Here is a 263,670-nt window from a genome sequence, read left to right as displayed (position 1 = left end):
AGATTACGCGAGCGCGTTATTGTCTTTTTTTTTTGTTCACACGTACCTCCTGCGTATAGCCCTTGTACAGTGCATAAATGCGTGTCTGTGCGCACAAATTGTGTAACCTACGCACAAACTGTGGCCGACCCCTCCTCCTTTCTGTTCATTGTAATCTCTCTCTCTCTCTCTCTCTCTCTCTCTCGGTATTCTAAACTGTACAGTTTGGAAATCGGGATCAAGATTATTAGGTTAAAAGCAGAAAACAACATACGTAAATAGAGATGCAGGTCTAACAGCACAAGGCTGTATACAGGGAGCTCTTATCGAAGTCTACAAACGGAATAACTGCTAAAGCAGCATTAAATCTATACAAAACTTAGCTGAATGATAACATGAAAATGAACACAAATACCCGCAAAAAAGGGAGAGAGAGAAAAGAACTATGAATATAATTATGAACAAAACACGATGTGAAAGAAATATATAACAAGTAGAAAAACAGTTCTTTTCTAAGTGTGCCAATTGATGAACTGTGTTTAGTGTTAAGCAACAGATCGCTCAAAATAAACAAAGCTTTCCAAATATGTGACTTATCGACCAGAGTTATATTGTATGACAGAGTAAAACACTTCTATCAGACGAAAATATAGCGGCGCGCTAATAGAAATAATATTAAAAACAGCACTGCTAATAAACGTGATGGTGTAAGGGAGAGTAGTAGAATGAGGACATTCATTGGAGGAAATTAACGTTTCAAAAAGCGCTTCCTTTTGTCGAAACGCTGGCTACAGCGACGATTCTTGTTGGGCTGCTGTTGATCACTTCTGTTTCATTAATCGGTTTTCGACTAATTAACTATTACTTTGCTTTTCGACTAGTTTAATGATGTAAGATGATCCACTGCCTTGAACAGGATAGTGGCAAGATGAAATATCAGCAGACGAGAAATTGAGAGTATATATATTAAATGTGTTAAGCGACAAAGGAGTACAGGTGCGATATCAACTGAACGTTAGTATACTAATGGCTTGGTTTTGTATGCGGTGCATGGGGGGTTAAGGGAGTGAGGTTAGTATTGCCTCGTGTGGTAAGACAATAGGTAAAGTAGCTCTAGATAAAGGCATAGTAAAGCGTGTTGTAAGGTAGAAAGGTTAGCGACGTACCCTGAGTAACATTCTAGTAGTACCGTAATCTCGTGTTGTTTGTACGTGCACAACTTGTGCAGCCTACTTCAAATTGGCCGCAGAAACAGCACACAAGAAAGGAGCCACTCATTAACCGGAGCACTTGCCCTATGTGCATTCCTTCTTCTCTCCCCCCCCCCCTCCCGTGTTTACGCCATTGGGAAGCGATCCAGTGTAGAAGTGATGCATTTGTCTACCAGACTCAGTGTCGCTTAACGGCATGTTGCGGTTTTTATTGGGCTAAACAAGAGTGCTCAGAAGTGTCCTAGAAGTGCTCTCGTAAGAGACCGCGCTAGTCTTGGTGGCACTGCTAAAGACAGCGTGATCCATCGCGAAAGCACACGCGGAGAAGCCACCACATTTTTATGTACGTTCTGACTGTTCAGATCATGAAGCGACATGAAAACCTGAGTGACCACACGTCTTCGCCGTTTAGCACGTCCACCGCGGCAATATCATACAATGTCCTTCATACAGGCCCTTGACTGCACACAACAGAGAGTCGGCACTATATGCCAACATTTATTTCCCAATGCGCTACCGAGCTAAAGTACCCATGTAGCACAGGAAGCGTGGCTGATTCTGTTCCGCTGCGACCCCGTCTTGACCCAGATTATTCTTTTGCTGCTATGTAGATTTTATCCCTTTAAGGACGAGGCACATAGACATTAGGGAAGAAAGTTTGTTTTCCATTAAAATATGCAAAATACATCGAGAGTAACCGCAACTAATGAAAAGAAAAAAATTTGCTGAATCTTTTTCAGCAATACATCAGTTAGACAATTGAAAGTAGGCTTCAACCCAAGCCACTTATGGCTTTGTTTGGAACCTGTACCATATATGAACCATTGGTGTACATTGCATTTGCCTCACGCTACGTCTCTGATACTTCTGCAGCCGGAAATCTTGCATAAGTTTGTCTCCTCTGACCATGTTTTGAAAAGCGAGAAGGTCATTTACAAAACTTCTCCCTGTGTTCCTGCTTTAAACCTGGGTGCCAGGCCACATGGTCTCAACTTTAAATAAGTCAGCAGGCGCACTGGCTGCGGCACCTCTTAAAGACCCACTCCTGAGGATTGTGCGACCTTCGGCGTATATCCCTGCAACAAGCTAGAAAATTTTCTCTTCATGATGAACACACCACCTCACCAGTGTTGGACAACTGATTTTCAACCTCTTATAATTTCCTTCGCAGAGCAGATGACGTTTCACTAGATAATTTTAAGTTTCGTCTTCCAGAATGCGTTGCCGAATATCAATGCGTAATTTTCATTGCCACAGATCTGGCGCGACTCCTTCCTCTCCATGTTACTATGGCAGTGAGCCTAAAACCATGAACCATTTCTTTGTAGGATGTCATAGGGTTAACATGTAGAGAAAATTACAACACCCCCTATTATTTTTCATTTTCCCTTACTGCCCACGATTTAAGGTCAATATCCCGTGTAGTGGGTTGAGCCGTAACGCCAGGCACCAAACCAAACCAACAAATGACGCTTGCTTCCTGTTATTGAGTGCTGGCCGAATACATTTAGCCAATAACTCCGTTCTCAGTTACGAAACGCAAGAGGATTTGTTTTTCTTCTCTGGTGTATTGCTTGCAACACTCGTACTTAAAGGGTTATAATATAGCATTATAAAGAGAGAGAGAGGGCTCTTTATTGGAAAAACAGAGAATTTTGCCGGCGCGTATATAACTGCTGGCATGCTACTCTGTATAGGGTAGGGGGAATGGGATTAAAAGATTCCAGAAAAGAGTTGGAGAAAAAAAAGGATAAAAGTAAATATGAAATGTCCGAGTGGACCTGATATTAATATATACAGGTGACATGGCGGGAAAATTTAAGCTTTTGCATGGGAAGGATGCAATTTTTAAAGCTTTCCTATTTGACCAATTTCTGTCAGGTAATTGAACAATAAATCCATTATAAAAAATATTATTATAAAAAATATAGCATTATAAAAAATAGCACCCCGCCGGCGGATGACTAGCAGGAGAGACGGACACAAACACTGACATTTATCTAAGATTTTATTTTGAAAGACGTCCATATATACATATATGGACGATCTCGCACAAGTGATCGGCAAATAAACTGATGTGCAGCCATGTTGCGGGAACTGAAACAGATGAGTGCAACACTTCTCAACCCTTGCAAGGAAACAAAGCAATGCAGATTTGGAGACCGCACCGCATTCTGCGCATTCAGAGTAAGTGTTCTCCTCACAGGGCATTGGTGGCGGAAGCTTTAATGACACGGTCCCTCTTGGCTATGCTTGCGACTTCAACTATCTTCCTTGCACGATAAATTAGAAGCTTAGCAATGACTGTGGCTCTTACAAAACGGTGGTACACAAACCCACGGATCGTAATGAAAAAAAATACCTGCACCTACCCTTCTGTAGCATTAGATCGTGTTCTTGTAGTGTCACGTTAGTCACTAGCCCGGTGACACACCTTGCTTCGCTACATCGTCATCCCACAACAAGCTCCACAGCCGGCTTCAGTACAACCCAAATTGAACGTAAGTGGCGTCATGTAGTCCTAAGTAAATACTTCACACATCGCAGTAGAGACGTGTAGCACGAGGTAGCACGAAGCTTTAAAGGAAATACACACGAGCTTTTCAGGAAAAGAAAAAAGCCTTCGCTGCCTAATAAAAAAAACCGGGCAGAACTTATTTACGATGACTATCAAGGTATGCGTACACAATTCTAATGAGACGGAAAATAATTTATTGTACGCTGAATGAGTCACACCGTCGAGGACCAGCCGTGGTCTCCGAGATGCGTGGCGTGCAAGGCCAATGAGGAATCGCACACATGTAAGAAAAGCTTCGTGACTACGGGCTTTCTACACATGTTTTATTGCGATAGCAATTATATGGACACACCAGGCGCCTTTCTGCCGTCGCCGTCGCCCTGAGGTTCCGCATAAGTGAAAGCGTATGAAGGTGAGCCGGCGAACGCGGTTTAATCTCGCGTGCGCGAGCCAGGAACGCGGCCCGGATGCGTGCTCTCTCCTGTGGCGCGCGAGGCAGAGGGGTGAGGCGAGGGAGGAGGGGCGTTCTTCTCCGGTAGCTGCTACGGTGCCTCGTTGTCCTCCTCGCCCACCGCTCCGTACAGAGTGGAGACAACCTCGGCGTCTACTACGGCGTTGACCACGCTAATCGCGGACGCCGTAATAGACGCTTTGGCGGACGCCTTAGGAACGGGTTGCCGGCGCTCGTATGTCTTCAAAGCGATCTGCGATACGGCTAAAGTGCGCGCCCGCGCGGGCCTAATCTTCAAAGCGATCTGCAATGTTTTCAGAGTGTACGTAGTGCCGATAGCTTCGTATGTGCTGTGCTTTCGACGTTTCGTTCGCGCTGAAGCGAGACATGCATGAAAGTCGATTCGCTTGCTGCTGCCGCGATTCCTCACCCCAGAATTTTCATCAGCGAGTTTCCGCGCTCATCGAGCGAGATATGTTCATGTTTACCTGTGCACGCGGGACACCGTGCTGGTTAACTTATTTAAAAGACGTTGATGGGGCTAGTCGGTTTGAATCCATGATAGCATGTGTAAGCGTGACTGAACAAGGACAAGGACGTACAAAGAAGCAGACACGCAAGGACAGCATTGTCTCTGTGTGTGTGTTCTTTCTACATTCTCGTTGAATCACGCTTACACGTTCTACCATTGTTAATTGAGTTAGTAAGCGAATGTTTACAAGTTTATATGGCCGATAAAACTACTATCCTTACTTCGTGCAGGCATGAAACGTGTTATCGCAATCGGTGCTTCGCCTTTCGGGCGGAACTGCGAATTTTTTTAGAAACGTGTGCATTACGTACTACTTACGAAGGGATGGCAATATTTCGCTTCATAAAACTTTCTGTATTTATGCAAAAATAATTTATTACTGCTTTACTTACTTCCTGTCATTTCACGCCCTTTTCTATTTTCAAATACGGCATTAGTCACAGCTCTATGGCCTTGTGTGCCTTTGTTTCTTAAAACATAAATCATTCATCATCATTCAATTCTCTAATACGATCGCAATATATTGTTAGGTATGGAAAGCTAAGTTACGTTCGTGAGAAGCTAGATGTAGCGACCACTGCGGAACTGCGCGGTGAGGACGCGGGGATCGCACACCTGCACGAAAATGTTACGCGTGGAAAGATTGAGTAAGAAGATTATTTGCAGTGTATTTACACTGCAGCCACAGAGCAAGATATATACACTCGCTGGCGCTAATTGAGCCCAGACACTTTGTCGTCTTCGTCACGGTGGCTCGTCTCTTCTGCAACTGTGGAGGGTATCGTACTGATATTATTCGGAAGACCACTTGATTATTACCTTTGAACACCATATTGGTGCGTGCATGATAAGAAAGCATTTGAAGCGTCTAATTGAACTCTGGCAAAATTAGGGCCATTTTTATTGGCGAGCGTCACTTCCCATCTACCTTATGTGCGTAAAATAAAGACGACCGAGTCTTCCCATTCTCATATATTGTCTTTTACTGTGCTCCTTCAAAGTAACAAGTCCTTTGTGTTGGGCAGAGTTTATTTTGCCCGGCCTGAAACGATGCAAGCGTCGCAGTGCATCACTGAGTCACTGAATCATGCTGAATAATCACTGAATTTCATGGTGCTATTTATTAGCCCCAAGATGACTCAACGAAATATACAAGACGAGACCGAACGCTCTGTCTCGTTTTGTCTATTCAATTGGCCCGCCCTTGCGCTGGAAAACGGTGCTATTACAAACCAACTAGCTCAACAGTACCTTCTCGAAAACATGTGTGCTGATCCATTGGGAACCTATTGAAGTACAACGAAACTGACTGCTTGAGTCCTTTATATTGCTTTTAAACTGCTTGCATACTTGCATTGACAGAGCGCGATCCATACCAGTCCCTAGTTGAACTACAACACGGATCCACCGCATTCTCGCAGCACGCCGTAGGCAACGGAGGTCGAGGTTGCGCAATCGGTGTCGGCACTTCTTCGCCCACTGTGAGACGATCGCAAAAGCTGCGCCATATCGCGTTCACCTTTCAACGGTAATCGCAACCCACTTGACTGTGAAACGTGCACTCTTACTCAGTGTCTTTGGGAGAAAAGAAAACACGTGACGGTATTTATCTGGCGAGTCACGTGGGGGCTGCGGGGGACCGCTTCCCCAGAGAATATGTATCAGTGCTGCACTACGCTGCAGGTGGCAGTCATTGCGAAAGAACACGGACGTCACTAAGTGCAAATTTCTACGCTATCGTCCTCTTTTACAGGAAAGCTGTCTATAGATGCCTAGGATGCCGGGATATTTTCGCGTTCATCACGTCGATAGAAAACCGAAGTGGGCCGATCCCAGCGGTATTGCAATGGCAGGAGCAATGGTTCATACCCCGTAAGATTGAGACGTAAAGCGCGCATACAGCACAGCTTTCGCTTCGATAAGAAACGCACAAAAAAGAAAGCCGTCAAACCACGTGATTGATGACGAGGCCTGCACAATTCCGCGTTAATCATCGTACGTTGCCACCAATCCCTCGCCGGTGGTCGTTGTCGGAGTCTTTACCGTAGACATCTCAAACCCGGTAACAAAGCAGTGGTTCACCCACTTCGTGGAACATTTTGGTCTCGGTTACTTCAACGATCTGGGTCAACCAACCGCCGTACGCGTGCCATGCATGGATTTAACTTTCGCCACAAACATTTATAAATTAAGAACGGAAAACATCAGTGTGTATCATAGTGACCACAAATCAATTATAGCATTCATTTCAAAGTAATAAATAAAATAACGGGCTTTGTAAACTGCACTGAAACGTCTGTTTCTGTCATGCATCACTTTGAAACGCAATGTGCGTAATGGGTGCACATCATGGGATGATTGTTTGACAAGTTGCCCTACATTATGCGCAACATATTGCTACGAGGCGCTGCAGTAGCGAACGGTGATGAGAGGACTGACGAAGACGACTATCGCCGATAGTCACGTGCACGGGCTCCATTTTGTATGCAATTTATTACCTGAACACATACGTAATGTCTGCCCGACTCTTGGCCAATCCTGTGAGTGGGCATGCGCCAAACACATCAAGGTCATCATCATGATTATCTGTCTCTTGCCCGTTGTATTTATCTTGTAAATACATTGTCAAGCGTGTTTTCTCCCCCGTAACATTTTGGTGGAGAGTTCGGGTTTTTCAAATTTAAGACGGATTTACGCAGCGGATGCTCCTTGGCGGCATCTACAATGCCAGCACAAGGCGGGGACGAGAATGCCTCGGGCAAGTCGCCAACCGTGCCTCAACTATCCGCCGCCAACCGCCCCGTCGTCTTCACGCAACAGCGTGACTCAAGTACCTTTTCCGGCTCTGACAACACCGACGTTGAAGATTGGCTTCAACTGTACGAACGGGTGAGCACTAGAAACAACTGGGACCCGACTCTGATGCTAGCGAACATCATATTTTACCTGACGGGCACGGCACAAGTGTGGTTTCTGAACCACGAACAGGAACTTGCCATCTCGGAGGCATATAAGCAAAAGCTCATCGATCTGTACGGCAAGCCCATTGGACGCCGTCGTGATGCACAAAAAGAACGTGCATCCCAAGCTCAGACTTGCACCGGGTCCTATGTGACGTACATCCAGTACGTACTCGCGCTTTGTCGCAAAGTCGATGACAAGATGCCGGAAACGGAAAAGGTTCCACATATCCTCAAAGGTATCGCGGATGACGCGTTTACACTCCTGGTTTTTAAGAACTCATCCACAGTGCAAGAGTTCATCAATTATTGCCGTCGCTTTGAAGAAACAAATAGTCGGCGCGTTACTACGAACGTACACGTCTTCCGTACATGTCTACCTGCGAGGACCTCTTCCTCCCACCCATTCCACTCGTTCCTGCTGAATCCGACAATATTCTGCGCATCATCCCGCTCGAGGTTGAAGATGCCTCTCCAGTTCCCCTTCAGGTGCGTAACCCCGACGAGTCCCATGCAACCATTCCCTTTATCCAAACAGTTGTGCGTCAAGAACGAGCAAACGGAGAGTTACAGACGCTTTGCCCAGTCAACGGACCCGACTACTGCCCACCCGCCGCACCTGAGTTATGCAGAAGCCCATCCGTTCGTCCTCGTTATCGGAATTCCGCAGAATGGCGCACTTCCGATGACAGGCCCATCTGCTTCTGTTGTGGACGCATGACACATTTCCGGCCATTGTCGCAGTGCTTGGAACTCATAGCCTTGGCCGAGTTACCGATACATCCAACGTCCAGGTAGTCTTTCCCGAGTGCCGGTGCACAGTGACGACGACAGCGCTCCGCCATCCCGACACATGCCCAACTCACCTCTGCGTCGTTGCTCTCCTTCTCCTTCATACTCCCGCCGCTCATCGGAAAACTGACGGGTGCAGCTCTGAGAGGTGAGCCTGCCACGACGATCCGACCCGAAATCCCTCTGTTCACACTACCTGGACATCACAACCTCATCAACGCAGACGTGGGTGGTAAAATTGTCATTGCACTCATTTACACCGGCGCCCACATATCGGTCATGAACTCAAACATTTGTATTAGACTGAAGGAAGTTTTTACCCCTGCTCCGATCGCTGTAGTCTGCGTAGCCGATGATGCGACTCCGACTGTTTCTGGTTTGTGTACCACCTGTGCCACAGTTGCCGGACGCCACACTTCCGTTTTGTTTTACGTCTTGGATCAGTCAGTGCCCACATGCAATCATCTTAGGACTTGACTTTCTCCCGGCACATTCGACTCTTATTGACTGCTCTGCAGAGGTTATTCAGCGTGCCTTACCTCATACCGTTGAGCCTTCTGATCCTGCGCCGAGTCGGCTGTGTTCCGCCGATTACATTCGTCTACCACATCTAGCCGTGACCTCTCCTGATCCCGCTGTGAACGACGGCGATTACATCGTGTCATCCAACGCTACCGTCTTCTGTTCGCACAATGTGATGTTCCCACACTCGGTCATCAGTGTAAAGGGCAATGCCGCATGTCTCCTTATTGTGAATTTTAAACTATGCCCCAGGGTATCTATCTTGCAACCCTAGCTCCAGCCTTCGAATATCATGTTCCCATCCGAACTAATCCTGCTGCACCGCCTCCTGTTGCTATTGATTCGAACCCCATGGTGTTAGATAACATAACGAAGGTGACCACAATTGTCCTTCTGGTCAGACATGTGCACGCGAGCAGGCCCCGAACATGTGCATGCGCTTCGGGGCCTGCTCATGTCGTACCAGGACATTTTTTATCTGAATGACCGACCACTGAGCCAAGCAACAGTTGTAAAGCATCGGATTCACACCGGCGATGCCGAACCTATACACCGACGTCCCTATCGTGTCTCCTCCGCTGAGCGCCAAGTTATACAAAAGGAAGTTGACAAAATGCTTGCCCGTGATATCGCCGAACCTACGTCGAGTGCATGGGCATGTCCTGTCGTGCTCGTTAGAAAGAAGGACAACAGCTGGAGCTTCTGTATCGACTACCCGAATCTTAACCAAGTAATAACAACAACAAAAAAGACGTGTACCCCTTACCGCGAACAGATGATGCCCTTGACTGTCTGAGTGGGTCCAAGTATTTTTTTATAGACCTTTGTTCTGGGTATTGGCAGATTGCAGTTGACGACATCGATCGTGAAGGCGGCGTTTATTACACCTGATGGACTCTATCTGTTTAAGGTGATGCCATTCGGGCTATGCAATGATCCCGCCACATTCGAACGAATGATGGACGCCTTCCTTCGCGGCTTAAAGGGGTAAATCTGCTTGTGCTACCTCGACGATGTCATTGTCTTTTCGCCGACTTTTGACACACACCTCGAGCGTCTCTCGACAGTGCTTTCAGTGTTCCACAAGGCGAGACTTCAGCTCAATTCGACGAAATGTCACTTCGGCCACCGGCAACTCACTGTGCTTGGACACCTCGTCTACTCTTCCGGTATTCATCCCGATCCGGAGAAAGTTCGCGCGGTCAAGGAATTTCCTGTGCCCACCTGCACAACCGACGCTCGAAGCTTTGTAGGCGTCTTCTCCTACTTCCGCAATTCGTTCGAAATATTGCTGACATCGCACGCCCTCTAACGGAACTTCTTAAGAAAGACGCGACTTTTGTCTGGGGTCCCCACCAAGCTAGTGCATTCGCTGAGTTGATGACGCGACTCACGTCGGCACCGATTCTCGGCCACTTTGACATGTCCGCCCCAACGGAGGTTCGCACCGACGCCAGCGGCCACGGTATCGGCGCTGTTTGGCACCATGACAACATGGTTGCGATCGTGTTATTGCGTACGCTAGCGGTCTTCTCTCACCAACCGAACGCAATTACTCGATCACCGAACGTGAATGCCTCGCCGTCGTTGGGACCGTGGTTAAATTTCGCTCCTACCTCTGTGGACGGCCTTTCACAGTTATCACCGATCACCACGCCCTATGCTGGCGTTCGTATTTAAATGATCCAGCTGAACGCCTCGGTAGGTGGTCTCTAACGCTCCAAGAGTACTCTCACAGAGTGGTGTATAAAACAGGCTGACTCCATGAGGACGCTGATTGCTTTTCACATCATCCAGTAGACCCACCAGGCCTCCCTGGGACCAGCGAATCAAGTTGCGTCCTCGCGCTTACCGCGTTTAGTGACATCGCCGATGAGCAACGACGTGACCCTTACCTGAGAGACATCATTCTCAGCTTGACGGACCCGACGACGTCCCCCTCTTCGCATGTTTGTGCTGCGAGATGGTGCATTGTATCATTACAACATGCACCATGGTGGCCCTGAACTGTTACTAATCATTCCCAAGTTTATGCGTAAGACTGTACTGGCACAGTTGCATGATGTCCCAACCGCTGGTCATCTGGGAGTATGCCATAGCTAGAGCTACCGAGGCACGTGAGATCGCACGCCTGCGTCTGACCACTACCCAAGAAAAGCAACGACGCATATATGACGCTCGTCAATGCGATGCCCACTTTAACCCTGGTGACATCGTTCTTCTTTGGAAACCTGCACAGTGAGTTCGTCTTTGTGAGAAGCTGATTTCGCCCTACTCAGGCCGATACAGTGTCTTGCGTCAGGTTACAGACGTGCCCTACAAGTTACAACCTCTCTATACCTCTACGCCGCGATGCTCCTCTGATATCGTTCACCTTGCTCGACTGAAGCCATATCACTCAAACCTACCAAGCACCGGGACAGCGCCTTCGCCGCAGGGGGTCGTGCTACGAGACGCTGCAGTAGCGAACGATGATGAGAGGACTCGCGAAGATGACGATCGCCGATGATCGCGCACACGGGCTCCATCTTGTATGCCTGTCTTTTGCCCGTTGTATATATCTTGTAAATATATGGTCAATCGTCTTTTCTGCCCGTAACAGTATCTACAGCTTTGCTGAGCAACCACTTTCACAGGATGTAGTGGCGGTGATTTTTTTTATGCACGCATGTCCCCAACGAAGTTCTCCAGTTACGCTGCATTACTTACAAGGTTTATCGAGTGTATTTTGACTACGGCTGCCGGGAAAGAACATTTCGGTAGAGATTCTGAAAGAAATGTAACGTTCCCTCCTAATTAATTAACCTAGAGCACCTGGAGCAAGTCAGCTTTTCTGCTCTTTCCCGTTTCTCACCTTGTCTGGCCATGTTGAGAACATCCCACCTAGTGAGTGTTCTGCCATACTCGATTGCCGCTCCCTATCACTTGGCACCCTTTCTTTAGCTCTCTTAATGCCAACTGGAATATCGGCTATCCCCGTTTGCTCTTTGATCCGCACCGCTCGCTCCCGTCTATTAACGTTACACCTAAGTTTTTTCGTTCCATCGCCCTTTGCGCAGTCCTCATGTTCTTCTCGAGCACCGTTGTTAACCTCCAAGTTTCTGCCCCTTATGTTAGCACCGGTAGAATGCAATGCTCATACACTTTTCTTTTCAGTGACAGTGATAAGCTTCTAGTCAGGATTCGGTAATGCCTGCTATATGCACTCCAGCCCCTTTTTTTTCTTCTGTAAATTTCCTTCTCATGTTCAGAGTCCCTTGTGAGTGAGTGACCTAGATAAACGTACTCCTGTACAGACTCTAGAGGCTGACTGTCGATCCTGCATTCTTGTTCGCTTGCCTGGCTATTGATCATTATCTTCGTCTTCTGCGTATAACTTCCACCCCACTCTTACACCTTTTGGGTTAAAGTCCTCAATCATTTCTTGTAATCTGTCCCCAGTGTTGCTGAACAGGACGATGTCATCTGCAAACCTAAGGTTGCTGAGACATTCGCCGTTGATCCTCACTCCGAAGCCTTCCCGCTCTAATTAGCTTGAATACTTCTTCTAAGCAAGCAGTGAATAGCAATGGAGAGAGTGCGTCTCCCTGCATGACCCCTTCCTTGATATGCAACTTTCTGCTTTTCTTGTGGAGCACTTAGCTGTGGCATATTTCTAGATATTTATAAAGATATCCACGTATACCTCCTGTACTCCTTGATTAAGCAATGTTTCTGTGAACGCTGGTATCTCACCTGAATCAAGTGCCTTTTCATAATCTACGAAAGCCATTAGAGAGGTTGATTGCACTCCGCAGATTTATCGATTACCTGACTGATGACATGGATGTGATCCATTGTAGAATATCCCTTCCTGAAGCCAGCCTCTTATCTTGGCTGATTAAAGTGAAGTGTTGCCCTGATTCTACTGGAATTTATCTCGGTGAATAATTTACACAATACTGAAAGCAAGCTAATGGGTACATAATTCTTCAAATTTTTTAACGCCTTCTTTCTTATGTAGTAGTATAATGTTGGCATTCTTTCAGCTCTCTGGCATGCCTGCGTCGTGAGGCATTGCGCATAAAGGACCGCAAGCTTTTTGCTTGTCCCATGTCAGCTCATGGGTACCTCTAAAACACACAGATCTCTTAATGAGAAAGCGTACAATATTCTACGGCTTCTTTGATTTTCTTTAATTTCCTGGCACTTGAGCTACCCCATTCTTGAGTGACTGGGTATGTGCCACCGTATGCTGCGGCTTATATAGCAAGAAATTTCGACCGACAGCGCAGTGCCAGCGAGAGCACCTCTCTTCTGGGTAAATCAGACGTTCGCATCAACGTTTTGTGTTATGTACGCACCACCAGTAACTCCAGTGTTGGATTAACGTTTCCAGAGTCCGACTACCCTGCGACAATTGCTGTGTGTAACTCTACGACACCATGCAAGCTACCACGAGTACGCACATCGGTAGGGTTTGCACACGCCTCCACAGCAGGAACACTAGTGCTTGCGCGCACAACGCTCATGCCAACAGCGGCAGGCAGAACGTGGCCGTCGCTACGCTGCTGAGCCGATTGAGCGGAGAATGAAGGTGCGTCCAGTGGCTTCGTCGTTTTAACGCGATAGCGTTAAGGAGCTCGTGTCGCAGAAAAGCCGGTGTCGTCGGCGTCAGCGGCGTTGGCCGTGAGTGATAAATCCCGGAAGGCACTTCATAAATAAAGAACATCTTCCAATATGGGCTGTGGGATCGAACCAGGGTCTGCGGAATGTGAGACGGAGACGCTACCACTCAGCCATGAGTTCGATCGTTCAAAGCGGTACAAAATCACCTCTAGTGAATGCAGTGTTGCATTAGAAACGTGCCGTAGAAAGTTATACTGCGGTTTATATCGGTAATTATGACCATGTAAATTACACAAGTCGCAGTTTCACGAGTAGCGAAGTACGTTTCCGCAACATTTCTTCTGCGCTCTACGCACACGCAGGGCCATCTTGCGGCAAACACAGAAGACCCCCTCCTCGCAATGTACGGCGCTGCCCCGACACATGGCGCGCCACTCGCCCCATGATCGCGTCCGCCTTCATGGCGCGTCGTGGCCCGGCTCTCCGTACCGATCGCGACGTTTGGCTCGCGTAGATCGTTTGAGTAGGCGGTGCGAACGGGGTGCGATAACGCTACCGCGTTCCGCTCTTGAAGGCGAAGCTTAAGCGTCCTCCAATTTCTTTCCATCTAAGCGCAGTGAGCTTATTTCGCGTCTCTGGAGATCTTGTAACCATCCCCGCGCAGGCCACACGTGCGCTGTCGACACCTGGACAGCACAGCACAGCGGCAAGGCGGCGTCAACAAGGCCGCAACGCACCTTGAGTGTCGGTATAACTGCTATTGCAATGCATGAATAAATTCTATGCAACAAGGGGTGTCACTAGGCGTTCGATCGTTTGATGAAGGAAAACGCGGCCCCCGCTACTTTTTCTCTTTCTTTCGCTATCCTCCTACTCGCGCGCTCTCTCACTAATTGTCGCATACGCCCACCAACTCTATACAGTGCAGTGAAAGCTGCAAGTCGCGTCCGCTCTCCAGAAGAAATTCACCTCCACTGTGCGCCACGAATCGCCGTCCGCGTGAAGTTGACTGACTCAAAGCTTCATAAAAGGTTTGGTGGCGCACAACGGCCGAGACCCCCTCCGTTCTCGGCTCGGAACACACAGTTGGCTCTCTTCATGTTGGCAAAATTTACAACAATCGACAACTTTTACCCATAGTGGTGCCTCCTAGAATGCCCTGTTGTCATCACGCTCCGAGAGGCACCGGAAAGGCCAAGAACGGAGCACGGGATTGACTTTCTTGCGATAGCAATTATATCCATGGACACGCCAGGCTTATTTCCGCCGTTGCCGTCGGCGTGTTGTTGTTGCGTATGAAATCCAAGTACGATAACATCTTGGCCGCACGCCTTACGCTGTGTGTGCGAGTTAAGCTTGCGAGAGAGAGCCGAAGACGGTTACTCGGCCTCGCTCGCGCAAGGCAGGAAGGCGGGGAGGAAGCACGCCGTCTTCCATTGCATGCAAAGCACTGGGGAGAGGGGGCTCGTTCTACTCCGGCGGCGACTGCGTATGACGCGGCTGAGCACGGCCACACGGGCCCCATCTTGAAAGCGATATGGCGATGAGTACAGAGCCTATGTGCGCCGGGGGCCGATAGCTTCTTCGTGTGTGCTGGGTTCTCAGGGCTCAATTCGCGTTGAAACGAGAGACAGAAGCTCAATTCGCTCGATGCTGCTGCGGTGCTTCCTCACGCCAGCGTTTTGACAGCGAGTGCCCATGGTCATTCAGATGTGTTCATGTTTGCCCGTGCGCGAGTGCCACCATGCTTGTTAATTTACATATAGTAAGCGAATGTTTATAACTTACACGACCGAAAAAACTACTATATTTACTCTGCGAAGCTGTCTAATAATTTGTTATTGCAATCGATGCTTCGCCTTTCGCGCAAAACTGCGACTTTTTGAAATTCTGGTGTTCCCGCGGCGGCTAGCGATGCCGCATTCGCCAAGGATGATCGTCATGACATTCTCTACGCGATGTGCGCCTTTGTTTTAAATGCGTAAAAATGCTAGAGGTTCCAAACATCGTCCGCGAAATTTGTTTTTGTTTTCTTAACTTGCACCTCGCCTCGCCTGTGAAGGTGTGAAGGCGCACCATCTATTGGAATGGGGTAAAAACGGCGCGATACCACCGAACGTATTCGTCAACTTGTAAACCAAACCTGACGACCTCTCCTCCTCCTCTCCACCTTACCCCATCGAGGACCTTCGGTCGTTCCTTTTGTGAATAAATAAAATCAGTTTATTCGGACATGAACATGTCTACACAGAACATGCCCACGGAGTAAGGCAAAATACTTCCTGACAAAAGCATACTTCCTGACAAAGCCTCAATTCTTTATTCATAGATTCTTTCGTGCATTGATTCATTTACCCATTCATTGCCCCTGACGCTGCCAACGGTTCCCGTTGTGCATTGTGTTCGACCAGAAAATATTTGGCCGCATTTCGATGAGGACTAAATGCAAGAACGATCGCGTACTTAGGATAAATTTTGACTACCTGGAGCTCTTTAATGTGCACCTAAATGTGAGTGTCCCACGGAGCACCTCATTATCAGATCGCAGTTCTGGCACGTAAAAGCCCAGAATTTAAATTGCATCTTCCTCTTTTATTTATGCAAAAAAGCATCAATTTTTACTACAGCAAACTTACGGAGAGGGCTAGATTGTGGACGTATATATGAAGGTGTTCTTTTACGTTTAGCCACGGTAATTATATATATATATATATATATATATATCCACTTGATAGCCGACGAAAACTCGGGGGTACTATTTCACGTTGGTCACAAAACAGTCCGTAATAAGAACAGACTTGAAACACTGAGGTATCCCCGAGTTTTCTTCGGCTCTCAAGTCGATACAACAATCAGCCCCTTAAATATTTGTTTCTTAATTTTAGTCAAATCACCGTGACAATCCTGTTTAGCCCCAATCACGGCGATCTCGAGCGCGGGAGCAGTACCCTTCTCACGCCTGCAACGACGACGGTCGGAGCGGTGAACTATTGGTCACACGCGACGATGACAGACTGCCTTCATTTTACTGTCTGTGGATAACGAAGGCTCTGTTAAATTTTTTAAGAAGGAAGGAGAGGACGACGGAAGACATCAGTCACGCGGCGAGCCATCTTAGGGTAGAGCATGCCAGCCACCGACCCAGTCGGACCCTTCTTCATTGTCATTAAAAGCGTGTTCCTCACGCAAGGGTTGAGTTGAGTTGAGTTGAGTTGAGTGGTTGTAGGCTACTGGTGGGATTAGCCTTGCCGTTGCTGCCGGCAATTGCTCCACCGTAGCGACACTTAAAATGAATAAATCACATAAATCAGTGACAGACCTCACAATTACATATGTTCATTCCTAAGGTCACCATGTGGAGGCCAAATCCGTGTCCTGCAGGTAAATTAAAAGAACGCGAGAAACCTCCTTCCTACACAACTGGTTTCCGCGCGGGAAAACAATGTCCTGAAGATAACTGTGAGAAACTCCGCGTTATACAGAGTACAGATCATAAGGTAATGTTCTATGTCACCGCACACACCACACGTTGAACATAATGGAGACAACGCCAGGCCAGTCTTATACATCCACGCAGGGGTACGAGCAGAGCCCGTGCGAATGCAGAGCAGTAAGGTGCCTTGGTTTCTTTTGAGGCCCTTGGTCATACATGGCTTGTGAGGTGAGCTCCACAAAGAACTGAAGTGGCACAACACCGCTTCTCTGAAGAGTCTCTTGTCCTCTTGAGGCACTTTTCTCAATGAATTCCCAGACAGCGCTCTATGGGCGGGGCTGTCCGCCATCTCGTTGTCTATGATACCCATGTGCGAGGGCACCCATTGGAAACGTATGGAGAAGCATTTGATATGGAGATTGTGTACCGAGCGTAGGGAGCTAAGACATAAGGCAACAGTAGGGAACCCGTGCTCTAACCTTTGAAGGGCAGATTGTGAATCTGTAAGAATGACAACAGGTTGAGGCGTACAAAAACGTAGCTTCTTTAGAGCTGCCTTAATGGCAACGCTTTCGGCCGTTGTGGAGGACACGACTGCAGTGAAGCGAACAGACCAATCATACTTCAAAGAGGGAATGTGAAAAGCAGTTGCACTAGATCCTCTGAACTTGTCCACAGAGCCTTTAGTAAAAATTTGAAGATGACGAACATATTCACACTCAAGATGTTCCAGTACGAGCGAACGCGTTGCCGCCAAAGGAGAACGCCGCTTAGCGCGCACGTGAGGAATTATCAACGAACAATCGAGGCTCGCGAATGACGAAAGTGGTTTCAAAGTCTTAGTTCGACCTCTAGCGTCAAGACCCAGGTAACCAAAAGTAGTAAGGGCCAAGTACGCTCGGGACTCAGATCTCTTTCGAAGGCGCTGTAGAAGGGCGGCTGCCGTCTGTTTGAGGCGGCCAATTTGCATCAATAACCTTTGTCAAGCGACTAGGCTAAGAGGTCTCGATAGAGACTCATAAAGTACTGCATTGTTAGGAGCAGTCTGCGGAACGCCAAGAGCCCTCCTTAGGCCCTTTCTGTGCAAAACCTCAAGTCGTTCCATCTGCGATAGCGAGGGGGAAATTAAAGGGAGCTGGTACATTATTCAACTCCTCACCAGTGCATCGTGCAGCCTGATCATTGAAGCAGGGTGATTTCCCCATTGCTCACTTGCAACTCTAGGTATCCCATTGAGACGCGAAGACAGTGACGTCGCAATCGAGTCCACAGCTCGTCGCCGCTGTAGACGGTAGTCAATAATGACGCCCAAAAAGCGCTTGTGCTTCAATTGACGAAGGCAAGATTGATCAAAGTCTATCTTCAGCCACGCATACCGTCTTCCTCTACCTGGAAACATCATGAAGGCAGATTTTTCCACCGAAAGAGTCAACCCAACACGTTGAAGGTAATTTTGAACTGAAAGTAATGCCTGTTGAGCTATCAGAGACAAACGCTTGTGTTGATATCCGGTTAACCAAAGACAAATGTCGTCCGCATATATCAACCTATGGACGTGCCTGCAATGTTTTTGCACTTCAGCGGGAAGACCAGCCATTACAACATTAAAGAGTGTTGGGGAATGAGACTTCCCTGAGGTACACCTCGCGATACCGCCCTTTCGGTGCTTATGGTACTTCCTAACCGTACTTGAATTTTACGATCACAGATAAATGAGTGAATGAATCGCAGAAGATAACCTTGTACGCCTATGACCTGCAAACGATTTAGTATTGAGCTCTGAAGGACGCTATCATAAGCCTTTGATACGTCTAGGAAAATAGCTAGTGCTGAGAGGCCGAAAGCTCTTTGATGTTCAATGTGGCTTATCAAGTCCAAGACGCTATCTTGCGCGCTTAAACCTGTGCGGAATCCAGTCATGCATGTTGGTAGAGACCTTCTATCTTCAATCCACCAAGATAAACGCTTACTTGCCAGCATCTCCATGAGCTTAGCCACACACGACGTAAGTGATATAGGACGATACGAGGCAAAGTATGTCATTTCTTTGCACTGGGACAACACAAGGCACCTTCTATGAAGGAGGAACGTCGCTAGTCCCCCACACTCGATTGAGATAGCTTAGGAACATCTTCCGGTGTTTCAGAGGTAGGCTCTGCATCATCTGGTTGGTAATGCCGTCAGGACCTGGTGCACATCGACGCCGCAGGCTGCTGAGTGCTGTCTGTAGCTCTCGAAGTGTGAACGGGGCGTTCATAACAGCCGTAGATGTCGCAGGCAGAGCGCAGGGATGAAATCCTAAACTTGCACGCACAAGGAAGGAAGGAAGGAAGGAAAACTTTATGTGGTCCTGCAAGTAGTGATAATTAATCACTAAGCGGGCCGCTCCCACTTTGGGACCGGAAGGCCAAGCCTCACGGCCACATCGTGAGCCTGCTGGACAGCCCAGAATTGTTCATCCAGGTCCGGGCTGCGAAGTGCAGCCTCCCACCTGGACGCATCCTTGATCGCCGAGTCTTCAATTCTTTCGCAAGACCAGAGCATGTGTTCGAGCGAGGCTAAAGCACCACAATCTTGGCAACAAGGCTCTGTATACGTCTCTGGATAAAACATGTTCAGTCTCCGTGGGCAAGGATAAGTACCAGTCTGTAGTAAGCGTAATGTAAGTGCCTGAGCCCTGTTTAGTTTAGGATGCGGCAAACTGTAAACCCTGCGATTAAGAAGGTAATACTTCGTGATTTCATTGTATGTGGAAGGGGAGTCTCTATTCTCGGGGAGTACCGCCACGCCGTTGCGCGGGGCAGAGCGGAGGGTAAGATGTCGCGCTGCCTCATGAGCGGACTCATTGAGATTCGGAGGGGCTCCCTCAATCATCCCAAGGTGAGCAGGGAACCAACATAAGTAATGTTGAGAGATCTCACATGTCTGCATAATTTTAAAAGCAACCTTAGCCACCGAGCCCTTCTCAAAGGCCCTAACGGCCGACTTTGAATCGCTATATACAAAAGGCCTGCGCCTGTCAACCAAGGCGAGCGCAATAGCCGCTTGCTCCGCGACCTCTGGCCTATCAGTCCGAATGGTAGCAGCGTTAACGGGACTGCCCTCATTGTCCACGACAACTATAGTAAACACCTTTCTCTCCTCGTTAAAAGAAGCATCGACGAAGCCAACCTTCTGATTCTCAGCACGAATGAGTCTCAGTAGGCAAGCTCCCCTGGCCTTTCTTCTACCAACATTTCGCTCCGGATGCATATTCCTGGGAACAGGCTTGACGTGATACCGATTACGGACCTTCACGGGAATACCGACATGAAGCTGCGAAATCTTCTCCTGAGGAACACCTAACTCTCTCAGAATCTGCCGACCCGTGCTAGTCGTAGAGAGACGCACCATCTGCGTCCTCTCCTGAGCCTCAGCTATCTCATCCAACGTATTATGAATTCCCAGTTGGAGAAGTCGGTCGGTGTTGGTGCACATTGGCACTCCCAACACTTTCTTCGTGATCTTCCTAATCTGCGTGTCAAGCTTCTCCTTCTCCGATGGTTTCCATTTGTGCATTGCCGCCACATAAGTAAAGTGACACAATACAAATGCGTGCATAAGTCTAATGAGACTATCCTCCTTGAACCCCGTCTGCCTGTTGGCCACCCTCTTCACTAGGCGTACCGCATTGTCTGTCTTGGCAATGATCTTCTGGATCGTCAGCGTGTTGGCGCCGTTCGACTCAATAATCATCCCCAGAACCCTGATCTTATCAACCCTAGGTATGAGATCGCCATTTCTTGTACGAAGCTGAATGCTCAGCTGGTCCACGGGGATCCATCCCCTTGGCTTGCGTCCCCTTCTAGTGGGACTGTACAGCAACAGCTCCGACTTGGAGGGGGAGCACCTTAACCCCGTCGGGTCCAAATAATTCTCAATTGCATCTACTGCATGCTGCAGAACACTTTCGATATAGCCCTCACTACCACCGGGACACCATATGGTCACGTCATCTGCATACATGGTGTGCCTAATCCCCTCAATCTCCAAGAGCTTCTTGGTCAATCCGACCATGGCCAGATTGAACAATGTGGGCGAGATGACGGCCCCTTGAGGAGTGCCCCTGTCTCCAAGATTGAACATCTTTGACTCCAGCTCCGCAACCTTCAAGGTAGCCTTCCTGCCTGACAGGAAGGACCTGACATAGTCATGAAAGCGCGCGCCGAGGCCAAGATCCGAAATGGACTTAAGAATATAAGAGTGCCGAACGTTGTCAAAAGCCTTCTCCAGGTCCAGCCCTAGGATGGCCTTAACGCCCCTTCCATCTCCATCAATGACCTGATGCTTGATGAGCTTCATTGCGTCTTGAGTCGACAGCCCGGCCCTAAAACCAATCATAGTGTGGGGGTAGACCTGGTTCTCCTCAAGGTACCTTGTAAGCCGATTAAGCACCGCATGCTCGGCTACCTTGCCCACACACGAAGTGAGCGAAATAGGCCTTAAGTTATCGATGCTCGGGACTTTGCCAGCCTTGGGAATCAGCACCGTGAGAGCTGTCTTCCACTGCTCCGGAACCACCCCGTCTCTCCACATAGCGTTAACCTCCCCGGTAAGGTACTTGATTGACCTATCGTCCAGATTTTTCAAAAGCTTGTTCGAAATCCCGTCCGCTCCGGGAGCCGACTTGCTCTTAAGGTTATGCAAAACCGTGCGTACCTCTTCCACAGAAAAGTCCTCATCTAGGGAAAAGTTGTCGTCTCCCGTGTAGGCCTGCTCCGTCAGAAAAGCATCCGGGTCCGCAACAGGAAGGTATTTGTTGGCCAGCTTTTCAACCAGCTCTTCCTCCGAGGCAGACCCCACTGCTTCGTGTACAGCTCTAGCAAGGACGTGCCCCTGACTAACCCTCGTATTGGAGTCGTTCAGCAAATGCTTAAGCAAGCCCCACGACCTCCCGTTGCGCACCTGCTCGTCCACCGAGTTGCATACCTCATCCCACTGTTGCCTAGACAAAAGCTTACAGTGCTCCTCAATCAGCTTATTCAGCTCGGAAATCTTTTTACGCAGCCTGCGATTAAGCCTCTGCCCCTTCCACCTATCCAGCATAGACCGCTTGGCTTCAATCAGATGGGCCAGCCTGCTATCAACACTATCCACCTCCAAATCCGTAGTGATCTCCTTCGTAGCCTCCTTTACATCCTCCCTCACCTGGGTGACCCAATCCTCCAGGGACGGCCGGTACAGGCCTTCGAATTCCTTCCCCCTTTCTCCTCTCTCCTCCCGGATCATCCGAAACTTATCCCAGTCTATAAACGTTAACGCCCTAGGGCGCCTACCCTCAACCTCAAAAACAACTTGGTTAATATAATGATCACTGCCTAGGTCTTCGGCAAGATTGTACCAACTAGGCTTGGCTGCGTTCTTTACAAAGCAGAGGTCAGGGGTAGTATCCCTACACGTCGACGTCCCTATACGTGTCGGAAAGGCAGGGTCAGTGACCAGCGTAAGGTCAAACTCCGCAGCGTTCTGCCAAAGGTCTCTCCCTTTTACTGTGTCATGCTTGTAACCCCACACATGATACGGAGCATTAAAATCCCCAGCCACGATCAGCGGATGGTCCCCGGCAAGCTTAGAAGCCTTCTGCAGAAGCAGCTTGAATCTCTGCACCCTGTCCCTCGGGGCACTATACACGTTCAGAATAAACACGCTTTTCTTGTTCACCCGGTTAGGAATCACCTCAATCATGACATATTCCAGGGAACTTAAAGGTATCTTAAGATCATGGGTCACATGCGTCCGTTTGCTATCCAACAGAATGCAGGTCCCCCGAGCTTTGGATCCGCCGAAGACGGTTCGGTAGCCCGTCAGAGAAACTTCTTCCGTCATTGTCTCCTGCAGTAGAATAGCCTGCGGCCTACCCTTACACGCGCGAATATACTGCTGTAGAGGCGCCCGTTTACGAGCATACCCCCTACAGTTCCATTGCCACACACAAAAAGCCTCATTTTGTCGCGCCATGTTGAAGCATTTGCTGCGAGCCATCTTGTTGAACCTGAGACTTCCCAGTCGAGGAACCAGCCGACTGAGATCCGGACCTAAGAAGGGGAGAGGCACTCAGACTGGATTTGTTTTCGAACACCTCTATTCTACATTGCAGCTCCTTGAACCTCCCATCAATCGAGCCGAGCGACTCTGTGAGACGCGTATTCAGCTGCGCCAGACCATCATTGACCTGCTTAACACTATCTACAACACTCGACAGCATCTCCTTCACCTCAGATCTCAACTTCCTCGACGCGGGCTCCGCCTCATGAGTCATCGCCTTCCTCTTTGAGGGGCGCGACCCACTAGCCTCACCTACATCGGCAAAATCCATGCTCTCTATGGGCTCAGGCATTGCCCTCTCGGCCGGTGCAGGTCCTGCCAAACCCTTAAGGGCCGAGATTTCTGCCCGAAGCAGCCTCACCATTTCTCTCAACTCTGCGTTTTCCTCTTCTAGCCTCTTGAATCTCGCCTCATCCTTGCTTAGCTCTGGCCTTACCAAACTAGGCATCTCCGTTCGAGCACTTGTGTGCTCCGTCCAGGTAGTACCACTTGCCGCTCCACTGGGGCCCTTGCCTTGTAGACCGTGCAGCACACCACTCTTGCGCACACCCTGTCCCGACGTCCCATTGGGGCCACGCGCAGTCTCAGTTCCCAACTGTCCGTCCCGTCCGAAGCGCACCTTAGACGCCGATCTGCTCCCAGACCGGCCACCGGAGCGGCTGCGAGATGCTCTACCTGGTCTCCTTGATCTTGATCTTGAACGTCGACGCCCACGATCTTGTCCTTGCTCGCTCTCCAGCGTCTTCCCCAACGTCGGGAACTGGCTGTCCTCGTACCTGAAACCTCCCTTCTCTTCATCCTCCGCCTTGATGTCCGCCATAGCCCGCTCAAAACGACGGCGCCGGACCACATATGGGGTACGGAACCGCTGCTGGCACTCCTTGGCAGCCGTGATATGCTCTCCCCCACACAGTTCACACTTGGGCGTACACCGGTGGGCCTCACTGGGATTGGTTGAACCGCAGCCTCTGCAAACCACTTCTTCCGGCGAGGGGCAGACGTCAGCGCGATGCCCCAGCTTTCCACAAGCATAACAAACGTCAATCTGCTTGCGGTAAAGCGTGCACCTAACCAGCGCGTTACCATAACGAACGTAGTTGGGCACCTTGTATCCATCGAAGGCGATGATGACCGTACCCGACTCCTTGATGCGTTTTGCCGCCAGGGCCAGGGGATTACGCGGGTTGACAATCTTGCGACTGAGCGCTTCGGGTCCCTCGCTGAGAGGAACATTTCTTATGACTCCCTTGCACGTTTCATGCGGCGCCGCACGATATGCCGCAGCTTCATGCATGTGCCCAGCAACGCATAGATCCTTGATCCTCACGTACTTCGCAGCATTTTCTTCTTCCGGCGTGCTAACCACCACAATATTCTGCTGATAATTGGGGCAGATCGTGTCCGCTTCTCGCTTTACCTCGTCTATGCAAGCAGCAGCCGCGATTGCATCAGCCACCGTGGCCGCACCAATTTTAGCAATATTCAGACCTCCCCTAATCCTGACGATAATCTTGATATCATTTTTCGGCAGCGGAGGCATTTTACCGCGAAGGATGATACCCTTCTTGACGCTAGCAGGCGAGTTTGGACTCACTTTGCCGTTCTTGGGTCCCGGCCCGCCGTTAGGGCTAACAGCGTTGCCGCCGTATGATGGCCTTGGCTTGGTCGTAGAATTCCTCTGGGTGTAAAATTTCCAGCCAGCATCCTCCGAAACGTCTTCCGGAGCAATATCTTTGCCTTCCACAGCGTATTCCATCATGACAAAAGCGTCAAGCGGCCGGGGAGCCGGCGCGGCCCACGAGCACGGCGGGCTCGGCGATAAGGGTTAACACCTCCGGCGGCGTAGTCTAGACGAGAAAGGCCGTAACATCAAGTACAGTCCACTCACTGAAAAAGGTCCTATATCCCGGTATACCGTGTAACTTCGCGGATCCGCTGAGCACAGAATTAGGCACCAAAGAGAGAAAAATCCGGTCAAAACTGCCCATAAAGCGGGAGCCGACGCGGACACGTCTCACTACTTGTAGTGGGGCAAGAGCATCCGCCCTTGCACGCACAAATGCATCTGCAAATTCCTCTGCCAAGCACGCGAGAGGTTTCTGCTTGCGCAGTGCAAGCGCTTCGAAAGGCTTACTAGGACGAAAATCGCCAGCAAGACTGCCAATGACTCGCCAAATTCTCGTCAACGGTGAGAAAACCGTCAAGTTAGCGCAAAAGGACGCCACCTGCGGCCTACAGAGCTTGTTCGTATGGCGTCGAATGGCAGAGTTAAGCCTATTGAAGGTCGTCTTCAAGGACCTGTCGTCATTCTTCCGCATCAGTTGTCGCTCCGCCCTTCTGCGCGCTGCACAAAGGTTCTCGAGTTTTAAATACGGAGTCGGAAAATGGTTAGGCAACTTGATCGCCGTGGTTGCAGCCATCTTACCAGAAATCATTTTGTCTATAACATCACCATAAACACATGTAAGTTGCTCCCTGTATTTGTCCAAATTAACAACATCGCTAATTTTAGAACCGAGCATATGGAAGTCGGCAGTAAACACTAAAATTGGATACTGATCACTTCCCATGCGGTCAGGTGGAGTTGCAAGGTTAGGTCTATAGATGTGGCTGAGGCTGGATGCCGGAAGAAAGTGGGACTTGCGTCGTTGGCCACGCACAGGTCCAAACTGTAGATAACTTCTGCAAGTTTGTGTCCATGGGAATCTGTGTTCCTGTCACCCCAGACAGAGTGATAGGCATTGAAGTCACCGCAGATAATTCGGGGTGCTGGGCAACGGTCACAAAGCTACAGGAGAAACAAATCCCTTGCTACCTTCTTCCGCGGAGACACGTATACGGATGCAACAAAAAGAGTTCGGAAGCCGAGCCGTATGCTCACAGCGGCTACCTCAATACTATCGGTGCAAATATCGATGAGGTTCAAAGCCACATGAGGAATCTCTCTTCGTATGTAAAGGCCTGCACTTCCTGCGGGAAATGACTTTATGCTGCAATTCTTGTGGGCGATATATCCAGTCAAAGATCTCCCGCTTGGTAGGCCAGCCTCCGAGAGGGGCAATACTGGAACACAAGTTTCTGTAAAAAATAATTTCACTTCTGCTAATCGGCTTATAATCCCAGCGCCGTTCCATTGCATAATAAACGGCACTTTCCGGTTATTTTTAGTTTCACAATGTTGAAGAAAACTAGCCATATTATAAGGTAAAGTTCGCTGCGACGGCGGTAATCATGGACTCAATGGAAAGAACGAGCTGTAGAAAGTTCTTCAGGGTGCCAGTCTGCATCGCTTAAACATATGAACGCAGGACTTCAAACAAAACTCGTAGGTCAGACAGATCCCGATTTTTGAGCTCCTTATTTTGCTATACGCACTGCCTCACAACTTCAACAAAAGATGCGGACTGGGACCCACTCTTGGCCACTGCAGCAGGTTTCTTCATCTCTTTTGAGGCAAGGGAATATCCTCCATGTCGTCGAGTCTGGCTGTGATCTGGTCGCTGAGGAACTTGGACACTTTTTTCTGAAGCAGATCGAACAACCGACTCACCCACATAGGACTTTGCCGTCTTGCTAGGGTCAGGTCACTCACTGACGTTGCTTGTTACCACGCCATGATCTTCCGACTCCAACGCAGAAAACTCAACTTCCGACTCTAACGCAGGGAACTCGTCACATACAGGTATCGGCTTCTGAGTAGGTTGTGGTTTGGGACAACTAATGAAGGACCGAATGAAGGAACTAATGAAGCCACCGAAACTCGCTGGATGGTCACCCCCACAATTAACGCAAGCAAAATCTGCCTTGCAGGCTTTGTAATCACGGGCGCCACCGCATCGTTTGCAACGTTGATCTTTGATGCAAACTTTGGCTACATGGCCAAAGCGGTGGCACCTAAAGCATCGGGGAGGAGTTTCAACGAATTCTTTGACTGCATGCTTGGTAAAACAAAAGTAACTTTTCGGGGCGCTCGGTGTTTGGAGCAAACGTTAGGACTACAGAGTTAGTAGGTTTCGCTGCCCATTCTTTTTTTTTTTAGTGTCGACCCGGCGCATCAGACGTTTCGCGTGCATAACACCTTGCGGTTTCAAGTAGTCAAGAAGGTCGCTTTCCGAATACCACACTAGTGCTCCCCTAATAACACGTGTTAGTCATGTAGGAGTGGGGAAACCGGGCTTGAACTCTTATCTCACCAATCTGAGAGCACCGGAGAAGAATACCAACTTGCTCTTCCGTTGCGATGCCTAGATGAAGAGCACCTTGAGTGTTGAAGCGACTGCGAATTGGAGCAGATCCCAGCAGTACATTAATTGCTTCGAAGAGCCTGATAGGGTTCCGCTCTCTCAAATCAACACCTTTTCTCTGTTGGCAATACTACCACTGGGATTCCGACCGTTCTTTGCTTCCGATGACTCACCACCTTGAAGCCGTCGCTGTCCACTTCCGCCATATCAGCCACTTCCTCGTGACCTTCCAGCCTCTCCTGCAACGAATCGTTTCGTGAAGGAAAAAGTTCCATGGGGCATACCAGCGGCGACACCATGGCGAAACAAGTTTTGAGGAACACGTGATTGATTGGATGTCACTCGGCCACCGACCACGACGCTGGGAGCAAGAAACTCCTGGAAAAGGGCGCTCTACGCCGCTTCTGCACGGTCGCTGCTAGCCGTAAAGGCCGTCCGACAAACGAACCCGCTAATGGCCGAACCATCCCAGGAACCAAGATGCGCAGTTTGAGTCAAGTGTGGCAATCGCTGCCTACGAGACTCCCCTCCTTTGTGTTCAGTGAACAAAGGTGCCCGAGTGATTGTGCACACCTTCGCCTTCAAGGCGGATCCTTCGGCGACTTTGGTCGCTGCGAATGGACGAATGTGTGAGGGCAGAATTCCCTAGCCTAGGGAGCTAGGGAGGACAGAGCGGTTTCAATCGGGCTTTTTCGGCTCCTCGGGGTGTGCTTCAATTCATTCATGCTAAACGGTTGAGACGTAACGTTTTGAACTCCTCATGTAGACATTGTGAATAAACCCAGTGCTGTTGGTTCTGGATGAGAACCTTTTCCTCCCTTCAACAACGTCCTCAGCGTGGATGAGTCGGACGATGGCATAGGCCAGCTACCCCTTTTGACATGCCAGACCCTTACAGCCGGAAAATGCTTCCGGCAAGTGCGTTTGGCTAGTTACTGAGTAAGAACACACGCCGGCAACCGTCTCTTTTTTTCTCGCCCTCGATGCGATATCACCAGGGTCCAAATGCACCGTGTTGTCTCGTGCCTAGCGCTACCTTGTGACACATAACAAAGGGCACGAAAAGAAAGTTACACGCCGGGAGTCCTAAAAAAGCGCGGGAACCCAGACAAGCTCCTCGATAACGACACAGATATTTAGAAGCTGTCCCTTATGGAGAGCGTCATAAGTCGCTCGATTAGGAGAAACTCGCTGGGCGCGCACACTCACTTCACTCGGAGAGATACACCATCAACAATAACTATTATCTTGCGCTATGGGCCAGTGAGATAAGCTTTTTTTTACAAGTCACACGCTCACCGAAGCAATTGCGAAGTTCACTGGATAAAATGCTCCGCGAGTGCAGTAAATGTTTAGCTCAGCCCCGACGCATAGCGTCAATATGTACACACGTCCGTGCGTGCCAGCACTATGCGTGTGCGCGCCCTTGCACACTTGGGTTAGAGAGTAAGATATCACTCGTGGATATGCCTGTCTTTTATTGTAAATGAATGACACAATGACTCAATTGATGAAAATAAAACAGTTCGAAATGAGCAATGAGGTAGAAATTATGCTGGAAATGCAGAGAAACCACAATAAAAAAAAAAACATTCACGCACATTCTTATATCAAACATAACAATTTCGAACACTATTTGATGAGACCCAAAGGATTAAGCACTCCTTATGAAGGCACATAAAACTAAGGATTCAATTACAAAAATTGCTTGTGTGAATGACGTTTCAGTCAAGTGACGCAGATAATGAAGTGACTGCTTTGTTGACGGTGTGGAATACCTCGGCACAGTAATCAGGAGCACAAGTAGTAAGACATCGCTGCCTTCAATGGACTGCATAGTCCGTATACTTCTCTCGTCATGTAAATGACCCTGTTCCTATATGGCGGCTTTTCCGTAGTCCTCACAGAATCGTATAAAGTGAACAAACAATGGTTGGTCGTGAAGGATCCACGGGAACATTCATAATTGATACTTGAAACCGACCACTGAATTCAGTCGAAACAATAGAGCCATACAGTTCTTCAGGGGAACGGGCAATTGCTTCCAATTGTTACTAATGAAAATAGCAATTTCACGACACATAGCTGGATGACCGGTGCCCAAGAAAGTTCACAAGACTAACGCAAGAGAAGAATGCTTTGCTGAACTTGTGTGCTCACTGCTTACTGAACTGTCTGTCGCTTTTGTATTACAACACTTTACTTCCCCTTTACTGTAAGAAGTTTCACTGCGATGAAATAGGAAGATGCTCCACCACCAAAAAATGAGACACTGATATTTCAAAATCATATTTCGTCCAGAAAGGTGACTTTAGCCTGTAAAATAAGTACAGATTCGTTGGTTAATCTCATGAGCACGCGAGGTGAAACGGCTCGCACCTCAACACGGAAGTACGACGCCATAACGCAAGCGGGTCAACTAGGATGAACTGCCCCGGCAAAAGTTAGCGAACCGGTCGGGACTCAACACAAATGCACTCATTGCACTCAATGTCCACAACAAATACGCAATAAAATAGATCATATAAAAAGAACGTCCGAAAAATGGTTGCCAGTTCCTAAGCACGAGTCACTCGCTATGCGTTCACGAGGCCTGGCTGTTCTCTCGAATCTGTGGAGGTGTTAGCGCTCTTGCCGAACTGCACCTCAATCTCCTCCAGAGTCTTGCCGCGCGTCTCGGGAATAAACACTAACACCAGGACGAAGCCTAGAGCCATGACTGCGCCGTAAAACCAGTAGATGCCGTCGTTCCCGAGCAGCCGCATGGTGCTGTGGTACTCCTTGGAGGTCAGGGCGCCGCAGCCGAAGTTGAAAGCAGTTGACGCACCAGTGGCGAAGCCCTTGACGCGCAGTGGCAGCATCTCGCCCATCAGCATCCACGGCAGCGGCCCAAGGCCCACCGAGTAGCCGACCATGAAGCCGCACAGAGCAAGCAGCGGGAGCCAGCCGTACGACGCGAGAAACGCCTGGCCCTGGTTGTGGGGGAAAAAGTACAAAAGTGGTGTAGCGTATCTGCGGTAGCAGAAATAGGGCTGCGAAGATGCAAAGCACGAATGAAAAGCCAAAAAATATTTATGCGGCAATAGCCTGTTCGGCAATTAGAGTTTTCGCTTGCTTGAAAACGTAGTCCCCTTTGCTAACACCAAGTTACTGCAGAGGTGGAAACTGAGAGCACCTAGGTGGAAAGCAGCAAAAAGGACAACAGTAACATCTTGTGACGCACAGTTTCACACAGAGCTAATACTGCCGTGGCCCATCGCATTCTACTTAACTGGTCGTGTAAAACGTCTGCAGTGACATAATCGTTAAAGGGACACTAAAGGTTACCAGAAAGTCAAATTAAAGTGATAAAGCAATGCTCTAGAACGTCTAAGGCGTCAATATAATCGCGAACAGAGCTTTAGTAACCGAGAAATTAACGTAACTGCATGACACGATTTGAGACCCCCCAGCGACATTCCGGTACTGGCCCGATGACGATGGCACTCCTCGTCATAATTTGTCACTAGTACTCAACTACTCGTATTAAAAAGGTCATTTCATTAGATTATAAGAGGGAAGAAAATGCTACTTGTCTAGTTCTATTCGATTCTAAAAAAAAAAATAACATTTTGACGTTACCCTTGAGTAGTATGGGTGATCGAAAGGTTTCGTTTTCGCTCGACTCTGCGCGCTCGACTTTGCGCCGCGCGCACTTTGGAGTTTCAGTTGTTTCTTTATCGCGTCGTGCTGCGGTGGTCCTGCTGGCTCGCGAAACTTGCATTTGGAACAAGCAGCGAAAATGCCACGTCCATGTGATGTCGTGGGACGCACGAACGGTCCGCGAAACTTGGCCAAGGGCAGTTGCAGCGGCGAATCCAACGTTACTTATCCCTGTGTGCCAACGAGTGAACCTCTCCGTTCGAAGTGGTTAAGTGCCGTACCCCTGCGACAGCGCGCTGGCAAAGAGCCGAAAAATCCCGTAGTGTGCTCGCTGCACTTTCGTCCAGAGGATTACGAGTTCAACGCCGACTTACTGAAGTCGCGTGGAGTGCCTTTCAAAGCAGGCCGCCGTCGTAGTAGTACGCAACGACGCCGGCAGCGCGAGCCCTCAGCAGCAGGTCACGTTCATTAGTGCTTAAATCGCTGAACTCGAGCCCAGCATCGTGAGCCAATGTGTCGTTGTCAGGGTCATCCATTGCAACGAGCGTCGAAGTTGGCGTCATAAAATAAAGAACCAGCTTATCGTCGTGCGCTACCCTTCCGCTAGCCACCACAGTTCCGCTTTCGCGCTGCTGTCGGCTCTGTCTTGGCTCTGTTTCTGGCCGCGCGTTTGTGTTTTGTGCAGAAAAGCCGTAGCGCCGTCTGCGGGAGCCGTTTTACTCACAGACACCACAACGTCACTATGAGACCATGACGTCAACACTCCTCGATCGGAGGGCGGGTGATTTGAACTGCGCTAGAGGTACGCGGAAGCTTCAGAACGCATTTTCTCTTAAAATAAGCCTCTTCTTCGCACGAAACAAGCGTTTCGAAGTTTCTTGGATGGTATTTCAACAGTCCACGTTGACTGAATATTAACCTTTAGTGTCTCTTTAACATGGTCCTATGAAGTAATTCCTCATGCAGAGTAACATGTAGGCTTTCACATATACGCCGACAGGATTCTCTGTATTTCATTAGGCAGCGGTTTCTATCTTTCTCTCTCGCTTCGACATGTAGATCTCTTTACGATTATTCTTCGACGCGAACACTCATGCTACACAAAAAAAACGTCCCACTTTCACTCGAAAGGCGAAGCATCGATCGATTGCGATAGCAAATTCGTAGACAGCTATACGAATAAAGGATTGTAGTTTTATCGGCCGTATAAACTTTCAACATTCACTTACTAAATTAACAAGCACGGTGTCCCGCGCGCACAGGTAAACATGAACACATATCTTAATCGATAACCGCGGGAACTCGCTGTCAGAACGCTGGAGTGAGGAAGCGCGGCAGCAGTAGCGAGCGAAATGACCTTCGTGCTGCCTCTCGCTTCAACGCGAACTAAGCGTCAAAAGCACAGCCCATACTAAGCTTCAGCACTCGGCGCACTTTTTCCACATCGCAGATCGCTTTGAAGAAGAGGCCCGCGCGACCGCGAACTTATTCCGCATCGCAGATCGCTTTCAAGATATGGCGCCCGCATGGCATCCCCCTACGCAGCAGCCGCCGGAGTAGAACCTCCCCTGCTCCCAGACCCTCCCGTCCCCCGGTGTCTCGCGCGCGACAGAAGACGCCGCGCCTCCTTCCGGCTTTCCTCCCTTGCGCGCGCAAGATTAAGCCGCTATCGTCGGGTGACCCTCGCAAGTTTCACTCGCACATACAACAAACGGCGCGGACGGCAGAAATGCGCCAGGAGTGTCCATATAATTGCTATCGAAATAAAACGTTTCAGACGTGTTGTATAGTTGCACAAAGCGCCACAATATGTCGCTACAAGCGTTACTTCAACCGTCCATGACTTCAGCAAACCGTTAATCCGTAAGCGACAATAAGCTTACGGACAAGCTAAAAGTTTATTCACGGCGACGCTTGAAGCAGTGGGACAGGTCAAACAATAATGGTACAGAGTTCTTATTGTCCATTTTTAATAGATACATGCATATGAAAGAAGAATTAGCCTAGAATGGTGAAGCTTACTTATATTCGCTTAATGATAAAGAGAATACACCGCAAGTTAAAGATTAGGAGAATAAAAAGAAGCAATAGAATGCATTCGTTGACAAAGCGCGCTCGATGGAGCTCCGTACATTAGCAGGCTCGACATCAGCACACGATGTGTTGAATTGAGCAGCCCAAAAGTCTACAGCACACACAAATAATTGCGCTTGTAGGCATAACTTCCTCGCCGTCCATACAGGCAGACTTTCCAAAAAGTTGACTTTTGAATTCGACGTAGCCTTTACGTATGCTGATGCAGCGTGTATCGCACCAAAGTGTTTCCGAAGATTAAGTGGTGCGCGCAAAATGCGTCAAACGTAAGGCGTCCATCAACGCAGCCAGCGCCGGACTATGCATAGATGGCTTGTACTGACGTCATCATAGCCGCCATGCTGGTGCACCGGCACGGGTGATCAGCTCGGTTCGATACGTCACGCGAACGCTATCAAACAGATGGCTTGCACTGACGTCATCGTAACCGCCATGCTGGTGCACTAGCACGGTGAGAAGCAGAGTCCCTGACGTCGCGTGAAAGCTGTCAATGAAGTGATTTATACCTGAGTCTCCTTGAAGTGGTACGAGATTCCAAGAAGTACCAGGCTGACGGAGGACAGGAAGCAAGACCCAAGCAGCAGCACTTTGCGACCTAAGCGGTCAATAGCCAGCGTGGCTACGATGCCGCTGGCCACTTGGACAACTCCCACGATGATGGTGCAGTCGATGGGCTCGATGGTCGATCCGGCGGACTCGAAGATGTCTTGCGTATACAACAGCATGATGCTGATGCCCGAGAACTGCTGCAGGAACATGCCGAGCAAAACACACAGGAATGGCTTGTAGATGTAGGGAAGCTTGAAATCGGCGAACGAGAACGGCTCGACCACTGTTCCTGCTGCCTGAAGGCTGTCGAATTCCTCGCGAGCCCATTCCGCTCCTTCGTAGAACTCCAGCGCCTGCATGTGCGAGACGGCACGCGAGCAAATTCTCGCCATTAGAAAGTGGCTTCAGACCGAAAAGTCGACGGCCATGAAATTAAGTTAAGCAAACCAAGTTAAACAAACAACAAAAGGAGAAGCAAGGCAACAAAATTCCTGGCGTACCATCAAAGCCATCAGAAAATCATGAAAGAATCTTATCAATCGACACAATAGTTTCCTGTTCATCCATATCAATAAAGCAAGAGGTTTCCTCGTAGTTATCACCTTTCACGTGCCACTGCTTGTTTCGTCGCTGCAGACCAAACGCGGCTACATTATGCCGTGCAACAACGTAAACCTCGGCCCCGGGAACCTAAGCTGTTCGCGTCATTGAACTTTTGTATTTTCATTTCACAATAGAAGCGTAACAAAGCAAAGAGCTTCAAGAATACACTCTTGAATTATTCACGCCGGCAACATGTCATCCGACCACTTTGGCTAGAGTGCTTCGGTCGCAAAGCGACCGGTGATGTACTGGTGGCTTTGGTCGAAAAGCGACTGTTTTGGGCCACTCGCTCACAGCTCGATTTTTCAATCGAACGATTGATAAGTCACAAAGCAGCTGAACTAAGCCAATCAGCGGCCGAGGGGCAGGACATTTGTATATGCTCACAATTATTTTACGTGGCAATGGCGGTGCGAGCAGACGTGAACGGCACCAATCGCGAGGCATTTCGGTGTGGCGAAGTGCAGGCCGCACCAGCTGGTGCAAAAAACATTGGTCACCGTCAGTCGCTCCCTGGTCACTAGTCGTGGTCATTCGCGCTACCTCTACAAATCGCCGGTGTGAATGAGATGTTAAAATTTCCCACGTTTATGTAAATACCTAGTGGACGAACAGGAGCGCTCGCGATGTTCATTATAGATGTCTGGTATCGCAACAGGCCTCGACATTTTTGCAATCTAAACGAGAAGACCATCTGTGTAGGCTAACAAACCCCAATAAACGGCCTGACTATTGTTGTGGCCTTTTCTCATGAAAACTTATCAAGAAAGAGCGAACTCGAGCTGGCAGCGCGGCGAAAGCCGCAGACGCACCTTGAGGGCCTCTTCGGAGCGTCCTCTCTGGATCAGCCACCTCGGCGAGTCTGCCACGAACGGCATGGAGCTCACCACGATGACCGAGGGCACGATGCAGGCCGTGGCGAGCCACTGGTAGTCGAGCCACTTGCCCAGCACGTAGGCCATCAGCACGCCCGAGGTGACGGCGATGGTGCACAGGGTGTTCAGCACTCCGCGTATCTGGGGCGGGCTCACCTCCGAGACGAACACGGGCACCGCCAGCGCGGTGATCCCTGTGGACAGACCCGTCAGGAAGCGACCCAGGAACATGACGTTCGGCTGTGGCGACGCCTCGATCAACAGGAAGCCGATCACGAAGCCAAGCGACGAGAAGATGATGGTGTCCTTGCGGCCCAGCCTATTGACCAGCTGGCCTGCGCATGCGTGTTGTAATGGGTTGAAACAAAGCTAACAATACCACCGCAAACTTCAAAGCGCGCACGGTTTACTGAGGGGAATGCATCTTTCAATGAATCGTACTCCGGTGGGACACATGGGGGCTTAACAGCTCGCCCTTGGTCTGTGTTTTCATGACACCAAGAGCAGCATCCACCATTCCGGGATAACCTTTGTCACCCCACCGCTGAATGAAACGCATGTCCACGTGTTGGATACGCTGACGTCATCAGATCTTCATCGGCCAAGTCACCTTGAGATGGCAACGTGCGCGGACTGTTCGGCGCATAAGCCGCTGTGAGCGCCCCCACAGGAGTGGACCATATATATCCCGCACGGGCATTACATCGGCAGTGGGCACGGCGGCACTACTAGCATGCGGTACACTAATCCTCTCGTCTTCATTGTGCAGGTGAGAAGGCCTTTTGGAAAATGCTTCCGCTCTAGCGACCATTTTTTGGTGGTGCTGCCGTGCCCGCAGCTATATCACGGCGTTTTTGTATTGCCGTGTTTCTATGGAAGTTGTTACTGTTATCAGGAGACATCGAAACAAACCCCGGCCCTGAACTAAAGGACATCGTTAAGGAACTGAAGGAAATTGCTGCTGATATCAAATAGATAAAGGAAGAACGTCTTGCAGATAGAGAGACCAAGTTAGATACCATAGCACTTCTAGAAAATAAAGTACAATCTTGTCAGACCGCGATTTCCCGCATGAGTCGCGTAATAGAAACCATGGAACAAAAAATCGATGACCTTGAGAACAGAAGCAGGAGAGCTGACGTAATAGTTTATGGGATACCGCAATCGGAAGAAGAAATGAACGACAGTCTGGAGCGGTCAGTTAGCAGAGATATACAAGATATCCTAGAGCTGGACCCAGTTACCATAGAACGGATACACCGGTTAGGCAGACCGCAAGCGGAAAAGACTAGGCCTGTAATTTTTAAACTTCTAAATTCCCGCGACAAATCGGCAATATTGAAAAAAGAAGGTTTTACACTTAAAGGCTCAAAATTTACCATTGGGGAAGATTTTTTTTCCTAAAATTCAGGACGTTGGAAAGAAACTGTGGAACAGTGTCAAAGAAAATCGCGACGAATACAACAGTCTCCCTCGCCCTCGACAAACTATACATTAACAGTCGCGCATTTGTTTGGGACGACGAAACCAGTGACAAGTACCCCTTAAAAACACGAAGCGGAATCAAGCAAAATAAACGGCCTGCCTATGACGCGCAGAAGAGCTCGATAAGACAACTAACAATCATGAATGTAAATGCAAGAAGCTTACTAAACAAAATGGAATATTTCGAAAACCTGTTAACTGATCGCGAACCTGATATAGTCGCCGTCACGGAAACGTGGCTCTCACCGGATGTTTCCAGCCATGAAATCATTCCACCGAACTATTCACACATTCGCAAAGATCGGGATTCTAGTGGCGGTGGCGTGGCTCTTGTGATAAAGAAAAACCTCCCATTTGTTTTACTACCAGATGTGTCAGGTGCTGAATGCGTGTTTTGCAGGCTTCTTTGCAACAGTACTACTATTTGTGTGGGTTGCTTCTATAGAAGCCCCTCTTCGGGTGATGAGAGCATTTCTGCCATTCATGAGTTTCTACACCGATATGCTAACAGCTCTAGAATTATCCTTATGGGAGGCTTTAACCTTCCGGACGTGGACTGGGTAACTATGCATCACACATAATTTTCTTCAGAAATTGTTTGACCTAATGTTATCATGTAACCTTCACCAAATAATCCTAGAACCGACGCGTAAGCAAGGTTCAGCAAACAATATCCTTGACCTTATACTAATCAGTGATCATTTTCCAGCGCACCAAGCACAGACAGAAATTATTGAAGGCATTTCAGATCACAACATACCGCTATGCTTGTTGCCTCTGGACTGCTCGATAAGAACGCGTTGTAGTACATATATAGTACCCAACTTCGAGAAGGCGGATGACGCCAGCATACTAACTCACCTTGCGCACGAATTTCAAGGATTTACTGAAATAACCGCCGACCAGCCAATCGATGTGAACACAGCCTGGCTTCATTTTAATAATATGGTTCCTACTGCGTAACTAACTACGTTTCGTTAAAAAACAAGCGACCACAAAGAACAAGCCCATAAATAACTCGGGAAGTCATCCACGCAAAGCGTCATGTAAAAAGGATACGTAGCTCTTAAAAATCATGGATCATGCCCATCCAAGACTAACAAACTAGCATGCGCAGTAGCACATTTTCGACAGGCATCCAAAGAAGCCAAGGAACATTTTCATGTAACGCTGCCTAACTTTCTGACAAACAGCCCTCAGCGATTCTGGAACCATTTCCGTCCTACTACAGATACGTTATCAGACTTGTCTCCTGAGGAAAAAACTAACAACGCCAATGCGTACAATAAATATTTTCACTCGAACTTCACAAAAGATGACGGCAACCTTTCAGACTTGAGTAGCAGTTCAACATCGCGCATCGATCCTTTAATCCTATCTGACGCGGGTATCCTTAACATGTTGCTCGCCCTTGACCCTAAAAAATCATGCGGACCAGATGACATTCCAAACCATTTTCTAAAGAGATATGCAGAGTGGTGCAGCCGATACTTGGGCCTGATATTTCGAAAATCCCTATTGCAATCATCCTTACCCGACGACTGGAAAAATGCGAAAACCATCCCAATACACAAAACAGAAGCTATCTCACTGCCCTCTAATTATCGACCAATATCTCTAACTATCACCGCTTGCAAGATGCTCGAGCATATCATCCTTAAACATCTAACAAACCTTCTTGACACTCACAACTGTTTAACGCCACACCAGCACGGATTCCGCCATGGATTGTTAACCGTCACGCAGCTTACGGAAGTTGTGCATGACCTCGCATTTAGCATCAACAACTGTAGCCAGACTGATATATTATTAGACCTTTCGAAAGCATTTGATCGCGTATGCCACAATAAATTATTAACAAAATTGCGAGGTTTTATTGGGAATGGGGAAATTTTAGACTGGGTAACATTTTTCTTAACAAACCTGACACAATTCGTACTATTTCAGCATGTGGAATCTGCGGCAGTGCCTGTCACATCAGGCGTACCCCAAGGATCCGTGTTATTTTTAATTTTCACTAACGACATAACCAGAAATATTGACTCATCAAACTGTTTGCTGATGACTGCGTCATCTACCAAACAATTCACACCTACGATGATCAAGTTTCGCTTAGCAATTCACTAGACCAGCTAAATGAATGGTGCAAAAAATGGCAAATGACGATAAACACAACTAAATCAGTTTGCATGACGGTAACAAGAAAAAAAAACGACCTTACGACTTTCCGTGCTTTATTAACGGCACAATGCTAACAAAAGTTCACTAGCATAAATACTTAGGCATCACTCTAACTTCTGAACTGAGATGAAACGCGCACATTTCCAACGTAACTTCGAAGGCATTATGCAAGCTATTTATCTCCGAAGATGTCTCCGCCTCGCACCCACGTCGACTAAGCTTCTCGCGTATACTACTTTCGTTAGACCGGTTTTGGAGTACGCTAACACAGTTTGGTTTGGTAACACAGTCTGGTGTTGTATTGCGTTGCAATACAACACTTCGCAAAACAATACTTCTCCTAAGGTGCAGGTCGTTCAGCGCACTGATCAGCAAGGCATACTGCCAGCCAAATATCGCGGCGGAAGTGTGTACCCAACTCAGTTTGCCCGTGCTTTTCAATTTCCCGGAACTTTTGGGTAGCACATCGTATAACGCGACAATGCTCGAAGTTTTAGAGCCCTTCCACTCGAATTGCTCACTGAATGCGTCAATATGTCAAGTCTCACCTGAAAAAAGGCGCATCGAGCTTTTCTCGCCCAGCTTACAAGTGCTACATTGAAACTCTCGAACATTTCCTTCAAGTACAATCATCATTCCCATCGTCCTATTTATATCAACTGCAGGACGAAGGACTCTCCTGGCGATATCCAAACACCCCTGTTTTCGCCAGATGACCCCATTTTATGTCAGCAAATTTTCTAATTTCATCACTTCACCTAATCGCCCGCCGTCGAAAATTACGCTGAATTCCCTTCTCTTGGCACGCATTTTGTAACTTTAACAGATAACCAGCAAGTGGTCTGTAACTCTAACAGACCACCGGCTACCCCATTTTGCTCTCTAATCTATACCGCTGTCTCCCTGTCCCTTAACGTTGTCTACCATTTTTCGTTCCATCACTCATTGCGCGGTCCTTCACCTCTTCTCTAACCCCTTCGTTTACCTCCAAATTTCTGCCCCGCATGTTAATACCAGCAAATGCAATGATTGTACACTTTTTTTTTCAAAGATAGCTGCAAGCTGCCTGTCATGACTTGATGACTGCTGTATGTGCTACAACCCATCCTCATTTTACTGCAATAAGCATTCTCTATTAACTTCACTGAGTTTTTGGTGTGTATGTCCTTTTATCTGCCCCTAACCTCATTCAAGCTAACGTAGGTCTAGTCGGTAGAGCATCGGGCTGCTGTGCTAAGGAAACCTCGTTCGAAAGCAACCTTTGACGCCAACTGAGGTCATTTGATATGTGCCACTGAGGATGTGCCACTGGGTATTTGCCACCCGGTATTTGCAAGAGGGTATGTGCCGATCTTCAATGACAAAAAAAAAAACAAAGCCAAAAAAAGAAACTTTTTCCGGTGCTGGGCGAAACCGAACACGGGTTTTACTGTTATTGTGTATCAATAAACAAAACAATTCACCGACGACTACGATACTCCCTAATGCAAGGTTTGAGCGCAGCAGTATACGTGTTTTCATATCACGATATACTGGCTTGCGCGGACAATCTGTCTCGTGCGGCTCATTGCAAAAGGAGCGAAGAGTGACGCGACTGCCTCGCTAATCGTAACGCGTGGGCGCGATTCACAGAAGCCGCCGCCGACAGACCTCCGCTTATGCAGCGCTTTGTTTCCATACAGACGACGCGCGCTACTCTGGTGCCATCTCGAAGCCATCGTCGCCGAAAAGCCTGCCGTGCGCGGCACTACGCTTTTCTTCTCCCGCTTTCGCCATACCCTCCTCCTCCGCTTTCCGCCTCCTGGTTCTGCTACACTCGCCTCCTGCGCTTTCCTCCTCGCGCTCTCTTCGCTATCCCCGTCTTTCATCTCCCGCGGCGCTCCGCGTTCGCTCTCATCTTTCGCTATGCTCGTTGGCTCGGTTACGAGGTAGGACGCCGACGCTCGTCGCAGGAACGGACGTCAGGAATGGCAGAGACACGAGTCGTAGAGATGAGGTGCGCTAAAAAAATTCCGGGAGACATCGCACGATGAATGTCAACGTCAATGCGATTAGCACTGAAGCAATGCAGCGACACATCGTATTGCGACCGCCGAAACGCGTCATGTATCAGGCCTGTATTGCACCCTGGCTCCTGCGTCGCGCTTCGCCTCTAGACACACTGTGCCATCTAGCGGCAGCGACACAAAGTCTACGCGTGGTGCGTGTGTGACTATATATGTTACTTAATGACCGGACGTTATTAACATACCCGCGTCACATATATTAATATGTGACGCGGGTTCGATTCCGCTGAACACCGGAGAAATGTTAAAGGATATTTCTTTGTAATTGAAGAACGGCCCGAACGCAGCGGCACGTATTCAGCGATCCAAGTTGGCGTCAAAGAGATTCGTTGAAGGGCTGCACATACCCAATTTCAAGTACCGAGTGACCCGATTTGGTCCCACACTTGGTTTTGAACAGGGTTCCCCCAGCACAGCAGCCCGAATCTTTACCCATTAAACCACGGGCAACCCAGTGACACAAGTTTGCGGGGAAATGGTTAGAGACCGAACCCTAAAAGTGAGTGAAGTTCCTAACAAAAATGCTAATCGCCTTATTCATACACAAGCCATGCGCAGATTTTGCGCATGGCAAAAGCGATGTGTGCATAACTTGCTAAGCCTCCCAGCGCTCTGACTGCAAGGAACACTCTTACGCAAGACGAGTGTGACGACTAACCACCAAAACAGTAGAATAAGAGGCAACGGGAACTGATATGTGTCGGCTGTGTATCGTCGCTCCTTATACTGAATATTTACGCGAGTATCGCCGGAACACGCAACCCGTGCGTCGCGATGGGCCACCGCTCCTGCTCGCACACATATTTCATCAAGAAGAAATGAAACCAAAGCCATCAAAGAAATAAAGGTTAGTCTGTAGAGGTTAGGCTCTGTGCTGTTAGCCTCTCGACAGCCTCTGCATGCTACTCCAGGGCTACCGCAAGAAGTTGCTTGAGATACGGCCACCACATTACATAAAGAGAAAATTTAATTATGACTGCAGACGCCCACCACATTCCTGTGCATTAAGGAGAGTTTAATTAGGTTCCGGGACATTACGTGCCAAAACCGCGATCCGATAGTGAGGCCCGTCATCGTTGACGGGCCTCACTAAATTTGACCACCTGGGGTTCTTTAATGCGCCTCGCAGTTTTGGTTATACGCTGGAAGCTGTATAGGCGTCGTGTAGGGATAGTTTTTAGCTCTCGATCTTTTTCAAATCGCTTCATTATTAGAGGAGAATAGAGAAATTGAAATGTCACGTTGTCACACTACCAGGCGAGCTTCACTGCCAACGTAGACACTCTCTCCTGTTTCACGGCATGCCCAGAAGGGGAGGGGAGGGTTGCCGAGGGTCTGGCCATCCAGGGCCCCGCGTGGCGCACTCCCAGTAGCGCTATGGCGCGTTCTCGATTGAACGTTTTATCGAGGTCACGTGCCGTAATCGGCGACTTGCAGGGAGTGCGCGCCTTACGCGGAAGCATTTATGCGGGCGACATTGACTCTCTGGCTGAAAATGGGAGGAAGGACGCGCGGCCTTCCCTGAATTTCAGCTGGTTTCGCGCAGTGAGGTCGTTTCATACTTCACAGACACGACTGCCACCGAGTGATCTACGCACCGCGCTTATCCGTTTTCAAACGTCCAAAACAGCTGATGGAGCCGTTAACGTGGACCCAATGCACTGTACACGAGCGTTTTCTTTTTTTCTTTTCTTTTTTCTCTTTTGCATTCCGCCCCTGGCGGAATGCGGCAACCGCTGCCGGGATCGACTCCGCGACCTCGTGGTACAAGTGTGTGAGCTCACCTCCAGCGAGTCCTCCGAAGAGCGCACCGAGCGTGACCAGCGAACCGAACCAGTCGCTCTGGCTGTCGCTGAAGGGCATGCGGCGTCGGATGTCAGGAAGCGCTGGCGAAGAGTAGCTGAGCGTGAGACCGAACGACGCGCCGCCCATGCACGCCGAGCACACGGACAGCACCAGTCGAGCACGCCACGGGGACCGGCCGTTGGCGGCGGTGAGCGCCCGCCTGTCCTCCTCCATCTCTTGACGACCCTGCACTGACGAAGCGAGCAGTTTCGAACGCACCGTGTCAGTCGTCTCTGTGAACGCCCGCAGAGGAAAAATGTGGACGCAGATAATGGTTTGAAAGGACGTCATATCAAAATATCAGGTCAGGCCAGATTACCAGGACGACGCTTCGGAAGTGGCAAATATAAGTTAAGTCAATCTTACGTCGGAGCCATTGTCCGACGTGTCGGAGTACGATATGTAGGGTCGCCCACTAATAAGGGCAACGCCTCCTCAGTTTCTGAGCAGAGTCAGTAACACGAGCCTAACGTAGAGTCCCAAAGACAATTTTTTAAATAAATGTCTGTCTGGAGAGGCAAACCGGCCACATTTGTCAGGGAAAGTAATGTCGTGTTAAAGCTATCCTGGTCTAAGTGCTAGTGCAATGCTTCTTTTCTGTCTGTATATTTATTTTTTGAAACAGGTCGACCTCATAAAGCTACAACTGGCAATGCCATTAGTAGCTTTAACTGTCTTAGAAATTTGATGAAAAGAACGCTCAAGAAGACGGCAATCTAAACCTTGACCTCAGCTATCGCGCACTTCGGCTTGCTCACTAGCTTCAATGCGTGTGTCTTAGGGCCGCTTGCAGTCTTGGAGGCCTGTAGACATCTTTCTATGGCCGCGAAACTTCTGTCAACAGGATCAACGGCGCATTCATTTCTATGGCGTCGGGTTGGACAAAGTTATAAACAATAATCACCAGTCCTCATTATCCTCTGCAAATTACCGATTAAGTCAACCAAAAATATGTACGTACTGATTTTACGCAGGTGACATCCCCAGATTCAGTGGCGACGACTCAACAGTTTTCGTGCGTTCTCAGGTTTCCCGGGGTCGAGCTCTTTTAAAGAATAAACAGTCTTGGGCGGAAAAGCCATACACATTTCGTCGTAAGGTTCTTGGTATATGCACTACGGTCCTGCCAAATAGCGAACATGGCCTATATATATATATATATAAGCCAACTAACCTACGGATGGCAACACTGTAATTGGCTCGAATTAAGAGTGGGCGAACGGGTGAAACCTGATCCTGGAGCCATCATTTCGACAAAAAAGACTTCGTATACACACGCGTGTGTAGACGAAGCCATAAAGCCACGTGTACATACGTGGATTTATGGCCATGCAGGCAGCTGCACCAACGCGCTAGGGAGGCTGACAAATGTCGCGTGCGCTCTTAAAAGAAAAGGCGATCGTAGTTACTACCTAGTTGGCATAGCACTCACCACCTTGGTGTAACTTCGTTTGGTAAGACTACAGACTTAGTAAAACTACTGACACAACAAGGTAGTCACTGTTGATAAAGGGCTTCACCTACCAATTCCAAACGCAGTTAGCACCGCCGGATACAATGTTTCCGGCATATAAGTTATGGGCTAGAAACATCAGCACACAATTTTCGCGAACAAATGAGGAATCCGCAAGTACATAATTAGCTAAAAGAAGTGTTAACTTTCCAAATTTTCCGATTGTGGTATATGCTTACATTATAAACTTGAAGTCAATCGTATTCTAAGACAACTCCGTTTTATTTGACACTTCTAAAGCGCTTTGCGTTTTGCTATATTCATCATCAAATTTCACGCTCATTTAGCGTTCAGCGGGAGTCTCGTTACAGAGAAGAACTCTTCCTGTGACGCAACCAATTACGGGGGAAAGGCGGAAGCCGGTCTTGTGTTTGCCAGCCGAGAGCAGAAGTGCAGCTCCGCCCGGTTCCATTGAATGGCGTGCTATATGGTATGAGCTATAATGCATACGTCACAGGGGGGATAATCGTCTTTGTGGCGAAACTCGCGCTTCCGAGTGCGAACTTAGCGTATGGAGAGTGAAACTGAATGATGAATATCTCGCAACACAAACACTTTAGCGTGTGTCAAATAAGATGGAGCCGTCTTCGAATACGATTGTTTACAAATTTAAATAATAAATTATGGGGTCTTACGTGCCACAACCACTTTTTGATTATGAGGCACGCCGTAGTGGAGGACTCCAGAAATTTCGGCCACCTGGGGTTCTTTAACGTGCACCAACATCTAAGTACACGGGTGTTTTCGCATTTCGCCCCCATCGAAATGCGGCCGCCGTGGCCGCGATTCGATCTCGCGACCTCGTGCTCAGCAGCCCAACACCATAGCCACTGAGCAACCGCGGCAGGTTGTTTACAAGTTTCTAGTGTAAACATATGCCATGCATAGAAGCGAAATTTAAAACGTTACTCAACCGATTTTTGTTATGTACTTGCTGATCTCTACTTGTTCGCAAAAATTGTCTGCCAAAGCGCTTAAACCACTTATGCAAGCAGAAATTGCATAGCAATGATAGCCTTTTTATTTAATTACTGATAGTTTGACTTTGAGGACGCTGTATACAGTTGAGGATTGTAGTAGTATAAACCGCGTAAACTGAAACCTAATACGACGACAAAGAACCTTGAAACTTCGCACACGTAGAGACAACGTCTACATTCAGAATCAACCATTAACAGAGTTCGAGACACAGGGGCAACGAGCCCTAGGCCCTGCGTTTCGGACCCTACTTCTCTAGAATTCTGGTTGATTTCATTTTCCTTTATTGCAAATCAAGACAACATAAACGAGTAACTGATCAATCATTTCATAAAACACTAAGAACATTGTAGCCATGGTACTTAAGTGACATTTTTAATCGACCCAGAGCATGTGCATATGCAGACGGCAGTCATAGCACGTCTTTGAAGTTGGAAAGCGAAGGCGTGCTACTTAATATTTGACCCTCACGCTCAGTCTGTCCTTCGTGCTCAGAGATATCTTATGTGCTTCCAGTCAAGCCGCCGGGTGCTAACGCCTTCCTCTTATTTTTCCGTCCCCCCCCCCCTTTTTTTTTTCTCCCGTCCGCACATGTTCAAGAAGTCCTCCTTGGCTCGTAATGTTCATGAAGCTTGTCACCTACTTAAGATGGGGCTTCATATGATCCTCTTCCTTATGACCACACATAATGCATGTTCTTGGCATGACTGAAACAGTTGGTAGTTTGCGGCTTTCGTTTTTACAGTTCCTTCATATTGTTCTTTTTGTGTAACACGCGGCGCAAAACAACTGTGAACTATGTCCTTCTCCTTCTATATACCACTGTGGCTTCAGCTGAATGCTTCGCAAAAAGGCACGGCTACTGACAGAAGATACGCTATAGAAAGGAGTCGGCCTGTACCACATTTGCTCTTTCAAGCTACTGGGCGTCCGTGCGTACCGAAGCATCTAGCCATGTGCATATAGCGACTGCCAGCATACGACATTTCTCTTCGCAAAGCGCACAGTCGAGCAGCGAAGAACCTCGGCACTGACTCATGCTCGCAGCGCAGCTTACCGACAAATTATAATAGGTCGACGGAAGAGCTAGATGATATGACCGAAATTTTAAAAAAGAAAGAATAAAAGAAAGAAAGAAAATGACGCGGCAGTTAACGTCGCGTTCACTCACGTCGCTCGCGGGCCTGGTTGCGCTCGAGTCACGAGCCGTCGCGCTGTCGTCGACGCCGTCCGTCCTTTCGTTCGCAGTCTCGGCTAGGGAAGCCGTACAAACAAGAGCTCGGAGCGCGCTTTTCGCCGCGCTGGCAATCCGATCGGGCACGTGGCTGCAGGCGTCACGTCATGCCGCTGCAGACACGACCGGCGCGTCTGACTCCGCTCGCCTGCCGCTAGTGTGCGCGTACGGCAACGGCATCCGACGCCCCTCGAAACCCAGCGCCCGAATGGAAACAAAAAATGCTTCCGATAGAGTCGCGAGAAAGCCGTCAAACTTCCCCTTCTATGACGGCGGTGGTGGTGGTGGCGCGGCCGATTAAGAGATCAACTCGGGGGCAAGTGGAGGGAGAAACCGCCCCGTCATGGGAATAACGCCCACGCGTCCCCTCGTTACGGCAGTGAGTGGCAGTTATCCTATCTTAATCTCTCGATAGCTATCCGCGCGATGCACAGCAATCGGCACGGAGCCGAAGCGGCTATATGACTGCGATAAGTGGGGAGGCAGCAAGGCGTGCGCTTTTCCACCCCGGAATGCCTCTCGACCGGCAATGACAAGAAACAAAAGCCGAGGTTGCGTCGAGATTAGCGACAGATACTACACAGTTCGCCACCGAGGAGCGTTTATCAGTCAAGCAGTGTGTGCGGATGTCGATAACGAAGCAATAGCCCCGGCTGAAATACGAATGAATATCGAACAGTTCCCCTAATTTGTGCGAGTCTTGGCTGGGGCTCTAGCCCCTGTCTATCACTTCTGTGGTAACTTTCACTTTGACGTGACGTAACGGTCCACCCAAGGAGGCTATATATTAAAGCTTCTGAAGTGAAGATGGCTTAGCGAAAGTGAAGCTGGTCGCCGCCATCTTGCTTGGGGCAAAATGCCTACGCCGCCGTGGTTAGTCGTCGTAGCAGAGCGCGGAGTGTACTGCCGCGTTGCTGTTGTAATAGTGTTTAATGACCGTAGCAAGCATTTTTTACAGCGTTGAAGCACCTCAGCAGTCCATGGTGAAATCATGCGTTGCTTTCGGCTGTATAAATCACCTTAAGAAGACGCCGGTAATAACATTTCACCTGCAAGTACACATTTCTCCTTGTTTGCTTGCGGCTGCCTGTATGGTTCAATTTAGTGTGGTGTGTGTTTTCTTCTGTTGGGAACAATTGAGAAGGCGCACGTATATTAACACGTGGACTTGTTTATCTTTTACGGGTAAGCGCGTTTCATCGTCTAACGAATGTTATCGCTCTGCGCGGAACGCGCCCGCATGTATCGGAAGTTTGTCGAATGTTATCGATGGTTCTGTTGTCAGCGAAGCTTGTATAATCTGATTGCATGTACGACGCGAATTGTGTAGAACTTTCGGGAAGACATGCGGGCACCACCGATTACTCTGGAAGCTTCGATGTCTCGTGTATAAAAGCCGATACGCTTGACCGGCAGCCCAGATTTTCGACGATCGCCGAATGTGTTCGCCACTGTCGCCGTTTTTTTTTTTTTTAGTGTAGCCTGTTATTGAGGACACAAGTTCGCCCAGTAAAACGCTGGTTTCTTCATTCCCAGTTTTTTGCTGCTTTCTTTACCGTCACTATACTACGTGACAATATGATGTACACTACACGTGTCTCGATGTTAAATTTACGCTTTAATTACTCACTGGCACATCGCTGCGCGTGGTTGCGCTGGGATTTCGCTGCTAGGTTGCAAGCGCGTTCAAATTACTGCCCAAATACGCGTGCGATCTGATTGCACGTGCCGCAATGTGTCTGCTTGTAGTAGGACTTCAACACAAGGGCGCTTATGTACCGAGCATTAGGTACTAGTGAGTACCAGTAAGCAGCTGTTGACGCGCTTTAGATTTCATCAGTGCGTAAGCATTCTTTGGCGGGTATCCCAGCTCTGTCACGCGAGAAGTGTAATGCCTTGTAACTGCACAAAAATGCGTACTTTGCGAAGACATTTAATTGTTATAATAGCGTAAATGTAGATGATTGGTAGCTTTATAAGCGATTAGAAACATTTAAAACCGATAAAGAAATTTATCAGAGAGAGAGAGAGAAAAGGATGCACAGAAAGGCAGGGAGGTTAACCAGAGCCAGTTCCGGTTGGCTACCCTGCACGGGGGAAGGGGGTATAAAAGGAGAAAGAGAGCGGAAGGGGGAGATAGAAAGAAATAGAGATGAGCACGACCAAACCGCGAACGCTACAGAGAGGTAGAGGGCGGCGTTCTTACAGTCTATCATGAAGCCCCGCAGACCGTAGAAACCTTAATAACGCGAGTAAGGTCTTTAGCGTGGATATGATAGCCATAGCAATACATATGGCTATATGGAAAACGCATGGGGAAGCTTATGGTAGGGTAGCCCAACTGAAATTCGGGGTTGGCTAACTTGAAGTTTGGGGATGGGCTAACTGAAATTTGGGATTATGCCAATTTGAAATTTGGGGATGAGCCAACTTAACTGATCAGTGAGCCAACTTGAAATTTGCGTATGGACCAAATTGAAATTTAGGGGTCAGCCCACCTCCAAATTTCAAACTGGCCTACCCCCTAACTTAAGTTGGCCCACGCCTACTATAACCTTCCTCATGTATGTTCTATGGAGTCCTATGTATTCCTAGGGTATTCTCTCTGATAAAGTTTTTATTGGTTTCCATTCTTCCAAACCGCCTATAAATCTACCAATAAGCTACATTTACACTATTGTCACCATTAAATGTCTTCGCAAATTACACATTTTTGTGCAGGTACAAGGCATTACACTATTCGCGTGACAGAGTTGGGATACTCGCCAAAGCATGCTTACGTAATAAAAGAATTTAATAATTAAAACGCTTTCATGCATACAAATACTAAATTTAGTATATATATTACTGTAACTAAACTGAATAATCGTAAGTAAAATAGTTAAGTGAGAGAAATATTTTTTAAGCAAGTTTTGATCGGGGAACCGAAAACGCACTCGAATGCCGCGCATATTCCGCGGCTGCCTATATGCTGGGCCCGCTATCTTTTGCCCCGGTCAATATGGCCACCGGTGGCCTCACTCGCTACCGTAGGCTAAAGCCCCTCCATCCACGCGCCACCGCCGCAGGCGGCAGCAGCCGCTGACGCTCCGGAAGTGTTAGTATATAGCCTCCTTGTGTCTTCGCATTGTAGCGACGTGCGTTCTTCCAGCTTCATGGCGTAAACGATAGCCGTGCGCCGAATGTGACAACGCCGACAGCTATTGATCGAGAATGCTGCCCCTGCGTGCCAGCATCCAGCGTGTCGGTATCTGTCATTGTTTCAGCCGATAGTCACGAATTCTAATGCCGGACATGGACGCATGCTGACTCGCGGAGCTCAGCGAATTTTTTATACGTGAGGAATCACCGCCACGGACGACAGTGCGATGCCATTTCTCATGAACGGAAGTTTCATTTAGTGCGTGTACATTTGTCCTGCTCGAAGTCCTAGAAAGTCAAAGATTGCGATTTTATTACATTGCGTAAGCTTCCGACACATTCCTGTTAGCCGTTTTACGCAGACCTTTGGCTTCCCATGTGTAATTAATGCTTGTAACAAAATTTGCCGTATTCACGAAGATACACTGAATTGCTTTTCAAAATAAAATGTCATTATAATCCCATTATCCAAAAAGCCTGGTTAGCATTTCAACACTTTGAGAACGAGTGGCAGCAAATGTACTACGCTTGTTATAGCCCTTTTCTCGTGCCCCTCTAGATATATTACCTTTTTCTTCCAAGGTTGCGCTTCGGTGAGACAGTATAGAATACAAGTTTTGCTGCAGACTAGCAAAAACAGTCCTATTTGGTGCTCGCTTCAACATTGCCGGTGAATACGGAGGGAGCTTGCTTGGAAAAGGGATCTACGTGCCATCCGGTATAAACTGTTAACTGTGCAATTAATTCACCCTCGAGACCATGTCGAACATTGTTTCGTTCAGTGTTGTATAGTGCGCTTCGTCAAATGGAATTAAATAGTGCGAATCGCAACGTGAACGCGCAAATTTAATTTCCTGCTTTCCAAACGACATTTGCTGGAAAAAGCGGCAAGCTGTCGGCAGAAGATTCTGTTTGAAGGCAAGCAACAGCCCAACACCGCCGTTGTTAGGGAGCTCAGACGTCGGCTAGCCGCGTGCGACGCGGTTGGCCTTTACGGATTCCTATCGGCCTACACCGCAATTTAACGGTGCTTTGGCGTTTCAAGTTATCCAGCCCAACATATCTTCACACAGAGGCAATTCTCACGCCTCTGTGTGAAGCGGTGGGACGCCTTTTCGAAAGGGTGTCCCTCTCACAGCCAGGCATGCCTAGCAATTAGGATGAACACGCCGAGTGCCGTCGGCTTTCTGCTTTCTACATATTGGCTGAAAACCCTTGTACAGGCCGCGTAATGCGCAGGCTTGAAATTTGTAGTCGGACAAAGAGGTGAGCTACTGGTGAGCGGTTAACATGAAAAAAAAAAGAAAAGTTAGAAAAGTAGCACATAAACGGAACAAAACGAAGAGACGGACGCAGCGTTCGGTTCGTGGCTTTTGACGGAATATGTCTACGCGGTGTTTTTGTCCCGGTTGCGTGTAGATGTGAATTTGATATGACAACCTCGATATATATAGTTCCCTATTATCGTCACCGACACTAAGGCTGCTTTCTTACCTGCTACGACAAAATGCTACGACAGGAAGCCTTATGTTCCCGTTGTTCTTGGCATTTTTTGAACGAGTGAAAACAAGCGGAACGATTTGCTTCACAGTTAATATTCGCGCCATGCTACCTTCCAGTAATCAAGCAGCTTCTTTCTGAAAACGCGCAGAAACAAGTATTGCAGTAAATTATTTAAGACGCTCCAACGATTGCCAGTAATCTTTGTCTTTCTTTCTATTATAGGGGCTCCGATCTTTCTCTACGCAAAAAAAAAGGAAAATAATGTCACGTCATAGCCCTCATAAGCTCGTCTTGCGTCGTAAGTGCGATTTAGATGACAACGGAATTTTGAGATAATTTTCCCAGATAAAATACTCTCGGCACCGGAATAATAAAGTGAATTCTTAAATGTGTTGTTTCTATGTTGTTTTAAAACGTATCTATATCCCTACAAGGACTTTATGCGCATCTTATTTTGTAAAACCTAGAAGCTTTTACGTGATAATCATTTGCTCTGTGCGTCAAGAATGGCATCCCAAAAATTTACGCGACTTCCCCTAGATGTGTCTTTGTATTGGTGGCAGGTCAAAAAGGCATAGGCTCCCTGTTTCCTCAAGGGGAAACGTGATACCTGCGCCTGAGGATCACCGTGTTCTTCCTCTCATTCATAGAAACAAAATGCTACGAAATTTGTAACGCGTAAGAAGCCCAGTTTCATATAGTTTAGATATAGAGCAGCCTCAGTGCAAAATTTTAAATTTGGAGTATGAGTGGATGCGTTGCGAAAGGCTGACAAAAAAAAAAAAAAGAGAGAGACAGCTTTGATAGCGAAAGTGAAGAAAAATAATCATAAAAAATGAAACTCACCGAAGATCACGATACTCCCCAATGCTAAGTTTGAGCGCTGCTCTTGCGTGTTTTCATTCTTGCGATATATTAGCTGGAGCAAGCAATCTGTTTCGTGCGGCACGTTGCAAACGGAGCGAAGTGTGGCTGCACTGCCTCGCTAATCTGCACATCACGAGAGCCAGCACGTGGGTGACGCGTGGGCGCGATTCACAGCAGCCGCCGCTGACAGTCTTCGCAGACGACGCGCGCAACGCTAGCGCCATCTCGTAAGCACCGTCGCCGCACTACGCTTTCCCTCACACCCGTTCGCCATACCCTCCTCATGCGCTTTCCTCCTCGCGTCTTTCATCCCCCGCTGCGCTTCGCGTTCGCTTTCATCTTTCGCTGTGCTCGTTCGCTCGGTTACGAGGAACAACGCCGGCACTCGCCGAAGGAACGGGCGCCCAATAGCTGCGCTCTAAAATCAGAGGCGATTTAGCGGTAAATGGAAGAAAAATGTGTCAACATATACGTCGCAGCTCTTTGAGGTCCGGTATCCATGTTTTAAACCACGTTCACCACAGTGCAATGTGTTCAGGAGTTCACTCGTCTCACGCCCTGCCTCTTCCGACAAGCGGAGCGCAATTTACGGTGGTCCGGAGCAGACCACCGCCAGTTGCACTAAAAATGTTATCTAAGTTAACGAATTTTCATGCTTCTTGTGTTCCCAAGTGATTATCCTGCTTGGCCAATACACATTATTTGCTAAAAGTACGGCTAAAGGTGACACACGCTGCTTTGTCCATCGAAAGCTGCAGTTAATTTATCCTTTATACAGGAATATTGCACACAGAGCAAGCTCACGCCTGTAGAAATCACGCACAGAAAGCTGCCAACCCGAATTGATTGGGTTCGAACATGGCAGAGCGCGCAGAGATAATTCTTTTTAAGAGGTTATTCTCGGCATCGAACCGTTCACAGAATGTCGCCATCCTGCACGGAGCGGGGGAAGATGACTGTATTGAGGCACCGTACATGTGCGACAATTACTTTTTCGGTCTTGCATCGACAAGTACGACACACATCGATTAGACTTATTCTCAACAAAACGTGCTCGAGTGCGAACGAGCCAGCAGATTAGCCGGAACAGTCGCTTATAGCCGGCCGTCTTATTTGCGCGATTCGGAGTACTTAAAAGCTACCAGCCAAACACTTAGTGGTAAGAAGCACGAGGCTCGCTTATGGTTAGCCAATAATCTGCCTATGTGCCACGCTGTTTCACCGAAGAATCATACAAGGAGCAGCGCACATTGGGCAAGCCCGTCTTTTCTCTCCAAGACTTCCCATTCACGATTGGCTGAAGCTACAGTTCCTCTCAATATGTACTTTTGTGCCCCATTCGGTGCCAGCCTACTCCTTCCCTATTTCCATCTCTCTCTCCCTCTCTCTATGTCTGTCTGTTTTCATATCAAATAATAATAATAATAATAATAATAATAATAATAATAATAATAATAATAATAATAATAATAATAATAATAATAATAATATCCGCCCAGAGAGAAATGTGGCGGCACTGGCGAGTTTTCTAGCGGTCACTGTGCCACCATGGCAATACCGGGTATTGGATGGCTCGAATTATCTTGAATGTTGCTTGCCCTAAAACATGGTCATGTCTGCGGAAATAAAGCCTTCTTGGAATGGGAACCTTCATAAAAGGTATTGGTTGCCCAGTTATACATAATGTATTGTTTCTTTCACATAACTTATAACAAGCAGATATACGCGAATGAAGCCGATCGTGAGCCTACTCAATTCTTGTGAACGCAATAGGTGAACGCCTACAGAGGGCGTTCACCTATTGAACACCTCGCGCAAGAACTCCTGCTTCATTAAGAAAAAAAAATCTTACATATCTATAGAGAAAAAATCAGCCTTTTACACTATGCTTTAGTAGAGACTTCGCCACTCTTGAGAGATGCGGTGTTCGGCAGACGGATATTCAGTGCGTCCTGGCCTACCGTAGAACACCGCGAATCCGAAGCCCCCCTTCATGACAGTCTCGTATAAATACAACTAAAGTTTCAATGACTCTACATAAAGCTGCACCGCAGCGTCCTTTTTCCTTCTGGGCAACTGTGAGAAACGCTATGGCTGACGGCACCCGTAGCTTTCCCAGCAGCGCACGGCGTTATCTTGTGTCGCTTTTTAAACTCAACAGCAACGGCCTGCTCCATGCGCCGAAAGGTCCGAGGACAGGCACTTGAAAGCTCCCTCGATGTACACGTACTGTGTGTCTCTCCCGAGAGAAGAAAGCGCCGGCGCACTTCCTTTCCTCAAAAGTTTCCTATGGATTTCATGACCCGGCGGTGTTTCGGGCCTCGCTCTCCGGGAGCAGCGTGAGGGGACAAACATTGGTTTCCGATAGTTACAAGCGTCGAGGTCAAAGTCTGGCGGAAACGTCAGCGAAAAGCGCGATGCGGAGTAAGCATCGCTTCCGATAGGAAACGCTGTCACGAAGAATAACAACGGGACCGCCCTAGGAGACGCGCGCCGTAGAGCCGGAGAAGTAAGGTATATACGTGTGTGTACACAGACAGGGCACCGGAATCTGCGAATCTGTAGCTCTGCTGCAGCTGTGACCGGGCAAAACGGAGATAACGCGTCGCGTAGAACGCACCATCCTGCAGTCAACAGAGGAGATGGCAGCTTCTATGCGACGTAAACAAAGGCCGCGAAAACGGGAGACCAAGCACACATGGAAAAAAAAGAACCCTCAATTCACGAAATTCGCGAGAAAAAGAAAGGGAGGTGGCACTTGGAAGACAACAACAAAGGCGCATTGTTTATTTGTCTGCTTTGTTTTCTTTGTTTTGTTTTTTGTCGGGGTGGTCTGTTGTGTATTTCGTAAATTGAATACTATGCATGAACTACATTGTCTAACTACATATTTTGTTACACGTACACAATATTGTGTACACACGTACACAATACATATTTTGTTACACGTTGGCCTGGACTAATAAAATAAAAATTTTTAGGTTATTGCTGAAGGCCTTCTTGAGCAAGTGAGTGAGGGGAAGGAAACCTAGGACTAAGCATGGCTCGCTTTGGAGGCTTTACATGCGAAGCTCCATGGCGAGATACGTGTCCCTTTCACGGTCAGTCCATGGTGGGGCCCCGTTTGCAAAGGATGTCAACGGCTTAGACCTTCCTTAAACTGCCCTATTTAAACGCGGCGCCATCTCAACCATAGGGTACAGTTTTCCTCGAAACTGTCATGAACAGCTGTCAGGCAGCCACTTACATAGAGGTAACGATGATTTTTTTTTTTTGTATTTGCTAGCAAGGGTCTCCTCGCTCCACAAATCGCTGCGCATTGAGCCTGACCGCCTGGCTTGCGCTTCAAAGAACGTGTGATGGTACGTGCCTAGAGTGACATTTTCTTTCTCCATCTTCATCAAGCAGTCGCAAGCTTTACCCGCCGTGGAAATTCAGTGGCTACATGGAGGAGAGAAACAAAATTGGAGAGGCCCCGAGTCACGTTTTTGAAGCCGGAAGTGCAGCCGTGTTGGTGTGCCACCGCCCTGTCCGCCTCCAATCAGCTCGGTGGAGCAGATAGGCACGGCTTTGGACTTGCATTGCTACGAGCCGCCGGAAGTGTGTGCTGCTGACGCGCGTCAGAACAAAACCTGCGAAAATTATGAGACAGTTTTAGCGAAGCAGACGCGCTCCTGCGTTTTTCCGTGGCACGTTGAAGAAGACGACGAAGACCCGCGCCGTGATTACTTGAGTGTCTGGTGCCGGCAGACACTCACACTCACAGACGCAAAACACAAGTTTCAAGCTTACACACCACACTCCAAAGTCAGCCTGTATCGCGAACAGAATGTGCTGCGAATGGAAAGACATGGGCTGGAAAACTTTGTCTTGCTTTCAAGAGGCCGAGAGTAGCAGCGAGAGCTTCAGGAGCGCGGTTGCTATGGCAACGTTGAATGTGTGTTTAGTGGCTTAAGGGGCAGTTATGGCCAAAGAGTGCCATGCCAGTTTTAGTGACTTCGCAGTGGAGTGACGAATTTGATGAAGTTGATGTGACGTGGCTGTAAAAGGGGCCTTAAAGAATAGTCGCTTTAAAGTGCGTAATGTCTACGTCTAAGATTATGGCGATGACTATGAAGTGTACTATGAGCACTAAAATGCATTGCTAAAAATGATACGATATACAAAATATGTCAGATGCAAAAATTGGCTAGAGCACTACTGCCTCACCTGTGCCCTTGAGACACAAGGGCTTGGAGGCATGTGCTATACAAAACTACTATCGCAGCGGCATCCTCCGAATAGAGGATGCGCTACGAATTTATGTGGCTAATAACATGCAAGACAACATGTTTCAGGTCACCTAGTACTATACTAGTAACAAAAAACGGTTCTGGGCCGAGAAACATTACAAGATGAAGAGGGATGTGCTGCCGGTATGGTAAAAAAAAAAAAAAAAATGTCTCTTTCTCTCAGATTCGGCTACCCAACACTCCAGGAGGAGGTGGAGGACGGTCAGCCTCTCCCTGCTTGTACCACAGCTTGGAGGTTCGTTTCTAGTGAGTAGAAAATTACGGCTGCCAATGTGTGTCCTATTCTGTCATCCCAGAATAGGACATGTGTTTAGCGTGCTTTTTTTGCAGTGGGCCAGGAACGTAACTGTGGCTTTATCCCGTGCAGCTTATTTGTTATCGCGTCCCACATGCGTTCAGTGGTTTCGCAGTTCTCTCGTAAGAAAGGCTTCAGATCTGTGACAGGGACATCAGCGGTAGGATTAACTGCTTGCGATGCAATTGACGTGCCCATCTGGTCCACCAGAACATTACCCTCGATGCCCCTATGGCTAGGCACCCAGCATATAATGGCATGCTGATTAGATATGTACGCTCTACACAAGACGGAATAGAGTTCATTAACTACGAGATTTTTGTGCTTACAGAGTAATATCAAGGCCTTCACGACGCTTCGGGAGTCTGTATATATAATTGCTTCTTGAAGTTTCGATTTCCGTATTTGCTTCACAGCCGACGATAGTGCACAGGCCTCAGCCGTAAATATACTTGTTTCCGGATGCAATTCATCGAATTCTGAGAAGGATGAGTCGACGGCTGCATAGGACACACCGGCCTGTGACTTCGATGCGTCTGTGTAGAACTCTGTGCAAGAGTGCGTGTACTGTAGTTCTCGGAAATGCATTCGGATTTCGAGCTCTGGATCGTGCTTTGTAACTTCTATAAAGGGTATGTCACATTCCACCACCTGCCACTCCCAAGGGGGTAGCAGCTTAGTTGGATGCATTAAGCGATGTTTGAGGAGTTGGACATGCATTTCATCGCTAAGCTCCCTCACACGCAGCGAGAAAGGCTGTCTTACAGAGGGACGATTACGGAAAAGTGTAGCACACGTCATATCGTTAACGGTATTAGAGCATGGATGTGCGTCATTAGAGCGTAGTTTGAGAAAGATAGAGAGAAATGCAAAGGAAATACAGGGAGGTTAACCAGAGACTATCTCCGGTTGGCTGCCTTGTACCGGGGGAGGGGCAAAGGGATGAGAAAATATGAGTCTAATGTATGTTCTCTGTAGATGGAGTGTCCACTCATTTGATTCTACGTATAAGCTTTCAATTGCGATAGTTCTAAAAGCGCCAGTCGCCAAACGTTGACGTTTGGCACACCAGTACCAGTGCTCCTTTGCGAAAAACACCACGTGACTTCCGCCGCACACTCTTCAACTGATCCGGGTTCCAAGCGCTCTCCTACGCTTTCTTTCCTCTTTGAGTGGCTATATGGCGTTGCGCTATTGAGCTCGAGGTCGCAGGTTTGATTGCGGCCGCGGCAGCCACACTCCGATGACGGCGGTATGCAAAAAAAAAAAAAAGAGAGAAAGGAAAATTCACGTGTGCTTAGATATAGGTACATGGTAAACAATCCCACGCGGTCAAAACATACCGGAAGGAAACGTTGCTTTCACTCCCACGCTGAACTGCGAGGAAGCCAACGGAAGAGAGAAACAAAATCAGGTGCTGCGAATACGATATAGGTTGCTTGTTTGTTTGATGGACTGATCAGTTGATTCATATATATATATATTCTCATTGACGACGTTCACGCACTTGCAGCAACATTGTGTATCTGATTTTATAATAATCGTGTCTTGCAATGCGATATCACTGAATTCACAGACGTACCTTCTACGCGAAAATCGATCCTTCCGTGCCCACAGTATACCCACACGGGGACCGCCAACGTTTCTAATAATCGCTGAGACGGCACAAAGAAATTGTTAGATCGCTAGATGCAATCCTGAACTGAATCATACGTTCGAACGACCCGTCTCGCACTTAAATCAACCTGTCTACAGAGCGAGACCCATCTATTGGACGCCCCAGCTGATTCAGCAAAAACAGTTACCCGCATCCGGTTTTCAAGAAATGCGTGGATACAGCATAAGCTGGAAGAAGTTTGCTTCGACTGCATATCACGCGCCGCGCCGACGGCATATAATGAGGGAGGAAGAAGAAGAAAAGCATCGACAGCACGTTCAGAAACCTTCATGTAAGAGCTCGGTGCACGTAAGTTGCACGAGAGTATAAAAGACATACACGGGATGTGCTGACCATCCTGAACAGAGAGCACTCTAACTATTGAGCTTGTTAAGTTATAATACGCCTGTGTGGTTCCTTGCTGTCGGTTTAGTTACGACGTCGGCATGTTTGTGATGTTAATATTGATTTTATTGACACTATTTCTTTATTATATATCTATGTTTGCATTCTGCGTAATGTTTTTACTATTGAAACAGTTATTTCTTCCCATATATATCACCGTTGCCTGTGTTCGTAACTCAGATATGTTTTTTTGTTTTCTCTTTGCTGAATTCTTCTTCGGCTTGGAGGCAGAATTCGAGGAATTCTGCCTCCAATTCCGCAGTATTCTGCTAATAAATAAACAAACAAACAAATAAATAAATAAATAAATAAATAAATAAATAAATAAATAAGCAAACAGATTCCCTAGGATGCTAGTGTTTGCAAAACCGTCAAAGACGAAGACGGTGATTCTTAAACACGGCAGGCATAAATGGGGATAAACCATGACTCCGGTATTGAGTAGTTGTAAAGAAGACACATTAATAATAACCACAGGAATGAAACGAAGAGATAGAAAAAGGTAAAACTAGCAGCAAAACTATAGTGCATAAGTTAGTAGTCAGAATACACGAATGCAAAATGCATGTGAAAGAAAAATAGAAGATTCATTCATTGCAACGATTCAGGCCGGAAATAAATTGGAAGAAACATAATATGATCTAGAAAAAAAAAATTATCCAACCATTACGATACTCCCTAATGCGAAATTTGAGCGCCGCTCTGTACGTGTTTTCATTTCGCGTGTCGATATACTGTATCCTGATTGTATAGGCACACGGTTTATATTAGGAAGAGAACGCTGTGAGTAGCGTGGCTGGCGCGGACAATCTGTCTCGTGCGGCACATTGCAAACGGAGCGAAGCGAAGTGGACGACATGATATGTGTAAAGGGCTTGACTAGATACTTGACAACCACATAGAAAAAAGAAACACATGAAGCACGTAGACATGGTAATTAAATCGCGAACGTAAACTAAAATTTATGAAGAACGGTGGCAACATGACACGTTACTCCAGAAATTATCTGGTAACATTGTCACGAGTCCTACGGCAGCAGCTCTTCAGTGTAAGAACTGGGAGAGCTCCTTCACGCACGACTAATTCAAGAGACGACACGGACCGATATTAATTCACGGTTTTAAAGGCGCCCTGCAGCGCGCCGGGAAAAGCTTGTTGAGCGGCACCGATGGCATCGCCTCGAGGCGGCGATCTTGTGCGCTTCATACACAGAACGTGACGTGGGAAAGCGCCTATCATCGGAGGTCCCGTGCCACGTCCCCAAGGCCTGTGTGCCGGGTACGAGGAGTAGGGGGCCTCCTTATCCGGCGGTACAATAAAGTTGCTATCATCATCATATTATTATTATTATTATTATATGATCGTTAAAAAAAATTAATGTGCGATTTGCGTTCACGCAATGCTTGCGAGTATGCGAAAAAAAGAAAATCCGCGGCATTGCGTTTTGCAACGATCTTAAGTATGGCACAGCCAGGGGCGAGGCGTTGCAACTATGGAAACGACTCATCGCGTGTCGAGCATATTGTAAAACCCCTCAATTTTTCAAAAGTAGCGCCATTCTTAGATCTTTCCGCCACCCCGCTCACCCTGGCGCGTCCTCCTCCGCGCCCCCTGTCGCCCCAGCCTCCTCCGCTCCCCCATTGGCCAATCTGTGTCACATGGAAGCAGGCGCCGCGCTTTTGTATATTTTTTTTTTTCCAGCGCGGAGCAGGCGCCGCGCTTTTGTATATTTTTTCTTTCCAGCGCGCGCCGACCTCCATTGTTGGGCCTGCGCGACGAAAGTACGGCAGGCGGACTGACGGAGTGCGTTAGCGTAATAGAACGTGCAGGGCCGAGAACTTAATTGCGATGCCATGCTGCTGCGCCTTCGGTTGCCGCAACAGACACAGCGAGGGCAAAAAGCTTTTTGCTTTGCCGTTCGGCGGGCACAACGCAAAAAGAAGTGTGGATTCGCAGGATCGGGCGGGCTGACCTCGAGGAAGTGGCAATGAACGCACGGCTTAGTGAAGTAAGGGCCTCTTATTTTGAGCCTAGTTCACGCCTTCCGCTTCGAACAAGTGTGTGTTCATGCTCTGCGGGGTTTTTAGCGCGTTGTTTGACTTTCTTTTTTTCGAATGTGCTCTCTTTGTTTCATGTAGTATCGTCTTGCGGTGAAATGCACGCATCTGCAGCTGGCCTGTGACATAAAAGCGACTTTATTCAGGGTGTGTTTTGAGCTCCACCAGAAGTTAGCACATTCTCGACGCTTTTGCAAGGCTCACTATGACTTACGATGCAGTCTTTTAGCTTCGAATGTACGCCCGCAAGTATTGATTTGGTTTGTGGTGATTAACGTTTTTAACGTTCCGAAGGATGGAGGTCGTAGTGGATGGCACCGGATAACTTTATCTAGCTCACCTGGGGATGTTTAACGTGCACTTCGGTCGTAGAGTCGTACGTGGGCCGGTAAATTCCTCGTTGGCGTTTCATAATACTCGCGCGCTAGCGCTGCTTTAGAAGTTGGCTTCCTCGGCGCGATTGTATTTCTTCAATAAATTTTATTTACTAGTTGTAACAACTTGTCATTACTTAGTATTATTGACGGCGCCTCCAGGGCACCAAAGCGGCAACGGGAACACCAAAGCTAGAACCAGGGCTGGATGGGGCTCGCCGAAGCATGTGCATGCCAAGGGGGTATAAGATCGCGGACAGCCAATTTTTTACGCGAACACTCCCTGCGACGCCTGCATTAGTGTAATGTTACGTGCTCTTCAGAAGCCTCCGTTAGCCATTACATGTGCTCTCCTGGAGCAGTACTTGTAAAAAAAAAAACAATATATCGTCACGATTACCAAAGTACCGCGCAATGAAAAAAACGGCCCTGTTGCCAGGCATTGCTGACCGCACACAGCCGGAATCTCTCACGCGCCGACCGAACAAAAGTGTCCTGCAGGTACGTGAATGAACCTACGAAACCACGTACACATACTTTCACGCTGTCAACACCTGAAACATTGGTAATTACGCGCGTGTTTGAGTACACCGCGTGCTTGCGTCGTGTTTCAGCAACACGAACTCTCAACGTCGCGCGCTTTACGCTTTAAATACGCCTTGAATAATGGTCATTTTCTCTATTTCTTCCGCAATTCTAACACGAAATTCTAAAGGCCCGTTACCGACTGACGAAGAAAGATCTCGATTGAAAAAACTGCTCCGCAGGGCTCGAACGAACTTTTCTGCGGATTTCCTCCCGTAGCGTGTTAGCCGTCGTCTGCTACGGCAGGCCCACCACCGGCGGCGCCACCATCGAGGCCGCGCCGAGCGGAGGAGGAGGGAAGCGAATGGCGCTACTTTGGGAGATTGAGGGGCTTTAGCATTTTGGCGCGCCTACGGCCGCCTCGCGGAAGCTGTTGTAACCATAAAGGTGACGTCATGGCCAACTAGATTACAGCGCACCGAATGAACGCAGGGCCTTGGAACGCCATCAACAGGCCGAGCAGGCTTGGCAACCATGGCGCTGCCGACTTCCGCTGATGACCATATGACGTTGTGGGAGAGTGAAAGGGGCACCTTAAAGCCGCGAAGATTCAAATGGAGGGTAACTCTTATTTTGCTTGCATTTTGAATTTACTCTGACCGACAACTAGGCTTTGCGTGGGGTCAACTTTCACAATTCACTCTGTTCTGTGTTCTGCGAGACGCTGCGAATAGATCTAGAGCAAATATGGTATCGCCAAAAAACGGCGTTGCAGGGCCCGTTTAATAAACAGCCTAACGCCCGCCCCAAAGCAATACACGAACTATACGAACTATACAGAGAGGCGCAGAGTGAAGGCTTTCGGATTAATTTTAACCATCTGGAATTCACCAACCTTCGCACACAAAGCTCGGTGCACGAGCGTTTTCGCAACCCTCTCCCCTCGCAACGCTGCCTCCGCGGAAGCGGGAATTGAACCTTCAACATCGTGCTCAGCAGCGGAATGCCGTAGCCACTGATTCACCGCAGCTGGTCGTCACCATCCGTGCGCGTCACCGCGCGATAAGCCACGTTGCAAATGCCACCTGTGCGTGTTCGTTCTAAACAGGCATGTCTTGTTTCTGAGATGTATACGACTAAACTGAAACAGCGCACTCCTCTGAGGTTCTGATCTTGAAGTATGTCTATAGAGCGTGAAAGTGCTGCGCGCATTTTATCTAATTATTAATTTCGACTAATTATCTAATTCGGCGAAATGAAAAACATAGTCTGAGTATCTCCAAGCGACGGCAAACAACATTATCTTTGTTCTATCCAGCTACGTGGCATCTGCATATTTTTAAACTCTGGCTAAAGTTAGCTGGGACACCCTGTATAAGCATACATGGGACACGGTTCTGTCATCAAGCTTGCGCCGGCGAGCGACCTTGTGGTCTGTATGAGAGGCACGGTCCTCAGACGCAACCGTTCGTATACTATACATAGTTGTTTATGAAAACAATTGGGCCAATTTGTACATTTTCGAAAACTGAGACAAAGTTGAGCGCAAGACAACTGACCGAGAAGTCCATTCTGTCTGTTTCCTCTCATACGTTGTCCTTGTTTTTTTTTTGTTGTGCTTAACCTTCCCTCAACCTTCAAACCAATAATGTTGACACGCTTCTCGAATTACGAATGATCGCGCGACAAAAAACACCAACACTGTTGCGTTCGCCTCGATGCGCGCGGAACGCGTTTTAATTGTCCCGGCTGGCATACCCTGCACCGGCTGTGGATCGCACTCGCTGGAGGGGCACACGAGCGGCTCCAGCTGGAGAGCAGCCTCCCGAGGCGTTGTCACGGCGCCCATCTTCGACTGTCGCTGACCTCCGGCGGTGAGTTAACTCGCAGCATGCGCCCCGAGCTCGTCGGCGGCCGTGCTGACGCCGCGCGCTCATATCGCCCCGCAAGAGAGCCAGCCGTCGCACCGTACTCTCCCCTCGCCTGCTCTCGCCGGAAGCTGGAGACGAGAGCGGCAAGGAAAAAAAAAAGAAAACCCCCCTCGACGACCGGTTGCACACATCTTCAAAGCGTAGACCAATTAAGCGGCTGCAGCCAACGTTTTCCTGCAGCATCCAGTGACACCCAGGCGCGCGCGCGCGAATCTGCTGCTGTTGCTGCTGCTACTGCGCGCACAGCGGACGCACCCGGGCGGCCAACAGGTGCGACTGCCTTCCATTCCACGATTGGATAGCTGTCCGCTCCACGTACGGTGGCAGCAGAAAACGCGGGGAGGTCGTTCCGTGGGTCGCGAAACAACAACGGTGCGTACTCGGCGAGGAGGTGTACAAAGCGCCTCTACGCAAAGGACGCGCCAGCTGCATGATGGCGAGTCGACCGACACGTGTACGTTGAGTCACCGCGCAGCCCGGCTCTCGGCCGCGCGGTTAGGCGAGCGTCGTCGTCGCATGAACTTGGAAGTGCCCGTGCCGACAGAACGTCTCTGACAACGTGTCGCTCACAAGAAACGCGCGGAACCAAGTGGGATTCGTTTGGTTCGTTGCCTGCGGCGATCCAATTCATGTTAAGCAGCTCACCATCGGGTGAGCCCGAGTTTTACAGTGACACAAGGAGCGTCCCTCAAGGCCTCGAAGAAGGTCGGCGAGTGGCGACGTGGTTCGTGTAAAATATCACGGAAATATCGGCCAGCAACACAACCTGCTTCGGAGAACCGCATTCATTACTTTGAAACGTGATATCAGTGCTTATAAAATACATGTTACCTCGCGCATAACTGAATCGAACAGACAACTTCCTTGCGCGGTATTTTTTTTTTCAATTGGTTAGAATTAGGAGTGCCAAAGTGGAAGTGTACGTGTGCGAAGCCAGTCATGTGGTAGAGATAAAGAGGGGACGGGAGAGCTTAGAATGGCGCGTATGTGATATGAGTCTATACAAAACGTGTATATATATATATATATATATAGAGAGCACAGAATAGAAGCTCGTAGGAAAAATAACAGAAGTTTTCTGACGTTTCGGCTGGGCTCCGACCAAAACGTCAGTTAAATCCTGTTATTCAGCATGAAATGCTTTTAGCTCCCGTTGTCGGCGACCTTCAAGTGACCTTGAGCTAAAAGCCAGAGCTGTTATCCGGGAACTCAAACGAGAATACCGTTGTCAGATGGGAAGAGGACTTGGCACCTTTGAAGGCGCCGCGTCCATGAGCTTTCGTGTACTCATCAACCCAGCATCATTCGATACATTGACCCCGGTACTCCCCCACAACCCGGGCTGACTGGGTGGGGGGACTTGGTTCGGGCCAACGGTCCTTCCCGGACAAGGGGGCTGTTGTGGTGCAGCAACACAGAGTTACCGCACACAACACACAAACAGCCATGTCGGTCTTACAGGACTTAAGCCTGAATGACCCTCGGACTGCCTCGGCGCAAAAAAGGCCAAGGCATACAACCATGCAGAGTACCAAAGCCGTCCGCGGAGCAGCGCGACCAACCAAGGGTGCGCCACCACCGGTTCTAGCTCTGGGTTCCGCTGAACCAGACAAAACCCCGTAGATCGACTGGCGCACACGGCCGAGTCGAGCGACCTTAGGAGCATGCATCATAACTTAATGGAAAGCTTTCCGCCTGACTCATCAAAAATCACCGCAGGACGGGCCCACACTTCGAGAAACTTCTTCTCGCCCAAGCGGTGCCGCTCCCGGGTGAGATGGAACCAGACCTCCTTCCGTGCTTTCGCAAGCACTTCGTGAAGGCCCGGCGCCCTCCCCCCGAAAACTGCATCGCGTCGTGCCAACCACACTTGGTAGGAGCACTCAGCGAGGAGAAGCACGAACTGGTTGACCGCCTGATTAGGCAAAGGGTGCAAAAATCGGACTGTCTGATAAGGAATGCCTGGGAGATTAAAAAGACTAGCGATCCTACAGAGAAGAGCTGCAGGAAGCAAGCACTGCGTAAAGGCATGAACCGTGTCCTCACGAGCGCCACAGAACGGGCACACTCCACTAACCGGGACGGCAGTGAAGGGCCTGTAGCCCAACGGCAGGCACCCTCGCGCCAGGCGATACATAAAGGTGGCTCGCCTAGCGTCGAGGAAGCTAGCCGTGATGAGCTTCCAGTTTGGCCTGTGAATGGACAGGTCATACATTTGGCAATGCGGAGGGAGGCCTGGGGTAAGGATGTCTACTAATTCTTGGAGTGGAGTTGAAACTACGTCGATGTCGGGGCGAACCTTGCGGAGGCTTACCAAAGAGTTGGCAGCCGCCGCATAAATGGTGGACGGGGTACCTGAACGAGGAACGCAGTGCGAAAAAGTGCTGCGAACTGCGAGAACTGCGAGAACAAAACGAGATCACCCGGCAACCAGTCAAAACGTGAAAAACTGCGTTCTCCGGCCCCAACCCTTTGAACAGGACCACATTACCCACGCTAGTTACTAGCCAAACAAGTTACAAAAAATATTGCTTCCGAGTTCTTCCTAATGTTTGCTCACAGTATCACTCAAGTTGTAACTCATAGTACGCTGAAGTTTAATTCATTTCCAATATCGACGTTCAAAAAGCGGATACAGGGCACTATACACTCCCTTGTTATCTTTTGGCGCTGAACGCCAGCGGTCCGCGAGTTCCGCGGCGCGGGTTTTGCGTCGCCTCGAGAGATGGCGCCCCGCTGCGTGGCGCCTCCTTAAGGCGGTTCTACCCGCCGCGGTGGCTTAGCGGTTATGGTGTTGCGCTGCTCAGCACGAGGTCGCGGGATCAAATCCCGGCCGCGGCGGCCGCATTTCGATGGAGGCGAAATGCAAAAAATCGTTGGCTCTACCAATCGAAAGTAGATGTAAGCATGAAATGGCAACCGGCAAAGCAGATTGGTTGGAGATGATACAAGCCACAATGTTAAAATGGGTGTAGTGCATGCTCTTGTGTCTTTTCTCCCTGGTCAGGTCTGGTGAAAGTGGACTTGCAAACAGGTCTCGCAACATTTCGTCTCCTGTTTGGGCAAGCAGTCACCCCAGAACAGTGCCGGACCCACAACCACAAAGCAGTGAGCACAAGGCCACCCTCCTCCAAGATACACCAGGCTTAAAAAAAAAAAAGAGAGAGAACCCGCTACTGCTTTCCCATTCCTTTCGCACATCCTCCCCCCGGAACACTAAAAACAGCCGTTTCATGAAAGCGTTAAGACGTGGTTACTAAAATCAGCTAACAATCGACTACAACTTCGGGATAAAAAAAAAAGAATACCAACGTAAAAATGCCACGGAAACCCGAGTGAGCATGAGGCTTTCGTTACTCTATGGGCAACGACTCCAACCGTCGGCATTGCCCTTAAGCTTACCCTTCTTGTAGCAAATATCGAAGGTGTACCGTTGAAGAGCCGAGCTCCAGCGCAAAAGACGACCGTTTGAAAAACTCCCGATACAGCTTTCTGCTGCTAAATACGTGCTACATAAAGGTGCTTTTTCGAGCGGGAAAGAAGCCCACAAATGCGCGCAAAATTACCGTGCGACTAGCCGCTCGAGGCACTTTGCGTAGCGTAGCTCAACAACCACACCACAGTGTAGCATCAACAACTAAGTTAGTAATAACATCCATAATAAGTCCTACGCCGGGATTCGACGTCCGAATAATGTCCCAATGACATCGAAAAAAAAAAGTCATAGCTGGGGCGTTCATACGACCTCTTTCAGTGTTTCAATGAGAGCTTTTAGGATCATTTTAGTAGATCCTTATGGCGTCCCCAACGTCCAAACAGGAATATCCATTAAACGTCCCTAGGATGCCTCTGTACCCGGTCTGGGTTCAATAAAAATTATGATCCATTTGCTAGAATAATACTTTATCTCTCAAATGCAAAAGAAAGTAAGGTTAGTCCACCGTTTGTCTCACAAGAGCATGTCTGTATCAGAGTTGCCGCCGAGCTAAAGTAAAGCTTCCTCATAACGGCTTCGTTGTAGAAGTGCAGTAGCCATTGCGCAGAATGTCTAACAAAAAAGAAAACAAAAAAATTGCTGAGGTTTTACTTTAGTAAACCTAGTTATCACGAGCGAAAGGTCTCTTTGGCTTAGTTTTGCAAAGACTATACAGAAAGTGTTTCGTGAAAGTTAGCCCACAGTCTTTCACACACGTTACACAGGCTGCCGAACGGGTTGTCCACGAAGTCGCAGTGAAACCTGACCATCGCAGTCGAGCTTGCCGCCAGCCAAAAGGTGTGGTTCATCAAACATTCGCTGTGGGATACGTTACTTGTATCCACGGCTTTGTCTCCTTCTCCTGGTTCGTGTTGCTGAACGATAGCGCCAGTTGCAGTTGCGTCGATCTTGGCACGCTTCTCTATAGCTTATAGCTTCTCTATAACGTGCTAACCTGGCCTCCCTCTGCCCCGGTATTTCAGCAGCCAACTATGCCTTTGCTTGACATTTCGCAGCCTGCCGTCTAGCTATATCTACTGGATGATTGAATTCAGCCTGTCGCTTGTGCTGAAGTGCACGCACAGACTGCCCAGCCGATGCGCCATCTATGGCGAGACTGAGCGACCAAGCGCCGGCGAAGTAGCCGTTAAACCCTCGCCTAGTCGCGTGTTACCGCAACGGCGAGGCTCCGAGCGAGTGCAGCTGCGACGGCTCTTCGCAGCGGATCACGTGGCGTGACGTCACATCTGCCCTCCGGCGGCTCAAGGTCATTGCGACCCGACGAATGACCTTGAGAGACATGGCGTAGTGGAGCTTTCGCTCTAAAAGCAGTTTCGTCCTGAGGACGAAGCACGGAAAGCGATAGCAAGGCTTAACGCTGCAACCGATAGTTGACAGCGGACGAAAAAAAAAAAAAGACGGCGCATTTTACAAATCGCCGTGGAATCGCCCAGGATGCAAATGTTTCTGGCCTACATCTCTTTGTAATAGGTGAAGCATTTGCTCGCCAAACCGAATGATTATATGAAATTTGACTCCTCAACTAAATGTTAAGGAGTTTCCTAAAACTAAGGAGTTAACAAACTTTACTCCCTGCCAGAAAGTTAATGCATATCAGCAGTGTAACGAAGAAACGTTTCCGCGTCAGCAGAAGTGTAGAATACCCTGTTGTTTATAACTATAGCGGCATAAGTATGTAGTCACTTATATAAGTAGATACTGAAAGAGCCGTATTGAATAAATACTTAAAAACGCAAATGCATTGACCAAGTCTAGTCTATTGTAACTGGCAAATTTACTCATTTTGTAGTTTCGCTTAAAATCAATATTTAGCGCTTTAATAGTTCGCATTCCAACTCAATTCTAGATCTAGAACTCCCATTCCCACTCTACCTGCCAGAATGGTGCCATCATTCCATTACCTATGCATCCCGAGTATTTGCAAATGTGGAATAATTTCAGAATCATTCCAACTCCGGAGTCGCCAATCTGCAACTCTGGTCACAGCACTGGCGTGATAAGCGCCGGCAGCGGAAAACGTGTCCCAAAGCGAACGTTTCACGCTACTGCTCACTTAACCGTTTCAACTGTGCCGCGCACCTCCAAGTCGCATTACGCAACTTCCATTGGGAGCACGTGAAAGCAGCACGCACGAAGCTGCTAGTAATCTCGGCTCGTCCTCGCGTGGTCGCCCTTCGTCCTGGCACCCGCCACCGTTCACGATTGCGAATGAAGACCTCAGCGAATGCAGATCTAATCTAGCAGACCTGCCTTTTGCATTCTCGTGACAGGGGGCTCTAAAAAGACATTGGCAACGTCAGAAAAACTATGCATCATAATGGAGAAAATCAGCAACTGTGCCATAAAACTAGCCATTAGAGACTATGTTGACAGTGTGGACAACGAAGGAGGAAAGTATGTTGCAGAAAGTAGATGGAGAGTAGATGGAGAAACGGCATATTGAATAGGCGAGCTAAAAAAAATGACTAGACCATAAAGCGCTCCGTCTATGTCCTGGTTACCTTTTGACAGCGCTGTGTACATTGCAGTCATTTTTTGTCCTGATGTGCATGTTATGCATTGACAACATGGATTAACAATTCCAACTCGCCAAGACCAACGTCTCATTAAATAAGGATGCAGTTAAGCTAGAAATCCTGGGAAAGGCAAACGAATTCAACTGAAAATTTGATGAAAAGCATTCGACACCATCCATTAACCACGTTACACAAACTTTAATTTATTCCACCTTTACAGTTCATTAGCAAGTACATTAGTAATTGGTCATAAATAGTTGAAATTAACAATTATCGGTCTTCACCAAAATAAATAAATAAAAATAATCAATTGGGTACCACAGCAGTCTATTTTTGGAGTTCTACTCTTCCTTTTATTCATTATTGATCTGCCCACAGTAATTTGCAATTCTAATTGTCTTTTATATGCTGATGATACTACCATTTTCGCTGCTGACAAATTTCACAATTCTATTCATGAAAAATCTAACAGCGATCTTCATCATGTCCTCTCCTGGTTTAAAGCAAACTTGCTGCACATTAATCCTTGTAAGACCACATTTATGGTATTCCATTCTCCCCAATTACACATAAGCACTAGTTTAGCAGTTTCGCTTGAAAATCATGTTCGACTTTTGTCTAGCAGTAAAAAGTTTCTTGGTGTAACCCTTGATAGGCACTTAAACTTTGATCTTCATGTCAGATCATTGCTTCAACATGTTTCTTTTGGAATTCGTGTAGTTATTAACGCGCGTTCCTACTTCCAGCCCCACATTCTTTTATCACTATATTACGCTTACATTCAGTCATCTTTCTCACTGCGTGTCATCCTAAGGCAACACATACAGCACACACGTCAAGCCCGTTTGACACTTACAAAACCAGATTGCAAGACTTATAACATTCAGCCCATTCATAAAATTTTATGTATCTTTCCTCTTTACGAGTTGTTTTGCCATAATCTATCAATCTTCATTTTTCGTCTTCTACACAAAGAGGTGACTGTTTAAGGTTTCACTCTTGAAAATTTTATCAGTACTAAAAAAACCAGATTTGAAGAGTGACGAAACCTACCACTTTCAAAAGCTAGAACTTTGGGAACAAAACCACCTTATACTGTGGTGGCAATTATATGGACACTCCAAGCGCATTTCTGCCGTCGCCGTGAGGTTCCGCATAAAGTCCAAGGGCGATAACACCGTCGCTACGCACCCTACGCTGTTGCGTGAGTGAAAGCGTGCGAGGGAAGCCGACGATCGCTGCTCAATCTCGCTCGCGTGAAATAGACGAAAGCGGGGAGGAAGCGCGCAGTCTTCCGTCGCGGTCGAGGCACCCAACGTTGCGAGGCACCAGGGGGCGGGGGGGGGGGAGAGATGGGCGGCGTTCTACCAAGTTCTACGCCGGCTGCAACTGCGCATGTGGCGGCTGCTCGCGGTCGCGCAGCCCTATCTTGAGAGCGATCTGCGTTAGGTGGTGGCTGTTCGTAGCTTTGCGTGTGCTGTGTGTTCTCGGCGCTCACTTTGCGTGAAAGCGACAGAGAGCACGCAGCCGCTGCCACCGTTCCTCACGCCATGTCTTGACAGCCAGTCTCCACGGTGATCGAGTGAGATGTATTTGCGTGTGCGCGCGTGACGCAATGCTTGTTTATTTAGTTAGTATGCCTAAGTTTACAAGTTTATACGGCCGATTAATCTACTATCCTCACTTCGTATAGCTGTCCCATAATTTGCTATCGCAATCGATGCTTCGCTTTCGGGAGAACCCGCGACTTTTTTTTTTTTTGGTAGGGAAATCAAACTAGCATAGCACACATGTGCAATTAAATAGCGCTCCTCATTGCATTCACATTCATCTCTAAAAAAATTGTTCGTAAATATGCCTGGTATCTTATTCTCCTAGTGAAATGTTACTTTAGTTTGTTTTCATTCTATTTTTTCTTAATTGTTTCATATTGCTAATGGTTTTTCTGTATAGTCCTATACTTCATTGCACAGTGTTGTTTAAGTTATGTATAATGTCTCTAAGTAACTGACCGCTACATGTTAAAATTTAAACTTGTATATTAATAGGCTGTCCCCCTGACAGCTTTCAACTTTGGAATACCTTATCGTGCTACTTGGTGCAATAGCAATTGTATGTACACTCCAGGCGCATTTCTGCCATCGCCGTGATGCACCGTACATAGTCCAAGGGCGACAACATCGTCGCCGCGTGCCGTATGTGTGAATGAAAGCGCGCGAGGGTGAGCCAACGATGGTTGCTCAATCTCGCGCGCGCAAGGGAGGAAAGCGGGGAGGAAGCGCGCCGTGTTCTGTCACGCGCAAGGCACCGGGGGAGCAGAGAAAGGGGGCTGCAGCTCTGGCGGCAGCTGCGTATTGCGCGTCTGCTCGGGCCCTATAATGAAAGCGATGCGCGATGAGTACAAAGTATAGGTTGGCCGGGGGCTTATAGCTTCATGTGCGCTGCGTTCTCGCCGCATAGTTCGCGTTGAAGCGAGAGGCAGCAAGGCAAATTCGCTCACTGCTGTTGCCGTTCTTCCTCACGCCAGCGTGTCCGCGCTCACCGAGTGAGACGTGTTTGCCGGTGCGCGCAACACCATGCTTGTTAATTTAGTTAGTAAGCGAATGTTTACGAGTTTATATGGCCGATAAAGCTACTATGTTTACTTCGTATAGCTGTCCACTAATTTGCTATCACAATCAATGCTTCGCCTTTCGGACGAAACTGCGACTTATTTTAACTGCTCAAGTGTACAACATTACAATAAATCTACTAAATCGGGGAGCAGTGGCGAATAGATGGCTGGAGTCATAGCATTAAAACAGACCTTAGAGCGAAAGTTCTGCGCTCCCTAGTCACACCGCACACAAATTGTGACGGCAGCCGCATTGTTCAGAACTTCAGATTTATGGTATCAGATCGTTCTTGATAATGAACTTCCAACCAAACTTGGTGCAGTGGCTGCGGAATTATCTGGCAACAAGCCTCTCTTAAATTATGCAACTCCAACAAATATGCTGGAGCGCTGGGACATAACGAACACTGGCAAAACAAGTCCAATAAAATTTATACAGATCCAACGCACATACCGGGATCTATGTGAAAACTGCAGTACAACTGATTATCTGCAGTGTTTTGGAGTGCAGCAATTACTGTATGTGCCTATCGGGTAGCACGTGGAGACCCCCCACCGTGGGACCGCACTAATCTCCAAGATTAGTCCACTTTGCTATGACACTGTTGCCAGTGAGGCCTCTCTACTCTGCACTACCTCGGCAAGGTTTCGGTCGGGCAGATGTGCTATATCCTAGAAAAAGAAGGCATAGGAATCTTTGCTTTTATAGATGGAGCACTTACACACTTGATGGCGTACATTTGTTGGACAGAGAACACTAAGGTACCATTTGTCGTCTTGCTGTGTAATTCCATAGAAAACAGTCTCCTACTGACACATCTGTAGGGCGAGTGCATATGGCTATATATAAGCAGATTCCTTATACGAGTGCTGTTTTATACGTGACCTATTTGGCAAGACATTGGAAGCAGCAGCTACGGTCAGCAAAGTCTGGACGGGTCTGCAAAGAAAGTTTTGCTATAAACTGAAATTATCTTAAGAATTACCTTCCGAAGTGTTAGAAGCATTATGCGACTTTTGGTAACATTTCATAACACCTCTGAACAAGCTCAAACAGGCCCCAGTTCTTTAAGTTCCAGAAGGGCTGAATCATCACATCCTATGACCAGATTACTTACAAGGCCCCAAATCCAGAAACACAGTAATGAGTGGATTATTTGCAACCCACCTCAAATATTTACGTACAAAACATTGCGAGTCTTACTGCCGATACTGCACTAGCTACATTTCAAATGCTTCGTACTTTGAGGAGAACTTGCATCAATCTTTTTCTCCTGGTAATGTAAGGTTGTTCCTTACAAAGAAACGTGAGGTTGTTCGACTGTTATCATTTGTTGATTTAGCATTACTGCAAGAATACAAAGAACAAGCAACTACAAAAAAAAAAAGCAAAATCCAAACATGGTGCAGCACAATTTATTTAAAGCAGGTACATGTCACAACACCCTTCTACACTTTGATTGGTCCTGTTTTCAGTCATGATGGCTTTCATCGCCCTCCACATTCTGCAATGACTGTCTTGGCTGTTAGCGTGCACAATATGTAAGGCAATCACTAGGAAATTACTAAAAGGCTTTTCTCAAACACTTCCAATGCCTTCTTTGCATAGCATTTGGACAAATTCACTACACTCGGCCAGCCACATGTGAGGTATGTCATGAAGGCATAAATAGGGAAATGAACAATGCAAAGTGATACAGAGCTAAAAGAGCAACCCCAGTTTTACACTGGTTTATTTCACACTAGAACTAAAGCAGGAATGTTGGTGCAGTGCACTTTCAGTAAGCCACCGATCACGTCATATGCAAATACAAAGCATGAACATGCTGCATCAACTTAACAAACATCTAATATTAAAACGTGCCTCTACATTAATTTGCAGCATTCTCCACATGCTAAAAGAACAGTCTCGATCTTATGAACTACCTTCATAATTTGTAGGAGTGCTGGGATAAAGGACTTATTTCTGAAAGACCAAACCATAACAAACACTATAAAATGGCGTACTTCTGATCCAATCTTATCTCCTCCTTATATTATTTAGACAAACTTAGGAAACTCACCTTGCCCAGAAGTTAAAAGAGGCGGGGAAAGAAAATTCCCTCATTAGTGTCATGCAAACTCCTGAGGCAACGCATGAGCCTAGGAGGCACAACCAGATGATGTGTCCTACAGATTGCATGCCTTGTAAAACGACAGCCTGTATATTACTTTTTCTGTAGCTCGCATGACTACACACAAGCTGGTCTCCTCCAGTAAGGAATTTCTGTAGGCTGTGTTGAACACCAACGCCAAGCAACTAGGTTTTGTATATCACAATGCTAGGTGCCATGTCTCATTAAAAGCAAGTCGCAGCCCTGAGTCAATCACTGCACTAAGGAGTACATTAAGTTCCTGAATCTCGCATGCAGTGCTGTACAATACATTAAAAGAACTAGAACAGGAATTCTTCACACACTGCCACTTGTTTTACATCTGGCCTCCCAATAATTTGGTAATATTAGACATTTGTGGAAGCACGATGCCTCATTAAAGTATGAGAGAAAAGACAGGCATAAACGAACAACTTGCTGCTTAGTCGGGTGTCCCCATGTCTATGAATTGTGCAACCTAATAATTTCATGCACTGTGGTTTACATGGTAGTGTGAGAACAGCTTAGCATGTTGACAGTCTGCGCAAACTTGCAAGCCGAGGCGTGCGGACGCAGCGAACTCTGCCCGAAGTAAGGTAAACTGCTCCAATCTCTAGCAATCAGTTTTAAGATCAAGCTAAGTCAAAGTAACGCGCATGACTTACTGCTGTACAATCCACGACTTGCCATAAATCTTAAGCGTGGGTCCAGCAAGAGCTGAAAATTTCCAACCAATGACTTACTTAAAGTGAGATTGGTTGCATTTCACATTGCTGGTAAATTGATTATATGGCAAAGGACCACTGAAAAAAAAAAAAAAAAAAACAAAGATGCGGGCTCTAAGCTCACATTAATAATAAGTGAAAACAGCCACCTTCAGCAAAGAGCATGGTTGGTGATCATAAATTATTAAATGCAGTTAAACTGATTTAATGAAGTTGATGCCACTAGACAATTATTTCATCAAATCTGGAGTAATTGACCTCAAAATCAACACTACAGTCAACAGCCATGTAAACTGAGCTGCTGACACTATATGGTAGAACCTAATCAAAGTCTGTAATGCCAGGGCCCAGGCAGCATAGTTTTGTAAAACGAAAGCGGCACGCCTCAAGCAGCACTGAAATGCTCTTGCAAAACATAGTATTTTGAACACTCAGGTACCCAGTAAATAATCTTCTTTCCCATTGTTTCAAAAGGACTGTCAAATTGGTAAGACATTTTATTTTGTTCCTTCCAAGGTTTTCAAAGCTTTGGTTCTATAGATATATGGCAGGGAACCAAAGTAGTTCATTAAAGGGAAAATTTCATAAAGTTCTGTGTCATAAAGTGAGGTATATGTGTAACTGTACAATGAGTTAATATTATGCTCTGGTAATTATGTGAAATGTGAGGGCGCACACAGTAAAGTGCCATGTTTCCTGGCTGCCCCGAGTTCATAACATCACTGCACCACAATCAAAACACTGGCATCACGCCTAGAAAAGCACATGTACGTTCAAGGCACCACGAGCACAGGACGTGGGAATGTCAAAATATCAAGTCTCTGACTGTACCCAGCACCTACAATTTGCATGTCACATAAGTAGATGTTATGGAACAGTCTTATCTATTCTTCACATCGCATTACTTCTTTCAATAAATGGCCAATACGAGGGAATCCTACACAAGTGATAACGTGAAGAAGCCTGACAGGCCTACAAGGAATGTGAATGTATTTTGAACATCGAAATGATGACTGCGAAAGTAATAGAGCTTGGCCACACAGAGGCAATTCACTAGACAAACAACTTGCAGCAAAAAGGTGCCTACAAATATATATATATGTGTGTGTGTGTCGGGGGGGGGGGGGGGGGCATGAAATCAAAAGCCACCATACAAAGAGGGCACAATAGGCACAGCTCCAGACTAAATTTGAAGCACAGCTGAAGTGCGTCCAGCTAGATATTGATCTTCTCAATGTGGGCACTCATGGTCATCAAAATCTCGGAAACACTGCTCCCAGTGGTGGGCTGGGAATCCCTGAGAATGAGGCCACCAGAAGGACACCTCCATCACTGCTCCGTAGCCACAATCCCAAACAATAGGCACGAGGCACATTTTTACTTTGCGACGCATGAACTGGATGCTGGTACATCCTCAAGGCAATGAAATAACCAGGCATCAGCTGCACCCTTTCTTCACTTTCCACTTGCACCAGCAGCGTCATTCTGCCATCTTCTTGATCTGCAGTGCCAGCTTTCTGCGCTTCACCTTCTCTGTGTGCACGCGAGACTTGGCCGCCCTCGCGACGCATTCTCTGACAGCCTGTGCAGCAGAGGCAACAGCCTGGAATGCCCGGGCTTGCTCTCGGGCGGCTCTGATCTGCTCCATGAGCAACGTCTTGCGCAAGGTCGCCAGATCATCATCTCCCGCATTCTCATTGCAGTGGTTTCCGGAATCTTCGCCGTCACCGCCGGTGTCCGGGTTGGGGCCTCTGGGTTGACGTCTTGCGGGACTTGCCGGAAGTTGAGGTGGAGGCGGCGGCGGTGGCGGCAGCGTCTGTCTCTGCTGCGGTGTCACGACTGGTCGACGTCCGGCACCCATCTGTGAGCATGTTGCCTGCCGGGGCACCAGCTGCTTACTGGAGGCAGCAGCAGCAGTGGGCCGCTCGTAAACTATGCCTAATGTCTCGGCGACATCGTCGTGTTCATTGTCCACTTCGAACTCGGCTGTCACACACTCGGCGGACGATGGGTGTTCGTCATCGTCACTGTGCTCCCGCTTCATAGCGACTGCGGTGGCCACGGAAGTGTCCGTGGAGGGGTGGACGGCGCATAGCGCGGCGGACGCAGATGCGGCGCTCGAGGCTCGGGCGCTTGTCTTCCAAAACCACTCTGGCACACTGGAGTCCAGTGACTGGATCAGTGTCTCGTCCTCGGAGGAGCCAAGGCAGTTGTCTTGGCTTCCATCAACGTCACTGTGGAGTGAAGCCACACACAGATTAAGATAAGCGAAGAGGAAACAAAGGCACGAAAGTGAAGACGCGATGCAGTTGAACCTTGTTATAATGAATACAGATATCACGAATTATCAGATACAATGAACTAAATATAAAAATTTAATGAGTCACGCTTCATTTCAATGGGTATTCTCCTGTTATAGTGAAAGTGAAAATGCAACATCTGACATAGCATCAGTTACAGCGAAGCAAATATTTGTTTTCACGTACCTCAAAATATATATGCTGTTAACCAAAATGTCACATACAATCATTGATAGATTTTTCAGACCTGCATGATTTTTGCAGTACTGCTACCTACCCCTAGCACCAACGTATACTGCAATAACTGAAACTTAGACACTGCACAGTGTTTCAGGCATGAACCAAATGTGTATTATGTTGCAAACATAGCGACTATGAACAAAGTTGGCACTACATCAACTGGCATGAAACCACAACTTTGGTTGTCAATGAAAGTGGCGCTTATTAGCCGCTAGCAGTTCTGTCAGTGGAGAGGCTGGTCACAAGTTGTTGTGGGATACTTGCCGCCATTATGTTCACACTTGTAGAACTTATTGGCGATCGAGCGTGTGATCAGATGGATGGGATAGACTGATGGCCATAGTATAGTGGAGTACAGATCAACGTGCGGTCCACTCCATGTCTGAAACGTCTGTCGACAGCATGCCCGTTTGGCCAGTGGCTTGGCTTAGTTGTACCGCAATCGTCGACAACACGCCGATTCCACATTCGCGGTGGTGCAGAGCATTTGTATGTATTTTATTGTTGTTCAAGTGGCCTTGTACTGGCAGGCCAAGATGTTGATGATTCGTCAAAATCCATAGGAGACCTTAATTTGCTGGCCCGTCGGAGGCACTTTGGTAGTGTTTTTTTCACACAGAGCTGATCGCGATTTTTTGTTTTTTGCCAATATGTGTGTGTATGCTTTTAACGAATATCAGATATAATGAAGGCATTTTTGTGTCCAATGCTACTTCGTAATAATGAGGTTCGCCTGTATTAATAAAACAGTTTCACTTGTGGGCACTAAATTAGGTTTCAACAAATTTTCAACATTCTAAGGCTTTTGGGAGAAACATTATGCCTACCAGTAGTTCTGATCTGGCACAAGACAAAGACAACTGTGCGATGATTCTTCTTTTGTAACAGCCACACATACGGTGTAGATATGGCACCTTAGAAGTGATCATTAGTGCTACTGTGCAAGAACAGAGGCACGCACTTATCAAAGCCCATTGTGAGTAGCAAGCCCATCAATGTGAACAGTTAGAATCTGTCAGGTCAAGAAACTTCAGCGATGCTGGAATGCTACAAAGCATAGGGTATTTAAACGCTAACAGTGAGCAGCTGTCAATGAAGTTACACATCCACTATGGGCAGTCCAGGTCAAAGCTCATTACCAGCAGCAAGGTGCAGAAAACTGAACGAGATACTGACCACGAGCAGATGAAGATGAGAATAGGCAAGATCTACAGCCGGAGTTAAAATGGTAACAGTGAGAAGCAGATAATTAATGAAGTCTGAAATTCAGTTAACAGTTAACTGAGAATCGATTGGGCTATGCATGCAACATATCAGTGACCACTTGCATTTCCACTCTAATTTTGATGGATTGGCGCCAATGACTTGTGATGTGCACCCCAATGAGGAACTGATTCTGTTTTCACTGTGCTGGCTTTTGTGAGCCTATGTTGATGGTCTTCAAAGTTCTAAAGGGGAGACTCATGCATTCATCCAATCATGAACAAGTACGCAGCCAAGCCACCCCTCAACCTGATGAGGCAAATGTATGCTGAGATCATGAATTCCATTAATTTCTGGAATGTGCGTGATATGCGGTGGTGTGCAGCATCAAATCAGTGGTCAGGACAGTGAACAGTGCAGTGAATGTGAACAAGATGACAGGTGTTTGTACTGTTGCCCTTGTTATGGAGTAGCCATGCTACTGAAGTGCATTTAGAGTGGTAGTAACTAAAACGTAACCTGCCTACATGATTACACTCGGAAATGTGATCTCAAAAGTGTGGCTAAGCTTCTTGCATAAAAATTTAGGGGTTGAAACAATACGTAGTCAAACAAAACAATAAATAATACAGAAAAGTTACAAGAATGTGAAGAATAACAAGGTCAATTCAAATTTCCATGCACAATGTAGCACAAAGTGCTGACAATCAATAGCGAACATTCCCAGAATAAAATTTCAACAGGAGCAATGGTAAAAGAAAATACTAGTCAACAGAAATAGCTTATTTGCAGGTAACTGGTCATTACAAAGAACATGCATAACAAAATAGAGACAAACAATAATCTAACTTGCAATAGAGTGTGTAGATAACTCAAGATTTTAAGACAAAGGCAGTTATAGTTGATAAGCACAATGTGTTATTACATAACACGCTTTGCACGCACACTATGTTGGCCGATGGTATGCTAATATAAAGAGCACACGGAAAAGGAAACAAAGAAATCAAGCTAACTGGGACTAGTATTTTCTTAGTTGTGAAGAATTTAAAAAGTGTTACTTAAATAGACTGTGATACTGTGATGCATTAGGTTTTGCTAGGAAAATTATTTGTGCCTTTCACTTTGCATAGAAGAACATATGGCAGCTTAAAGATGATTTCAGTGAAAAATATGCGCTTTGTCATTTATGTGTAACATTTATGCTTCCATTGCTAACAAACTTTAGTGAAATTCCTGAAAATAGTTTATGAAGTTCTCATGCTACATTTTAACTTAATGAGGTCTTTCATGTCCTCATCTAATTTTTAAAGGGACACTAAAGCGAAACAATAAATCAGTTTAGACTAATGAAGCATTGCTTGAGAACCCTGCAGGCAGTCATTTCAAAAGAATAGTTTGATTATTAGATGAGAAAATGAAGGTCCAAGTAGCAGTATTTGAATTTCGCGCCGCAACCCCAGCGTCGGTACATCAGCGTGACGTCAGAGATTCCAAAGTATGTTTTCGTATTTGGGCCGCGTTGGCTGAATAAAGGTTCCCGAAACTTGCCATGTTTAATATTTGGTTCCTTTAGAACACAATGTAGTCAATCTGTACCGCTATATATAATTAGTAGGCCCTAGAAGATGCCATAAAAATCCAAGACGTAATAGCCCCCAGGTGGGGGAACTTAAGTAGGTGTCGCCACCTGTATTTCGTTCTTGCTCTTTTTCTAGCTTACCAAACGTCTTATCGTTGTAAGAGTGGTGTTTTTGGTGTTGTAGAACGGTAATTTACTGATGCAGCAGAAATAATTTTTCACTTTAGTGTCCCTTTAAGGTCATTGCTGCATGTGCTGCCATAGAATGAGAATACTAGTGGAACATAGGCACGCTGCTAATGCCATAGGAACATACCCAGAGATGTCGGGGCCGGCACCATCAAGGAAGTCAGCATATGAGCAGTCATCACCTATGACATCCAGTATGGTTCTCTCCACTACAGACAAATCCAAGGAACGCCCATTCTCTCCTGAGAATGGAGAGAGAAATCAGTCATGATAGCATGGACATTATGACATGTATGGATAGAAGTGCTCAAGCCAAGTATAAGTTCAATGCATAAGTATTGCATAAGTATAATGAATGAAAGAATCAGATTGTGAAAGCAGCCAGGTGTTTAGGAGCTTTATAGAGATATGTTACTACTCTTGTAGTTTGCTGTAAAGCTAAGTGAATAAGTAAACTAAGTCTAGTAAAATTTACTTCAGGAGCTCAGCGTATACAGGGTTTCTACCAAGTTGACATTTTCAAATTCCCTGAGTGCCTTTGCAACATTCCCTGAGTGATGCAGAACTATGTTTTATGTCAAGACGGGCTGAAACCATGTCGCCCGATGCTGTCAATCTCTAGTAAGCATATGAAAAACAAATTGAAAAAAAAAAAAAAAAACCACGTAATCCAGCTTGAATGCTAAGGAGGAGTGTTTACGTTCTTCAAAAAGAGAATAGAAGGGAGGGGTTAGTAAAATGCACAGCAAATAAAATGTCTTCGAAAAAAATCGCAAATCGAGTTGGACATTCTCAAATACAAATAAAAAGGAGATGCATACAGAAGCAACTATTTTCGAACACGAGATATTTCTATCAACTGATAGCAAGCTCAGTGGTATGAGGCCCGAACTTTGTCATAATTGAGACTCTCTCTCAACAGCTCGTAAGTCAACCTCCACTGTCCTGACATACTCTCAGCCCGCGCACAACACCTCAGTGTTGTTTCATTGCTTTAAAGAGTTTGTTTTGGTTTGGATGCGGGGCACCTGCATCTCGGCATCAGCCAACTTTGTCTTTTGAGCTCAAGCTCCTTCAAAACAGCGGCAGCACGCTTCCTTTCCCTTTCATTCCTCAATGCGTAGGTCCTTTTTGTTCTTGTCCTCCTTCCGTCACTCATTCGCCCCATGGACCATTTGAAGCATCTTCTTGGTCAGTTGCACAGTCCACGTCCGATTTTTCAAACTCTCTAGGGGCTGCAAGAACGTCCGAAAAATTGGCCAGTTGGAAAAAATAAATGCATGTAATTTACCGCCCTTAAGGGCTCAAACTGGCCCAGGCACATTCAAAAACGCTCTGAAGGCCTGTCGGTACACGTATTAAGCATATCAGTGCTCGTGCTGTGACAGGAGATACCAGGTGCACGAGTGTATAATTAAGGAATACGTACTGTGTCTCGTGGCAATAGCCCCTTCCAACACTTGTTATGCTTCACTAAGTAACACTTCTGTATAGAGGTGAAGCTGACTCTCGGGAACCGGCATTATGCAATGCACCATGCTTTCCAAGCTTCTGAGCCAATCACGAGGAACACAAAGGCGGAGTCGGTGCCATTGCTGACAGCAGTGAATTCTTTCAATAGAAAACACCGGAGACCAAATGGCAAGAAGCTTAACAGCGAATGTCGAAGCAGCTAGTTCTAGCGTTGCTGCAGCGGTGGCTATGAGTGCCAGCGAATCTGCATGCGAGAGTGCCGGTTCGAGGCGGCGAGGTAATCAAAACGTCAGCAGTGGTGGCTTTGATTAATGCCCTTTCAGACCTGCGGTCATGGCAAAAAGCACCGGAAAATCGGACGGCGAAGGGTTCTTGCGCCCGAAATTTCAAACATTCTGATACATTGACTCTATGGGGTACAACATGGTGCCGCTGCGAAGCTGTGCAAATTATCGGGCATCCGGAAAGTCGGTCGTTGGCTGTACACTGGCAACTCCTTCAGCTGACGACAGGGCGTCAAAGACGATTCATTACAATTCCTGTCTGTTACTCGAGCCAGCATTACCGCGACTTTCGATCCTTTCAATAAAATTACAGCTAATTTTCCCTGATAGAGGCACAAATTCCCTAAGTTTTCCCTGAGTTTTTCCAGACTGCTCAAAATCCCTGAGAATGCCCGGTTTTCCCGGTTGGTAGACATGCTGCTATATTTCTCGTTTCTTACAGTTTATGTAGAGAGACAACACTGTACAGCTGCAGTCACTTAACCCGAACAATTAAGAGACACTTCTGGTGGCTTAACTGTAATAAATGCAGGCTGCAAGGGACAAAACAATGTTTTGGAAGGAAGGTGCATTAAAGGGAGGCTGAAGCACTTAAAAAAAAAAGCAAGTTTTCAGCGAATTATTATACTTTTTCACTGACTGAATACAAAAGTCATAGTTTAGCAGGCCACAAGTCACCGCAAGTCACTTTAATTGAATGAGCAGCAGCGTCTGTGGGAGACGCAGTGGGTAGGCTAACGGGCTCTGATGACGAAGATGATTATGACCTCATCGTGGGTACTGGCTCACATGACCCCTGTGTTATCATCCTTGCACCCGGTTTCCCACTGCTGCGCTTGGCTTGCGAGGGGGGCCGAGCTTAGACAAAAATTGAAATGCTAATTTCGGTGCTGCTACATGCACAATCAACAAAACAACTTGAGGAGTTGAATTATATTGTGGTAGCCTTCCAAGCCACTGTAAATCTTCCAATTCTAAAACTTCTTCGACACCCCTTTAAGCTAACACATTCAACACACCCTAACCAAAAATCACCAGCACCTTCTACAAGAAAAGCAGAAATTTGTGTGAAGTATGACAGAGGCTGCATATCAGTCTAGCTATGCTTATATTGTGCTGACTCTGGCGCTATATACCTGACACTGACGTGTTCTGCAGCAAGTACAACTGCAGATGCTACACACAGAATGTAAGCAAATATAATGTTGTGAGACAAGAGTGATGACACCATGGGAAAGACACAGTCCTAGGATAACGCAGGAACAGGTAATTCATCAGGTTACACTTAAAGAGCCCATTACCAATGCATAATCTAAAGGGACAGTATCAACTGGCTACTTCAATTCCACACGTAGTTTTCTGCTTCTTTCCCAATTCCACGCTCCGTTTTCTGCACCATTCCTCTTTATTGCACACACATATAAAAGAACAACAAAATAAAATTGACAGAAAGTTACAATATCTGTAATAACACAAATGAGAACTGCTTATTGAGGCAAAATTCAAAGCCTAATGTTAAACAAAAGACACTAAGATTTTCTGTGCTTACATCCAGTGGAACAACTTATTGGTAAGCTGCAAAATTACAAATAAGCAAAAGCTGCTCATATGCGTGTCATTCTCTTTTAAAACATGAGATGACATCACTTGCATAGGAATTTCTGCGGCAGTAACAATCCTTATCAATATGCCTTTGGAACACTTTCGCCATTCTTCGACACTACTGGAGCAACACCTCAATGAGCAGATGGGTATTTGCAAATGTGACACTCCTGTTATCTATCTGGCAATGTACCTAACAACTGTGTAACCTGAAAGTAATTCAAATGAGAACTGTTTTCACCCACAAGAGTTACCTTGTAAGCTTGAAATCATTCAGTCGACTGCTGCAAATTGAAAACCGTACTTCTAAATGTGACAGACTCGCTGCTATCACCATTCACATCCTCCTGCATATCAGTACTTTGGAGTTATGGCTTCAACAACTGCAATTACCTTGCTTTTTGTCTTTCAGAGAGCTTCACAGCAGAAGCAAGAACAATCTTAACCTGGCTGTTTTCTGCAAAGTGATCGAGAATATAGACTTGGGTAATACATAAGTGTCCATCTGACTCCACACGTCCTAAAGGCTAACACTTTAAACAGAGTCCCTGTAGAAGGAAGGGTGTAGCTTACCTTGCCGACTGGTGCCGCGGTTGTGCGCATTTACGCGGTGCTTGCACCTCTGCACGAGGTTGCTCCACTGCTTCTTGATCTCGGGCACAGAGCGCGTGTGCGTGTCATTGCCTGCATTCAGTGCCTGCTGCACCGCAGTCCAGGCAGATCGTTTGGCGCGGAGTGTCAGTGTGGGGCCCAGCTTGCCGCGAATGACGTCAATGCGCTCGCCGATCTCTTGCACGAGCCGCAGTCGCTCATCCTCAGTCCAGTTGGGACGCTTTTGACGGTACATGGCCATCTCGGCACTGGCCGTCGCCGTCGCTGCCATGTGCTATGAGGATGACAAGCCGCGAACCTGGGACAAGGACCGCGGCTCGCCACCAGCTGGAAATCGCGACACAGCACGGTGTAAGGACGCTGCTTTGGGCCTTTGCCAGGCAGCGCCTATTAATAATGAAACACCGCCGGCATGCTGGCTGCATATGCTAGATGACAAAAATGGGCTGTTTAATTTTTTTTTTCTTTGTGCTCCAAGCTTACCACATTGCACTTTGCACCTGCTTGGTTATAGGTGTAAATGTAGCTGCTGAAGAAAACTGATGCAATAAAGTGCTTCAGAGATACTGGGATACCCATCTCACAACAAAGGGGCTACATAAAAGAATCAAACCAATTCTTTGCATCAATTCCGGTATGAGAAGCTTATTCGGCAAGTGCAGAGGACCTACCCATGGCAATGTGCATATGTCACATTACCGTGGTTCTGAGGACATACCAAACACTTCTCTGCTACATAACACTTTCACTGCAAGCGCAGAGAGAAATGATCAAGGCCGAATGCACTTGCATTCGTTCCTGTGAGGCCTCAGTAGAAATGACAGTACATAGGAAACCATTTTTTAAAGTACCAGTTGGTATTCTTTCTGTTTTGTAAACTTACATGCAGGCAGACAGAGATCAACATTCATGTGTGCAGATGTCCACATCAGCACTTGCTGGCTCCTATGGAACTTAATCATCAGGAGGGTAACTCCGCATGAACCTCTGTTCATGATGCAATTATTTCAACTGAAGTGGTTAGAGAAAAGTGCTTAGATCTGCATCTGGCATAAGCCAGCATGACGGAGCCCACCAGCAAACTGACCTAGGACCAAGACAGGTGAAGATGCCAGTGCTTTTCCAACGAGCGGCAGAGTTACTAATTCCAGAATGGTGTGTAACATGCACCAGTCTTGCAAATGTCCATGCCACGCTAAACAAAGATGTCCATATATATATATCTTTTTTTTTTTCCTTGTAACACTTGCTGCATGTTAGTCCCCATTCTCATTCATGAATGGCACCAGCCCACCAATCACCAGGAAATGGTTACAAAAATGTAACCGTTTCCATTTTTGTAATGAGTAAACTTGATTTGATTTGAAGAAAAAAAAACTTATTTGTATGTTTGTTTAAAAAGCATGGCGTCTTCACCTGTGCGTCTTACACCGTGCTGGAAGCCGCAACATGGCTGCCCATTCAACCCTGTGCGTACAGTGTTTGAAGTGCCAGAACTTGCTATGTCGCGAGCTACGACTCCTGGCAGTATGAGACACGATGTGCATGCTAATATGACCTTCGACTAGGTCCACTGCTCCTTTCCAAGGCATCGGAAAAAGCTGGAAGAATATCACCTCAATAATGTTGAGTTGCAGGCAAAACATTACTCGCTTCACATAAGAAGTTCACAACTAAAGAAACGAGCCGGAGGCAGCTGACTTTACATTAAGGTATACATCGTTACTACGTACAAAGTGCGAACACGTTGCAATATGACTTTGAAGAGTGCACAATGGCAGTGACAAACAATCTGTGCAAAAGAACTGAGTATGAGGGTGCTTGTGTAATGCGCTTCTCTTCTCCACAAGCAAAATAAGAGGGAATGCATGCAAACATGGTGGTCCAGTAATCTAGTAGCAATGTCACAAGCTTGTTCGGCAGTGAGCATAAATTGGTGATGAGTTAAGTACACTCAACACACAGATAACTTGTCACACGTGAGTGAGAGCTAGCTTACTGAACTTGGTGCATGGTCTATGCATGGGTGACACACGCCATTTCACTAACAGCGCAAAGTTCTTTTATCATTAAAAAGACCCATAGACTCAGAACAATGACGTAAATTGACAGAGTGCCAAGGTCAACCCAGAGGCACTTCTTGTGATAAAACTTCTTGTTCCTTTCCTTAGGCTGGCATCTTTCCATCCCACTTTCAAGTAGAGGCGACACTTTAAGACATGACAGCGAGTTCAAAAAACTCATGATGCACTTCGAAAGCAGCCCTCCCTGTATGCATGAAAATCCCACTGAAGAGCATTCGTAGAAAGTAGCTTGTCCACACAGTCACCCAATGAGGAGATGTGTGCTGGACTGATTGCCTGCGGTTCGTAGTATCAGCAGTGTGTGTTTTAACTGTGTATGCTAACTGAGAGCTATCTCTAAACCCGTTCAAGCGGGAGTTGAACTCGCAGCAACATGCTCAGCAACACGATGCCATGGTCACTGAGCCGCCACAGCGGGTCAAGTCACTTTCAATTGATTTCTGTCTCTATCATTTTTTACGTCAGCTGACAGCTGATATTCATTGGTGCCACAAGTTATGATGCAAGGCTCAGAAGAGGCCTGTTGCGGAGAGCACGGAAAATTGTTATAACCTTAGGGCTAGATGTGGAGCTACATCAGGTGTTCTCTTGTGTGTGTCCGTTTATTTGGAGTCTTCATATTTCATTATGGACTATATTAGGTGACCTGAAGGCAAGAACATGCCCACAGTGCAGTACTTTCCAAAGTCTTACGGTGCAGAAAAATAATTTTGGCATTGATTTAATGAGCTCTGCCACATCATGCAAGGTTCACGAGTTTTGCACACGGGCTTTGTAGGCAAATCCACTATTACATGTGGGCCACAATTTGCAGGAAGCCAGCTAAGAAATCGGCAATTTATTGCCCTCTAAAGACTGGACGGGCCCTCATAATTTAAGACACCTCTGAGATGTGTATAACAGACTGCTTGTAACTTAATGCTGTGTCGAGTGAGTGAAGATGTTCACTACTTTATACGAAAGACCCGGTGAATAGAAAAAATATGCATGCTTTTATTGAAATGAAAACGTGAAATCTTTTTTCACTGTATTGTAGTGATAGCTACTCCCTTTTATTTAGGTGGATGGAGAGTACGAAAAGTTATAAATTAAGAAATGAGAGAAAGAATGAATAATAGAAAATGCAAACACCCTGAATGCACACATGGTAAGGTACCCAAGCCAGCTTACTATCAGTGTAAAATGTGTTGCAGTCTGAAACGTCTATGTACTACAGAACATAATGCAAAAATATATAACTGCTCAGCCATTTATACAAGGAGATCTTATGAAGAGAATAAGAAATTATACAATAAAATATACTGGTAAGAGTAAAGAGATGGCAAAACAACCAAAACCACTAAAGCATGCTGCTGCCCTCCACACTGCTGTCACAAACGCGTTCATGCTAAGCATTTCAAATCGCTGATGAGATTGCGGCCCTGCTAATACATGCCAAGCATATCGCTCTCTTGCAAAAATTGTTCTAGCTATAGTGCATCTACCTGCTGCATTGGTTTAGATGTCCATGAGCCACGTGGCTTGGAAAGACTCAGACTGAGATGCATCTAGAATGGTAAGCGCATGTTCTAGATGTTGCCTGTGTGCAGCATGCTTTCGGCACTCGAGTACAGGAATGATGTACATCCTTGTTCTCGTGATCGCATAAACAGTGCTCACCTCCTGTGGTCATGACATCTTGTGCAAAATTTAGTTATCTCAAAAAGTGCGTAATGTGTGAGACTGTTATAAGTAGACAAATTACATGTTTGCAGAAGCACACAACTTCAGCACAGTTCAACATTTTCACCCCCTCCTTTTTTCCCCTCTTTACCAGCGATTACAATGGCACCGCGCGTGAAACCGACGTGAGAAACATTGCAGCAAGCACAGTTCCTCATTCTTGTGCACCAGCGGGGTTTCCGAAATTTTTGTAATGTCACACGCACTGAATTCCATAAAGTTGCGGTCCCACCATATGCGCGCCATCAGGAAAATCGCTGCCTCGACCATGCACAAACAATCTGAAGGCTGTCCAAATGCAAATTATGTGCATCCAGACGGTGACCCAACTTGCCACACTGATGCACAACGAAAAATATAGATCAAGAAAAAGGAAGACGAAGTTACAAACTACTTTGAGAGCGGGTGCAGTGTGCCAAGGACGTTCCAAGGCAGCCACATCGTAAGCACTGAGAACGCTACGACATCGCTTTGCGAGCAACAGCTATGGGCGCGTGCTACGGTCACGAAGCGTGCACTGTCTTTGCCTGATGAATCAAACACAGCCGGCCGACGTTGCAAATCTTGGCGGAGTACAAGCGAAGCACATGAAGCGCGAGCTCTAAAGGCGACTGTAAAATCTCGTGTTGTAGGTGATCGTGATCAGCACCGCATTTGCACAGTTTTTTCTTTTGTTCCCCCTACGAGTATGGTGCGAAAACGAAGTCGTCTGTGAATTCAGGAGAGGGCCAACAAACAAACAAACCTACTTTGAGCCAGGCATTGCTTAGTACGTCCTAGCAACACTTCGTGCAGCTAGCTTTTGTTAACTTTTTGTCGTCGGCAGTCATCGCGCACAGCAAGGGCTTAGCAATGTGGCTAATTAGGATGACCGTAATGTGCTGACACAAATTTATTATGTCAGGGAACTCCGAGGTTTTCAATCACACCCCGAACATTATTAAGAGAAATTAAGAAATTCTAATCGCACCTTTCTGATGACAGAGCGCTGGAGCTGCTTTGTTTGCGTCCACTTGTTTCGCTACAACGGGAAGTAGATTGGCGGCGCTGCATTTTTTGTGCCCTAATTGTTTTGACCTATTCAGTTAAAGTAAAACAAGCAAATTAATAGACAAATTTGGTACTCTTTATGTAATATACAGTCGTAGCGATTGTTTGGCTTATTTTACAGCTTTCTTGAAAACTGTTTTGAACAAAGTGACGAGAAAACGTCTGCGCTGCCTGGCAACAGTGCACTTGTTTACATTGTTGTGCGTTCGCGTGCTTTCGCCCTTTCGCCCTGTGCGTGGTTTTCGATATTCTATGTTCAATGCTTACTCTATGTTATAACATTTTCGAAGTTTAAATCTTCAACCCACAATGGCGGATCCGTACGATCGTGGTTACTACAAAAAGCGGCCTTACGCTCCCAAGGTACGAAACGTCAGTCTGCTTACTGAAAGTGTCCTAGTGTTTTCGCACGCACTACATGCAGCAACTCGCGAGTGTTTATTAGCTGCGACCAGCTACCGCAGCACAAGTATTCGGCTTAAGCTTTCATTTTTCAGTTCCAGGAACGTGAGCAGGAGCCGGACTCGAGTCAGCAACAGATCAAACCGGTGTTCATACTCGCCAAACACCCGGACCGGGTGAGTAATCGTGGCAGCGTTGGAGGCGAATAACATACTTCAGCATTCACGCTACTAAGCATAATTCCGTGTATGTTTAAAACGAAGCGCCAAAGCCGCAGTTCTCTTTGGAACACTGCTTAAAATAAGGAGCCTGAACAAACGCTGTCTCTGTACTGCGCCCCATCCTTTCGAAGACCCAGTCAACTTTGCCAGTACAACTCCTGATCTAGCCAAGCAGGCTTTATGCAAAAATCGCGTTCATTAGCACGTTTGCTCTGACATTGCTCGAGCAGTTACCAGAAGGCTGAAACACCCAGATTTTAAGTAGCACAGAAAAACGAAGGCCCGACACAAACCACACACAACCGCGGCAGAGTTCCGATTGCGTGATTATTCTGTTTGGTACCGTCGTGTCCCTATCACAACTTTTCACTCGGCGCCCGCGGATACCAAAGGCCGTGTTGATTTTTCCGCTGAAGCGGTCTTGCATCTACACTTACGTGGCGTGGCGCCGTAGGTGATCGGTTCATCGCTGCCGTTGCAACCGGATTCTTGACGGAACGCCATACCGAGTCGACCGTAGCCCGTGCAGAACCAGTTTAGATCTGGGCGTCCGAGCAGCCGTTTTTGAAAGCAGACACGCTGTTGTGCATTTGCCGTCACGTACCGCCTGAGGCGGTGTGTCAGCGGGTTCTTTTCATTTTTTCTTGTTATTCACGTTCCTCCTGGTTCGACCGGGACCCGCATCATTAAGAATCACTGCACCTTGGCGCCGCCGCCGCCGCTGATCCTTGCGCTTTTATTTCTTTATTTTTACTTACTTATTATTGTATTTTTACGGCACGATTTTGTGCACGCACTGCCGGTGCGACGGCGGAGGGAATGGCTGGGCACAGGTCAGCGCCCCGGTAGATGCGCTGCCGTGTGAGACGCGTGAAGCCTAGCTTGCGAAGTTCTTCCCAGATAATGGCAACCCGCGAGCGCATCGTTGCTACCATTTCAGAACTTGGTGCTCTTATTTCTGACCGCTGCCAATGATCCGTACTCGAAAGAGATGATTAGACACCGTTTCAAGCAGCAGTACTAAGGCAGAGTTTACAACTGTTGAAATGTGGACACACCAGAAGATCTGATTTCTTAAGAGGCCTCGAAAAGTTCCAAGCAATTGAGATGATTCTGAGTCTTGTATGCTGCCTTCCTCTATACAAGCCACGTTGTCTGTTTAACGGTTAAAATGCATTTGTTATCTGTCTGCAGGAATGCATAGAGTTGGGAGCTGCTGACAAGTGTGCACTCATGAGAGTTTCGATGTGTGAAACAATATTTGAAAGAAAAATTACTTGTGGTAGGAAACACAAGTGCATAAAGCAGGAACAGTATATACTTGCGGTTCATTCCTGTTGCTTTATTATCTTGTTGTTGTCCTTCATTGAGGTGACGAGTCTATTTCGTGCACTTCGATTCAGCAATGCAAACTGCTGCAATGATTTGTGCAAAGGCCACAATGAAGAAAGGATTTTTTTGAATTAATGCTTCGTGTTTGAGCGTCAGCTGTGGCAATCGCCAATCTTTCTTCTCGTAAGCATGAACTCTTGCTGAAACATGACCACGAACCCCATGCATTGCAAGCTACTTTGTGCCTGGTCATCGCTGTGCCACGCAGATCCAATGCAATATTGGGATCTAAATAATGTTGAGCTTGTTACGTTATCGAGGTAGCAGCAGTAGCATGCGAGTGCAGCCTCGTAGTTGTTAGCTGTCTGTGTCATGAGGACAGAGGCAATCTGTGATGCTTGTCGAGTGAAGAATGTCGAGAGGAATATGCACAGATAAACAAGAGTCATATACAAATACGGTTAATGCCTCCTACACCATGTGTCACAGTGGCACATCCATTCTGAGGAGGAGGAGAAGGCAGAACAAGCTTTATTCGCCTACAACACACACACAAAACCGGGGGTCGCTTTCTTGTAGCTATGCCTTTTTTGATGCCGATTCCTTTTCATGTTCACGAGTGTCAGGGCACTCACTTGTGAAGGATTGGCCAAGAAGGGCCAATCCAACACTGCTCCAGTGCCAAAGTTGCTTATATGATTTGATCATTATTAAGTTTTATGGAAATCTTAAAGATCACCTCTGACAGATGGCATAATTCTAGTCCTTGAAATGGATTATTCAAAGAGGCAGACATACGTTGCACATGAAATCGAAACACATCATCAGCTAATTGACAAAAAATCACCAATTCCTAATTAATGACTTTATGGCACATATTGAAATTTACGAATTGTAGCCAAGGAAGTTTGCAAGGCATAACCACTTGGAATGAATATTGAGGATGGCATGGGTTTCTGTATGTGTGCCATCAAACTAGTGATAAAAATGTACCATTGTTCCACTTACTTTTTTAACAAAACATTATTTTATGTATTGAAGTACGAGCGTAACTGGAATGCGCATGCCATTTGTCACACATTTTGACAATGAACATCTCGAAACTGGTGTCATCCTGAAAATTCATTCTAAGTGCGTATGTCTTGCCAACTCAATGGCTACAATCTGTAAATTGCAATATGGACCATAAAGTAATTAATGAGGAATATAATTAGTGTTTTTTAATTACTCGAATATATGTTTCATTTTATCATGCAAGTAATGTCTGCCTCTTTGAATAATCCAGCCCAAGGACTCAAGTTATGCTATCAGCCACAGGCGATTTTTTAAGGGTCTGTAAAACCTAAATATATGTACATTCATGTATATATTCGACAAGGAAATGACGCTGAATGCCAAATTCTGGCGAAGAGTCAAAGTGTCACTTCAAAACCTTTCAGCAAGTCCGAACAGTGTTGAAATCACAGAAGTTGTCACAAGGAACTGGCTTTTACTTCCACTATGGCTGGAATTCCAGGAAATTTGTAGCAAGGGAAGTGGCCTTTACCATTTGTGTTTTTAGAATGCATGTGCTACTGGCTGTACAGTTGTGTGTAGGTTTGTTTAGGCAGCCATGTGCAGCATGCAGCACCCACCCTAAAGGGACGCTAAAGAGAAAAAGAATTTCTTCTGTATAAGTAAATTACCCTTCTGCAATACCAAAAACACCACTCTTAAGGCGAGAAGGTGCTTGGTATACCATAAAAAAATAAAAACATAGAAGACGCCACCTTGAAGTTCCTGCACCAGCTGTAAGATACGTCATTGATTTTGACAGCTTCTGCTAGCGCCCAGTTAATTCTTTAGCAGTAAAGATAGACTCAACTACATTGTTTCCCAAAGGAGCCAAAGACTGAATATGGCAAGTTTCGTGAATTTTTACTGAGCCAGCATGGCCCAAACACGAAAAAATACTCTGAAATCTGTGGCGTCACAGTGACATTGGGGTTCCGGCGTGAAACGCAAAAAATGAAACTATGATCTTCATTTTCTCTTCTAATAATCAACCTATTATCATGAAATCGATGACAGCAGAGTTTTCAAAGAACATTTTTGTCAGTCTACATTTGTTTATTGGGCTGCTTTAACGTCCCTCTAATTGCTGAGAGCTGTTGTAGCTTTAGCATGAAGGTACACTCATTGATTTAGTCCAACCACATAACTGTCCATAGGTATATAGGTGGAAGAGAAGAGCCATACAACAGGGGACAGTCAAGCACATAATGAGTATAAATGTTCTAGTTGCTATAAGTGCTATAATAAGTAAATGTTTAGAGAACATACAATGTGAGCAGAACTTGCACACAGCTGCCCATTGAGCCTGTTCACTAATGGAGTTTGTTCCTTGCTCATGAAGTCTGTTAACCTTTGATCACCAGTTCTTTTATAACCTTTATTCACCTGTTAACTTATTCAGTCAATGGGCATAGCCCACTTCGCTCGAGTGTCTGTTAGAACTGCCGGAAATAAAGTTATAACCTATAAACATCTTCCTTCAACGCGGTGTAGGTTGGCAAAAGAACAACCGTAGCGGCCAAGCAGTTGAACAATGTTGTTCTCTGTGTGTATGTACCTTGCTACTGTTTTAAATGCACCCGCCGTGGTTGCTCAGTGGCTATGGTGTTAGGCTGCCGAGCACGAGGTGGCGGGATCGAATCCTGGCCACGGCGGCCGCATTTCGATGGGGGCGAAATGCGAAAACTCGTGTACTTAGATTTAGGTGCACGTTAAAGAACCCCAGGTGGTCGAAATTTCCGGAGACCTCCACTATGGCGTGCCTCGCAATCAGAAAGTGGTTTTGGCACGTAAAAGCCCATAATTTTTTTTTAATGCATCTCGTGGGAGATAATCCCAGTCTTGTCAGTGGGACTGTTATTACTCTCTTTGGTGCACGCACGCACTCTCTGCTTTCAATCGGCTTTTCTATGTTCTTACCTTTGCACTGTCTGCTTTGCACAGCACATAACAGTATAAATAATGCTATGATGTAATACAAGCATTGTTTCTTTTGCTGGACTGCCTGACAGCACTGATACTCACAAGAATTGCAAGCTCTGCCCTTGCTTATGTTTGATCTTTGGTGAAGTATAGTATGAAATAACCATGCCTACAAATGTTCCTTGACACCTTATCTGTGTCGGTACTCACATTGTAAATTGTGACGTTCACCTATTTTCTGTAAAATAGTTAATTGGTAAGCGATAGGATTAGGTATTTTTTTACATGTACATATGCTATGGCACTTGTATTTGGCGTCTTGCTCTTCATGCATCGGGGAAGTCTGAAAGTGTCTAGCCTTGCGAAATAATGGACCACATACAGGGTTCTTGCTGATTAATAGCGATAATTGTAGAATAGTATTTGTCACATATAACATTTGTTTGAGCAGAACAGCGCAGATCACGTATATAGCGCAGTTTTTTCTCTGCACTAGAGTATAATACTTTGATCACTGTGCATACAATTCTGTAGGTCTCTCAGTTAAGTGTGTTGGCTGTTCTGCGTCACTGGTCTGACTTGTACAATGTGTTATTTTCTGCAGTATATTGCTAAAGCAAAGTTGGCAGAAACTGACTCTTCTTGCACCATTTCATACGCAATAACTGTTTGGAGGCAGTGGTTTTTGACTTGTGAATTCTTTTGTGTGTGTCTGTGCTACTACGAAAGTGCTGCACCAGGATAACAAAGAAATATCTTTTACTTGTCAGTTGAGGTAGTCACTGCACTCGCGTGTCATTATGTCAAATGTACATTGAGCAAAAGGCAGGTGTGACATTTATACACCTCTTATCTGGGTGTATGCTAATATGTGCAATATGCTATTTATAACATTGCTCTTGTTGGCAACCCCGGTTGAAGGCAGTGCGAGATTTCTTCACAAAGACTTTCCTATAGACTCAGCTTTATGATGTGAATATGACACTTCATCTTAAAAAAACCAAGGATTTTACTCAAATGGGAATGAAACATCATAAGTGATGATCTTCAAGGGGCTGCATTCATTCATCACTACATCAGCTTGTTTTGGCCTCTTATGCATGTGTGTGATCAAAGTTGCTATGGAATGAAAACTCGCTTCTCTACACGTTGACCGCTGCTGCTTGTTGAAGAGTATGGTTGTCTGTCTGTGCAGTTTATTGCCTGCCAAGTGCCAGATCCACGTGTAACCCTTTTGCAACATTTATCTTTGGATGTTGCATACACATTTTTGCCCCTTTCAATACCTCTTGCAGCGATTCCTGTGGTGCCATCCATAACAATGCGATTGTGCCTTCTGACTCTCATAGCTGCTACAGAAGGTGCCATTGTGCCGCCTCTGAGGGTTGATGTGTACTAGCCTATTCCTGTTACTGTCACCACAAATGGCTACAGCAGATGAACTCGATTACAATTGAACTTCTGCATAACAAACACCGGTATAACAAATGATTAGCTATTATGAAGTAAATCTAAAACATTTATCACCGATATCAGTATGTAACAAAGTTATGCTTATAACGAATGTTTTGATATAACGAAGATACAGCGCCCTCCAATGGTAGCCAAGGAGGCAAATGCCTTCTAAATCAACCGACAGAGGGTACTACAAAGGTATTGTGGCTTTGTTATGAGAAGGTTTGACTGTAGTACTCAAATAGTCAGTGGCCAGTAACATTATAGAGTGGCTAGAGGCAAAAAGAAAAAAAAATGTGATTAAGCAAGAAAATATTGCTTCGTTCATCTGCCCAGGGCTCTTCCTCCCAGACTCAGTCACAGGCTAGTGGAGATGCAGCTTCTGGAGACAGTTCAAAGCCTACCGTGCTGCTTAGCAAGGCATCGTCAAGGGCTGAATCTCCAGCATCTTCGTCAAGCACACCCAAAGATGATGCTCAACCATCTGCTTCTGTGAGCACCAACACCTCTGTCAAGCAGCCGCCCCCAGAGAGTGAGTGGATTAAGGTTTGGGAGACCCACGACAATGAGATCAGCAGTAATAGCATTTTGTTGCTGAACACGAAGTCAGTTTTGAAGTTTGATTGTTGTGGCACATTATGACGAGGGCAGAAAAGTTTGTGTACTGAGGTATCATTATACGTTGAGGGACCTCTGATTGTCACAATTCATCTGGAGTGCTCAATTATATTACTTTAGGAAGTCATCATCATCATCAGCCTAGTTACGCCCACTGCAGGGCAAAGGCCTCTCCCATACTTCTCCAACTACCCCGGTCATGTACTAATTGTGGCCATGTTGTCCCTGCAAACGTCTTAATGTCATCCGCCCACCTAACTTTCTGCCGCCCCCTACTACGCTTTCCTTCCCTTGGAATCCAGTCCGTAACCCTTAATGACCATCGGTTATCTTCCCTCCTCATTACATGTCCGGCCCATGCCCATTTCTTTTTCTTGATTTCAACTAAGATGTCATTTACCCGCGTTTGTTCCCTCACCCAATCTGCTCTTTTCTTATCCCTTAACGTTACACCTATCATTCTTCTTTCCATGGCTCGTTGCGTCGTCCTCAATTTCAGCAGAACCCTTTTCGTAAGCCTCCAGGTTTCTGCCCCGTAGGTGAGTACTGGTAAGACACAGCTGTTATACACTTTCCTCTTGAGGGATAGTGGCAACCTGCTGTTCATGACTTGAGAATGCCTGCCAAACGCCCCCCAGCCCATTTTTATTCTTCTGGTTATTTCAGTCTCATGATCCGGATCCGTGGTCACTACCTGCCCTAAGTAGATGTATTCCCTTACCACTTCCAGTGCCTCGCTACCTATCGTAAACTGCTGTTCTCTTCCGAGACTGTTAAACATTACTTTAGTTTTCTGTAGATTAATTTTCAGACCCACCCTTCTGCTTTGCCTCTCCAGGTCAGTGAGCATGCATTGCAATTGGTCTCCTGAGTTACTAAGCAAGGCAATATCATCAGCGAATCGCAAGTTGCTAAGGTATTCTCCATCAACTTTTATCCCCAATTCTTCCCACTCCAGGTCTCTGAATACCTCCTGTAAACACGCTGTGAATAGCATTGGAGATATCGTATCTCCCTGTCTGACGCCTTTCTTTATTGGGATTTTGTTGCTTTCTTTGTGGAGGATTACGGTGGCTGTGGAACCGCTATAGATAGCTTCCAGTATCTTTACATATGGCTCATCTACACCCTGATTCCGTAGTGCCTCCATGACTGCTGAGGTTTCGACTGAATCAAATGCTTTTTCGTAATCAATGAAGGCTATATATAAGGGTTGGTTATATTCCGCACATTTCTCTATCACCTGATTGATAGTGTGAATATGGTCTATTGTTGAGTATCCTTTACGGAATCCTGCCTGGTCCTTTGGTTGACAGAAGTCTAAGGTATTCCTGATTCTATTTGCGATTACCTTAGTAAATACTTTGTAGGCAACGGACAGTAAGCTGATCGGTCTATAATTTTTCAAGTCTTTGGCGTCCCCTTTCTTATGAATTAGGATTATGTTAGTGTTCTTCCAAGATTCCGGTACGTTCGAGGTCATGAGGCATTGTGTATATAGGGCGGCCAACCTTTCTAGGACAGTGTTCCCACCATCCTTCAACAAATCTGCTGTTACCTGATTCTCCCCAGCTGCCTTCCCCCTTTGCATAGCTCCCAAGGCGTTCTTTACCTCTTCCGGTGTTACTTGTGGGATTTCAAGTTCCTCTAGACTATTCTCTCTCACCTTATCGTCGTGGGTGTTACTGGTACTGTATAAATCTCTATAAAACTCTTCAGCCACTTGAACTATCTCATCCATATTAGTAACGATATTGCCGGCTTTGTCTCTTAACGCACACATCTGATTCTTGCCTATTCCTAGTTTCTTCTGTACTGCTTTTAGGCTTCCTCCGTTCCTGAGAGCCTGTTCAATTCTATCCATATTATAGTTCCTTATGTCCGCTGTCTTACGCTTGTTGATTAACTTAGAAAGTTCTGCCAGTTCTATTCTAGCTGTAGGGTTAGAGGCTTTCATACATTGGCGTTTCTTGATCAGATCTTTCGTCTCCTGCGATAGCTTACTGGTTTCCTGTTTAACGGCGTTACCACCGACTTCTATTGCGCACTCCTTAATGATGCCCATAAGATTGTCGTTCATTGCTTCAACACTATGGTCCTCTTCCTGGGTTAAAGCCGAATACCTGTTCTGTAGCTTGATCCGGAATTCCTCTAGTTTCCCTCTTACCGCTAACTCATTGATTGGTTTCTTATGTACCAGTTTCTTCCGTTCCCTCCTCAAGTCAAGGCTAATTCGAGTTCTTACCATCCTATGGTCACTGCAGCGCACCTTGCCGAGCACGTCTACATCTTGTATGATGCCAGGGTTCGCGCAGAGTATAAAGTCGATTTCATTTCTAGTCTCACCATTCGGGCTCCTCCATGTCCACTTTCGGCTAACCCGCTTGCGGAAAAAGGTATTCATTATCCGCATATTATTCTGTTCTGCAAACTCTACTAATAACTCTCCTCTGCTATTCCTAGAGCCTATGCCATATTCCCCCACTGACTTGTCTCCGGCCTGCTTCTTGCCTACCCTGGCATTGAAATCGCCCATCAGTATACTGTATTTTGTTTTGACTTTACCCATCGCCGATTCCACGTCTTCATAGAAGCTTTCGACTTCCTGGTCATCATGACTAGATGTAGGGGCGTAGACCTGTATAACCTTCATTTTGTACCTCTTATTAAGTTTCACAACAAGACATGCCACCCTCTCGTTAATGCTATAGAATTCCTGTATGTTACCAGCTATGTTCTTATTAATCAGGAATCCGACTCCTAGTTCTCGTCTCTCTGCTAAGCCCCGGTAGCACAAGACGTGCCCGCTTTTTAGTACTGTATATGCTTCTTTTGGCCTCCTAACTTCACTGAGCCCTATTATATCCCATTTACTGCCCTCTAATTCCTCCAATAGCACTGCTAGACTCGCCTCACTAGATAACGTTCTAGCGTTAAACGTTGCCAGGTTCATATTCCAATGGCGGCCTGTCAATGGCGGCCTTTAGGAAGTAAAAGGTAATTAATTATTATTACGGATCAGGGTATGACATCCTTACTGAAAGGGAGTGTTGTTCATGTTTGCAGCATCTTAGGCTAAGGGCATTGAGTTCTCATTTTATTACAGGCCTCCCTGAAGTGTTTACAAGGAAGTTGGGTGACTCAAACAGTCCAGGCATTTCAAAATTATCATTACATGGCCGTGTGTATTAGTTCACTGCAGGTGTCCTTTATTTACCTAATTTACTGTAAACTCACATGTTTAATCCTCATTAAAGACCTAAATGCTTTTGAAGACAGAGAGAGGGCACAAATTAAACTCAACTTAGGGTGTAGCTTCTTGACATTCCAAAAGGCATTTTCATGAAGCTGCAACTGAAAGTGAAATCTACACTGCTGTCTAGCACCTGAAGGGGAAAATGTTCATATGGATTTGCTTTGCATTATTGTAAAGCTGTATTATGCATGAAGGCCAATTCATTATTAGCCTTACATGTGTTTCTACATTTCATTTCTCATTGTTGGCACACAGTTGTTGTTGAGTTGTATCTAAAGGCTACATGCAAGGTAAAGATGAACTTCAACATATTAAACATGAATGTGTTAAATATTTTTGAGGTCATACGGGGGTTTTGCTCCAATGTAGAATAAAAAGAAAGCTTGCGAACATTTGGTTCGGGGACCAGGCTTAATAGCGGCACTCAGAGACACCTCTGAGGCCAGCAAGAAAGCAATGGCAACAAACACGGCACACAAACATACATTAAAACATAAAAATTGCAAATGCAAGAGCACAGGGCATGGGGGCAAGCGAGAATTACATCAAAGCATCCCTACAGAGTGTTCTGAATAACATAGTGCACTCACAGTTTGGCTGGTGTCCAAAAAAGCTGGTGTGGTGCGTCGCTCAAAGAAGTGCTCAAGGAGAGATGGCAGGCAGGCTCTTGCAGGCTCTTGTGCATCTGCTGGGCAACAGGAGTGTGTAGCGTGTTGTCTTGAAGTCCCCTCGGGCATTGGCACTCGACCAGGTCTCTCTGGCAGTTGGCTTCCCGGCCGTGTTCGTCCGACCTGGTCAACACGTCTTCCCTGCTCCTCTTCTCAGTTCTGTCTGTCTCTGCCAACGGGGTCTCTTCTTCTGTAGGCTGATTGAGCCATGCATTATTTGTGGATTTGCTGTGTACCCTCTGTGGCACTTCTTGATTTATTCTTTTCCTGTGCTACAGACGCACGGGCAGCGAGGCATCATCTTTGTTCTGGGTGGGGCATGTGCTTGCATGCTTATGGTGCCACTTCATCGTTATCGTGTAAACATTGCTTATAACAAAAAGGTCATGGATTTCACGATTTATCAAATGCACTAGGTTAGCTTATCCTAAGCAGCGTCTGAAGTCAGTGCTAAGATGTCTAATGGCAACAGCAGTGCCCTCTTGTTTTGTTTTGTGCAGAAGGTCATTTATGCTGCAGGAGTAACTGTGGCCTTTTAGTATGCACTTAGCATGTGCAAACACTCTTGCATTATGAAAATGTTGAAGAAAACTGGGCGAATATTCTGATTCAACACATTTGAGTTAGGTGCTGAAAATTTTATTTCTATATAATTTGATTTTCAAATATTGTCTCCTGCAAACTGAACAGTTCATTGTCCTTAGTTCAATTTTCCATTGATTAAATGCACACCATTTGCGCTTAACTTTGATTAGACAGATTTCCACGCTCTCTTTGTATTCATCTTCAAAGGAGGAGCTTTACTTCACTGTGTGAAATGGCTAGCTGACATAATGGACCAAAAGCTTGTGAACTTGTCTTGGCTCTTGGCTGCAGGCTTGAGTGACCGACTAGCAGCACCTCCTGACATGGCTGCCCCCGTCAAGTTTATTGATGATTCCTTACAGTGGTGCGATAATGCACTTGAGGTATGCCTGTGTTTTCACAGCTGGGCTTTGTTCCGTGTCACCTCGTTAGTCGTACCATTCTTCTTGATAACTTGTGCCTCTGGTGACTATGGCTTCTGCTGATTTTGAAAAAAATTTATTGCAGTAGTGCCTTGTATGATACCAGACACTCTTACATTGTCTAGAAACAAGATCTAACAAAAGATCCATGAAGGCCCCAGTCAGTGGCTTAACTTTTTTTCTACTCAACTCATTGTGTGTAGCAATCAATGCATGCATAAATAACTCGTGACCTCAAAGGACCCAACCTAATGAGTGTATCATGCTACGTTCTTGTATTGACATGAACTTTAGATCAGGTGATAGGATCCTTCTTGATGTTACCCAATCTTGAAGCTGGGGTCACTGCGTTTGTACATATAAGGTTACGTCGGCATACATTGATGCAGTTTTGTATGGCACCATCGGACTACGCTGCAGCCTCGCAGCTTTTACCTTCCACTGCTCTCTTGCATTGCAGCAGATATATGCCTTGGTTTGTGCTCGAATGCCTGTATTTCCCCTAGGATATTGATAGGCTGACTTTTCTGCAAAGCTTAGCCACCTATAAGAGGAGGTTTCTGAATATAAATACTCGGGTGTCATTCTAACAAAACATCTTTCATGGTCTAAACATATTGAATTTGTAAATGGGAAAGCCCTAAAAAAATTGATTATTTACGCTACAAATTAGCTAAGACCCCCCTGCGACGCTAAACTGCTATTACATAAAATGTTGATTCGCCCTGTTCTAGAATATGCATCTGTCGTTTGGTTCCCCTGCAAACAATGTAGGGGAGCTCAATAACGTAATAATGTAATATAAGCTCGCTCAATAACGTTCAATGAAAATCTATCCATTTCATTTGCCAAGATTACAGCCACAGTTTCTCACCAACACAGGCTGAACAATCTTTGAACAATTAAGCCATTACTTTCACGTTATCACATTAAAGCCTTAAAAATTTTATATGCAATTAGTAACTCCACCTGTGGTCTTTCTGATTGTAACTATATCACATTTACTATGGCAAGTTGTACCTGTAGCTTCCACGCCTTGAACATAGCACCTATTTATGCCCGTAGTAACACATTGAAGTACAGTTTTTTTCTGTGTATAATAGAGCTTTGAAATTCTCTACCCAGTAACATTCGTTCACTATCACTAAAAGATTTTATAGCTACTACTGGTAAGCACTTCACTAACATGTAACGGGCTTCTTTTTGATCATTCTTCTTTTTATATATATGTGTTTTTAATGTGTAATGTATAGTAATGTATGATGTTCCCACTCCTGCTATAGCCCTGTATTGGGCTGCAGTATATGTAAATAAATAAATAAATAAATAAATAAATAAATAAATAAATAAATAGTCCTAGTGCTATAATCCAAGTAGTATCACTACGAGCTTTCTCAAGCTGGCTGTTTAACTTAGAAATGTCGCATTGCATGCGTGCAAATCCAGTAGATTCACTAATACTGCAGTAATTTCCTAGTATATACAAGTCAGATATACAAGTCTCCTTGCCAAGCTTCATGATCCATGCACACATTTACTGTTCCTTTCTAGAGAACCCTGAGATGCTAGGCTTATTGTGTTTAATTTTGATACTAAACATAAATTAAAAAAAACAAAGTGGATTTGGTACAATATTATTTTGTGTTTGAAAGGAAAATTATGGATTGTAAATGTGACGGGAAAGCTGTATATTGTGACCTTTCTTTCTTCCTTTTCTCTCTGCCCAGTACCTTGTGGACCAGCCAGACTTCTATGTGGTCGGAATCGTTGGCATGCAAGGCGCTGGGAAGTCAACTGTTATGTCAATACTCGCCGGGCAGTATGGTCAAGCAGGCATGAGGTGGGTACTATTGCTACACACTGTTTGTCGTCGCTACGTTTCTCTAGCTATTGGAAACGGGATACTGAATGCATTGTTTCGCAATGGCAAGAGGTGGCACTTTGTAGGACAACCATAATGAAACCGCATTCAACATCATCATTCTCTGTCAATTGCTGTCTGCAAGGCAAAGACCTTTCCCGAAAGTCCTTAATTGCCTCGGTCCTTCATCGATCGAACCAATCCTCTACCTGCATATTTCATAATGGCATCACTCAATCTGATCCCCCGTTGCCTTCAACTACATTTTCCTTACTTTTGCACCCATTCTTGTACTTTGATAGCCCGCCATTTATCTCTTTGGTGTGTTATATTTTAACTATGCTTTTACTTTGTTGATCAGAACGAGGGGGAGGGCACAGAGGTCAGTTTGAGCAAGCACACTGTTGCCCTGCTCTGGCCTCAACGGGGGAGGATGAAAAAAGAATATAGAGGTGTGATGAGGGATGGTGATGTAGAAGAGGCACAAACATGGTGCAGGCCAGTTCAGTACATTTCGGTTGTCAACCAAGTAGCTCTAAATACATTTTAAAAAGATAATTGAAAAATTCACCGGGTTGCATGTGTATGGTTGAGGGCACTGACTAAAATGAAACTGCATGAAAAGGCATCAAGAAATAGCTGGTGTTTGGCCTTCTGATGTAATTTGTGAACAGATACCAGGGGAAGACTTTACAGTCTGGTAGGTACTACGATTAGTGGTTCCAGTGTTACCAGCACCTGCACGGCACTTGTAGCAATAGGAGTTTGGAAACGGAACGGCAGGGAATCGCGCGATGATTTCAGTAGATTCTTTGTCATTTTCTTAGTCTTATATAATTGTTGTTGCTGTTACTGGTAGGAGTGTGTGAATATCAAAATTGTGAATACAAATCAAATATGAATACTTAGCCTCAAATATCGAATAACGATATGCACATGCATTTATAGCAAGTTGGGTTAATTTGTTATGTTGGAACATTGCAGTTACATTGTCAATGTTAAAAAACTAGATTTGTAGGCCATTATACTAAAACATTGTGTGGCTCATGTTAACTTAGAAAATTTAGTAATTCTCTCTAGCTTTCCTCACCAGCCTGTGTCTTATTATACCGCATCAGATGCCCGTAAACTCGAAGACATTTGACCCTGTGCCAGTCGTCACTCATCGCACTTGCTGTCAAGCAATAAGCGCATAATTGGGGGTGGCATTACAAAAAAGGAAAGAGAGAATAAACTTTATTATTTGACCAGGCTTCTTTGACTTGAGCCCAAAGGTGGGTGGCCTCCTCAGTCCAGGTAGCCATGGCTCTCTGCTGCTGCCCGAGCCCTGTTCACCAACTATAGCTGATCTTGAGGGTGTTGTGTCACCAGCAAAGCCTCGCACTGGTCTTCCGATTCTTGCTCTGGTTCAGCTTCTTTCTGTGCATTATCGCCTGGTGGTGGGGATGACGGTGGTACGTCTGGGTTGTACCTGCACCCTAGCACCATGTGGCGTAGGGTGTTGGGCGTGTCCAGAGGGAAGAACTTGCAGTCCCACCCGTAGGTCCCCAGATACATTGCGTGCAGCAGTGTTCCATGTGGGTACGTTCCAGCCTGGAGTCTTCTCCAAGTCACTGCTTGTTACCTACTCATCCTCTTACATGCGGACGGGTAGTGATTCCTCTGCTTCCTGTAGTGTGCCAAGATCTCAGAGTACTTCTTGGGTACGTGTTCCGCCTCTTCGTGACAGCCGTCGGTCCGTGTTCTCTGCTTGTCGGAGATGGCTCGGCGTGCATGATCTTGAGCCGTGGCCTGCGCCGCCTCGTTCCCCGCGAGAGATTCGTGTCCCGGCGTCCAGAGGATGTTTGCTTCTTCTATCTCGGTGTTTTTCAAGTCCTGAAGTGCTGCCTTTCCGATCCTTCCGTTCATATACCTTCTCGCAAGAAGCGTGCAGAAAAAGAAAGAAAAGAAAGAAAGAAACTGTGCTCTTGCACGCCAACCCGTGCCCCTTGCTACTGAGAAACTGGCTTTCCCGCAAAGATTAGACGCTTAGTGGCTAAGTGTGCTTTAGAGGCGAAATTTCGCTAGCAGCATGAAATGGTCACAAAATTCAGCACAGCATTGCCCCAATATTCTTGGATTAGATAGAAACAAATGTTAAGAACCGTGTTTGCTTCCGCACAGCGAGAAATATATTCGATTTGATTCCAATATTCGTATCCAACCGAATATCTATTTTTAGAATTGAATACAAATATTAAAAATATAATATTTGATAATATTCGAACTTTTTGAATATTCGCACACCCCGCTTACTGGCTTTGTGAGCCCTGTGACCACGCAGTTGTTTGGCCTATACTTGCATTGTCACTACTCTCATACTTCATGACCCCTACTGTCATTAACATACTTCCTCTTATTAAAAAAAAGATGCAATAGGGCTGTTAAGACATTCAATAGTTAGGCTAGAAATGCAAGCTGTCGTATAAGCACTGGTGACCGAATGTCTAACTGCATAACCTGTTTCATTTTCGGAATTCTGTTCACCCGTCTCTGCAGGCAGCTGTTTCGTCCGCAGAGCCGAGAATTGCGGGAGCTTGGCCAACACTGCACAACAGGTGTGGACATTTATGTGACACCAGAGAGGATGATCCTGCTTGATACTCAGGTTAGTTGCTCAATTTTGTGCACTAGTCAGAATGGGCTTGCAGAATATCTTGAACTGACACTTCGTACAACTTTGACAATGCATTCACACCGACAAGTCACCGATGTTGCAGCACCAACTTGGTTGCCAGTAGTTGATTTGGTTAAACAGACTATTTTGGGTCATTATGTGGCAGCTTGTTTTTTCAGCTCTGTAGCCAGGGTCACAGAGTTGCTGAACCAGTCACTGAAGCTTCAAAGGAAGACATAGAAACACTTATTGTGCTTGACAATAGTAGTTCAATTGCACTTTCACAACCACGCCTGGTTCTCTCTCTTTTGGCAGGAACTGTGCTGCCAGAGCGGACACTGCCTCTGTAGTATTCAAGGTGGTGACAACAGACTTCTCAATAAAATACGTGATGAGAGTTGAAAATAATACAAACAAAAAGCAAATATATTCAGTGTGGTGGAAGGTGCAAAGAGCACAGATTCTGAGACATCTTGGGGTGCCAACTGGCGGGTTGTACTTGCTGGCTGTGAGCACGCCTTCTGTGAGTAGGCCTGCAGTGAATTTGGCAATTTTCTCATCCTGCCTGTTGAAACTCCATCTAGATATAATGAGCATTATTTAAAGCATTATACTGTTAAAACGAGCACTTCAAACCCAGCTGTGGTAAAAAGAGGATGCACGTGAAGTTCTGAAACATAGAAGGGTAACTGAACTAGGCACAAGGCGGCCGGCACGCCGCTTCACTACAACTCCGATGAACATACAACCTACAAGATGAGTGAGCAGTTGGTGTGCACAGATTTCTGAAGCCACGAGGAACGTTGCTGTGGACTCCAGGATTTCACTGGTTCGTACACTGGTGTGATTTCGGAGGTCACAGTGGTGGCCCTCTCATTTTTGCATTGTTCTCCCTGTGGCACTACTTTGCATTACGCCTATTTGGATGATTTGGAGCAACGGCCGCTCAAGAAGTGCTTTCGTTGCTGTCAATGACCAAGCCACGTCAGTCATGATAATGGCACGATGTTCCGTTCTTAGGCAAAGTTGCAAAGAGTTGGTGGTTACTACGTCGTTATCGGGAGAGCATGGTTTGCTGATGCTTCTCTTTTGTAGTTGCAATTTGCTGATAACAGTTCACAGTGACATTTTGCCTTTTATACTCTATATATTTTGGCTGAGGCAACATAGAATGCATTACTTTGTGTTGTTGCTGTGCTTAGCCTCGTTATAGTTATAGAGGCACTCGGCCAATGTGCACACAGTGTCAGAAACTACTGTTTCCTGCAACCGCTGTGGACGAAGCCACGGCTGATATTGACACAATCGTGGATGGTGACTGCGGTGATGAAGGCACGCTGCCAACGCGGTGCTATGCACATCGGTAAACGAAAGAATAAAGGCTTTAAAGGCACAAATAGGCACACAGTGTTCTGTCATTGCTGTCATTCATGTAAGATTTACACTGATGACCATGGTGATGCGAACTCCGTTGCTTCGTTTCTGTGGACGCTAATGCTGTTTTTGCTCTTTTGCGATGCTTGCTGAGCTCTGAGAGTTGTCCGAATTAACCGATGTGTGGCCAAATACGTCCGAATGAAATAAAAATAAATTATGGGGTTTTATGTGCCAAATCCACGATCTTATTATGAGGCATGCCGTAGTGGGGGACTCCGAAATAATTTGGACCACCTGAGGTTCTTTAACGTGCACCTAAATCTAAGTGCCACGGGTGTTTTCGCATTTCACCCCTATCGAAATGCGGCCGCCATAGCCGGGATTCGATCCCGCGACCCCGTTCTTCGCAGCCCAACACCATAGCCACTAAGCAACCACAGTGGGTATACGATTTTCCGAATTAACGAGGGCTGAATTAACTCAGTTTTGCTGCTGTGATCCAAATATAACCAGCTTATGATAAAGTTTGTGCACTAGAAATAAAGTCAAGTTAAACTACATTTCGTATAGTCATCTAAGAACATCATGCACAAAGACGCAGCACAAAATAGATGCACACATGCACAAATGCATGCATACACACACTCACACACAGTGAGTGGACTTGAAACCAGACGATTATCCTAATTGGTACAAATTTCATTGCGGTGAGAAACTTCTAAAAAAGATAAAAAAGACAAACATCCATACTAAGGGATAGAACAAAAAACTATGCAGATCCCATGCACTGTGGGAATCGACGTTAGTGACGCTTTCTTTGCTGTTTGCATTGATTATCGATAATTAGTGGAGATGTTGACGGCGAATGTTTAGGTTCTGTAGCGTTTAGTGCAATACAAGAGTGGTGAGTTGATGTTAAACGTTACCTTGCGTGTACCACTGCTGTTCCTCTCCATAGTATGCAGAACACACAGTGAGACATGTACACCCGTGAGCAAAAGTGTACGGATCACAGGGTCATCGAAAATACAGTTTCTTCGTAATTAACATGCATAAATGGAAAGTAACAAGTGCATTAAAAACTGTTAATGCCAAGTTTGGAGTGCAATCTTCGATTTCAAGTTGCATTCACAGACAGAGGAGAAAATTAGTTTTATCATGCAATCTCTGGTCTGTACACTTTTGCTCATGGGTATACATTGCTGGAGGCGTTGTTGCATGCTATAGTTCATAGTTTCCAAGATGTTTAGCATTATCATTGCCTCACATTGTGCCAGAAGTGTTAAACTTTAATTGAATCATGGGGATTTATGTGGAAAAACTACAATCTGATTTTGAGGCACGCTGTAGTGGGGAACTATGGAATGATTTTGACCACCCGAGTTTCTTTAACGTGCACCCAGATCTAAGTACTACATGAGTGTTTTTTTCATTTTGCCCTCATCGAAATGCAAACACCGCTTGTTGAGATCTAACTTGCGACCTTGAGCAATGCCATAGCCACTAAACTACGGCGCCGGGCACAGAAGTGCTGATTTGCAGGACAGCCGCTTGCATAGTGTCGTCATGATGCTGCAGCGCTTTAATGTGCCTTTGAGAACGCACGCTCATTGTCAGCTGTCTGGTAAACAAATTTGCAGGGTGTTTACTTTTCAGAAATAGCAGAAATGTGCCTTAGCTCATTGTACCATACTATACATGTACATGTATCCAGTTTGTCTGCAACTTTTGCCATGTCTAGTGGTAGCGTTTCCTTTATTGAAGGGACCCCTAAACGATGCATGCTTTATGACGTCGCCTTTCCCCTCTCCCGCATTACCACATATGCGAGCTGTCATGAGGAAAGAATGGCAAGGCTGTTATTCTCTCGTTTCGTGAATTCGTCAGCACTACCCATTCTCCGCCTCCTTTCCGTGCCTCCTTTTTACTATTCTGTCTGCATTCCTTCTGAACTGTTACACATGAGTACAAAGGTAAGCATTGCAGCTTCTGCTGTGCTTTCGTGGTGAGCTCAGGCATAATTACGGCAGTCTGGAGGGTATTGTGGCAATGTCCGGGAGCTCCAGAGGGCATAATGGTGACAGATTGTAAAGGCCTAGTTGACCTCAAATGAGTTTGTGACGTCACCTTACCCCTGTGCCGTGCTCCTGCCATGCATATGCACCCTCTCAACCACCCCCACCGACTCGGTGTCTCAGTCTCAGTCGGCGCAAAGAATTAAGGCCAAGGAGGACCTCCTATTCATTGAACATTACTTGAATTACCCCTTGTTATTCACTTTAAATCCTTGAAAAGTCCTTGAATTGCATGCCGAAACTTCTGTAGGAATTCCAATGTCTTTCTTGCAGCCTGTCATCAGTGCCTCGGTGATGGACCACATGATCCAGTTTGAGAAGAAGACTCCCGGAGGTGGGGACTTTCATTCACTGGAGAATGCTCATGTCATGCAGGTGAGGATGGGTCCCATTTTAGCCATGTATTGTGCAGGTCTTTCGCATCCTGTGCTCAGAGTATTTGCTGGCACCATTTTGTAGTGGTGCTTATCACATGCGATGCAGCGTGAATGTTAAGCGTTGGCACATTTGGACTCTTTGTGCCTTATGAACATCCTCTAGTCAGCAATTTTTCACTGCAGGAAGTTGTAAATTCTGAAATGGTAAACATAAGCCATGTTCAAATAAGCAACTTCAGAATGCACTGAAAACATAGCAAGCCAACCAGAATTTAAAATTTGCTTGAATCGACCTATGTTTTGAGTTGTCTGAATTTGCGAAATCATAGGTCTGTGGTATTTGCGTCTTCCTGCAGTCAAAACGCTTCTCATTTTCTCACCTTTTCGTTGGCCTAAGTAGCTGCTGGCTTTTACGTAACTGAGTTCATCAAATGAGCTCCTCATTTTGCAAATTTTTTGATTTTTTGTCGTTGCACATTATGCAGTCTCTCCAGATGGCCTCTTTCCTGATGGCTGTCTGCCACACAGTCATTGTTGTGCAAGACTGGTTTGCTGATCCGAATTTCCTCAGGTATGCTCACACTTTCCTGCTTGCTTTCCTGTAGCCAGACATCTTGGTGCATGCAAAATTCTTTTAATTTCTTGGAGTCAATAATATCAGCAGGTCTGTGAGGTTTGGAATCAGTAACAAAAGATTGTCAGACTACTAGAATTCTTCTGGCACTGAACTCATTTGCTGTGACAGCAGCAGGCTCACACAGAGTAAGCTGTTTCGAAGAAGAACATCTCTGTGATGCACACAATGTTGTCCTCATCCACTGCTTTATTACCTGTTGTGGACTCGGAAGTATACAGGAAGATGCTTGAACCTTGCTCAGAGAGCCCAGCATGAATGTGTCGTGATAGGCCAGTGCCTACTGCATCAGGCTCGAAAGTGCACTTTGTGGCAGGGACATAAGTTCAAATGGTAGTAGCGGAGGTGGGTAGTCTTATTTTCAGTGTATCATTGCTTGTATGGCTACCCTCGGCTTTTTTTTCTGACGTACACAACTCCTACGGTGCTGCATCATTGGGTAAGACCTCCATCAGGAAACTGTTGAATATCATCTGCTCTTCTATTAGAATTAGGACCAGGGCCAGTTGGTCCGACATGTTTAAAGAGGAAAAGAACCACGATTTCAGATAGCCGCTGCGCAGAATACAGACATAGGTCCATATTCTCACACCAGCTATCGGCCTCAAGTGCCACCACTGGAGAAACGAGCGCTACTATCACCATGACTTAGAAAGTGACGTCACGTAACTCGCATTCGCGCCTTTGCCACAGTCAATGCAGCTTGCTGGTTGGGTGCTTAGTTGCCCACTTTTACAGCCTGGTGTATTGCTTGATGCCGCAGTGCCGGACGTATTCGACCAAGCCCGGTGTGAAGTTTTACATGTACCCCAAAATGAAAGCAGCAGTGAGATGCTTGGCTAATAAAGTCACTAAAAACTGAATGATATAGTAATAGATAAGAGTCGAGCAAGCGATGCACATATGGCTTGCAGCGTGCTCGCTTTATGCGACATCAGTCAAAATGCCCTGCGCAGAGAAGCATGCGACTTTCATGTGTGTACACGGCGGAAGCACGGATTGAGGAGGCAAAAATATAAGCTGTTGTAGTTCCACATATTATAATAGACAGATGATAAATCATCGCCCTGCGATAATTCTGGCGAAAGTGGCAAGCCGCACTCCCCAAAATGAAGGTTGTGAATATAGTACTGTTGCTGCTGCAAAAGTGTGTGTAGCTACTTCTATGGAATATCATGCGAGCTGAATAACCAATATGAAAGTTTCATGTTGCTCACTCGCTAAAAACCTTCGCTGCCATACACATGAGGCTGGAATGTACGTGCTAGGTTGTTTTGCAGCCAAGATGCCCTACGCATACAATGTTTGAAACATGCAAACGCTCAGAATCAAGTGTGGCTGAACCACTGAAGGTGTCGAACACCTCGCAGCCAGTATCACATGATGTTGCTTTCTGTGTCGTGGAGAGATTCTAGCAGATGGTACGAAAGTATGTATGGCTTAGAGGCCAATATCATGTCATCTTTGCACCAACTCGTCCAACAGTTTTGTTATACTCCTGTGGGGTAGTCAGTGCTGAAGACAGTAGGGAAAAAATTCACCTCGCAACCAGAGTCCTACTGTAAGCCATCTCAGCTGCCGTGCAGCCAAGGTTTTCCTAAAGGGGGGATGAATAGCAAAATTAACTAAACACGCAGCTTCCTTTATTTTAACCGCCAAAATATACCAGCATCTATGGGAAATGTTTGTACCTAGAGGCATACTCAGATGCGCATCGGAAAGTATTCAAAAATGCTGCCAAATATGCCCCTCCCCTGTGACCCCGCCTACTTGCTATGCAAGTTTGGGCCACACGCTTTGGTGTTTGCTTTGTTATTCTCGATTTAAAATGGATAAATTTCTTTACTTGTGTTATCATTTAGAAATGTATAATGTCTGAAGTTCGTTAACATTTTCAGAAGTTGAGCACATATTCCAAAATATTCACTATTTTTGTACCAAATTTAGCACACTACTAGAAAGCATTTATTACAGTCTAAAATATTTCTACTACTGTGCTTAAATATCTTCAAAGTTAGAGGAAATAGTAGCTGAATACTTAGGTCTGCTATCCATCCCCCCTTAAGTGGCAAGTTGGATGCTGAGGAGGATGAGGGGACGCAAAATACAACATGGTTTTCAAGGAAATTAAGATATTAAACGAATAAATTTTTTTATATTGTACATTTAAATTGAAGTTAGCTATATTCACGTTCAACTGTATAATGATGACTTGATATCTTGTCATTAGTGACATCCCATGCTTACTTTGTCATCCTCTAGATTTGTGCTGACAGCTGAAATGCTCAAGCCAACGACTTCATCACACGACCAAAGCCGCAGCAACGGTGATGACGTCGCTGAAAGCTTTCCTCACCTGGGTGCGTAAAGATGCTGCAGAGCAAGCTGTCTTATGGAGCACTTGTGTCTGGGGCTGATTTATCATGATTGCTGTGGAGCTTCGTTGGTTAACTGCATGCTTTGGTGAGGAAGCAGGAATATGCACAGAATGTTGAATAAAGTTGATCCCGGATATATTTACACACTGCGCAATTTGGAATGATGACATATGTACAGGTGTCCGATGAGCATCAAAAGCAACATAGCGACAAGCAGTGAACATCAAATCTTGGATAAATATAAATCTCGGACATTTTGAATTATTGTCTGCAGCAAACAGTTGTAACATACCCATGGAAATCTTATCCAAAAGTATTTCGGTGTACTGTATTGAACTCCCATTAACCGGCACATTTGGTACTATATTAAACGTTGCAGCACGCTACAAAGCGCACTTCTAATGAGACTGTGAACACTTCTTGCGTCAGAAATATAGTAGAACCTCATTGATACATTGTCGTTATGTGCATTTTCTTGGCGCCTACATTTGTAATCGAGGACACAGAAAAAGACTCAGTAGAGTTACGCTTATCTTTATACTGGTTTATGCATTCCCGGAAAGCACGATTTTTCGGCACCAACATTCAGCATGTCGCCAAACTGCAATCGTATGATGCGTTTTACAGCTGCTAGATCCCATGTAAACAAGAAAGTGCACGAGGCGTTCGCGATCAAAAACAGTATATAGCTGTCTGCTGTGGCAGCTTCACTGCAGTGCTCGCCCACCCGTCTCACGTGAAAACGCCAGTGCGCGCTCAGTTTCTCATTTCAGTACCAGCAAATTTTCTCCGGAATCGTCACACATGACATTCACAGCTATCACCGCCAGTCCTATTGCAATAAGCAACATCGCCTATCTGTTTCACATCGTGTGGTGCCATCGGGAGCGTAGCGCAGGCTTTTAAGAAGCAATAACCAAAACGTGCTGCTGTTTCCTGTTGCCAGTGCTAGGCAGTATCAAATATATGTTTATCTTAGATACTATTTTAAATACTCTTTGGGTATCTTGTATCTGCATCATGATATGTTTGGCAAGACATGTATCAGTATCTGTATTTCCAATACACAAAATAATGTATTATGTATCTTAAGATACAAGATACTGCTATCGCAACATCACCGTGTGAAACTATAAATGTTGACTGACTCTTAAGCTGATATTGCTGCGATTAAGCCACCTGAATAAAAATAATAGCAGTGACATTCTTCTATCTTTCTGCCAGAGCCCTCCAGCTAGGGCAGGCAATGAGGTCTTTGTGTCCTTATTGGTGGAGAATACTCATGTGGTGGCGCTAGCGCCGTCTCGACAAAAACAAGTGCGCGAGCCCCTGTGCACAGCCGACCTTTTGCTTTCTTGATTTTTTTATTTTTTGGGGTTGCGTCTGTGCCATGATGCTTGTAGCCACTGTACTGCGCTGTGTACGCCAATGCATGCAGCATCTTTCACGCAAATTCTGATGCCACTATAGTGCAGTTATTGAAGTGTCTCTTGTGTGGCGCTTTCTGAAGAATGCAAGAGTGGCAATGTGCCTTGGGTCTAGTGGCTTTCACACATCAACGATTTGAAAGATCTTGTGGATGTAAGTTTGACTGTTGTGAACCAAAGTGTGGATGGCGCTGCTTCCTGGAGACTTGTGCGTAAAGTGGCTATTTTGTGTACAAGATTGTTGCTCGAAGCAAGAAAAGGAATTTCTTGGACTACGTTGCATGAAATGTTTTTGGGCTTTACAAGTTTTCTCGTAGAACAAAAATCGTAAAAGAATTGCACAGTAATGAATATGTCGCTAATTAACGCTTTATGCCAGCAGATAAGCAGAACATGAAAGCCTCTTGCAGCTTTATGTGCCTTCTGTATACATGATGCATCACAAGAAATGTTACCACCAGCATTGTTGCTGCTGTACACTTGCCTGGTGATCCGGTATTGCGTAAATGGTAATACGTTTACGGACAAGCTAAAACTCCACAGCAGTACTTGTGCCATCGTACAGATGCTTCTTATTGACATTATTCTAATTAGATGCCAACCTGCTAGCTGATTGGTAAACAGAGCAGCGACTCCCACCAATTACAAAAGCAACAGGCAAAAACAACTTGACAGCGCAGCGTATAAAGAGCTTTCATGTTAAGCATATAAAGGAACCACAATAAATTGTTTTGGAATGAAAATAATATACCGTATTTACTCGCATAATGATCGCACCCCTGAATTTTGTCGTCACAATTCTATTTTTTTTATGTCCCGTGTAATTGTGTGCCAAGCCTAGCTAATAATGATCGTGCTTACCATCTGTCGAATGCTACGCGACAAGACAAACTTCAACTGCTTCAAGACAAACCAAGCGGTCTGCATGCACCAAACATACTTAAGCAGATGCCTCATTTCATTACTTTCATCACTTTATGCACTTCCATGACTAAAGAAAAGCTGCAACCAAACTTGCCTTTATTATGTGTAGGCTTTATAATCGTTGGGGTCAACAACAACAAAAAAGGTGCCTTTCGATTCTTCTCATCGGCACTCGTGGGCACGCAACAGATGGAGAGCGGCAACGATAGTAGCCACCAACGATAGTAGCCACGTTTACACTGATATGTTAAAAGTGTACCGTATTCATACGCCGACGCTTGTAACACAATTAAGATATTCGCCCACTCTTAGCGGAAACGTGCCGTATTAGGATAGTTATATTAGACAGATGTTAGGATAGGATATTAAGACAGATGCCGCAGTTTCCGCAGCATGCCGGCCATATGTTTCTATGTCACTGGCAGCTAAGCGTGCCCATCTGTTTCTGTCCCCTCAAAGTAGACATGGCTACGTTATTGCCGCAGACTTGCCGATATTAACGATATTACTCATTACTGATATGGAAGAAACTGTTTCAATGCACGTAATGTACTCACAAGAAGAAAAAAGAAAATCGCGTTCGGCTTGCTCCGCCGGCCGCCATATTTGTTTTGGTGTCCCGCAGCAAACGCGGGGCAAAAAATTTTTTTTTCTTTTCGCGGGAAATTTAACCCGCGTAATGATCGCACCCCTGATTTTGCGTCAATTTTTCTGTCAAAAAAAGTGCGATCATTATGCAAGTAAATACGGTACTATGTGCAAGAAGGCAAAAATTTAGATATACTAACAGCCATTTTATTCAAAACAAACAAGGTTGGTCGGAGCTAAGAAATTTCCAAGCAAACATTTTTGAGCGTATGCATACGTTGCTACATTACATAGATCTATAATAAGAAATTTGTAACTGTGTCGAAGTATCTTAAGATATAAATAGAAAATATCGTATCTTATAGAATAATTGCGTTAGTGTCTTGCATCTTTGTCTCCAATACTTGTTGCCCGAGTATCTTGCACCATATCATGATACAATTGCAAAGTATCTTTGCCCAGCCCTGCCTGCTGTACATTGCTGTCATATACGTTTTCCGGCCATTAGATCCCATGTGAACAAAAAAAAAGCGCGAGGCGCGTGCCATCGATAACGTATAACTGCCTGTCTCATGTTAAAACGACAACATGCACAGTTTCTTATTCCTGTACCAGCAAATCTCTGTCTGAGTCGTCACACGCCGCATTCACAGCTATCACCGCCAAACCTATTGCGATAAGCATCTTCACCTATCTGTTTTACAGCGCATGGTGCGTAGTGCCATTAGTGGCCTACTGCATGCTTTTAGTAGGCGATAATCCAAACGCACCGCCATTCCCTGCTACAGGTGGCGCAATGTGGGCATCACATTTCGCTTCGGTCACATCCAATGTCGCCCACCGGCTTAATTTCGTTTTGGTTTCCTGTCGCCCTCTTAAGACACCACCCAATAGGAAAACAACAAAATGCATCTCAGTCCGCCGGAGCACCACCAGCTCCACGTGTCCCGGCGTCCCGTGCTGCAACGATCCACACGATGCTTCGCATTGCGTAGATATCAACAATAATGGAGTCTGTCAAATTTTTTTAGTTACTTTGGATCATATATTTTCCCAGTTAGTATGTTTTTCTCACGGTTATTTCCCATAATTTAGTTAAATGGGGTTTAATGGCGCAATATTTCCCATAATGTATGAACGAAGTTCTGCTGTATTTAATTTTAAGTACCAACAAAATGGCACTATTTTGGAAGATGCTGCCGAGCAAGACAGCATCTGAAGGACTACAAGTGCCACACAGAAAAAAAAAAAAGTAAGCAAGGTGGTCGTTTCACTGTTGCTCACAAAGTCGATGGCTCATGCAAACTGTGACCACTTGTTATTGGTAAGAGAAGATTGCTACACTGCTTCAAGAATGCGAAAGGTATCTCAGCCTGATACGTATTCCACAAGAAAGTGTGGATCAGACTTGCTCTTTACACCGAGCGGCTCTGGGCATGAGATGGCGAACTGGTGATGTCAGTGCCACCAGCTTTGTCTTCTTGTAGACCAGGAGTTTCCACAGAACACAGGGGTTCAGTGAATGACATTCTAGAGTTTAGGGAGCAGCCAAAACAAATCCGACCCCAGTTATCACTCGCACAAAACTTTATGTTGCAGTTTGGATTTAACAAAACCACTGCACACCCCATCCACACTTTGGTTGTCTTTGTAGAAAAACCATCGCAGTGGTGGTGTGCAAGACTCACCAATGTGTCATTCGTGGACACAAAGTCCACGCTGAATGCGTTTCATTCCTTCTTGTCAAGTTACGTGTGAGTGGGAATGGACTTGGATGGCCTGCAGGCTGTGAACCACTTTTGAATCTAACAGCAATTTCCACGTTTAGTGTGTTACACGTTCTTCTGTTTAAGCGTTATCTAATGCAAGAATTTATACTTCCTTTATATTGTTACTCTACATTAATAATCAAGTGGTAAAGGGTAGCCCTCGCCAGCAAATGGCAACAACTCCTCTATTTATTTTTCTCTGAATAAAAAAAGGTGTCCGCCTGGTCAACTTGTTGCCGACATATGGCAATCGGTAGTTCAAATAACATATTGCAGCAGGCACACAGGGCACGTTTACGTGTGATTCGCAGTACATGCACACTTATGGCAGCATGGTGAAGTTAACGTGCTGACGTGTATTCAAGTGGTTGTTAATCACTGGCCTCGCATGGAAAAGTTATGCAGAGTCTGAGACTCCAGAGGGCACACAGACATCCTTATCGTGTACATGCACATTTCACTGCCAATCGCACTGCTGCTCACATTGTCCAAGCACAACCATCGCTTGTCATAGGACCACAGTGTTCTGAAAAGGAGAGTGGTTCCAGTTTATTGTTGACATTGATGAAATAGTAAAATGAAGGGCTGCTTCCCAAAAGGGGGTATTTGGCATTAACCTCTTCAGCAGAACAGAGGGTCTTCGGCACAACTTGGCATCTTCAGCAGCAACAGCCCAAGCAAGCACTGTAGCTCACACGGGCCTGATCTGCACACGTAATTGTGGCCTCTGGGTAGAGAATTAGTCTTGTAATTAGGCTTAGAAGAAAGGTAAACTGAGCGAGCTGGTACATATCCATGTTGAAACTTCAGTGCTAAAAGTATACAAGGACTTAAAGGTTGTGTCATGTGGTCTCCTTTCTGTTCTTGTCTACATTTCGTCCTGAAGTTTCAACGATGATCTTGTAACTTTTAGCACAACTCATTGAACGGTGACGCATGCAAACTTGGGGCCTGATTACGCTCAATAGCCAGGCCCCAATAATCGGGGCTTGCATGCACATTGGCAGGCCAGTGTTGGTGTGCGTGCTTGGATGCCAAGTGCAAGCACACTCCCATGTTCCCCGTTTCCTTTTCCCTTAAGCTGCACCTTACGAAACATTTCTGGCTCCAATACCGAACTATGTTCTAATGTCAGCGTAACTAGTGCTTTTTTGAGCAGGTCATCACACACGAGGTACTCTGGCTTGCTTTCTGTGAAATATTTGTTTGTTTAAAAAAAGTGTTGTAAGGGATCACTCACGCTGCCTCTTTTTGCTCTTCACAGTGTTTGTGCAGAACAAGTGCACTCCCGGTGACTTTTCTCCCGAGAATGTTGCTGCGATGAGCCAGACATTGGATGCCATCTTTACCAAGTCGAAGCTCAAGTACAAAGGTACCACTGCCTTACATTCCACGCAGTATGACATCAACTTCAGCTTGGAACATCTCTAGTTTCTGCTTGCAGGACATAAAGAAGAGGAGGCTACTCAGTGTGAACGCTTGTTGGCTTGCTAGAATTAAGTGTTTATTTCAGCAGCACTTGTTTCATCGTACAGTCTTTACAAAATCCCCAGTGGCTTGTGCGCAGAACTTGGCATGTTTTACAAACATCAGAAGAAACACTAAATTACTAAAAAGGGGTGCTGAGTTAGTTTTCACAGATTTAGTGTTGTTAGATATGGGGCTGTTTCCTGAGCCTACTTCAAATTCCCCAGACCACTTCGAATCGCGCCACTTCTAAGTAAGGGATGCAGAAACACGGATGACACATTCCAGAGGATCGCTCGAGCCAACAAGTTCACGTGCCAACAAGTTCGTACGCCCCGCGGTAGCTATTCAATGCTTGAGTTTTCCAGAAAATGAAGGGATCGCCCGGCATTGTTGCAAGGAAAGTGGGTCCCGAAACAAGACGGCTGTGATGTACCGGGAAGGCCTGGCAGCGTCGCACCGGTCGCCTTTGAAGAAGGCATTTGCCACCACAGCGGAGCCGTACCACCGGGAGCAGGTGGGCCCTCGGACAATGGAGCCCAATCGTCCCCCCCTTCTCCGCCTTTGAAGAGAGCATTGCACCACAGCAAGGCAAGACCGCGGGGAGCCGCCGGGTGTGACATCACCGCACGGGTGCCTACCATTGGCCGAAGGTGGCGTCACCTGAGCGGGCTCTCCCATTGGCCGAACATGACGCGACTTCCAGTGCTCGAAGGGTTTAAAAGAAGCATTCCAGAGAGACCAGAGCATTCCCGGATTCACCTCTCTCGAACTTCTTGCCGCGGGCCGCAGCGTCCGAGTTGCTGCCGGCCCGTAATGACTGTACAACTGTTACTTGTCTCTCACCTCTCTGTATATAATGTAAAATAAATCCTCCCAAGTGTTTTTCATCCCGACGTCCGTCCCCCAACCCCTACATCTGGTTGGCAGCGGTGAGATTGCCTCCGAATGCATCAGCTGGTGGCAGCGCTACGGATCAACCTTCGTCGAGAGAGATCCTAAGGAACCGGGAAGAGTGAAGAAGAGAGAGCCTTCGTCGAAAGAGGTCCGAAGAAACTGGGAGTAGCGAAGAGCGAGCCTTCGACCCAGGGAGTCCGGAGGACCTGGGAACAGCGGACAAATGAACCGGATGGCAGGGTGCTGCAACCGTAAGTGAGCGCGTGGTTTTTTCCTTTTGATTCGCCAGACTCAAATGTTGTGTGTTCATTTTGATAGTTCTGGGAATCGGGAATTTGATGCATTGTGTGTTTGCACAAATTAATTAAGGAAAACAGTTCTAACCACCAGTCGGGGCAGCTGCCATGGATCTTAGAAGGTTGACGAGGTTAGACTTGTTGTTGGTGTGCGACGATTTGGGAGTTGAGGCGGACGAACGGATGAAAACGCCAGCTATCATAAAGGCGATTGAAGACAGTGGCAATGATGACAAAAGCATTGAGCTTGCTTGGGAAGTGATACAGGAACCACGGGAGCGTGAGCGTCGTGAACGTGTGCGTGAGCGTCACGAACGTGAGAAGGAACGCGAACGTGAGTATCAGGAACGTAAGCGTGAGCGTGAGCAAAAGTATGAGAGAGAGAAGGCAGCACTGATCAAAGAGATACAGTATTGTGATCAGTTAATGGCACAGAGACAACGGCTGTCTGAGAATTCTGTAGGTAGTACAGAGCGAAAGAATGAGGCAGCATCGAGCGGATTTTCGCGAAAAGCCGACGAGAAGAGTAGTGCCTGTGAGATTGGCTGCAGATTCATAAGTGAAGGGAAAAGGCTAGCTGCTAACGATGCCTTAGTGGCAACAGAGGCCGTTAAAGGCCGCAGGGAGAGCGACGAGGTGCTGTGCCAACAGATGACTGTAGAGACAGCTAGGCCAGCTGCGAACAAATTGGCACAGTTACCGCGCGTGTGTGTCGCTTGTAATGTTAGCGAGGTTGCTAGCGAAGAAAAGGGTACTGCTGACCCGACAGACGCGAGCACCCATGTAGAGCCAGATCTGCGTGCAGAAGTGAAGTGCGAACTGAGCGATGCAGTTGAGAGTAGTTCTCGGGATGGCGAGCTCCGTAGTTCACGAGAGAACAACTGCATTGTTCAGGGATCGGTGCGGCTCTCCGCCAGTCTAGATAGCCTAGATAGGGATGATTCAGTTATTAATCATTCGGACTGTGCGCGTGAGACAGCGATCGATACCGACGGACTGTGTGTCGATGCACAGCGTGAGCTGGGCAATGTAGTAGAGGGCAGTTCGCAAGAGTGCGAGTTGTCTAACTCGAGTAAAGCCTGCTGCATTGTTCCAGAGTCGGTTGGGCTGTCCGCCAGTCGAGGCAAAGTGAGAGTAGATTTAAATGTAAATCACTCAGACTGTGCGGGTAAGAGACCCATCCGGGCCGACGAAATGTGTACCGGCCAGCACGAGGCACGAGAAGGCGACATGAAAGTGAGTGCGAAGAGAAAGCGCCGTAAAAAGAAGCGCGGTAAAGACCGAAAGACGGTAACTAATGTAGCGCCGCCAAAGATGGCGAGAGACCCAAGAGGGCAGGGCGCGAGGAAAAAGGTGCGGTCGTCACTGATGGTGTTGACGCATCGAAAACGTTCGAGCCACCGGTCAAAAGGAGACCGAGAAGCATGTTCTGCGTGGACGCGGACAAAGGGCACGGGGCAGTTAAACTCCTCGTCGTTCCGTAGTTCTTTTTATAGCTCAGCGTGCAGTACGAAGAAGCGCAAGGTGGCAATACGAGACCAGGTGGGGAGTAGCAACGCGGTCAATCGAGTTTGTGAGGAAAGCGGGGCGCCAGGACGCAAATTGGCAGGAGACCGTAACGTCTTGGGGGAGCTGATAGTGAGTCAGCCCTTTTGTTGTTCCTCGGCAGCCAGAGCAGCTTTCAAACCGCGACCACCTCGAGTCCCACTCAAAGTATGAGTCAGACATAAGCGTTTGGAAAGGGAGGCCAAGAGCGCTTCCGTAGAAATGAAGTGTGTTGTTTTTTATTTTGAGCATCGGAAAGTTTTCGCGATTTGAGACTAGGATTTCTTTCAATATGTAAGGTTTGAGCTTTGTTTGTGTTTTCGTTTGAGAAGCTCGGAGATTTGAAAGATGAGGTTTGTGTAAACATGTAGTCTCGCGAGTGTTAGTTAATGAGTAAATAGGCTTTCTTTTTGTGTGTGTGAGTAACCTGAGGGTCAAGGTTATTGTTGAAAGGCCTATCGTAACGCGCGTGTGTGTTATTTAACCTTCTTTCTTTTTGAGTGTTTTTGAATTTTCTAAGGTTAAGCGCGTAGGTTTTCAGTGAGTGCATGATTTGCACTGAGAAGCGTTCTTAGTTCCATTAGCGCGTGTCCTGTGTGGACGGAAGGAAGCAGATTTATGACTGGGTTGCTGGTGTGTGTTGAGGGCAGCCGTATTCTGACTTCTTTAGTGAGCGTGCGTGGAAAGAGTCAGTAGAAGACGCATCATTTTAAGAGTTCTGCGGAGTGTGTAAGTCCCGCGAGTTTAATTGTTCGTTTAAGTCACGTGTCCTAGAGGGACTAAAGGAAGAAACGTGAGTAAGCGTAAATGAAAAGTTTGCCTACAACGCAAGTACGCGTTCTGTTTAGTGACCACAAGGCTAGTGCACTTGTGATTACGTACTTGTGAGGTTGACCAGATTGTTCAGTGGCACCAATACGTGCGATAAGTACGCCACTGCGATAGATTGGAAACATGCTGTTCGTGTAGTTAGGCCACTTAAGTTATGTTCGGCTGTTTTCATTTGTTGTTTGCATCGTCAACGACCCTTTGTTTTGCAACAACAATAGTACTCTGGTCTTGTCGGCATTCGGGGAGAAATGGATAGCTGTTTGGAAGGGTGGTTGGAACTGTTTAGTCAAAATTGGGGAAATAAAAGATCAGGGTTCATTTTGACTCAGTAATAGCCTGGCGAGTCAGGGGTGAAGAGCCTGCGCTTACACGTGGTGCAGCGCTGTGTTGTTTTGTTTGTTTGACGTATGTTCTCCAGGGCCAAGGATCCCGAAGTTCGTCATTCGAGGCTCGACACCAATACCCTGCAGGTTCTTTCAGCGTTCCTCATGGCCAGCGAATTGAGTTCACCGGCCATTCAGAACATCCGGGGCGAGGACGAGCTGTTATATATGGGGCTGTTTCCTGAGCCTACTTCAAATTCCCCAGACCACTTCGAATCGCGCCACTTCTAAGTAAGGGATGCAGAAACACGGATGACACATTCCAGAGGATCGCTCGAGCCAACAAGTTCACGTGCCAACAAGTTCGTACGCCCCGCGGTAGCTATTCAATGCTTGAGTTTTCCAGAAAATGAAGGGATCGCCCGGCATTGTTGCAAGGAAAGTGGGTCCCGAAACAAGACGGCTGTGATGTACCGGGAAGGCCTGGCAGCGTCGCACCGGTCGCCTTTGAAGAAGGCATTTGCCACCACAGCGGAGCCGTACCACCGGGAGCAGGTGGGCCCTCGGACAATGGAGCCCAATCGTCCCCCCCTTCTCCGCCTTTGAAGAGAGCATTGCACCACAGCAAGGCAAGACCGCGGGGAGCCGCCGGGTGTGACATCACCGCACGGGTGCCTACCATTGGCCGAAGGTGGCGTCACCTGAGCGGGCTCTCCCATTGGCCGAACATGACGCGACTTCCAGTGCTCGAAGGGTTTAAAAGAAGCATTCCAGAGAGACCAGAGCATTCCCGGATTCACCTCTCTCGAACTTCTTGCCGCGGGCCGCAGCGTCTGAGTTGCTGCCGGCCCGTAATGACTGTACAACTGTTACTTGTCTCTCACCTCTCTGTATATAATGTAAAATAAATCCTCCCAAGTGTTTTTCATCCCGACGTCCGTCCCCCAACCCCTACAGTGTTAATAAGAAGGATCAGCATTTAAGAGAGTAGTCAAAGAGCAAAATGATAAATGGCAAAATGAGTTGTGCTTAAGAATTGTGCTCTACTGAAGTTTTGTTGCATGAGAGCAGTGCAGCTTTAGTAATTGGTAATTGCTGTTCATTAATGCGTTAAGAGTGTATCAGCACTTTTTACAGTTTTAAGGTTGCTAGGATCAGAAAGAAGATGCATTTTCACCCAGAATGCAAAGCATCGATTGCAATAGCAATATGCCTGGCAGACGTCCCTTACGTGACCGTTTTGCCACACTTTCCGTGTCCTGTGGGCATCCCTTGCAAGTACACGAGAGAAATTAGAGAGACATGCTGCGTACGTTTTACGGACATATGCCAGGGCCTTTTGCACAGTGTTTGCCATAAAGTCAGTTCTGCTTGTAGTACATGCTGTGTGACAGACGCAACGGGCAGGTCGCTGACACATCATGGAACAGATACATTATGTGCACCTGTTGCGAACACATGCGTGTAGAAGTGCAGCATATTCCTCATCCTTCCAGGCCTTCCACGAAGCGCAAGCGCCTTATCGAACTAATTGAATTTTTGAAAGTAAGTTCTGTCAGAAAATTTCTAGAGTATGATGTACACACGAACTGTAGACATGATAGCTTCAGATTGTAATTTGAACATGTGGGAAAACAATTATTTTGCCAAGAAGTACAAAGACAAAGCCTCAGTTGGAGAAAACATATTCACATTTCAAAAGAGGTGCGTGTGGGATAACCTTGAGACATTCATGGTAGGGCATCCAAAACAGGTCCATGTTCGATATCCTTGGGACATCTGTAATTGGATATCCGAAACTGGACGTCCAGTGGATGTTCTATTTGTATCCAAAATGGTCTATGGATATTGGGACATCATTCAGATGTCCTATGGATGAAATGTTTTCACTGGGAAGTTCTGCTTTAGAGGAATCATAAAGATGGACCGCCAATGTGCATGCTTCATAGCAAATTATGTGTATGCATGTAAATGTGGTAGTGCTACTTCGATTCACACCATGAAAAAAATAATTGTTCACATCTTTTACATTGGTTTCATGAAATGGGAAGCTGTTTGGACAGTTAAACTTTGTAAAAAAGGTTTGGCGCCCATCTGCCTTGAAATTCAAATAAAATTCTGTGTAATCTTGGCACTTTGCGGTATGTGCAAAACAGGTTTGGACAACAATAAAGTACTAAACACACTGACCTCTTCTTCTGTTATGTAGCTTGAAGTGGGAGGCTGTGTTGTTAGAACAACAACTTGTACTAGGACATCATTTCAGATTGAGTCCAGTAACTTCAATGTCTGCATATTTTTAAACAAGCTTAGAAATTAATTTAAACTATAAAAATTACAGTTTATTTGCATAACACAAACAGAGCTTTATCTTTGCAGAATACATATCGACAAACCTAAAAACACTTTGCAAAAATTTAGAGAAATTTTGTATTCGGTTTAGGGGGAAAACTTGCTCGGGAGGTTGGCAGAACTGGCCTGTCACTACATACAGTGTATAGCTACATTGCTTAATGCTAATCACATTAACGTTGACATTCATTGCGAGATTGGTTCAACCAGAATTTTTTAATGCATGAATTGCTCAGATTGTCATACATTATGGTATGGATATTGTATGCGTAGCAACATGTATAGCTGTGTTCCCACATTCCAGAAAAGCTGGGTATGTTGACGTAGACAGCTACTTTCTGTAAAAAGCATGTGAGCGAGCAAGATGTTCACGAACACAGAGGAAAGCTTTTATATAAGTGAGAAGATAGATGTTGCATAAAAGAAAAATCTCTTGAAAGCTGCGGTGAAAGGTGCTGTGTGGAGCCCCCATCAAAAGGTTTTAAAGCATTAACTAGAACGAATTCAAAGAATGTCAGTTCACTTTATCTGCTCTAAATATCGACGAGGTGACTCAGTAACTGAAATGTTAAATATATGTAACTTAGAACCACTGGAATCAAGAAGGCAGAAGCAGCGATTGAAATTGCTTTTTCAAATACTACACGCAGATGTGAAAATAAACAAGGATGATTATCTAATGCTCTTTCACAAAAGGTTACCATGAACAACATGCAGTACATTCGTGCAACCAATAATAGCTCGAACAGACTTATTGCGCTTTTCTTTCTTTCCTAATGCTATTAAAATGGAGAATGAATTACCGAATGATGTGGTACAAAAAAATGCTATGAGTGATTTTGAGGTTGGTCTTGATAAGTATTTCGCTCAAACTGTATAGCTTATTATTTGTTCCTTCCTGTAGCTGTGTTTTTTTTTTCTACAAATGTTCTATGTATTACAAATGTTCTCCTACAAATGATCTTCAATGTTTGTTCTATGTACAATTCAATTACTGACCCTCCCTGTAACGACCCTCAAGTGAGTGTTAACAGTATGACTAAATAAATAAAAGGATGCCAAATCTTGTGAAAAGTAAGACTTGGAATGCTGAAAGTTACCTGTGTGCTCATCTTGCCATCCCTGCATTCCTGTGTCCAGGACAGATAAGCATGGATGCCACAGTGGCTCTTGGCAAAGACAAGCAGCACCAGGGTCCGAACCTGTTCCTGCTTCCCAAGAGGCTATCTGAGCAAGGTTGGTATCAGCCGTGCTTCTTTCTAATGTGTATCCTGAGAAAGGCACTATGAACAGGAAGGGTATTGGTACTGCGTGGACCTTTTAAAGGCCCTCGAATAGATAGTCTGTGGACTTAATGGGGAAGGGAGTACTGCAACATAGGCAGCACCCACTCGAGTCAATAGCCAATTGATTTGACGGAGTTATTTGGAACTCTGTTGAAATCTTAAATGCCGTCTGTCGGTGAAGTTGTGTCAGCAATTTGCTTACTCTTTCAAATTTATTTGTAGATGTTACGATCTTGTATGGTATGTTTGCAAGGTGGTACAAATATAATAAAAAGCATTCACAAGCATAATCAAGCGTAATGTAAAAAAAGAAGAAACAATAAGAAAAATAATCTTTTTATACATGGTGCACTTTGTGTTTGAGTGACACTACTGCACCAGAAACAATGGGTTGGAGGAAAAATGACAGCAAATAAATATTTTACCTTGTAAACAAAACTCGCTCTCAGAAATTAACAAAGCATGTACCGTGTTTACACGAATTCAATGCGGACTCTTTTTCCAAGGAAATTGGTCCGAAAATTCCCTGTGCGTAAGTCGGATACGAAACCAAAACTGCATTCGTACCGTTGCAAACAGCCCAACGTCAGAGCTGTAAGAAGCAGTGTCTGTGAACTCATGGCCATCACAAATGGTGATAGTGCACGTTTTCATGAAGGTTGCTGTGTGTTCATTTTCCGCTCGGCAGTGACGGAGTGGTATTCACAGGGGATAACTTTAGAAGATACTGTCACTTTCGTGAGATTTTATGGAAATCTGCACTGGATGCATCAGTGTTTATGGCTGCCAGCATTTCTGGCATTGTTCCATGCATGCTCTCCACGCACAGTGCAAGGAACGTTCTCGGCCGCATACCTCGACAAGTCTGATGCAATGTCACAAAAAGTCTTGTAAATGTTATAGTGGTATCTCTAAAAGTAATCGCTTGGGCATACCACCCCTGTGTGCTTGATATCTGTTGCCCATGATATGCAGATGGTGATAACAACATGAATGCTCAGTTTTAAAAACAGTTTCTCTTCTGTAAAGGTAAATTTTGCATTTCTTGTTTTTTCTGATCACGAATTGGGGGGGGGGGGGGGGGGGGGGGCATGATATACATTTTTCCTTTATAAATCAGGTGCATTTTACTTTCTGGTGCACTTTTTCTCTTTCTTTAAACTCGTCACAAATTGGTGTGTGTTAGATTTGTGGGTGCATTACAATCGATTTAGTACAGTAGTATCAATGCTGGGACGAAAACACAAAAGCCAACAGCCTCATGTTACCCCACAGCATGAAGAAAGGTGCAGTTTAGCGAGAAAGTCGAAGCATCGATTGCAATAGCAAATTATCATACAGCTGTACGAAGTAATGACAGCAGATTTGTCGGCTGTATCAACTTGTAAAGATTTGCTTGCTAACTAAATTAACAAGCATGGTGTCAGCGTGCGCAGCGGACATAAACACATCACGCTCGATGAGCGCGGACGCTTGCTGTCGAAAGAATGGCATGAGCAAGTGCAGCAGCAGCAGTGAGCGAAGTGACCTTCGTGCTGTCTATCGCTTCAACGCAAACTGAGGGCCGAGAACACAGCACGCACTAAGCTACGAGCCGTTGACGAACCTAGACTTTACCCCCAACACAGATTGCTCTCAAGCTGCGACCGCATGCACATACGCAGTTGCAGCCAGAAAGAACGCTTTGCAGTGGAGGAAAAATTCATGCTGGTCCAGGTTCCTTGACCAGGACATGTTGGTTTTTCACATGGAAAACTAACGTAATGAAACTGAACTTGCTAACAGCACGTGGAGGTGACATGCTGGCACGACACAGCTAGTGAGGCGGCTGCTGCTGCACAGCAGAAGCACCACACTGGCAGCTAGGCATCTCACAGCGTTGGCGTCATGAGGAGTGCTGCCACCGGCATTGCAGCCTTTGTCTGTTCATCTCACCCATCTCAGTTGTGGGCGAGATGAGACAAGAAGTGAAACCGTCGGCATTTGCACTTCAAATGTACTGTCCGTTCTGTTCGGACCATCGTAAGCACCGAAGTGTGGCATGCAGACAGCTGCACGGCACAAACACTAGTGTTTGTGCGCGCAATGCTTGTTCCAGCAGAGGAGTGCAGATACTGTTGCACTTCAGGGGTGATTCCACCGTTAGCAACCAGTTTGTTGCATTTGTAGGCGATCCCACCGTTAGCAACCAGTTTGTTGCGTACTCCAGGGTAGCGTACTGTACTGCTGCCGAGAAGTAGCGACGCCTGTTTATCGAAGCTCGACCAACATTACTTATTGGGTAGCGTGGCGTTGTCGGCGGGCTGCAGGCATCCGGTAGACCATGGCGACCGAGCAAGGGCGAGACGATTTGCTAGTGCGAAACTTGCACTGTTTATTCAAAAGTAGTTGAAAGAAAAAAAAGAGCATGAAGTATGAAGTATATCAAAAGTACATTTCGGAGCCCCTTAAATAGGCTCTCTACAAGTGTGGGCGGGATCTTGCTTCCGTCGATGACACGTGACAGGCACAGAGAGAGGGCCCCTCCTCCTGCATTACCGAGCACGGGAAGGAGAAATCGATCCTCTTTTCGACGAATCCGGGGAGAAGGTCGGGTGAACGACCCTCTTCGGCGCCGTGGGGTCCGGCCAAGTAGAAGGTAAGGGGATGACGTATCGCCTGTGGTGTCCGACCAAGTAGAAGGTAGGGGGATGATGTATCGCCCGTGGTGTCCGACCAAGTAGAAGGTAGGGGGATGACGTATCGCCCGTGGTGTCCGACGCCAACCCTAACAATACGCTGCTCCGGCTCTGCTGCAGAGTCATTTGAGTGGGGTGCTAGGGCACGTCCACTTGGCTTCGTCGTTTTTTGCAGCCATATGCCCTGTGCATCTCTCAGTTCTCTGGAGACCTTCTAACCCTCCATGTGTTGGCTTCATGTGCGCTGTCGATGCCATGACAGCACAGTGGCTTACACGGGCAACGGCGTTACTTGCACAGTGCCAAAGAGTGTGCTTGGCACTAAGACGATTGACCCTAGTGCAATACTCGAAGCCAGTAAGCCTGGCATAAGCAGTTCCAGACGTAGAAAAATGTTGACACTGCTATTTTCTGTAAAGAACTCTGGACAATTTAACTTCGACGCCTGAAACTGAATCACGAAAGAGTATGTGGCGGCTTCAGCAGGTGCCCACGAGCGACGTGGCATTTACACCTCATGCGAACTCAGTGCGAGCGTCCCTATGAAGCTACAATCTCGCTGAAACGCTGTGCGCTTGAATGCTGGCTTCCTTTGGGTGCAGTGTACGGACTGATCACATCTGTTAAAAAGTACTGATTGTCTTGCTCAAGGTCATGTTTAATGCACTGTGACCACATTGATGCGTCACTGACAGCGTTTTACATGGAAAAAAAAAAACTATTGGGGCACCTGGGAAGGAAAGAGAAAAGCAGAAGGCAGTGAGGTTAACCAGAATAACGTCCGGTTGTCTACCCTACACCGGAGGAATGGGAAAGGGAAAACAAAGATGATGGAGAGAGAGGAGGGAAGGAAAGAAGGATATTAGCAGTGAGTTTGCTGACGTGCGTGGTCTAATAGTAATTGCACTAATAGTCACAGATGTTCACACAAGCCTGTCATGCTCAAGAAGCACAAAAGTGCCTTCACCTCGAGGCTGATGAGCCAATGAGAGATGGGGCTAGTGTTCCAGCAGCACCTGCAGGGAAAGCGGCTGATTGTCCAGTTTTTGGAGAGCGTTAGCAAGTTCTTTCTTTCTGGGGCATATCGTGGACAGTGGCATAGCAGGTGGTCGATATTTTCTTTGGTGCCGCAGACCTCGTATACTGCACTGTCCACTCCAATTAATGTAGAGTATGCCTATGTGAAGGTAACTCCTAATCAAAGGCGACAGAGAAGCGTAACTTCATGTTGAGGAAGTCCGAATGGAGGTTGGAGTTGCAGTGAGGGGTTTAATCATTGCAGTCATGTAAGTCTTCACTTTGGCGAGTTCCACTCGGTCAGTGAGAGACTGCGTGCCAGGTGTCAAAGCTTCCTTGCGACGTCTATCCTCGAAAGCGGAATTGGAACGCTGTGCTCTTCTTGATGTGATATGTGAGCAGCGTTATCAGCGGAATCATTGCCACTGATTCCACAATGGCCAGGCACCCATTGAAAGACAACCTCGGGACCTTTTTGTTGGACATGATGGTGAAGTTAAGCAATTATTATGACATCTAAATGTGAGAGCATTACTTGTTGCTGATTTTAGTGTTGCGGTGAAATGTTGCCGTGTCTAGCGCTGCTGCGTTGAATGTGTGTCCTGATTGAACTCTCCTACGACGAGCATGGATATGCCCCAGCATAGAGTGAAACGTAGATTTCTACAGATGAACGATGCCGCATCCATTTGAGATGGATTTGGTGCCACCTATACGCCCACAACCATGAGTTCTGTTTCGACGAAATGCACAGTACATATATATCTGTTCGTCTGCACCGAAGCAGTCTCCGAGCTGGATGAGTTGTAGTTGAAGTCCTGGCTTGGCATTTATGGTGATGCTGGTGGCAATGTTGTTGGGTCGCGTAGTGGTGCACACGAACGAGTAAATCCCGCGATCTGTCTCTTGTCATCCGGCCTCATTCATATCTCCATGAGTTAAAGTATGTTGCCTCTGTTGGCGTTCACATTGTGCGTCACATGGGCCATGTGTTTCGGTAGAGAATGCATGTTGAGGCATAAGATGAGGCATGCTGCCCGATCTGCCATGCACTTGCACTGTGCCGTCTGCTGTCTAGGGAATCACCTGCCAGGCAGAGCCCAACCATGTGCACAGCCTCGAAGACATTCACTACTGTTGCCTGTTGCAACGTTGGTGCAATGCGATGGTGGCACAGTGGTTAGCACACTCGGATAAGGAGCAGTAGCAGTGGCGGTGAGGCAGAGGACCAAATCATCACCGGCTCCTCCTTTTTTTTTTCTTTTTTAGTGAGATGAAAATGATGCAATTTGTGTGCCGTTCTGCCGCGGCTTTCTGATGACAGTGGGGTCGCACAATAAGCAAAGTAGTGCTCTCGCATTAAAAGGACGCTAAAGGCAAATATTAACTCAAGCTAAAGTGATAGATTAGTGCTTCAGAATCTCGTAAGGCATCAATATTATCGTGAACAGGGCCTTAATAATCTAGAAACTGAGGTTAGTGCAGGACATGATTAGAGACTCACCGGGGACATTCAAGCACTTGCCCGATGATGAAAGCACTCCTCAGTTAGATTCTGTCACTAGTACTCAACCACTCGTTGCAAAAAACATAATTGTATTGTATTGTAAGACGAAATAAAATACTACTTATCCAGTTATATATCATTTTTAGGAAAAAGAACTCGTTGAAATTACCCTTGACAATGTCACGGTCGGTCGAAAGGTTTCGTTCTTGCTCGACTCTGCGCCACGCACGCTTTTGCGTTTCAACAGTTTCGTTATCGCATAGTGCTGCGCTGGTTTTGCTGGCTCACGAAACTTGCACAAAGTGGAAAGTAGCAGAGAATTCAACTTCAATGTTATGTCGTGGGACACCCAAATGGTTTATGCCACTTGACCAAAAAACAACTGCAGCGGCAAATCCACTGCTCTGTCTTGGCCTGGTACCGCCATCTGGCGGGTGCAGTTTTATTCACCTATGGCAGCAAAGGGTGGTGATGGCGTATGCAACGTCACCACTCCCCCGGTTGGGTGGCGGGAGATTTGAATTTCGAAAAAGGTGTTTGGACTCATCAGATGCAATTTTCTCGTAAACTAAGTCCTTTCTTGGCATGAAACAAGTGTTGCGAGGTGTCTGGAATGGTACAGTGAAACCTCATTTAACCGTAGTTGGCCGGAGCTCAGGAAAAAGTATGTACTAAACAGTAGTACTGCTTAACTGAGATGGCTGAGACCGCCCGCTTACCTGTAGAAAACGGAACTCAGAGAGAATGTGATGAAAGGGCAAAAATATGCAGTATTTATTCCACGACCTCCTCCATAAAGTTTATATTGGAGGTCGTGATTTATGCCCTTCGTTCAACAAAAGTCTTGTTATTTTCGTTAGGTGCTGCGGCAGCCTAGCAGCGTTGACAGCGGCCTCAAACTTACTGAAGCTGCGAGCCAGATTTTCAGCCAGCCCCTCTTCTCGGCAAACACTTGCATGGCAGATTCCTCATTGGCGTTGCATATTCTCCGTGCATGGGTGCTGTAGCACTGCAGAAGTAGCAGGGCGCCTTTTTCATTGCGGGGGAACTGTTCTCGTCACGACGATTGCATTCATGCGGCTGACGTTATGCGCATCTTCTACCACTGTTGCGCTTGAATCACCCGCGCTGTTGCTTTCCGTGTCGTCCTCATCACTGTCGTTAGGCGACACTTCGGCAACAGAGGCAACAATGGTGAAAAGTTGAACCTCGGAGCTGACATTTTTTTCGCGGTCGCAGCAGGGCTGCCGAGCAGCTTCTTCACATTCCAAATCCCACACACTGTAGTCAACGGTAGATCCCTGTCGCCTGCCAGCACTGACTTCTTTGTGCCACATTCGATGGCACGAACGATGTCCAATTTTCTATGCTGGGCACCCAGTGCTTTTTATCCGAGCTTCGGCATGACGCCACTCCTTGCTTGCATGATTCTGAAATGATGTTGATGTTGATGTAGCTTCACACGCAAATGCACAGGGAACTTTGAGGCCGTTGCTCTGATCTCTGAGGCTTGTTCCGATGGGCCGCTCGATGGGGATGACGCACCGCCATGATAGTTCAAACGATATATTTCAAACAGATATATAGTTCAAACAGATAATTCAGACGTCTCTGTTGGTCTCGGCAAAGTCCTATCTGTTTAAATAAAAACACTCTAGTGAAATTGTACTCCAAAAGCCATGCAGTGGTTATTTTGAACAAAATTTCTCAACTCCACTGGACCATTTTTTGGACACACCCGAGCCAAAGCAGAACATTCAATGCGTCACTAGCTGCTGTAAGTGCCATAAATGCAGATGTAAATTAAAGTGCGGAGGAAAGACGCGTGGGAAGCCGAGACCCTTCTTTCCCATCCGACTTAAAAGGAGCATGAAGGAGACCTTAGCACACACATTTGATCACATTACCACGCATGTTGCCCTGCCCCTTTGCCTCCTCCCACCTTCACTCTCTTCTAGTGCTCGCTTGATCACATAATCATGCGCTCTTGAGCACGTCTACTCCAACATAAGCCATCATCCTTCTCGGCGCACCCACGCACTTTTTCCTTTGCACCTACAGCAAATGGTAAGCGAGGTGCGATCCTATCACACTTCGACATTATAGAGAACCTAGGCGTCTTCTGGCACATGTCGTCATGCATGCTGATGGTGGAAAGATAAGACTTTCAATGCGAGCCCAGTGACGGTGTTAGTTTTGTGGGCTGTACCTCACTATTGATCGGGCGCCATATTTAAAAGGGCTCTCCTTAGTTCAAACTCTGTCTGTTTTCATTTAATTTCTGGTCCCCTTGGAGTTCGAATTAACGAGATTCTACTGCACCTTGCATTACTCAATAAACTACTACCGTTTTCATCAGTTCACTTTTTAATTGAAAGGGAGTGGACTATGCCACTGCTTTTGTTAAAAGAACTACCAGATATACCCATATGAAAGGCACGTGTGGCTTTTCACTTGAAATGGGCTCCCGATAGCTTGGCCTCACTGCTCATCAGTCCAAAAAATTACGCAAGTGCTTCTACAGTACTACTTGTAGGCAATGGGCCTGACTACTTGATCGTAGATATTCCAAGTTTTGTCTAGTGTGCTTGATTAACGTGAACTTGTCTTCTCTATCCCTCTTTCACTCCCGCATCATCTCTCCACATGTGGAATAGCAAACTGGACAACGTCCAATTCACCTCCCTGCCTTTCCTCGCCCCTCAATCTCTCTCCCAAATGGATACTTGAAGCAGAAGCACATAGTTTAAGACACTTGAACGTGTGAGAAAGCAGAATAAAACAAAATAAAGAAGACTTCAGCACTTTCTTGCCCACTATGGGATCTTTATCTCTTGGAACGTGCAGCACAGCTGTCCATTCACTTTGACTTTTCGTCCCTATAAAGTTATCTTTCGCTACACCATGATCGGTTGTCTTATGTTATTCGCTTATGTTCACTTGTATAGAAATGTTTTTTGTTGTAATTTTCACTGGTAATATATAATTATATTGTCCTAGTGTTCAGTGCAGCATGTACAGTTAATATGGTTGAGCTGCTTGTGTAAGCCAGTACGTATTAACAAGTATTTTGTTACGTTCTGGCTTAGTTACCTTTGGATTTTTATGTAATTTTCTTATAGACCCATTGTTTAATGTGTCGCAGGCTGTTTTTTCTGATTATACTGAAATGAATTCCTGCTAGCCACAGGCTAGGTTTTTAACTGTGTCAGTACAATAAGATTTTCCAATATGTTTGTTTATTTCAAATAAAATCAATCAGTCAATCAATCAATCCTGTGAGGTAACAGCAGCTTGAGAATAAGCATGCTGGAGCAATCCTGACAGTATGCAGCTGACTTTGTGCAGAAGAGAAACAGAGAAGTGAAGGCGACGCCGTGCCTGGATACCAGGAGGGCGGCCGGCTAGAGCAACTGGCTTCATTGCTGACCCTTCAAGTTGGCAGCATGCCAAAGCAGCACATCACGCACACACCCCTCACTGAGAAAAACTGGTGAGGCGTTTTTCCTTTACTTTGCAGACTAAGTTCAATTGAGCTCATGTTTCTACATGCGTGATAACTGGTTAAATAAGGGTTGGAAATGCTCATGTATATAAATTTACGTGCATTTTAAAGAAATCGAGGCACTCAAAATGATATTAGTGTATGATGTCCCTCGTAGCACAGTGTGCATTAACTGCCCACCTATTAATCGTCCTACCCATTAGTTGTGCGTGCTATTCAGCTTCTGTTGTATGTTTTGTACCTTCTTCTTTTTGTATGTTCTAATCTTGTCAATTAAGAGTGCAGGAGCTTGTGCCTTTTCGGTAGGCACAGGGTTGGCATTAATGCCAATGGTACTGGCATCCTTTGGTGTGAGAGTGTATGGAGAATTCCTTACGAGAAAGGTAGAAGGAAATCTGGTACTAGTGTCTGTGATAACCATTTCAATGGAAGCCCATTCAGCATGACAGTAATGTAATCTCACGAATTAAATGGGAGTTTAAGAATCTTGCATCTGATTAGTTTTCTGAATCTTGATTCAGAAAACTAATCATAGGTGCATGCTGTCAAAACACCTTGTTTCATTTAAATTATAGGTGCATGTGACCATTAGAGTTTCCAGTGAAATGAAATGCCAATCACTTGAGTGATTCAACTCATCATCAAATGCAACTAATAGAGGTCTATGTACTTTCTATAAATACCACGATGATTGAATGGTCGCACATTTAGGTAGGCTACCCTGTGATAAAGTGGGTGCAAGGCATCGTGGCAGTGAAAATATGGGCTGACAAACCAGATATATTTTTTATTTGGTTTATATGTAGCTTTGTAAGGACGCCGCAGCAGTGGTTCTGGCAAAAGGCATAAGCTTTAGCATGGAATTATCACCACATTTATTAGATTGAAACTGCGTGTCAGTCAGCCACTGTTGCTTTGCGTGCACCTTGTGATAAATAATAAATCTGGCCCCTGTCATATCGCTCCTAACCTGCACAATTTCTTTAATCAAATAAAAACAGTTGAGACTTGTTATAACGAGCCCCTTGTAATTGAAGAAGAGATGTGTTGTATCCAAAATATATACAGTCTGAAATAAAGAAAGGATAAGAGGTTAGAGAACTAGGAAAGCTTGGGCATAGGGGGCACCGGGTTTTCCGGTATCTTTTACACCGACTATTTCGACTCTGAAAAGCTTACCTTAATGTCAGAGAAATTTGAGATAATAAATGAACTTATCACAAAGAAAGCACAGTGAAATCCTTCTTGCGAAATCTAATTCTAATTGACATATAATTCAAACTGCTCTCCTGGTCCAGGCAAAGTCCTGTATATTTGAATAGATAAGACCTAACTAAATTCTAACTGCAAAAACTGCACAACAGTTATTTCGAACAAAATTTGTCACTCCCACGGACCACTTTTCAGACAGACCTAAGCCAAACGCAAAGCTTTGTTTGCATCTCTGGCTGCCGTAATGTCGCATGCCATAAAAATTACGAAGAAAGAGGTGCGGAGCAAGCAGAGTGGTGCACAATCTCCTTTCCCATCCAGCTGAAAAGGAGCAGGAAGGAACCCCCACCCAGTGCGCACTTCATTACGTTACAGTGCGCTCACCTACACCCACCCCTCCCTTTTTTTAGCGCATGCTTGATCACATTACTGCACGCTCACCTACGTCACCCCTAGCACGTGCTCCATCATGTCATCTCCAACATTGGGTATGGAGGAGGATGGCACACATCAAGCCACCATCTTTTTTTGGCTCACCTTCACATGTTTTCCCTCACACCCACGGCAAATGGTGCGCGAGGCATGACCATATTGCCCTTGGACTTTATATAGAACGTAGGCTTTTTCCGGAACATGTTGTCGTACACTGACTGAAGAGTGATTAGATTTGGAATGCGAGCCTAGTGATTGTCTTGGTTTTGCACGCTGTACCGCACAACTAATCAGACACTATATATAAAGCGGCTCTCCTTAGTTCAAGCTCCCTTTTATCCTAATAAATTTCTGGAACCCTTGGAATTCGGATTAACACGATTCTACTGTATATGTGTACTATGTAGATATACTTTTTCTCAATACCGAATGGAAAAAACCTATTGGTGTGTTTCTGCACTCGTTCTTGTGCATGATGGTATAAGCCTGTATTTTAGCCAATGTCAAACTGTCACTATAGACAAACGAAAGAACAGCAGTGGTGTGGGCAGCACACCATCATCATCGAAGTCATCGTCATTATGATCACTTGATGGTGACAGAACCATAAACAATCTCCCAGTAAATTTACCTTGTGCAAGACAAGGCAAGAAATGTCTGCTGACAGTTCACAATGTCTTGTGCTCTAGTGGAAAGGTGTGCACAGATTAATATTATACCACAAAGGAAGATGCCAAGTCAGGGCAAAAACGTACTCCAGAATTTAAGCAGGCAACCCAGCGGTCCGATATACAAATGGTGCAGGATATGCTCACAAACAGGCAACGAGTATCAGTGAATCAATCAAGACTTCGAAACCGTTGTCACTGCGACACTCAAAACAAACTGACCAGCAGAAGCTGAAGAGGCAGCCATCACACTAGCCACCATCAACAGCAACCCACACACACATGACCATAACAGACTCCCAAACAGTGTGCCAAGCTTATCAGATGAGCTGTGTATGCAAAGAGGCGCACAATGTCCTAACGAAGCACCAAGCTAAGCTCCATCTGGTCAAATTAGTCTGTACCCCTGGACATGTGCACCTGGCAACCAGCTCGCACATGCTGTTGCTTGAGCAAGCACGTTCTGAGCAACAGACTGCAGACAAACAGAACAAACCAAGAGTGATGGACACCCACTGACCCCACAAGAAGCTCACCAGAAAGGAGGCTGTTGTCTGGTGCCTACTACAGACGAACATTTATCTACACTTGACCCTACTACGCTACTATTACCCTGACCAATACAACAAAGAATGTTCATTCTGTGCCACTTATGCTAACTTATACCATACAGCATGGGAATGCCAATGGAACCCCGCAATAGCACCTATCTCAAACCCTACCCCATCCCAATCTGGGGCCGTGCTGCTTAGCTTCCGCCTGGACGACCAAACCAGTATCGTGCCTGTTCGGCGGCCAAGGCCACAGGAACCCTGGAATAAGGGTCATTCTTCATTAACCCTTCATTGAAAACTGTTTAAAATGAAGTTTAATCTCTCTGTCTCTCTTGCAAGGTCTTTGATCCCATTAGTATGTGAAAGAAGAGTACAGGCCCTTAGATTTTCTTATTTAAATGTGTGCAGCTTGACATATGAGTTTGTAGGGAAAGTGAGCATGAATAAACTGAAGCCCTTCAAACAGTCCATTTGAAAAAACTGGTTACTTTAGCAGAAGTATGTAGGTGCCCATCTTGGTTTCACTATATACAGTTCAACCTCGATATTACGAAGTTGGTAAAATCAGCAATTTACTTTGGCATGTCGAAATTTTGTTGCATTGAAATTCGACCTTTTATGCAAATAAGTGCAGTCGCCGATCGAATTTTCTTGCAAGGAAAGAGGCCACAGAATATTCCGAATTATTGGACAATCGGAAAAGCAAACTTGAATGAGAAAACAGTTAATTTTGATGAATTTGGGAGTCGGCGACGAATGATACGGTTTTATGCCACGTCGACGATATCTTCATGTCGACGGTACGAATTAAGCGAAGCCAGCCACGCTTTCCCGCGCAATCCGCCCCCGCGGCTGGTAGCGTCACCTGCACTGGGATGACGCTATCGTAAAAGAAAAAGAATTATGGGGTTTTACACGCCAAAACCACGATATGATTATGAGGCACATCTTAGTGGGGGACTCTGGAAAATTGGACTACCTGGGGTTCCTTAAGGTGCACCTAAATCTAAGCACACGGTTGCTTTCGCATTTCGCCACTGTTGCCGGGATTCGATCCCGCGACCTCGTGTTTAGCAGCCCAACACCAGAGCCACTAAGCAACCACGGCGGGTGTCCTCAAGAGCCGGTAGCGGGGAGCGAATGCCTCGTCTGCCTCTTGCTCCAATGGGTCACCGAAACTCGAGATTACGTAATCTCCCAAACTAAACTCGCTGGAAGATGGCTTACATGATGCCACGCCGTCTTGGCAAGAGCACTCTTTGCACACGCGGCAGATTACCTCTAAAGCTAGATGCGCGGCTGCGTATGCGCTTAGTTGCACTTACAGCCATGCGCAGCTGAGGCCGAAACGTGCGCCAGAAATTGAGACGCGCGCAAACTTAGCTCCCCTCCCCCCTTTTTATCAATCAAGTGCAATCAAGCACGCGCGCTTGATTGCGTTACCACGAGCTCGCTCCCCTCCATTTCTTTCCCTTTGCTCATGCGGGAAGGCTGTGCTTTCTTGTCTCACCCTCGCACACTTTCACTCGCACCTAAAGCACACAGTGCACGGGGCACGATAAGATCTTATTGTACTTGGGCTTTATACGTAACATGATGCGGCTCCACTTTGGCACCCGCTCTTGTCGCCCGGCGAGTGATTTGAGGCACGTTTGCAAGGAGCCATTTGTAATTCAATCATTTGACCATCTCCATCTGCGGAAGTTTCAATTTATTGTCTAGCCATTCCTTTGCAGCAGCAGTAAAATTTCGTTATATTGAAATTGCATACAAACACTAGGTTATGTTGAGGTTCTAGATACATGATGTTCTATGGACAAGAGGTTATGTAAAGTAAAATACTTCATTATTTCAAGAATTTCATAACAATGAAGGTCATTAAGTCGAGATTTAACTGTAAATATAGCTGCATCCTAGAGGCAAACTTTGTTAAGAGCAATGCTTCTTTGTTGGTCTCATGGCTTATACTGATTTCTTCTGCAGGTTCCATTACTCAGCACGGCTGTGGGATGCTATGCAAAAGTCCATGGTGTTCATGGAGTACAGTCGTCTGCTTCCATAAGGCATTGCGATGTTTATTTGGCATATATGGGAAGGCAGACTTGAACGTCTGAATTTGTACAGATATGTAAATAAAGTTTGTGCCAGAAGCATTCAAAGCAGCTGTTGCAACTGTTTGTTGACGTAGACATCTGGGTCCTCACTGTGCACATCTGCCCAAATTATGTTGTGTCTAATTATTTAATTTGACCTTTTGTGTAAATGAGTAGGCATGCCTCCCACGAGATTTTGTTGAAGATGCTCTGCGCGATCTGAGTTTCCATGGATAAGACATTAGCCTTCACTACCCTTCAGGCATTCCTTCAAGAGTGTGTTCTCATTTCCGTCAGCTTGACCACGTGAACCGCGCCTTTTGTTGCATTCTTCCTTCATGTGAGGGCAGCACGTGTCTTGCGAAGGATTGATACAAGCGCATTTTTGTGTCCGCGAGAGAGCGAGAGATCAACTTAATTAAACATGCCATCATGCAGCGTCGGCACTCAATGTTCAACACTGCTCTGGACCTGCTGTGAGCTGGAAGACGAGCGCGGGTGTCATGCCGATATGGTGCATCAACTTCATCAAACATGCCATCACTGCAACACGGGCACCCAACGTTCAGCACTGCTCTGTACCTGGTGCGAGCTGGAAGACTAGTGCGGGTGTCACGCCGATACAGTGCAACTTAAGCATGTCATCACTGCAACACGGGCACCCAAAGTTCAACACAGCTCAGGACCTGCCGCGAGCCGCAAGATGAGCGCGGGTGTCGCGCCGTACGGTGTATCAGCTCAATCAAACGTCTCATCAATCACTGCAACACGGGCGCCCAACATTCAACACTGCCCTGGACCTGGCGTGAGCTGGAAGACTAGTGCGGGTGTCACGCCGATACAGTGCAACTTAAGCATGTCATCACTGCAACACGGGCACCCAAAGTTCAACACAGCTCAGGACCTGTCGTGAGCCGGAAGATGAGCGCGGGTGTCGTGCCGTACGGTGCATCAGCTCAATCAAACATCTCATCAATCACTGCAACACGGGTGCCCAACGTTCAACACTGCTCTGTACCTGGTGCAAGCTGGAAGACTAGTGCGGGTGTCACGCCAATATGGTGCATCAGCTTAAACATGGCATCACTGCAACGTTGGTACAGAAAGCTCAACACAGTTCAGGACCTACCGCGAGCCGGAAGACGAGCGCAGGTGTCACGCCGATATGGTGCATCAGCTTAAACATGTAATCACTACACTGGCACCCAACTTTCAACACTTCTCTGTACCTGCCGGGAGCTGGAAGATGAGAGCGGGTGTCACGCCGGCACGGTGCGTCAACTTAAACATGCCATCACTACAACACTGGCGCCCAACGTTCAACACTGGTCTGTACCAGACGCGAGCTGGAAGACTAGTGCGATTGTCACGCCGATACAATGCGTCAACTTAAGCATGTCATCACATCACTGCAACACAGGCACCCAAAGTTCAACACAGCTCAGGACCTGTCGCAAGCTGGAAGATGAGCGCGGGTGTCACGCTGATACGGTGCATAACTTAACCAAACATGCCATCATTGCAACACGGACACGCAACGTTGAACACTGCTTTAGACCTGCCCGCGAGCTGGAAGATGAGCACGGGTGTCACGCCAATGCGGTGCGTGAACTTAATCAAACATGCCGTCATTGCAACACGGGCACCCAAAGTTCAACACAGCTCAGGACCTGCCGCGAGCTGGAACATGAACGCAGGTGTCACGCCGGGTGCATCAACTTAATCAAACATGCCATCTTGTAACGAGGGCACCCACGTTCAACACTGGTGTGGACCTGGCGCGAGCTGGAAGATGAGTGCGGGTGTCACGCCGATACGGTGCATCATCTTAAACATGTCATCACTGCAACAGGGGCACCCAACGTTCAACACTGCTCTTAACCTGCCGCGAGTTGGAACACGAGCGCGAGTGTCACGCCGATACGGTGCACTCCAGGAAGTAGGGAGCCGTCATCTAAGGTGGGCAAATTCTCTCATTTTTTTTTGTTTTCCTTCCGCATCCTCACAATGCAAGTACCCCCACCTTCACGTTGAAAATTTTGACCGCGCTCCCTCACCCTAGTCCTCGCCTATAAAAAATTTATCCGCTCTTCCTCACCCTAAGCACAAACAGCTTTACCCACTGAACCTCAAGCTGAAAAGGCTACCATCCTTAGCTTCCGTTTTCTACAATTTCAAATAAACCATTTGCTCTACCCGTGAGCTTAGTTTTCAACAGTGATTGTCTGTAGTGCCAGTCCTATTGTTAAAGCATGCCACGCTGCCTTTCTTTTAGGTGCTTGACCATAGGGCGGCAAAAGAAACGGAGCTCACTCAGACTCGTTCAATAATTGTATTTTTCGCTTAGAGCTCACTTGGGCCCACTCAATCAGACCAAAGGTTTTCTCAACCCACAGATCTCACGAACTAAGACATTTTCTTAAATTGAACATATCAATGACGAAACTGCCTTCATTCCAGGCTAATACATTTGGAATGCAGAGGGATTACAAACGCTAATAATTTAGAAAAGAGTATACACGAAATTTCCTTATTCTTTGTTCATCACGATGTCTTGTAAGAACCAATTAAGTATGACGGTCGACCTTGGCAGTGGTGGATTTAGTTCGCCTAAAGATGAAATGTGCAAAAGCAATCTTTATAAAGTATATTCAAATTCTTATTTGTGCATGTATGCGTGCGTGCGGTGCGCACACGCTTTTGTTTTTGGGGCGCATGCGCATTTTTGATACTTCGGGATAGATCGCAGTCCTTTCTTTCTAGCACTCTACTAATTGAACGCTTGCCTCTTAAACAAAAGTGTTCCATGCTGGAATTGTGCGCAAATTGAAGCTTGACTGTGCGTAATTCCACTCATCGACGACTTGCTACAGGACCGCAGGAGGTCCAGCTCGCAGTAATGCTTTTTGAGGTGTCTAACCATCGAGGAGACCATGGTCGGACAAAACGCTATGTGCTGCGATTTTCTTATGTGCTGTTCGGTCCACGAAATCAACTGTACTTGGGTCTATGACCCTATGTGTGTACTATAAGTGCGCATGCGCAGCTCCAGCAGTGACACTGCTGAGCTGACAACCATATTTGCTGTCAATTGCGCTAAACGCGAGCATCAAACACAAAAGAGGGAAAAGATCACGTGATCATCTCAAAGCATAGTCATAAAAATATGTAAAAAAAAGGTTCATGGGAAATAAGCTCTCGTGACGTAATGCGACAGCAATACTTTTTACCCGCCGAGTGCGTGGAACAGAGAGCGCGCGATGAGGGCGTCACTAAAACCTACCACGTGCTGTACAGTGTTTCAAAAAGCCCACTAACCGTGCAGGGCCTACTGCTGCAGAGACTCATTGCACACATTAGCTCTAGAGGAAATGTCGTGGAGCGGCATCATAGGAGGCTGGCTTGCCGAGGCTAGCTGCTCGGCGTCATTCTCCCTTCTATCTGCATATTCCGTCCGTCAATGCACCAAGTGTGCGCGCGGAAGCTACATCGGCGACGTTCAGACGAAGTATACGATTCACGAGAACATTGCTGGAAATCCGCCTCACCTCGTTCTTTTCGAAGGTTGCGCTGGACACTGGGTATTTGGAATGACTGGTCGCGCCACAGAGGCAACACTGTAGTACCACTCATCATAGGCAATGCCACAAGCGTAGCTTAGCTAGAGTGTACTAGTACACTCTAGCTTAGCAGCACGACCCACGAATGAGCAGTGCCATGATGTCAAGTCACGCTGAACGGCAGCCACCACTGCTTCCGCACGAAGGCTTGAGCGCCCAATTTCTAAATTGCTTATGTTAGAAAAAAAAATAACTTTGTGAATCACAGTAACAAAATAAACTTCGTTTTCAAGAGATGCGGTTACTACACAATAGGGCATAAAGTTCCAAGCAGCTGCCCCTGTCCAGGGCATCTAACGATATTTGTTCTGCAAACCCTTATCCAAGTTTATAATTCTTATTGTGGTAGTTTACCAAAGGCGACATGCTCATTTGCTCAATGGGTCTTGTATAACTACTTTTTCTATTTGTGCTAGGGGAATAAAATTTACTATAGGTCTTAACGACAAACAGACAAAGCATCCTGCCTAACTTAGCTAAAATTGGCATATCAGTTCAAAGGCTGATCTTCTAGCCTCGCATTCCCCTTTAAAATATTTGAAAGCGCGTAATATCCACTACATGTCACGTCACTACATAAGAGTATGCTACAATAGCTTATACCCGTGTGTCTCAGGTAACGTTAGCCAGATAAAAAAAAAATAATAAGAAAAAAGAAACAATACAGGAATAAAATTATGTCATACGATGTTCGGTATGCTATTCCATGACTACAACAGAAGTTTAAGTTTCCTTTACAGACAACACTGCTGTATTCACTGCTCAATTTTACTGCGGAGCTGTTTATGGGGATAGAAGCATTGAAATCCGTTATGTCACTGTTCTCACGGCTTTCTAAAAAAAAAAAAAAATCTTGATCGCACATGAAATTAATATTTTGAGGAAATGTGGGAAATATTAAATGGGAAATTTGGGAGTGTGCGGGCGTAATTAAATGCTAAATAAGAGCTGTTAATCCCTCGTTTTCGGCCTAGCTGTTTAAGGTGCTATACGAAATAGTTACAAAGCTTCTTTGCTTCTGTGGGAAGACACAAAACGGCAGCAATTTTATAAGAGAAAATAGGGTCTATGTTATGGATGCCATGTACTGAAAGCTTGAAAATAAGTGTGCTTCGAAAATAATTACTGAACCCTTGTTTTCTCGCAATTTCAACGAGTTATACGTGGCACATAGTTGGTTTCCTTGGTTTCTTCAGTGCAATGTGAGCGGTACTTTGCTTATCTTTCGTTAAAATGAAAGCATCTTGTCGGTGACGTACTATAATTGTTTAATCTGTGTAGGTTAATTACTACTTTTGTTGCAGATTACCTATATATTGAAGCGTTCCAGAATATCATACTGTCATTATCCGCAGAGTCCTATTTCCCAAAGTCCTAAAAAAAAAAAAAACTTCATGACGTCGAGTTCAAGCTCGGCGGAAAGGGGGGCAACGTTAAGTCTTATGTGTGGCGAAACTAGAATGTTTCTGGCTTAATTATAAGCGTGCGTTACTGGTAAACACTGAACCAACGTGTTCTTTTCCTTGTTTTAGTGGGTTATGCTAGTTTCGTGGTCGGTTTCCTCGGTGTCCTCGGTGAACTAAACGAGTCGCCTTGTTTATAGTAGGGGACAGTAAGGAGCACGTTTTCAGCTACGTATGGGCGAAGTTCAAAGCGTGTCCATTACACGCGCAAGTCCTCCAGAGCGTTATTACGAACGGTACAGGAAGGAAAGAAAACAAGAGGTGAAAAGGGCAGAGAGGTTAAAGATTAAGATCGTGCTTCATGGGACGGGGCAGAATTCAACCCGCTGCCTTGAGGGAACTATAAGTGCCATCGAGATTAAATGTAGAGAAAATGGGGAGAACATTATGATAAATTTTATCGCAGAGTAAAATATGTGTATATGTATTATTGCTTTTGCAAAAAAAAAAATCATGAGCCATTTCACTCTGTGAAGGTGTGACGAGCGAAGCTAGCTGTGTAGCACACGACAAAAAGGTGACATGGAATTTAGAACAAATGTACGAACACATTTATTGTCTTGGTCGATAGTCACAGTGATGAAAGGTGCGCGCACACATTTATATTTATACTTCCGCGTTTGTTCGGGTTATACATTCGTCATACACATTCGTGTTCTCACTCTGCGATATACTGAGGCAAAGAATCTGAGGCCGAAATCACCGCAGCGATTGGCAGTGGGCCAGTGCTGTCAGCGCCTTCGCAGAGGGAGGAGCAGTATGGGAGCGTTGGCATGATGAGCGGCAACGGAGCCAGCTTGGGAAGACGACGACGACGACGAACGCGCGGGCAGTGGTACGAGCCATTGCTGATGATGATAGTTTTTGCTTGCATAGATTTGTTGACGGAGACGAAAAATGCACCGTATCCTAGCCATAAACAGCTTCGTTCTAAAACAAAAAATCTTGACAAGTGCTTGAAAACGTTTACGAGTATGTGGGCAAGCTTTCAAACACGGGAGGCAGTGTTTTAAAGTATGTAGTTATACAATTGCAGTATAATCTCGTTAAACAAGGGACCGGATAATTATGTTCCGATTAGCAGGGATTCCGCTTGGTCGGCGACTTGTGAATCGACCAGGCTTCCCTAGGTTTGCTTCTGAGGGGGTACCGGCGACGCATCAGGGCAATAACATCGCTCTTACTGCTCGACTCGGTGGCTGAATTAGCATGAGGTCGTGCTGATGGAGTCGAAATTAGCGAACGGCGCGCGTTAAGGCGTCCTAAATTTTGGTCGTTCTTATTTCGGCTGTCCATGGGGTAACGGCGATGGCGCGAAGCTGCCTAGACTGTGCATACTAAGTATTAAATATATTTCAAGTTTTTCCTTGCTGGAGTCATTGCCATCGCTTTTTAAGCATGGATTTCAGCATTTGTAGAAGACAGGGGTCATAAGAAAAAAAATACATTTTTTTTCTGATTGAAAAGAACTACAGAGCTTTATTGTGAAACCGCCATGGTTGCTTACTGGCCTTGATGTTGCGCTGGTAAGCACGAGATCGCCTGATCAAATCCCGACCGCGGCGGCCGCATTTCTATGGGGACGAAATGCAGAAAATCCATGCACTTAGATTTAGGTGCACGTTAAAGAAATCCAGGTGGTCAAAATTAAACCGCAGCCCCCAACTACGACGTGCCTCATAATCAGATCGTGGCTCTGGCACGTAAAACCCCATAATTTAATTAAGAAGGCTTGCTTCTGTGGTTTCTTTTACAGAGAGTTGCGATAATTTTGGTTGCAGTTAAGTAAAGCTCTTTTTTCTTTGCATTATCTAAATACATAACCTACCAGTTTAGAGGTCGTTGTATCGTGTAACCGTGTAACAGTGTAGTCGTGTTTCGTGTTGTGATCGGCCGTCTACCCGCGAAACTAGCCATTCACGGAGAACGCGACAATGATGTACGAGTCGACGACCTTGTCAGAGCCATCTCCAACTGCGATGATTAAGGAAAAACAACTGGACACCGCCAGGACTGGCTTAGGCACTTTGGAAGGTGAGATTCCTTTCATCTGACCTCAGCCCAAACTGTCACGTGCACGCCAGAGACGAGGTCATTGTGCCTCGATCCCTCTTTCCCTGTTCGTGCGCAGTGACGTGCGTTTGTTTTGGGCATGGTGTAAGAAGTAGCTTGTGGTTTTGGGCCAGGCTCTCCTCGGAGGAAAAGGGCTACGCACCGAAGTAGACAGCGGCGATTTCAGCGACAGTAGCGGTGTAGTCTATGACGTCAGAAACACAGTTTGGCCAGTAAAAAGTAATAAGTTGGGAACACGCAACCAAGCTTTAAAATTCATTTTCAGGAACGTTATGACTTGCAGCCATATTATTTGGCACAGATAATCAGAGTGCCAAATAGAACGCATACTCGAAATTTTATTAGGATTAGTGTTGATCCAAAAATCGCCAGAGTTGCCCTGGAAGCACAAGCATTATCAACCGCGTGCCATATAACGCGGCTGTGGACTGGCCGAAGATGCGCGCAAAAAAAAATCACGAAAGGCAATACCGGATGCCGAAAAGGCTGACTTCTATTGCTCTAGAATCTGATACTAAAAAGGGGCGAAAAAAGAAGAAAATTATACTAAAAGGTCATCACACATGTTGGGAGATTCAAGGTGTACGATGACATTTTGCTTTTGGTTCGGGTGATGACTCAAGGTGTGTAACGGGCTTGATCTGTCGTCTGTTAAGCTGCTACATCGCCTCGTGCAATGAGTAGCAGCATAGCAGATGACCGAGCGAGCTGGAGCAAGTGCCAAAAACGTCGCCATGTTCTGTTCTCAAGTACGTGATCACCTTCTGCATCCGTCACAGAACATGAACCTCCTGGAGAACGAAGCCGAAAATTTTATTATAGAAAAGCTCTCATTGTAAATTATTTAAGATGTTCTGAGACTTGTCAGCATTTGAATGCGATTAGCATTCCTTGGGAACTTTGAAGTATGCATGTGACCTCTTTCATCCAGTGACCCGAGTTGTCTACTAGCTTGGACCGCTGAGTATACGTGCTGGTTGTTATCCTGTTCCCTAGTGAAATGGCACAACCCACTTTGGGGGATCGGCCATGAATCGGGCGGTGAAGGAACTGTTAGCATTTTTTTCTGAATAAATGAGGGTGAAATGAAATAACTATCTTGTAATTGGGACTTAAAGTGTGTACTGTTACAGGTATGAATAATCAATTATCTAGATGTATGTGTGAATTTTGTAAACATCATAAGAATTTCGAAGAATTCTAACATGCAGTTCGTTTTGTCCCACGCAGAAAGATGCAGTGGGCTTCACAAACGTCCCTCTGGCTGTAACCCAGTACGGTAGCCCCAAAGAGTCAAATTCAAGCCAAGCTTTTGGAGGTTGCTTTCTTGCCGAGCAGACATGGGCCACTCGGTATGTGCCCGAATAGTCAAGGCAAGGCAAGACAAGAATAGACAAGAGAAGACAAGAATGGACAGGCTGTTGTCTGACCTAGTCAACAACTTGGGCCACTGGGTATCTACCCACTTTTGACCAATCCCTCAGAATGGATGTGCCAACGTAACACAGTGGGTATCTACGTAGCTTTAAATATATACTAGCGATAGCACTCCATCCACAACAGAGACAAAACACTAAAATTCAAGAATGTTGTGTCAGTAGTCTTTTACTGTTGCTACATTCACCTTCCTTTCTTTTTCGCTTGTTCTTGAATATGGCTGGTAAACATGCGTCCTCTCTTTGAGAAACACGTGACCGCCTCTTCGCGGAGTTGTGAAGACGAAGACGCCGAGAATGCGGTGTGTCGTTCTGCTGCAGCTGGCGGTAGCAGTCCTCCTGCTGCTGCTGCCTGGGCAGTCAGAGGCGGCCGCCGAGGGTCGAGGACGCCGGGTCGTCCGCTACCGGTGCCAGTACCTCCGCACCCAAAACAACACCAAGATTGTGTGCAGCCCAGTCGAGGTGCACCAGCAGCAGCAGCCTGGCGACTCCGCCTCCGCATCCATGCAGCCGGAGGCTTTCAACGGCCAGCGCGTTCACAGTATGGCAATATCTAAACCAAGATGTTGATTTTTGTAGGTTGCCAAAGAAAGCGATATGTAATTGGCGATCCCCTTTCAGGCACCGCGCCTTGTGTACAAGTGTATACGCGCCGCGCTTTCATCTATGACTCGCAAACACTAATGAACGTATTCAGGCTTAGTAACGACGTCAAGACACTTCTTGACCATGTGTGGCAACATTGGCTATCATTCGCGGGGTGTGCCGGGAGAAAGAGCAGCAAGATCATCGCTTGGTCGCTGGCACCGCCAGAATGTGGATACGTGGGGAGTCTGATGCTGTGATATTGGCGCCAGTGGTGAATAAAATTGGGGGGCTTAGCGTCCCAAAGCTGCACAGCAGGCTATAGGGACGACGTAGAGGAAGACCTCGAATTAATTTTGAGCACCCGATGCTCTAAAACATGCTGAGAAAAGTATGGTTCGCGAGCTTTTCTTGCATTCCGCCTCCATGGGAATGTGGCCTCCATCACCTGGGATCGAACCCACGACCTTGAGTTCAGAAACAAACTGTCACAGCCAACGAGGCACCGCAGCGAGCCCAGTGGAGATTCAAATCATAAAGGTTTTTGAAGTGCCTACTGGTGTGTTCTGCCAGCGGCAACACACTCGAAACGGTTAATTTTGTTCCTATTCATTAAAACATATCTGAGGGTTGGGGCATGAGGTCCGCAATTAGACTCGGTAATACTTAGCATAAAATAGAAACTATTTCGACGTGTGTTTTGCTGCTGTCTCTAAGTATGCGGTGGATGTACTAGTAGCGTGAAATAACAAAAGGAGATGGTTGAGGTACGCGTAGACGGCTTTGTGTTCGTGTGTTTCCACTATTGTCGACCTTTTTATTGCGCTGTTAGCATATACATGATGTATCAACAACGAACCCAAAGAAGTTATAATGATGTCGACGTAGGAAATGTAACAAATGTTTAGCAGGTGATCGTAAGGAGTAACCTCTATACCGGGCATCTGTGTCTGCTTCCTTTTTGGTGTTTTGTCTTGTCTAGCTGGGCGCTCTGTGACTATGTATAGATTGGGCACACAGCGCCTCAAAGCGCTACCACGAGGGAAGTGTGGGAGAAATTGCCACGTTCTCGCTTTCATAAGCAAATTGTTGCTCTGTGACAAAGCACTAGCTGTCACAAGGGAAATAAAGTGGTAAGGTTTTTATTCGTTTGTTCCATGCATGTTTTTGGCTATTGCGCTGGTGGACGTCGGTTTCGACCCGACCACCATACATATTTCTTTGTTGGAGAGGTCCAGATGATGCCAGACAGACAACAGGCGCAAATTGGCTGATGGAGGCAATGAATGCTTCGCATTAAAAAGATTTCACGAACGTCACCGCGAGGCCGTTCTCACACAGGGGGCCCCGCGTGCAGCAAGCTGCATCAGCTCGCGGAGCGGCTGGCGGCGTTCGAAGAAGGCGCCTGGAAGTACTGCGACCCCACCAGCTGCATGCGAGAGGTGAGCCTGTATTATTGCGTCCTGCAATGGCATTCTCGCTGCGGCCATGCACTGACGAGCTTTTCGTCGCTGACGCAGAGCCCTCACTGCACGAACAGCGTGCTGAGCACCGAGTGCAGCCAGTGCCTGGGCCGCTGCTGGATCATGTACGCCTTTCCGGGCGCCCGCGTGGGTCAGCACGCCAAAGACTTCCCTTGCGATCCACTGGCATGCGGTGGAGCGCAGGTTTTCTGTACGTAGGCGCCATCGCTGCGCGCACTTACACACGTTTTCGGAATCAAATCCTGGGAGATCTCCGCAAGTTTCAGCGCGTCTAAACGTTTTACTTACAAAGCGCTAAGCCTACTAAGTGACACCTGCTAAGGTGTACGCCGCTCTCTGCGCCGCACCACAGAGCGCCGCGGTGAGTGGATGGCTGTTTGTCGAGGGTTGAGGTTGGGGGGAGGGGTAAAGCGCCTTTGATGTCAATGAGCGGACAGTATACCGGCGCCGAATGCGACAAAGACAGTTCTTCGGGGAACGAAGTATGGTTAGCAGTACATTAAAAAGAGCTAGTTGGTCATACAGAGCGAAAGCACTCGGTGGCGTTAGAGATGGGGACGAAGAATGTACAACATGAGCAAATATGATTAGGATGGCTGATGAAATGGCACGAGTCAAGCGGCTTCAAGATTGCTTCATTCCACGATTTCGAGTGATCTACTAAAAAAAAAAAATGACTCGCCATCCCGGCCCTGCGAAATGGGATGTCCAGCGAAGCTGTCGAAAAGCACCACTACAACTGATGAGAGGGGCTGCAATGCTTTATTGCTTTAGAGTAATGGTAGCTATGAGAGTAAGTATAATTTTGGCAGCACGCCGCGGCTGGTGGTATTGCCGCTTCTTTCCCCTTTGTCGCTCCTCGTAGTCACGCTGCATCTCGGAAGTCCTATGTGTTGCCTACCCATATTGGTGCTACAACAACGAAATCAGTTGCTAGCCTTGTTCATTTATATATGAAAGGCTCCGCATTGTTATCAGGAACGCCTTATCATCAATAATGTGGTTTGGATGCTTGGTTTGTGCTTGCTCTTTATTGAAACGAATGCTGTCCTGTATGTTGTGTGCGTGATACCAAAGAATGTATGCACTTTGACTTCAATCGCTGAAAGTATTTTTTTACTCGCTGAAGATATTTTTTTTTTCCGTGAGGACGCGCCGCGAGAAATCCCGACCAACTAGAGGCTAACAGATTCACTGTAAAATCTGGCCATATGTCTTGTGAACAATTAGGCTCGTGTTTTGTTCGTTTGGAGAAAATATTGGCGACGTTTTGTTTGAAAAGAGCAGCGTCATAGACGAAACCTTTGTGTCGGTTCTGCTGGTTAGGGCTTCGGTAAGGGCTGGGGGTAACGCTGATTTAACCGACAAAGAGCAAACATGCTCTTGTACAGATTAAACAATAACGATAAACATTCTGGGCGTTTTTGCATGATTTCGTATTTGTAAGGGTTCAAGAACATAATTGCTTTTATTGCGCTGTGAATCATGGCATTTTACCAAGAAAAAAAGTTTACCTGCACAACAAGATAATGCTCGCCTGTCGCGTAACTTCAAACTTTAAGCAAGTTATAAATGTATAGTGGCAATAGGTGAATATGAATCGATTTCACGACGCAGGTGGCGGATACAAGTTTAAAAACGACTAGCTAGCCCGATGTTATACCCCAGGATTGGCAAAGCCTGCTGCATCGATGTCTGTGAACCTCGGCAAGTTTTCTTGGTGGAGTCTCACGTGCCTGCAGTCTCTAATGGCGGATGGACCTTGAAGCATTCACGCGTCGGCTTTGACGGTGAACTGTGAGAGTCGTCACGAGGAACTTCTCTGTGCATGTTCCGACGTGCAGCCGCCTAAATTTTTTTGTGAACTCTATTTTCGTTAGAACACGCACTTACTTAGTACGACTGGGTAAAGCGACAAAAGTTTGTCATGTTGTCCCGAGGGGGAATACAGCCCGATACGCTTTTCACATAGCTGACATGAAAGGTATAGCAAACTTCATTTAAGCTTTGCAGTTGTCGTCCTTGACCATTCTTTTAAGTAGGTTGTTCGTCAGAGGCTGCCTGTCTGCGCACGCTGACGCGTCTATCTTAATTAAATTTTTAAAGAGGTTGTATGCAGCTCGTATAACACGCTCATGACGCCTGTTATACATTCATAGACAAGACTAGAACACGATCGCGCTCGCGTCTGTCATTTTATGAGCGTCGAAAAAGATGGGTATTGCAAGTATATCGACCACTGCAGGCTTGCGCAAATTGGACCGTATATGCCACACTTGCAGCGCTTGACTAACCTTGTGACCAGTGGCCAGTGAAATGGACGAGAAGACACGTCCGAATATTCTTCTAGTTTGATCTACGAATAATTACGTAGATTCAAAACAATTCGATGCTTTCCTACTTCATTGAAAAAGAAATGCATCTAGTATGATCCGTTAGACTGGCAACTGATGCAGAATGGTTGCACAGCGTGGCGTTGCGCACCAGCTCACATTGAAGCTGTGTTATGTGCTGGTAGGTGCAGAAGGCGCAACGTCCAGCCCAAGTGTCCATATACTGCCTACACAGATGAGTGCTTCCTCTTGGACGTGCCTCTTTATTGCTTGAGATGCACAGCACCTGCCAATAATACACGAAAAGTGCCGGATTACATCACTAATCAGTATTTACGGTCAACTTTAGCTTTAGTGCAGACATGCCATTCTGCAGTCTCATTTTTCTGAATAACAACGTTTTTGCAGTTGCGGTATATTCTCACTTTGTACATTCTCAGTCTGTGTCGATTTGTTCCTCACAGAGGTAAAGATGTATCTACACATTTTTATTGCCTGTCATCTAGTGTACACCATCAACGTCTATCACTATGTACGCGAATATTTGTATTTAGTTTATACGGAATCCCTCAATCGGCAGTGTTTAGCACCAGCATATGTGTAGACTCGACAAGCGGGTACTGTTGAGCAAGGAAGTATGGAAAGAGGGAGCTCTGGTCAGATCGGGCAGGATCTCGATGCTGCCCTGCTCAGTTTTTAATGAAATAGATCAAAAACCGATATTTGTAGCATGCTTGGAGCCTCAATAAAAAGCTGATGCTCGCTCATGCTTACGCCACTTTTCTTGGTAGTACCATGAGAAAGCTAGAGAATGAGAACGATTCAGTTTTATTTACAGCGGTTAGCCCTAGCCAGTGGCACTTGCACCATGATGCCGTGTGGTAGGAATGGCAGGACGAAGTTGCCTACCACACGCGATGGCCTAATATATCGTGTGATTGTCAAAAGCGAGCTATATATAGTATAATGCTAGAGTCTGCTCAGTTGCACATCATCCGCTTCTTTCAAGAAAACTGCCGGCTCCGAGCCGCTGCCACTGAAAAGCTTTTCTATCTCCTCGAGACTCTTGCCCTTTGTCTCTGGCACAAACAGGACAAAGGGCACGAACGCAACCATGACCAGTGCACCGTAGAGCCAGTACGCGCCGGCTGCTCCTAGAAGGTACTGAATGTCGAAGTGCTCCTTGACCACCAGAAATCCGGTCGCGAACAGAAATGCCGTGCATATGCTGGAAGCCACACCTTTAGCTTTGAGCGGGATCATTTCCCCAAGAAGCACGAACGGCAATGGGCCCAGCCCTAATGAATGTCCCACGGCGTACAGGCCGATGGCGAGAAGCGGAAACCAGCCGTACTGCTTGGAAAATTCTTCGCCGTTCATCTCCTTCAGGTGGAAGTACAGGCCAAGGAGTCCAAGACCGATCATGGTGATCACCGACGACGCTATCAACAGTGCCTTGCGTCCAGCTCTGTCGGCGAGGATGGTGGCCACGAAGAATGTTACCACGGTAACGCCTCCCAGGATGATGGAGCAGTTGTCGGACTCCAAGGACGCCCCGGCCTCGTCGAAGATGTCTTTGGCGTAAAAGAGCACGACGTTGATGGCGCCAGCCTGCTGCATGAACATGGGCAGGAGGGAGTACAAGAAGGGTTTGTAGATGTTCGGTTTTCGCATCTCGGCCAACGTGAGACCCGGTATGTCGACAACGCTGCGCTCCAGTGAGCTGAACTCTTCGCCGATGAGTGGGCCCCTGTAGAACTTCAGCGTTTCTAAAGCCTGGCCGCGACGACCCTTTAATACGAGCCATCGAGGAGATTCCTGAACGTAGAGGGCGAATGCCGCCCCCGATACGAAAGCTGGCACGAGGCAGGCTACGGCGAGCCACGTGTAATAGAGCCACTTGCCCATCACGTAGCCCATCAGAATTCCCACGGCCATGAGCAGGTTGCAACCCGTGTTCAGCAGGCCTCGCAGGTGTGCCGGGGACACTTCCGACAGGTACACCGAAGTAGCCGGCGCCGCCGTGCCCATGCCGCCGCCGGTGAGAAAACGGCCGACAAAGAGCCACGGCGTCGACGGTGCCAGGATGATACATATCCAGCCGGACACGAACCACACGGCGACTGTGACCATGGTCTTCCGGCGCCCCATTAAGTTTACTAGTTGACCTGAAAAGTAACGAGAGTTCTTTTTCTATGACATGAGAAAACATAGCTCTTGTGCTAAACCTAAGGCGAAACGGACGTTCCAGCAAAATAAATGTTCCTGGGATTTGTTGTATTATAAACTTATCTCTATGTTCAACTTTTTTTTATAACACAATGAAACATTAGGTTAAATTTCAGTGGGCACAGATGATCAGCATATCGGTCACTGCACGGAAATGTAAATGTTCTAAACCCCAAGAATGCAAGTATGACAAGATGGCGTGTTAAATACCAAATATAATGGGCGCAATGTTTTGTAAAACATTGGGAATAATTTGCATAACCTTAACGTTGGCGTCTGAGAAAACGCATCGCTTGGGGGCACATTATTCATTTATTGCTGCACTGCCTATAACTAATCCGTCATACTATGCGGAGTAAACTACCGGACGATTTCTTCACCTAGGGTCTTATGAAGAGATCAAACACTTGTGCAGTCACTAATAGCACGAGGCAGCTGAACACAAATAAGGAAACTAAATATTTAAGCTGTATTTTGGGTGAATTGTTTCTGTACAGGAACCGTTAAGCAAAATAAATTTAAGAATTAACATAGAGGATTTAGGCGGTTGCGTCTAACATTGAACGTTTTCGAAGATGAGTGAAACGCTACCTCGCGTTCTTTTTAATGTATCTCTCTTTCATCCATGACCGTGCTAGACAGTTAAAATTCATAGACAGACCAGACAACCTTTCATGCTCACTCGACCGAACAGTGGGGAAGCTGGCTTTGAGTCTCACTTCTAATGGTAGCGTGGCATATCACAGCACCATTTCAGTCCCTATACATTCCAGGGTGGATAGCACGAGCACTTAGAGCTCAAGAAAGACATTGGACGTAGAAAAGGAAGACACACCACACGCGCTGTGTGTTACTTTTCTACGTCCGGTGTCTTTATTGCGCTCTAAGTTTCCTAATAATGCATTACGAACTAGTCCACCTATCCATCCTATTGCAATGGATAGCACAACTTGCAATTGTTCACAGTTGAGATTTCGCTGTGAATGAGAACGCGAGGCGAGTCACAGCGGTGTTTCAGATTGCGGACTTGATTTTATTGAAAGGCGGTCACACTTTTATTGATTGTGAAAGACGCTTGTGCGTTGCGCGACGATGTCGTAATCATCCGCCCCATCTAAGTAGCGTTTAAACGGGCTACGATTATGAAGATAGGCTAAAGCCTAACTCAAGACGGGATGGGAATGAGACAGAAATCAAAATAAACAGCTTTTATTTCAGTGTGATGTTTTTTTTTCCCGCACAAGCCGTCTGCACATGCATGACATTAATTTTGATTTGGCGAAGACTATTGTGTTTAATAGCCGCTGCTTTACTTCCTTTTCCCGTTAAATTCTTGCTTTCAGCATTGTAAAACGTTACTCGTTGTTTAAACGATGCTTTTAGAAAGCCTAAATGTTTTTTAAAGTTGAGTGTAATACCGAAGAACATCTTTATCTATAGTCCGATAGTCTTAATTTGTTTTGCGTTCGTGATCTTCTATATGAAGCGCTTCTGTACCATCTCCATACCGCTGCGCAAAACGAGTAATCCAAGAGTAACATATCGACACACATTGCAAGATGGACTTATGACAGCTACTGATCAACATCTTGTAAAACTACTTAGTGAATAATGCCAGGATCCTACCCTGATTCTTACTTGCGAACTTGTGTCAAACGTCTGCTCCATAGCCATCCTCAGTAGCGGTCGAGCAAGATGTCTCTGGAGCCAATGTTTCGACAAAAGGACTTGTTTTCGTCAAGGCCTTATCAAGGCCATCAGGGACTTGTAGAAACGTTGGCTGCGCAGACATCCCTGTTCGACCACAGTTGATAATCACAAGTCGCAATCTTTCCGTGAACGTCTGTCTTGTTGCAATATGTATGCCCTAAATACGAGCACAATAAAGTTTCACCAGCTTCCAGAGAAACTGGCGTTAGTTGGCGGCGGATGTCTCGCGGTTAATTATTACGCACGGGTACCTATTGAACGAGGAATGTACTTTGAATATGCCGAGTTGTCAGGTTGGTTACCTCCGATGAGACCTCCCAGCACTGCGCCGGGCAGCACGAGGGACCCGAACCACGTAGCCTCGTCCTCAGTGAGGCCGAACCGCTGTCGGATCTCTGGCAGCGCTGGCGATGAATAGGCACACATGAGACCCACTGACATCATGGCGAGGTAGGCGGCAGCCACGCATAGGGAGAGACGGCGCCGAGCGGCGGCCGCCTTGGCCGCATCGCAGTTCGGTTGTCTGTCTGCGAAGTCGTTACGTGCACGTGTGTGCACGGCGGCAGTGAGAAAGGCGTCGAGTTTGGCACGAGCGAGGAACGAGCGCTGGACAGGATGCGCTGGAAGAGACTACGTGCTATTATCGGAAGTGGCGAGCACGAGCTGCTTCGGATCGGCTCGACATCGCACCATTAAGAACGTCGGTACATAGTAAACATTTTTGCTGCCAATAAGGGTTTCTAGTGTGTCCCTTGCTAACATTTTTTTAACCCTTGAGGCTGTAAAGAAAGTTACTGTACATGACAGCGAGCTCAAGCCACACCTGCGACAAGCGCAGTGGTTGTTGAAAACTGTGTGCGGGGACCATTTGATGTACACCGAAATATCTGACACGGGAGTTCGACAGGGATAGATGTGAAAGTTTATTTACTGTAATTTTCATGTAGTGTTTACTTGCCACAAGAAGCCGCCAAAAAGGAAGACTTAATTTACCCCAGTGAACGATTCGATGCTACACCTGTAAAGTAATAGTATTAGCAATGACACAAATGCTTAAGGACTCGAAAAGCTTTACTGTGTGGGTAACCTGCAGTGACCAGGTGACATTGCGATTCTTGCAGTGTTCGCTGTATATCTACACTGTGAGTTGCTTGCGCTTCAACTGAACCTGGATGTCATTCCAATAAACAAAAGAGGTGCACATTCGGTTTCATGACTCAGCCGAGCTTGATGCTTCCAACTTCGGTCAATCACCGCCGCTATGAAATAAGACCTAGTGAGCCCGTGCTCCCGCGTTCAAAACTGTACGTGCTTTGGACATACATCAGAAGGTGAACGCTTGTAGGGGGAATAGTTAGCTGCGGTCGTACGTGCGAGAGAGCGTCTGTCACGATGAGCCTGATCGTTGTCTTGCAGCAAAGCTCGGGCACGACGCCGATTTCACTCCCCGATTAAATGAGAAATGTCGAAATCAACCGGCCTCCAGCACTGCGTCACATTGTTGGGTTGATTCGGTCGAAATTTTCCTCTTCGAAATAAAATGAAAGTTAGTCCACATACTGGAAAAAAAAAAAAATGTTTCGTCGCTCTGATGAAAATTCCAAAACCGCGTAGGTACAATTTGTATATCCCAGCTGCTAGTTGAGTGGAACAATCTAAAACAACGCCAGCAGTTTGTGAACAAAACTCATGTCGCTTAGGTAACAATTCAAAGCAGCACGGTTTAGTGTGTTTATTTTGTTTACGAAAGCTGATAGATTTGAGATATTGACGTTTTCTGCCAGGCTGGTTATGTTATAGATATGGTTTAACGAAAGCTACATGGGGTGACACCGCAATGGAGGGTGCCTGATAAATCTGACCACGTAGGGTTACCCGACGTGTGCAAAGTGATATTTGTTGTCCTAGTTGCCTTAATGTTGTGGTAGACTGGCGTTTTTGAGCCGAAGAACGGGAGTCAGAATACCGTGGTCGCCGTGCCACTGTATCTGTTGTATATACATTTAAATTAGGTAGCATACCGACTCCAGTCCCGCTCACCTAAAGATACGTGATAGAATGTGCAAGCACGACTGGACGAGACCGTAGAAAGAAACAGACACACAAAGACAGCGCTGTCTATATATGTGTATTTCTTTCTACGTTCTCGTTCAGTCGCACTTACACATTCTATCATGCATTCAAACCAACTAGCTCGCCAACGTGTTTTAACTAAAAATACGCATACAGATTGCGGTGATTTTCTTTCTTGAATGTTTAAAAGATAGCGGCACCGAAAAATCTTCAATGTGTTCCTCATGCTGAAATCGCTGTGAAATGCGAATAGAAAACAAAATTCAACTCCCGTATTCTCACGAACTGCCCGAAGGCTTTTGCGATGCCTTGCCTGCGGATTCGACCCCGACCGAAACATGAGTATAGGATGACTCCCGGCAATACTGTTGAGGCAAGGCAACAGATACGTGACACCATTTTCCTGAAGAGGGAGAACTCGCAATGAAGCTGTGTGCTTTTCTTGTGGTGATGCTTTTCTTCTTCTCGACCGTATTGTCACTGCTATCAAGCTTTCTTTTTTCGAAAGGAGCTTTATCTTTATCAGTCTGCTTTTACACTATATCAATTGGTAACGAGACGGAACAATCAGGTTGTACGCGATAGGCCTATTTGTGTTAAAGGCGCTGAAAGTGCCCCGATAACAGCCGGTTGACCTAGAATTTGCTGACTCTCTATAGATAGATATACGTGGCAGACGTAATACCTCTCATCTCACGTGATGACAGGAGGCTTTTCTTTTCGCTATTGCTGCCTAGTTGTATCTGTGGCAGGCACGAGCTCGCCCATGAACGGCTTGTTTTCGCAAGATCGCCTGCATTCTTGCTTACTATCGCGTGGCAACATTTGCAGATAGAAACGCCGCGACGTGAGAGAGCAATGCGCGACAGCTTGGAGTACTTGCCATGTCATTTATTACATTGTTTCAATCCGTACAGCCTCTTTCATACAGTCGAACGCCTTTTTAACGAAGTGCTTGGAGCCTCCGAAATCATTACTCTTAAAAAAAAGTGGCAGTTTCGCTCGAAAGGTGAAGCACCGATTGCGATAGCAAATTAATAGATTGCTATGCGAAATAAAGATAATAGTTTTATCGTAGTATAAACTTGCACACATTCGCTTACTAACTAAATTAACAGTGATATCATGTGCAAGCGCGACTGAACGTGGACGTAAACGAAACAGACACACAGAGACAGCGCACTCTCTGTGTGTCTGTTTCTTTTTACGTCCCTGTTCAATCGCGCTTACACATTATATCATGCGCTGCCTCCGTGTGTCTGTTTCTTTCTACGTCCTCGTTCCATCGCGCTTAGACATTATGGATTCAAACCAACTAAATTAACAAACACGGTCTCACGCGCCCACAGGTAAACATTAACACGTCTCGTTCCATGAGCGCGGAAACTCGCTGTGAAATGCTGGATTGAGGAATCGCGGCAGCAGCAGCGATCGAATTGACCTTTGTGTATCTCTCGCTTCAACGCAACGAAGCGCCAAAGGCACAGCGCATACGAAATACTACGCGCACTCTGCAAACATCGCAGATCGCTTTGAAGATGAGGCGCGCGCGGGTGCGCACTTTGGCCACGTCGCAGATCGCATTCAAGATACGGCGCCCGCACGGCAGGGTCGTAAGCAGCACACTGTAATATAATTTACACCCTAAAAAGTGAAAAAAGGGTGTAAATATGTCTAACTCACACGCTTAGGGTGTCCGTTATATAGATAACACCCTAAGGGTGTGAGTTATAGACACATTTACACCCTTTTTCACTTTTTAGAGTGTAAATTAGTTTACAGTGCAGCCGCCGGAGAAGAACGCCCTCTCCCCTCCTACCCTCCTTCGCCTCACGCTTTACCTCACGCCTGCGCCTCGCGCCCCACAGGAGAATGAATGAATAAAACTTTATTTGAAACGGCTCTTCGTCCGTGCCGTCCGCCGCTTCGGTGCCGTGTGATCATGTAGTAGCACCCGGAGCGGGGGGTGTGGTGGCGCCCTGGACGTGCCTTATGTGTTGCACAAGGAGCGACCAAAAGGCGGCTCGGTGGGGTTCAGGCGGAGTGGTCCAGCTCTCCCAACAGTAAGGAATAGATGGGCTCAGGGAAGAGGTGGGGAGATAGTAAGGCGAGGACTGTGCACGGGGGCAGGTCCAGTACGTGTGGCGAACGTCGGGATAGCCGCCGCACACCAGACATGCCGGATGGCCGCGGCGTTGTTCAATAATGTGTTGCATGGCGTCATTCGCCAATGTTAGAGTTTGAGCCTGACGAATTAGGGAGCCGTCGTGGCGGGTGAAGGAGGGATCGGGGGCCGGAAGGGTACATGCAGACGAGCGCAGTTCGCGGAGCCTAGCGCGGCTTTGCTTGCGGTGTTCAGCGCGTTGCATTCTGGCACAATAGGTGTCAGGCCATGGAATAGGAGCGCTCGGTATTTTAGACTCGCGAGCGAGGGAATGAGCACGCTCATTTCCCTGTATCCCCTGATGGCCCGGCACCCACTCCAAGAGGACGTGTAGTGAGGGATGTTGTTGCATGTGTAGCGCGAGGGATGCCCCAATATGACAGGGAAGTAGGTTGTTTGCGAAAGAACGAAGGGCTTCCTGGCTGTCTGAGCGAACGGTTATGGTTGGCGTGGAGTGAGGGGGAATAGTAATGGCTTCCGATATGGCAAGGATCTCGGCATCGGTTTGAGACGGTACTCCGCTATGCCAACGAGTGATGTCACCCTGAGGGCCGATGACTGCCGTCTTGGATTCGGTCGGCGAGAAGGCGGCGTCAACATAGTAGGTATCATGCGCTGGGTCAGTTAGATGGGTCGCCCGCGCCTGTCGCCTGCCTGCGTTGCGTTCGGAGTGCATATTCCGGGGTATCGGTTGGACTTCGATTCGAGGGATAGTTATCCATGGTGGAGGGTCGATGGAAAGAGGTGGAAGTGGTGAAGTGTCGTGTCCCAACATTCGGAGGATGGCGCGTCCTTGGGACGAGGTGCTCAGACGGAGATGCTGAGACTCCCGGTGTGCTTGGACCTTCACATCCAAGGTGTTGTGCAGGGTTGCGCGTTCAACATCGATGCTACGGGCGTACCTGGGAACACCCATTTCAATGCGGTGACATCTTCGCAAAGAGGCCTCGAGTCGTTTGGTCTGGGTGCGTGTAAGTGCAACGTATGGCAGGCCATAGAGGATTCGGGAGTAGATTGCTGCCTCAGCAATTTTACGGAGTTCGTGTTCACGCAGGCCTGTGTGGCGCTTGCTTACGCGTGTCATCATGTGTATGACCTGACTTGCCTGATGGAGAATGCGCCGTAGCCACTCCGCACTACGTCCATTCTCTTGCCACAGAAATCCGAGGATGCGGACGGATTTTCTGCGCGGGATAGGTTCGCCGGTCATAGTCAAGGAGATGTGGGCGCGTTCAGCAGCTGCTTTGCGCGTAGAGGAATTCAGTACGACGACGTACTCTGATTTTTCCGGGGAGCATGTGAGGCCTAGCTGGTGTATGTAGGTGTCGACGATGTCTAAGCCGGTTTGAAGTGTGGCTTCCTGTTCGCCTGGGTTTCCGGTGGCACACCAAAGTGTGATGTCATCAGCGTATATTGCATGGCGTAAACCTGTAACGAGGTTGAGCTTTGCAGGGAGGTCCTTCATCGCCAAGTTGAAGAGAGTCGGTCACAGAATGGAACCTTGGGGCGTCCCTCGGTTTATAGGGAAGCACATGGATGGCTGGGTGTCCGGACCCAAGAAGCGCACTTGCCTAGCACTGAGGAAGCCGCAGACGTAGCGAACCATGCTTCTCTGGGTTTGGTGGCTGCTAGGTTGTCAATGATGGCTTGGTGCAGGACATTATCGAAGGCGCGTTTGATATCCACGCCTACAGTTGTCCGGAGTTGTGCCGAGCTAGGGTGATCGTAGACATCTGTGGTAATTTGCAGGGCCACGTCTTGGGCGCATACGTGCCTGCGGAAGCCGATGAGTGTGTCTGGGAGATGGCCCTGGCTCTCAAGGTGCCATTCTAGTCTCGTCAGGGCCATCTTTTCCATCAGTTTTCCCGCGCACGATGTGAGGGATATCGGTCGAAGGTTTTTAAGCGTGTTGGGAGGTTTGCCAGGTTTGGGGAGGAAAATAACTAAAGCTTCCTTCCATGACTGTGGAATGTTCCCCGTCTCCCATGCATGGTTAATGAGGTGTAGAAGGTGATTTTGGTGGTTTTCGGGCAAGTTGCGGAGCATGGTATATGTTATCTGATCCGGACCCGGAGTTGCATTGCGTCGGAGCTGCATGAGTGCTGACCGCAGCTCCTGGAGTGTAAATGCGGAGTCAATCCCTTCTGGCTTGGTTAGTGATTGCGGAAAGGGTGCAAGTGGTGGTGGGTTGAACTCCGGGTAAAATGTCTCTCGCAGTTCTTGAATAATTTCTCCTGTGGAGCGCCCGGTCTGCATTTGATATCGTTGGAGGGCGTAGCGAGGTTTGGCTTGGCCCATGAGAGTGCGAAAGATTTGCCATACTCTAGGTGTGTGAAGCTGGCCATTGAGGTCTTCACATGTTTGCCACCACCGTTGAGATGCCAGTTGGTCAGCGTATTCCTGGCTCTCCTGAGTTATGGTGTGTATACGTTGGTGGAGCGTCCTATTATTCTTTGCACGGCGCCACCAGCTCACCAGTCTGCGGCGTCGTTCCCAGAGGGCTAAGAGGTGAGTGTCGACCTGGGGTTGATCCTCTGTGGCGGCAATGCGGGAAGCATGTTGGGACACAACCTGCAGTACATTGTTTGTCCACTCTGTGGGGTCAGTGTTCTCATCAATCTCATCCAGTTCGAGTCGTTGCGCGCCTTGTTCCAATCAAGGAGACAGATGGTTTTGTGGCGGGGTGTCCGACTTGGCCTTTGTGCACGCGAGGGAAGCCGGATCTCAATAATAGTGTGATCGCTCCCCAGAGTATCTTGGGTATTCTCCCATTGTATGTTGTAGCGGCTGATTGACCAAGTGAGATCAGGGTTTGTGTCCTTCTCACGTGAGTTCCCCAGTCTGGTGGGAGTGGTAATGTCGTTTAGGAGAGAGACTTTGTAGTTTGACATGAAGGTGTCTAACTTGCGGCCGAGCGCTGTTTGGTCATATGCCCAAGAGGGGTGTCGACAGTTGAAGTCTCCGAGGATTAGGACAGTATGGTGAGGTGTTAAGCGTTGCTGGGAGGGGTTGTAGCTTGATAACGGCCAGATATTTTGGTTTGGCGTCCAATAACAGTTTAAAATATCTAGACTGTGACCATGGACGTCTGTCCTCGTGCTCACGTGCTCAGTAGTCGGTGTATTCATATGCGTAGTGTCGAGTTGGATTGTGGGCAAGGAGCTCTTGACGTAAGTCACCGTCACTGTAGGAGTAAGCGGGTCTGACGTGCCCCGTTGTTTGTATGTAATACTAGGAGCAACAAAATGTTCATAGCCAGTGAGGGGAAAGGCACCGTGGGTCTCCTGCAACACAAGAATGTCCGGTTCTGTTTTCATGAATAGCATATGTTGCAGGAGATGTTGTTTCTTGCGTCTGAAACCACGACAGTTCCATTGCCATATCGTGAGAGATGGGGATGGTGGGGTTGGGATCGGAGGTGTTTGCCTAGAGTTAGTGGCCATGTTGTGATTCAGAAGGGTTATGGGGGATGGGGCGTTTGTGTGGGTGCATAGTGTCCTCTATATGTTGGAGGCGGGTGGAAATTTGCGCGAATTGGTTTGACAAGGGGGTTAGAGCGGTCAGAATGGCGCGTTGTATCTGTTCAGTAATTATACTTGCGATAGTAGATTCGATCGCTTCTTTCACGATGCGACGAATACGTGCATCTAACTCCTCTGACAGAAGGTCTGAGCTCAATGGGGAGGGCTGCGGAGCGGGGGCAGTTTCTGGGAGAGCTGTACCACTCACCTTTAAAGGCGTAGACTGCGTCTGTCGCTGGTTAGGTAGCGCAGGCCAGTTTGGGTCGTCAGCAGCAGGCTTGGGTTTAGGTAGTTGCTGCCACGAAGGACGGCGCGGATCGTGTTGATCACTTTGTGATTTGGCTGGCTGGCTCTGTCTGAAGTCCATCTTCTGCTTGTGGGCGGGCTTCGGTTTTTGTTTGGGCCCATTTTGACTAGGCTTGCGGTTGTGACTTTGACTCTGGTTGCGACTGCGGCTACGGCTACGGCTGCAGTCGGTGTCGAGTGCCGAAAACCGGTTGCTGGTTGGCACGCCGGAGTCTTCTCGAGTAGGCGGTCGTGAGAGGTGGGGGGCTGCTCGGTGATTTGGATTGATCCGTGTCGGTGCTTTGCGCCGGCGAAGTGCCTCCTCTGCAGCGCGGCGGTGTGGGCAGTTTGCGTCCGTAGCCGGGTGGTCACCCCCGCAGTTGCAGCAGCGCATATCGCACTCGTGAGGAGTAGTTGACGTGTCAGTTCCAGGGGGGAAATGTTGCCCACAAGATCTACAGCACGAATATGTCGAGGCGTTGGGGCAGACATCAGATCGGTGTTTCAGGCTGTAACAATGCCAGCACTGAAGGCATTTCGGCTTGGGTGGGTAAAGCCGGTAGACCGCTGAAAACAGGATGGCGCTCTTCGGTATTTCAGGCCCCTCTACCGTGATGATGAGAGACGCCGTCTTGCCAAGTCGCCGAAAAGACAGGATTTTTCGGCCCGGAATAAGAAGTTCTTCCCGTACGGCATCTTCAGAAAAGGAGAGTGGTACACCGTGCAGGACGGCGCGGGCGTTCTGTGGGTCGTTGGCGTAGTACGCACTCACAGGGTGCGATTTTCCGCATACATCCACGGACTGTAAGGCGAGTAGTTTGGTGGTGGCCGATGCACGGTACGTGTCGATGGCGATGAGGTTTTGGGTAGTTCGAATTTTCACGACTGTGTCCTGCCTCTCGAACTTGGCAAGGTGGGCCGCCCGACGAATTTGTAGGCTCAACTCGATTGGTGTTACTGTGGAGAGGTTGAAGCCATCGGTCAACTTCACAACTATGGTGGTGGCCTCGTCCTGCCGTGGTGATGAAGGGGTCACGCATGTAAATGCTCCATGTGAAGCGTCACCAAAGTCCATGCCCTGTGGGTTCAGCGTGGTGGATTGCGCAGGCTGCGATGCAGTCGTAGCTGTTGAGGGCGGCGGATCCATGCCGAGCACGGCGGCGGCGGCGGCGGCGGCGAAGCGCCTGCAGTGCGGCGCGGGGTCGGGGGGCCCTGTGCTGGGGCCGACCGAGGCCGCCGGTGTTTAGGCGAGGCGCAGTGCGGCGGGCCAAAGTTCGCCCAGCGATGACAGGGAGCTCTCAGAGTTCGGCGGAGCTCTCGTTGCGCACGTCCGCTCGGGGCGAGCACTGAGCGCCGAATCCCACAGGAGAGGGCGCGTTTCCGGCCCGCCTTCCTTGCTCGAACACACGCGTTTGCCGGCTCACCCTCACACGCTTTTCACTCGCACACACAACACAGCGCTAGCGGCGACGATTTTATCGCCCTTGGACTTTATGCGGAACCTCACGGCGACGGCCACGGCAGAAATGTGCCTGGAATGTCCATATAATTGCTATCACAGTAAAAGTTTACATCCTTTGGGTCGTATCTTGTCCCACAACAACAATCGTCATCGGTCTTGTCTTGCACGTATTTACTTTCTTTAGCGCTGCGAGCCCGGTACTACCAAGTCACGAACGCCTTGCGCGTTATCAGCGTGACACAGCATTCTCGACAGGAAAGTAGCGAGCGCTGGGTTTTCCAGGAAGGAAACGCAAGTAAGGCAGATGACTATTATTGTTGTGGGATAAGATAAGCCTCAAAGGTGTAAAAGTTTTTAAGAGTTCGTTATACAGGTCACTTTGTTGCAAAGGTCGCGATACTTTCGTTATACAGGTCGGTAGAGGCGTTCATTGTAGAGGTGCTCGACTGTATACTTAACCCGAACGTGCCTTGGGGGGGGGGGGGGGGGGGGGTTGATTCTCCCGCGTAGGTAAAACTGAATATTTCTTGATTGGGTGCCTTGCATGTGCTATCATACTGAATCTACATTGAAAAGCATTCAAAACCATGTATACCCCTTACAGAACGTGTTTTTAAGCTAAACACGCTAGAGCTTTGTCTTTATTGTTCGGGTTAAATCTGACGGTGGCTGTACCTATGTGTACCTATTCTGTATTAAATTATAACGTTTACGTTTGGAAGTGTTCCATTTTACTTCGCCGTAAAAATTGAAAGAATTTCCCAAGCTTGACGCAAGCCGAAGGAATCTGAGAGCAGCTGTGACAACGTGGGCTGCGTTAGACTTGACTCGCCAAACAGTCATGCAGAATACAATGCCAAGGATTCTTGAGCAAAGAAAATTAATAAATAACAGGGAAAAAACAGCTGTGATTGAGCTTATGGGCAACGATCTCCCCCGTTGATTATGGGTGGAAAAAAATTTATCAACCACAGTCGTAGAAAATAACGGAGGCATATCTTACGTAGAGGAACACAACAAAAGCAGTTTTCTTAGCAACAAGCGTTTATGTGGCAAAAAGAGCCACGGTGCCCTGAGCGCAGTGAGAGGCGATCGTTAAAAGAGCAGGAATGTCTATCATCATACAGTCGCTCTAAAACAAAAGCAAAAAAAAAATGGCAAGAATGTATGTGGGATTTTTCTCTCGGTAGCAAGGGGAGACGAGGCTTGTCGCTATGCCTCACAGCTGCGCTTGATGAATTGTCGCAGCCGTTTCCGCACCGTCGCCTGCTATTCGCTGTAATTTTTTCTGCACCTGCTTGCAAACGGCTACGCAGATGTGTACGATTCGGAGAAACAGCGGCGCTGCTGTTGGTTCGGGCTGTGAACGAAACGTGCAAACGGCAACACAAGCCTGTGCCTAAGTTCTGACGGCGATCACCTCAAGGATTATTCGTCCGCAACGCTTGCTTGTTGGCGTACGGAGGCGGATAGACGTGCCGGTTCACGTATGCTATATAGTGCGGAAAGTCTTCTTTTTCCTCATCGTGGTCGTGGTCGTCGTCGTCGTCAACAACAACAACAACAACAACAACAACAACAACGTCGTCGCCGTCGTCGTCGGCGACGACTACTCGGCTGGTGGTCTCCTAGAATAGATAGCAGCAATAAGCTGCGCCTCGTAAACCAACTTTAGAGGTGTCGTAAATCTCTTGCCCAACCATAGCAGCTGAGCAGGACACAAATTTTCGGAGACAACTTCGTACTGCGATAAGCATTCCAATAGCTATCGCATATGAGAAGAAAGCTGTATTGCGGCTGTAGTAGTATGGCGTCCACGACTGCATAGTCGATATGTGTGTTGATGAGGGCTGCGCACGCAGCTATGCACCAAGAGTCGTGTAGTGTAGATTACTTTAACGTCATGTTCTCGTACACGGCTGTCACGCAGACCGGTCGCTCCCTTGTGCGTTCCACAAACATTGGCGGCCTCTCCGAAACACGCTGTGTGGTGGCGCGTGCTTGTGCGGAAATACACCATGCGAGTATATTGACCGAAGGCTCTGTAAAGCATTCTCGTGAGGAAAGAATCCTGGGACCTTCGGCATAATAAACGCTTTACTGCACTTTTGGCAGGATATGATGACTAAATGATTCATTTAAGTGATTCATTTACAAAGATTTAGGCGGTTTTTTTGGAGAAGCGTAGTATATATCCAGATGCGATGACAGGTTTCCGAAAGGGTAGGTCGTCAATCGACAGAGTTATTGACCTAGTAACAACTGTTGAACATCAGAAACATCGCCGTCGATTGACGGCTGCTGTCTTTCTTGATATCAAGGGTGGTTTTGACAATGTTCTACATGAGGCACTTTTAAATGCCCTTAAAGAATATGGCATTGGTGGCCGTATGCATTAGTGGGTAGCCAGCTATCTTCAAGAGAGAATGATATTCATGACAACTCTAGATGGTGAAACAAGGAACCACCCTGTCTATCGTGGGGTGCCTCAAGGAGGTGTACTGAAACCAACTTTATTTAACGTCGTTCTCGTTGGACTCTTCAAAGAACTCGCAGGCACAGTCTCAGTTTCTGTGTACGCAGATGACATCTGTATATGAACCACGAGCTTAACGCGCTTGCAAGTGCAAACGAAGCTGCAGCGTGCGGTGTCAATAAAGTCGACATACCTAAACAGTCGCGGACTGCAGCCCTCACCGACAAAAAGTGTAACCATGGCATTTAGACGGAAGTCTATGGCCTGCTACCCCGTTATAATTGATGGGAAGATTATACCTTCGGTAACCCACCGCAAGTTTCTCGGAGTCATCGTCGACTCTGGCTTATCTTAGTCGAAACACATCTCTACATTAAGAAAAAGGCTGGACAGCTTTACCCAAATCATTCGACATATGTCTGGAAAATCGTGGGGGCCATCCAAATCACCTCTTCTGCAGCTTTACCAGGCACTTTTTGTTGGCTACCTCCGCTACAGTGGCGCCTGTACTTTCTCGTGTTAGTACAACTGCTGTACGCACACTTGAAAGTGTTCACGCTCGCACCCTGAGAATTTTCCTAGGACTTCCGCGATGTGCGTCTACTTGGGGCACTATCGCAGAGGCACGCGCGTGCCCAGCTCGAGTTTATCTGCAACATGAGCCATTGCGAGTGCATCTAAGCTTACTGACTAGACACAGGAATCATCCACTGACGAACGTCACAAGCATACGGCCTGTCGCCACCTACTCACAAGCCGTGTCGTCGCAGGAAAAATACTTATTGCCGTCGGAATTCGAACCGCATGTCATGCCAGAAGTCCCACCTAGGCTTTGGCAAAGTCAACGGTGAGACTCTCAATTCCCTGAATAACGAAGGAGTCGAAAATCCCGCTTGCTGGGCTCAAGCATTTCGCGTTATCCTACATTGCTTACATGTACAGATATACCGAACGTGCTTTTTCAGATGGTTCTGTGACATAGACCTCTTCTGCGGCGGCTTACATGGTAGCTGGAATGGAGATCGCACAACGGTTCAAGATAGGACGCAGAACGTCGTCTACAGCAGCTGAGTTGTCCGGAATTCGAGAAGCAATTCGCTGCATCCTGCAACAAAGCCTCGAGAAGTGGACGGTATACTGTGACTCAAAACCAGCACAGCAACTCATCAGCAATTATATGAATCACAAAACCGCATATAGCCCTCCGGTTTATGATATCATGTCTCTGCTTGCTGAGGCGTCTCAATCCGGGCATACCATCGTGCTGCAGTGAATTCCTAGCCATTGGGGGATAGCTGGAAATGAACAGGCTGACGCGGAAGCAAGAAAGGCGCATACTGACGGACACATTATAAAAATTCATTTTTCCTGGTATGACATCAACGCCTTGCTCCATAACTCCACCAAAGCCTCTATGGGGCGACAATGGGACGACCCCGAACAACAGCAAGAGCGCCTCCTTAGACTTGACGCTATTTTACGATTCCGGCTTCCACTTCGGTTGCGGAGAAGGCAGAAAACACTCATCCATCAATTACGGCTGGGTGTGGCGTACACTCACCGATATCTTCACAAAATTGGACAAGCACGGGACCCTGACTGTAGCATCTGTCACACTTCCGAGACAATAGCTCACGTACTTTGCGCGTGCACTCAATATGCGACCGAATGAAGAACACTTCAGTCTAGTGTTGACTTCTTGGACTTACGCCACTTTTCGGAAGAAAAGATATTGGGCTCGTGGAGAAGAGTTGACCGTGCCCAACGTCCCATAAAGTCACGCTTGAACTTTCTACGTGAGACTAGTTTAGACGATCGCCTATAGAAACTGTGAGAGACGTGTAAACAGTGCGAAATGTGTTTGTGCGATAACTTTTTGTGTGGACAAGATTACTCTTGCGTGCATTGTGGCTACAGTGCACATCCGCATATTGGACAACGTGTATATAGTAGCTCATTGTACCATAACATAATCACCTACCACCTACAATTACCTGTATTTCCCACTTCCCCTTACTCCAGTGAGGAGTAGCAGGCTAGAGACACGCTCTCCAGGCCGACCTCTCCTCCTTTCTCTTCATTAAAATCTACGCGTGCTCCTGTTTGCTGGCCGGAATGCTGGAATTCCCTATATGCAGTGTTGCTATAGGAAAACTGTAGACTGAAATGCCGGAAAATGCATGACAGAAACGGAGCTTTTTTTCGTGGCGTGACATGCGTTACGCGCTGCACTTCGTATTTTGTTGCCTCACGGGACGTGTAAGCCTAAATTTTGCTATTTTATTTTAATTGTAGAATGAAAAGCAAGGTCTCTTTCAGACCGTCTATCGTATAGTCCCAAACCCTACTGAAGCAAAACAAAGAAGAAGAAAGTAAGAAGAAAATAAAAATAGCAAAATTATAAAACAAACACTGCACACTCTATAACACAAGTCACACGTCTGTAAGTAGTGTCATTACAGGCGTCCGCGCTGGAAGCATCACCGGAAGCACCACCACACCACACATAATCGGGGCAGTCACCATACCACTTTTGGGGAATCCCACATTGAAACTTGCAGGTCAACTTAATAAGTGAATTTAGTGCGAACCACTTAACTGGCACTAAAGCAGTGTCGTGCTCTTATAAACACCAAGACATTGCACTACTGGGCTTGTGAAATAAATAAAAGGAAAACTTGCGTTTCATTGGGGAGTGCAAGGAAGAAAGCAAATAGTAAAAGCTAGCAGCTAGCCCGTAACTAAAAAAAAAAAATAACTACGTAACCAAATACAGACATTGTTGTCGTACCTTTCAGAAAACCTGACGAGTAGTCCATGTTATATGGTTTCGCTGACATGGGCATTCCATTGGAGGCTCTGTTTTGCAGCGGCATGAAGTCAATACTCCCCATTCTACGAGAGTCTGCGGGCGTCTTCATCCCCGTCGCAGCTCTGCGCACGTGGATCCCACGTCAGACGCATCCGAAGGGCGTGCACTCGAATAGCGTCAGAGATAACGTCTTTATAAAGAAGCAATTTTGAAATGCCGATGGACCATTGTTTGCTGGCAGGCTCGGGCAAGGACTGAACTGCAGGGAACGCCTGCGTATAGGCAGCAACGCGAGGGACGAAGAACTGTGTTGCGGTTGAATATACGATGAGCGCATGGACCTCGGTGAGTCCTCGGGGATTATATGCTTACGCAGATGCCCCGGACATAAATGCGGCGATAGTGAGCCTGCTCTTCGGAATGGGGGCAGACGGCCGCTTCTACATTGCGCTTATCGACAGTACAGAGCTGCTACGCCGAATTTCGTTAGATAGCTAGAAATCAGAAAGCAAAATTGGTGCGTGTTGTGGGAAGCAAGGAAGGAACGGCGCAAGAAAGGAGGAGAGCGCCGGAAGGGAACTTAAAACATGGCCTAAAGGGAGAGAGAGCGACGTAGGAAAGGAAAACGGCAGGGGGGTTACGAAAAACGGAACATCGGATTTTCTACCATACTATGGAGAACGGGGGAGGTAGAAAGATACGAAGAAAGTAGAGAGAGAAACATAGGGCACAAACACACAACCACAGCAGGTCACGATTACCGCACATTATAATTAGCTGGAGCACAATCAGCACCAATTCATTATTTCTCTCTTTTTCTGTCAGCACGAGATATATAATGCCTCGAGATAGCTCTATATTTCGGTTTGCTTGTTTGCGCTATGTTTAGTTAAGTGTGCAATGCACAAGATCCTGTATTCACATTAAGGCTTCATACGCATTGTAACGTGCTTTATTTCACGTTTCTTTTTGTAACTAATTTTATTATTGTTGTTACTCGCTCCTGCCATGGCTGCCAAATGGGCGGCTGGCAGTGTTACGTCAATAAAAATAAATAGAAGTCCATGTAAAGCTCCTTGCGCTGGTCTATCGTCCTTAACTACTAGTGCCTTCGTCCCCCTCTAAATAAGGAAGAGAAGCAGCAGATGACGCACTACGATGAATCACCGTCATTTGGGGGCAGAAGAAAGTGGTTGAAGAGAGAGAGAGAGATGGGATTCTATTTATAGAAAGGCAGAGAGTTTGGTCTGAAAGAGAGGGAAATAAGAAAAGATAGGGAGGTTAACTAGACTTTGTCCGGTTTGCTACTTTGAGTTATAGTAAGCTATAGTTTCATCTGGCCTGATACTCGTGTACCGGGAAAAATAGACGGGGAAGAAAAGGAAGTATAAATGATGGTGGTAAGGAGAAGGAGGTGTTTGCATACAAGTCCACTACGTTGAGGAGAAGGAAGGTAACAGGAAAACGGCGAGACGAAAAGGAGCTTTAAACACCTATAGAGCTTGCTACAAAAAATTGCTGGCTGTCCCGTAATCTAGAGCAGATGTAAGCATGAAATGACAACCGGCAAAGCAGATTAGTTGAAGGGGATACTTGCCACATTCTTAAAATGGGTGTAGTGCATGTTCGCAACGCCACAGCCCTCTACACCACACCGCACCACGCCACACTGTGCACTGGTCTATACGGACGCAACCCAGCTCGAAGAAAACTGGCTGAAGGTGGCACAACAGGCAGCGAAAGACGCCAGGGAGACAGAGCGCACTAGCCAGCTGGAAGAAAAGCGCCTGAAGGAGGCGCCATCTCTCAAGGCTACGCAGAACCCGCGTCGCGGAACTCACGGACCGCTGGCGTTCAAAAGAGCACAGGCAACCCTGTCTCAGCGCCAAAAGATTACAATGAAATGTATGGTGCCCTGTATCTGCCTTCTGAACGTCGCTATATTGGAAATGACAAATCAAACGAGCGCGCTAGAAGTTACAACTTGAGTGATATTGTGAAGAAACATTAGGAAGAACTGGGAAGTAATATTTTTTTAAAACTTAATTGGGCATTAACTAACGTATGTATTGCGGCACTCTAAAAAGGATTGGGGGGCAGAAACCGAATTTTCTTAAATTTTCGCTGGTTGCTCGGATGATCTCGTTGTGTTCTCGCAACTTGCCAGGATAACGCTTCTGGCTTTTGGCTCAAGGTCACCTGAAGGCCACCGAGAACAGGAGCTAAAAGCATTGCATGCTAAAAATTACTAGCTCTGGGTCTGCGATGGTTCTGTTACCTTGGAAATGATACTGTGGTAGAGGGATTTGTCCAATCGTTGTTTTTGCGGTTTCAAGCATTCTTGTGACATTATTTATCACATTTTAATTTCCTAAATTTCCATGCAATTGCAGTTTTCTAATTGCAACGAGGCACTTGGACTCTCTGCTCACATGCGTAATCATTCCAATTATTGCATTTATTACGCGCTATTTGTTGAGGATAAATCAATTTGTCAAGTAAAAAAGCAGTTCGAATGTAGAAGGGCGAAGCTTAAGCAAATCCAGGTAGCGCTATTATTACTACGCTGGCTGAACTGCCACACATGCAGTTTCCGTAGGTGCTAGCGCCACAGTTACTTCTAGTCATTTTTGTAAGCCACCAGCGGCGCAGAAGAGGCACTCGGTACCAAGCTCGGATATAGACCACGCCGCACAATTAGGCGCTGTTTATACTTCTAGCCAGCGCAAACTGTATAGTCAGATGTACTATAGTGTCGCATTTCCAAGTGAACGAAAAGGCCAATTAGAATACTGTCATTCAAAAAAAAAGAAGAAAAGGAGGATGGTTTAGCGCAGTGAAACAGGTGGCCGCTGCCGTTTATTTTCGGTTGTGAATGCGTGGGGGTGAAATGCAAAAACGCCCATGGTGCCGTGCGCTGGGCGCAATTTAAACATGCCTGACCGGTCGAAATTACTCCGGAGTAACCCATTTCGTCTTTCCTCGTAATCAGTGTGAATTACAGCGCACACCGGCACAGGAAAGGACGAAGGGTGGTGCTGGCCATTAGGAATGCACGATTTCGAAAGACTTCAACCCGCGCTCGCTGGACGCGCTGAAGTCCTTGAATTTCTGGAGGCAGTTGCTTCACATGGATGCACTACGGAAGCATATGAGCATGACATATAGCGATGGCTATCAGGGTGACGAGAAACGATGCGCTCAAAAGCAGAGTTGTGAGGGCCCGAAGGACCAGGGTAAATTGTATCCTGTCCTTGTCCCGCTATTCGCTGTAATTCACGGTTACATGTAACATTAAATAATCCGGCCTCAAACCTTGTTGCAGCTCATAATCAGATCGGGGTTTTTAGATCGTAAGACCCCAGAATTTAATTTTAATATCAAATACGTGGTATTTCCGTAGCCGCTTTCTGCAGAATGTCGTTGAACTGTAAGCTCCTGGAGAGGCACTCGCAGTTCACTCGCACAATTTAGATGCATTGTGCAGTGAGCAGCTTCGGAGCTTCGTTATTGAAGTGAGCGTCGGGGCTCTGAATACAAGAAAAGAAGAAAAAAAAAAAGAGAAGGAAAACATGAGCGAGTTCGATGTACTGCTAGAATCGGTGGACACTGAGATCCTCGACGGCTTCCAGCACACTCTGAATACCAACTGTATGGACTTGTGGTGCACGTAGAATTGCAACGACATTTATATTAAGAAGTGCAAACCGTAGGACGTCTAACGCGTCTGCATGCCTTTCAAGGACATGACAAATTGCGCTTCACAATCAAGACGGCCTGTGAATCTCCATTAGGATGGAATTGAAATATACACGAAAACCATTTGTGACGTATAAACCAGCAGCACCAAAGTACATCCTCTCCAAACTCCCCTACGCTAGCGGCACAGCTGTTCATACTTTTCATTTGCGTGCAGCAGGTGCGAGGAAGAGCCCCCGCTACGTCTACTTGGCGATAAACCGTCGCCAGACCGACCTACCCAGGCGACACCATGCGATGGCAGGTGAAGAAAGCTTTGCTTTGAAAGATAAATGAATTTTCCATTTGAAAACGACGCTCCTGGAAGCAAAAACGCGAAGGTAGTGAACTTTACATAAAATAACAAGCCGGAAAATACACATAAACCTTTATGGAGTTTCACGTGCCAAAACCACTTTTTGATTATGAGGCACGCCATAGTGGAGGACTCCGGAAATTTCGACCACCTGGGGTTCTTTAACGTGCACCTAAATCTAAGTACACGGGTGTTTTCGCTCACACCAAAATGCGGGTGCTGTGACCGGGATTCAATACCGCGACCTCATGCTCAGCAGCCGAACACCATAGCCACTGAGCAACCACGGCGGGTACACACAAAATTTTGTACACCGTCACGATGAGTTTTTATTTGTGCATTTGTGGCACAGACGCAAAAAGTGTGCCGGCTATCTCTAGCGTGCATGGTTGAGACCAAGACAGCAGCCGTCAAAACGCGGGAAGCAACGGGCTTTCTCAAGCAGTTGTTGCTTTTCATTGGTATATTCTCCATTCCAAGCAGTGTGTCTAACTCAAGAAATTGTTTAAGCAATCGCTTTGCTTTGAGAAATGTTTGTCATACACAGAACATTTTGTTTGGCGATGACCTTTTCTCTGTTCTTTCACCGCACAGAGTCAAAAGTAAACGAACTGCCCTTTTGAAATGCGCGTGCAGGCCGATGGCCTGGTCTTGCGGATGTGAAATTTACGCAGAAGCCATTGCGCCTTTGTAGTGCTGGCAGGTTATAAATCATTTGAGCCTCCTATCATGTCGGCTTGGTGGACCCTAACCTTTCAGCGAATGCATTAAGCCACATTTCCCGAGGGTACGTATGCACACACTTTGCGAGCGGAGAGCACACCGCAGCGTCCTTCGGCTGTTATGTCACAGCTGTATGGCTGTGACCTTTTCTCGTTTACATGTGTTGCTGAACAAATATTCTGGAGTAGAAAACAAAGGTGAGATAGTTGGTGAATGGATCGCCAAAAAAAAAAAAAAAAACAGATAGGAACAAGTAGTGCGCGATACCGGAGAAAAAAAAACATTTGGACGCAGCGCTACCTTCTTTCTTGTTCCCCGTTTCGCGCTGTATAATTTTTTTATGCGAATATCATTATCGGCATTGTCAGCCTAATTTTTCAGGTTATTTAGCTATTCCACTAAATGTGTAGGCCGATCTCGAAGGTCATGCAGTCCAAAAATATGGACTGATTACGAAGGTAGTGCAGTCTAATACGTGGGCCGTTCACGTGAGTATGTGTCACTGGTTGTGCGCAAATTTCACGGCAGCGCTGCCAAAATGCGAAGCGTGGCCAGAGCGAATTGTATGAGAGGAGCCCGGCTCCAGTAGCTGCCTCACGTTAGGCGCTCCGGCTAATCGTTTATTTGGATTGTCATCGTATATGAGCTCTGCCCGAAATCTTTTGTCAAGGATATTGTAACCCCAGGACGCGTTTTGTTACGTATGACACCCGTTGATGGACGTGATGCCGTTCGCTGAAAAATCTGAAACGAAAGCAGTTGCTTGTCCCAACACACATCTGCTCATTGCACATAGAATGCAGAGGATTCGCGTTGGACGGTCCTTCAATGTGTTGTGGGGTCCTGTTTATTTTAGTTGAATGCAGCAGTAGGTACACGCAACCGACAGGTTACCGAAAGATGAACACTTTATTATCTTCTTCGTACCAGCTCTCTTTAAACTTTATGGCTCTTTAGCTGCAGACTTGCTTAGTTCGTTGACACATCGCGGTTAGACCTTAAGCGTTCACGATATAATGAAGCCACAGAGTCGGCGCATACGACACTGGCGAAGCAGTTGTGCATGCCAGCATGCAATCCCAACGCCGAAGAAAAAGAAGGTTAATATCAGAGAATCGACAATGAAAAATCTTTAGCATATAAAAAAAGAAAAGTGATACTGGCTGTCGGTAAGAAAATACTCATGTTACGCATTTCCTTGCGTACGGCTGCGCTGGCGTCTGTCGGCATAATATCGTGCGAAGTTTTTGAGATTCACGTTTGCGTATATTGAAGCCGCAGAACAATAAAGTGATGCCTTGATTAGTCCCTCTGCTACTGGCTGTAAAATTTGTTCTCTTTTCCAATATAATGGCATGCGTGCACTGTGTAACGTCACAAAACAGCGAGAGTCGCCCTTGTCATATTTTGTTCTTACGCGCCCGTGAAATGAAACAAGAAGAAGAGCTAGCCTTCGCTGGCGTGATGGGCTTAGGCTTAACACGGGGACGATGATAAATGATCTGAAAACGTTTGTTTTTCATCATACAGTTTTACAGCTGTGAGAAGCCGTTCTCCGTATCGCCCGAGTTTCACGCATAGGGAAAATTGCTTCTATTGAATGCTTCTCACAGTTTGGCGCCTGCATGACGCAGTGATAGCTGATGCCCGGTTCCTTCAGACACAAGAGAGATTCCTTCGTGAAACGGGTCCGCTGGTTAGGCGTCGGCCAGTACAATGCCACTGAAGAGAGTTTGTGAGAATGTCCTTTAGCATCCTTAAGCGAGGCACTTCGTCATCCTTGTTGGGACGCCATGAATACCTTGTAATGGGGGCAGTCTGATGTGAGAAAGCACATGATCAGTGGACGACTCGGTCGCGACTTGTTGGCGTCAGCTCGGGTCGGTGTAGCCAGTCGAGCAGTGAGGCCTTGCCAGCAGATCTGTTTATTTTTCGGGTAGAACACGATGGTATGGTTCTGCCATCTGTGAAAGAGAAAAGAATTTGTAGAGAGCGCCCGACCGTACGAAAAAAAAAGAAAAGAAAAACACAGCAGCTGTCGTAAATGCAACATATGAGGTTTGTCTTCTCTTTTGCATTTTAAAGCAGATCTTCATAGGTTAGATAGAGCCCGAGATCTGAACTGTGGCATCGTGACAACTATAGCCACGAACTATGCATTTGTACACCGTATATGGTCTTAATTATATTTCTCAAAGGGCAAAAGGTGAGTCACTGCTTCAACGAATGGTACGTTTGACGTTCGTGCAACGACAAATAACATTTGAAGATGAGATGACACGCATATTATTTCATCAAACACAGCTCCCCCCAAAATATAAGAAAAAAAATAACAAATGGGTTGACATGGACAAGTGTGAATAAGTAAATGTGATTTCCATTGTATCGAAACACATGATAACACACCTTGAATAGAGCTTAATGTGTGCTGTTTGTTTGGACTGTTGCGGCATGGATCTTGCCCATGACATCTCCTATAACTGAAGACCTCTTTGAAACTGAAACCGCGTCTTGAAAAAGACAAGTCCACTTGTCGAAACGTTGGCCGCCGCTTTTACCTTGTTTTCGTTTTGCTCATCGTCTTGAAGACCTCTTTGTCATTTAGCTTTGCACGACTGACATATATATTTCGTACGTATGGGAGCGACACAGTGGCAGCAGCGGTAGCAATGGACGGACGTCACTTGACGCTTCTAGTACTGCAGCCCACCGGAACGTTCGGGGAACCTGCAGACTTCGGCTCTGGAGTCACTACGCGCTCTCATGTCACGCACTTATTCGCCGAGCTAAGACCAACGGGCTACCTGGTGGCCATACTGGAATTAGTGACTCGTGCATGGGACGGATGTCACCTAACGCGTCCTATATTGTGCCTTTTGTTCGGTTGTACATTTTCAAGGTCGAAGATTGGTCGCGAATGTTGGGACGAAAGGCGGTCAAGGAGGCATTTTTAGAGACATCACAGAATGGAACATGATAGAAGCGTAACTAGGGGCGAGGGGGACAATGAGAAAAAAAAAAGACTGTGTAAAAAGTTTTCGAAAATTATCATCGTAATTTTGCTACATAAAGTAACAATTAGTAATTTTACCGTCTTAAAAACGAAAATATGGGCTTTATTTTACAATGTAGGTATCCATTTCTCCTCGACTACCCCAACAGAGCAACAGTTGTACAGCCGGAAATAGCACGCATGTGCAAGCTTGCACAGCGTTTTTGTCGTGCAGAATGACGTTGCTCACATGAACAAGGCGATTTGGTCCCTATAGTTGTGTTATTTGCGTGTTTGTTCAAGCCAGGGCGTGTACCACTTCACCTCACCTCGCATTTCGCCTGAGCTTGAGCACGGCCTTTGTGGGTGAACGAAGCCGTGACTGCACACTCTTCGTTATCGAGTACCTGGGCGCTGCTTGATCTGACGTGATCTGTCCTTCCGCGTCGATGAAAGAGTAGCGCTACACGAAGAAATATCGCGCAGTGCTTGTTCACTTTTCCTATACATAAGTTTTGAGCACACTACAGGCAGAAAAACTGGTGCGTTGAACTGCCTTTTAAATGATATGGGGCAAGGCTCTCCTGTCTGATAACTGTTGATATGAATATATGGCGTGGCGAAGAATTGTAAGTGCTTCAATTATTCTGTTAATAGTATTGGGATAGAGTGGTATTTCGTGACTGCGTGTTAGCCAAACCACTTTTCATTTGTTGAAGCAAAATTATTTGGTTCTGTCATGTATATTGGGCAGGTATAGCGATTATTTGCCTATATATATATATATATATATATATATATATATATATATATATATATATAGGCAAATAAGTGTCTCTCTAGTGCTGTCATTGAACACCTTCCTATTCGCTGGCATTTTTAAGCAAAATACAAAATCAACTTCAATGACATGGTCGCGCATAAGTTGAGGTAAGCAACCAGCTCAAAGAAGAAAAATCGCACTTCGTGTAGTGGCGAAATGCCGGACTTCAAAGGAATTAAAAAATTTCCACAGGGAGCATAACATTACTACCTAACTTACTCTTCCGGACGTGACGTCATACCTTTTCTTTCTTTCTTTCTTTTTTTGCTTCCGAGAAGTTCTTCCCCTTCGACACACGGAAGATGGCAATGATTAAAACACGCCTTTTGTACAAATGTATTTCTATGGCTAATTTCCTGTATTTAAATTAGGCAGTTTAAATTAGGTAGCGAGGCACTGGAAGTGGTAAGGGAATACATCTACCTAGGACAGGTAGTGACTGCAGATTCGGATCATGAGACTGAAATAACCAGAAGAATAAGAATGGGCTGGGGTGCGTTTGGCAGGCAATCTCAGATCATGAACAGCAGGTTGCCATTATCCCTCAAGAGAAAAGTTTATAACAGCTGTGCCTTACCAGTACTCACGTACGGGGCAGAAACCTGGAGGCTTACGAAAAGGGTTCTACTTAAATTGAGGACGACGCAACGAGCTATGGAAAGAAGAATGATCGGTGTAACGTTAAGGGATAAGAAAAGAGCAGATTGGGTGAGGGAACGAACGCGAGTTAATGAGATCTTAGTTGAAATCAAGAAAAAGAAATGGGCATGGGCAGGACATGTAATGAGGAGGGAAGATAACCGATGGTCATTAAGGGTTACGGAATGGATTCCAAGGGTAGGGAAGCGTAGCAGTGCGCGGCAGAAAGTTAGGTGGACGGATAAGATTAAGTTTGCAGGGACGACATGGCCACAATTAGTACATGACCGGGGTAGTTGGAGAAGTATGGGAGAGGCCTTTATCCTGCAGTTGGCGTAACCAGGCTGCTGCTGCTGCTGCTGATTATTATTATTATTATTATTATTATTATTATTATTATTATTATTATTATTATTATTATTATTATTTCTATGGAAGCATGGCTGCCGAGTTTACATTTAACTTCAATTTTTGTTGCTTGCTTTACGCGACGCTTTTTACTACTGTCGATGCCATGCTTCCTCAAAATGTTCAATTTTCCTGTATCGCGGGCACTGTGAGTGTAGTGAGTGTCCTATGTCAATTCTGAACCAATGGCCGCGTTGGCTAATGTGTTCCCCAAGGTCGATACAAATAGGTCGTGAAGCTTCCGGCGATAAGCGGTCCAGAACCAGTTGTCGCCGACTTCAGCAAGGGCGGTTATGTAAGGAGGGAACAGACATTGAGAAAGAAAAGTGTCCCGATTAATGCACGACGTGGTAGGACTTCTTCAATTTAAATAACATTTCTAATTAATGGTATCTGCGCTAGGAAAGGATATGACAAATTTCATTTATTTGCTAATTAACAATAAGTACCTCTTTTTGGGTGGTCGCTATAAAAGGGTACGTTCACGCCCTTCGTGAAGTTTGCAGAAAAACGCGCTCGTAAAGTTCACCTGCTACTGGGCCTCCTCCTCCCCCCTCCCCCCCTTTACACGTGCTGTTTTGCTTGTCAACATTTGTCTGAATTCTGCTGGCTCAGTGTTTGCGAGGTGTGTTTTATCGTTGTTCTACGCGTTCAGTGAAAAGTAGTCAGTTACGACCAGCATGCAGATAATTGTTTAGCTGCTTTCGTGTGGCTGCGCTGGTCGACGGGCGTGGTTTCCGATGACCAAGCTTTCTTTGGCCTGTAACGAAACGATGTTCTGTGCATGGGTGCGATTTCAACATTCGTACGACGGATGTTTTGCGACATCGATTTGCACGCTAAAAGCACGAAACGCCCGTCGAGTCGAATTGCGGGGCACTTAAAACTAGCTCCGGTGGCAGGCCACGAAAACAAATTTAGCGCCTTTGACAACAAAGGTGACGTCACTTCTGTTTTTAACGGATACGGCGTCACATTATTTTTTGTTCCGCCGGGAGTGTTTCCGAGTCTCGCAGATGGCGCTAAGCCTTGTTAATAGCTGATGAACCGCCATATTTTGAAAGTGCGGGCTTCCATGAAAGCTTCGCTACGAGGTATTATTTGCCTTGTGTACCATTCGTGTGACGACCTCCTGTCAACTGACGGACGCATCATAAAGTACGACAAACGTGAGTACGGCTACATCGCAAAAATTGCTCCTGTTGATTTGGAAGACATAAAGGGAAATGTGAAAGTGGGTGTAGGATGTGGCGTTGCGTGTGATTTTGTGTGTGAGAAGGGAAGTCAAAAAGGTTTTGGATGTCAAGCTTGCTGCCCATTTATCAATCATAATGCAAAGGCTCAAGCCAGCCGGTCTGCTGAAGTTGAAGAAACGAAGTCTCTTCAATTTATGTTTCAAAGGTATGATGTAGTACTCAGTCAACAAATGACGCAAGACTAGTGGCCTGCTGAAGTCTGTAAACTCGAGATGACTTGTGCAACAAATAATATGGAACATGTGAAAGAAACTGTAAACGACCTTGAATGGCGTAGCAGAAGGCTAACCGGTAGGTGCATAGGATACCGCGAATTGAAAATGAACATTTGCTCAGCAAGGTAAATAAAATGGCGAAACCTGTCAAGTCGCCAGATTTGCAGTATAATAGCGCGTGTCCTTATTTTTTCTTCCCGCGTGAGTTGTCTTTTTGTTTGCGCTAGTTTTCCTCGTCGACAATGCAATGCCAAATTTGACTTTGAATGACATCAGTATTGTTCAAGTTTTCCTTCTAGGCCCGCAAAAGGGCAGGAATTATTGTGCGATTTCTCAAGCAATGTACTTGTGATAGATGGCTGCAGAAGTGCAGAGCAGTGCGAAATAACTCGTATATCTGGATAACTGAAAGCTTGATGCGATTGAGGAGAAACTTGCTACGTCTTGCCGAGAAATTGGCCACCAACAACAATTATCGTTTCCCATGGCATGCTAACTGAAAAGTTATCCTGCGGGAAAGGAAAGGGTCATTAGCCGTTATCATTCGTAGCATAGCAAACCTCGACAAAATACCTGCAAAATTATGTTCCTTTGTGCCGCTCATTTATTTTGTCGGTTTGTTAGGGAACAAGTGCGTTCCTTAAACCATAGTATTTTCTTAAGAAGCCATAATTACCGATGCTGTAACCGCGTTTATCTTAACCTTCGTCAGAAAGAAAAAAAAACATTCTCTTTATCTTAGACAGCACACGTTTCGATATTGTAATGTTTACAGAAACGTAATTTGCGTCTCAGTATGTTTACACTGTTCTGACAAAAAAAAAAAAATCGTTTTGCATGAAAGGGCTTAGAAAAAAATGTTTCCAATTCAATACACTGTGGTACATCGCCAAAATTTTGTGGTATTACTTCTTCAAATAAAGTTATTTCCGTGAAGTTCGGCAATTTAGTGCCTTGGGCTTGCTAACGTGTGACATATGAGTGGCCTTTTCTTAATTTTAAATTACTCTTAGATTTGCGAACAAAAATGCTATTGCTTAGTTCTTGCTGCTGACATATGTTTACTAAATATGCTTGTTGACAGCAACACAATATTGATATTCGTGTATCTATGAACGATGCTGCCAAATCGCGAAAACAATTGCGACAAACTTAATTTGATATCGCAGCATTAACTAAATGTAAGGGCTGCCTAGAAACCATAAGCTTGGACTTCGTGCATGTAGAAAATTCTGATGTAGCATAAGGCGCATCTTTAGAAGTGTTTGTAGGTGTTTACTCATATTGTCTCCCCACCAAAATAATTATTTATCATAAAGATAGGCGTAAGTCATAGATGCGAAAGGAACTCACTCCAGTTGGTTCAAGATAGAATAAACTTTATTTTCCAACGGATAAGGTGATCTACCCACCCCCCGACACGCAGGTCAGGGGGCGAGTGCCGCCGCCTCAGATGCAGGCTAGGAGGTCTTGGGTCCCAGCAGCCTCTTCAGCCAGTTGGACGAGCCGGAGCTGGAGCACAGAGTCCGAGCGGCGCAGCAGGGTCTCCCAGGTGTCTCTAGTACCTATTTTGTGCGTTCCCCCGGGAGAGTACGCACATTCCCATATTATGTAGTCGAGGGTCCCTCTCGCCCCACAAAGATTCAAAAGCGAGATCAAGTATATATAAATTATCCATGCATAGTTGATCACCTGAAGCGCTTCAAGCTTTCAAATGTTATCCAAATTTTGTGACAACTACGAGTGGCTAAGAGGAAACATCGTATGGTCTCTTTGACCCATACCGAATGTTCAGCCAGAATGTATGGAAAACAATAAAGCCTATAATTAGCGGCCAACCTGTATCAATAACGAAATTTATGAAAGACGGAATTTACTGAGGCTCTAATAGCTAATCAACTTAATGATTTTTTTCGCGTCTGTTGAAGAAACGTAGGAGAATTACTCAAAGAAAATGTTTATGGATGCGCGAAACAATCGCACTATATTGACACGTGTAGTTGTTTATCTTTATCGGGAGGCCACGTTTCACCGCCTAACAAATGTTATAGCACAGCACAGGACGCGCCTGCACGTATCGGAAGTTTCTGGAATGTTATTGATAGTTCCATCCGCTGTCTGTCACCGAACCTTGTGTGACCTGATTGTATATATACGCGACGCGAATTGTGTAGAACACTGTGGAAAACACGCGGGTCCCAGCGATCACTCTGGAACATTCGACGACTGATGTATAAAAGCCGACGCGCTTGACCCGCTGATCATATTTTCGACGATCGCTCAGTGTCTTCGCCGCTATCATTGTGCTTTTAAGTGTAACTGGCTTTTGAGGGCACAAGTTCGCCCATTAAAGATTTAGTTTCGCCACTTACAGTTTTGCTACTGTGTTTGTCAGTCACTACCACGTGACAATATAATTAGAAACAGCCTGGGAAAGCGAAGTTATCACATAATTTATGATACCCAATAACAGTGAGACAGTTGACGCGTTTGACACATAAATTTAGCCTATAAAACTCATAATTATTGACCTTGCGCTATCCGTAACACATAAAAAGATTATCCTTTTCCGATGATGGTACAAAATTAGAAACTCACCACATACAGATTCCGCAGAATGGGTTCACCGAGCAAGCGCTTCTTGAACAAAAGGAATATATATTGCGAAACTTCAAATCTAAAAATATGACGTTCGTACTTTTCTGGAACTTCTCAAAGGCTTTTGATAGAACTAATCAAAGCGTCCTTCTAAGGTAGCTTGATCGTTATGGAATTCGGGGTAAAGCTTATCGATTAATCAAATATCGTCTACAGCAGCGTTCGCAGTTGCTGATAGCCGCAGGGCAGTGCTCTTTGTCAAAGAATCACATTCAGTGTCCGGTAAGGAAGCGTAATCGGAACCTTTGTCTGTTAATGTGTAAATGAAATTGTTCGCATTAATGAAGCAACTAAATACATAGTTTATGCAGACGATACGCTGTTATTCTTCGCTGGCCCTTCAAGTGAGTGCGTCGGGCCCATGCAACATAGCTAAATTAAGTTGCTAGACACTGCATAATAGCTTGAACATCAATGTTGCTAAAACTAAAGCTGCGCTGTTTCATCTGGAAAACACTCAGTGCATCCTTACCCCGGTACTAATAAGTAATATTGGAATATAAGTGATAAAGTGATTTAAAACCTTGCATATCTATTTTACAGAGAACATGAGTGAAAACCTCAATTATTTAATTGGAAGACAATCTAGAATTACTGGGCTCAGGCTCTGTCACAAATCGTATCTTTCCCAGTCGTGTAGTTTAGTACTGAATAATGCCGTAAGCTGCTCTTTGATGAATTATGAAACGGTTGTAAGACCAGCGACTTTAAAAGAAAACATGACTAAACTGACAATCTTGCAAAAAAGAATACTTCGTATTGTTTTTGACGCTCGGCACTATTATCATATCATTAATTTATTGAAAAAAGCATAACGTTGTTCGTATCCAGTATATTGTATTATAGACTTTTCCACCAATGTAAGGGTTTAAAGGCTTAACACGAGAACGCACTAAACAGTATAACAGATTTACAAACGAACTTACCAATGAATGCTGCATAAAACATGAACCACGGAACAATGACGTGTAAAGAGCTGCCGTACAAACTACGGAGAACGAATGCTCAGCAACCTTCTTCCGGCAATTCTAAGCCATTTTTCGCTGGCAAAGGGCTTTGATTATGCTGTTACCCTCAAAGAGGCAAGAAACACATTTGTAATTTCCAAACCTGAACACTTTTGTTAACGCACGTTCTACGTTCTATAGTTTGTGTATTCCCACGTTTTATTTTGATTGAGTATGCATAATCACGCCTGTTATATTGTGACCACTGCTATTTGTCCCGTGTGTAAACGAGGAGACCGGATCCTCCATGCTGCTAGCACAGCCTTTCTTCTGCCGTCCTTGCAACGTCTCTGTAGAAAAAAAAATATTTAGTGATAAGTCCTTTACCTTTAGTAGATTATTTGCGCAAGTGGATGTTTCCTGCTTCACTTGGATACGAGCTCGCACTTTGCTTCGGGTAGTTATGCACATTTATCTCATAATTTTCGGTGTCATTATGGATTAGTTTGACAGAGACGCACGAACAGTGGCCAAGATTTTCATTAGAATAAAAACAGGAACAGCGCAACACAGGACGAGCGAGTAAACAGGACAGACGCTGACTAGATGCTAGTCAGCGTCTGTCCTGTTTACTCGCTCGTCCTGTGTGGCGCTGTTCCTGTTTTTATTCTAAAGATGAGCCAACCAGCCCCATTGAACACACTGCCAAGATTTTCTGTTTCCTTACGCACGTTGCATGAAGACACAGGATGGACCGTACAAGAAACAGATATTGAAGTATCTCGCTGAAATTATCGTTTAGTCGATGCGGAGTTCTAATCACCAATAAAATTCGAACTGCTAGGGTTTCTGTGCAAGAATAACGAACGGACAGACTGAATCGAGTAAACACACACACGACACCGAACGCAGACTTATTTTCCAGAAAAAACGAGGATACATATGCAGTCTACTTCGCATGCGGCTGGCAGATATCCTCCCAGGCTTATCGACGCCACCCATTGTCACCGATTAGCCTAGTTCTTTCTTTTGCTGAGAGCTATGAACACTGCGCAGACATCCGTGTCAGGAGGGGTCAACTTAATGTTATCAGCTCCCATAACTTCTCTTTTTCTTTGGCTGCTTGGTATATATAGTATCGCCGTCCTGTAAAAAAATTGGTTCGCCCTTGCAGCTAGTGCTGTGCATGGTGAAATGTCCGGGCGCTTACATAAAACCACACTTCTATTGGTGTTCACGCAGTCTTGCATTAGTGCACGTCTCTGTTTGGTTAACGTAATCAGCACCGCAAGTTGACGGGGCTGATTCAGGCCGCCCATTCAGTCTGTTTTTCAATATGTCCATTCGTTATTCTCGAGCAGAAACTCTGCCGTGTTTGACCAATTAGCTCACTGCGGCAATTTGCATTTTGCTAAAATTCACACAAAAATATATTGGTACTGATCGAAATAATTGAGGAAGCGTGTCCCTACTGATATCTTCTGAAAGATATTCAAGTGACCAAGCCTAATTGGGTTTATTTGAGCGTTCATCAAGCGCGCTCGTTAAGCAAGTGCCACTGTTTCAGCGTCTGAATACCCTCAATTTAGAGACGCTACGTGCTACATATATACCCATGTATAAAAAAAAAGAAATCAGGAAAAATTACTGTTTCATATACATACATACATACATACATACATACATACATACATACATACATACATACATACATACATACATACATACATACATACATACATACATACATACATACATACATACATACCTACCTTGTGGTCTAATGAGTGCTCGGTCATTCTTAATGAAGGGTTCGACAAAAGACGCAGGCAAGTTTATGTATGGGCGGCGTAAGCACTGCCTATCAACTACAGGTTTATTGAAAACACGTGATGGTTTACATAGTGCAAAACACGGGAAAAAGAAGAACGAAATGAAACAACCCAAACTGAAACTGAAATTCCCATGGCACACGGGGACACAAGTAGCCACATACAAATGAACGTGATAAGGCAAATTATGTATTGTTAGTGGGTTAATTGGCAGACTCGCGCGCGATTACGTATAAATTCTCAATATGAAGAGGTTCAACAATGTCGCGGGTGGGCTCATCAACATGCCGTATAAAAATGCCACATCGATTTTTTTTTTCAGTACACACGCCGGGTCTTTTCGAAAGCAGACTTACGCTATGTCTCTACAGTAATTGCAAGCGAGCGAGCGATAGTATGCCATCGCTCGCTCACTTGCAATTCCAATAAAAAAGAAAGAAGAAAACATTCATTTGTGACGATGCTCTGTCGGCATCGCTATAATTCCAATAGAGACACAACGCCGGAACAGAGAAGGCAAGAACCGGGAAATGTTGGGCGATATGATAACGGAGAGGGTGGCGGCGACCGCCTATATTAAAAGGTGGAAAGAGAAAGGACCATACACCGGAGGTCAAAAGAAAATTTTTAAACTAAGAACACTGCAAACCTTTGCTGTTATGGGAACAATTAAGCAGAACATAATTATTTAACATGGTTTGTGCAAGCCTGATGTGAGAAAACATAAAAGTTTAGTGTTGCAACACTTCGTGAGGGATGAAGTTACTATAGCAAAGCTCTATGTGGCTAGGTTCCGGAAAAATTTGCATGCGTCTTTCGAGCCGTGTAGATCGAGAATTTATCCCAATACGTGGTCCGATTCCCAAGATAGTGAAATACCGGGCCGGCCCGCGGCAGAGGTGAAGCAGGCATTAAGCAATCCGCCTACTTGCAAAAATAAGTTTACTCTGTTAATTAAAAAATTATGGGTTTTTACGTGCCAAAACCACTTTCTGATTATGAGGCACGCCGTAGTGGAGGACTCCGGAAATTTCGACCACCTGGGGTTCTTTAACGTGCACCTAAATCTAAGTACACTGGTGTTTTCGCATTTCGCCCCAAACGAAATGCGGCCGCTGTGGCCGGGATTCGATCCCGCGATCTCGTGCTCAGCAGCCCAACACCACAGCCACTGAGCAACCACGGCGTGTCAAGTTTACTCTCTTACGTCCAAGCACAACCTGTATAAGACATTAAGCTGATAAGAACAGATACTACACTTTGACCCGTGTCGGCCATGCTTGCGGTCGCACCGCCCTGTCTTTGTCGGCGTTCCAATGCCTTTTGCGTATCCTCTTTCCTTCCGCTCTGTCGAGGTGGTGGTCCCGCAAGCGTGCTACCCGCCAGGACAGCGAGGCGGAAAGAAATGCGAACCGTCCTAGTGGCCCCGATCCCTCCAACTTGGAACATTTCACTAGAGCAATGGCCAATTTTCAGAGGGAGTTTGTGCGCAACCAATTTTGTGTGGCCTTTGTTGTGTGTCACCGCTTGCGGTTTTCGACGAGAAGAAAGGGGGTTAACCGAGGGGCCCGATTTTTATTAGTCATATCATAAGAAGCCAACAAACACTGACACCAAGGACAACATAGGGGAAATTACTTGTGCTTAATAAATGAAATAAAGAAATGATAAATTAATGCAAATGAAAGCGGATGAAAAAACAACTTGCCGCAGGTGGGGAACGATCCTACAACATTCGCATTTCGCGTGCGATGCTCTACCAATTGAGCTACCACGGCGCCGTTTCCCCATCCACTTTCTTGGGTATTTATGTTCCCTAGTAGAACACTGGGAGTGTTAGCCAGCGCCACCACTCACAGACCTTAGCGGATGACGTGGAACGTCCTTTCTGCCATAGGTGTCACGAGAATGTGATCTTTTTGGGTGAAGGCAACTGGTCAATGAACCCACACATGCTACCTGAAGGTCTCAATCTTGCCGGGTTCGAGACCTTCGTTATGTAATAAACGAGAAGAAAGGCGGTTAACCGAGGGGCCCGATTTTTATTAGTCATAAGAAGCCAACAAACACTGAAACCAAGGACAACATAGGGAAAATTACTTGTGATTAATAAATGAAATAAAGAAACGCTAAATTATTGGAAAGTGGATGAAAAAACTTGCCGCAAGTGGGGAACGATCCCACAGCCTTCGCAGACCCCTGGCATTGGTTATAAGCTTCTGCTAGTTAAAATACTCCTGAGATGTTTGCACTCTCTGTACACTTCAGCGAAGGCGAATAATTGGGACCCCCCCATTCTGTTTTAGATCTCACTTCTAAAGAAAAAGCATGCTGTGTCGCAGTTCTCGAGGAGATGGTTTTCAGAGGCAAGAATGAGAGGAAGATGAGGCTCAATATGGCTACACGAAGTGCTTTCTTCACGTCTATTATTTTAAAGATGAGACGTTACCAGTTCGTCGACGTTGCTCAGCTGTGGGGACGGCAATTTCTTGCCGAAGTATCTTTCTATTTCGTCCAGGGTTTTTGCTTTAGTCTCAGGCACATATATCACAAATAGCACAAATGTCACCGCCAGGAAGCTGGCGTACAACCAGTACGCAGCGGCAGTACCCATCAAGCGTGACAGGTCGGTGTACGTCTTGGTGACTAGAAAACCAAAGCAGTAGTAGAGAACGATGCACACAGCAGTCGCCACACCCTTTGTCTTCAGAGGGAGGAGTTCGCCGACGTATACGAACGGCAGGGGACCGAGCCCCAGCGAGTATCCGGCGAAGTACACCGACATGGAGGCCAGCGGAAGCCAGCCATAGTTGTCGTGGAAATGTTGGTTTTTCGTTTGCTTCATGTAGAAGCACACACCCAGCACTGCCAGGCTGACCGCTGACGAGGCGGTAGAGACGATGAAGAGCCACTTGCGGCCTGCCTTGTCGGCGAGCACCGTGGCCACCAAGAAGGCCACCGAAAGGATGCCACCTACCACGATCGTACAGTCGTCGGCAGCAATGGACACGTCGGCCTCCTGCAATATGTCTTGGGCGAAGAAGATGAGAATGCTGATCGCCGACCCCTGTTGCATGAGCAGAGTCAGGAGGGAGCACAGGAACGACTTGTACACGTACGGCTCCTTCAAGTCTCCGAAGGTCAGCTTCGTGGTGACATCGACGGTGCAGGTTTCCAGGGCGGCGAATTCGTCTTCGACCCGTGGTCCCCGGTAGAACCGCAAGGCTTCCATGGCCTCCTTCCGCCGTCCCTTTTGTAGGAGCCACATTGGTGACTCCCGGACGTAGAACAGGAAAGTCGCGCCGTTGATGACTGCTGGGACGAGGCAGGCGGCGGCGAGCCACTTGTAGTTGAGCCACTTGCCCATGGTGTAGCCGATCAGGATGCCCAGCGTTTCGACAAAGTTGCAGCCAGTGTTGAGCGCCCCCCGCAGGTTGGCGGGCGTCACTTCGGCTACGAACACCGTGGACGCAGCCGAAGCGACGGACATTCCACCACCCGTCAAAAAGCGGCCCACGAACAGCAGTGTTGTGGAATTCGCGAAGGCGATGAACAGCCAGCCAGCAGCGAACCACGCGGCCGACATCAACATCGTTCCCCTGCGTCCGGTCAGGCTCAGCAGGTGTCCTAGAGTATGGATGAGACGAACTAAACATAGTCACTTTTGTGAAATTTGAGCAAGAACAAAGCAGTAATAAGCGCGAAATCGTATTTTAAGATTGTTTGAATAAAACCGCCGTTCACTCTATACGAAAGAGAAAAATATTGGCTGCGGCTTGGCTTAGCTAACCCTGGATACGCAAATCGAAAGCTCGGTTTAGCCTGGTTAGGTCTTGGTTTCACTCGGTTAACCTTTGATTTAGCTGTAATTATTATACTTAGATATGCAATCATCGTTAAGCGAAGTATGACGGCTGTGCCTAGGTCGGTGGATATACATGACTGTGATTAGGCTTGGGTATTCACACATCATTAGCCACACGTGAATAGACAGACACAGACATCATTCGTTGTACTAGAATGCCATTTATTGTTGCGTCGCATTATTTGCCTTGACGGCTACGAGGGCTGATCGGTGAAGCAGCCCCAGTGAAACAGCTCGCCGGGCTATATACGCGGGGTGGTCAGACGCGGCTTGGCGACGATGGCTTAAAGCCTCCCGCTCCCGCGCAACGCTCAAAGATGGCCCGACCTCGCTATCCATGGCCAAGCTCGCACTGACTACAAGGTAAATAGACCTGGTAGCGAAGCTTCCATGAGAGCCCATACGTTCAAAACATGGCGGTTCATCGGCAGTTCATGGGGCTTAGCGCCATCTGTATGTGGAGGGAACACTTCCGGTGGAAGAAAAAATATGACGCCATATTCGTTAAAAACAGAAATGACGCCATTTTGTTTTCGAAGGCGCGAAATTTGTTTTGTTGGCCTGCCTTTAGAGCTATATATTCAAACGCCCCGCCCTTCGACTTGATGGGCGTTTCGAGCTTTCAGCGCGGAAAGCGATGCAGGAAAAGGCCAGCCGTACGGTTGTCAAAATCGCACCCCTGCACAGAACATACTTTCTTTGGAGGCTGACGAAAAGTTTAGGTGTAGATTGCTGATCTTATCGTAAAATGCTAAGCCCATCGGCCAGTGCAGTCACACGGAAACAACTACACAATTATCTGACAGTCGTAACTCACTACTTTTGACTGAACAGCTTAAGAAGCGATCAAGCTATCCGCGTCACCAAATTCAGACAAACTTCGGCAAGCAAAAAAGCACAACGTGTGAGGGGGGCGTATTTCAACAGGTGAACTTTAAGAGCGCGCCTTTCTGCACATTTCAAGAGGCGCATTGCATTGCGGGTGTTAGCGGCGTCAACGCCCCCTCTAACGATGGGCACTGAAAAGTGTATTTATTAATAATAATAAAATTAAATACACTAGTATTTTCTTAACTCGTCACGAATGTATAAAATTGACCAGGAATTTTATTTTTATTGTATGAATCTATCTGTGTCTCGCTTGAATTAAAAACGTTTTTTTCTTTCCCAATGTTTGGTTCCTCCAAACATAGTCGCGCATAAATCGCTGCTCCCATAACCCCCCTTGCTGATGTCGGTGACAATTTGTAGTGAACCGCTTTTCGCTCGAAGCTTCGCGACCTATTTGGATCGATCTTGCTGACTAGGCGAGCGCAGCGCTCCTCCTAGCCAGGCGCGCGGCCAGTCACGTGGTCAGGCGGCGATATAGCTGCTTAGAGCCCATGCGCCAAGCCGGCGGCGGCGGCGGCTAGCGCAAGCGGTGGTGGCGGAGCACGGCGCGGCGAGTCACGTGATGCGTTGCCAAGGCTGTAGTGCAGCTGCGGTCAAATGAAGGTCAAATTGCTGGCGACGGCGTAACTCCGCTCGGCTAGGTTAGTAAAGGTTTCGCTTTAAAAAAAATAACAGCTGGCTTATTCGACCTTACCGAATCACAACCCAATTTCCAGCGAAGCTCTTTCTTTCGATCAGGGCCAGTGAGAATTTCACTTGGCTGTAATTAAGCTACATACTTTAAAGCGTTGCCCGGGCATGACTCGAGCGTTTGAACCTTGCCCTCATATATACCACTTTCCAGCACATTTTGCTTAGTGAGAACACTGGTCATATTTGCCCTGTCCTGGCTCCTTTTCCCCTCCACTTTCATATATTTGATGTTAATGACATTTATAGTTCCCTAGGGCTGCCGGTTGAACTCTGCGCCGTTCGCAACACACACTTACAACGCCTCGGGCCAGTTGTATGTGTAATTTATTGCAATCGCCACAATGAACCCACACACTTTGAACTTCGCCCACAAAACACCCATAAGCTTCCGCATTTCTCTACGAAATGTAAGCTTGGTGTGATTTTGACTTCCCTCGAAACACTGGGGAAGAATATGAAAGGACGATATACCGCTTTTAAGTAATTGTTGATGTTTGAAGCCAAGCCAAGCCAACGCGGAGCGCAGCCAGCGCATGGCCAGCGTTTCATGAAGCTCTTTGTCATTTTGGGATGTTATACCCGCGTAATCTCGACTTGTTACATTGTGCGGCATCGAGACACTTCCTGGCACCTCCTCGAGTGGTCATCAGCCCGGCTCAAGGCCTAAGGCCCCTCTGAGAATCAGAGGTGGGAATTAGATCCGAATGCCAGCAGCGGCGCTCGGTCCCGCGGTCGACAAAGTGCGTTAGCTTCGTGCGCGCCAGCGATTCTCCACCTGTGCTCGACAGCGTCGCTGCTGATGGCTGCCGTGCAAGCAGCGCCGATAGTGTCTCATGAATGTTCTGCAACACTTAACCATATGGACATTTCTATACAGATGGAGGATGCACAAAGTTCTGCAAGGGCTGGCAAACGCCGAATAGACGCGCAGTCTCGTGCATCAGCCACATCGATGACGTCCCCGACGTCCAAGCGGGGATGTGTTAGCGCTCCAGAAGCGTTCCCCTCGTTAACGTGCGTCGGAGCCTCTCTACAAAGTGGCCATCAAGCCCCTGGCTTGATTTGACGTTACGTCGTTCTCTAACCGGCGGACGCTCCAACATGCCCTCAATTCCTGCCTCAAGACAAACAACTTTCAAGGCTTTGCTATCCACAGAGCCACGAGCACTGTATCTAAGTGCGTTCTTGCTACGGCGTGGAGTGTAGACAGACGCTGCAGGCTGTGGCCACTTTTGAAACATCCTTAGTACCTGTGTAAGCTTATCATCATCTGCTTCGGACTTTCGGCGCTTTGTTGTGGCCGGTGCGGACCCTGGTGAAAACCCAGAGAGCTTGGCGAAGGACCTAATTTGCTCCTTGCTTCAGGTGGCTAGTGCCCATTACATGGGCCAAGAGCGCACATGCCGGGTCACCATTCGTGATCCTACAAAGCCTCCCGAGCACATTATTTACTACAGCTGTCTTCTACAGTTTCGCCCATATCGGCCAGCAGTGGTCCATTGCTACAAGTGTTTCGGGCCGGGATACATGCGCACCTCATGTTCATATTCCAGAATGGCACCGGAATAAGGCACCACGTGCAAGTGTGGCTTATGTAAATCCACTTCAAGTGGATGGGAGAACGGCGCGGCGGTAGCGCAATTGGTAGAGCATCGCACGCGTAATGCGAAGACGTGGGATCGTTCCCCACCTGCGGCAAGTTGCTTTTTCATTCACTTTCATTTCCATTAAGTTATCATTTATTTAATTCAATTTGTAAGTACAAGTCATTTCCACTGTGTTGTCCTTGGTATCTTTGTTTGTTGGCTTTTTACGCTATGATTAATATCGGGCCCCTCGGTTAAGCCCCTTTCTTCTCGTTCATGTTAACTTGGTGTCAGACACAGCCCTCCACCACGCTGACACTGCCTACCATCGAAGTGAGCCACTGCCCATAAATTCTCCATAATATGTTTGTGTAGAACGCCTGCCTACATCATTCACTACGGTAAATAGATGAAGCAGTGTAAATTTATAAGTGTACACGAAAGGTTTTTAAACGTAATCGTACTTTTGGAGAACAAAACCAAAGAATTTAATGTTAAGCGGCGTGGTTAAAACACACGCTCATGAAGAAACTCCAAGAAGGAATTGCTTGTGAGTGACAAAACGAACGGTACCACAAGGGTCGCCCGCGCCTTTTCACGAACAAAACTGAAGGAGACTTGAAAAACGATCGGTGGTGCTAACGGCTCGGAGAAGAGCTGCGCTTTTCTTGCTTCGGTTAGTTAACGTCTCTGTTACTTTATGGACGAGACTTTTCACTTCACCGTGTTCGTAACATACAACAGTTGCAACAAGGACACATTTGCACCATGCACTAACTCAAACGGAGTGGTATACCGGAGTGCAATTGTATCGTAGCTTCGCTTGCGAGAAGCCCACGTCGTCATAATATCGCGTCGAGAGGCACCGAATGGAATGCATTTTTATTTTGCTGTGAAAGCACGCATCAACACTACGGAAGCAGATGCGGCAGTTGCTGCAGCAGGAATGAGCACGTCAATCTGCGCCAGTGGCACTCGCTGCATGCGGTCGCGCTGCACCTCAACAGACACAGCATAAACGCTGACGGAATGAAGCGCGCATTTGGCTGTTTGTCTAGTCTATGAGCGACGAATCACAGCGTGGAATGTACCGAAACAGTGAGGTACGTCGGGGGGGGGGGGGGGGGGGGGGACGTGCTCCCATTAAAAAATATGTTGCTGAATTTGTTTAACGAATCCGTAAAGAAAGTAGAAGGGTTCGTCGGAGCATTGCTGGTCAGACATACCTTCAGCCACAACTTTTCTCTAAATGTGAAAATTGCTGCCGTCATTTTTCCTCTCAGGACAGCGGGGAAACTTGTAGGCGTTTCCTATAACGCATCTATATAGACCAACAGCGAAGGTTGAGCAATATTGATTTAGCCCATGATTTTCCCACGGACTTCATAATTTGCTTGATGGTAGTCTCGCAAATATCCTGAAGTCTAAACTTCCTGAAAACCGTGAAAACAGGCACGCAACGTTTTCGAGCACTTCCAGTCGCACTAACAGGCCCGCCGTAAAAGGTAACAGTGTTCTAACAAATGAAGGTATAGCTGGGTTTTCTTTCTCGAGTATAGCGTATACGTTCCACAAAACTTTTCTGCCAACTGGTCTCCCTGTATCTCATGGCTTACCCGAGATCACTCCGGCGACGAGGCCTCCGGCCAACACGAGGGCCCCGAACCACGCCGCAAAGTCGTCGCTGATGTGCATGGTGCGTCGCATGTCCGGCAGCGCAGGTGAAGAGTAGGCGCAAGTAAGACCCGTGGAAACTGTGCCGAAGTACGTAGCCGCCACCGCCAAGTACAGCCTGCGCCGGCCGCGTGCGGCGGTGTCCCCGTCTTTCGACGCTTCGGTAGGCCCATGGTGTGTCGACACTGCGAACGGGAGGGGACGCGCAAGTCAGTCCGAGTTTTAAATGGATGCTTTCCTTTGCCTCTTTTCACCCAATTTGCGGCCGCCGCTGCCTTGTTGATTATGCAACAACTTTGGCCACTGTGCGTGTGTGCCACTGGCTATGTGCTCGAATAGACAAATTGGATCACTGCGGGTGTGCGAGCGGGATTATAGCATCGGGTGTGTCTCCAAATATGAAACTTGGCCCACTGAGCATGCGTAATCGGGACGTCTGGCACTGGACGTTCCTGGCCAATTCCCCAGAAAACGGGTATGTGCCACTGAGTAGGTGTCCGAATAGACATGCAGAGCGCGAGGAAAGAGTGAAGAAGTCATCAACATAAAATTGAATTAGTCGGCCCGCAGAGAAGGGAAGTCGGAGACAAACGCAGCCGAGTTTGGGGAATAAAGTTAAATGAATAAAATGGGACCAGCGCGTGTACTGAGAGAGGAGCGTTGATGTGCAGAGGAGCAACGAAGTGAAGACATTTTAGTAAACCTCAAAGGAAGCTTCGCTTATCATCCATTCTCAGATATGCGCGGGAATCAATGGGAGTGTGGCAGTTTTTCTTCTTCTTTTCTTTTTCAGCTTGGCATCACTTTCGGTAATTTCCGCGCGGTGTTTACGTGTAACGTTTAGCGTAAAAGACACGGACCGAAGCAGGGAACGAAGGCACACACACAGCACAAACTGTCAACAACCTGTAATCTTCGTTCCTTGCATCTGTCTGTCCTTTACGCGCAGCGTTACACGTACTAATGACATACCAACAGGCCCCCAAGTAGTAACCTTAGTGTTTACGTGTGTTTACGTGGCGAGGCAGAGAGCTGCATAGGTTTGGCCTTCAGTTCGTTGACGTGAAAAAAGCTTCAAGGTTTGCTGAATAGTCTCGGTAGGCTTTTATGCCACAGATAACGATAAGGGGCCGCTAAAGGGAAACGCTAAATTAGTTTAGGCCAAACAAATAGACCTTCAGTACTCTGCTTATTGCTACTGCTAAAAAAAAAGTTGATTGCTACTGGCTAACACGAATGTCGAATCACCATTTATTGAATTTCAGAACCGAACCGCAACGCCTGTACATCGGTGTGACGTCATGGATTTCAAAGTATCTTGTCGCGCCTGCGTCGTTTTTAGAGCAGAAAATAATATACACTAGTCCAAGGCTGAGAGTTTGGTTACCACAAAGTGCAGGGCGTACACCTTCTCCATCGAAAAACAATTGACTGTACATGTAGAGACGCCGTCAATATTCACGGCTCCACGGGCCACTGGTATTAAAGGGGGTGTAGCCACCATTCTTTAGTTTTGGCTATACTTTCTGGCATATTAAGCTTACGCTCACAGGTGTAGTGACTTATTCGGCATTCTTGAGAGAGTGAGAGAAAAGGAGAGAAGGAAAGGCAGGGAGCTTAAGCAGTTATTATTTGGTTTGCTATCCTACTGTGGGAGAGGAAAAATCAGGAAGAAAAGGAAATAAGAAGGGATTTGAATGCACACACGTGCATAGTGTAGTAATGTAAAATCGTTTATTTCATCTGTAATGTTAGCTTAGTGAAGGTTCTGATGGCCGCTTTCGGACCGTGAAACATGGCTTGTCCAATTTGGATCGCGTTGCGTTACTTGGCACCGCCTGGCCGCCCAGCAATGAATATCTTGTCAAGTGCGAAGTGCCGTTGTGCTCCATTAGTTGACGTCAGACTTCAACGTCTGACGTTGGCTAACGGAGCACATGTGTACGTAAGCCGGCCGCCATTCTCTCGACCGGCCCCAGGAAATAAGCCGCCAGCTGCGTTGGCTACAAAGTACCAAAATACAGTGTGCAACACCCGCTTCCGACCGCTTGCTCAGGAATTCGTACAGAAGGTCGCGTAAAAGTTAGAGGGGGCGGGGAGGGGGAGGAGAGTTGAGACGGGCAGGGTTAACGAGGTATAGGCGGACGTCTTCCGCATGCGTAAGCGCACGGGACGGTGCTCTGACAGCTGTTTCGTTACGATTGTTCTTCGCACTGTCGCACTGCGTGTCACATGCCAGTTACGGAGGTCGCATGTCTCAAATCCACAACTAAACAAAGCTCACCGTAACCGTTTAACACGCAGTTTTCACCGTCTGCGTGTCAAGGGATGGCCCTGATGCTAGCACAACTGAGCACGACTCCGGTACTTCTGTCTCTTATAGCGGTAGACTAGGCAATGAAAGTTTACGTGTTCGAAGTCAATAGCGCAGTGAACTTTAAGAGATATCAGCAGCATAGTAGAGGGAACCAGGTGAAGCCAACCGACAGTGATGCCGGGAAAGCACAGCGGGAAAATTTCTTTTTTAAATGTAGAAATAATCAGGAAAAGGGGAAAGGCTTCATTCATTTGACAATTTAACATTGTGGAGAGCCGGCGAGATACGATAATGTATACCGGTTTCCAACATTTCTATCCATCATTAATAAGTACATAACCAACTGGCAAGCTTTTCGGTACTGCCTAACGGTCAAATTAATCAACATGCAACAGTGGAAAGATTGACAGAATGTTTGCAGGATAATTTGAGCATATGCATAAAGGTCTCAATTCCAAAAGGTTATGCTGCAGTTGACGGAGAGTATGAACACCTAAGAGCCATCAGACGCCGATTCGAAAGAGCGTACCGACTGAGCGGAAGTTTAGAAGCATACAGAAACGCTCAGAAAATACAATGTAATGCACAGACGCATGGAAAATTTAGGCAAACGGCGCTGGCGCGATTTCTGTGGAACGCTGTCTCTTGACACGTCTGTCCCACGAGTTTTTCTAGTAATTCGTTCTTTAAGCGGACTTGTAACACAGAGCTTTCCATATCGTGCTCTCGCTGTAGCTTGGGACACGTGTGCGATAATAGTTGCAGATGAATTTTGTGGGCTTATTTCCAGACCTGCTTTTTCATCGCAATGTGCAGAATTTGATATTTCAGTAGTGTTAGCTAAGCAGAAAATTACTGCTTGTCACTGGGCCCAACAACCTGAATTAGATCATACTTTCACATTAAGCGAGCTTCAATATGCAATTGCATCATGTCGCCAGAAGCCCGCTGCTGGGCCGGACGGCATTAGGTAGAATATGCTAAGAAACCTTGGACCGACAGGTACTAATGCTCTCTTAGACATCGATAATAATTTATGGATAGAAGAAACTGTACCTGACTCTTGGAAAGTCACTCGAATCATAGCAATTTTAAAACCGGGTAAGACGCCCTTGTGCCTTGAATCCTTTCGCCCAGTTAGTTTAACAAGTTGTTTATGCAAAATAATGATGAAAATGATTGACGCGCGGCTTCAATGGTGGTTTAATAAAACGGATGCGTTGTCCAACCACTTAGTAGGTTTTAGAAAACATAGATGCACAATGAGTGAAATATTAGGTATAGTAACCTGTGTGGCACACGAGCGTGCACGTGGAAACATGACGATAGCAGTATTCCTGACATCAAGAGGGCATTCGACACTGTTAGTCACGTTCATGTTTTGCTAAGTATGTTGGAACTTGGACTGTCTGGCAGGTCCTTGCGATGGATATTTGAATATTTATCAGGTCGCAAAATATTTGTTCAGACAGGTGAAGGAAAGAGTGCTGAGCATGTTGTCAAACAGGGAGTACCACAAAGAAGCGTATTCAGCCCCTTTCTTTTTAACTGCATCATGGCTGATTGAACAAGAAGACTGCCATCACAGTTAAAGTTTTCACTGTATGCAGATGATGTGTGTATTTGGACATCTGGGTATAATGCTTAACTACTTCAGATGGCATTGCAAGATGGCACAAATATCATTAACCAATTTTTGAGTAAGAGAGGAATGATTCTATCGCACGCAAAGACAGCTGTATTGCCCTTCACTCGGAGGCAGTTAAAAAATTTCACTCTTAATCTGGAAGGACACCCTGTAATAATTGTCACACAGCATCGATTTCTTGGCCTAATACTTGATATGCAGCTATCCTGGGCACCCTACATAAAAAAACTCGAAAATGAGGTGAATGTCATAGTGACTGTACTTTGCAGGCTTGCAGGCACATCATGGGGTGGATCAGTATCGCCCATGCTGACTGTTTACAATGCATTATTAAGACCAAAAATTGCGTATTCCGCGCCCATCTTACACGGACTTTCCCACACGTCAGAAGAGCGACTTCAAATACTTTTAGCTAGAGGACTACGCATATGTCTAGGAGTTCCACGAGCGACTTCTAGCTCTCTTGTAATAGCTGAGGCTCGCCAATCACCATTTCCAGTTATGCGAACTAAAGAAACATGCCAACATTATTTCCGTCTTCAAACACAGCATGCAAGCCACCCATTGGCTCTAGACATAATGAAACGAGGTAGAAGTTAAGTTCATATAGAAATTCGAGAAAATCTTCACATATTGCCAAGAAATGAATTTTAAAACTCAGATGTCTAATATCCTCCATGGCTACTTACACTTCCAAAAATCGAATTGTCAGTAGACGGGATGCTCAGAAAAAGAGACATGTTCATTCAAGCTGCTCAACAACTAGCACTTTACCAGATATATATATATATATATATATATATATATATATATATATATATATATATATGCGGTATTCAGGATACACACACGTCTATACAGATGGCTGCAGCACAACACCCTCTTCAACTTCATCATTCATTATATCGCACCTCAACAAACAAGAATCAGTTAAGTTATCTCGTGCGACTTCGTCCACAACGGCTTAATTGTTCGCGATCCTATGTGCGATAAAATTTATATTGTCAGTAAGAGCTGCGCACAAATGGGTGATTTTCAGCGATTCACAGGCGGCTCTAACATCACTCTGCTGCACAAAAGGGAAAACATTCAGTGATAGTATAATATACGAAACACTTAAACACCTCACAAAGGCAAGCGAAGCGAAACATATAATAGCATTCCAGTGGATACCATGGCATTGTAACATTCCTGGCAACACAGCAGCCGATGAAGCAGCACGAGAAGCACACTTCAAATATGAAGCGGTTCCGATCCCAATATCAAAGAATGAATTACGCTGCATTATAAGGACAACGGCTCTCAATATGTTTAGAAACACTTGGTCTGACCAGAATCCTAAGAGTTCGGACTTATACCATATTGATCCGTTTATTGAATTCAAATTTTCATTGTCATTAGACAGAATTATGGAAACCCTCATTCATCGATTAAGGCTAGGCACTGCCTACACAAAGCACTTCTTACACAGAATTGGCCGTGCGGAAACCCCCGAATGTGATTGTGGATTTGTAGACGAAGATATATATCACCTCCTTCTAGATCGCCTACATCACGACACACCGAGATGCCGACTTCAGTCAACCCTAATTAAATTAGACCGCATACCTTTCAGTTTAAAGGAAGGTTTGGATCCTTGGACAACAACGTCCTTGCAGAAGAGCGCTTTAAAAGCGCTAGACTTTTCTGGAAGACAGCGGCATTGTTGGACGTTATTAACGCTTTTATTGTTCCTTTCAATTCAATGTCGCTGTCTATATGCATGTGTTTGGGAATTATGTTGACGGTTCTGTTGTGACTATATGTGATAATGCATTTCCACGATGTACGTACCAGCCGCTGACTGGAGACTGTGTTATTAGGCGACAGTATCGTTTGTATTTTTGAGAAATTTAGCTACATAATTGTGGAGACATTTACCTTGTATATTGTATGTACCACGTGTTTCTTACGTCATAGTCTTTCTGTGAAATCGTTGCGTGATAAGTCCTGGTGCTTCTGTGAAAAGGTTGTTTGATATGTAATCATGAACCCTATATGTTGTATGATGGAACCATTCAAGAGATAAGGAGTAACCGGTGCCTTAAATTTTGCGTCAACATCTCCTTATATCATATCAATAAAAAAATAAGCACATAAATTCAAGGGAAACAAACAATTGCGGCGTTTTACGTGTCAAACCCAGAGTATGATTATCTGCGGGGGGAGGGGGCACTCTGGAATAATTTTGACCAAAACATGTCACACGAGCGTGTTTGCATTTAGCCTCCACCAAAATGCACTGCCGCGGTCGAGAAACGAAGCCGTGACCTACGCGTACTTAGCAGCGCAATTAAAGGGAAATGAAAATGGACGAAATACAGGTTGCCGCCGACGGAAATTGACCCGGCATCTTTTGTACTACGCACGCGATGCTCTACCGATTCCAGCTATACGACAGCGGCTGTCGCTGCTAAACATTGAATCCGATACCAGAAATTGCTCATTTCGGCTGTAATAACCGCAGGCCGCGATGACGAGTGTTTGGCTTAGGTAACGCAGCAAAATAGACAGGTCAGTGCGCGACGGAAGACGGCGCGCTTGATCCCCGCTTTCCTCCGTCGCGTACACCAGATTGAGCCGCGATCGTCTGCTCCCCTCGCGTGCTTTCACTCGCGCATACAGCATACGGCGCACGGCGATGTTATCACCCTTGGACTTTATACGGAACATTACGGCGATGCCGATGGCAAAAATGTGCTTGGAGTGTTCATATAATTGCTATGGCAATAAAAAAAAAAAAAACAGGAAGCTCGCCTTCTTCCGCGGCAGCGGCGGCGCCGGCCCAGTGGGGGAATGAATGGAACCGGTAAGTTAGCCTTCTCGCATAACTTTCGCGCGTTTCCCGGTAAAGATTATAGGGTTGCATAAGCTGCAGTGGTCGGTCTATATATATATATATATATATATATATATATATATATATATATATGTATATATATCGCCACACGTCGCGGCTCTGCCATTCGGTGCGGTGGTCGCTGCGATGCCTCAGTATATGGCTAAAGGAAAACAAATGTAGGGCTGTACTAAAATTTCGCATTAGGGAGTATCGTAATTGTCGGCGAACTTTTTTTTGCTCGATTAAAGTGACTTGCGATGTCTTGCGACCTGTTAAACAGCGATTTTCGTATTCAGGCGGTAACATACTTGGCCGCAAGTTCAATTCTACTTTTAAAAAGAAGTGCCTCAGGTCCTCTTTAACGCGCGTCTGAAAACACGAGCTTTAGCTTAGAACAGCAAGCGTGAAGCAGTGAAGCTCACGAACCCAGATCCTGTGCTTGAAGCTTTGCATCAGCTTGAAACTTTCAGTACTTCCAGCAATAGGCTTCACTTGTTTTGGTAGCTGTTGCTCTACTGAGTAAATGTTACGGAGGTCGCGGTTATGTTATGCATTCTCCGAGCACTAGGAGTAAATGAATGCGTGCGCACCTGTGCCGTTTCAACTCTAGCTAATTGAAATTTACAGACTGGTGCACGAGACCGTGACTATTAATCTTGTCTCTATGGGACCAACCATCGTGCACTAATAATGTATGTCGTTGAAACCGGCCTACGTTTGTATACTTAATAGGTTGTGCCATTCGGCAAACATTAGAAATAAAGAAAAAAATCAACTAATTTACTCGTTATATTCTATTCACTTACCCGTCATACTGGCTCTTCTTCAGCAGCAATACGATACGACCGAAGGTTACACTTTTCCGATTGGTTAGCTACGAGTCAGTTAGTGAGACGTTGTGGAAACGTGTGAAGCTGCATTCTGTCTTTGAGCTCATCCAAGTACTAGCGTCAAAGAAAACAGAAAATCGTGAGCAAATTGTGCGGCTCCAGATGTTCATCACCACAAGTGTTTCAGTGACGGAGTAGCTTGAGCACCACGTCTGAGACGCTTTCGCTGCTAACAGAGTGGTTTGCGCGATAAATATCAAATGTATGCAGATCACGTGCAGCGGTGTCGCAAACAGCGTGATCACTTCACTTTCAGTTAAATCTCTTAGTGGGAAAAGTTCGGCTTCGTTTTAACCTTTATTGGCCCTCGTTTTCAGCAAGAACGCTGTTACCATGAGGCATATGCTGAGATAATTTTTCTTTTGAATATAATTGTTAGCTCTCTTTAGTTACATGCGGTTTTAACGGCCTTTCGGGCAGAATGAACTCAGAAATATGAAACTGCTACGGGTCATTTCGGAAAAATTAAGCCTGCCAACTGGGCCAGTCGGAATGCTGGATTCATGGTTACGATACTTTAGCGCAAAGACGAGAGACCAAAGAAAGGAAGTGCACAGCCCGAGCACTGTCTTACAACCGATTTTTTATTGGGATCTACCCAGAATATGTACACATACAGAAAGGGGAAAAAGAAAAGCAAAGACCGCAGAATAAACCAGAATCAAAGTACTAAGCAGCATCCTAGGAAAAAAAAAAACGACGACAGACGTGACGCACTCTCGATCAGAACGAACAGTCTAAAGCTACTTATCAATGCAGCAGTATTACGAATCATGTAAGGTTAGTGATTCCTGGCCGACGCATGCGTTTTTGTGTTTCGTAATAAAAAAGAAAGCCTCTGCTAGTTCACGGGTTGTTTTTACGGAAAATTCCACGGCCGGGTTATTAAGTACTACCAGCAGAGAGACAATCATTCGCGTACGCCCTCTGCTGTCATTGTTTGAGAGTTCTGTAAGCTAGCGCACGACTAAAAAGAATCGCTTCGCTTCAAAAGAATAAACTATAAGTGATGCGCTCAGAAAAATTAATCAAGCCGTCGATAACGCGAATGTGAATAGCGTATTTCCTGCCTGAAATCATCTGGACGTTCTTGGCGGGACGACGAAATGGTCAACAGCAATAGAGAGCAAGTTAGTGTTGAAGCGTATTGAAGGCGTTTTTTTCTTGGGCGGGGGGGGGGGGGGGGACGAACTTCCCTGTGCCCATTACTTGGTGCTTACTTGCTACTGCTTACTAAGTACTTACTATACAAGAACGTGATTCTCGGGTCTCGGTATTGCTGCAAAATAAAAACTTAAGGATTATAAGGGAAAAAGGACACAGGCCGAAGAAAGTGCCCCTCGCTGGTTCTTGTTAGTATTTGCCCGCGTAGTAGTCCTCAGGTATTCACTACTAAAGCTCCACAAGCGCCGATGAGCGACTTGATCGAGTGACTTGCAGGATGACTTACGGAACTGCGCCTGCAAAATCGCACTGCGGGCGCGTTGCGACACGATGTGCAATAAATTTAGGTAATGGCCAGGCTGATTAATACTTTCCTTGAAACATGCAAAACTCTGTATATCGGGCTGCTGCGGGAGAGTCCTCTATTTGAATTGGCGAAGAGTTCTAAAATAAGCGATGAGGGATCGTTTGCTCAGTCTCGTCGACGTCATTGAAGCTCGTCGACGTCGACGTCACTGAAGCTCGATTCGCGCATAGTCCCGAGAAGAGCGGCAGAGTAGAGTATCACAAGTGTAAGATAATATAGTATTTCAGGACACGGACAAACTTGCAGTCTGGCTGTAATGCCGCACGCTTCAAATTAGAAGCATCGTGGGAAAACGGAGACGCTCGGCAGTATTTATTTTGAAGAACAAGAAGAGAGAAGGCACTTTCTTCGAACGAACTGTTGATGACGCCGCAGCTTTCGCCCCTGAATAACGGAGCCAGATGTTTTCTTCCACCCGGCAGCAATGACTGCGACAGCGAAATCGTATGGGGTACGATCGGATCGGAAAACATTTATTGGGCTCTAGAAAAGAGATCTTCGCGGCTTCAGACGGCCTCTTCCATCTTCTGATGGATTCTTCTGTCTGCGACGAGAATTTCTTCTGCGTTCGTTTCTCGGTATTCGCTGACATTGCCCTTTTGTCGCAGGAATTCGCAGCTGCGTTTGGCGAATCGATTCAACCATCATAACGCTGACGAGGACTCGCCGTTCCACTGCATTCGTCATTAAAATGCACGTGCCTTGTTGTTTGCAGCAGCCGTTGAGACATACGCTACTCGAAGTGCTGCCCTTGTCACTTTTTTTTTTAAATTTTAAGGCAGCAGGAAAATGATAGAAGTGCTGTCAACCGTGGTTTGTATTCTGTTCGAGCAAGGAGTGTGCTTGCACCGTGCGTAGGCGTAGGCTGGTGCAGATGACCATAGTATGCTGATCCACTTATTTTTGAAGTGTATATAGAGACGCATGTGCTTCGGCTGGCTATTACTTCAGAAAGTAAGCAACACTAGCGTGATTCGCCTCTTTAATGCTGCGTAATCGTATTTATGCACCATCTACATAATTCGTTAGTCTATTGTATATGGCGGATGTTTTAATGAACTCAAACAGTCTTCTGTTTAAATATGTCCTTCTAATATTCGACACAGACAATTTTGTTCGCAGATTGGGGCATTCACCAAGTGATTGGCGTAGTTCGCCAGTGAATAAGATTTACTAAGACATGGCTTTGCAGCTTAACGATAACTCGGAGTATACACTGAAAGCGCAGGGTCTAAGTCTCCATATAGTGCCTAGCGGTAAGGCTGACGCGTACGAACCGGCGCGCTAATGTCTCGCGCGTCTACACGCGAGAGTCCTATGATGAGCTTGTCATGCACGGTAAGGTTTCGTGACGCGTACGCTGAAGCAGGGACGTAGTGAAACGTATACGTTGTGTGGCGTGTAGGCTGGTCTCAACGACAGATTGTCACTTAATTGCTATACGAAAGTGCGTTGTGCAGCTGCTGGCTCTGGCCGGGTCGAGGCTTAGCAGAATACGACAAACGCCTTCTTTAATTTTTCAAAAAGTGAAGGCGTACGTCGTCACTGTAACGTACAGATACTTTTGCCGTAGGAAGGAAGTCAGCCACAACGGCCTTTTCCGTACATTTAGGAAGTGTTCACTCGTGATGTCGATGACAGCCTCATTTATTGTGCGTTTTTGCTTTTTATAGTAGTATCAGTGCTTCTTCGAAGACGAAATGCAGGGCGATTGTATATTATACTAGTCGTCTTTTACATGAGTTAAAGGGGCCCGGAACCACCTCTCGGGCTTGGTGAAATGAAATAGTCCACGGGTACCATACGCTGCTGTGAACATTTCAGCCAAGTTTTGCTGTTGTACGCAGTGCGTGGAGCTCGCAATCGGATAACGAAGTCACCTTTGTCTCAAACGCTTTCTTTTCAACAGAGGCAGGCTTACGCTTTATTTCGTAATAAGCGGATTCCCATACGCGACAGGTACTGGTAGCTACGGTCGACTACATGGCGTAGATAGCGAGGCTGCCGCGGGGTGCCGCCACGAGTCCACTCGCTAAGCGCAATGCGGCTCCTTGAGGACAACCGCGTTTGGCTTAGCTTCAGCGCGTCGTAGGGCATCGGAATCGGAAGTCGTGGTGTCTACATCATCATCATCATCATCATCATCATCATGGTTACGCCCACTGCAGGGCAAAGGCCTCTCCCATACATCTCCAACTGCCCCGGTCATGTACTAATTGTGGCCATGTTGACCCTCAAAACTTCCTGATCTCATCTGCCCACCTAACTTTCTGTCGCCCTCTGCTACGCTTCCCTTCCCTCGGAATCCAGTCCGTAACCCTTAATGACCATCGGTTATCTTCCCTCCTCATTACATGTCCTGCCCATGCCCATTTCTTTTTCTTGATTTCAACTAAGCTGTCATTAACGCGCGTTTGTTCCCTCACCCAATCTGCTCTTTTCTTATCCCTTAACGTTACACCTATCATTCTTCTTTCCATAGCTCGTTGCGTCGTCCTCAATTTAAGTAGAACCTTTTTCGTAAGCCTCCAGGTTTCTGCCCCGTACGTGAGTACTGGTAAGACACAGCTGTTATACACGTGGTGTCTACGTTAACACCCAAAAGGAAATTTGAACTGCACGCCACGGGGTCACTTAAAAGGCGGAGCGTTGTGGACATTCCCCACTCCGCCGTAGTCTTCGCAGTGCAAGGCATTGAAGAAGGAACGGGAGCACAGCGGAGACCGTGTTTTATTGCCAATAACGCTGCTTCTGCTGAACGCATTGTAGTACTTCTTGGTGCAAAGTACTTCCAAAATAGTCTATTTTCACTTCAAATACATTTTTCTACTTCTATAAAAAGTGGTTCAGGGCCCCTTTATTGGCTGCTTGAGTTGTGCATACTCGGGAAGCAGGCAAAGCTTTGTACTACCGCGAACTTGCAGTTCACTTAAAGCAGCCACTGTATACATCTCGATACGCCGTACGCATTTACAAGAGGAGCACCCGTACACTCACTACGGTTTCTGCTACAGTTTCGCAGACGTGAACGATAGCCGGATAGCACTTAAGCACCACATTTACTTGCTTAAGAAACATGTGGGTTGAAGCTACATTTGCATTCTTCTTATTCATAGTGCAAACAGAGAAGCAACCATACAAATAAACAAACCAAGGAGGCCAAAGCCCCCGTAAGGAAGTAGCTATGATACCCGAAAACTCTATATGTAAACTTATGGCGAGCAATATCTAAGAAATGACCACTAGATCAGCTATACAATTCGTGGGTTTCGATGCAGTCACAGTGTGTTGCTCAGACGCTTGGAAATCTGTGTTACACGCGACGCCTTTTCTGCGGTATTGTTGCAGCGCTGCGCTGTGTATTTGATATCACGCACAAAAGCACGAGGTTCTTATGCAAGAAATCGGCTGTCTGTAGGTTGTTACGTTAAAAAGAACGATTAAAGAGAACTGCGAGGACCTGCTCGGCTATCTGTTGACCAATTAAATATTAAGTATTACGGCGCACACTAATGAACATCCCGCGCAGACAGTCATAATATATTACTGGTTCTGCAAAAAACATCCAGCTACTGAAATTGTTTATGAAGCCGTTTTTATTACAATTATTCTGACTCTCGGTGAATTGCGCTAAGCAGGCCTTCTCTCCAGCCTGAGCTTTCGCCATCTATATGCATTCGTACTGTGTAGTCATTTACTGCTTCGCGAGATATATCCCAAACCCGGCTGCGATTTCAGATTCGCATATGCAACTTCGGAAGGGAACTTCGCGTCTTGAATTCCTTTTTCCGCAGTTGGAGACGTGGAGCCAGTTGCGCTACACGAACTTATTTTATTACGCGTAGAACACGAGAACAGAGCATACGTGGAGTAGGATTAGGCAAAGAGACTTGCATGTAAACATGGAAAAGGCACAGTTACGAGTACAAGCCTATAAGAATGCATATAGTATAAGTTGAACTGAGTTAATGGTATTCACTTCTTTCTTTCTTGTCCCGCTTCTTTGGTCCCGCATCGAATGCCATTCGATTCAAATGACATTAAATCTTCCCGCGTGACAGGGGTATTATAGTGCCCATCGGAGCTGTGCCGTTCGTAGGTGCCCCGGTATATGTGCGTGTAATATTGCCACCCTTGTCTAGAAGTAGATCGAATGCAATTCGGTCTTTTGCGATGCTACGCTGTAAAATATAATGGCATCCGCAAATGATAGCAATGACAATCTGGAAAAACATTTGTGAGATTCAAATAAATTTTGTGCCTATTAAACGCGTTTAACAACTTTTGCGAATACTTTTAAAACGGACTAAAACATTTTTACGCCAATTATTCACTACAAAAAGCAGTTAGATCAAGACATCCAATATGGCCGACCGCCGCAACAGACTCCTGATTCAAAGAGTAATAGCGCTTGAGCACAGACCGGGGTGAAAATATCATCCCGGCAGCAATAATTATGCCTTTTTATAAGTTTAAAAAAATACCTTGTGGCTGCTGATGCACGCAATATTTTTTCGCGTTGCGTGTCGCAGTTGTCTATCTGGGGTCAAGAGTATACATTCGGTTCGAAATCGAATGCGAATGAGTTCCCCTAACTCATTCCATGGCAAGTGTCATTCCATTCGAATGACATTAAACTGACCCGTGTAAATCCCGATTATTGGGATTATATGCGAGTGCCATTCGATTCGAATGACATTAAAATCTTCCCGTGTGACAGGGGTATGTCTGTGCAGGCAAGGCAGTTATCAAACATAGAGGTACCGTTTTTGGGTCGTGCGTGCGTAAACATACGTTCAAGCTTGCCACATTTTTTTGCGCCAGAAATAATCTTAAAGGGACACTAAAGCGAAACAATAAATCAGTTTGGACTAATGAAGCATTGTTTGAGAACCCTGCAGGTAGTCATTTCAGAAAAATAGTTTGATTATTAGATGAGAAAACGAAGGTCCAAGTATCAGTATTTGAATTTCGCGCCGAAACCCCAGCGCCCGTACGTCAGCGTGACGTCAGGGATTCCAAAGTATGTTTTCGCATTTGGGCCGCGTTGGCTGAATAAAGGTTCCCGAAACTTACCATGTTTAATATTCGGTTCCTTTAGAACACAATGTAGTCAATCTGTACCGCTATATATAATTAGTAGGCCCTAGAAGATGCCATCAATATCCATGACGTCACAGCCCCCAGGTGCAAGAACTTAAGTAGGCGTCGCCACCCGTATTTCGTTCTTGCGCTTTTTCTGGCTAACCAAACGTCTTAAAGAGTGGTGTTTTTGGTGTTGTAGAACGGTAATTTACTGATGCAGAAGAAATCATTTTTCACTTTAGTGTCCCTTTAACTCATAGGCTTGACGCGAGCATGAAACTTTTCGTAACTTCCGTAGTGGGAAGATGCGCAACACTGCTAAAATCTTTTCAACTACGTTAGTTTAAGCTGGGGAAGAGAAAACATAAATGCCTTATTAGAAACAATTAAACAAGACAGAACGCACCACTGAATGTAAAAGTTTACTTAATTTGCGGCTTTTCTCTTGCGTGCCTGGGGAGACACGAAACCGTCGCACGGGGAAGCTGCGTCGATTCAGCGTCTGTTTCGAACAACCAAAAGCATTGTCAACGCTGGTGGACTACTTGGCGCGGTAACACATTAGAAGAAGCTCCGACCCCGTAGCTTTCCTGTCATAGCCACAGAAAGTTATCCGCGAATATTGTACAGCGTCAGTCTAGACATGTGCATTAATTAAAGGGACATTGTGTACAACACTTGGATCGTTTAAAAGGCATGGTCGTTAATGAACCACACGATAGAATGCCGGCGAAAGTCACGAACGTAGTGCGCCAACGGAACCTCGTTTTTTTCTGGCTACGCAGGGGAACAAGGCTTGTAAAATAGCTCCTTGGATACTGGATATAGACACGTAGCCTGTTACGACACTTCTGGATCACGAAATGTTATCTGAGTGGCTCAATAGAGGAGTGGCAGGAACTTCAAATTTAAGCCAATACAAGAAAATTCCGGAAACCGTCGAAAATTCTGTAATGTAAGCAGCAAACGGTTATATGCCACGTTTTGAAGCATACCGGAAGCGTTCTTACTCTGCACGGCATCTTTTTTGCTCTTAAAGCTCTTATTGATTGAGAACGTCCCGTTTAGGGTAAAACAAACTAAACATTGCACGACTTGATGTAAGGCGGGGCTTTCTTTGCGGACCCTCCCGGATGTTACTGAGCATAGCTGCTACGTTCTTGCCGAATAGCCACCCGTTCTATATAGCGACAGATTTGAAGGTCATCGGCTCTGTTCTCTACGGAATTACGCAACGAAATAACGAACGTTACCGAAATATCGATCACAACAAAATCTGAAGTTTACGCACAAAAGAAGTTTGAAAGTATGCAACACAAAAGCGGGCCTTTGTAATCAACGCAGAACAGAAAAATAAAAATGTAGCGTGGCCAAACATCGCATGCACGACCACACTCTCTGAGAAGATCTATTGCCTCGTGACTCACTCTTGTGGTGAATTCCAGTGGCAAATTCGGAGGTCTTCTGGCACGACATTTTCTGCTCTTTTTGGTGCAGATATGTTCCAACAGCAGTTCGGGAGCACCGACTCTGTATTCTAATGGTAGATCGAGAGTGGTTCCTCCGTAACCATCACTGTGTGGCGAAGCCGTGGACCACTCCGTCAAGCCTTGCCTGAACCATCTCTGCCTAACCAAACCCCCTTCCCTATCACTGGACCTCCGCATGACGCACTTCCTTCGCACTTGACTACCTTTTTTTTTTTCTCTGGGCTCGCCTGGCAGTATTACAGACGTCGCGGATGTGTCAATGGTGGGCGAGAGAGATGCGTGCAATGAAGCAACAGTGTCATTCTGCGCGCACTTTCGGGACAAAGGATATTTACGTTGAACTTATCAACGTTGATGCACTTTCCTATTGCGTAATGCCATTACATGGTCATAACTCTATTTCTTCTGCTCTGTCGTCACGGCACCGCTTACCCGCTTGTAGCTGCGAAGCATTTAGTTTGGTGCAGTGACATAACTCGGGCCTTCACGGCGTGTTTCTGTGGTCTTTCTTTTCTTTCTTTGCTCTACAAAGAAACAATGGGCTTTGCGCTACGGTGCCGTGGGTGAAAGGGAAAGCATCGACAGCGAACGACGCAAAACGGAAGTAGATGCCGGAATGGCAAAAGATTCCGGATACGCTGTCTAAGCAATACTCGTTCGGTAGACAGCGTTTTGTTCCATTTGCAGATTCGGTGCTGTGGGAGTGGTTTTTTGCACTTTTGCGCAACTCACCCCCACTGCTCTCTGCGTATGCGCCGCAATAGCGACGGAAGCGGGAGATTTGCAGCGGAAGGGAGGAGAGTGGCGAGATCGTTTGTTTCGCGTGCCGTCGGCCTAACCTAACCTGGCACCCCTTCGATGCGTACTAAAGATACTAATAATAAAAAGGAAAGAAATAAGCGCAAGAAATTTTTTTTTCAACACCACAGCAATCGAACCCGGGCCTTTTCTCGGCGAGAGCTAGGTATCCTCCACTAGACGATGCCGGAGACAAGTTATACCGTTTCGTAGACCGTTCAAATGGGATAACAGCGCCTTAGAATACAACGCGATGCATGCGCAGATAGCAGTGGGGATGAGATCAAGTGCAAAAACGCCTCTCCCCGTTACTGTTGTCCTACGCGAGAACGAGGGGCTCGTTTGTGAAATTGGTCAACCACTCGCAAATATGTTGTTGGAATTAATTGAACAGTAGAATCGAAGCATGTTCGGTGTCCGCAAAACCTTTGTTACGATAGTGAAGTGCTCAAGCCGACGGTTTAGTCATGTCAGCTGAGACGAATTTAAAAGTAGAGTACCAATCGGACTGCTTGTCAGAGCTGCCTTCAGCGCTGCGTTTGAAACTCAATACAGATGTCCTTGTCGGTGATCGATGCTATGTGAAACTTTGCAATCAAGAAATGTAAATCTGCCACAGAAATTAGGCGGCCACGCATCATCCTGAAAGCTCGTCTCGTTGGTCCACGTGCCCTTAGCGCGCACGTACGTCGGGGCACCAAAAGATTTCAGAAGACCTTACGAGATTGGAGGTGCTCAGAAACAATTCACAAAATTTTACGGGAATCCACGAGAGCTTGCTTGAAACCAGGCTCGTGCTACGAACCACCAGTTTATCCCGGTCACTATCAGCAGTTTGCGTGTTGCTCTGCATAGAATAAGGACTACCAAGCACTTTGCGCTTTAAATACGAAGGAAAATAACGAGGAAGGTTATCACCTAATCTGAGCTTATCGATGCGCCAGTCGCTTTCTATTAAGCATCTCCAAGGTTACGTTTTTTTTAGCAATCTTTGAGCATAATCGCGTACGTGGCTCTGAGGGTTGAGGTTTCAGAACGTGCAGACTTCACCTCACTGGTGCCACATGTCGTTATGCTGAAATATTCTAGTCTAAATGCATCTTCGTGTAGTCTAAATCTTTGTCGTTTCATTGATGTCAGTCTTTCTTCTTTGTTGTATTTTAATCGTACTGTTCTCATTCAAACGTGATTATGCCGCCCTTGTCATGCCATCATCGTCAGGCAGTCGCTATCAGGCCTCCATTGTCAGACCGCCGTCGTGATGCCCTCATAGACGTGCCAGCATCGTCGCTCTAGCTTCGTCACCCGACTCTTGTCATGCCGTAGTCGTCATACAGGTTTCATGATATATAGCCATCGTCTCGCCATTGCCATCATACACTCGTTGTCCTCGAATTCTTTTCATGTCGTTGTCACGCTGTCGTTGTCGCTGCATCGTTGTCATACCGACGTCGCGACGCCATCTCTGTCGTTCCGTCTCATCATTGTAACTTCGACATCCGGCTCTCATCATGGCGTCGTCGTCATACCGTTGCCGTCATGCCATCGTCGCCACGCTCTCATTTCAACATCGTTATCACTTCACTACCATTATCCCATTGTCGTCGTGCCGTCTTCGTTATACCATCTTACCGCCTTCGTCGGTGCATCGACGTCCTTCCTTGTTCTTCACTCTATCGTAAACATTCTGTCGTCATTCAATCGTAATTATGCCTGCCACTATCATGCCACCGTCGTCATTGCGTCATCGTTACACAGCGGCTATTATGCATCCGTTGTCATACCGTCATTGTCGTGCTGTCTTCGTCGTGCCATCGTCTTCATTCCCGCTTCTTGATCCGCTTGTTGTCACACTGTCCTAGTTACGCCATCGTCGTCATCTCATTGTCCTCACTTCGTTGTCTTTGACGTTGTCGTCGTTATACAATCGTCACAATTTAAGAGTCGGCATATCATTCTCGCCATGTCGTCGTCGCTATACGCATTTGTCGTTCTATCGATATGATTCCTTCTTCGTCATTCCGTCGTCACGGCGCCGGCGTCGTACAGTCGTCCTCAAGCCTCCGCTCTTGCGTGACCTTGGCAAGCGAGTGCCATAGGAAAGCGGGGACTATGTCGGAGTCGAAACAACCAGTCTCAGAATTACCACTACAGGCGTTAACTCAACGTAACTTCAAGAATAAGATCTGTCGCCACATCGCTCGATTGCTATTCGCACTACCATCGGCAGTCATTGTGAGATGAGTTCTGCCGTAATTTTGTGCCTGCCGAACGAGAAGTCAATCCGAATCGAATGAAAAGGGACCAAGCGCAGAAATGCATTGTTTGAGTTAAGTGACAACAAACCGATCCGGTCGTGCAAATGTGTTGTACGAGAAGTGTTCTGGCTTGGGCGGATCAACAGAAAGAACACAGAACAATTTTCTTGTATGTGGGCGTAATTTCATAACATGCATGTTACGTTTGCAATCTCCCATCTCTACGCTCGGAGTGCCACCGCGGGCTTGATAAGCGTGCAATGCGTCATGCAGATGCGCATTTGTGTCGAAAGTTGAAGCGTCCAGTTGAATCTAGAGAACACGGCTTGTCTTTCAGGGAAATTCACCATGCTTTTTGATGAAACGAACGAAAAAAAATTTTTTTTTGGTAGGTCGCTAAAGAAGTTTTACCATGGATGCAGACAACGATTTCGAACACGAATCATTCGAGGTTGTCATGCTGTGTGCCGATACATAGCTGAAGTTTTGCAAGTAGCTATTGAAATCTTATTGCAGGTAATCACTAGATTTTTCACGGAAAAGAACAGCGATTTATGAGAGCTCCACTCTTTGTTACTGTAAAGGTGCTTATTTTTGCTTAGTGTGTTAACTACCTGTATTTGATGATTTGGGATTTTAAGGGCGCATCAGCCGTACATGTTATAATGCACCAAGCACATTATATACCTGTATACCGTACCTGTATTTGTGTTGACTGTATTTTGTTTCCTTCCTATATGTGCATAGTTTTTAATGGATAGCAGCTAGCTTTGACCTACGAACATGAATGCATTGTTCACATGTTTTGTACTGTGCCGTTCGCAAGCAAATACACCTAAATTCAGTTCAACTATAACAACTAAGAGAGAGAATAATATAATAAAATGATCATTGGAGGCATTTTTGGCCAAGTGAATAAATGGATGGGAGACCTACATAAGTGTGTCTCGCTTTAGAAGCATCACATGCAAAACTGCATATGTAGGTAAGTAAAACAGCAACAACAACAGCAAAAAAAAAAAAAAGAACACGGGCATTCTCGCACCCAGAGAGATGATAACTGTCCGTATGAAAGTTTGTTTGGTCATCTGAATATCTTACCAAACTTTAGAAGAAATGGTGCGCTCAGTACACCGTTCCGACACGCGTGTCTCCCATAAACTATGTTTAGGAGGAATTCGTCAAACAGCAAGTCGTCACAAGGTGGTGTAATCAAATATCGAAATCTATCAGGATTCAGGCCAAGTTTTTCTTAAGTGCTTTCTGTAACGTTGTCCCAATAGCCTAATGCATCTCCACAAGTGATACGACAATGCTTTACTGTTCCAGGTATACGACGCAACGGCAAATCACAGAAATAACAAAGTTACACTATTTACGCAGCCTAAATTAATAGGTAACGTTTCACTTTGTGGAGCGGCCCCTCCACAACGTTTTATACATTGTGGTGGGGGCTCTGTCCGGTAGTGAAGTCGAGAGAAATCACTTTTCCCCCGTCTTTCTTGTCCTGCCTTTCAAATTTTACCACTGGCTTCATTGAAGCTGTTTCACCTCGTAGCCGGTTTATAGGTAAGCTGCGTGGCGTGCTCCGGCCAATCATAGCAGCTACAGCGGCTCGATAGTACTCTGCTGTCGCAGTATCGTCCCCTGCAGTGCTGAAACTCGACTTCGTTGTACACGTTATTACATGTACACTCACGTGCAATAAGGCCTGAAGCACCGGTGCCAGTGGTCGAAGGGGCTCAAAGACTGTACGGCTGCGCAGGCACAAGGTAAGTTCCACACCTAAACACAGCTTCAGTTAGTGGTATATATTAAACCGCTATTTCACATGTCAGTGCCACCGCGCGGCCCTGGAGCCCCTTCGGCCACGAACAAGGGTGTTGCAAGGCTCTACCTCTCCTGTGACTCTACCTCTCCTAATGTATTGTTGTAAATCGGCAATAGAAACCTGGCAGTTTCGCCCCGAAGCGCGAAGCATCGATGTCGATAGCAACGTTTAGTGTTGCGCTCGAACTGTTCGGACGGTGTTCGAAATATGCGTGGATGAGACAAATTGGCACGATGCAGCGTACAGTGCAGATGCAGCTCGGCAAAAGGAACCGGGCCCCGGCAGCTACCAGGCATCCGGCAACGTAGGCCTCAGTGCTGCAAGCGTCAGTGGTCTTGAACGTGTCGCACCTGAAAGCTGCACGTGATGAGACCAACTGGAAATCATTGGAGTTAGCCAGTGCCCAGTGAAATATGAGGTAACGGTGGCTTAAGGTTTATGTCCCTTTCTCTCAGACCCAGTGTTCACACAAAGTTGTTGTTTGCACTTCTTTATTCACTTTTATTCCTCCTATAGAGGGCTGCGGCGAATCGGTTTTGGAAGTTGCGGGAATGAAAAGGAACGAGATATATATAGTGGTGATAGGGGAGGCCAGTTAATTTGCCTGGCGGGGGCTGACGCTACGCCCGAGATGAAGCCTAGTGCTAGTAACTGGAGCATCAGGGTAATCCGATAATTCGTGTAGAGATCGCCATGATTGGTTGGCGACCGCACCGGTGCTGTGCCTCGATAGCGCCCAGGCCTGGTTAGAAGTCTGACCGTCATTCCGTAAGGAGCGAAGCAAGAACCCGTCGTCTGGAACCAGAGCACAGAGGGCTGTCCCTGATTGGTTTTCAATGTCTGCAGGAGGGGCTGCAGGTGCCTATATGCAAGTGTCACAGGCCACGAGCGTCTTCCTTTTTGCGACAACGCTGCACGAAAAAGGGAGTAAGGAAGGTTCCCGACTGTACCTGCTGGAGCAGAGCCTGCTGCCGACGTGTAGCAGCCTGGGAGGGAAGGGGAGGAAAATGTCCATGGGGGGAAAGTGTAGTGACGAAATAGACGCGCCGGTTACGTTTGCCTTGAACTATTGCTTCCATAGGATCGCACCAACAAGTGTGTTTCCTGTGTTCAGGTACGTTGTTTAATGTATGTTCGGCTGGTTTCGAGTTCATTGAGAGTTATACGGCGCGCTTGTCGATGGGCCCGTTCATTTCCTGGTATAACCGTATGCTCTGGCATCCAGTGTAAGTGGAAATCATGCCCTTGGTCACGCAGACAATGCACGCGGAGGCAGAATTCTTGAGCTACAGCAGTGGTTGTGTGAGTGTCTTTGCAAGCACTAAAGACATCTCGAGAGTCCGTACGAACACTGTGTAGTGTTGCTTAGCATCTCTTGACAATTTGCGCTGAGGTGCAATGTGTGGGCCAAGCATATCCAGTTCGCTACCCACACAAAGTAGCTCAACAGGAACGCAAAAGTACTTATACGGGGCGATCATGTTTAAGTTTCTCGGAATTTTTAAAAATCGCTTCTTTCAGACACCGTAATTTTAGTCTTTGACTTGGATTATTCAGAGAAGGGGACATTACTTGCACGAGAAATTGAAACACATGTTACGCAGCACAATACAATATATTTAATGTCGTGTGCTGACGTATCACCACGATGCAATCGTGCTTGCGCGCCATTTGCAGTAGCAAAGCGCCACCGAGACAATTTATATTCTTCCTCTAAAGCAAAGCCCGCCCAAAAACATGACCACTGGGATCCTGGGCAAGGCTTCTCTGCTGATGCGCCGTTCCCGGTAAGTTTTAGTGCACGCGCGCGTAGTCGGCTGTTTAACGCCACGACGGCATTGTCGTGCTCGGCGCTATGACATATATGCGTCTGCTTACGTGGAAATTTGCCTGCGTTGGGGGGCTTTGTTTGGTTATCAAGCATACGTTTGGCTCGCCATTTATAAATAAATATCTCATGAAGAGTGGACAGACATCAACAGCCCAGCTGGAGATACGAACGGCAGAAGCGCAGTAGCAGTACTTGGCCAAAGGGCCCAAGTCACCCTCACCCTGTCGTACACTGGGCGAGATGCTGTCACTGCGCTGCTGTACAATCGAACAGCGTAGTTCGCATTCTAACGCAAAGGTAATTCGAGGTGGCTGAAACAAATACACGCCGCCAAGTCACCAGTTTTGTCGTTTGAATGTCTTAGTGTGAAAATTTGCTAGATTTTGACAGATTTCTTTATTTCTCTAAACATTACCTAAAATTACTAGGTCTAGGGAAATATTCATAAAGTTGGCAGCACTGCCGAGAACCCTCGCGGTCTCGGCGCTGATGCGACGAGGAGTACTGGCCGCTGAGCACGCGTTCTTTGCCCTAAGGCAACGGTCCGTGCTACTGCTCCATTCTCCCTTTCAAATCTGGCCAGCCTCCGAATCTCTGCAGATCGCTTTATATACCTCCAACGTTGTGTGCGCGGAAAGATGGTATGCATCCAGCCTCCAGCCCCTACTAGCACTACCATGCTTCTGGATTCACACTGGCATGCTCAGCCAGCGCCTTGGTATAGGGTACCCTAGGCCCCCGCTACAGATCACGTAGTATCCAACCATTTCCTCTATGCCTCCAACAAACAGCGCATGGGCAGCGTATACGTTCCACCTGTGACTCGACCACGATAACAGAGCGGGCTCGGGGGCTGGGCCATGCGTGCCGTCCAGGCGCCGTCGCATCCAGAACAGCAAACACGATGGTGACAGGCGGTGACGGTGCCTCTACATATTTGCTGGTGTCCGTAATGTTAGTGTCGATATAAACGTTATCGCAATAAAACTCAAGTAGCGCCTACAGAGAGAGAGCCCTGTGCGTCGATGAACAGCAGGGTTTGTGTTCCGCGATATTGTCTGTAGACAAAGCCACCTGTTCATAATACTTACGAAAACGTGAATGCTGTTATAATTAGGTCGCCTTATCAATATATGCAGCAATACTAAGCCAGAAAAAAATTGCGTCATCAAAGCCGTCGCCACCGACTAGTTCTGTCAAAGCTTGCTATTTTTTTAGATTTTCTATTTGTGGTAATAAAGCAGAAAGATTTCAATGTCACTATGTGAGCGGGAATACTGCTGCCATGTGCCATGTCCTGCCACTATATTGTCAGAAATGGTGCCCAGTGTCCAGAATGTGTGTGAAGCAGAAAGTTGCTGGTCCAGGCTCTTAGAGATGATACGTTACAAGTTCACTGATGTTATACAACTGCGGAGGCACAGCTTTCTTGCCGAAAATTTGTTCGATTTCGTCCAGTGTTTTCCCTTTCGTATCAGGCACAAATATTACAAAGACAATGGACGTTACCACCAGTAGTAAGCCATAGAACCAATACGAGGCTGCAGTGCCTATCAAGTGCACCAAGTCTACATACGTCTTAGTTATGAGGAAGCCGAACGCATAGAAGAGGACTATGCATGCGCTGGTTGCCACGCCCTTGACCTTCAGCGGTATCAATTCTCCGAGGAACACGAACGGCAAGGGGCCGAGTCCGAGGGAGTAACTGATGAAGTAGAATGCGATGGAAGCCAGGGGAAGCCAGCCGTAGTCGTCGAGGAAACTTTGGCCGTTCACCTCTTTCAGGTAGAAGCACAGGCCCAGCGCGGCCAGGCTGGCCGCGGACAGCGCGGTCGAAACTATAAAGAGCAGCTTGAGCCCCACCTTGTCCGCGAGAAGGACGGCGGCCAGGAAGACCACCGCGAGGATTCCGCCCACGACGATGGCACAATCGTCGGCAGCCATGGCCACGCCGGCCTCCTGGAATATGTCTTGAGCGAAGAAGAGCAGAATATTGATGACCGACGCCTGCTGCATCAACAGAGTCAGAAGGGCGCACAGAAAAGACTTGTAGACGTAAGGCTGCGCGAAGTCGCCGAGGGTGAGAGTCGCGGCGACGTCCGTCACGCTGCTTTCCATGGCTTTGAACTCGTTCTCAAAGCGCGCGCCCCGGTAGAACTGCATGGCTTCCATAGCCTCCTTTCGGCGTCCCTTTTGCAGGAGCCACATGGGCGACTCTCTGACGTAGAGCAGAAAAGCGGCGCCGTTGAGGACAGCTGGGACGAGGCAGGCGGCGGCGAGCCACTGGTAGTTGAGCCACTTGCCAATGGCGTAGCCCACGAGGATTCCCAAAGCGAGCATGAAGTTGCAGCCGGTGTTCAGCGCTCCCCGCAGGCTGGCAGGGGCCACTTCTGCCACGAACACTGCGGACGCTGCGGAAGCGATGGCCATTCCTCCGCCCGTGAGCACGCGGCCGGTGAATAGGAGAGCCGTGGAATTGGCAAAGGCGAGGAAGAGCCAGCCGGCAGTGAACAACGTGGCGGCCACCACCATGGTGCCCCTGCGGCCTAGGAGGCTCAACAGCTGCCCTGTAAGTAGATGGGAAGGAAACATAAATACTTTTGCACAGGATAATTATGCCACTAACTCTGCGGATCTCTCTACATATGCAACTGTTTGTCGTTCTCGAGCGAGCCATGTGGCCTTCCGAACAGTGCGACAAACTGTAGTTTATCGTCTGCCAGGCCGGGCATCAGCGCGAATAGCGTAGAGGAGAATAGTATTCAACAGTACGCGACGAAACGGCTTTTCGATTCTCTGCAAAAGGGAAAGTAATCGAATGACGTAAAACAGATGAGCAAGAAAACAAAACGCAACTCAAAAATATACACGAATGAGAAAAAAGGATACAGAAATAATAAATTGTGACACAGGGACATGCACGAAAACTACGAAGATTATAAGAAAAAAAGTGTGTTTTTTTTCCCAAGATATCATGGGGGTTTGAAGATTTGCAATCTATTACATCAAGTGTTTACGTAAAGCAAACTCTATTGTCCTATACTCTCAACATTGTTCACATTACTTTTGTCCTCACTGCTCGTGGATATTTAAATGGACCCACTGATTATCATCCCTGTGCATTGCATTCGTAGACCTTGCTCAACCAGTGGGCACATGAAATTTCACTCCACATTTATCTGGCAAAAGGTGCGAAGGTGTGGTAAGATTTCTTTTGCACGCAATTTATTTCACGCTAACTTGTTGGTTTCAACAATGCTAACTTAAGGAATTAAGTATTGTGTTTTTAAAAGTGAGCAGTTAGCTGGAAATTGTTAATTAATGCCCGCTATTGTGGATCAATGGCTATGGCGTTGCGCTATTTTGGCTGGGATGGTCTCATTCTCATGCACTTTTAAACAAAATTACACCCTTTGGGTTTTATTTTGCCGCACAACAATAATCGGCATATGTCTTGTCCGCATTTCCTTTCTTGAACGCTGCGGAGCCCGGCACTTCCAAGTCACGAACGGCATGCGTGTTATCAGCATGACGGATCATTCTCGGCAGTATAAAGTAGCGAGCGCAGCGTTTTCAAGAAAGGAAACGCAAGCAAGGCAGATGACCATTATTGTTGTCTCGCAAATATACACCCCAAAGGGTGTATATTTGTCTAAGAGTGTGGGCACATAATGTAAAAACGCTCGTGTATGTATACATTTAGGTGGACCGCAGGAGGTAAAAGATAACCTGTAGCCCTCCACTATAGCACTGCTAAGAGCCCCCTGTCAAGCTTCGAGATTGCATCTTTTACTGGAGGTTACCTCCCACAAAGCAATTAACTACCTTCTTACCCTTGTTTGTATAGGCGCGAATGATTTGCTGCATGATATATTTCATATGCTACGCAGTTAAATCACATTTTTGTCGCGATGTGCAAAATGCTTGAGTTCCGCCTGGCAATATACGAGGAGCAACCATTGTTAAACACGTGTATTTGATGCTGTGGCTTTGTTCACTTTCTCCTGTCATCCAAGATTACTGGACGCCGGGTGGCCTTGAAGTTACCTTGAGCAACTGCAGCGCAGAAACAGACGGTGCACCAATAACAGTGACGGAGACATTGTCACTGTGTCTATTTGTTGTTATTGTCCCTTCGTCTGTTTCTACGCTGTAGTTACTTCAACATACATTATAAGTTATCCCGTTTTCACTTCTAATCTCAGTCCACAGGTTTCCACAAAGTAAGTGGAACCATATATTTGAAAAGAAAAAAAAAAGAAAAAGAAAAGAACGTGTCTCGCTGACTAATCGAACCTATCCGGAACACAATTAAGAGAAACACCTCGTTGAATTGAGCAGCCTTTCTTTTTCTGCATCCTCTCTCTGCTTCTATTGTGAGGTACATAAAATTTAGCTGAGGCTTTTCCAAGACAATACACGCCCTTCCTTAATATGTGTGCGAAAACGCTCTTCAGTAGCTAAGGGGTGTGTTTATGTAATTTGTCTTGTGCTGCCTTTTATCTGAAGGTTTCACCACTTCATACGAGAATACTTTTGCGAATGGGTACTAACTGGCGAGAAGCTTGCAAAGTCTACAAAAATTTTTGTCATTGTTGGAACACTTCCAGCGCTTGGCCCCCATTTGCTCGCGAGAAAAAAAAAGTTCTAGATATACCCAATAAATCAGTCCTCTTCCTAGCTTTTAGACTTACACCTTTAGCTCACAATAAGCACCTATTTTTCTATCTTGCATTTCTAGCTTGTCCGCTAAAGTCGCCATTGTCAATGCATGTCCAAAAGCACACACGAGCAAAAGGTTTGTGTTCGATGTTCAGGCGAACAGTACGAACAAAAATTTTTTTTGTGGCTTCCACTGTGCAACTATTTCCGTCGTGCTTCGGTGCTTTTTAGGAGACCAGCGGCTATATGAATTTTTTCGTTGAAGCCCTCGAAGGTCAGTGAGAGAGATGAGTCTTACTTTTCGAAAAAGCCATGTAGTATCAGTGGGACAGGTACTTTCTAGTTTTTAAAGCTAAATAGCTTGTTGTACAGAAGTGTAATTAGTCGCAAACTACTTCTGATCACCTTATTTAGCCATACGACGCAAGAAATATCAAGGGTTTTGGTTTGCGAGGAAATTGGTCAGAAATAGCTTTGCACTGAGACCCTAGAAGGTCAAGGAGACATATGCATCCCCTCTGTTTGAAATACGATTTAGTGTAGCTCGGACCAATGCGTCCCATTTGTTTAGCTAAACGGTTTGCTGTATAGAAGAACAATTTGTGGTAAGCTTCTAAGCAGCTCATTTATTCATACCATCCTACAAATTGCAACAGTTTTGTATATATGTGTAGTTGTGGCTGAAGAAAGTACACTGGCCCCGGTGGTAAAATGAAGGAAGAAAGAGTACGACGTACGTTTAACTTGCACAGTATATTTCAATGACGTTTCAGGAGGTGGACCAGCCTTTGTCAAAGTCTTTGTCAAAGTCAACGTACGTCGCACTCTTTTCTTTTTGTTCATTCTATATATATATATATATATATATATATATATATATATATATATATACACACACACACACACACCAACACACCATCCTGCAAAGGGTTAAAAAGGAAAGACAATTCAGTTTCAAAACACTGGACACAGCTCACCTGACAACGCTCCGGCGACGATGCCTCCGGCCAGCACTAGGGATCCGAACCAGGCCGCGTCATCTTCGCTGATGTGCAGGGTGCGCCGGATGTCCGGCAGGGCGGGCGAAGAGTACGCGTACGCGAGGCCCGTGGAAGCGGTGCCGAGGTAGGTGGCCGCCACCGCCAGGTACACGCGACGCCGCCCGTCCGATCCGCTGCGCACGGCGCTCTCCACCACGGCGGTTCCATCGCATACAGGCTCTGCATCTGAACGCGGAGCAAGTGACCGTCAATGCTGGAGCCGCGTAGTTCGGTTCCAGGGGGCCCATGCACTCCGCTCTTCTCCCAGCCAAACGAGCATAGTCGCGACAGCGGACGCGGATACTTTGCGTTGGTGGACAATGGAACTGGCGATGTGTAATGCAGCTATATAGCGCGACTACGCACAAATGACTGAGGAGGAACCTCCTGCTGAGCGTCGAGGAAAGAGTGAGAGAGAAAGAGAGAAATAAGCTTAAATTTGCAGCATGCTGCATTACGAAAAGACTGCATACTTGTGCGACCTTCCGAGAACGACAGCAGTTAGATTAATAGATTCAGTTGCCTTTACTTGAAGTGACACTAAAGTAAAATATTAAGTCGAGCCAGATTGAAAGATATTGAAAGAGTATACGCTTCTGTAATAACAAATTCGTCAGTCGTAGCGTGGACAGGTTATCAGGTGAATAACTGACGAATTTGGAAAATCGGGAGGGCGCCACCTGTTGTGCACTACGGTACGTTTCCTGTGACGTCAGCACTGGCTGATTCAAAGAGAGCGGCATAGAGAGAGATCTCGTGCAGATTACGTCAACTTGTCCGTTTTGACGCGGGTGGTTCAAATTGGGCAGCAGCAGCTGGACCGTTGACGGCATTTTTCCAGGCAACAAAGATAGATATTGGCATGGTAAACGATGAGATTTCTAGAGTTATAATCTATCGATTTAATCTCTTCTCCACCGCATTGCATATGAGCGCAAGTAAGTGGGATAAATGAGTTACCAACCAACCAAAACCTGAGCTAAAATCTACGCCAAACAATGCTTTTCACTGAACAAGAAGCTGAGTCGTTGCCTAATAATCTCAGTAGGCAGCCATAGAACCACTACAATTAGATTTGTTGTAATAACAAAAGTTTAGGTGCATTCCAGTGACTGGTGTTGCTATAGAATTGACGCGTTATATAATAGTTTACGTCAAGTTACACTAGCCCCATTGCATGGCAAACGTAAAGAAAGAAAACACAAAATGCTATTTTTTTCCCTGTGCCACTGCAATGTCACAAACAGCTATGAATTGCTGCCAGTACAGTTATTAGACCGTCTCGGTGCTCGTACGGTTACCATAGACTTGTGCGTGCGCACATGTGTAATCAAGGAACACATACTGTGTCCCATAATCATGGCCCCTTCCACTCCTAATATGCCTCACCGCAAAACAGGTTTGTACAGCGAAGGAGCTTACTTAAGAAAACGGCCCATTATGCAATGCATATTACACATTTGCCTCTTGTGCACTTCTCAACGCATGCATCCATCTGATGCAAACTAAGTTAAAGGGACCCTGAAACGATTTTGACGATCTTGTACAAACGTACTGAGTCGTTGGAGTAGGTCCTTCTGATCATTGACTCATCTAAATGCTCCGCGTAAAGCGTGTAATTTATTATATGGTTTTAGAAATGTACATCGCTGCCGATCGCAGCAGACTGCTTGGCGGGATTTTCAGCCACCCCTACCCATATGACGTAAATCACGCAATTGACGTCAATACGGCGAGCCATCCGATTGGCTGCCCAGGGCGTGTCGTCAATAATTTTTCCGCCTTTATGGTGAACAAATTATGTTCGTAATAGTTGGAATGTTAGTTAATTTGTTTCTATAAAAAGAAAGTAACAGAAAGAGAATGCACAAGAACAATTTCTCACTGCTCTTAAGCACTTCCGGCACACAGCAAGCGTCGTCTGCTTGTGTTACAACGTGCTCCGTCTTGACCAGAGCTTCGCGGTAAGTGTCGGTCTGTCTTTTCGTGAGCACCATGGATCCACTTTGTTGCGTTGTAGGCTGCAAGCGTAGCGACTGCCAATATGTCAAGCTGCGACATCGTGTCCCTCTGCAAGTCAGCAGACGAGCGGAGTGGCTGAAGCGCATCTAACTGTCGCGGTCTGATCGGCACCACAATTTGAGCGTTTGCGGCCGTCCCTTTACACCGTAGGATTACTATCCCAATAGCGTTTCACGAGTCTGGTATTCGGGTAAACGCAAGCGAAGGGACTGGGCCAGGCCACTTGACCTTGCCGTTTCACGGGATGAGCAGAAGCGAAAACGTGAATGTGCCACCAGGTGGCTGCATGGGGCAGCAACAGGTGGCTGCATGGGGCAGCAACCTGGTGGCACAGAGCGCAACCAAACACAGTAGCAGTAATGAAGTGTATTCTTTACTGCTGGTGTAACTTTTTCGCAGGAGCGTAATCGTTAACATGCTGTTTTTGTAATTGTTTAAAATATTTTACGCTTGGTTAGAGCAATATTAGCTTTTTGTTTGGCTGGTTAAGCTCTGCGCGAACAGGTGGATAGACCGTTCAGACCGATCAGACCACTCACGTACGTCTACGCTAAAGTTGCTTCATCAGCTTGAGTTTATGCCTCCATCCACCCGTCGAAAGGCCCAGCCCGCCTGTGGTTTACCGGTACACCAGACACGTTCGGAGCTGCGACAGAGTGCTGACAACGCACGCTGCTTCTATAGCTCTCGCTTGGGGTCGACGGCCAAGCAGCTGCCGGAGAGGTTGGAGAAGCTTCGCGCGCTTGCTCCTAGAGAACCGAAAGTAGACGACACGACGTGCCATCATGACGCAGAGCCAGTGAAGGTGGAGCTTAGCTCCGATCACTCGGCGAACGAGTTAAGGAGAAAATGCATGGCTGTGGAGGAGGGTGACTTGTAATCGTCCGTAGCTCTCTTAATATGAGATGCTTCACACAAATTGTGGTGCGAATGATTAACTTTATCTGCACGCTACGCGTCTGCAAAATTTGTCCGAACGAAGTGCTTCTGTTGCGGAACACATCTCGCCCGTCTCTGTGCCTTTCTGAAATTCTCACTGAACCTGTGGGGTCTACCGCCCCCTCCATCGCCGAGATGAATGTTCAACACCCCGAGGATCCTCCCGGTTCCCGTTCACCCGCGGACATTGGTTCGAGGAAGCAAGGAAATACGTCGAGTGATAGCGAGGACACAGAGCTGTACTCCGCATCAAGTGACGAGTCCTCGGAAGACAGCTTTCTACTTGTCCAGTACCGCAAGGCCAAACAAAGAATTATCAACTCATCTTCGGCGTCCAGCTCGAACACTGAAAACAGCGCCTCAACGATGGCCTCACTCCATCCTGTTTGTGCCACAGAACGCTACCGACAACCTGCGCGTCCTCAACAGGCAAGCACTCTCCGTGTATCTAGAAAACACCGTGCCAAACGAGATCAAGGATGTCAGGATAAACACTACGCGAAACATCCTGGATATCGATGTGATGAACCCGAGCGCACTGACCATACTACAGCATGTAACGCAGCTGGGAAACATGAAGGTCCGATCCATCGTGCCATCGAATGGTACCACAGTAACAGGAGTCATCTATGACATTGACAATAAAGTACCTAATGCAGACCTCCCCGTTCTCATAAAACCAGCTAGTGAACACAACGTCATTGTTCATGTTGGTCGCCTCGGCAACACACGTTGTGTGAGGATAACGCTCAAAGGCGACTGCCTTCCACCCTACGTGAAGGTCGGCCACTTTCGCCACCAGGTTCGACCATGTATTCCAAGACCAATGCAACGCTTCAATTGTCAAAAAATTGGCCATGTGAAGGGTGTTTGCAGAAATTCAGCCATGTGCCCTCGATGTGCCGAACCCCACTCAGAAGTCAACTGCAGCGCAACCACGTTGAAGTGTCCTAACTGTCAGGGTGGTCACTGCGCCTCTTCCAAAGACTGTCCCCAGATCAAGAAAGAGATCACCATTCTTAAACAAATGGTGAGAGACAACTCTACCCACAAAGAGGCCGCTGTGAAAGTACGGCGAAGACGACGTCACCGTCGAAGGTCTTCACGACAGAAAACGTCAAGCTTTCAGGAAAAGTCAACTCGTCAAGCAGCATCATCAGCGGAAGTTTCCAGCACTCCGAACACCGATGTTGGAAGGGAGAAAACTGCCAGATCTCTCTCCACAAAGGAATGGCCGCCACTTCCGCGTACACGACCGCCAGAACAGCCGCAGAAGAAGCCGCTCCCAGTACAGCAAGGTGCTGTATCCGAGGAGTCGTGGAAAACAGATGATCAAGTGATAGCTCTTATTTTACCTTTAATGAGTGCCATTCGCGTGTTGCTAAGCAACATGCACACACCATCTGCCAGAAGTGCGCTTCAAGTGCTGGACGCTCTGAGCCCGGTGCTGGCAACCCTTAAGTAGATCATGGCTCCACAGCCACGGTCATTTAGGGGAGAGGTCCGACAAGCAGCTATTTTTCAGTGGAATGCCCGCGGACTCAGAGCGCGCCTTTCGGATTTCCGTCGCTTCGTGTACGCCAATATGTTTCCCTTTATCGTCATTTACGAACCGAACTTATCGAACACGATCAGGCTTTCTGGATATGAGTCGTTTATGTCGTCAACTGTTTATGAAAACGGTAAGGTTTTGGTGTTTATTCGTCGTGACCTCAACTACATTCATCAGCCTGTACCACCTAATGACAATAATCAATATATGTGCCTAAACGTAAGGAAAAAGAATTTGGCCTTTACTTTTGTGGGCGCCTACCTATCTCCGTCAAGTCGATTTGATCACAAAAGACTACGAGACGTCCTTTCCTCAACTCCCTATCCCTGGGTCATCATTGGAGATTTCAACGCCCATCATACACTCTGGGGAAGTCCGAAGATCAACGCAAGAGGCAGAGCTCTGGTATCTTTCGCCTCCAGTAATGAACTTTGGCTGCTGAATGATGGAAGTCCTACGTTCTTACGTGGCTCCACGTACAGCAGCTGTCTTGACTTGGCTTTCGTCTCACGAAGCCTTGTCAGACGCGCAGGGTGGTTTGCGGACATAGAGACGCACAGAAGCGACCATATCCCCACGTACACCAAGATCAGAGGATTGTCCCCTTCCAAAATACGGGATACGATCCAAAGAGTGGACTGGCCTAAATTTCAGTCTATTATGGAAGAACACTGTGACGCCAATCCATCTTACGACTTGGACGAGGCAATCGAGAGCGCGGTGCAAGGAACTATGCGTACTCTCACATGCTCTTCGAAACTGAATGAATTTGATGTGGAACTAGAACGACTTCGAGCAATCCGACGACGTGCTGAATGAAGATACCGACGTACGAAGACAATGGACGATTTACGGACCGCCAGGCGCACGCAAAAGAAGATACAATGCTGGTTTGACAAGTGGGAATCGCAACGTTGGACTGCCTTCTGTGAGTCGCTAGATCCACGCAAGCCTTTATAGCAACTATGGAGAACGGTGCGTGGTCTCCGGACACTCCCCGTACAGCGATTCCCATTCAAGGCGCTTGCCCTCTCTCGATAGAGATCGGAGATTGACGTGGCAGAGGATTTCTGCGCTAGATTATCTGGCCAACTCACAGCTATCAACATTCCATCGCCTTCGAGTAGCTGTCCGCCTCCACGTGATCACCGAATGGATCCACCATTCTCAATCCGCACATCAGCGCCAGGACCTGACGGAATTTCCTACCGAGCTCTGTGTCACCTGGGGGAGTGAGCGAGAGGAGTTCTCTTTGAGTTGTACAATGAATCTTGGAGAGGTGGCACGCTACCAACAACCTGGAAGACAAGTCGCCTTGTTCCACTGCTGAAGCCTGCCAAGTCGCCGTTGGAACTCTAATCATATCGCCCGATCGCTTTGGCGAGCTGTGTGGGCAAAGTAATAGAGAGGATGGTCCTAGGACGCCTGGAGTGGTACTTGGAGTATCACAACACCTACCCAGATGCCATGGCGGGCTTCCGACGTGGTCGATTATCGATCGATAACGTCGTCGACCTGGTCACCTGCATTCAGCTTGAGAAATGCCGTAAGCGTCTCTCCGCTTCTTTATTCATCGACGTTAAAGGGGCGTATGACAACGTTACGCATGAAGCCATCCTCTCTGTTTTCACAGAGGTAGGAGTGGGTGGTCGGATGTTTCAATAGATACGGAGCTATCTCTCCACGCGATCCTTTTTTGTAAGCACCGAGGAAGACCATACTTGTCTACATTATAGCTACCGCGGCGTCCCTCAGGTCGGTGTACTTCGCCCTGTGTTATTTAATCTAACACTAATTGCTCTCCTTGAGCGCGTGCCAACCACAGTCAGGCTATCAATGTACGCGGATGACATCTGCATATGGACGTCGGCAGTAACACTCCTACAGTTGCGAGCGAGAATTCAGAGAGCCGCTACACAAACCGCTATCTACCTCCGTAATCGAGGCCTGGAAATTTCCTCCGAGAAATGCTCACTAGTGCCATTTACGCGCAAACCCATGGCAAACTACAGCGTAATGATAAATGGCCAAATAAACGACGGGTCCGATCGTACAAGTTTCTAGGTGTCATAATCGACAGAGACTTGTCATGGAGCCCTCAGGTATCATACGTGAAAAAAAAAAAAAAAAAAAAAAAACGGTTGACAGGCATCTGCCACCTGTTCAAGTTTTTCGCTGGCAAGACCTGGGGAATGTCGACAAGTGCCATGTTACAACTGTACAGGGTGCTTTATTCTAGGATTTCTGCGATACAGCTTGCCAGCAATAAGCAACGCAGGTAAAAAGAATCCAGGCACAATACAAAGTCTTCAGGGTAAAGTGCTCCGGAACTGTCTAGGCCTGCCTCAGAGTGCTCCAACAGTGGCTACGATATCAATCGCTAGAGACCACCTTGTCAAGACCCACATTGAAATTGAAGTACTCAGGACCCATATAAGGCATCTAGCCAGGACTCCTCGTCACCACTTAGCCTTTCTACTAGCGCACAGACCACACACTTCTTTCAACCAAACGATAACCGCATATGATGAATCATTGCCAGCTTGTTTCACTCCGGCTACGAGTCCTTCGATTCCTCCATGGTGCCTCGCTCAACGAAAAATCAACCTCACAATACCTGGCATCTCGAAAAGAGCTCATCTATCATCACCAGCCCTTAGACAGCTCACGCTACTACATTTGTACGAGAACTACCGTGACTCTGCGCATATTTACACTGATGGATCTGTCCTTCCAAGCAGCTCCGCGGCGGCAATCGTCATACCAGCGAAAGCTACAACAATCAAATTTAAGACGACCCACGCGAAGACATCGACGGCAGCTGAGCTCGCAGCGCTCTTTACTGCCCTTCATCACATTGGTGATGAACCGCCACACAAGTGGACGATATTCTGCGATTCGAAGGCGGCACTGCAGTCTCTACTGTCACCTTTACGACGCAGACCGCACGAACAACTAATATTCCATATTACAGAGACGTTACACCACATAAGTGATGCAGGCCATGAAATAACCTTCCAGTGGCTTCCAAGTCACTGCGGGATTATCGGCTATGAACTGGCGGATCAAGCTGCCCGCTCAGCCCATACTGAGGAGCACCACGTCCCAATTTCTCATTCTAGAACTGACGCAGCACGGAAGCTCCGCCTACTTGATCGGCAGTGCACCGCGTTGCACTGGAATGAGCCACATTTAAGAAATCGCGACGTACTCACTTGATCCCACATTAAGTCTTCGAGCGCCGTCACAGCATCGCCGTAGAGAAGCCACGCTTTTATATCGACTTTGGTTGGGCGTTGCCTTTACTATGCATTCTATACTATACTATGCAGCCTATGCATTCCGCTTAGGGATGACCGACACCCCAACCTGTGACCACTGTGGCCATGAAGAATGAATTGGCCATATTTTGTGCGCCTGCCCGCAGTACAGTCCACAGAGGGAATGCCTTCGCCACGAACTTGACCAACTGGACGACCAACCGCTATCCGAAAAAAGAATTCTACAGCATCGAAAGGACCTACCGTCACAGAAGAAGGCCGTGCAGGTGCTGTGGCGCTTTTTGCGATCTACCGGCCTGTGTGAACGACTTTGACTGGAACGCCTTTTGTGTGCGTGTCTCCATGTGTGCGTGTTTCTATTTTTTTTAGCGTTTTCCTATCTGTCATCTTTCTAACCCATATTCCCTATCCCCAGTGTAGGGTAGCAAAGCGGAGACTCATATCTGGTTAACCTCGATGCCTTTCCTCTTCATTCTCTTTCTCTCTCTCTCTGTCCGAACCGTTTCAGGGGCCATTTAAGCCTACAGCGCTTACGCACAAACGGCTTTGATTTAAAGATGACTTCAGTTAGTTACCTAGCGCGTATTGGCAATAAGCATGCGACTGTGTTTCACTCCGCCTTTTTTTTTGTTGTTCTTAATTTGCGTTTGTTGGTAGGGTTGGGACTGTCTTTCGGGAATTTTAAGGCCATGTCCGTACATTAGAGAGGGTTGGTCGGAATTCGCGAGCCTCCTGTGCAAATCGGAAGAGTTGACAGGTTTGCGTGGTTGGCATGTGTCCACAATTGTGTCTCATTACTGATGGGCGCTTTCTATGCCTACCAAGGGACTGCATAGAAAGCGCCCGTCATGCTAACTCGAGCAACAACATACATCTAACTACGTCAGTGCATTGCATGCGTGTGTGCATTGCATGTGCCTTTAACGTGACATTCACATCGATAAGGGACGAATAGATGTGGTATGAGAATGCACTCTAAATTTAGTGCGCACATATTTGAGTCGTTTCCGGTTAAGAAATGGCTGCGTAAAATGTCCTACCTGTCATGCTGGCGTTTCGTCAGTAAGGAACAGAGGACTTCTATGAGGGTTTGAGAACCGCACTCGGAGAGCTCTGAAGATGCATTCTCTCTGCGTGCGCGCACATGAAGAAGGAAGTGACGTCATAGAATTTAGAATAGCATCGTGGTGCAGATGTTTAACAGTGCAAGTGTTTCGGTGATGAAGTGACGTCGACATACCTTAGCGGTCTTTAGTTTGCGATGTAGTGGTTGAGGCATGCAGGTGTCTCGACTGCAGAGAAAGTCCGTGGCACTGTGCTCTGTCCGTGGCTCTCTCTCTCTCTCTGTCTCTTGTTTTCTTTATCTTTTTTAGTTACGGTATATCTTTTTTCCCGGTAGACGCGGCAGAAAATCTGGTTGATACATGACGGTAATTGGAGTTTCGCTTTTATTTTTTAAATAAAGTGCTCGCAGACGTGAACAGCGTGCTTTGATAAAGCACTCAGATTACAGTCGGAGCTCTGTTCCTAAAAAAGGTGTTGGGATGGAAGGTTCGAGCTAAAGTTATAAGCCCATTGCAAGGAATAAAAGTGTGAGTACTCACAATAGCGTTTTGCGCTGGCTCTTGCACAGCCTAGTGGCATAAAACTCAAAAACTGAAATCTAAAGTTCGAACAAGGTCAACCTTTAAAGAACGTTATATTTTGGGGGGTTGACTTTATTTTTTTATTTTTGTCGTTCTTGTAGACACGGCGGAAAGCCCCTGGTGTGTTAAATAATTAATGTGGTTTGCAATGTTTGGTCCACAATAATGAATCATTCAGCAATAGTTACCGCAACCTTTTAGTTAGGAACATTCCTGTCAGCAAGAAGCCTTCGTGGAACGTCTCAGTCAATGACATGGTGGGGGTGATGTGATCTAAGGAATTTGAGCAGGCTGCTTCGTCATCTGCTTCACCTGAGATGCAGGCTTGACACAGACCTCAGTTCCGAGCACAGTGTGACGAAGACTGCGATCGTTGCGTGGCCAATGTTCCTGTCGCACGAAGAAACAAAATTGTGCATATCTGACGCACAAGTTGGATTCTATAAGTCAAGTGATGCTCTGGCTCAGCCGTTCATCAAATGCTTTATAACAAGACGCGATGAGCAGAGTGTCCTTGTCATCATCTGCAACGTGTAATCTCGTGCAAGTTGTTTGTTTATGCACCACTCAGGTCACAACTTGAATGTCACGCAATATATATGATACCAAGATGAAAAGAGCAACACCAGGAAGATTCAATTATAGTTAACAGATCTGTCCAATTCGCGATTGCATTTTGCGAAACATTTGGCCGATAGCTCCTTTCTCGTTTTTTTGCTTCACCTCTTCTACGTCGTGATATCCCAGTCTATACATGTTGTTCATTCGAGGGGAAAAAAAAAAAAAACACTCGCGTGGAGCGATGTCAGCTGCCTACGCCCCCTACTCATCTGACCTCGCTCCATGCGACATTTTTTTGTTTCCTTGAATAAAGAAGAACATTTAAGGACTGCGACTTCACGATGTAGAAGAGGTGAAGGGAAAAAGGAGAAAGGAAATATCAGCCATCAAAACAGAAGAGTTTGAAAAATGCTTCGAAGAATGGAATCGCATGTTGGACAAATGTATTAATTGTAATGGAGGGTACCTTGAAGGTGATAAGGTTGTTTTGTAAAAGAAAAATAAGTACATAGCTTTTTTAAGAAAATTCCGGTTACTTTCGGGTACTGCAAGACTTGGGGTCGGGTAATAAATAGGTGGTAGCTGGCCCATGCAGTCGTCCAACTCATCCACGCTGAGGACGTTGTTGAAAGGAGAGACTTGTTCTCATTGAGAACGAGGAATATGGGATTTATTTACGGTATCTACAGGAGAACGTTACAGTTCACCAGTATAGCATGGCTGAAAGAGAATGCACACTGAACAGCCGACAACGGCTGCTAAAATACACTCTGTCCTCCTTAGATGCCTAGGTGAGGGAAAACGGCCGTTCAACCTTCGACCAATTCTGAGCGTACAAAGTCATCGTAGCCGACCCACCTTTGAGGGGGAGGGTTTACACACTCATTCCGCCCAGGTTTCACTGACCACACCAAGGTGAGAGGGTTTTCGCAGACACGGGGCTTGCCCTGAGCAAGGCGCCTCTTGAACCCCAAGTTGACCCCGCAGACAGTGGTCGCCGCGTCTGTCCATTGACTGACGAATTCTAAGGCCCGTGAGACGGCGCCGCAAAACATCTTGTTCCAGGAGTTTCCCCGCTCCAAACAAACCGTGACGGTGACGGCGAATCCACTAACAATACTTGGTCCGCCGACTGCGTCTAGACATCCCGGCGCGTTCGGCTGGGGACGCCGCGCATTGTCGTCCTTACAAAGCGAGTCGCCGAAGCGGGCCGGGCAGCTTTAAACGGTCGCTTCCCCGAAGATCGCCAGCCCCCGCAGGTCGAACGTAACAGTACCCACTCGTAACTGCGTATGCACACTGACACTGACCCAGTGATGACACACGGAAGAAGGCAATGACTGTTGTTTGTAGCGAGAAGAATTGTGAGCAGCGCGGCATGGAGATAGAAGTACGACGTCATAGAGAGGGGTGAGGTTTACTACTATGCGCCCGTTTCATTTCTCCGTTTTGGCTTATTGGACACTGGCGCATTGGCTAATGTTTTAGAGCATCTGGTGGTTGTGCTCAGTGACTATGGTGGGGTACCACCATCGGACACGTTCCTCATTTAATATACGTGTGTGTGAGCTATTCGACAAGCAACCTGTAAGAAAGCTTTAAAGAAAGAAAATCCTAGCAGTTAAGCAAGGGGGTGGACTACGCATGCATATTCCCTTTTCGTCCGTATACTAGTCATATGTATGTGCTGGCAATTTTACAGGAAGTGCAGCGAGTTTCAAAGAGCGACGTAAGTTACCGAGAATGCGGGTAGGTAACTTTTCTTTTTGCAGTTATGTTCTTAGCACGTTGAAAGGTAATCGCGAAAAAAATAATAAATAGAGGAAAAGTAGAGTGCTCGTAGCGTTCCTACAGGAATAATAAATAAATAAATAAATAAAATAGACAGCAATATCTGAGTGATGGCTTCATCCACGCGCGTCACACACTCTTTCTGTTATTTTTCTCTCTGCCTCTGTCCTCTTTCCTGCTTTATTTCCTCCATCCCAGTGTAGGGTAGCAAACCGGAAACGTGCATCAGGTTAACCTCCCTGTCTTTCCTGTCTCTGTCTCTCTTCTTCGTTCAATGAGTCAGATGGGTTCTATTTTCTACCATTTGTAGGCCGTGTATGGACCTTCCGTATTATTGTGGATTGGGCATAACGGACTAGTTTAGTACCCTATAAATTTAGCATGACAGTTAATAGGCAGTGTTTTTTATTTACACTCAGGGGGTACTCCCGGGGTAACCTGCACCGGCTGATCAAGACGCGCTTTTGTGGGAAATGTGACATTTGCGTCAATGATTGTCTCAGATGTGAGAGAGATTCTGGGCAGCCCGGTAATTTTTCAGCGAAAGCTTTGTTTCTGTAGTGGTTACTCGTACGCATGCTGCATGTTACGTCCCCTACGACCCATCTATACACCTAGCAGCATAGCCTGACAGCTAACAGTAGTAAATGCTTATGCTTTAACATTTATGACACACCCGCCGGGGTTGCTCAGTGGCTATGGTGTTGGGCTGCTGAGCACGAGGTCGCGGGATCGAATCCCGGCCATGGCGGCCGCATTTCGATGAAGGCGAAATGCGAAAACACTCGTGTACTTGGATTTAGGTGCACGTTAAAGATCCCCAGGTGGTATAAATTTCCGGAGTCCTCCACTACGGCGTGCCTCATAATCAGAAAGTGGTTTTGGCACGTAAAGCCCCATAATTTTTTTAAAAACTTTTATGACACGTGCCGTCACAGAGCATTATGTGTCAGCTCGTGATCTGTATGCTTACTGTTTTTTACGTAGTGAAAATTGCTCTCTTCGCTTTCTTTCCTAACCCCTGTTTGAATTCAACAACAAGCGTTCCAAGAAGCAACGAACATTGGCTCGGAACTTTCCTCCTCCGCGAAGAATCATCGCAGGTGTGTGATTAGCAATGGTTACGGGTGCCCCTTGTATGCAAGCTATACCGGTGCTTACAATTTCCTCACCAGTTTATGTGAGTGCGCTCAGTTATTGCCTCCGAAACTGAATTGCATTTCGGGTCGTTTGCACAGGCACCCATTGTTTATTGTTTTGCCGCTGTGGAAGATAACTTCACCTGTGCATGGCTACACTGGTATGTCGGATGGGTGTTGAGCGTTCGAAACGTTTCGTTTGAGGTAGTTCTCAATAAATTTGTTCCATGTTTTAGCAGAAAAGCGTAAATAACCAGTTTTTGTGCGCTATAAACGTCTTAACTATATCCTCTGGTCATTTAAAATGGTAATCTTATGCTTTGTTCCATTATTGGGTACAGTCCCCGACTACACATCGCGCAACATTGGGGACAAAATGCCTGAATTTGGCTTCACTGGCTGCACGTTATTTTCCTTACATCGGCTTTCAATGGAAGTGCTATGAGAAACGGTGACTTTGTGAGTTCAGGTACAAGGTGCCCTTTCGACAGTCCCCTATATGTATGTACATGTGTACAGTTGCTGTGGATGGGACTTAACTATATTTCATTTAAGTTTTATTTATTTACTCTCGGGTTTAATACCATTACAGAGTGGAGTAGGTAATGTGGTGTAATAGGATTTAATATGATTGAGTTTATTCCTATCCTATCTTATGATGTAATATCGAAATGGCAGTCTTAAAATTGTTGTCGTCGATGCTGGAGGCGAAGCCGGTGGGAAGAAGGTTCCGGTCCATGCTTGTGGTTGGCGAAAAAAAATATATATGAAAATGCAGATTAGTACGACAGTTTAACACACCAACTGAGAGCCAGCAGTCATTTCGTAAAGAAATATAAGATGGTGCTGTGAAGAGCGAGTTACGTAGAACGAGTTTGAAATGGTATATTTCATGGGAATGAGAGTCCAGCACATTTATGTCGAAGTGAAAGGTTAGGCAATTGAGATGTGACATTTTAATGAGATGTGACACTTGAAGTCCGCGAATGGCTAGATAAAATTAAATGAGCAGAACGGTTTTGGGTGGCTTCGATGCAGAGAGATGACGGAACATGTGGGTCCCGGATGGAGGTGGCATATTCGAGTCTCGAATGCACTAGTGTGTTATATAAAATGATATGTTAGTTTAGTAAGCATAAGGAAGCAGTTGCGCTTTATGCAATCAAGTGAACGATTAGCATTACTGACTCTCTGTTCAATACTGGTCTGCCGCGGAAGTTTCTCGCAAATGTAAACTCCGAAGTATTTGTAGGCGTTAAGTTGAGAAAGGGGTGCGTTATTAAGGAAATAATTACAGGGTACATGATTATTAATATGGCGGATAATTCCTATTACCAGACATCTGTTAACATTAGGTTACATTAACCAAGTATTTCTCCATATAGAAACTATGTAAATGTCACATTGCAGGGGTCCCATGGTCTGTAGAAGTAAGTATTTCATGGTAAATGGTAAATCATACAATCATCGGCGTATAGTTTCGTAAAGGAGGATATATTACCGTGTAAATCCCTAACGTACACGATAAAAATCAACGGACCTGAAACAGATTCTTGAAGGACATCAGATTTTACGAGACATGGAACATAGTTATGACAACTAGCTGTTAGAAACTGCGCAGTTAGATTAAAAAAGACAATCTATTTTAAGACGTTGGGATATAGGTTCAGTGCACTTAGGTTTACAAGCAGGAGTTGATCGCAAGCAGAATCAAACGCTTTATCAACGTCAATGAAGATGCAATCGATGAAGGAGGAACCGTGAATAGGAGTAAATAGATCGTAAGGAGAGAAACTGGGTTTCGAAAGAGTATTTTTTTCCTAAAGCCGTGTTGATGTGTGCTGAAAAAAAGTGGACTCAGGAAAATCAATTAATTAATAATTTAATTTTAATTATGGGGTTTTACGTGCCAAAACCACTTTCTGATTATGAGGCACGCCGTAGTGGAGGACTCCGGAAATTTCGACCACCTGGGGTTCTTTAACGTGCACCTAAATCTAAGTACACAGGTGTTTTCGCATTTCGCCCCCATCGAAATGCGGCCGCCGTGGCCGGGATTCGATCCCGCGACCTTGTGCTCAGCAGCCTGACACCATAGCCACTGAGCAACCACGGCGGGTCAGGAAAATCAACAATGTCGCAGTAAATTACATGCTACACGCTATTACATGCTATTGTGTATGCTTCGTTTACAGAAGCATACACAATATGCTTGTTAATGAATTTAATCTATAATTGTTAGGGGAATGTAGGTTACAAGTTTTGTGCAAGGGAACCACCTTCATAACCTTCCAATCACCAGGGGGTGCACTGGACTCAAGGGACTGCGATAACAGCATGGGCAGTGATATGGCTGAGTAGATATTTGTATTTTTAAGAACTTAGCAATAATCACATCTTCACTGGTAGAAGAAAGCTTGAGGTTTTCAATGAACTGGCTTACACCAACAAAGTGAACATCAATTGAATCCATACGAGGAAAACAATAATCGCGAACATTGGGAAGCGTGGTGGTTACATCCCCAACGAAACAAGATGGAAAAAGTGGATTAAGCCACCATCACCTTTCCCTCAGCATTACGACGTCATTCTCGCCCGTTAGTTCAATTATGCCTTTAGTGTCCCTATTGATGACCCGCCAAAATTTACGTGCATTGATTGTTATCAAGGAAGGTAGCGTAGCTTCAACAACTGTATGCTTGGCAACGGCCAATGCATGTATTATTGTTTTCAGTGACATGATATGCTACCTAATGTGCTGATGCACTCGATAGTCTAGCTTCTCGGTACAATCACTTTTTAAAATTTAATAGTCCTTTTAGGGTAGGTGTGAACTGCGGTGATTTGTTGTTCCTGATTTTGCGTAGTGGTATAAATTGATTTGCAAGTTCAGCTACATTGAACATCAAAAGAACCAGTTCTCATACGCAAACCTATCAGAAAAGCCCGAAACAATGGTATTAAGAAAAAATTCGAGTTGCGTGTTTAGGGAACAATAGTCGCCGCTGCTGTAGTCCCTAATTAACTTCAGCTCTTTGACATTACGAGACGACGAGTTATATAAAAAGAATTGAAACGGAGTTGTCGCTCAAGCCAGGTAGAAATGCTACATTTAGAACCTAGCTTGGGTGAGTGGCAGGTGACAAGTCCAGAATAGTTGCACCAGAAAGCCTAATTGAAAATTATATTCTGGTGTTTGATGTGCCAAAACCACGACTTAATTATAGGACACAGCGCCCCGGGGAACCTCGGATTAATTTTTCACCACTTCAGGATTTTAACTTGTCCCTAGTACACAGTACATAGGCGTTTCTGCATTTCGCTCCCATTGAAATGCGACAACTGCGGCTGGGATTCGATCCCACAGCCTCGTGCTTAGCAGCGCACCGCCGTAGCCACTTAGCAGCCACGGCAGGTTAGAAAGCGTAGTGTGCGCTGGGCGCTTAGTAGGCGGAGCGAGGTTGAAATCTAGGAAGGTGTTAACAAAGGTTAGGCATTCTATAAGGAAATGGAGTTAGTTACTGGGTTTGGTTTATCCCAAGATATATTAGAAAATATTGGAATCGCGAACAAGCACTGTAGGACACCTCGCATGCAATTTTCATAGTAGGTTGTACATCTCTAAAGAAAAAAGAAGTAAAGCTAGTTCCATGCAGGGAAAGCTGTCAAAACAGCGAAGCTGGTTGTCGTTTTCTCAAGTTAGAAGTCGTGTTTAGCTCGATTTTTATTTATTTTGTAAAGGGGGTTTATTCGGGTCGTAGAGAAGCAGCGACCAACGCGGCAACAGCAGGTAGGGCGCAGCCAGCGAGCGAACAGGGTACGAGCCACGCGATGACAATGGGGCTTTTCAGCCTGCCGATCTTCTTCGTCACAATCACCCCCGGAATTGAAGAGTAGCCATCCTGGCGACCTAGGAAGAGGTGGGCGGATCGTAGTACTGCTTCAGCCGGTCAATGTGTACAGTCTCTCGCCCTCGTCGACGGAGATCGGGAGATGGCGATACGGGTTCGACCACGTAGTTCACTGGTGATGTTTGTGCAACCACGCGGTAGGGCCCGTGGTACTTCGGGAGGAGCTTGGACGAAAGGCCAGGAGCAGCAACAGGCGGGACCCAAAGCCACACGAGTGAGTCGACGGGGAGAGGGTGAGGGGGAGGTTTGAGGTCATGGCGCTCTTTTTGGCGGCACTGTTGAGCAGACGTCAAAGAACGGGCCAGTTGTCGGCATTTCTCGGCGTGCTGAGCAATCGCAGAAACAGGTGAGCATTCAGCAGGGTCCGGCCGGTACGGGAGAACAGTATCAATGGTGCTGGAGGAATGGCGGCCGTAAAGCAGGAAGAATGGCGAGAATCCAGTAGTGGCTTGAGAGGCAGTGTTATATGCGTAAGTGACGAACGGAAGTACAAGATCCCAGTTGGAGTGGTCAGATGCAACATACATTGATAGCATGTCACCAAGAGTTCTGTTGAATCGTTCTGTTAAGCCATTGGTCTGTGGATGATAAGCAGTAGTAGTGCGGTGAATAATTTGGCATTCAGATAGGAGTGACTGCAGGACGTCTGAGAGGAATACGCGGCCCCGATCGCTCAACAGTTCACGAGGGGCGCCATGGCGGAGAACGAAGTTGTTTAGTATGAACGAGGCGATGTCTTTTGCTGATGCAGCAGGCAAGGCGGCGGTTTCGGCATACCGTGTCAGATGATCTACGGCCACAACAATCCATCGGTTGCCAGCGCCAGTAGATGGAAGAGGCCCGTATATATCAATGCCGACGCGGTCGAATGGTTGAGCTGGGCAGGGAAGTGGTTGGAGAGGTGCGGTGGAGAGATGCGGGACACATTTGCGTCGCTGGCAGGCAATGCAGGAGCGCACGTATTTGTGGACGAAGGTGTACATCCCTCGCCAATAATATCGTAGGCGAAGCCGTGTGTAAGTTTTTGACACTCCGCCGTGACCACACTGCGGGTCAGAATGAAAAGCGGAGCATAAATCTTGTCGTAGGTGGCGAGGCACTACTAAGAGCCATTTGCGGCCGTAATTTTGGTAGTTGCGGCGGTATAAAAGTCCGTCGCGGATTGTGAAATGCTGCGCCTGTCGGCGTAACGCTCGAGGTGCCGAAGTTGCCGGAGGATTTGATAAGAAGTCGAATATCATGACGATCCATGGGTCTTTTCGTTGCTCCGATGCCATGTCCAGGATGTCAAGTGGTGAGATGTCATGTCTATAAGTAGAAGTGCTGCTGTCTGAAGTAACTGGGGAGCGCGAGAGGGCATCGGCGTCAGAGTGTTTGCGTCCAGAACGATAGACGACACGGATATCGTATTCCTGGATTCGGAGGGCCCACCGAGCGAGGCGACCCGACGGGTCTTTTAGGTTGGACAACCAGCAAAGAGCGTGATGATCCGTCACCACGTCAAAGCGTCGACCGTAGAGATATGGACGAAATTTTTGAAGAGCCCATACGATAGCTAGGCACTCTTTTTCTGTGACTGAGTAATTGGCCTCATGTTTCGTGAGGGCACGACTAGCATAAGCGACGACGTATTCGGCATTAGTGTTCTTGCGTTGTGCGAGCACGGCACCAAGGCCGACACCACTGGCGTCAGTGTGAAGTTCTGTAGGTGCGCTTGGATCAAAATGGCGCAAGACTGGCGGAGACGTGAGGAGGTGACGAAGAGTCGTAAAGGCATCATCAGAGGCTTCCGACCAACCAGAAAGTTCATTGTCGCCTTGAAGAAGTTGGTTAAGTGGTGCGATCACTGTAGCGAAATTGCGAACGAAACGTCGAAAATAGGAGCATAGGCCAATGAAGCTGCGCAGTGCTTTCAAATTAGTGGGCTTCGGAAATTCGGATACGGCGCGAAGTTTATCAGGATCAGGAAGAATGCCTTCTTTGGAGACAACGTGGCCTAATATAGTCAGTTTTCGAGCTGCAAATCGGCACTTTCTTAAGTTAAGCTGGAGACCAGCATTCCGGAGACAGGTTAAAACTTGATGTAAACGCCGAAGGTGGGTCGGAAAATCAGGGGAAAAGACGACAACGTCGTCGAGGTAGCAGAGGCAAGTATGCCACTTTAGGCCACGTAGGATGCCGTCCATCATGCGTTCGAAGGTGGCGGGTGCATTGCACAGACCGAACGGCATCACAGTGAATTCATACAAGCCATCTGGTGTTACAAATGCGGTTTTAGAACAGTCAGCGTCCGCCATGGGCACCTGCCAGTAGCCAGAGCGGAGATCTAAGGAGGAAAAGAACTCCGCTCCTTGCAAACAGTCAAGTGCGTCGTCAATACGTGGCAACGGGTATACATCCTTTCGGGTAATCTTGTTAAGCCTTCGATAGTCGACGCAAAATCGTATGGAGCCGTCTTTCTTTTTAACTAGGACGACTGGTGATGCCCAAGGACTACTAGAAGGCTGGATGACACCGCGATTGAGCATATCGTTCACCTGGTCATTGATAACTTGTCTTTCAGTCGCCGATACTCGGTAGGGACGCTGTCGAATTGGTGCGTGGCTCCCAGTGTCGATAGTGTGCGAAACAGTCGTTGTGCGGCCGAGTGATGTTGCTTGGCAATCAAAGGAGGAAGAGAAGCCTTGGAGCAAGCGAAGAAGTTTGTCGCGCTGCGTCGTCGTAAGGTCACTGGCAATAGCTGGCGTAAAAGAACCCGGTAGGGACTGTGGACGCGATTCCTCGAGAGCAGCAATATAAGTGGAGTCGTCCATCGTGTCAAATATTGAAGATGAAGTCAGTGGCTCTGCTCTGCCAAGGCTTTCACGGCGGCGTAAAGTAATTGGTTCAGCCGATGGGTTGGAGACGCACATGAGAGAGGTGCCAGCTTTGAACTCGAGGACGGCGAACGGCAGTGGTAGTGAACGGCGGCGAACTAAAAGTTCAGACGGAGCGAAGAGTACTGTGCCGTCATCTACATAGTCACAAGAGATACCGACAAGGGTGGAAGACCAGGCAGGTATAATGGTGTCTTCTGAAACAGAGATTTTGCGGCAATGGTCCTTATGGTCTGTGATAATATCCGTCGAAAACTGAAACAGCTCGATTTCGGCGCGGGCGCAGTCAATGATCGCATGATGTGTGGAGCGAAAGTCCCAACCTAATATGACGTCGTGTGAACATGATGGCAATACGACGAATTCTATGATATAGAGGACGTCCTGAATGACGACACGAGCAGTGCAGGCGCCGGATGGCTCGACGTGCTGCGCGTTGGCAGTTCGAAGAGACAATCCAGAAAGCGGTGTCGTCACTTTTCCGATCTTGCGGCAAATACGGGCATCTATCGCTGAAAGTGCAGCGCCAGTGTCGACAAGTGCTAGCGTCAATGTTCCTTCTATTGCGACTTCAATAACGTTCTTCGGGGAAGTGTGAGGCCTTATACATTTCGCTGGCACCGCAGTTCTCGCCTCCTGAACTGCGATATTTAGTTTTCCTGGCGCAAAGGGCTCCGACGCCGGTGCATGGGTGAAAGCGAGCGGCGGCGAGGAGAAGGTGAACGGCGAGCAGCGGAGAATGCGGTGTCGACAACAGGAGGAGAGTCAAAGGTGTCCGAATAGTTGCGGCGTTGGTGGAAACGTGGCGCATATGGACGCACATTGTTGGGGACGTTGGGGGTAAGGAGGCGACAGTGACGTGCTACGTGTCCAGCACGGCCACAATAAAAACAAATCGGCCGATTATCTTCCGTGCGCCAATGATCTTGAGGTCGTGCATACTGCACCAGTGGCCGGACCGGAGCGGATACGGGCGGGCGCAAAGGCGGGCGAAGGGCACCGTAGGTCTGTGGTGCAGGCCTCGAAGCGACTTCGGCGTACGTCAGGGGAGCGGCAACCGGAGCCTGCTGGAGAGAAGGCGGAATGTGGTCGGCTACCTGCGCCTTGATGACGGATTGGAGAGCGGGCGCCAACGGAGAATTCGACTGGCCGTGCGTGAGGGGAATCAGAGAAAGCTGACGAGCCACCTCTTCACGGACGAACTCCTTGATCTGTAGCAGTAGCGACGTATTATCCGGGGAAACCGCCAAGCTCGACATTGAAGTCGCCTGAGGAGGCGATTGGCGGGTGGCTAGGCGTTGTTTGCGGAGTTCGTCGAAGCTTTGGCAGAGACTGACGAGTTCAGAGACTGTCGCCGGATTTTTCGCCAACAGCATCTGGAAGGCGTCGTCTTCAATGCCTTTTAAGATATGGCGGATCTTCTCGGCATCAGCCATTGTGACGTCAACGCGGTTGCAGAGGTCGACAACATCTTCTATATAACTTGTAAATGTCTCCCCGCACTGTTGCGCACGACTGCGCAAACGTTGCTCGGCGCGAAGCTTGCGAACGGCGGGGCGCCCGAATACCTCCGTCACGTTAGTTTTGAAGGCTGGCCACGTCGTGAGATCACGTTCATGGTTGCGGTGCCACACGCTGGCGACACCGCTCAAATAAAACGATACGTAATTCAGTTTTTTGGTGTCGTCCCAGTGGTTGTGGATGCTCGCCCGGTCGTAGTCAGCGAGCCAGTCTTCTACGTCATGGTCTTCGGTACCGCTGAAGATGGGTGGGTCGCGTTGACGCAGCGGGCCGGGGCAGACCACGGTAGTCACCGGGGCAGCGGGTTGTGGTTGCGGTGATCCTTCTTCTGGCATAATGAAGACAGGCTGCAGTGTCTGGTTGCGAAGTTCCAGAATTGCGGTTGTACCCAGCAGCTCCACCAATTGTAAAGGGGGTTTATTCGGGTCGTAGAGAAGCAGCGACCAACGCGGCAACAGCAGGTAGGGCGCAGCCAGCGAGCGAACAGGGTACGAGCCACGCGATGACAATGGGGCTTTTCAGCCTGCCGATCTTCTTCGTCACAATTTATTTATTTATTTATTTATTTATTTATTTATTTATTTATTCAGAAAGCCTCACAGGCTCCAGCAGGAATATTGTGTGAGGGGGGATTATTCAATACATATCGTTATAAGTAGAAGCATTATAAGCAATGGAAAGAGATAACGACTATATGAGACGTATACTAATGTACGTAACACGAGGTGACGTTACATAATAGTTAGCGGAATGCAATATACACTATCAGAATGAATGGCGACATACACAATGTAAAGGTACATCATTTAACACCGTCAAATTTTACAAAAGTAATGTAAAGGCACATCTGGGCACACGAAAGCCTTTTGCCTCGTTGTTGTCGTTTTGCTAGATTCGAGCTTCGGTTCCGGATTGCGCACACTCTTCAGTTCCGTGAGGCTGTATCACACCACAGTCTGTCACACACCTTGCAGCTGTGGCCGCACTCACGGTCCAGGAATTGTCTCTTGAACCGTCCATCGGCACTATCCGTGGGAAGAATCTCTCTGCGTCGACGTCTCTGTTCGGCCACCTACTCTCGAATTTGGGGGTTAGCTTGCCTCTGCTCTCGCTTGGCTTGCCTCTATAGGCTCTTTGTTTACGCTTCTCACTCTCGAAGCTCGGAATTTGCGCGACGTCGGTGTGGCTGCTCTTGTGCGAGCTGCCGCAGCCGCTCGCGCCAAGCGGAATCCATTGGGCGAAAGGGCGTGCGCCGGCGAAACACCTGCTCCTATGCCCCTCTCATCCCCCTCCCCCGGACCGCGCTCTGGCCCCTGCCCCCCTGCGTGACACCGGACAACAGACGGCGAAGGCTCGACTTAGAGCAGCTCCGCTGTTAAAATCTGAAAGGGAATTATAAGAACGGTAACCCGTGCAGAAAATAAAATCCTTGTAATTAAGACGGATGCATACAGATACCATTCTGAGAGGTGACATGACGGGATTAACGAACGAAGTGAATTCATGACACACCTGATTCAAGATAACACCGCCAGTGTGTGTTCCGCGTCATACTGTAAAAGGCACGCTCTTTTTCACAGCTTAAAAGCGCGGAATTTGTTTTATTTTTGAGTAGAGCCAAGTTTCTTTTAAAATGATGAAATCAGCCGAGCCCGTGTCAGGTATCGATGACTATTCGTCACGCTTATTAAATAAGCTTCTGGTGTCACAATATCAGTAAGGAAAATCTGTTGATAAGCTCGAGCGTGCAATTCTTTTTTCTTTTTGCTGTGTGCATGTGCTCTGCGGATGTTCCAGACACAAGACTACGTAGGCTTTGGGCGCTAAGTTCTACTTCGCTAGCTCTATCAGTGTTGAAAAAGATAAGCGTAGGCTTTATTTTATTAATAATTTGGTTGTGACGTCCGTAAAGGTCTGCCTCTAGGTTTTGCAAAATCAAGTTAACTTTTTTCTTGTTGAACGCGTTGCTTTGCAAAAGTCTTCACAAAGTGACACGCCGGCGCTACGAAGTTCGGACTTTTGTGACAATATTTTTTCATTCACATTATATAGAGAAAGCCGAACAATAATTTGCCTGCATTTGATTCGTAGATGTCATCCTAAGCTAGGAGCGTGCGATATTCCCTCACCAGACAGACACGTGCTGCAGTTCTTCAGCAGATTTTCGCGTAATTTTTCTTTGGCGCTCGCCCATAACTGAGATGATGCTGCGCAGAATGTACGAATTCATATATGACTGAATGAGTATACTTGAGGTGAAGGAACGTGTTGTCATATAGATATGATCGTGTGCATAAAGTACTCAATAAGCTGCAACTACTCATCATGGCAAAATTTAATTGGCAAGTAAGAAATCATGGCTATGGGAGTCCTCGCGACATGCGATGCGTCGACCTCGAGGGCAAAGTCTGCGCCGCCGCTCAGTGCCGTTCAAGGACGTCGACCTGCAGGGAACGTTGATTTCCGGCGTACCCATTAGGTTCAACAAGGCAGCGTTCCGCGAAACCTCGCCAAGAACTGCAAACTCCTGCGGAGGGCAGCCTGCGTTGTCGGGATGATTTATTTGACAGAAGAACACCAGAGACACTTCGTGTTATTTGTCACACCATTTGTCTTGAAGTGCTGTCTCTGAAAAAGCTAATAGGACTAGAAGGCAATACGAAGGTCACTATAGAACTTCACTTAAGTGATAGTAGGTATAGCTTTAAGCGTTTAATTGTTGACACAACACAATGTGTCATTGACCTATGAACCGACCGCTCGTCCGGGCTAGACGCCCGTGCAAAGGCGAGGTCATTTCGCAGCACGAGACCGCGGGCGGAACCGACACTTTAGCGGCGTTTAATTTGCTCAAACTTGCGTCTCGTAATACTGGATTCACACGGTGTATCTCTGCGCTGAACTCCTTGTGCAGCTTTACCTTCTTGGTTTTTCTTATTTTCTTACTTCTGACGTGAAACTGGGAACTTTCACTTACATTTCTTAACGTGTCTGCTTTCCTGCCTGTTAGAATTCCTTGTAATAAATTCAGGAGGCATATGCCTCCTAATGCAGGCGTATCTGCACTAAGAAACAAGAAGAAATTGCTCAATCAGATTGCGGTACCTTTCAACTCTTTATTTTTCGTCTTCCTTCTGCTAGATCGACTGAAAATAAGCGCACTGCGAGACACACACAAGAGCACAAGAGCCGAGAAAGACACAGGACAGGCGCTATGTCCTGTGTGTTTCTCGGCTGTTGTGTGCGTCTCCCAGTGCGCTTATTTTCCGTCGATCTGCAATGCACCATCTAGCCCGTATGCAGTTGTTGTTAAACATTCTTTCTGGTATTGTCGCCCCTGTCCTTTTCGAACCTCAGATACTTTTGTTTACGTATTCCGGTGTTTTCGTGCTTCTGTGGCTCTTGTGTCCGTGTACGCTAGTGTTCTGATTGGAATGCGGCATTCTAGACAGAACTCATTTGCAACTGTCCAGGAAACCCGCCGTGGTTGCTCAGTGGCTATGGTGTTGGGCTGCTGAGCACGAGTTCGCGGGATTGAATCCCGGCCACGGCGGCCGCATTTCGAGGGGGGCGAAATGCGAAAACACCCGTGTACTTAGATTTAGGTGCACGTTAAAGAACCGCAGGTGGCCGAAATTTCCGGAGTACTCCACTACGGCGTGCCTTATAATCATAAAGTGGTTTTGGCACGTAAAGCCCCATAATTTAATTTTTTTAGCTGTCCAGGAACATTTATGTTTGGTGAACGTCAAGTTACGAAATTACATTCCTGTATTATCATTGTTTATGCTGTGGCCATTACAAGCACAATGGTCATGTCATAGAAGATTGGTATATTCGGGGCCACATATAAACACCAGCTTCTCCTTAAAGGGGCCCTGAAGCACCCCTCGTGCTTAGTGAAATGATGTAATCCGCAGGTAGCATACGCTGCTGTGCACATCTCGGCTAAGTTTTGCTGTCGTACGCAGTGCGTGGAACTCGCAAGCGGATCGCCAAGTCGCCTTTGCAGGAGACTGTATGCAACTACCAAATACGTAGAGGACGGTGCTAATCATAAAAACACAAACAAACATCAGACACATACAGTATACTGATGTGTCAATAAGAGTGTAACAGTAATATGACACTGCATAAAATTAAATGCCATAAAAGTGGGGACTATTCCAGGGCATCCCACATCCAGAGAAGCTGAACTGAAAGCAGCAGCTGGAGTACCAATTTGCAGACTAAAACATCGTGCATGGCTGCATAGATTCGCCAGAAACTGTGAAGGCCAGCACATCACACAAGGTTGTCAGAGCAAATGACACGCGACTTGCAAGCGCATGGCCAATAAGTTAAACTACAGTATACATGGTCATGCAGACATTTCTGGACACAAGCGGGCTCATGAGCCCAACATAAGAACTGAAAATGGGACGAGTTGGTGTGCATTCATTATTAACTACAGCGCAACGATAGACAACAGACAAAATGGGATTCCTAAATTATCGATGGTCTGGTTGCGTCAGGTTTCAATTAGCACATTTCTTTGTAACCAAAAATTACACCACACTATGACTGTAAATAATGTGTCAGCTAATCACCAGAGCGAACAAACCTAATGTTCTTTATTTATTTCCTTGAATTTCATGTTTAACCTAGCCCACTCTTGGGTCACTGGATGTGTGCCGTCGTGACACATGGGCAGATTTAAAGCATTATATGCTCATGAAAGCCTTGTTCGTTAGCTGGGTTTATCAGTACGCTTTGTGTAACTTTGTGCCTCGTTAACATTTTCTTTGAATTCCACTTAACTTCTGTTTCCATAAGCGTTGTTTATGCTTTTTTCTGTTAGTGTTCGTTAAGTATTGTTTAAGGTTGTGCCCTTCTTCCTTTTGTAATTTCTTGTTAGGCTGGGGGTAGCGTTTACGCGCGGATACGTGCACCTCATGCGACGCACCGAGTCTCCACACTGTGAGGTGTGCAATGTGCCTGAGACTATAGGTCATGTGCTTTGTGACTGCCTTAAGTACGTGGAAGAGCGTGAAAGGTTGGACAACGACCTTACGCGTCTCGACAGCGCACCGTTGTCGGAGGACGTTATTTTAGGCCCTTGGCCAGATGCTCGATCAAGTTTCAAGGCCATTCAGGCATTACTGAACTTTTTAAAAACTACGGGCTTGGATTGCAGACTTTGAGCATGCCAAATTGCTTGCGATATGTTCTACATCTTCCTTCTATCGTCATCGTCACCCATCATGCACCTCTTCTCTCTTTCTTTCCCTCTTCCCCTTCCCCCAATGCCGAGTAGCTGGCTAGAGGAATATACCTCAGGCCGACCTCTCAGCATTTCGTATCATTAAACTTCTCTCTCTCTCTCTTGTTTATTCCTCCCTCACCTAATACTCCTACCTTGCAGCATGTGAGGTACATAAATGAATAAATACATAAGTATGTGTAATTATTTTCTCTGCATACACGCCCTTCTCACCATCCTTCCCGCATCAGGACTCACTTTTTTGATGTCTCGCAATGAGCATCCACATTACCTGCCATTTGCACTTTGGCATACTTCGTGAACAGTGCGGTGCATAAGTATTACATGACATTAAAGTTGTGACCTATGCAGTGCGTAAACAAACCATGCAAACACTGGCGTTTTGGATTGCAGAAAATAAGGAGAATTTATTTGTTTATTTATTTTATTAGTACTGTAAGCCTTGATAGGCTCTTACAGGAGTGGGAACAACATCAACAACAACAACAACAAAAAAAAGACAGATTGCCAGCAATAAAAAATAAAAAAATGATCCGGAAATCTGTACAAGAAGAAAGTGGTTGTATATATTGCAGTTACTTTAACAGCTAGTGGACTGTCCATTTCGGCCGCTGCTAATTGCATGCAGCTGTAGGAGCGAGGAGGAGACGAGCAGCCCAGCACTGAGGCACCAAAGGTCAGCAGCGGCTGAAAGAGACAGTCCGCTCGGTGGAATCCTACAGAATACGTCCCCTGGTTAAAGCAGGTGGCCTGGAGCTAAAGGGGTGTTTTTGCGTCGTCATTGACCCCGTACAGCAAGACATCACCCTCAAAGTGCACTGGGTTTCATTCCACTTTACCGGAAAAGCATTGAAGAGGGCTTTCGACCACTATGGCGAAGTGAAAGAAGTACGACAAGAAGATTGGAAGGTGAGGGGCTTCGAGCAAGGGGAGTCCACCACGCGTATTGTGCGGATGACGCTCCGAGAGAACTTAACACCGGACGCTCTGCCCCATTTGTTCAAGACCTTTGGTGGCTCAGTGCTCGTCCCCGGGAGAGCTCCAATTTGCCTTCGGCGTCGATGAAAACGACAAAGTCGAAGAGATTGCAGAGTGCCAAGGTGTGCTCAGTGCCGGGAATTCGGCCACGAAGCACATGATTGCGAGCGTACATATTGTGACGCGCTGACGAAGGTGTTTTCAGCTTGGTCGGAAGAAGACGACGCTCTGGACTTCGAGCGCTGTCTACCATCTTGTCATCTGCTACAATGATTGTAAATATCCTGTAAATACACGTGTGACTGTTCTTAACCCCATAACATTTTTGGTGGAGGTTGCGGGATCATTATCAAGACGAATATACGCAGCGGGCGCTCCTTGGCTGCATCTACAATGCGAGCTGAAGGCGAGGATGCTTCGGGCCCATCGACACCCACGCCCACCGTCATTCTAGCACAACATCGCGACCCAGGAACCTTTTCTGGCACCGACGACACTGATGTTGAAGACTGGCTTCAACTATATGAGCGGGTGAGTGCCACCAACCACTGGGATCAGACGGTCATGCTCGTTAATTTGATATTTTACCTCGCGGGCACGGCACGCATCTGATTTCAAACCCACGAGGAGGAACTTACCAGCTGGGACAATTGTAAACAGAAGCTCAAGGATTTGTTTGGCAAGCGTATTGGACGTCAGCGTGCCGCCCAAAAGGACCTCGCTTCGCGTGTCCAGACGTGCACTGAATCCTACCTCACGTATATCCAGGACGTGCTCGCTGTGCCGCAAACTGGATCCGAAGATGTCCGAACCTGATAAAGCCGCACATCTCATTAAGGGCATAGCAGATGATGCCTTCCACCTCCTTGTGTTCAAGAATTCTTCCGCTGTGCAAGCCATTATTACCAAATGCAAGCTATTTGAAGAAGCCAAGAGTCGCCGCATTGCCCAGCCATTTCCCTTCCTTCTCAACACGGCTGCTACGTCCTCCTGCGAAGACCTCCGCAGTCCGCCCTCGGCCAATCACTCTGATAACATCCTACATATCGTCCGACGTGAAATAGAAGCCGCATCTCCTGTCACAACCCCAACGCATGGCCCCGACAATTGCCAGGCGACCGTCTCATTCATCCAGTCCGTCGTGCGCCAAGAATTGGCCAACGTTGGCTTGACCAGCGTCTGCTCAGTTAATTGACCTGACTACACTCCGTCCAGCACTGTCATACGCACCCGCAACCTGAATGCCCCAACGCGGTATCGCAACCCGGCCGAATGGCGCACTCCAGATGACAAGCCTATATGCTTCACTTGTGGCCGTATCGGCCATATTTCACGTCACTGCCGGTCTTCGTGGAATTCGACCCACTGGCCCTACCTCACATCCCACGGCCCTCATACTGCTCCTCGGTTCCCCCCGCAAACGCAGCCAGTAAATTCTGGTGACACTTCTCTTCCTACCCGCTCTAGCCGCTCTCCTTCGCCACGTCGCCACTTCTCCTGATCGCCTCCATCTCGTCGATCACTGTGCCCTAACTCCTTCCGGCGCACCCTTCCGGAAAACTAACGGGGGCAGCACCTGGAGGTGATGCTGCCAAACCGACGCGACGCAAAAATCCTCTTCTGACCTTGCTCACACATCGGAACCTCATGAAAGTGAACGTGGATGTTGTACCTGTTACGGCTCTGATTGACATTGGCGCGCACATATCTGTGATGAATGCTCAGTTCCGGAATCGTCTCAAGAAAGTCCTCACTCCTGCCCCGTCGACTGTGGTCCGAGTCGCCGACGGTGGAACATCAGCCGTTACTGGCATGTGTCCGGCTCACGTGAGTGTCGCCGGACATCATACTTCTGTTTTATTTTGTGTTCCAGAGCACTGGCCCTCACGACCTCATCCTGGGCCTTGACTTTCTGTCTGCACATTCCGGTTTGGTAGATTGTTCTGCTGGTGTTGTGCAACTCGTTCTACCTGCTGCTATTGACCCTCCCGATAGGGCTCCGATACGGCTATGTTCCACAGACCATATTCGCCTCCCTCACCGTGCCGTTACCTACCATAGCTGTCTCCCCCGTTCCACCTGTACCAGACGTTGAATACATCGTATCCCCTAATCCGGATGTCCTGCTCTCGCACAAAGTCGCTTTTCCTCACACCGTCATTACCATTTCGGACAACACATCCTGCCTCCCGCTTGTGACCATTGGACTTTGTACACAAGTACTCCCGCGCGTAATATCCCTGGCGCAAATAACACCGGCCAGAGACTACCACATTTCGGCTTTAACTTGTGACAGCTCCTCGTGTTCAACTCTTGCTTCGCCCCCTGTCCGTTCAGACTTGAATGCCCTAACAAAAATGATTGCTGCCGACCTCCCGCCACAGCGTGCTCAAGAACTTCGTTGCCTCCTTGCCGCATACTGGGACATATTCGACTTTGGAGAGCGCCCTCCAGGACAAACATCTGTCGTAAAACATCGAATAAACACCGGTGATGCGAGCCCGATCCATGGGCGACCCTAGCGCGTCTCGCCTACTGAGCGAAACATCATCCAACATGAAGTTGACAAGATGCTTTCTCGAGACATCAGCGAACCTTCTTGCAGCCCATGGGCATCCCCTGTTGTACTAGTTAAAAAGAAGGACAACAGTTGGTGATATTGCGTTGATTATCGGCACCTCAACAAAGTAACCAAAAGGGACGTCTATCCACTACCACGCATTGACGATGCCCTGGATTGCCTGCATGGAGCACAATATTTTTTCGTCCATCGACTTTCGCTCCTGCTACTGGCAAATTGCTGTCGACGACATGGACCGCAAGAAGACAGCTTTTATTACTCCCGATGGCCTGTATCAGTTCAAAGTGATGCCTTTTGGTTTATGTAATGCCTCGGCCACATTTGAACGAATGATGGATGCCCTCCTACATGGTTTCAAGTAGTCCATCTGCCTCTGTTACCTGGACGACGTGATCGTTTTTGTTCCGACCTTTGCGACGCACCTCGAACGCCTATCGACGATTTTATCTGTTTTCCGTCAGGCGGGGATACAACTAAATTCATCCAAGTGCAACTTCGGTCATCGTGAAACTTCTGTGCTCGGCAATCTCGTCGATTCTTCTGGCATACGCCCTGATCCCGATAAAATACTAGCAGTGAAAGACTTTCCCGTGCCAACATGTGCCAAGGATGTCCGCAGCTTCTTGGGCCTTTGCTCCTACTTCCGTCAGTTTGTCGGAAATTTGGAGAACGTTGCGCGTCCTCTCAGTCAGCTCCTCAAGAAAGACGCTGCATTCATTTGGGTCCCTGAGCAAGCTGGTGCTTTCACGGAGCTGAATGGGCTGCTTACGTCCCCGCCCATTCTCGCTCACTTTGATGCGTCAGGTCTAGCAGAAGTCTGTACCGATGCCAGTGGCCACGGTATTGGAGCGATCTTGGCACAGAAACAACAAGGGCGAAAACGTGTTAGTGCCTACGTCAGCCGCCTTTTTGCTCTGCTGAGCGCGATTATTCTATCACCGAACGCGAGTGTCTGGCTCTCGTTTGGGCAGTGGGTAAATTCCGTCCCTATTTGTACGGCCGCCAATTCACAGTCATCACTGATCACCACGCTCTGTGTTGGCTTTCGTCCCTCAAATATCCTTCAGGGCGCCTTGGCCGCTGGGCTCTGCGCCTTCAAGAATACAACAATTCAGTTGTATACAAGACCGGCCAATTACATCAAGATGCGGACTGCTTGTCGCGCCATCCTGTAGACCCTCCTAACGTTTCGGCGGCCGGCATGCCTGTCACCGTTCTCTCTCTGGCTGCTTTTCGCAATATTGGAGCCGAACAACTTTGGGACGCTTCCTTACAAGACCTTATGAAACGGCTCACTTCAACGACGCCCGATCCTTCTCTTCGCATGTTTAAACTTCAAGGTGGTATACTGTACCGCTCTAACATGCGCCCGGACGGCCCTGCCCGACTCTTCGTTGTGCCTGAGCATCTGCGTCAGACTGTTCTCGCCCAGCTTCATGATGTACCGACTGCCGGTCACCTTGGCGTGTCACGGACTTATGACCGCGTTCGTCGGCGCTTCTCTTGACCTGCTCTATACCGTGACGTCTGCCGTTATGTCGCTGTGTGTCAACGACTTTTTGAGTCGTTGACCTTTGTCAACGGCTCAAAAAGCCGACCACACTCCCTGCTGGCCGCTTTCAACCACTTGACGTACCATCAGAACCATTCTTTCGTGTAGGTTTTGATGTTTAAGGCCCTTTTCCTACGTCTGCTTCGGAAACAAGCGGATTGCTGTAGCAACAGACTGCGCCACCCGATATGCAATCACACGGGCGCTTCCGACAAGCTGTGCGACCGATGTCGCCGACTTCCTCCTAGAGAACCTCATCCTTCACCACGGCGCCCCTCGACAACTCCGATTAACCCCCTAACAATATGCAAGAGTTACTGGCACCAGACAACCAGAGGATGAGAGCATAGCGAAAGAAATATAACAAGAGGCGACACTCTGCGAAAACTGGCAAGAGGCATTACGTCACGCTAGTATTAACGCCTACCATTTGCTGCCGCGAGCATCGAAAAAAAAAAGAGAATGCGAATTGTGACTAACAGAAATTGTTTCATTTTTTTATTCTTTCCGGACAGAAGCAAAAATATCTGCGTATAAGTTAAATTAAACTTCGCGGCTTATTTCCGTTGCCTAGCGACTGGTGAATCGGCGAATCATGCGCCAGGTGCTTGCGTTATTCATCAGACGCTGATGATTGCGTAATTTATCGCATAATGTCATTTGACACTTGTCTTGCAGCACTTCAATCTGACCTCGACGCTATAACTAACTGGTGCAACGCATGGCAAATGCATTTGAACGTTGAAAAGTGTAATGAGAATCTCCCGAAAAGCTTCTACTTGTAATCCTTCTCTTTATCACATTGATGGCTCTGTACTATACGAGGTTACCACGTAAAAGTATTTAGGTGTTCACCTGACTGCTAACCTGTCTTGGCAAACCCATGTTAACAATGCTAATCGCACGTTAGGTTTCTTAAAAAAATTAATATGGGGTTTTACCTGTTAAAACCACTTTCGTATTGTGAGGCACGCCATAGTGGAGGACTCCAGGAATTTCGACCACCTGGTGTTCTTTAATGTGCACCTAAATCTAAATACACGGGTGTTTTCGTATTTCGCCCCCATAGAAATGCGGCCTCCATGGCCAGGATTCGATCCCGCGACCTACTGCGCAGCAGCCCAACACCATAGCCACTGAGCAACCACGGCGGGTCGTTAGGTTTCTTACGCCGCAACTTTTCAAGGGCACCATTTTCTCTTAAATTAACATTATACAAAACACTTGTAAGGTCGAAGCTTGAGTATGCATGCGCTTTGTGAGATCCCAGTAAAGAATTTCTTAATCAATTAGAATCAGAACGAAACCGTAATGCTTGTTTCATTCTGTCAAATTATTCCCGCTTTAAATGTGTATCGTCGATGAAACACATTTTCATACTTCCTAACCATTTTCTGTGCGAAAAAGTGTTTCGTTTATCTCTATTTCATTACATATTTCATAATCCGCATCTGAAAAATGAACTACTTAATGAGCCATCTTATTTGTCTTGTCGTACTAATCACGGTAAAAAAGTTGAATCCCAGTGAAATTTATTTGAAGACAGATCCACTAACTTCAAAGGACAGCGCTGCAATTTCACATTGAGTGGTTTGTCGGCTAAAACTGGTGTTTCCGCATATTTACGGGATGAATAATCTGATTTCGCAAAATGGGTCTTTTGAGAGAAAAAAAAAAGGTAACGCTATAGCCCAGTGAAATTTATTTGAAGACAGATCCACTAACTTCACTGGAAAGCGCTGCAACTTCACATTGATTGCTTTCTCGTCTAAAACAAGTGTTTCCGCCTGTTTACAGGATGAACAAACTGATTTCACAAAATGGGTCTTAAGAGAAGAAAAGGTAACGCCCAGTGAAAATTAAGTGAAGGCAGATCCGCTAACTTCACTGGAAAGCGCTGAAACTTCCGGTTGATTACTGTCTCGGCTAAATCAAGTGTTACCGCCAAGTTCCGGAATGAATAAACTGATTTCGTTAAAGTGTATTTTTTTTTAGAAAGAAGGTAAAGCTATAGCCCAGTGAAATTTAATTGAAGACAGATGCACTAACTTCACTGGAAAGCGCTGCAACTTCACATTGATTGCTTTGTAGGCTAAAACAAGTGTTTCCGCCTATTATTGGGATGAATAAACTGATTTCGCAAAATGGGTCCTAAAAGAAAGAAAGGTAAGGCTATAGGCCACTGAAAATTAGGTGAAGACAGATCCACTAACTTCAAATACAGCGCTGCAATTTCACATTGATTGGTTTGTCGGCTAAAACTGGTGTTTCCGCATATTTACGGGATGAATAATCTGATTTCGCAAAATGGGTCTTTTGAGAAAAAAAGCTTACGCTATAGCCCAGTGAAATTCAATTGAAGACAGATCCACTAACTTCACTGGACAGTGCTGCAACTTCACATTGATTACTTTCTCAGCAAAAACCAGTGTTTCCTTCTATTTATGGGATGAATAAACTTATTTTGCAAAATGGTTCTTAAAGGGGTGGAGACATGAAAATTTTCGTTCATGCGTTCTTCAATTGAAGCGTTGCGTACTGCTCCAGGAAGCACGATACGCACCGCGGGATTCATATATACCCGATAAATAATTTAATAATCGCATTATTATACCAAGCGACTTCGGTTTCGGTTTCTGGGCTCCGGATCATGCTATGACGAAATAGGAGAGGAAACGTAACACGGCTTAGTCACGTGGGTCACAAAAATAGTGACGTAAAACTGCTGCGTCGTCTGCTAGCGCATACGCGTGCTCTGCCAGCAGAGGTAAACAACTGGCGATTGGAAGTGCATGTCGCGATTAATATAATTATTGCGAAGAACGACAGCAACGGTAAGAAAATATTGCGGCTTGTGAGAGTCTGTGATCGATTCCGAAGCGCCGTGAGCTTTAGCTTTGAAGTGAACCGGAAAAGGCCTAGCGACGATATCGGCGGCACTGAACGATCAGAGGCGCAGAGCCTGCCGTCGGTGCCAGAATGACCACTCCTCGGTCGCTGATTGGCCGCTTCGCCGCACGGCATCCGCACAAATGGGTCCCGGGCCCGTCCTCTCTACGGCAAGGCAATATTGCCGTTTGTGAACAAAACCGCTGTCGCACGGGGGCCCGCGAACGGCAAAAGGTGTGGGGCGAGTTTCCGCGCCGGTAACGTGGACGGGCCTTCACATTGAGAAACGCCAAGCGAACGAGAGACCGCTCCGAGCTGCCGAACTATGCGACTGGCAGATATACGTCAACTGCTCTGCGCGACAGCGCTGTGCATGTCTCGGTTAGCCAGGGGCCAGGGTTAGCTCCGTTAAAGTGTTCTAGAACCCTGTAGCATAAAGAAAGGATTTTTACAATGACAGGAAGCTGAGCTAGTTGGTTAGGATGCATAATGCAAATTAAGGGGCAATTGCGTTCAGACACGAACACAAGAGGAGAGAAGCGGGCAACACGAACGCCGCATATATTCGTCCCTTTCGGAGTCGGCCGGCTAGTGTTACACTCAACGTGTAAAGGCCCGTCCACATTACAGGCACGGCAACTCGCTGTACGCAGTTTGCCGTTCGCGGGTCGCCGTGCGGCGTTCGTGTTGTCCACTTCTCTGCTCCTATGTCCGTGTCTGCATGCCTTACGCCTTCTTTGCATTAAGAAAGGAAGGAAAAAGTTGAGAAGGAAGGCAGGGAGGTTAACCAGTTTATCCTAACCGGTTTGCTACCCTACACATGGGAGCGGGATGGGGGGGATGAAAGATGGGGAGAAGAGATAGCGCATAACACGGCACAGACATCGTTGGTTACAGTCTGTCACTCTCGCGCGGTACGTGACATCACTGTCACAGCCGCTTGTCCAAGCCCTCCTCCTTCATAAACCGAAGTAGTCCCTTCGTCGCCTTCAGCTGCGATGCCTTCTGTCGGCGACATGTGAAAATGGAACTGACAATGGCCTATTGTCAAAGTGCGCTAGAACGGACGCCATGGACTGTCTCTGAACATTATATTCAGGACAGTCGCACAGAGTGTGTTCCAGCGTGTCCTCGCAAAGACGGGCATTGCAGAGAGCGTTGTCGGCCATTCCAATGCGAAACGAGTAAGATTTCGTGAAGGCCACCCCTAGCCATAAGCGATAAAGCCGGGTGGCCTCACTCCGTCGGAGTCCAATTGGCATACAAAGATGCATCAAGGAGGGCAGGTCGTGCTGACGATTGCTCCGGTTGGTCTGGCTGCTTGGTGTGCACCAGAGAGAGAGCGGGATCTCCCGTGCAAGGCCTTGAAGTCTCCAGGCTGCGTCGGACCGTGAAAATGGTATGGCCTCTTCCTGTGTGTCTTCAAGAGCTGTCCGAGCGGCTTTATCGGCGTCCTCATTTCCTATGACGCCGCAGTGACTTGGCAGCCACTGAAACGTCACGTGATGTCCTTTCACATGTGATGTATGGAGTAGGCATCTAATATCGAGCACTAGCTGTTCGAATGGCCCGCGACGTATATAAGAGCTGATAGCACAAATTGTAGGGCTGCCTTTGAGTCACTGAACATTGACCATTGTCGAGGTGGTTCCCGATTGACAAAACAAAGTGCAGCACGAATAGCAGCTAGTTCAGCAGATGTCGATGTTGTAGGTTGGTCAGTCCTAAAGCTGATAGTAATAGCTTTTGCTGGGACAACCACAGCACCGGACGAACACTGGATGTTTGTGGAACCATCAGTATAAATGTGTTCACTGCCCGCGTACCTCTCGTGCAGAAGAAGCAGAGACAGTTGTTTCAGCACAGGTGACGAACGTTCAGACTTTTTCCCGATTCCTGGTACGCTGAGATGGACTGTGGGGCTGACAAGGCACCAAGGGGGTACTGATGGTTTAGATGCAGCGGTGAAGCCCGTGGGAAGTTTGTCGTTGTAAGGAAGGATTTCTATATGCCTATACCTCGGTCATAGTGGAGGCTATGCTCGGTCGCTCGGCTCAGCAGGCTCCGTAGTCGGCATTTCATCGCTACTCATCATACGTCACGCTTTTGTGCTAGGTGCTATGACATCAATATTTTCGTTCCTCCGCTGTGACGTCATAACTGCCGCGCTAGCGATGGGTCTCGACCTCGAGAAGGAGCTTTTAATGACTACTTTTGGAGCTGCATTAAAATTACTTCGAAATGTTTGCAGCGTCCAATACCTCGTTGTCGGTGCCCTTGCAACACGGAAGCAGCCTACAACATACTTTTTATGGTTTCAAAATTTGGTGTCCCAACCCCTTTAAGAAAAAGAAAGGTTAGGCTACAGCCCAGTGAAATTTAATTGAAGTCATATCCAGTAACTTCGCTGGAAAGCGCTGCAACATCACATCGATTGCTTTCACGGCTAAAACAAGTGTTTGCACCTATTTACGGGATGAATAAACTGATTCCGCAAAATGGGCAATTTGGGAAAAAAAGGTAAGGCTATAGCGCAGTGAAATTTAATTGAAGCCAGATTCACTAACTTCACTAGAAAGCGCTGCAACTTCGCGTCGATAGCTTCCTCGGCCAAAACAAGTGTTCGCGTTTATTTACGGGATGAATAAATTGATTTCACCAAATGGGCGTTTTGGGAAAAAAGGTAAGGCTATAGCTATAGCCCAGTGAAATTTAATTGAAGACAGATGCACTAACTTCACTGGAAAGCACTGCAACTTCACATCGATTGCTTTCTTGGCTAAAACAAGTGTTTGCGCCTATTCACAGGATGAATAAACTGATTTCGCAAAATGGGCGTTTTGGGAAAAAAAGGCAAGGCTATAGCCCAGTGAAATTTATTTAGAGAGATGCACTACCTTCACCTGAAAGCGCTGCAACTTCACATCGATTGCTTTCTGGGCTAAAACAAGTGATCGCGCCTATTTACGGAATGAATAAACTGATTTCGCAATATGGGGGTATTGGGAAAAAAAGGCAAGGCTATAGCCCAGTGAAATTTATATGAAGGCAGATCAAGTATCTTCACTGGAAGGCGCTGCAGCTTCGCATCGATTCCTTTCACGGCTAAAACAGATGTTTGCGGCTATTTACGGGATGAATAAACTGATTTCGCAAAATGGGCGTTTTGAGAAAAATAGGTAAGGCTATAACCCAGTGAAATTTAATTGAAGACAGATGCACTAATTTCACTGGAAAGCGCTGCAACTTCACATTGATTGCTTGCTTGCCTAAAACAAATGTTTGTGCCCAATTACGGGATGAATAAACTGATTTTGCAAATTGGGCGGCTTGTGAAAAAAAAAAGGTAAGGCTATTGCCCAGTGAAATTTAATTGAAGACAGATCCTGTAACTTCACTGGCAAGCGCTGCAACTTCACATCGATTCTTTTCACGGCTAAAACAAAGGTTCGCGGCTATTTACGGCATGAATAAACTGATTTCACAAAATGGGCGTTTTGGGAAAAAAAGGTAAGGCTATAAGCCCAGTGAAATTTAATTGAAGACCGATGCACTAACTTAACTTGAAAGCGCTGCAACTTCACATCGATTGCTTTCTGGGCTAAAACAAGTGTTTGCGACCATTTACGGGATGAATAAACTGATTCCCCAAAATGGGTGTTTTGGGAAAAGATGGTAAGGCTATAGCCCAGTGAAATTTAATTGAAGACAGATGCACTAACTTCACTGGAAAGCGCTGCAACTTCAAATCGATTGCTTCCTGGGATAAAACAAGTGTTTGCACCTATTTACGGGATGAATAAACTGATTTCACAAAATGGGCGTTTTGGGAAAAAAGGTAAGGCTCTAGCCCAGTGAAATTTAATTGAAGACAGATGCACTAACTTCACTGGAAAGCGCTGCAACTTCAAATCGATTGCTTCCTGGGATAAAACAAGTGTTTGCACCTATTTACGGGATGAATAAACTGATTTCACAAAATGGGCGTTTTGG

At 46.6% G+C, this 263,670-nt stretch overlaps 7 protein-coding genes across 12 annotated transcripts; 2 read left to right on the top strand and 5 right to left on the bottom strand.

Moving 5' to 3' along the window:
• Positions 1-28,795: 28,795 nt before the first annotated feature.
• On the bottom strand, positions 28,796-89,248 carry LOC126531004 (solute carrier family 2, facilitated glucose transporter member 8-like). 5 transcript variants are annotated; one of them, XM_055070905.1, is made up of 5 exons: positions 89,188-89,248; positions 42,614-42,860; positions 35,035-35,432; positions 33,577-33,972; positions 28,796-30,306 (listed from the first exon to the last, which is right to left on the bottom strand). In XM_055070905.1, exons 2-5 carry the CDS (start codon positions 42,846-42,848, stop codon positions 29,911-29,913), a joined length of 1,425 nt encoding a protein of 474 aa, XP_054926880.1. In that variant the 5' UTR covers positions 42,849-42,860; positions 89,188-89,248; the 3' UTR covers positions 28,796-29,910. The 5 variants fall into 5 exon arrangements, with proteins under 5 accessions (XP_054926880.1, XP_054926879.1, XP_050034318.1 ...); XM_055070904.2 differs by having other exon boundaries at positions 42,614-42,865; positions 89,188-89,233; XM_050178361.2 differs by lacking the exon at positions 89,188-89,248 and adding an exon at positions 63,274-64,449 and having other exon boundaries at positions 42,614-42,865.
• Positions 73,473-91,072, bottom strand: LOC126531011 (uncharacterized). The gene is made up of 4 exons (XM_055070907.2): positions 90,328-91,072; positions 84,373-84,738; positions 80,568-80,682; positions 73,473-77,163 (listed from the first exon to the last, which is right to left on the bottom strand). Exons 2-4 carry the CDS (start codon positions 84,680-84,682, stop codon positions 76,410-76,412), a joined length of 1,179 nt encoding a protein of 392 aa, XP_054926882.1. The 5' UTR covers positions 84,683-84,738; positions 90,328-91,072; the 3' UTR covers positions 73,473-76,409.
• On the top strand, positions 89,448-139,991 carry LOC126531009 (nonsense-mediated mRNA decay factor SMG9). Of its 2 annotated transcripts, XM_050178368.3 has the most exons (13): positions 89,448-89,630; positions 89,765-89,845; positions 95,990-96,185; positions 101,072-101,163; positions 102,930-103,042; positions 105,602-105,710; positions 109,445-109,546; positions 110,034-110,119; positions 112,445-112,542; positions 118,533-118,640; positions 126,120-126,215; positions 134,816-134,960; positions 139,822-139,991. In XM_050178368.3, exons 1-13 carry the CDS (start codon positions 89,577-89,579, stop codon positions 139,898-139,900), a joined length of 1,359 nt encoding a protein of 452 aa, XP_050034325.1. In that variant the 5' UTR covers positions 89,448-89,576; the 3' UTR covers positions 139,901-139,991. The 2 variants fall into 2 exon arrangements, with proteins under 2 accessions (XP_050034325.1, XP_054926881.1); XM_055070906.1 differs by lacking the exon at positions 139,822-139,991 and having other exon boundaries at positions 134,802-134,957.
• A 7,951-nt stretch (positions 139,992-147,942) lies between these two features.
• LOC126531013 (uncharacterized) lies at positions 147,943-152,568 on the top strand. Its single transcript, XM_050178373.3, has 4 exons — positions 147,943-149,064; positions 150,450-150,550; positions 150,629-150,782; positions 152,210-152,568. Exons 1-4 carry the CDS (start codon positions 148,821-148,823, stop codon positions 152,236-152,238), a joined length of 528 nt encoding a protein of 175 aa, XP_050034330.1. The 5' UTR covers positions 147,943-148,820; the 3' UTR covers positions 152,239-152,568.
• On the bottom strand, positions 152,210-155,172 carry LOC126531010 (facilitated trehalose transporter Tret1-like). The gene has a single exon (XM_055070496.2). It carries the CDS (start codon positions 155,074-155,076, stop codon positions 153,895-153,897), a length of 1,182 nt encoding a protein of 393 aa, XP_054926471.2. The 5' UTR covers positions 155,077-155,172; the 3' UTR covers positions 152,210-153,894.
• A 35,331-nt stretch (positions 155,173-190,503) lies between these two features.
• LOC126531007 (facilitated trehalose transporter Tret1-like) lies at positions 190,504-191,792 on the bottom strand. Its single transcript, XM_050178366.3, has one exon. The coding sequence runs from the start codon at positions 191,788-191,790 to the stop codon at positions 190,636-190,638; it is 1,155 nt and encodes a 384-aa protein (XP_050034323.2). The 5' UTR covers positions 191,791-191,792; the 3' UTR covers positions 190,504-190,635.
• Positions 191,793-220,173: 28,381 nt separating this feature from the next.
• On the bottom strand, positions 220,174-225,365 carry LOC126531006 (facilitated trehalose transporter Tret1-like; the record flags this gene model as incomplete). Its single annotated transcript, XM_050178365.2, has 2 exons — positions 220,174-222,040; positions 225,113-225,365. Coding segments are annotated over 2 exons (1,449 nt in total), but the record flags the coding sequence as incomplete, so codon positions are not given.
• Between the last annotated feature and the right edge of the window lie 38,305 nt (positions 225,366-263,670).

Source organism: Dermacentor andersoni, chromosome 5 (assembly GCF_023375885.2).
Source record: "Dermacentor andersoni chromosome 5, qqDerAnde1_hic_scaffold, whole genome shotgun sequence".
Classification (NCBI taxonomy): Eukaryota; Metazoa; Arthropoda; class Arachnida; order Ixodida; family Ixodidae; genus Dermacentor; species Dermacentor andersoni.
This window is presented reverse-complemented; position numbering and strand designations above follow the sequence as displayed.

Bases quoted from the DNA above. Each gene is read 5' to 3' on its own strand.
- LOC126531004 (XM_050178361.2), bottom strand. From the start codon at position 63,364: ATGGGCGCCGTGACAACGCCTCGGGAGGCTGCTCTCCAGCTGGAGCCG. The intron at 35,433-42,613 runs GTGAGCTCACAC...ACGCATGCGCAG, and splicing joins CTTCGGAGGACTCGCTGGAG to GCCAGCTGGTCAATAGGCTG. The intron at 33,973-35,034 runs GTGCGTCTGCGG...TCGCACATGCAG, and splicing joins GCTCCGAAGAGGCCCTCAAG to GCGCTGGAGTTCTACGAAGG.
- LOC126531011 (XM_055070907.2), bottom strand. From the start codon at position 84,682: ATGGCAGCGACGGCGACGGCCAGTGCCGAGATGGCCATGTACCGTCAA. The intron at 80,683-84,372 runs GTAAGCTACACC...CTCCATTCTCAG, and splicing joins CCGCGGCACCAGTCGGCAAG to GAGAGAATGGGCGTTCCTTG. The intron at 77,164-80,567 runs GTATGTTCCTAT...TTCACTCCACAG, and splicing joins GCCGGCCCCGACATCTCTGG to TGACGTTGATGGAAGCCAAG.
- LOC126531009 (XM_050178368.3), top strand. From the start codon at position 89,577: ATGGCGGATCCGTACGATCGTGGTTACTACAAAAAGCGGCCTTACGCT. The intron at 109,547-110,033 runs GTGAGGATGGGT...CACATTATGCAG, and splicing joins AGAATGCTCATGTCATGCAG to TCTCTCCAGATGGCCTCTTT. The intron at 126,216-134,815 runs GTTGGTATCAGC...GACTTTGTGCAG, and splicing joins CAAGAGGCTATCTGAGCAAG to AAGAGAAACAGAGAAGTGAA.
- LOC126531013 (XM_050178373.3), top strand. From the start codon at position 148,821: ATGCGGTGTGTCGTTCTGCTGCAGCTGGCGGTAGCAGTCCTCCTGCTG. The intron at 149,065-150,449 runs GTATGGCAATAT...GTTCTCACACAG, and splicing joins CAACGGCCAGCGCGTTCACA to GGGGCCCCGCGTGCAGCAAG. The intron at 150,551-150,628 runs GTGAGCCTGTAT...TCGCTGACGCAG, and splicing joins CCACCAGCTGCATGCGAGAG to AGCCCTCACTGCACGAACAG.
- LOC126531010 (XM_055070496.2), bottom strand. From the start codon at position 155,076: ATGGGGCGCCGGAAGACCATGGTCACAGTCGCCGTGTGGTTCGTGTCC.
- LOC126531007 (XM_050178366.3), bottom strand. From the start codon at position 191,790: ATGTCGGCCGCGTGGTTCGCTGCTGGCTGGCTGTTCATCGCCTTCGCG.